At 41.3% G+C, this 209,016-nt stretch overlaps 1 protein-coding gene across 38 annotated transcripts; it reads right to left on the bottom strand.

The window, feature by feature from the left end:
• Positions 1-13,057: 13,057 nt before the first annotated feature.
• Positions 13,058-199,766, bottom strand: MAP2 (microtubule associated protein 2). 38 transcript variants are annotated; one of them, XM_033170369.1, is made up of 19 exons: positions 199,715-199,766; positions 186,814-186,884; positions 147,756-147,819; positions 126,739-126,811; positions 102,088-102,373; positions 76,164-76,277; positions 72,705-72,782; positions 59,905-60,150; positions 52,173-55,949; positions 51,737-51,943; positions 50,390-50,524; positions 44,267-44,328; positions 35,705-35,890; positions 34,488-34,641; positions 29,061-29,404; positions 18,258-18,350; positions 17,046-17,127; positions 15,883-15,995; positions 13,058-13,436 (listed from the first exon to the last, which is right to left on the bottom strand). In XM_033170369.1, exons 5-19 carry the CDS (start codon positions 102,347-102,349, stop codon positions 13,221-13,223), a joined length of 6,069 nt encoding a protein of 2,022 aa, XP_033026260.1. In that variant the 5' UTR covers positions 102,350-102,373; positions 126,739-126,811; positions 147,756-147,819; positions 186,814-186,884; positions 199,715-199,766; the 3' UTR covers positions 13,058-13,220. The 38 variants fall into 38 exon arrangements, with proteins under 38 accessions (XP_033026260.1, XP_033026313.1, XP_033026371.1 ...); XM_033170422.1 differs by having other exon boundaries at positions 59,914-60,150; XM_033170480.1 differs by having other exon boundaries at positions 60,079-60,150.
• Positions 199,767-209,016: the final 9,250 nt, after the last annotated feature.

Genomic DNA, 209,016 nt, shown 5'->3' with positions numbered 1-209,016 from the left:
GTTTCCTCACATTAAGCAGTTGTGAGATAGCCTTCTGTATTAGCAATCCAAGAGAGGCAACTTCAAATGAAAAATATATTTTACCAAATATTTGCAGTTTTTGTGAAGTATTTTTTTACTTTAAAATATTCATTTAAATTTTGATGTTATTCAATAGGAAAACTTTATAAATAAAAGTCATATTCACTTTGGCATGGACCAAGAAAATGGCTACTTTTTGCTAGAATCCACTTAGCAGAAACAGAAAAAATAAATAAATCTAATGATGGAGTCTTCTTTCAGCCCATAATAAGAAGAGAGTCTCAATTTCACCCTATAATGGTCAGATTGCTACCCAGTGTTTGGGAATTTTTATATTTATATTCTTCTTTATTAATTATCATCATCATCATTATAGAAACTGTAGCCATATATCTGAAGTTATTGTGCTTTGTGATAACAGGACTGGGTGGGTATCTCATTCCATCTACTAGTAAACTCTGGTGATTAAGTGCCTACATGATTGGAATCAAAACAGGGCTGCTGAGAAACTTGCAGAAGTATAAAATTAAAAAATAACAAAAGCAAAAAGTGCAACCCCCATTCCCAAAGACTAAGCATGCTCAGCTACCTCCAGGAACCATGGAAGTTGCACCACTTGGAGAGAAAAAGTGGAATGGTGGGGTGGAGATTCAGAAAGAATGGACTGGTCTTTTTGAGCCCCTTGCAGTGTATAGGGAGGAGCACATGGCTGCAGGGGCGTAGCAAGGGGGCGTGCCCGGGGGTGATACTCCAGGGTAGAGCCCCGCTCCCGCGATTGGCACCTCCAAACCCTCGCTCGGCTGGCACTTTTTTCGGCGCTGGCTGGCCTGCAGAGCCGTGGCATATAAGCAAGGGGCGGGCCAGCAAGGAGGGCGCCCCTCCTCACTGGCCCGCCCCTCGCCTCCATGCTGCGGCTCCGCCCAGGGAGCCTAGTGCCAAAAAAAGCCACTGAAAGGGGGAAAAGGGGAAGCAAAGTAGGCGCTTGAACGCACCTGCTCTGCTTCCTGTTTTCCCCCCTTTCAGTGGCTTTTTCAAGTGCCTACTTTGCTTCCCCTTTTCCCCCTTTCAGCGGCTTTTTTTCGGCGGGAGGGGCAGGCCAGCGAGGAGGGGGCGTCATGACAGCGACAAGCGTGACGCCCCCTCCTTGCTGGCAGACCCCTCACCTCCATGCCATATCCATGTGCATTGTGACGTCACGACGCACACGCCGTGCCCCGCCCCCAGGAGGGTGCCTCTGCACCGCCGCCCTGGGCAGCAAAGAGGCTTCCTCCGCCACTGCATGGCTGGCTAGAATCCTGAACAGGAGCATTAGGTAAGAAGGATACACTGCAACATTTTGTTGCAGGTCTTACTCATATGTGATTAATCTTTATTTTCCGGTGTGAAATTACACACAATAGATGGTGTCACAGCTTAAAAGCAACAGAGTTTTCTTTTTAAACAGCTGGACATTTTTTCTTTAGAGAAACAGAATTACTCCAAAGACGGGGAAATAATTTATTGACTTCATTGAAGCAACACAATTATCAGGATGAATAAACTGTCAAGACTGTGAACCCAGATTAACCATCTGCTTTCCTCAACGAGGGACCAAGAAGTTCTCACAATACACTGCATCCCTGCATTGAGGGATAACTCAACTCTTCCCTCCATAGCAACGGAACAAGTCAGTAACTAGGGGTGGAGCAGCAGCAGACAGAATGCTACAAAGCCAGCCACAGTCCTCTGTGCCGCTGTACTTCACTGCATTTAGCACCCATTTCACAAGGCAAACTTCCCCGTGTGAAACTGAATTACAGGTGAAGCTGAAGGACCCCTGACAGTTAAGTCCAGTCGCGAAAGACTCTGGGGTTGTGGCACTCATCTCGCTTTACTGGCCGAGGGAGCCGACGTTTGTCTGCAGAGAGTTTTTCTGGGTCATGTGGCCAGCATGACTAAGCCACTTCTGGCAAAATCAGAGCAGCACACAGAATTGCCGTTTACCTTCCTGCTGGAGCGGTACCTATTTATCTACTTGCACTTTGACGTGCTTTCGAACTGCTAGGTTGGCAGGAGCTGGGACCGAGCAACGGAAGCTCACCCCATTGCGGGGATTCGAACTACCGACCTTCTGATTGGCAAGCCCTAAGCTCAGTGGTTTAGACCACAGCGCCACCCGCGTCCCTGAAATTGAATTAAAGGTGTGCTAAAAGAAGATGTGAATTCAGCTAAACTTGAACCTGTGTGTGCACAAATTATATGCTCTTAGACTCTCAGTGTGATCTGGATCTGGAGACCAAGAGGCAGAGATGAGTCAGGCTGGTGAAAGGTTATGGGTGTCTCCCCCCCTTGACGAACTCCCTTCCCCCTCCCCCATGTTCCAGAACCAGAAGAGGCATGAAAAGGGTGGAGGGAAGGTTGACTGCACAGACACACATTCTCTGATTGCTTGGAAAAAGCCCTGGAGTGGAGGGGGCTTAGAGGGCTGCGAGGAGGTGGGGGTGTTTCAATCTCGGCAACTGATTTCCATGGAGGAAGACCACTGGAAATGAGCTGCTGTGCTCATTAGGCCTGACACTCAACCAAGTCTGTGGAGGTCGTGTTTCTGCTAATAAAGAGTTGGCTCCATCTTTGAACTGTGTGATTACTGACCACTCCTTTGACATTGGCTCTACAGTTGGTCTCCCTGCCTCCTGTGCCAGTGGTCCCATTCGTCATCAGCCACAACTGTCCTAGGCTTCCCTTTTCTTTTGGGACTAGCATTTTTATTCAGATAAGGAGATACATTTGAACACTGATGAGGAAGAGCTTTCCCTTTGCAGGAGGAAGAGGAAGCATAAAATGTTTGTGACAGTGGGAGGTAAAAAGGTGTGGGAGACAGTTGTGTCTTCATCAGTGGTTTTCCCCTGGCAGGGCTGGGAAAAACTCAGTGTGATGACCTCAACTCATCCATTGATATTGTGATGGCCTGGGAGTCAGACTCTGATGCTGAACCTGAGGGATCCCAGCCTGCACAAGATTCCCCGCCTCCAGAACCAGCTGAGCCGGGGCCAGGGCTTGAGCCTGAAGGATCCCCACCTGTGCTGGATCCCCAGGTGCAGGCATCAGCAGAGTCTGCTCAGGCTCCTGATGGGAGGGAGGACCCATTGCCTGCAGGTGCTCCACTCCCAGCCTCTTCAGAGGAAGCTGAGGTGGCCCCTGGGTCCAGTAACCCACCAGCCTCTCCTGAGCTACAGAGGCTCAGGGCAGAGAGGCGAAGGGAGTTAAGTGTCTGCAGGAGGAGTGCTCGCCTCCAGGCCCGGAGGAGAGGCGAGTCTCCGGAGGATCGGGAGACCGCCCTAAGCATAGGGCCAGATAAAAGCCAGCCAGACCCAGCCCAAGTTGCGTGAGCAACTTAGTTGCAAGCGTGTGCTCAACCTGCAACCTTGTGCCTGAACCTGCCTTGGACCTTGACCTGCTCCCTGCCTTGCTCCCCGCCGGACTGACCTCCTTTGGACCCCTAGACCCAGGACTGGACTTGGACCTCGCTTCATGGACAAACCCTTGGGGCCAGCACAGATATGTTCTAAATGATACATCCAAGCAGTGGGGTAGAGTTGCTATGGGGATGCTAATCCCATGGCAACATGCAGACTGGCTCTTAAACTGAACCCTGGCGGTGCAAAGAGGACTCCAATGAAGCCGCAGCCACCATTTGAGTATCCTCAATATAACAGAAAGAAAATGGTGCTGGCTATAAGAAATGGTCCAGGCTCATGCCGGCAGCTTGCTCACCATGGCCTGTTCTTCAGAGATCATTCAAAAAAACAGACAGAGCAAGGATTCTGTCCAATACTCACATAACAGATCATTGGGGAAAATATTTCTCTTTTAGATGGAAAGGGGGTTGCAGCAGAGCTGTTTACACGCCAGCAGATATTCCTCTCTGTTGCTTCTGTTACAGCAGAATCAGAACAGAGTGGCATGCAGTTGCTATGATACCCATTTCATGCTGTGTTTTATGACTGCTTTCTTACCCCCACTCAGTAAATAATCAGGATCCAGCTACCATAGCATTTAGCACAACATAAAGCCAGACATATGGAGTAGATAATTAGAAAAGGCCCGGATTACGCAAATAAAGATATGAAAGTGGTGGGAAAGCATAATACACTGTGATGATTATGGGGTCATTACAACCTGTGTGTGTGTGTGTGTGTGTGTGTGCGCGCGCACACACACACACACACACACACACACACGTATGTATTCAAAGCTTACAATTTCCCAGTTATCTGTTGCAGCAGCTGTGCCCGCAAAGACATTCCAATTTTAACAAACACTTAAGGCAGTGTTTCCAAGAGAGATTGGTGCCAAATTTGCCTTACTGAGCAATTGCTATAGAAGGTTCTGAAAACAACTCAGCTCACACTGATGCTTCTGGGCAGAAAATATGGCATTAGTTCAGGAGCTAAACCTTTTGAAAAACCTCATTGCACATTTTTGCACTCAACTGGTATCTCATTTGTAGAGATAAGTACAATCACCTATTTTGTTCCCCAAAATCGTTTTGTGGGCTTGGATCCTTCATTTGGAACTTTTGCCAACTTTCTGCTCCTGGAATCCACTTCCCCTTCATAGAATCATAGAGTTGGAAGAGACCACAAGGGCCATCCAGTCCAACCCCCTGCCAAGCAGGAAACACCATCAATTTGCTGAAACATGGCAGGTTCTGGGACCAACAGATTGCTCAGTTGGCTTTAGACACTTTTGCAATATGGCATTTCTTTATCTTATTTTTTCCATTTTCATTCTGATGGCAATGAAGATAAAGGAAATATTTTCTGATAAATTAATGTGAAGCACCCAGAATGAATAAGTATGAAAGGCACAAATTCTTCACCTGCCCAGAGTGAAGAAGAGCATAGATGCCACACGTGGATGACTGGTTTAATTTCTATTCAAAACCATAAGCTTTCATGGTGTGTATCATGTATTAGATAACACTACATGGCATAAAGCCATATCAGTTTACTGAGAAAGACTCATTTAACCCAGTGTTTTTCAACCACTGTTCCGCGGCACACTAGTGTGCCGCGAGATGTTGCCTGGTGTGCCGTGGGAAAAATTGAAAAATTCAAGAGAATTACTTTATATATAGTCAATATAGGCACAGAGTTATTTTTTTTAACATTTTCTAATGGTGGTGTGCCTCGTGATTTTTTTCATGAAACAAGTGTGCCTTTGCCCAAAAAAGGTTGAAAAACACTGATTTAACCATGGAGTGTGCAGGGGTATATGCAAGACAGAGTAAGCAGCTACAAACTCTTTAACAGTGCTCTGAGGGGCAGCACACACACGACACCGTACAGTGAAAAAGCACTTCTAACAAAATCAAGGATATTCAGCCTCAAATAAAGGAGAGAGCGCTGGTAAACACCCCTGTTAAGATGTGGCACAACAGCATGCTGTGTGTGTGATATCAGCCAAAGTGGAAATCCCTGCCCAGCATGTGGGAAGGATTGCAGAAAATGTGGCAAGTTTAATCATTCTGCTAAAATGTGTTGAACAATTCTAAGGCAATATTTTCCATTGCTACTGTAAGGTTAGTACAGGGCCAAGTCAAAATGAATGCTGAACAAAGCAACAACTTTATTGCTCTGAAGAGTTCGTGGGAAAGCAGCAAAGCTGAAAGCCTCCTTTCAATATACAGCATGGCCTATGGTTGGAATAACCAAAACCAAATAACCAAAACCAAAATTCCATTCATCCTGCTCCACCCAGAAGTATTTTCTGAAGTCTTAATAACTGGGAGATGACTGTACCAAGACTTCAGTTTCCGCATACATGCCTTGCCAATAATTGCCTTCTCTTTTTATTATGTTACCGGTAAGTCAATCAATTCCTTTCTATAGACCAAAAAGCACCAATATCTTCAGCATATTTCATGTCTGTCTATAGGGAAGCTTTTAAAAGTTTTATTATGTTTTTGAAGGATAGGCGTGCCTGGCGTGCTCTGGTCCATGGGGTCATGAAGAGTCGGACATGACTGAACGACTGAACAACAACAATATGTTGGAAGCCGCCCAGAGTGGCTGGGGCATCCCTGTCAGATGGGTGGGGTACAAACAAGCAAACAAATTAAAAATATCTGTGCAAAAATAGTAGTCTTGTTGAGGTGGATCAGTTTTAGGGCATATAAACCAAAGTAGAACTAGATCAAAATATTTGATGTTGAGAAAACTGCACCAAAATATATTTTTACAGTACCTTTTACTACTCTGTGGGCAGGCCTGTCTCATTTTCCCCTACTTGTTTGCAGCTGTTTTATTTCTACATTTCAAGTAGAAGCACAAGGGACAGGACCCCGAAAGGAGTGTTACAAAGCAAGTAGTTCTCAAACCCACTCAGCCCTTATGGATTTCACTTACCTGTGTTTGCCTCCTAACACTGATGTGGGGGCAGAGGGTATTTGGAAGGAGAAATTAGCAGGCTGAGCTGGGATGATTAAACCTCTCCACTTCTATCAATTGTTCCTTGTAGATGCCTCCTCAGTTGTTTCTAACCCATTTTTCCACATTTGGCTCCAAGACTGGAATTAAGTCCTGCAGGGAGGGGGGCAACTTTACAGGGCAGAAATGGCAGGTGCAGGAACCTGCCCCTGCTAATTCTCCCCTAAGCATCAAACCAACCATCCTACTACCTAGTTACTGTGAATACATGGATTTGCTTAAGTAATGTCACACACAGTTCTGTCCTCAGTTTTAGATCACCAGCTTTGAAGAGTTGGCTTTTTAGAGTAGCCTTCTAAATGCTTATTAAAGCACCCCCTGGTGGCTTGTTTGCTTCTTCAACAACAACAACAACAACCTGCCTCACTCTAGATTATACTGCAAGGATATAGAACATTCAGCCAAATTGTTGTTTGAGGAAAAACCATCACGGACAGTATGCTCTGTATATTTGTGTGTGTGTGTTTCTGTGCAGGCACAAGTATTAAAAAAAACCACAACATTGTTATCAGGGCTTTCATGCAGGAAGCAGCATCACAACAATTAATAAAGACAAGTCCTACGAACATGTGTGGAATGTGGTTTGCTTAGCAGCAGTGTTTAACCACAGCTGCCCTTTTCCTTCCAACATTTTGCATTCACAAGGGTTGTGTGCCAGCGGGTGCTCAGTGAAAACTGCGCCTTGTCACTTCCCTTTAGAAACAATCCTAGTGGTGTGGCAATAAAACTGCTAGCACATTTTGCAAAGCTGAGCAGTATGGTTTCAAATTGGGTTAGGGGACCATGTGTTGAGATTCCTGCATTGCCTGGGGGTTGAACTAGATGACCTTTGGGATCCCTCCCAACTTTACAATTACCGTATTTTTCCATGTATAGGTCGAGATGTTTTTTGTTTTAAAAAAATCTGCCAAAAATTGGGTGTTGTCTTATACCTGGATGGGGAATGCACAGGGGTTACAAAAACACTACTTACGGCTGCCATGAAGAAGCTACCAGAACTGCCAATCATTTCATCATAATCATAAAATGTTGATTTTCTTAATTTGGGGTTCAAAAAAATAAGGGTCATTTTATACATGGGGACACACAGAAAAATACGGTGTAGGATCCCGATTCTATGCGGTCGTTTCCTATAAATAATTCTTGCACAACTTAGCAGCAGCCTCCTCTCATCCTGGTAGCACCTTGTTGGTTATTCAACTTGTGACCGGGCCGATAGGGACAATACAAGGGTAAGCTGTGAACACCATACATAAAAGAGCACACACAGCTTCCCCTAAAGCATCAGGGGAAGCGTAGTTTGTTAAGCGTATTGAGAACTGTAGCTCTGTTAGGCGTAAACTAGTTCCCAGGATCAATTGATGTGGTGGTTTTTTTTTAATGTATCTTGTGTATTGAGGCAGAAATGCCTCCCCTCCCTTCCTCCTTTCCCTGACGTCCTGCCAATGCATACCTCTGTGCAGAGGCCAAAATGGTGGTTCATGTGCTGTGTAAAGAGTTAATCGGCCCATTATTGCTATCTCAATCTGGACATTTGCACGCTTATTATTTGACTTTTCTCCTTACGGTTCAGAATGGAGTTCCAGAAAGTTCCAGCTGGGGGGAAAAAGGCCCCGGAGCTTGGCAATTCTACCTGTTTAGTGTTTATATTCCATGTACAAACTACAATGGCTGGTGCTTTGATTTAGTTTTGTGGTTAATATTACCTGCTTACATATGTTTTTGCCTCCTGCTCCAATTGTGAAGGCCCGCGGCCACTGCAAATAAATCTTTCTCTCTCTGTGAAGTAGCAGCACTGTTCATTGGGTTGGATGGGAAAAGGAGGGAAAGATATTGGAAGCTGGGGGGAGGGCAAGAAAAGCACGACTCTGACCGATTAAAACCTGAGGCAGATAACAATAGCTAGGTCCTAATGCTCACCTCATATTTGAGGCGAACATCACAAGCTACCCCAAATACTAGGCTTGCCAACATCACTATCCACTTCAGTCTGTAGGGAGAGGAATACTTGCTTCAACACATAGAAAACTATGAGAGAAGTTTAAACTAGAAGGTTCCCCCCCCCCCGTTACCTGTTTCCTTCTGTTCAGCCTTGCAAGTGTCAAATTTCTGTTCGAATTGGTACAGCTGGGCAGCAGCTTTCCTAGTTCAGGAAGAAGCAGGCTTCCATTTTGACCAGGAACACGCAGGCCGCAATCCTAAGCCCACCTACCTGGGAGCCAGCCGCACTGCAGGCAAGGGGGTTTACTTCTGAGGAAACGCTGTGCTGAAGTAAAAAAGTGCAGGCGAGGGCCCTGAATTGGCCCCTTAGGCCATTAGGTCTAGAGTGCCAAACTGCCCATCTGCACCACTGACTAGTCATTATTAAAAGAAAACTTGCAAAGACAAATCAGGTGAGGATGCCAATATATTAAGAAATCCACTGGGGGGGGGCTGGGATTGGGAGAGGAGAAATGCAAAGAAAGAAGACGGGGTGCAAGCAGTTAGATGACAAGCGATTTTATTTTGCAAAACAATCACTATACAGCAACAAATACAATTGCAAATTGGATTGAAAAACATGAACTACCTACCACCAGCCATTCAAGAAATGCCTCTTTTATGATAACAGGCTCTAGAATTGCCAGGAAAAGAAATGGCCACACAGGCTTTGTAATGGCCTGCTGTTGTTTCCTTCTTCTTTTTTGAAAAAAAAAGGAAAGGGGGAGGGGGAATCCCAGCCCACAGAAAGCGATTTTATGTTTCTCTTTGCTAAAGTTGAAATGTCTGTTAGCCCTGGCCTTACCAAATCTAAAAAACTGATTACCATTTGTAATGGAATTTGCTAGGAGCAGCTGTGCGTGAGTGAGAAAGCTCTATTGCAGTTTCTGGCTAGGCCTGCACGACCAAGCTGATCACACCCGGGTGGGTGTCCTTTTGGGGGCTCAACAACTTACTACCCTGTTTTTACGCTTCTAAGGAGGCAGTGAAACCAGAGGGTCTACCAAGCCTCTGGTGGGCTTAGCTCAGCCTAGCAGCTCTGGGGCTGCAGCCCTGGCTTAGGTTGAAGCTTTGGCCTCCAGCTTCCTCTTGTATGTTGATTTGCATTATATCTTTTGGAAGGGAGTCTGGAATTCAGGACTGCAGAAAAGCCCCTTGCATGCTTATCATGACTTGGTGGTCCACGTTTTTGGATCCTTCGGGTTGTACACTAGGCAGACACAGATATTTGCAAACAGCCATTATGAAGAGAAAGGTTGCAGTTGTATAGGAGAGCATACGGTTAGATGTCTAATGCCATGTATGTTCTATAGATAATATCCCAGTAGGCAAAAGGACTATCCTTATAATTAGCAGCTTGGACTACTGTTGCTGGACAAAAAATGTCTGCCTGTCTGTTTTTTGTCTCATCATGCCTAGGATTACACAGAAGCAAATGCTACGGTATGTAAGCAGAGAGAAACAGAGGGATCCCGAGGGACATATGTTTTCTTGATTGAACCATCTATAACGGCCCTACATGTTTTTATTAATCTTCTCCACAAACTGCTAAGTGCACATTACTTCATTTAACTTAAAGAGCTCGTTAGTCAGTGTTACAGTGCCAGCTCCATAAAACCGACAAAGACATGCTTTCTGATAATTGCAATAGGGCGCAATCCAGCAAAATGTTATCTTGCTGACATGAAGAACAGCAGTGCCCTTGTGTGGCTGCTGCACAAGATAACTTTCCCCTGAATTGTTGTGCCGTTAGCTTTTAAATGAAGCTTAGGCATGGGAAGTTGAGGTTTGACTGATCCCCCCACTACCACCCCAGCGAAAATCTAGAGTCCTGTAACATAGTGTGTGCATTTCTTTTAATAACAACATGATCTCCTGCTGGCTCTTCAACTTGTACGACTTCAGCAAAATTCTGCAACTTTCTATGGAAGGATGATTATCGATTACAAGGACTTCTCTTTAAGATGAGGAAGATAAATTTGCAGCATGAAATTAATGACTCGGCAGCGTTGGACATATATACTCAATAAATAACTTCACCATCTAGAATGTGTTTATATCCCAAAAAAGCAGAATACAAAATAGTCACAGATTAAACACTGTTCTGACTGGCTGGCAATCAGCATCAGTCCACGTGAGGTTCAGTAGTACCTTGGGCACTCTCTCGCTCTAAGATTGGAAAAAGATGTAAAAACACTGAGAGGCTAATCTGCAAGAACCAATGGCATAGAGTCAGAGTGACAACATTTCATTAAAAATACTGTTCTTTTGCCTTTTTTTCCTGAAGCAGTGGTGGTATGGACCCCTAGTCCGATCCAGCAGAGCTCTTCTTGTGTTCTTAAGTGTTTGTATTTTGTACGATTATTCTAAGCAACATCACAGCCATAAGAGTCCTCCTGATGCACTGGTGTCTAAGCTAGTTTTTTAAAATTAATTATATGACTGCATCATAAACTGAATGAGGCATCTTACAACATGAGATTGCTTTTAGGATGGGTATTATTTAGGCTTTCATTCATTCCATGGAATTTGAACAAGCTTTACAATACACACTGCTGAAGTTTTACCTATTAGAAATAAGAGCTGATGCCATTTAGAAAGCTTTTTTAATGTTCAGGATCCAATTTAATTTTATGGAACTCCATAACTAAGGGAACAGTACTGGAATATATTGGAAGTCTGATCTGTGCATCTGATAATTTGGTTCTAGTTCCTGAAATATTTGCCATGGTAATTGTTTTAGTCTTTACGGTGCTACCAAGACTCATGGTTGATCATACCATTGATGTTTTCTATCTTTAAAAACCATTTTAAAATCAGTACCGGATACATATTTTGTAAATTAAGGTTTTAAGAGGTAGCCCTTTTCAAAAAGCTTCCAACATGTAAACTCATCTTAATGAACCGTTCATGTACAGCTCAGCTTGAGAGCATGCAAATGTTATGCAGGTGAATTTATAAGGAAATGAGCAATCGATCTGCAGGTTGAAATAAGTAATTATTATCATCTAGTCATAGCTAACATACATAACATGAGTAGACATTTGTCCACTTATGTGTCATATTACCATGCCACCAATATTCTCTTAGTGTCCATGTGGCAGTGGTGGAAATCCCCTAGACTCCACTTGTTTTAATGTCTAGGTGTTCTTGTCTTATTTCTTATTACACACACTTGTCATATACTTTTTATGTTCAACATATGCATTCTGCAGATTTATTTACCAGTTCCATCACCTTGGTGATGCTGTATAAGAAGCTTATTTAATTATGTTACCAATAATCAACATGCATTATGTATGCATCTCTCCAGAGCATCGTTCTCCGGAGGCATCTGAGCACATCTATGCAAAGATGCCATTAAAGGAATGGAATGACTTCTGTTTAATCTCCCCCACTGTTTCTTGGAATTTCAACTTTAGCAAAAGAAAATAAATAAATAAATAAATAACTTTAAATTCCACTCTTACTGCAGGATTTTTTTAAAAAATGCCAAAACAGAACCATTATTTTATTTTATTAATTTAGAATCCAAATCCATCTTTTTGGAAAACGTTTTTTTTTTAATAAAAAAAAGATACTTGGACCCCATATAGTCATGGTGAATTTTTTTAAAAAATGAGGAAGTGCAGGAGAAAGAAGGGAGAGTATTTTTTCTCGTATCACAGAAGAGACTTGCATCTGGCACTAAAACAGGGTCACAGTTTTGAGATGTTACAGAAAGCAATTTCATGCTAAAAGATCTTTGCCTTTTTGTATTTTTTTTAAAGTCTGAATAGGGAAATAAAAACCCTGCTAACATCTACTTTTACATACCTAAAATTGCAACACCAAAGGGTGCAAGAGACACAGATACTGTGAATAAAGAAGTAGAATATTCAAGTATGAGAGGGCGTATCACAAATGGCCACAGAGAAATATATATCTATAATAATACTGTATCAAACAGATGGAAAGGATGTGAAACCAGTAGTGTAGACACAAACCTAGCTGCTTAACCAACATTCTAATCAGACACAATTCCATTGCTTATTTTCAGTAGCTGCTTTTAGAAAAGAAAAATGCCACTTCCCCAAGACAGTTCATATGATCCCCCCACTACCTTCTTTAATTATTAGTTAAATAATTTATTGGAATCAGCTATACACCGACATAATTATCCAAGTTCAACAACGTTAATAACTTAATTGACTCTTTCTTCTACCCATTTATATAAAATAACCCAACCCTGCACACCCCCTTTTGAAGCTTTGACTTCTTTATTTGCCCTTCTGTCTGGTACTCAGACTCTCCAGTTTAATTTAACATGTTAGTAAATTACAATGGGAGATGTTCCTTAATTCCATCCATCAACAAAATGGTAAAATGAGCAACTCAAGGTATTTAACAAGGCTCCTCAAAAAGTGGTGGATGGATGGCCTTCAGGCACATGAAAGGTAAAAATGCATTGTATCATAGTACAGTACTCCATGCAAGACAGGGCAGAGCGACAATTATTGTCCAATGTAATATACTGCAATTGTACCCACATAAAAGCCAGTGTCTTCCTGCTGTAAATGGAAATCAGGCCAATTTCTGCATCTATATATATCTTTCCCCCAGTTTTTATTTTATGGTTACTACAGTCTTGGGATGTGACTTAATTTTAGACATGGTAAAGAATGAATGTTAACACCTGCTCAGAGCCCATTCCTGGCAAGAGCTCATGCCTAAATATTATTACTTCAAACACTGCTAAATGAAGCAAATTCATAAGCCCTGTTTAGCTAGGGCTGCAGTGACATCTTCAGCGAGAGTAGCAAGCTGAGGAGATTCAAGCAGGTTGATGCTTCCAGAGGATGAGACGTTGCTGAGCCTCCGTGGGGAAGCCACGCTGGATCTGCCTGGTGACTGCGTGATGATCTCGGCTCCATGATCTACCCGGGCCTTAGCATGCTCTCGGAAATTTAGCTTCTGGCTGTCAATCTGTACAAAGAAAGCAGGCTCAATCAAGAAAACACAGCAACTGCAGACATGTGAAACTCCCCAAAGAAAGAGTGTCAATTTAATAAATATTTTAATTTACAATGAAAGGGCTATGGATTTTTTACTTCAGCAAAGCGCCTCAAATTGACTTCAATTTTCCCCCCAAGTCAATTTCCCCCCATAAGACATTGCATTAATCTTATCAAAATAATATTAACTTCCATGGAGGACACATGGCTTGCCATGTGAAAAGGATCTAGGAGTCTTAGTAGACCACAAGTACAACATGATACTTATGCTACTCTAGGTTGCACCAACAGAAGTATAGTGTCCAGATCAAGTGAACTCATAGTACTGCTCTATTCTGCCCTGGTTGGGCCACACCTGGAGTACTGTGTCAAGCTCTGGGCACCACAATTTAAGGAGGATATTGAAAATCTGGAACCTGGAATATGTGCAAATGATAAAGTGTCTGGAAATCAAGCCTTAGGAGGAACGGTTGAGGGAGTTGATTATGTTTAGCTTGGATAAGAGGATGCTGAGAGAAGATATGGTAGCCACCTTCAAATATCTAAAGGGCTATTTTCTCCTGCTCTGGAGAGTAGGACCCAAATCAATGAATTCAAGTTATAAGAAGGGAGATTCTGACTAAACATCAGGAATCACTTTCTGATGATAAGAGCTTCTCAACAGTGGAACAGACTCCCAGGAGAGGTGATAGATTCTCCTTTATTGGTGTTAGGAAGGCTATCTGTCATGGATGCTTTAGTTGAGATTCCTGCATTGCAGGGGGTTGGACTAGATGACCCTCGGGGTCCCTTCCAACTCTACAATTCCATGACTCTAATTTCATAGACGTTTGCCTGAGCAGCTCCTCTTCAGCTGGACTTCATTGGGAATTTATAGATGGGCAAACCCCTGTAAGAAATTTCACTGATCTTATCATAATAATATTAGCTCCCTTCATATTTAATGCCATTCTGAATAGACTTTACTTTTATCTTTTTTCCTAGGCAACTTTACTCTTCTACTTAAAAGAGAAAGAAGTTTGTAAAGATACAAAATAAATAAGGATATATTGGTTTCTTTGGAAAGAACTGAAGGCTGTGCACACAGAATACCTTTAACCCAAAGAATCCTTGTTGCCAAACATTAATTTTAGGAATTACAGCTTTCTTTTTGTTTCTCACCTCTCTTTGTTTCCCAGCTGGCAAAATCCAAAACATAACTAGGTACATTAAGGTACAACAGTTTGCAGCTTCATCTATAATACTGGATATATCCATAATCATTGTTGTTGTTATAATTATTATTTATTAAATTTGTATACCTCTCTTCACCTGAAGATCACAGGGTGGTTCACAACATAAAATTTCAAAGTTGTTTGGTGGGGTTGAACCCCAAGTCATATATACTTATACATTTAATGAATATACCCCAGTATAATTGTATGCACATATATAATACATTTCATATTCTTAAAGCAGCTAAGCCATTTGACCTTTGATAAAGTAAGTAGCGTGGCATATATTCAAATTTCCCATGAATGCCTGTTTTTTCCACACAAAAAAGTTTTTTTTGGGGGGGGGACCCTCAACAGTTTTATTCTATGGATTCAAGATTCATGGGGACTGTACACCTCTATTCCTGCAACTCTACTCAGCTGTGATGTGGTTGGGGATGTGAAGTGGGTGATGGAGCTGATACCTGCTGCCCCACCTCAGCCCATCATACTCTGCTGTATATACAACATGGCTGACCACAACACCGGATGAATCCCCAGTGCTCACGAGTATTGCTGCCTTCCCTAAGAGAAGCCCCACCTCAGCCCCTGGGATTGCATGCTGTTATTGCTAACCTTCCCAGCTTGAGAAATTCCTGGGCTCAAAAGACAAATTGTGCAGTGCTTATGTAATAAAGAATAAACAGGCTGGTGATAAAGGTTTGGATCACAACTAACTTGTCCCGCTGATTTCAGTGGAATCACTTAAAGGTATAGGTAAAGGACCCCTGAGAGTTAAGTCCAGTTGTGAACGACTCTGTGGTTGCAGTGCTCATCTTGCTTTACTGACCAAGGGAGCCGACGTTTGTCCGCAGACAGATTTTCCGGGTCATGTGGCCAGCATGACTAAGCCGCTTCTGGCGAAACCAGAGCAGCACACGGAAATACCATTTACCTTCCCGCCGGAGTGGTAACTATTTATCTACTTGCACTTTGACGTGCTTTCAAACTGCTGGGTTGGCAGGAGCTGGTACCAAACAATGGGAGCTCACCCGGTCGTGGGGATTCGAACCGCCGACCTTCTGATCGGTAAGCCCAAGGCTCAGTGGTTTAGACCACAGCGCCACCCGCGTCCCTTAGTCTGGATCTAATCCAGGGTATTCAGAAGCAACTGGATGATGCACAGAATGAATGTTTCAGTATATAGAAGTGGCAGTGCCTTACCTTAATATTACCTCCTCCAGGTACATGGTGAGCGTTGTCAAGTGAGCCAACCTTGGCATGGGCCTTTTCTTTAAAATCCAGTTTCACACTCTCAATTTTCACTCGCCCTCCACCTAGATGTTATGGGAGGAAAATTAAGTTGGAAAATACAGCAAAACTCTCCAACATCTGTGATTGAAGCACTTTTCAACACACATACTTTCCCCCTTAACAATGATCATGGGATTAGGATGACATGCTGAGCCAAACTTTGCTGTGGCTGCTATGCTGTGCTCAGTGGAAAGGCTTGGAGAGAAGTACAGTGGGTACAATCTCCCCTCCAGGAGCCAGCCCATTTGTACAGTCCTGGTAAGCATAGTTTGTCTTTCTGTGACGTGCAGATCAGGCCATTCATTGTGTGGGCAGCTGGCACTGTGTACTTCAGAATGAGAAATCGTTTGTAAATGGCTTTCAATTAGAGATAGATATTCATGCATACAAGTGCCTAATGTCAAAACTGGAATAAGCAAATGCTCCTCTGTGGACTTTTAGTGTCAGTGGTTTGGAAAAGAAACCAAAACTTTACTTGGAAGCAGACCACAACAGAAACCAAGGTTAATGGTTGCATAATGGATGGCGTGTGTTAAGAGAGTGTCTATACAAAATACTTCAACAGAAGAATCCTTCTGGGTCTGTGGAAGAAGACCTGAGAATGCATGAACTGTGAATAGGGAAGAAAGTGGCATGATTTTTTAATTTTTTCTCTCCTTCCCTTAATCTCCCTGCTCCATTTTCCTTTCCACTGCTTACCCAGGATCAGGAATGGGAGTAGCTCCAAAACCATATTAACACATTAATATGCATATTAAATAGATGGCCTCTATAACCTAGTAAGTGGTACATGAGATTAGCAAAAGAAAATATTCCTGGGAAATATGCAAACCCACAATAGAGGTGATATAGGGAGGGACAGCCATCTTCTTCACATTTATCTGGCAGTGGCAGTGGAGGTGTTTTACCGGAGGCTTCCTTCACTCTCAAATGTGGCAATGACAACATCCCAGATGTCAGGGACCCTAGGAAATGCAATTTTCCTACAGTGCCTGAGTCCTTATTATGGACATCAGATACCCTGGAAAATTCGTGTTTTGCAACCCCCCCCCCCCCGATAATTTCCATCTTACCTGGCCTGTGACGGATATTCTTTAGTGAGCCACATTTTGAAGTCACATGACTTAAGTCTATCTTCTTAGTTACGATCTGCACCTGTTAAAAATATACAAAAATTTATCTTGGGAATGAGAAAATAAAACCTGGAAATGAATGTGCCCTGACTTTGAAAGATACTGTAAGAAAATAGATGATTAGTAGTATACAATCATGCCACAAAGGAGGGAAACACCCAGATTAATACAGCAAGCTTCCCATTTGAACCTAGCAGAACCACGTTAAAGGCTTTTCATTAGTAAAGTGAAGACTGTAAATCAGAAAGGTGAGTGAAGTTCTTTCCTAAGATTTTTCACGTGAAAGAAAGTTTGTTTCAGTGCTGTGTGCTGAGAACTGTGTGGCATATTTCTATTTCCTTTTTGCACAGAGTTCCAGGATTGCCTTCTGTGGCTTAACTGGATTTCCGATTGGAAAATTTTTCAGTGCTCCTGTAGCTACATAAGGACACTTCCACCTTTCTAAGGCCTGATTTGGTCTCACTAAGCATAAACTGACACGTTTCCTTACAATGTTCCTGGCATTTGGGGGCGCTACTACAGATACTGCCTCAGATATGTGATAGACTTAAGGTTCACTCACCCTTTTGGACACACCATGAAGTACCATGAAATGAGATGGTGCAAATGGGTCAAGCATATCCTGAAATATGATTGGCTCGGATTCTACAAGGCCTTCGGTGTGAAAGGAAGTCACACGATGGTGGGTCTACAACAGCTATATTCCCCTATCCTTGCTAAGCCACCCAGTCAGAAAACACTACCAAGTGTTAAGGGCATATTGTTAGTCTTACCTCCAAATTGCTAAGCAAGTGAAACTCTTATGTTTGAATCCTTAACATTTTCTCACATTTTCAGCCCCATACGGACTGGGATTTTAATTTTTTTTTTTAATAAGGCCTTGAATAATTGTATATTTCAACTGGCTGAGTCAGTGTCTTGTGGAGCAGAGTGCTTTGACTGAGACTGGGAAATTTGCTGTGGTCTGTGAGGAAGGATGGAGATACCCACCACTCAACACACAATGCTGAACACATCACTAGACCAAGGTGTCTGTGAAACATTAGCAAGAAGGGAAAGAGTGCTTGGTAGGAAGACACAAAGGGCTAGGCTGTGCAGAGGAGGGTCACCAAATTGGCCCAGGGTACCTCGCCAGGCGCCATCTTTACTTACATTTCCTCCCCCTGCTGAATGTGTGATGTTATCCTTGGAACCACATCTGGATTGAATATCGCTAAAATCAATCTTCTTGCTTAAAATCCTAACCTAAAAGGAATCGGAGGTTAACTTACTATAAAAAGTGTTAGCGTTGGTATGCACAGCTCCCAACAAAGTCCTGTCTGCTGCAGTGGAGGGGGCCGTTTGGTTTACAAGTTATGCTCTAATCATGAGTCAAAGTTGTTTAAGAATGCCTTGACCTTTCTATCCTGTTTCTTTCCAGCTGTCTGCATGGCAAAACAAAACAATTGCTTCAAGATTCTGAGAGGCAGGTGACTTTTCTATAGCAGCAACTAGTTAAGTGCTCATCCGTGTGAAGATAGAAGGCCTATATCCTCTAAGCTACTGTAATGGGGCAAGGGAATAGCAGGCTCCTGAAAAGTGCAAGCAGTGCACTGAAGGCCAGCTCAATATATTAAATATCAGCTTGGATTTCTGTTATGAGGTTTTCAGTGGCACATAAACAAAATGCAAAGGCTGCAGCTCATGAGAGAAGTCGTCGGTATGAATACTTTCTTGGTAGCAAAGAAATCTACTCCAATACTGATTTCATCCTCTTTACAAATTGCAGACCACCGAAGGGGGATTGGGAAAACGGAAGTAGACCACCTAATGATTCACACTACGCATGCCTGTATCAGTCTGCCTCTAGAACCCCACAATTGTTCCACACATCTTGTTGTTGGCATCAGTCTGTATCGAGAGACAACAGAGTGTGCCTCTGGAGGCAGAGTCAAACTGCTGCCTTACCAGCACCGAAGTGACCTGCCCAGGGAGCAAGCCTGGGCACTAGCCTGGGCAGTGTGTATGAAGGTCCCAGGCTTCCCAGACAACATTGGCCTTTAATTGGCCTTGCTAATGTGATCCAAAGAAAAGCAGAGCAATACATTTGGCACCAGCTTGGCAACAGGAGTTGCTGGAAGGGGGTGTACAAGGCGCCATCCAACTGCCTTGGGGACTCTACACTGTATTTGTGTAGGGTTTACTCCTTAGACTTTTCTTCTCCTGTAGAGATCCCGCAAGGCAGCAGAAGCTTAGGATCAGAGCTTTTCTTCTCCTAGATGGACTAACTTCCCAGGGTGATGAGACCCATCTGCTCACAGATCACTATAATATTATCAGGGCAGGACAGTTTGAGCCCAACACTCCCATGCCTATTTTCTTCAGATTCTCTGCTTTATGACTGTGTTAAAGTTCTCATTTTGCCTACTCCTCAATTCTTCTTCCTTGCCACCCACCTTTCTCTCATAAATATCTTTCTGGGGAAAGCATAAAAGCAAGGATAGGGATCCTATGGCCCTCCAGTTGCTGCTGGACTCCCAACTCCTACCAGCCCAAGCCAGCATGTCCAATGGTCAGGAATTATGTGAATCCAAAGGGTCACAGCTTCAAGGGTGGTGCATCCCATTTAGCTGTGCTGCTACTGCCGAAACATCCCTTACACAGGTTGTGATGAGATCTTGCTGGGAATCAGTGGCGATGCTGCCGTCACTTCTCCAGCAGTGGCAGGGCCCCACCTTGGGGGCTTCTGATGTCTGAGGTGGCTGCTTCTCCCCACTTCATGGGTGGATTTAAGCTTTATAAACAGGGAGCAGAAATACTTAAGTAAACCTTTTCAATGCCCTCTAAACAACTCTGCTCCCTGCCATTTCTTGAAACAAGGATGATGCTACTCCAGCACTTGGTCTGCTCCTGACATGTCATATAGTGCAATGAGATGGCCCCAAACCACTTCTCTGTGGCACTGCACCACAGGAGATGATTCCCCCTCATTGGGCCAGTGCCTGCAGTAGGAAGCTTACAGCTATTACAACTGCTATGCTTTTGCACAAAGGCTCTAATGTATGATGGGACATTCACTTGCTCCTTTCATGCTGTCTGCTCCTTTTAAATTGCTTCCTCCTGCCATTAGCTTTCCAAGCCAGTGGTTCTCAAACTTTTTTCCCCTCTAGGCCACACTTTCAGAATAAAAATTTGCCTGTGCCGCACTGATTTTTTTTTTTTTACTGATAAGAAATATATTGGAAAACACAACTGGGATTGTCCTCAGTATCACTTGATGCTCTTGCTTTTATCTTGAAAAGGTATATATCCATATTCCACACAAAAAACTTTTGATACTATACTATACTATACTACCCTAAAATATTTAAATGTTTCTTTGATTGTCCTTGAATCTTCCCACCACAATTGCCATCCTCTCCTGCTACACACTTTGAGAGTCACTGTTCTAAGCTCTTACTCCAGAAAGGAAGGGAAGTTGAGTCAGAGGACCTTTAAAGGTAAAGGGACCCCTGACCATTAGGTCCAGTCGTGTCCAACTCTGGGGTTGCGGCGCTCATCTCGCGTTACTGGCTGAGGGAGCCGGCGTACAGCTTCCGGGTCATGTGGCCAGCATGACAAAGCCGCTTCTGGCGAACCAGAACAGCGCACAGAAATGGCGTTTACCTTCCTGCCGGAGCGGTACCTATTTATCTACTTGCACTGGCATGCTTTCGAACTGCTAGGTGGGCAGGAGCTGGGACTGAGGAATGGGAGCTCACCCCGTCGCGCGGATTCAAACCGCCGACCTTCTGATCAGCAAACCCTAGGCTCTGTGGTTTAACCCACAGCGCCACCTGCGTCCCTCAGAGGACCTTTAGCAGGTGCCAAAAAGAAGCTGATGGAGCAGACAATAAAATCGATACGGTGTACAATGAAGAGAACCGCTTATATTCTACGTGTATCATTGGATTGTCTACAAAACTTCCATTTGAAAAGCAGCCTCCATCGAAACAACAAAAGACTAGTCAAGCTTCCATGAGTACAAGAAGCAGGTGGAAGACTCTCCCTCCCTCCCTCCTTCCTTCCTTGACTTCTTTCTATTGTTCTATTGTAATTATGCTTTCCACATTTTATGGCTGGGATAATATTCTTCTTCTCAAGTTTACAAGCTAGCATTTTATCTGGTAGATACAGATTGCTTTTACTTAACACCAATTGCCAAGAAAAAACAAACAACTTTCATGAAAATTGTGCGACTGCACATTAACGTGCACTGACTGCATTTTCTTTCTGTATTTTTAAAAATTGTAACACACAATAAGGTTTCCCTGGCAGTCGAAGGGGCTTATGAAATTGCATGGAAACGTGAAGACGCACATTCTGCCTTCTGCACTTCATCCTGAAGAGCAAGATGAAAGATAAGGAAGCAGGCTAATGGTGACATATGATGGACTCTGCCAATGGGCAATGTTTAAAAGGAATTATTAAAATAATGAATAAGCCAAAAAGCAGATTAAAACACATGTCAACATTCTACGTATCTGGCTAGGCTTAAGTAAACAAAATGTTTTTAGCAGGTGACAAAAAGAAAGGTGTCTTGCCTGATGCAAATAAGCAGGGAGTTCCAATGTGTAGATGCTCCACTAAAAGATCAGTTTATTACAAATGCTTTACCACTGAGACATGGCTTTTCCTTCCCAATAAGCTGAAGTAGAAATTTGCCCTTCTTAATAACAATGCAACAGTGGCATCGCAACATCTGTATTTTCAATCGCCAAAGGCGATTGAAAATGTGCAATAATACAAATGCCATAAACTAAAATGGAGATGTTGAATGTGAAAGACTGTGCGGTGGTACTCTTCTCATATATGCAGTCATTTGTAAATGCAGTTGTTTATCATATGTGACTATTGTCTTATCACTAGCAAATGTCTGTTCTGAGGTTTTGGTTATCCTTTCTTTTATGGATGGAGATTAATCATAGAATCATAGAAATGTAGATTTGGAAGGGACCGCGAGGGTCATTGAATCCAACCCCTTGCAAACTTAACAGCTGATGACTGGGATGCCAAGGCAACTGTCATAAGATTTTTGAACAGTTGTATATGTTATTTTAGGTGATTTGGTTATTTTAAAAACCTTGACAGGAGAGCACTGACCCTCAAACATGAACCCTGGATCTGATTCCTGGAGAAGTGTGAGTCAGATGGATAACAAAAAGCCCTCGCCGAATTTCTGTCCAGCCTGCCTGTTGCCAGTAGCAAGGAATCAGCAACACCTCTGAGCAGTGGTCAGGAGGAAGAATTTGCTCCACAAATGCAGATTCAAGGGGCACAGAAAGTCCAAACTGCTGCAAGGTCTTGTGAAGGCCTGATTTAGAAATACAGTGCCCCTTGATTTAGAAATACAGCAAGCTCTTGAACTGGCATGGCAGAGGCACACAGGAAAGGTGAAAGGTTCTTTTCCATCTCAGCTCCGACCTACGAGTCTGAATGAAACCTGCGTGATTCAGGCCTTTTTCTGCTCATTTTTATCTGGAAGGGAATTCTTGCTGGCAAAGGTCCAGCTGTTGGCCAATTGCAGCCCTTGGAGTCACCACACCCACAGATTTATAGTTAGATTCCCATTTTGTCCCACATTCTGTTCCAAAGCCTGTGATCCATTTTTACAGCATAGTTCCCAATCATTTGATTCTTACCTGCCCCTCTAAAAGAACTTACCCTAAAGTATCAAAGTTCATAAAGAGCTTATTTAAAAGCTTTCCAGCTTTTGCACCCTACTCTCAATTCTCAGCTGACTTCTTAGAAGAATTCAGTGCATCTCTTGCACCTGCAACTAGAGCCAGAAATAGTAGCAGCCACTGCTTGGAGGATGGGGGAGCCCTGGCCTGTGAGGGGCTTAACATCCAACTGCTTCAGCAACCTTTCTGGACCAGGATTATTTCTTTGGGCACCTGCTGTGGCTCAGAGATTCAGCAGCACAGTGGTGGTCGGAACATCTGAGGACTTGCAGAGAGGGGTGGAAGGTTCTAGCACCTTTGCTACCTCTGTGCTTCCTACATCCACCACTGGAGCCAGAATCTGTGAGGGTCAGGGGCTATGGTAGCTTCCCAGTGAGAGACAAACACCCAAATTTTTCAACTGCCAGTCCAAGGCCTGGAGTTGTCAGTTGCAGAGCGGCAGCTGGAGAACTAGGGAGGAGAAAACCTGAGTACACTTTTGCTAATAACTAGTGCACTATGTTCTATCTCTTGCACTTTATTCCTGCACTTTATTCTTAGACCATATACTCCAATCCACAGTTAAGCGCCAGCCTTCAAAACATTCTACTATAAAAACCAATGCTGGGGGGGGGGGATGCAGTGGTTAAAGTTATTTTTTTTCTCCTGTGTTTCTTTCACTAGGTTACTTCCTTCCTGTGCTCATGACATCTTATGCAACTGGAGTTATGAGGCTGATTATATGCAATTTCCTGAAAGGTTTATGAAAATTCATGTATACCTCAGAGGCTATTACCCTCTGCATACGTGTGCATAACTTTCAATGATAATTCAGTCCCTAGGGGACCAATTCTGCCATCTTTGTTCACTCCAAATTCCCTTTGAAGTATATAGGACGTGACACAGGCAGCTGAACCTTTAAGTGTAGTATGCACATAGAAAAAACCCGATAGATAGATAGATAGATAGATAGATAGATAGATAGATAGATAGATAGATAGAAGTGCAGCAATGCAGGCAAGGAAGTCTGGGCTGAACCCCTAGGCATAGACCCCAGTCATTATACAGATAGACTATATTTCTAAAGCTTCTGAAAAGATATAGTTAATCACACTCAAATGGTTTCCTGAAGTCTGGTTTGACCAGGTAAAAGAGTAATCCCCTGGGAAGTGCCCAGTTCATATCTCACCTCAACTAAAAAGCCACCTCTTGGGCTTTGCAATATGGGTATTATAAAACTGACCTCCCTGACAGAACTTGCAAGTCTTGGTGACAATGTATTGTTATCATCGTGTTTCTATGTGTGCCTTTCCTTCAGGAAGCTCAATGGCATTAGGCTGTGAAAAGGTACCTGGCCCAAGGTCAACTAGTGAGTTTCATAGCTTCATGAGGGCTTTGAACTTGGGTCTCCCAGCACTATTAACAGCGACACCACCATGGCTATTTGTGAAATGTTTTGGGCACTGATATGTGACCAATAACTGCTAAGTATTATTATTGTTCATTTCAAATGACAGGTCCATTTCCATCCTACTCCAGCTATAAACTGAAAATTGCTCAGGGAGGGTAGAGTGGCTTCAGTGGTTAAGGTACTTGTCCTACAAGATTCTACATTCAATTTTCAACATCTGCCGTTCAAAGGATCAGGGAGCAGGTGATGTGAAAGGCCTCTGGAGGACTTTGTCCTGGCCTTTGAACTGAGCTGAACACCCTACATAACCAAAGCCAGGCTACACAAACCATAGTCTGACACAAATCCATGTCTTCTAATCTCTTGTTTGAGGGACATCAATAGCAACTGAGTGCATCACTTGTACGAAATAAGTCCCTCACATCTCCCAAGCCAAAGGAAACATCATGCTAAAAGGCCAACTAGATGTTATGCTAAGATGGCATCAGCAACCATCTCCCTACCTGATATTCTGTCTTTCCCAAACTCCACTGCACATCGTTGGCTGCTGCTGAGGAGTGGGAAACACAAAGCACTGTGATATCAGGGCACAGCTAAGTTCCGCCAGCCATTATTATAGAGTAGGATGGGGCAGCTAAATGCACAATTGCTGTTTTCAGTAGTAACTGCACGTTTTGATTCTTAAAAATCCAGGGTTCATTCTCACATTGGCAATCCTTTGAACACATTTTCGGCCACTTCTGACAACCTGTGGATATGTGTTGTTACTGTGATTAATATGAGAATCTGGATCTGAGGAAGACCTGGTGTTGTAGCATCATCTTTGGCAGTTTCAGCTGCCTTGTAGCTAATTCTCTGTACTAATATGAAAACGTTTGCAGATTGGCAGGCACTGGTGTCATTTACACTACCAGATGGAGAGATAGGCGATACATTTTATAATAGGGAAAGTGTTCTTTTCGCCACACAAGCTTGCTACAGCACAAGGCAGTGACTCACAGTTTCTGCTACTGTCCTGTTAACATATGAAGGGCAATCTTCATAACAGAACCCCATAGTGGGATTTGTTATCTCGAGAGGTTTTGTTTAGCTCACAGATCTCTCAATGAAAATAAGCACATTCCACTGATGGGATACATTTTCTTCTTTGGAATTAGTAGTGCATTGACACACATCCCTTCATTTCCATAACAAGGAGGGGTGTGAGGGAAATAAAGATAAAATAAGGCTTGGCATACGTTGCAAAATTTCCCCCTTACATTCCTTGGGGCATCTTGCAAATCATTCATGCCGCCAGGTTGCTTCTGAATGCCCTTCCCTGCAGTGTTTTCTGTTCCTGACGGATAGCATGCTAAATTACTTTTGAAACCTATCAGACATACCCAAGAGCAAGCAGCCTTAAAATTTTGCCAAGAATTGAATATTTTTACCCAGCAACCCCTTAAGAAGGAAAACAGGCAATTCTATCCTGTTTAAGATCACAAGATGTACAGCCTCCTTGGCTTTTAGCCCCATATAAAACCAATTAAAAACTTCTTGAGGCACAAATTGCAAGCTTGGATGCAATGCCACAGTGTGAGGTACGATTCCCCAAGGAGACGAGGTAAAGTGCAAGATTCTCTTTGGTCTCTCCTGTCCCATTTTTCTTGCTATGTACAAAGTCGCAATATTCATGCTCAGCTGAATCACATGGTACAGCTTTTGCTGAGGTGTACAACTGCAGAATACTGGATTAGGGTCTGATTGGTTTTTGAATACAACGTTATCTGCGTAAAGATGGCTAGGATGTCAGAGTGACGATGGCAATGCCAGCTGTCCTAGGGCATGGGATTTTAATGTTGGGGACCATTCAAACAGGCAATCCTCAACTCACATTCCCAAGTGATGCACAATCCAGCAAGAGATAAACTATGTGATTTGGATGGTAATATAGTCTGGCTCTGAGCAAGGAGATATTTCCTGCTATGTAACACTGGCATCTTAGAAGTTGTCTCTCTCTTTCCCACTATGTGAGTTACAGCCACCCAATGTAAGCAGGGTTCCCCTTCCAGGGGACAAAGCAACCTACTGTTACTGATTTATATGCCGCTATACCCAAGTACATCTGCCTGTTTTGTCACAAATCACAATGTGAAAAATGCTCCCAACAAGTTCTGTTAGAGACGATCATTCTCATAAAGTTTGAGATCTCCTCTTCAGGTGGTATCTACCGCTTGTTAAAAAAAAAAACCGTGGCAGAAGTGGTTGGGTGGGTAAAGACATGACTTTAAATGGATATGTTAGCTCATGAGTTTCTAATGAGACCTTTACAACCCTGTATTTCTACTTTGATTTATTTAACATTCAGACACCTCCTGCTGCTCTCTGTGTAAGCACCTCCAGAGCATGGTGTTGTCACAGTGCTACTCTGCTCCCCAGGACAGCTGCAAGCCAAGGATGGACTCTCAGCTACTAGGTTAACAGATGCCCCCAGTAAAAGGAGAAATGACACTTTAGGGCAGCATATCTATACCCTTTCAGTAATTTTCCTGTCATATTTGCTTATGTTACTTGTTCAGGGTTTTCCACTCCTTCCTCCTCCTGGAGTTATTACACTCAGCATGGCAATTTAAGCTCAGGTTATGAAACCCCAGCTGCCTTTTATTTGTTTCCATAAACTGACTTGCATAAAGCAGACTGTAGAAAGCAGTTCATTCCAACAGCTACAAGAGCCAAAGCCAGAAATGATGTAGGAGAAGTAAAACTAAGGTATTGCTACTACATCCTTCTGGGTTGTGCTTACTTTCTAGAAAGGAGATGACAGAGGTTTGAGTCTCCCCGGAAATAAAATGGTGTGGCCTTGAAGGATTCCCCTCTAACATGTAGTTACCCACTGCCAATGTGGAAGATGCACTCTGTACCCAACCATGTATGGAGGACCTCAGTGAGAACTAGGCTATGGTGTCATAGGCACCCTGCTAATGGGGAGAGGAGACTTAGGGCGTGTCTACTTTCTGTTTGTCCCAGGCCTAGAAAGCATGGGGCTGGGCTGAGTGGTTTTGCCTTTGCTGCACCACTTTCCCCTGTAAAACCTGCTCTTTAATGCTTAATCGGTGAGAATACTTGGGGGAGCCGGTGTCATGATGCCAGAGCTTTTGGACACAGTGAAAACTCTCCCAGAATCATCCTATCCTCACACAGTTCTCGTTGGCCTTCCCCTGCACATTATGCACTCTATGCATGGTTCTTTGTTGCTAGGGTTGTTCCCTGGCAGTATGAGGGAAGGATAGACATGCATCCCACACCCAGGGCAATTTTGGAGGCTTGTTCCACCCTCCTGCCACTTTTTCTACAAGAATACAAGGTCTCTACTATTGGAAGAATCTACTTTCCAGCCCTCCACATTTAGGTGTTTAGGATCCCCACACATGAACATCCCACTATTCCTGCTCCACCGAGGCTCACACAGTGGTAGTAACAAGCAGAACCCCTTTGAAGCAGGCAAGTCCAGGCAAAGTCTCCCCAAAACAGCCAGGAGCCTGAGCTATTGATCATGCTACATCTGTAGAGAGCTGTGGCCTCATGTAGGCTAGCAAGAGCCATACTGTAGTTGCCTCTGCTTCCTTGTGGAAGTGCCTATGCTGACTTAAAAGGCCTTTGTCAATCTTGTAGGCACTGATTTGTATGCTGCAGAGCAGACGTGGATACTACTGAGGACTCAGCTTTCCCACTTTCCTCAGACTTGGAGGGTTATATCCTCACTCTGGGAAGGGTCAGATTGTAACTCCACGCCTTTTCTGTACCTTACTCAGGGTAGTATGAGGGGCCAGATCCAGGGATCATGACACATTTTACAAATAGATAAACAGATGTTGCTACCATATAGAACCACATGCAAGTTTCATGGAGAAGCACAGTGATCTGGAATTGATCCTGGCTAATCCTGCCTATTCTGTCACCCTTCCTTCAATGCAAATCATTTTTGGCAGCTGTGTTTTCACACATTATTAAAACACAAAATATTAAAACATAAAAGTTTGATCTAATAAAGAATGCAATTTGCCTATTGAGCAATCCTTATCATTTTTACTTGAGAGTTTCCACAGTCTGCAGTGGGTCTCACTCACTAGTAAGTAAGTATCAGTTACAGGTAGGTAGCCGTGTTGGTCTGCCATAGTCAAAACAAAACAAAATAAAAAATTCCTTCCAGTAGCACCTTAGAGACCAACTAAGTTTGTTCTTGGTATGAGCTTTCGTGTGCATGCACACTTCTTCAGATAGCACCGGTAAGTAAGTATGTTTAGGATTGGAGTCTGAATTATTTTAAAGGACTGCTGTATTCTACAGATTGGGGTGCACTTTTTGACTGAAGTATTTGAAGGAACTGACTTATCCACGTTTAATTAAAATAATATTCTATTATTGAACATATATTGTATTTGCTTTCCTTGACTGGGCTTTCTAAGGCTCTCTGTTTTGTAAATACACCAGGTAGCTGCTCCTCTTATGTGGCCCTTGCCTTAATGCAAAAATATTCCGATGGCATGTAACAAATATATATAACAAGCATTTTTTCCTTCAGAAGCACTTCAATAATATAAAAAAGATAAAATTATAGTTGTTTTGAAAATATGTTTGTTCAGTCCACAAAAAGCAGCAGTAGTACATTTGATAAAAACATACCCCACTCTCCAAAACAGCCCTAACATAAAAAGGCTTTGTTAAAACCCTAGAACTGACAAGATTCCATCCCTCTTGGTAAGGAGATTTGAAGGAAGAGAACCCCATTCCACTCCAGGCCTTTACTCCTCTCTATGAGACCCTGCATTCTGCTTCCAGTGATAATGCCTGAACCATTGGCTGTTATTGGAACAGAAGCCTTACCTGTCCCCCTTTAGGCTGATATCTGATGTTCTCTGTTGACCCAATTTTGGACCTGACATTCTTGAGATCAGGCAGAGGCTGGTTAATGAGCCGTAGTTGCTTCGGGGTAGCTGGAGATTTTGGAGGTGTGCGTATGATGGCAACTTTCTTCTCAGTGGACACCAGAATACCAGATCTGGGAGTACCTGGTGTATGGGGGGTTCTGGGATAGCTGGGGGTCCCAGGAGTGCCCGGGGTACGGGAGGAATAGCTAGGTGGTGTCCCAGGAGTTATGGCGGTGGAACCCGGTGTAGTTGGGGTTGATGTGCCACTCTTTCCTGTCCGGCTTCGAATAGGCTCTGATCCTGTATTGGGGAAAAATTAAACCACGTTGCTGATATTTTCATGGAGCAGAGGACATCTATCTAACATTTCATGAGGGCACCTTGCAGATTATTCACTCTGCTGTGTTTCTGAAGGCCATAAAGAAACGTGAGAATGAGCAATAACTTGCTAAATGAGAGCACTATAATATTCAAATCAGTTAATGTTCAAAGAAGGTAATTTAAAACCAACAAGATTAGAGATACTAAATTAATTATTACATGGTTCGTAGATCACAGGCTTACGGAGAAATCTATTATAAAAGAATACATGTATTACAGCTGACCTGAACATATTGCAGACATATGGTACCATCCTGTGCGAGACTGTATCACCCCTGCTTGCCCTTCTTTCCTAGCTTGCTTTACCTGCCTACCTGCCTGCCTACCTACCCATCTCATTTCATCTATTGGTTTTGAATGTTTGTATCATTTGTACTGATACTGTTTTAGTGATTTAGTTGCATTTGTATATTCTGGCCAGTAAATTCTACTGATTTCCCAGAATTTTTGTATTATTATTTAATATCATACAAATACAGTGGTACCTTCTCAAACGCCTTGGTACTCAAACAACTTGGAACCCAAACACTGCAAACCCGGAAGTAAGTGTTCCGGTTTGCGAACTTTTCTCGGAAGCCAAACATGCTCTCTTTGAGTGTTATGCTTCCATTTTGCGAGCCACACTTCTGTTTTGAGTGTTATGCTGAGATCTGTCTGTTTTTGCTATTTATTTTTTGTTTATGTTGCTCTTTTTTGTTTTGTTTTTGTGACTGTATGGAACCCAGTTCAGCTACTGATTGATTGATTGATTGATTGATTATGTGACTGCAGTACATTGTTTATTGCTTTCATTTTATGGATCAATGGTCTCGTTAGATAGTAAAATTCATGTAAAATTGCTGTTTTAGGGGTTGTTTTTTAAAACTGATTAATCCATTTTGCATTACTTTCTATTGGAAAGTGTGCCTTGGTTTTGGAGTGCTTTGGTTTTGGAACGGACTTCCGGAATGGATTAAGTTTGAGAACCACTGTAGTACAATAATTTCAAAATTAAATAGTAAGGTTTAAACACCCCTGAAGAGAATGTGTGTGAGAGAGTGTGTATCTCACATGCACAGGAACAGATACATGCATAAAAGATCACCTTACCTCACATGTGTCTACTCAACCACTTTGATCAGTGGAATTTGCACGACTACAGGTGCCACATAGTATTTGTTCAGCATCTGTAAGACCTCGATCATTTATTGTGGCAGCACCTGCACTTTGGAACTCCCTGCCTATTGAGATCAAGCAGACGCCTTCACTGTACTATTTCAAGACCTATTCAAAACATTATTGCATGGATAAGCCCACCCACGTTATTGGAAAGGGCTCACCCACGCTTCTACTTGTCCAAGTGGTTTTCCCCTTGTCCCGCTCCTTCCCCAGGGAAAACCTGCTCTGTAGTGCTAAATCGGAATAAACAACAATCCGGAAAAAATCCAGATTTCCCAGCATAAAGCAGAGGTCATGTGGATAAGCCCATAGCTGAGGTAATTTTAACCTGTTTTAGTATTTTAGTATTTTAACACTTGTATGTTTTAAAGTGTGGTTGTAATTTTTTCTTGCATTTTATGGTTTAACTTTTTTGTAAACCACTTTGAGGTTTTTTTACAATTAAGTGCTGTATAAATTTTATGAAATAAATAAATAAATAAAATATTAATATATTTTTAAAGACTATCTATCTCTCTATTCTGGCAAATTCAACAAGAATGTGGCCTAAGTAGATCTTAATCTCCTTACAAGGTTAACCTAATATCCTCAAAGGAACATAAATAAGAACCTAACTTCTACTTAGAGTAACTGAAATTAATTTGTTAGTCATAGCCATTCATTTCCATGGGTCTACTCTGACTAAAACTTGGTTGAAAATAAAGGATGTTCCCCCACTCTTCACTACTAAATAATCATTATACACACACTAGTATTTACAAGGTTTCTAACAGCAGGACTGAACATTTTCTTGTGTCTTATTCTTACACCAATACACTACAAACATGCTCCAACTTTCAATAAACAATTGCCTAATCTCCCCCCTTTTAATTATAATAGTTAATTTGACCATATTTACTAGCTCCCATGTCCTCATAATTCACTTGTCCAATGTGGGCAGTTTATTGTTGTTTTTCCAGGTTAAAACAAATTCTCTTATATGTATTATATTTGGTTGATGGGTAGTCTGGAAATGGAAATTAACAGGATGCTTTATCAAAATCTGCTAGTAATGTAAAACACAAAAAATAATCTGCTGAGGGGGAAACGGAGGAAGCCATCAAAGCGATAAAACAGAAATGAAGAATTCCAGATTTTGGGGGGGGGGGGGACTTGAGCTCCCATCAACCCCAGGCAGTGGAGCCAATGGTACAGGATGATGGGAGTTGTAGTTGGGCAATAGGTTCTCCATCCTTGATATGAGATGGCTTGGATGGCAGTATGTAAGCTAGCAAGGTTTGTAGGTCTGCATTTTTTTGTATTAAAGATTTTCTTGATTTACAAAAGTGTGTACAATGTCTCTCTCGTATTTTTTTCCATTTAACATTTTTACAAATCAGTTTTGATTGTTGAGACATTAGGGGGAGAAGGGGGAAAGAGGTGGGTGGGGTGGGGAGATGGGTGAGGTGGGGTGACAATGTTTCTATTTTCCTTAATATATGTAGGGTTTGGTGTCAGTGTTGTTTGTGTAGGTTCTCTGTTGTTCGCTTGTGTTTCTTTGGCGGTGAGAGAGGTCGGGGTTGGCGTAGGATGTGATTGTTCATTTGTGGTTGGCTGTGGTGATCTTTGGTTTCCTGTGTGAGTGGGGTGGGTGGGTGTTTTGGATCAGGTTAGCCATATTGATTTGTACGCTGTCGGTAGATTTTTGTCATTGTCTTGTTGGGCTGTGTGTGTGATGAAGGGGAACCATACCGGGGTGATGGTGTCTTCTTTTGTTTGTCCCCCTGTCAGTTTCAGGTTACTGGTTAGTTTTTCTGGCAGGGCTGTTTCCCATACTACTTGGTACCATTGGTCCATGTTTACTCCTGACAGGTCTTTCCAGTGTCTGGTTATGAAGTTTCTGGCTGCTGAGAGTAGATGGATTATGAGTTCTTTGTGTTGCAAGTGGGCATTATTGTCTTGGAAGATGTTTAGTAAGACCAATTCTGGGGTGGTTTCTAACACTTGCTTGGTTATTTTACATATTTCTTGTGTGGTTGTGGTCCAGAATGTTTGGATTTTGGGGCACTCCCACAATGTGTGGAAGTATGTGCCTGTGGAGGTGCACCCTCTCCAGCATTTTGGTGAGGTTCCTGGGCGTATTAGCACTAATTTTCTTGGTGTTAGATACCACCTGTAGGTTAGTTTTAGGGTGAGTTCTCTTCTTTTTGTTGATATGGATTTAAAGGGGGGTTTAGACCACATTCTGGTCCATTGGGTGGGGTTGATTTCGTATCCTAAGTCTAGGGAGCTTGTGATTGTGTCTAGGGAGCTCGTGGGATTTTTGAGTAGTATTTTGTATATTGCGGATACCACCCCTCTGCCGTGTCCCTTTGTCATTAGGATGAGGTTTTCAAAGGTTGTCAGGGGTCTAGTTGCTGCTGATTTTACAGCTGGATTGTTTAAGAGGGCATGTAATTGGTGTTGTGTTAACCAGGGCATTTGGGTGTCTTCTAATTTGTCCTGTATTTCTTGTGTTGACAGAGGTTTGTTATTTTTATAAAAGTCTATTAGGCGATATAGGCCTTTGGATTGCCAGGTTTTTGTTTGGAGGTTTTGTGCTGCATGGTGCAATAGTGGATGGTAGGCCAGGGGAATTAGTGGGGATGGGGTTGGGGATAGTTTGCCTGTTGCTGTTTTCCATGCTTTGAACATGGTTTGTGTGTATCTGTTAAGTGTTGTGGGGATTTTTATTAGTTTGTTTAGGTCCGCATATTTTTCAATGAATCTTCATTTTAGTTAATGAGAGTAAATAGCATAGAAAAGGAATGTTTTTCTAAAGCTCCTGAACAACTTTACCAAACTGGATCTGTTTTAAAACATGTTGACTACAACTCTATTATAAGAGCAGAAATGCAAGTGAGTAAAATAATGCCAAGTCATTATTAACACTTAACAGGTATACCGTTGTACACCTGTAATACCAAGCACATTCACCAGGAATAAACTAATGGCATTTACTTATTCAGATTTTCACCTACTTCACCCTATGGTTACGTTACCTCCTTATCTCACTGTATTCTCACAGCAATACAGAAAACCAATCTAGCATCTAGACAGCTATTTCCATACACTATGGAGCAGTTGCAGCAACAGGGGTCTTTCCCCCTCCAACAGTTTATGAACCTTTCCCTGACAGAATGCACACATACAGATGGAGACTGCGCCTGCGTGGAAACTTCCTCTGCTCACCCCCTTTCAATCTGCTTCTGGTTCTGGGACTCAGTGGTGCAGGAGAGAGTGAAGCACTGGTCTTTCACTTGCCTCACCTGCCTCTTCCTCCTCTTCTCCCAACCCATCCTGTGCTCCATCCTCCAGCGCTGAAGCTTCCCCCACCTCTGATTCTTGCCTTCTGACTGGTACAGGTCCTCACAAACCACTGGCTTCCAATCCCGAGTCAGACTCTAGCCCCCGTTATCCTGGTGCACACTTGCCAGCGTCCTGCCAGTCCCTGACATTATGGAAGGTGTGGGATGGTGGGTAGGTTGTAGGTGTTCAGCATTAAGCTAAGGGGAGTTCTAGGGTGTTGGTGTTAAATGAGTGGGGAGAACGTTCAGGAGAAATGTTGTGTGTTAGGGAAACCAGGATGCTGAGCAAGAGCTTCGGGGTAAGAGATTGGGGGAGGGATATGAGAGTGTGTAAATTTTATGTACAAAACTTTGGCAACCAGCACATATTTTTTTCTGTTCTAATTTGTATATAGTATAAGATGGTGTATTATACTGTACCATTTTTATATGCACAGAGACCTCAAGAGATTTACACAAAGTGCACCTGCAGACTAAAGAAAATATGGAGGGGGGAGTTAGAGGGCACAGAAACCTACTGGTGGTCCGTCGCATTGATGAAGAGATGGTGCTGTTCAGGGAGAAAGAATTTTCATCTCGTTCTCTGTCTCCTGACAGGCCCCTCCGGGTGGGTAGAATGGAGGAAGGTCTTGGTAAAGAGGAACGCTTTTCTGGACTCTTGGTTACACCGTCCTAGGAGAAACAATAGAAATTGGATTATTATTTTTAAATGGTAAAATGCAGTTGTTGGGATGACATTTAACTTTCCAGCAGTTTCTCCCCAGCAAGAGCTTCAAACTATGTCAAGGTAAGGAAGATCAGATCAAGCCTAGATAAGATTAATTTCCAGCCCCTATGCACCTAGAGGTGAGATTATTACCTCCAGAGGGGACCCGACATGGATTTAACTTTGCTTACAGCATACCAAAGTGAGATGATACAGGCAAAACAGGGTAATTTGGCAGGCTGGGGTGGGGGAGCATAGATGATTTTAGTTTGGCTAGTATCAGTCTCAAGTATATTTATACCTGCAGCGAAAAGTCAAAAGGACACCTCCCAGCCCTGGAATAAAACTGATCTAAAACACACATCTTTGAGAGAGAGAAAAAGTTGTTCCACTCAAGCTGAACAGTATGAAACACAAATGATTTGACAACCTGTAATATTCAGACCTCATCCTATTGTAGCCTTATGGCAAAAAAGCTTATTAGGTTTGTGAACTTTGGCTTGAACTAACTAACAGTTTTTAAGAGTGGTTAAAGTGGTATGACAGAGCACTGCCATTTTGTGTGCATGCATTTCTTTGACAACAGTTGCCCTTAATCAAATGGTGCTTGCAGGTTTTTGAGGGGGGGAAATGTTTTAAAGTTTGCAAAACTTGTTTACCTGAGGCAATAATGAGATGACTGAACACGCTACCTCCAGCACTGAAAAGTATAATGTTTCTCCAGCCTAAATTGGATTTATAATGGATGGATTCCTAGGGTTTTAATCAAAACCTGGGAAAGGAAGCATTCCAGTTCAGGATAGGAGTTAATTATGGGTCCTGTAATAAGAAAGGCAATATCTGACACAATGTTTCTTCTTGAATTCAACAGGGGAAAGTTCGTTCACTCCTGCCCTACAGCTCTTTTGTCAGTGTGAACTATTTGTGTGCAGGAGAAGGGCAAGGGGGAGAGAGTGTAAGCAAACAGACCAGAATACACCTCTGGCCCTTTCTTTGCTATCACTGACTACATTTACTCTGCTGCCTTACCTGAGCATCTGTTTTTGAATATGGCAAGCAGTCTCTTGGGCCTGCGGAAGAGGGCCTGGCAAAACAATTGTCTGCATCAAGCAAAGCTTTTTTAGTAGAAGTTAATGAGCAAGCTGAGCTGGGTCTTGGAGGAAGCAATGACTTTGCTCTAACCTTTGAGGCAGGAATCTTTGACAAAGAAGAAGTCTAGTCATGAGAAAACAAACAGAAGGAACACAATGTGAACATGGACAATGGTGTAAACAGAAAATGCATGCAATATGGAAAACAAACTGCAAAACAAAACTTCTTTTTTAAAAAAACCACCATGTGTGCATATCCTAAGGTACACATGTATAAATGAGGCTGTTTTATTGCTTTTTTTAAAAAAAGTAATGTGAATAAAGATATTGGGAATATTTTTCAGATTTCAAACATGATATTTTACTGTTGTTCATAAGCATAAGATACGGTCAGGCCACTGGTTCATCTAAGGCTGTCCATTTTGCTTTCCATGGCTCAGGATGGGATTATCTCAGCTCCGCTATCTGAGAGATCTCCAAGTGTCCTGATTTTCCAGGGACAGTCCTGGAATTACAAAAGCCACCCAAGCTTCTGATTCCAGAATGTCCCTATTTTCCCTGCTAGTGCTGCTGCCAAGCTTGGGGAAGAGCATGAGCCAGCGCTTATCCTGAGCGATGGTGATGGTGGCGGCAGAGAGGGAGCGCCCCGTGGCCCCTCCATGGCCGCCGCCGCTGGCCTCCTCCTTTGGGCAACTTGTAGCAGCTGCTGAAAAGCAGGTGAGGAGGGGAAGAGGCTGCAGCCGCCGAGGCCCAGCCTTAGGTGACATGCTGGCTCTGGGGGGCAGGCAGAGGGCAGGGCTGCCCAGGACAGGAAGAAATAGGAAGCAGAGCAGAGTGCAAGGAGTCTTGATATGGGGGGTCAAGGAGGGTCACTTGGGGGAGAGTGAGAACTGTCCCTATTTTCATCCGAGGAATGTTGGAGGGTATGTAAGAAAAGGCTGTACCAAAGGCTGAAGTTGGGCATTCAAAGCAAATGCTCCACCTACTGGGCCACAGTTTTCCTCCGGGCCCAGGCTGATAAAAAACTTTATTACTAATGATTGTAACATTTAGTTTCAAGTTATCGTATTTTCCGGTGTGTAAGACGACTGGGTGTATAAGACGACCCCCAACTTTTCCAGTTAAAATATAGAGTTTGAGATATACTCGACCGCAGATTCTCCACCCGGCGTATAAGACGATCCCCAACTTTTGAGAAGATTTTCCTGGATTAAAAAGTAGTCTTATACGCCAGAATATACAGTATGTTACCTTCAGGATGCCCAAATTGCTAGAAGCTGCATCAGAAATAAATGTGTGCTTGTTTGTTTTTTAAATATGGGCAAGAAGTGACAACCTAACATACAAACTTTGGGGGTGGATACTGATTTTTAATACGTAAAAATGTAAATAAATGAAGTGTCTCTACTTTTTAGTGCCAAAATGGATTAAATTTCATATTTTCTAGTTTAACTCAATTATGGTTTAGGCCTACTAAATAAAAGCTGATAAAATTTGAAAGAACCCCCTTGCCGCGGATGAAATGCTGATTAATTTTTAAAAACTTTTCGATTCTCCCCGTCAAAATTCCTACTAGGTATTATTTTCTTTATGTCAATGACAGAACACTTCTGTTGGTAGAAATCTGAAGATATTGGACAATGATGATGACAGAATATGAGAATGTAAATGCAAACACTGAAAATGTATACATGTCTACAGATGAAATGACAAACACTAAAGACAAAGTCTTAAAAAAACACACACAGCAAAACTGTTATCCACCACCAGAGTCATCAATTAGAATCCCATTTCAGTTGTATGTTTCTATATCTATATATAGACACCACTTTAAACATGCCATGTTTTTGCAAATGCAAAACCCAGGTACAGTTCATTTCACAGCTGCCAATCCTCCCTGCTGTTCCCCTCTGCTATATACATAGCTGTCAACCCTCCCTGCTGTTTGTTTCTCAATTTCCTGCAAAAAAAGGGAAAGGTTGACAGCTATGGTTCATTTCCTCGTTGCTGCACCCACCCAGCCATCCATCCATAGAAGAAGAGATGTGTATGCAGGCATGTATGTACATTTTTTTAAATGTGATCCCATTGAGATCCCAATATGAAATTTTGCAAGTAGCTCTTATAAATGTTAAATAATCAATACATTTTTTGAATTTTAAAATCATATTTTTTTTAAAAAAAAATCACTTTTTAAAATTTAAAATTTAAAGTAAGCCCATCATGTGATATATCATATTAATGCCCATGAGGTTCTGAAGAGAATGGTGTTTTTAGTTGTGGTGTATCTCAATCCTGGGCTGAGCTTTTAAGGTTCTTGAGTAGTTGAGCAATGCCAAAATTGACAAATTCTTGAAATTTCAAACACTCATAACTAAAAAAATGAGATGAGATAAAAGAACAAAATTTCATATTTAAATTTAGTTTTGGTCATTCAACAAGTATACAAAATATTAAGAAAACTGGGTGACATGTGGTAAAAAAAAAGTTGGATCACTTGATACGGTATGACCCATTCCAATCAGGCCTTGGCTTTTCATGAATTTGTCCACATTAGTGCCTTGGGCACAGGCACTTAATGATACAGTGCACATAAATTGCTAGACAAAGGAGACATTGTTGTGAGATTGAAATGTGATTCTGGACCTATCAAACTGCTCTAAAGATCTGTCTTTCAGAGTTAGATGTAAGTCCCTACATACAAGAAGCTTAGAAAACACTCTGTGCATACATCATGCAAACTCCAGATATGTACCGTCTTGAGCATGGGGGTGGGGAGAGAATCTGATACTCGGGAATCCACGACCAGATTCACAGGACAATGTTGGTGGGAATTAGCTTACAAGGAAAAGTTTTGTTTGTTTTTTAATAGAAAATCTAAGACCTTTGTTTAGACTTGCAAGATCTCAGGAATGGGAGTGTCACCAGATTCAGGATTGCCAGTGTAATTCAATCATAGTTTTCAGTATCTCTCATGTAAGCTGCATCAGCATGAAATAGACAGTTTGGGTTTCCAAAATGTTAAGGTGGATTTGAAGCTGGTTGACTGACTGAACTCAAAGTGTGCTCACTAATGGTTCCTCATCATCCTGGGGAAAAGTGACAAGTGGGGTGTCACAGGGTTCTGTCCTCGCTCTGTTGTTGTTCAACATCTTTATAAATGACTTGGATGAAGGAAGTGAGGACAGCTAATCAAATTTGTAGATGACACCATATGGGGAGGGGTAGCTAAGGCTGCAGAAGTCAGAATCAGGATTCAATATGACCTTAATAGATTGAAGAACTGGGCTCAAATTAACAAGCTGAATTTGTTGTTGTTGTTCAGTCGTTCAGTCGTGTCCGACTCTTCGTGACCCCATGGACCAGAGTACGCCAGGCACGCCTATCCTTCACTGCCTCCCGCAGTTTGGCCAAGCTGAATGAACAGGGGCAAATGTATGATCCTACATCTAGGCAGGAATAACAAGCTGCACAAATATAAGATGGGAGACACCTGGCTTGCCAGTAGAGCATGTGAAAAGGATCTAGGGGTTTTAGTAAATCACAAACTGAACATGGGTCAACAGTGTGATACAGCAACAAAAATACTAATGCTATTCTAGGCTACATCAAGAGAAGTCAAGGGAAGTCATGGTACTGCTCTATTCTGCCTTGGTCAGACTTCACCTAGAGTACTGTCAGTTCTGGACGTCACAATTTAAGAAGGATGTTGAAAAGCTAGAATGAGTGCAGAGGAGGGTGACCAAAATGATCAAGGGTCTGGAAACCAAGCCTTATGAGGAATGGTTCTTAGGGTATGCTTAGCCTGGAAAAGAGGAGACTGAGAGGAGATGTGATAGCCATCTAATGGGCTGTCACATGGAAGATGGAGCCAGCTTGTTTTCTCCTGCTCTGGAGGGTAAGACTCAAACCAATGGATTCAAGTTACAAGAAAAGAGATTCCAACTAAACATAAGGAAGAACCTTCTGAAGGCAAGAAATGTTTAACAGTGAAACGGACTCCCTCAGAAGATTGTGGGATCTCCTTCCTTGGAGGTTTTTAAGCAGAGGTTGGATGGCCATTTGTCATGGATCCTTTAGCTGAAATTCCTGCACTGCAGAGGGTTGGACTAGTTGAACCTTGGGGTACCTTTCAACTCTATGATTCTATGGAAAGCCATATGATGTTTTCTGACTTGATAATAAACAAGAAGTGGCTTTGTTTAGCCTTCATAGCTAAGAGTGAAGGATGGGGCCTGCCCTCCATGACTTGATCCCCTTTCAGAGCAATTTAAGGCAGAGAGACTTTGTCCCCCTTTAGAGCCATGTAAGGCGCCACAACTTTTGGCAGCTATTCTATACATTAATTACATGTTAATTGTGCATTGTTAATTGGTACCATGGCAGTCTCTGTGGTCCAAAAGCCCAATAATTTGTTTCAACATGATTGAACATGAACATAATTTACCGGTAATATGTTTTAGAAAGTTGTGACCTTTAAATAAGAAGCAAGGTGTCCAAAGTTTAGTTAAACACACACACACACACACACACGACCAAACTATAATTAAAGGGGGCAGAGCAGCCATGTTTCTTTATTCACAGGTCTGTCCTATTTACATCCAAGGGAGAAATGGTGGGGTATGCCTAATTTTTCTAACTAAAGGAGCATGTAGGGCTGTCTGAATGTTGTCACTTCTGTCATCTTAGGTGGCTGATTTAGGCCACCTTCGTCTCCAGTCCGGCTCACCTCATGTTAGGCCAGGATAAAAATGTCTGCAGTGGCAGTATAAGATGAAAGAGGGGTGTCAATCTGTACGCACCATTTGTTTTGTGTGTGTGTGTGTGTGTGTGTGTGTGTATATATATATATATATATATATATATATATACATACATATATATATATATATGACACCCCTCATTTATTTGAGAACATACTTAGAAAAAGATAAATCTTTTTGCAGTGGTTGTTCCCCAAGATTTTTCCTCAGACAAAATAAAAGTTTATGCTAAAAATGGGCCAGAAATATCAGATTTTTAAAATAAAACTTTGGGCACTCAGGGGAATTATATATATATATATATCTACTGAGATACTAACGCACCTCAAAATAGAGGGGATGACAACAACTACAGGTGATATCCAAGTAAATCATGCTCAGAGTAAACCCATTAAAATAAAAATACTTAAGTCAGTTGATTCCAATGGATACATTCTGAGTGTGACTAATGTTAGCTACCACCTCTATTTTTGGACAATGGAATTGCAAAGTGTATATTTTCTTTTAACAATTCAGCAAAATGACACAAGTGAGAACTTTCATTAACATTGCTCCATTGAATCATCAATTTATCACAAATCTGGCTCTGGCTCTAAGCATTTAACAATACTGATTCTTAACAGAGTTCAGAAACTTTAAAACAACATATGTAGGCACTTGTTAATTAGCAGCCTACATCCCATTTTCCAGTTAATTTTCATTGTGCAGAGAGATAAACATGTGAAGGGGGGGAGCGACAACTGTCTGTACAGCACACTAGCGAAAACAGCTATGATGTCCCTTTTTACAGGGGTACCTATTTGCAAAACAGCAATGAAATAGCTCCCCGTTAGGATGGTGTACTTTGAATTACAGTTCTCTCTCACTCTATGGCTGTCAGCTGAATAAATGGATGAACTACCACCCAGCTCAAAAACCCACAAGCAAACCCCTTCCACTCTTTTGTATTGATTCCCCCACAGCCAAATACTACTCTCTCTCCCCTCATGATTCTTCTTTTCCCCCTCTCATTGTTCCTTTCTCTTTTCCTTCCTGCTGCCTATGAACATGCTATTACAACAGGGGAGAAAAAAAGGATAGGGGAGGTGGAAGGCTGTAGACAAGATGAGGTAGGAATTGCAATGAATGCTGGTTTCTTAGAAAGTAACAAAAAATGAATAGCGTATTTCATATATCTGCAGTTGCTCCTTTTCCTCTCCTTTCACGCTGTGGCCAGAGTTTTTAAACAGTTGAGAGGTACAAGTAGAGAGAGGAGAATGAGTGTTTCTTCATTTTTCCTTCTCTCTCCTTAAAACCTGCCCCATTTCAAGCTTTGCTACCTGAAATGCCTTTTTATGGGGTGGTGGGAGAGATGATGAGGGAGAAAATAATTACTGTATATTCTGGCATATAAGACTACTTTTTAATCCAGGATAATCCTCTCAAAAGTCGGGGGTCGTCTTATACGCCAGGTGGAGAATCTGCGGTCGAGTATATCTCAAACTCTATATTTTAACTGGAAAAGTTGGGGGTCGTCTTATACGCCCAGTCGTCTTATACGCCGGAAAATACGGTAGGGTTGGCAACCAGTAGCCAAGTGGCCACTCTGCCTGTTAAGGGTGCTGCACTAAGACATTGGATAAAGTCCACTTGCTCCCTAGCCATGCAGGCATTTACCAAACCCAGATTTGAGGAGGATAGGTTGCTGATGCAACGCACTGTGACTAGGCAACCACACGATTCTTTCCACTGAAAACAATCACCCTGTGAAAGGGATGTGGAACCAAACTCACAGTTCAACTGAACTCATGAGACTTGATCCAAGGATCAAGGACGTGTGACAGTAGCTCCAATCAGTGAATGGGTACCTGCATTCCCATCCATATAAACAGATGGACAGGAAAGTGTATTGTGCAGGGTTGTCCATGCACTTGCCCTTGTGACTCAAGAGGTCTGCGCTTGTATACAAATAGGTCAGTAGTTCTAGCATGCATGTTAGCATGGTATACCAGTTTATATGTTTGGAAGCTCGAATGTTGCCTCTGTCATTTCACCCAAGCACTGAGAATATCCTGTTCTTTAGGGATGTAGGAACTCAGAGCACAATACACTGCGGCCATGAAAGATACACCAGTGGAACTCCCCTGATACCGCCAAAACGGGGCAGAGCTGTGGGCGGAATATGGATGGCACACTGAAGGGAGCACATTTATGCTATATCCTGCATTCCTTCGATACACAGCCATGCCCCAATGGTGCAAATTTACACCAGCCCTGACGTGGCAGCCCCAGACCTTGATTTTACCAGGACAAGAATAAGCTTTTAAAAAACGAGCAGCCCCTGCATAAATGGCTGTCCCCTTTCCTCAGCCATGTCACCGTGATAGAGCACAGGATATTGTGTAAGTTAGCACAGGATATCCTTCATTCAAGATGAGCACAATTCAGATGACAGGGTATGCGGCAGGGGCCTACACCTCTCTGGATCTGAACCCAAGATCTCCAGTATATAAAGCATAAGCTGTTCTATCAGACCAGCGCTTCTTCAACAATTGCTCTGCTCCTGGTGTCTATGATAGGGACTTGAGGCTAGGGCAAATGTCATGTGCCGTTTCTGATTGCTGAGTGCTGAAAAGAACCGCTCGGTGGTGCTTGCAGACCTGGGGGCACCCTCTCTTCTGCCACCAACGTGGCATTTCCCCTACATGCATGTAAAGACTGAGTGAGGACATATCTTCCACTTTCCTCTAGTGGGCTTCAAATACCTGTCTCTTGCTTCCCAGTCTCATGGAGTGAGCCGCTGGAGGTGGTTGCTGCTTCAGTGTGCATCTTGATCTATCTCCTTGGCTGCTTCTGGGTGGGACTTGGACCACTCTCCCAGGAAAGCAGGGAGCTATGTGAAGCTGCACTGTGTGCTTTCTCCTTTCTTCCCCTTTCCATGTATTGTGCCCATGAGAAATTTGAACCTGCCTGTACCCGGGGACACACAGTGATGCGGCTGTTGCTGACTCTGCTGCTGGGGCTGAAGGAAATGGGTTGCTGTGACACTGATCTGTGGGGTGTGTATGGTGATGCAGGGAATGTCCCCATCTTAGTGAATTAAAGGATCCTTCTGTGTTTGAGTGGGACATGGGATATTGTCCTTGATCAGTGTTTCCTCCTGCTCTGAATTTTCTATTTATGTGTTCTTCCACTTCCCTCCCAGGTTGAGCAGTGAAATGGTGGTGTATCTCCAGCTCAGTGTAAAGTTGGTATGGGATTGCTCTTATATCTTAATGACTCTGGCAAACTGGTTTCTGGGTCAAAGTAATTGAAACTAGGACTGCAGTGCTAACCCACTTACCTGAGATTAAATCCAATTGAATTCAATGTGGCTTACTTTTGAGTAGTTCGGATTGCCCTTTAAACGCAAGTACTTCCATTTAGGAAAAAAGTAGATTGGTCTCCTCCACACTGGTAGATGGAAGCCAATTGGTTAAGAATAGTGCAATTGAGGTTATTGTGGTTGTACCATATTAAGTGAATCGAAAATTAAATACATAGTTTAGTAGCTTAATATATTGCCAATCTCCATTCTACAGTGTGCACCAATTAGGAAGTTTTAATAATATATGAGTAATTCTGAAAATCAATTGTCTTAAAACTGGCAAATGGTTCCTAAAAGATTTCCCCCTGTCTTTCAGATACGGCCATAAAACCACCTGGAATACAAAAATGAATGTGAAAACATGAATAAAAAAGAAAACAAGTCTACTCACTGAAAGTTTTTCCTTTGCTTGCTTAAACACCCCAGGACCTTGGTTGATTTCACCACCAGCAGCTATTAGGTACACAGAAAGAAAAAGACCATTAATGGTAATTTCAAACTCACCCTTAACATATTCAGTTTGAATTGCCATGCAATATTAAGACACAAATGAATTCATTATTAGCAATAGTTAATGCTAATTTAAAAAAACAAATTCAAACTAGGAAATAAAAAAGGTTATCTGGTTTTCTCTGTCTTGGGCAAGGATATAGAAAGCTTTCCAAGGTAACGTGAGTTCTGGATAATTTTGGAATCTTTTTCAGGCAATCAACAACCATAATATCATAGTATCTTCCTCTGACCTTTTGTGAACATGGGATGAGCAGGGATGGAGCAGGAAACCCCTCTACTCAGATTTTAAAATAGACTCACATTATTTGATCCTGATGGATCATAACCCTGGACTGGATCAAGGGCCCAGTTCAGAATCCACAGTTAGTACTTTGATATCCAGTGTGTGCAATATATGCTTGTATAATGGAAAATCATTTTTAAAAGAAAAGAATGAATCCAGAGTCAGGTGGATCCTTTAATGAGACGTCCCTTTAAACCTCTAAAAATAGGGCTTTGGGGCATCCACAAGCCTAGAGTGGCGAGTACACAGGGTTGCTCAATGCTGAGCACTTCAAGTGCAGACACAGGACGTCCCCCTGGGAGCACTGGAGCTTAATGACATTCTGTTGCTTTCCGGGGAATTGTACAGGATAAAACATGGCTGCTGCCCCTAGTGTTTACGTACTGCTCCCAAGGGGACTTACTCTATGTGCATCGTAAGGATGTTGTGGCAACGTTCCAGACGGTGGGTGGCTCAGTGCCATACATTTACAAATTTGAAAGGATCTTTTAAAGAAGAGGAAAATTTCAACCATCTCCTATGTACTTTTTATTATTTTAAAAATCCATGTTGACATTGCAGGATTTTCCATTAAAAATCCACACATTGCTGTGGCAGGGTGGACTTATTTCATGTCACTTTTGAGAATTGGACCTTAAAGGGTCCATCCATCATTGTGTGCAATAATTGGGCTTTGTATGAGAGCCTTTGCCTTTATCAGATTTCCAACCACGGCTTTACAAAGGAGGACAGGGCAACATATTAAAATAAATAAATAGCACAACACCGAAAAAGCTTGATTTTAGTGCCGTGTTATCACCTTTTAGTTTGGATAGGTGTCACCCCTACATATATACCCTATCACAAAGCTTCTGCTTTATGATTTGTGTTCTGCCTTTTATGCTGTTTTGAGTTTTGAGAGTTTTGAGATTTCTTTTTGATGTTACAAGTACCAGCAAATGAACACGGGGAGGTGGGGTGCAGCAAGGAGAAGTGTGTCAGTCCCATTACCCCTCCATTGTTCTTCCCACCTTGCAGTTCACGAAAGGTGACTGTCTGTAGTGAGGAGCCTTTCATATTTGCAGAGGATCCCCATGCAATCTGGGTTCCGAAACGCACAGCGGCCTCCAAAGATACAAAAGGCTCCCCGTTGTAGCAGCCTTCCACAAGGTCACTAAACTTATGATGAAGAGGGAGGGGTGTGCAAGATCATCTGCACTCCCCCCCTCCCCGTCCCCAAGTTTACTTCCTGCTATTTATAAAACATGCATAGAGCTTGAGTGTGCTCTGCTATTTTGATCATCAGCTGATAACTGAGCTGTACACACATTGTTAATAACAGTAGTAGATAGTGTAGGCCTAGTTTATGAAATGCTTGCTAAGGCAGCTGTTGGGCAGAAGGCATTTTTGAGTCTTCCATTTGTTAAACTATCTCAAATTTTAGTTGAGGTACCTATGGTGGATTCTCATTGACCTAGGCAAATGCGGCAAGCCTTGTTTGCCTACAGTTCCAATGGTTTATTGCCAACATGACTGCACTTTTCCTTTGATATGTGACCCTCACTTAAATAACATCCTACCTAAGATAATTTGTAGTGGAGAGTATCAAAGCAGAAGACAAAGGAAAGAGTTTCAGTCAAAAAATATCTGTCAGAGAATGTTCAGTACAAGATGCCTGTATAATTTCCCCCCTATAAATTCTGCTGTTCACCTATCCCCATAACAGATACCTCTCCTTTTATCAGACTCCAATCATCCACTGCTAACCAATAATCCAATGCTCTGAAACGAGGGCAAAACACCTTTATTGCTGACTTACCTGAAAGCATAACAACTCCTCCATCTGAACAATGAACCTGGATCATGACTTCACCCTGTCCTTTGGAGTTTGGCTAACAGTTTAATCATGCAAGAAACATATTTACTTCTGGGGCATACACCATGAAATTTAAGGTGATTAAGACAAACCTAATACATGTTTGACCCAGTTCACATAGCCTGAGCTGATGCCCGTTTGCCCTATGATATCAATGTTGTGATGTCACAAAGGAAGCACAGTCTTACATTTTCAACCAATCAAAGAGTGAAGTACAAATTACGACAATGTTTGGATGATACTGGTGACTTAAAATGCTTTCTAAAAGAATTCCTTTCTTTTCTTTTCCATTATGTGTAGAAGGAAAACCACTCTGAATCAAAATCTGGAACAACTGCAGGTATACTTGATTTTATGAATTAGTTTCTTTTTCTAGAACCTAAGCTCTATTACCATTCATAACCCAAATCCTTTGCATGTTTACACAGCAGAAAGTCCCACTGACAAATTTAATGAGACTTATATTCCATGTAAATATGTTCAAAATTACTACTATAGAAAAATATACCTGCTAGCGACCTTTGAATATGCTTACCCATACAAGAAAAAAAGAATATGAGAAACGTTTTATAAAACAAAAACAAACCTAAGAGCTTTCTGAAGAACCCATGATTTGCAATTACCACTTCTTTAATCAAAATTCACAATTTTAAAACAAGGACATTAAAAACATCAGCTCACAATCCTAGCATTTGAGAGACTTATCTTTTCCTGCTTAGAAATTAGCAACTGGAAAACTGTGAGTAAATCCATCAGAAACAAATACAAGGCTGGCCTAATACAGTCAAATGATCTGCACTCTTTTCATGACTAAGAGAAGAGCACTGGCTACCAGCTTCCCAAGATCTCTAAGGCTATAATTACAGGAGGAAGCCATCCCTGCATTTTCAGCTTTTTCTTTTAAAAAGCCTCTAAACCTTTTACTTATAGCCCAAGTTCACAAAGATGCACAAGCCACAGTTGGCCTTGAGACTGTTCCCTTCCTCTTTTCCTTTTCAGAAGAGATAGAATGTTTTTGCTCCCAATTTTTAAACTATGCTAATTACAGTTCCCTGTGACAACTGAACTCGGGGAACTACGGTTTGTTTAAACTCTAGTTAGAGAAAATAGGCCAGGATCTGAAAATCACTTTTAGATCCTGGTTTGCTTTCACAAACCATGCAGAAGGCACATTTCTTCAAGCTCAGCCATTATTGGGGTAGGGAACTGTGGATCGCAGCACCAACACCTACTTCTCTTTGCATTGATGATGGATATCCACATGCGAGGACTAGATCATCTCTTAGGCCTCTCACGTATTCTTTATATTGACAGCTGATCATTGCTCATGTGGAACAGAAAACTGAGGAGAGGTTTTCATATGACATGTGAGCATTGTTGCCAGCACACATGTGCATGCGTGCCAGCCATTGTTTGCTCAAAACTGCTCAACCAGTTGTTTTTCTCCTTGGGGGCAGGGAGGGAAATTTTGAATTGACAGCAGGTAAAAAATTATCTCCCTCCCTTCCTGCACCTCTACTCAGCCTGAAGCCACCAACAGCTGTTTTTAACTGAGGAAAAAGTGGGGGAAATTAGAGTGGCTGGGGTACAAATAAATAATAATAATAATAATAATAATAATAATAATAATAATAATAATTATTATTATTATTATTATTATTATTATTATTATTATTACCACAGAAATGTATACACTGGCTATATGTAGAGTCTCTACTAACATGGCGATTCTGATAATTCCCACCTCTGGGTTTCTGAGGGTCTGCTGGAGTCAAAGACTCAACTCACTTCATGGCAAAAGGCTGAATGTAGTTAAAGGCTACATTCTAGTCGCATCGCTAACATCACCATGTGGTGATCTTTTCAAGAAGAACCCAATAGTTATAGCGATTGCACATTTTTCTATCTCAGAACCTTAATCCAGATAGTGGTTGCTATATATTGCAGGGATTGGCTGGAAGTGGGGGGTCTTGAATCTGCTGAACTTGGATTCCAAAAAAAGACTCACCTGATTTGAACAGGGTGGCTAACAGCCAGTATTGGATCATGGGTCCACTTCAGAACCTGCAGCCCTGTGAATTCCTTTATGATGGTCCAAAGGATGGGCACTACTTCCATTCTTCTAATTTTTTATTTTTACTTTTAAACTGCTAAAAATAGGGCATCCAGCTTTACAGTCTGGTGTATGATGTTTTTGAGATTTGAGAGAGATTGGACAGTGTGAGATTCTGGAGTATTCCCATCATACACTCTGAACACACATACAGCAAGTCTCCCTGAGATGATTTGATGACGGTCTTTGACCCTCAGGGGGAACTGTACAGAAAAAGTCTCCTCCATGTAAACATAGAGGTTTAAGAGGACCCCCCCCCCAAAAAAAATGTGTGTTAACATGCTGATTTTAGAAGCGTTCCCATTAAAGATCCACCCAGAAACAGGACGGGATGCACTTAGTTCCACCCCCATGCCGTACTTGCATGAACCTTACTTTAGTGGGTCCAACTGTGCCTAATGACTCATTTTGTGAATCAACATGCATAGACCACAGAATATTATGTAATACACTATATGGATATATTTGCTGAGTTACAGTTTGTGTACTGGATGAGGAATAATCTGTGCAGCTATTTTGAAAATGATATATAGCCTCCTTTTGCAAAACAACAACAACAAAAACCCCATAACTGAAAGGCCACCTTTTTCTCATTATAATTTGGGTTAACCCTTTTAAAAAGCTTTGCAGGTTTAGGTTACTACTCAGCATTAAACTGAAGATACAGAGATCTAGTCTATTAACAAGAAAAGTTCTTATATTTGTAAGTTATTAAATGACACACCTATTTACAATTTTATACTCTAAGAAAATACTGAGTGGGAAAATACTGGGGTGAGAGAAACATTTTTCCTGGAGTTAGTAGAATCATCTGATGAATTCTTTACATACAAGTATTGAAAGAGAATGAGGATTTTTTTTTATTCTTCTTCCCTTTGAAGGATAGGGATCAAATAATGTTATTGTGTGAATGTATGAAGAGGCAGACCATGTGCATGATCCACTTAAGTTTCCGCACACAGATCCAACTAAAATGGTGGGGTTGTGCAAATCAAATTCTTTTTCATTTCAGTGCAAATCACGCAGTGTCGTTACTTGTAGGTTTGTATCCATTTATGCTTCCTCTGAGATATGCATAAACTGTTTTCCCCTCCTGTATTGTCCAAGGTCCTTATTGCAGAAAAAAGATGGAAAGTTATAGATTCATAGTCCTACTGACTACAGATTTCTTCACTTTCCACTTCATGGCAGTGCTCAATTCGCCCTGCAGGTTTTGTGTTTCAATACATAAAACTTTCAATATACAAAATACGGTAATAGATTTGAAACAGCTAATGCATACAATATAAATACAAGCCAAACAATGCTGAAATGCTTCTTCTTATTATGCATGAGGAAAAAAAGGGATATAGATGAGAAAAAAATGTAAATCATGGTTTAAAGCCATTAGCACTTCCCACCAGAACAGAGCAAAAATGGAGAGATAGAAAATAAAACAGAACAAGGCAAAACTGAGAAATTTCTACAACACCACTGTCAAACCACAATGCCAAGAAACAACTACAGAACTTGGGAAATCCAAGCATGACAAGCATACATGATCATGGTCTCTGTTAAAATAAATAAATAAAAGCATGATACAAAAAAGCAGTATCATTCATGACAGCAGAAAAAGGTCTCAGAAGGGGAGGAAGAAAACTAAAATAAAAACCAGAGCAGCCAGTAGAGCAATGAAATTACAAATAATAACAACAACACTAATGTCTATGTTTGCCAGCCACGTTGCATAAATTCAAGACAGCACAATCACCTGTCTGCTTCCGCTTAACACAGGAGAGATGAGTTGGTCTAGTATGTTTGATAGCAGGTTTTAAAATGATTTTCCTGGAGGGAGAGTGAGCCTGAACTTCAGCTTTTTTAGCAAGTTCAGCTTTCTTATATACAGCTATAGACAAGAAAACAAGAGCATACAATCAGAAATAAAAAATCGAGAAACCGAAATATATTTCAACATGACATTTTGGCTGTTGGTACCATGTTAGACCTTCAGTTAGAATGTGAGCCTACCAAGGCCCAGAGACAACTCTGTAGTTGTTGCAGGCAACAACTGACCCTTCATATCATTGGGTAGCAAGTGTCACTTTACCTGTCACCACACTCAGACCGTGCAAGCCAGGCACCTTCTGTACAAACTGCATATAATGAGGGCATATTCCCACTCCAGCCTGCACACTCCTGCCATGTGGAATTGCAATTGTATTGGGCAGCTTCCAAGGCTATGTCTGGAAGGGTATGTGCTAAGTTCCACTGGTGCATACAATGGAGGTATTTTTTTTAGCTAAGTGACAGAGCTGTAGGATCTAGGCCTCACTTTAGCTTGGACAAAATGCTGGACATTAACCAGGGCTCCAAACCCAGTGGAGCCACAGTTCTGACTGGTAAAAGGTAAAGGGACCCTGACAGTTAAGTCCAGTCGTGGACGACTCTGGGGTTGTGGCGCTCATCGAGCTTTACTGGCCGAGGGAGCCAGAATTTGTCCACAGACAGCTTCCGGGTCATGTGGCCAGCATGACTAAGCCGCTTCTGGTGAACCAGAGCAGTGCACGGAAACGCCGTTTAGCTTCCCGCCGGAGCAGGGACCGAGCAACAGGAGCTCACCCCGTCGCGGGGATTCGAACCGCTGACCTTCTGATCGGCAAGCCCTAGGCTCAGTGGTTTAGACTACAGCACCACCCGTGTCCCTGACTGGTACCCACTGACAATTCTCTGCCTCTTGCACATGGGGAATAATAGTGGGATATTCTACATACTAGATTCGGCAACTAAGGAGATGGAAAGATTGCCACATGGCTACCCAGAGCACTAGCAAAGTCATGGTACGTATGTGACTTTATGCTATTGTTATTTATTTGGTATTAATGAATCCAAGTAAGCAGAACTGAATTCCCATACAGGATGTTTTCCTACTCCATAAAAGAAAGAAATCATCAGCCTAAACTGGAGTGGCTGGAAGCAGTGTAGTCTGAATGCCTTGCTGTTAACACAAATTAATATTCCTGATTAAATGTGTAACAGTACTGCTAAAATACTCCTATAAAACAGGTGAACAACTCACAGTATGGCATTATAGGAAAAAGAGAGTGAGTATTACATGAACCTTTTTTCCTTCTCACTTCATCTCTGGAGACAGTGCTAGGTTCCTTTTTAGCTATTTTTCTTTCAGGAGTAGAAATCCTGCCTCTCCCAGTTTTTAAAGGTTTCTCTTTTTTATGTTTATCAAGAGACGGTCTCCGCAATTCTCTCTCTGCCTTCTCCTCTTTAGGAACAGTCTCTAACTGTTCCGTCATGATGCTCCTATCATCATCTGCAGGATCAGAGTAAATTATAACAACAACAACAACAAAAACAGAATTAGTAAAATGTTAATAGTGCTTCAGTGGGATTTCATTTTTAAAAATCAGATTATTTCCTATTGTCATTATTTTAACAATATTCCTGAATGCGGTAATATTAATTAATTTTTATTATTAAAAATATTAATTAATAATTAATAATTTTGGAAATGAAAAAATGAAAAAAAGGATAAGGCACACCTTGAGTATCCACCCATATGCTGTCTGTGTCCAGGATGGAGTCATCAATGGTTGTTTCATCTTTATAGTCGTCATACGTCTCTGTCTTGTAATCAGTCGATGGGATTTCTTCTTGTTCAGGGGAGCCAGGAGCTTCCAGAGAGCTTTCTTTTGTCTCTGCTTCGACATCAGTCACCACCTCCACCTCCACCTCCACTTCAGGATGGACACTTTCTTCTTCTGTATCAGCTGGTGGTGCTTCTGCAAAGCGCACACTGTGGGAGCTGGTTTCTCCCTCATCGACTGTGGTTTGCACTATTGTGATGAAGTCATCCTCAATTGTAACCACAGACTCTATTACTCCTTTGAGTTCAGGCATTTGCTCAGGGACAGCTTCACACACCTCAAGATCTTCACTAGGTATCTCAAAGTCCCTTTCTTTGCTTCTTTGCCTCATCTCTCCTTCTTCCTGCTCAATCTCTTCCTCTTGCCTCCTCTTTTCCTCTTCTTGTTTACTCTCTTCCTCACCTTCCTGCATGATCTTTTCCTTCTGCTGTACTTGCTTAATTTCTTCTGCTTGCTCTAGTTTACTGACTTCCTCATATTCTTCTTTTTCCTTACTCTCTTCCTCATATTCTTCTGCTTGTTTGATCTCTTCCTCTTGTTCTTCTGCTTGCTTACTCTCCTTCTCTTGTTCTTCTCCTTCCTGCAATGCCTCAGTTTTTACAGAGCCTTCCAACCCTAGAGCTTCCACATTATCTTCCTTAGGCTGTGGTATGTTCTCCATTTGAATTTCAGTTGTTTCGTCTTGGGTAGCTTTAGATACACCTCTTTCTGTAACTGGTTGTTCAGCTGTCAATTGTGATGCCATCTCCTCTTCCGACAAAGAAGGGCTTTCTAGTTCTAATATGTCACCACATGGTTTTAAAGTTTCTACAGGCAAGCCTTCTTGTGTTTGGTCATTATCACCACTTGACTCATACGATTCTTCTTTATCTACTGCTTCTTGGTGAACCAGGTCAGGCTTAGCTCCTTTCTCCTTAACTTCAGTTTCAGACAGTTTATTGGCATCTTTCATTTGAGCAGGTTCTGCTTTTGCACAGACACTGGAGTCTTGGGGCAATGTTGAGAGGGTCTTTTCTTGATCATCTGTGCCTTCCTCTGTAACAGGCTCAGTGACATGAACTCCTAACTTATTCTGGTTTTCTTGCTCAACTTGCCGAGCAGCAGAATCCATTTCATGCTTTATAGCATCATAGTCTGGTTTATAGGAAATTTCTGTCTTGCCTGTCTCTTCAGCAACATGAATAGCTTTTTTTTCTTTCTCAGATAATGAAGAACCTTTCTCTTCCAGTTCAACTATATGTTTATCACCTGCACTTTCTAAAGTTGGAGCAGGCTTTGCTTTTTCGTGTTCAGTGTCCTCATGAGAACAAACTTCTTTAGAGTCACTTTGTTCCTCGCTTTTTTCTAGCACAGTATCTAGTTTATCAATAGCTTTTCTCTCCTGCTCAAATTCTTTGCCCAAAACTGCTGATTCCCCAGAAGCCTCTCTTTCTTCTTTGGCTCTCTCAGCTGCTGCCAACTTCACTTCTATCAAAGAAAGGTCTGCAACGACACCTCTTCTATTTTTTTCATCAAAGGGACAGCTTTCCCCCGTCAAATTCTCACTGTCCTGTACTGGAGATGGCATTGGCACTGTGTACTTATTGAAAACACAGTAACCTAAATCTTCTAGTTGACTGTCAGCTTTTAGAGTCATATGGTTCTCATCGGCCATGAGGAGCTGGGCCACTCCACTGTCCTCTACAACTGCTTCTGAAGGAACAGACTTCCTGTGGACTACCTCAGCATCTGCACTCACAGATGGTTCTCTTGACCTTGTGCCTGCTAAGTCTAACATTTCAGGTAAATCAGGAGCCATTACAGTCCCATTTTTGTAATAATCTTTAGCCAGGAAGGGTGACTCACACAAAGGCTCCACCTGGATCTCTCCTCCTTCTTTCACTTTTGACTCTTCGGTTTTCTCATCTTCTTCCCTGCTCGCTGATGGGAAGGAGGGAGACTTTTCTACTGCTGGAGTAGTGGCTGGCAAATAATCATCACCTTCATCGCCACTAGCATTATCCATAATATCTGAACCTAGTGGTGAAAGGTCATGTGTCCGCCCAAAGTTAAACCCCAGTGCTATAGAGTCCAAGCAGGACATGGGCAGATTAATTGACATACTCCTCTGCTCTATGGCAGATCTCCCACCAAGCCCTAAGCTCCTGCTTAGAGTTAAGTCATCTTTATTTTTACTATGGAGTTCTCTCTTATCCCCATATACGTTTGGGTCAATGGTGTACATTCTTTCTGTAGGGGAACTAGGTTCCTCAGAATCATCTGGGAAACCCTGGGCAAGGGTGCTGTATCCCATTTCATGAGCAGGTATGCTGGTGTGTTGATATGCCTCTGGCTGAAATTCCTCAGTGTCTTTCTTAGATATGATGAAATCTTTATGGTAAGGGTCGTAGGTCTCCTCTTTAGTATCACTCAGTTCATAGTAATCATTGCCTTGCTGTAGGATGTCACTCTTGATAGATTCATCTTTAAGGGTGGAAGTCTCAAAATATGTAGACATTCCTGATTTATCCTCCTCTATCTGCATTTTGTGAGCTTCTGAATCTGCAGCTGAGAACACTTCCCCTTTCCCATCCTTTCCTTGCACAGATTCTTTGCTGGGTTCAGCAGTGGGTTTCTCTATTGCTGCAGACAATACAGCTTTATCTAAAGGCTCTTTTACTTTTTCAGGAAGTAATTCTTGGCTGAGTCCTTCTGTAGAACTCTCTATGCCATGCTTTTCCTCTTTTTTAATATCCCATGTTGATGAAACCTCAGTTTTCTCCAACTCTTCTTCTGCTTTGATTGTACCAGATGGCTTTTTAGAATCAGTTCCTTCTACTTCTTTACCCAAAGCAGTTGTTTGTTGCCCATGAGCTTTTAAAAAATGATCATCTAATATCTTGGGCTTTTGTCCACTGGAAATTGAGTACCCCTCCTCGTCGCTTTCATCTTCTGTCATATCTTTCTCTTCCTCCCAAAGAGGAACATTCTGGGTGGGCGTCTGCACTTTAATTTGTTTTGAGGATTGAGAAGTCAACACTTCAAATTCTTCTTCATGTTTTTTTGCTTGCTCTTTGTCAATTTTTCTATCTTTGGCAATCTCTGAAGCAGTAGATATTTGCATCATGTTTCTACTACCATGTGGCTCAGATTTATGTAGAGTAACTGGCAAAGTTTCAGAAGAAAACACAGTTTTAACTGTGCTTTTTTGGCCCACTGTAAATTCTGAAGATGAGAAACAACCTATGCTTTCATGAGAGGTAAAGTCACTTTTTATAGCATCAAACTGGCCATCTCTAGACCTGAAGGGTAGTGCTTCAGCGGCAGGTTTCTGGGCCTCCGGTGCCTTTTCATCTGTTTTACTTTCTTTGTGCAGCTCTGTTGACAAATCTTTTGGTTCTTTATGTAGATGTGGCTCTCCAGTGAAATCAAATTCTGCTTTTACAGAATTCCTGTCCTCTTTCTTTTGTGGACTGGCATCTAAGGTCTGTCCTGACAGGGTTGGGAGCATTTTTTCTTCTCCTTTGCCTTGTGATTCTGTTGTTTCTAAAGTCTCGGTTTTTGCTGGCTGTTGAACTAAGGCATCGTGTATAGGTTGCTCACTAGTCTTACTTCCTTTCTCTGGTTCCTTTGGGCCTAATGGCTCAGCTGCAAAAAGGCCTGTATGCTCCTCATGGATTTCCATCTTCGAAGCTGCAAGTAAATCTGCAGTTGTTTGATTGGATTTTACAACAGATTACTTAAAGCATTCACAGGCAGCAGCAGACTAGTTTACAGCATTATCTGGCAAGGCAGAGTGGTTAAAAAAAGGGGGGGTCACATGCAATGGTACCTTTTTAGAGGTCTGTTTTAAACAGATGGTTTTTCTCTCTTTTAGAGGGACAAATCTTTATTAAAAATATTAATAAAAACTCCTGTGATACACGCAAACCTACCTATAGTTTAATGACAAATTATTATGCTTTTAAAATCACAGGCCAGTTTCCTCACAAGCATTACACTACAGATAAACCCAACTTCATCTTATTACGCTTTATGGTACAATGGGTGATATCCAATGTCAGTCATCCTCAGAATAGACCTACTGAAATCAGTTAAATAATTCAAATTTATTGATTCCAACAGGCCTACTCTGCCTGACAATGGGTATCACTCAATGATATAAATTCTGAATTACAGTCATACATAGGCATAATATTTGTGATAGGCTGCACATTATATTTAACATTCAAACCTCTAAATCCATTTAATGATATGATTCCTTTTATTTGAGCTCAATCGAATAATAGTAACAAAGCAATTTATTCACCAATTTTCATTTATTACAGGAGGAACATCCCCCCCTTCATATATTTTTAAAAATCAGATTACTGTCATTAAAGCATTCCTCATTCTTTGAAATCCAGATGTTAAGACAAAATTTGAAGACCTACCATTGCTTGAAAACAAAATCAGTGCCACTGCAGCTTCCAGCACATTGCTGAAAAACTCAAGCCTTAGATTTTCTTATTTAAAACTCATGGAAATTGTAATTCTTCATTTGCCTATATCCTTTGGTAACATTTTATATAGCGATGCCTTTCCTAAATATTATATGCCATGCTTAATAAGACTTTGTTTCCTCAGACAATTGCAGGGCCTGCATAATGCAATCTACATCATATTACAATCATGTTACACATGTCTTTAAAAATGTCCTGAAAAATATTGGCAAAATTCTGTATTCTCAACATATATTATTATTTCCATGGGAACCATTTCAGCTCAGCATACAGCACAATTTTTATCCCACTTGTTTCAAAAGAAATCAGTTTCAAAAGGAATAAACATTAACACTGCAGTCCTGTGCACACTTGCTTGTGAGTAAACCCCACTGAATTCAGCGAGCTTACTTCTGAGTAAGCATGTCTAGGATTCAGCTGCAAAGTATATATTGGTATCCTTCTAAACCTAGGAACAGGAAATTGAAAAACAATTCATCCCGAGCAGCAGTCCCATATTTCTATGGAAATATTTGGTATTGCTTCATTTCCCACAAATGATCATTTTGCAACACTGCCACTATTTTTAATGATCACACTCTTACATCAGATTAGGCATTGTGAGTGACTGAGATAAACCTGTTAAGAACTATGATCCACACTACGGCTGTGATCCAGAGAACCTGTTCCAAATTGGGAAACAGCTGTCCTTTTGCAGAGCAGTTGTTTCATTTGAACAAGCTTGGAAGCCTCTAATCCCCCTAGCTAAGTGCACTATATGCTTCACAGTTCATATAAATAAATCCCCTTGTTTGAAAACACATTCATCCCAAATTCTGGCTCTAAAAGCGGCCAGCCAGGTGCCTCTGGAAGCTCACAAGCCAGGCATCATGGTGACAGTGCTCAGCACCTGATGAACAAAGGTATGCTGTCTTTGGAGGGTTAACTTTTAGCTAATGCAGCTTATTGCCGCTGAGCAACCTGCTCTCTCTGAACAGGTTTACATGCGGGGAGGGAGCCATCCAAGACAATGGTCCTCATCATACTTTGTGATAGTTAATTCTGTAAATTATGTGTTTGGCAAAGGACTAAACATGTGTAATTTGACTTTAAACTGTTGCTCATTTAACTTCTCTGGTCGATTTCAATGTGAAAGAGAGGATTGTTTTTCTCTGCTCAAGTTCTCTAAGTCTGTGTTTAATGCTGTATACATCTATCAAGTCTACCCTCCATCTCTTAAGTATTAAATAAATAAATAAATAAATAAATAGCAACGTAAGATCTCATCTTACAAGAGGGTTACATTTCTGGCTATTGCACATATAAGCAAAATTGCACAAAGCCAGAATGACCCCACACCACAAATGGCCCCATGTGAGCATCCCTACTTGTTTGAAGTTAATGCTGAGAGAGCCTTACACTCCCCCCCCCCCACTGCCATGAAAGATGGGGAGATTTTAAGCCCCCCCCCCACCTTGTTTTCTGGGCTTTGGGAAGACCCTGCAAGTCTCTTACAAGATCTCGTGGGAGTCGTCTCATAAACTTTCTGAGCCCAGTGAGCAAGGCAGGTGGGTTAAGAAGCTCTTTCCATAGTGGGAAAACAAGGAGAGGTTGTTTTGTCTAGCAATAGACATTATTGTTCTGATGGAACAGTACTAATAGTATGACATTGAATTCCTTCCTATGTTCCCTGACTTAAGAATATTTACAGGTGAAACTATACTCATTCCTAAGGCAGAACATTGGGCCAGGGTGGATTACACACTATTTATTTACTTCCCTTCATCGTAGAAGTTGTCATTTTATTCCTGCCCTCTAGGAACTCTTTTTCAACCAGTTACTGGTCAATTAGAGAATTCATCCTTTTAGTCTATGACTTAAGTTTAAATGGGAGTCATTTGTGAGAGATTTTAACAGAAAGAATGTTATATGTACTGTGTATCAGATCACCCATAAATAGGATCTTCTGTGATTTTTTAAAAAGTGTGAATAGCAGCTGTTGAGAGGATTTTCAAGTTGAGACCCCCGACAGGGAAACAGCTTGGAAAGGGGTGGGGTGGGGGTTTAATAGGGATTATATCAGAGTGAAGTTCCAGTGCTGCAGTCCTACTCCAATCCTTCTCCACAGTCTAGATTGGTACTCCAGAACGTATGTTAACATCCTCGTCTAAAAGTTCATATAGGCCAAGTTGATTTTTCTGCAGCAACATTTCTTCATAGTGTTCAACCATTTCACTCTTAATCAAACTTTCCACAAATATTCCATTAAAAGTTAGTCTGAATTCTTGTGCAATTATTTGTGGAAGTGCTTGAGAATAGACCTCTGGATCACAGCCTAATCTGGTTAACAGTGTTAACAGATTTCATTAGGAAGTCAAACTCTGAACTTGTATTTAGATTTTCCTCAAGTAGAAGAGCTTCATTATGATTTGTTTGACTTAGTAACACAGGATTTCACCCTCAATGTCTAATCTTGCTCTTCATTTTGGTTTCCAAAATATCACCGGAATCCATGCAAATTTTCTTCCCGCACTGGGTTTTCAATTTTCGTCATCAACTTGTAAGAAAGTTAACAAAGATGAAAACAAAAAATTCTGGCAATGGCTAAGGAGGGTCAAGGTGGACTGCAATGAATGGCAAAGATATGACATAAGAAGAAGCAGCCTTGGAGAAATTGAGCCAGAATGTACTGAAGCATAAGCAAAAATACACTGCACACTGCAAACAAAAGACATTGGTACAATTTAAGCCTCTTTATGTCATAGTCAAGGTTAATCAGCTGGTTTCTTGAAATGAAAAGCAGATGAACATCTGCATCAAAAACAAAAAGGAAAAAAATATATACATAGATCAGCAATGTGACTGGCAAACACATCTGCGATGAAGAGGGAGGGAAGGCTTTGTGGTATATCAGCTTGGCTGCATAGCATACTGTGTCATGGTTAGGGGGGAAAGTCAGGAATCAGCTGCAGTGGTGGGAAACCATGTCATCATCACACAGCATTTGCACAATTGGCTTGCCTGTTATGCACTCCTCAAAGCATAATAACAAGAGCATTAATCATGAGGGTAATAAATGGGGGGAAAGAGTAAATGGAGCGGAGTGGAGGAAGCTTGAGAACAGCTCAAATGCAGCCAACACATGCAGGTCCCTAAGGAGGACACACCTTCCTCACCCAAGGAAGGCATTTTGGCTTTCGAGGGTTCCTCCTCAACTAGGGTGACATTTTCCCCATTACGTGCCACTTGGTCTTCAGAAATAGAGTCCTGCTGGGCCTCTTTGGAGCCCTCTGCCTGTTGCAAAGGCTCAGCAGGATCACTCATTTTCTCACATTCCTCACCAAGCGGAACAGCAGGTTTGGGTTCATCAGCCACTGGACCTTTAACTGTGTCTTCTTCTTCTTCTTCTTCTTTGACAGAGCAGAAGGGGGAAAGGGTGGAAAAATGAGGTGACACCAAGACACACACACAAGATGCACACATTAAACGGGTTGCCCATGTACAACATTTTCAGCTCTGCACAGAATTTACACATTTGTGTCACCTTAGCTGTTACCACATTTTAAGTACCATAAAGCAGAGTGAGCTTGCATTAATTATTATTTTTTAAAGGATGCATAATTGTCATGGCTGACAATGCCATTCGTAATGCTGAACGTCTCCTTTTTTCTGTTGAAAATTGGTCTGATTCAAACATCATACGTTCTTGACTGTCAAACCATGGTTTGGTAAACAGCTTCCATGCTCCTTTCCCTCATACTTCTCCCTCCCTTCTCTAGTTAGAGTTAGCAGTGGTTCACTGTTATATCTGAACTTGCATAGCTACAATAAACACTAACCATAATTGGCTTTAGAACCAGAGACAAATTTCTAATCCTGGTCTCAATTTCTAGTTTAACCATGGGTAGTGTTACCTACGGCTATGTCAATTCAGTCTTGATGCTAACCAAGGAAGGAAAAAGAAAGAGGCATGTGAAGCTGAAAGAAAGAAAGAGGAGATAAGGCCAGGAGTCTGCAAACCTGCAGAGTACTCCTAATTGCCAAATGGTATGCATAGCCCATGCTTTTGGTGCAAGCCATAGTAATAAAATAAAGCTGAAAATGTTTTATTGTTCCCAAGGTAGAAACGACTGTAGGAAAGAAATTGTTATCTATTATAATGGAGATGTGTGGTGATGATTGATGGTTTTGAAAAAGACGGATAAATAGCAAACAAAATACATTGCACTTTTGATTTCTGTAATGTGTGTTACATTGGGCTGCATCTGAAATCTCTAGAAAATACAACTAGTCCAGTTTGTTTTAAGGCTCAATCTAAGGTGTTGGTTTTGACTTTTAAAGCTCTATGTAGTCTGGGACTGGGATGCCTCAAACCACCTTCTTTAGAATGAACCGACTCGTGAACACATGCCATCTTCAGAGGCTCCATGTCTGCCCCCCCCCCCGGTCATCTGATGGATAGTGAATGTCTATTCAGGAAAGGGCCTTCTCAATATTGGTGCCTAGAATACAACTCCTCCCAGAGGGAAACTTGCTTGGCTCCTGTGCAACTAGGTTTGCAATGGCTAATTTGTAGAACCTCTTGGGGGAACTGAGAATTAACATTTTCTCCAAGATAATGGTTGCTTTCTTGCTGCTTTGGCATTGGCTTTATTGCTTATGCTGCTATTTTATTGCTATTTTATGTTTTGATAACTCATTTTAAACTGCTGTTTAAAATCACTTTGTGGATCCTGGTGGATGGAAAGGTGAGGTACAAATAGTTTAAATTAAATAGAATGAACACATATTCGCCTGGTGCTTAAAAGCAGAAAACCACTCAAAGCCACCCTGCCCTTGGTGAAGTAACAATACTGTAGCACTGAATAAGCTACAACCCTATACATAGTGACCCAGGGGTAAGCCCCATTCAACTCAATACATGAGTAGGTATGAATAGGGTTGCTTTGTAAATCATTGAAACATGCATTCTTATTTGGCACAAGAAGCAGCAATGTGAGAAGTTGTGGCTCTCTCTAGAGACAGATCATTGTCACACCTTTAGGGCTCAGTTTAGAGGTTTTGCATGCACTGCTGTGCACTCAACAAGCTTACCTTCAATTCAGCAATATACAGCAAAGTTATTTAAACCATAGATGTACTACAAAGGTATTCAGGAAGAATAAAGTAAGAGATTTTTCATAACCATAGTAAGAAATGCCAAAAAGAAAATTGATTTCGCTTGTATTGGCTCGTGAAGTATTTTCTGCCACCCTTTGCATAATGATAAAGGCTGTTTGCAGGATGGACTCCGTACTTAAGATTGAACAGAACCACAAGAGATATACGGAATTGTCCTCATTTTTCCAGTTAGAACTTCATTGGAGGCAGAGCTCCATGTTGTGAAAAGGAACAAAGAACAAAGCAGTTCTGTCTATTGAAGTAGGAAGCCCTTATAGGTGCTGATCAGCATGCTAAAACAAGTACAGAATACAATGCAAAATGGCAAAAATGAAGCTTGATAGCCTGCCTTGTTAACATAAATGTAGTTTGAAGAAGCCACTGTCTGCTGTGTTCAGATGTAGTAACAAACAATGATTTGTTCCCCAAAAGCAACAGAATCTCTTCCCTTTGCACATAGAATGGGGAGCATGCAAGCCATGGCTTATTCGCTGTTATGTCCAAAGTGGGTGACTATAGAGCACCACAGGTAAACTCTGGAGCCTGATCTTGCAAAATCTATGTTGGAACATTGCTGTTGGCATCTCTATGTCTCGAGAGACAATGGAGTGCACCTCCGGGGGTTTTACCAGCACCAAAATGACCTCCCTGGGGTGCAAGCCTGGGCAGTGTGAATGGAGGTCCTGGGCTGTCCAGATAACAAGACACTCAGGTCGGCCTCACTGATGTGGTCCAAAGGAAAGCAGAGCAATATGTTTGGCACCAGCTTGGCTGCAGGAGTTCCTGGAAGGAGGCATACAAGGAAACATCCAACCATCTTAGGTCTACTCCAGATTTGTACAGGATTTGCTCCTTAGCCTTGCACTATTAATTTAAATGGAATCTCTCTCTGACTTTTCTTTTAAACTTTAGAAAGTCAAAAGTAATTATACTTGTCAAAGGCTCCTTGATTTTGTCGTATTACTATTTCTTTAAATGATGTTATTTCTTCAAATATTGTTTGAATATGTAATACAAGTCTGTTTAGCTAGACAAAATGATATCAACTCACTCCACTAAAGCAAAATCCATAGATCACCCCAGAAATAAATTCAGAAATGTCCCAAAATTTGTCCTGGTCAGCTTCACTTGCCAGGAGAAAAATGCAATGTTTTGAGCCCCACTCCTTGAGACTGGAATCACACGGTGTGGTGTTTCAACAATCTGTCCCCATCAATAATACACTGCTGTGTTTGAAAGAACTATGGAGCAGCAAGGAGATTTTAATGTTACAAGTGCCTAAACTTTTTGAATGGGGCATAGAATGGAATCCAAAGAGCCAAACAAGTAACTCCACATCTCCAGTTACAGGTAGGTAACCATGTTGGTCTGCCAATGTCAAAATAAAAATATTAAAAAAATTCCTTCCAGTAGCACCTTAGAGACCAACTAAGTTTGTTCTTGGTATGAGCTTTCGACATGCACACTTCTTCAGATAGTGAAGTGTGCATGCACACAAAAGCTCATACCAAGAACAAACTTAGTTGGTCTCTAAGGTGCTACTGGAAGGAATTGTTTTATTTTTTATTTTGTTTTCACATCTCCACTCCACAATGTACTGCAAAGAAACCTATTTTGGAAAATGAAGAGACTTTCAAAAGCAATTTGTGGTATACCATGGAGGTCTGCTGTTCAAAAAAAGGGGGGAGAGCCTGATGGACATGAGGTTGTAGCAAAAGCTGCCAAGCCAAGCATAAAATAGCCTTTCCCTTTGATTCTGGTCCCTCTCTTACCTGAAGACCCTGAGAAGGTGAAGGATAAAAGTCTAAAACTGACACCTGACAGCCCTGGACACAAATGATGAAATGAATGTGGCATGGCAGGGTAGAGGAGAGGAGGAAGAGCGGGACCATGCTTTGTTCACCTTCTTCATAGCCTAAAAAGGCCTCTGTACTCTGGGCTGTGGCACTGGGAGGTCCACTAGCTTCAGTCCATTCGGAGCTGAACAAAGGGTGTTCATAGTACTCCTCATCCGAATTGTAGGGCTCATCATCAGGCACAGACACTGAAATGGAAGGGGCAAGGAACTTACGCCTCTCCCCTGTGGCAGCTGGCCCGTGCCATGAGCTGCTGCGAAGAGGTCCCACCTCATCCTCAGCTCCTTCATCTACAGACAGACACACAGGAAGAAACTGCACAGAGAACTTGAACAGACAGAAGGACATAACACAAGACAGAATGGAAACATGCAGACACGTACTGGACACCGATGCAACATCATGGGATGAAAGAAACCAACCATGCTAAGCTCAATGTCATCTCGAAGGCACAAAACACACATTTAATGCATTGTCAACTTGAATGCATTTACAGTATTATGTTTTCTATGGTGCCTACAGGAAGAGTAGAAGAAGTCCATGTCTTTCCACAATGCAAATGAACCCAACAGCCAAAACAAGTACTTTGTTCCAAACACATAAGTGATTAAGGATATAAAACGAAAATTCTACATATAAGTCTAGGGCAAATTTGCCACAGTATGTGTCACAACCACATTATATAGTAAAAGTAAAAGAAATTGGGACAAAATTAGACATTCATCAGCAAGCAATGCAGAATAAAAGAGGTCTCCCCTCCATAAAGCAAACAAGCAAACAAAAAACCCAAACAAGAAGAATCTTTTTATGATTTGTTGAAATACAGGTTTGAAACTTTTGGGTATCATTTCATCATCCCATCAGTAAGCAAAAATGTTGTCTAATCACCAAAGAATAATGAAGTTAATGCATGTAGCCAGGGCATGTTTGCAATCCAATGAAAGAAACATCACTGCTTGCCCTCTCTTAGCAAACTTCTCCAATCTACCACCTCAGGCCAAAGTATAAGTGATAGGAACAACCACATATGTCTGTTCCCAAGTTTGCCCATTTGGTCATGTGAGTTTGGTGAGTATGTGGGCTACAATGTTTGCAAATGAGGCGCATGTTGGTGATGGGAACAAGATCCTTTCCTCATTTTACCTTTCTGTGTTCCATAATTTCAGCCACACCTCTCCCCATCCTGGTTCAATTCCAGTTGAGTTTCCATCACTCGTATATCTCTCTGGTGCAAAGGTTTGACTTCCACCCACTACTTTATATTTGAACAGGCAGACATGTGAACAGCAAATGTAACTGCATCCATCACATCAGGTATGGCCCCTAGGAGTATCTTTTTAAAGAGTTGCTCTTATAATCCGACCCTACACCTTCCTCTACTGAATGATAACTTTATGTACTACAGACACATGCCATATAGGGGTTCCTACTTATTCCAGACTATTATCCTAGACTATTATAACCCAAGAACTGTCTTAGCCACTGACAAAAAGCAGGCAGTATATAAGGAGCCACAAATGAATTCTTTTTCTTTTAAGATAACAAACAAATTCACTTCAAGGAGGAGGTTAAGCATCACAATCTCCTCTTACTGAACAGTGGTGCAAATAAACCCATTATGTCATGCTTCGCTTTTGGGAAGACTAGGAAACAAAGTTAAAGCTTGACTAAGCATCCGCAAAGCTTGAAAGTTGGTATCTGGTTGAATGCTGTATTCAGCAGAGGTCCTCTTCAGCTGATTTGTCCAGGATTTGCTCCAACATACAAAAAACCTACAAAAATTATTATTTTCACATTTCAACTTCCTCCACTTATTGCTAACACACAATGCAAAAGCAAACCAGAAACGGGTAATTGCTATTTTCAAGTGTAATTCACATGATCCAAAGACTTGCATGAGTGCACCCATTTTTCTCATTACTTTCCCAGGGGCAGTTGTGTGCACTGCCATTAGAGGGACGCAATTGAAGTTCCTTGATGCCACAGGTGACTGCTTCAGGAAAGGTGGAACTCAGAAGTTTCACAGGGTACAAGGACTTCACTTTGCTTTATCAACCTTTTTTATAATTCACTGTATAAAGTTATGGTTCTATCAGTGCCTTTCAAACTGGAAGCTATGCAGATTTCTTCACTCCCTCATCCACCTCCACAAATGTATTTTCATTCTAAACACAACACAAGTATATAATTTCACTTTAGGATGTCATTACCTTAACCGGTCAACGGCTTTTACACAGAGCAGTAAAAGCAAATGCTCTTCCATTTGCTCTTTATGTAAGTGTCTGTACCAGAATAAAAGGTGGAAAGAGATGCTGCTGCACAGAGAGGTGCTCATCCTCTGCTAGTCCGCACACACAAAGTTGTGTGTAAAATACAGCCGTTTTCACTTCTAAGGGAGTGCCAACTTTCTCCCCGACTTTTCACACTTTTAAAAATCAGCCTCCCCACCCATGTTTCCTATGCAGAGAATTAGAACTTAACTTCTTTTAAAAGAAGAAGTAAAAGCTGAATTTGCAAAAGGACACGCTGCAGGGCAAGTATATGGAGAAGCTGACTGCAAACCAATCTGTGGACATAACCCCAAAGTCCTGGGTCAATGCCAGCTCCATTGGAATGGCGCTGAAAGTATATGAATTATTGCGCAGGTAACTGAGAAAGGTGCTTTAGTTAAGATGTTCTAGCCCACCCAAAAATGCCTGTGTGGCTTGCCTTTCCTTATAGAGACTTCCAGTACCACTTATGTAGTATGTGCTATAGTATTTTCTATTAGGATACACGAGGCTGGTTCTTCTAATTTCATAAAGGGTACATATCTTAAGTGGAAAACAATGGGAGGGGGAAGGAAGGTTAGGTCATTCCAACCTACTCTTCCCAATCCTACTTGACAGGCATCCTGATTCCAAGACTGTTCCCCCCAGGAGGTAGCAAGCAATCCTTCATGTATGAAAGCTTGTTCCTACTCCTAGCTGGAGATACAGTTCAATGAATGATGCGAGACCCAATGATGCTTTGCCATGGCCCAGAATGGCATGGTTATGACAATCGAATTAAATTGTATGAATTAGCCCAAATTACAGCAAAATAGCAACACAATGAAAGTGTCTTGATTTGTGCCTCCCATATATTGGTCATATATTGTCACTGTAAGACCTCCACCATATGGCATAATTGCTGAAGAATGAAAATGTACTGGAAGTACATTTGAATGTGTTATATTTTAATTGCTGTAACAAATAAATAAATAAATCATACAGCTGTTTTGCCCATTGTAGTAGGTACTCTTTAAAGTATATGCTGTAGTAAGACCCTTTGGAATGAATTGGGACTCTCCTGGTACAGCCTAATGATTGGAGCCTAGCTAGCAGAGAAACATTTTTATAGAAAGCATTTTTAAATTCAAGCTGCTGGATATCTGTTGCCAGCAGGGTGGGGGGCAGGGGGCAGGGGAGAGATTACAATACATTCTAATCAGGGTTAATTCTTTTAGGGGGGAAATAGCTCTTATCAATTTGTAAAACACTCACTGGTCTCAAAATCCTTCCTCAAAGACATAAATCATAAATGAAGCTCTTGTATCCTGGGTCCTTTTCCTTCAGAATTTTTATTCTTGCTTTTATACTTAAAGTGGTGCACACTCCAGGCTTGGTCTCATGAAGCATACAGAAGACAAAGAGTAAGCTGTCTGTGCAAGGCAGCACCCAATCCCTTTGCCCAGCTCTGGCTGATTAAATGTATTCAACACTGCTCGGGGGGAAATCCATACCCTGAAAAAAGAAATCCTGCCACAGTATTTTCAATGCACAAAATAGTTTTAATAAAATCAAATTAGGTTTCTTACCTCCTACTGCTGTGCAAACAGACCCACTCATTCTTTTATGTAGGTGAAGCAAGTTATCAAAATAGAACAATGAAAGCTGCGGCAGCAAATCCTTCCCTCTTCTGAAACAGATTTGCCTTACAAACCTCTCTCTGTCTCTCTGTCTCTCTAATTTGTGTTTGCTGCTTGGTTGGCCACATCTACCTTTGTCATGTCTGCTGCACTGTGATTTCCCACCCCGGGATGACTGAAGGAATCCTACTCTGGACTATGCAACCTGCTGACAAAACTACCACCATCAAAATGCTGTGGGGAAAGGAATGGAGTGTTAGCAGTCTCATCTCCTGTGCTCAATCCAAATGCCACGCTAAGAAGAAGCATGTTCTCAAATGCTTCTAATGATGCAAATCAATAACCCACCTGTGTCTACTTCTCATAAATCCCAACCCAAATTCAATCCATGGCAGAGGTATGGATTAAGTGGGGATACTGTGTGTTCTGCAGGTGTGGGAACATGAAGAAAGGACAAATGGCAAATAAGACTACAACAGTTGCACTTCCTTTGTAGTGAAAGCTTTTCACAGGCATTCCGTTTGACCTGGGGCCCATGTTAAACAATTTGTAGTTCTACTTATTTCAATGAAAAAGATTTACAGTACATTCCCACATTCTGTTTATGCTGCCTGGAAAGGCACTGTATCCTTCTGTCTGGTGAGTAGCGTCTTCTGTTTGAGGGGTGCAGAAAGGCTGCATGAGCAGCAGAACGCACTGTATGGAATTTATCAGGGTTGAGTGAAATGGCGGCTGCTGAGTTACGACCTTTGTATTCGACTAGAAAAACACCAATGTGTCAGGGGGAAACATAATATATGGGAAATTATGGACACAAAATCCACACAGATAGGAATTTTTTCGGCTGTTTTATCTCACTTGGGAAACAATTCAGTGGCGTGAAGGAAAAAGGAATGAAATGCTGTTGGATAGAATGGCGGACAACATCAGAGGGGAGATGGGAGACATCGAAGGGCTGTGGAAGGCAACGGAAATAAGAGGCGGACTAAAATTCCTGAAAGCTTGAAGCGTGGAAAGTCTTAAAAATTAATAATTGGGCAGTTTATTTGGATTATATGGATTATTTGACATTTATATGTAAAATTGAAATATTTGATGTGATTGGTATAATTGGAAAATCTAATAAAAATGATTTGGCAAAAAAAAGAAGAAAAGCTGCATGAGCATGTTGTCTTGAAATCGTGAGCATAGACTCAGTCCACACCTGGCTAAGGGGAAGGTACTATGAGCATGCTGCTCTGTGATTGGTGAGAGTTTGTGCTGATGCTGTGGTTGCTGGGAGAAAGACTGTCATAGCTGCAATGGTACTTAAAAGTGATGTTGTTTTGCTCTCAGTGTTGCTGCTGAGAAGGCAGTGACCACTTGGACACCTAGGACTATTCTGCCAGGCTAAAATCCCTAGAAAGAGTAATTCCATGCTGAGCTTAGTGGGACATGCTTCTGCATAAACACGCTTAAGATTATATTGCATTGCATTTGTTAACTAAAATAGATTTTTAAAGTTTTGATCATTTGAAAATCTGTAAGTGTGTGTATGTTTGACTTACTCTTCGGTTTTCTTGGTTTTTTGTGGTGCATGTTTTAATGGCCATTGGCTATGAATAATAAAAATCCTACTGATATTTAACTCTTCTATTGAAACAAAAGGGTTTTAAAAGTGATTAACTCTGCCTAGATTGTTATAACCTCTTATTTTGGGAGGTTTGAATAAAAATGGTTGAATTGGCTGTTCAGCTGGAAAAAAAGAACAAACTTTTGAAATACTGTAATGTTGTTCGTCAACTTGAAAGAGCGAGCTTGAATGATATATTAACATACATTACTCGATAAACATATATGCATCATAGCTTCAGAATCCTGCACAAACAGCCTTTTGGTTAATTTTTATAACCATCATTATACAGATTTTTTTTTTAAAAAAAAACAGAAATACAGTATGAATTGCTAGCTGTAGCACTGGGAACAACATGATCTACTGAGTCACAATGACCTGGAGATGTTTCATCTCTTTGAAATACTGATACACATAAGAGCTAGCTGGCAGTTAAATTCATTAGAGAGCCTTAACATTCCTGGAGATCAATCAATTTTCATTTTATACAAAACGAAAACCAGCAGAAAAGCAACAGTACTAACATTAAGTGACTACCACTTAAAGCCAATTTTATGCTGGTATTTTAGACTGTAATCTGAATCCAGATCAGCAGGTCTGATGGGTTACCAAAAATGTTAACAGAGTGCTTCTGAGACAAAAAGGTAGCCAAACAAACCCTTCAATGTGGGATGTTCTATTTTCTCAAAGTGTGCACTTTAGATAACATAGGCACATCATATCACAAGCTCTAAATTATACCAGTGCAAGCAATTTACAGGCCAGCTTGTAAAATGCTCATCCACACTTACTATGCTTTCTTTCTTTCTTTCTTTCTTTCTTTCTTTCTTTCTTTCTTTCTTTCTTTCCTTCCCCCAGCTTTTTACCCGCAAAAACCTGCTCTCCGGTGCTGAACTGGAGCAAACAGCAATTTGCAGAAATCCTTAATTGCCATTTGCTCCAATTCAGTGTTAAACACCAGGTTTTCCTGGGGAAAGCAGTGGGGCAAATGAAGAAGAAGAAGAAGAAGAAGAAGAAGAAGAAGAAGAAGAAGAAGAAGAAGAAGAAGAAGAAGAAGAAATTGCTCACACATGGAGCTTTCAAAAGTGGACCTGTGTCTAGAAAGTGCAGGGCAAAAAGTAAGCCCAGTGCACACAGGAGTAGTAGGTAAGTAAGTAGGTAAGTAGTAGGTAATGGTTTAGTCCTTAATTTCCACATTGATGTCTGACAAGCAAGTACAGCTGGTGGATCAGCATGCTATTTCCAGTTTTGCACTTCTTTAATCAATTCCCAAAACATAAAATTGGCTCCCATATCGCGCAGTACCAGGAGCGGGAAGAAAGTTGATTTTGTGATGAGTTAAAGCAATCTCAATCCACTAACATAGCAAAGACTTGACTCCTTTCAGTGGCATTAACTGAATAACAAGGTTGGATATTACAATTAAGAAGAAGGGTAAGGGCTCATACACACACAGTACAGCACTTCTGGGTCCATAGCCCTTCAATTACACAGTCATGTGACTTAACACTCTGCATCATGCTAAAACCTCCTTTCCTGTGGAAAGTTTGCCTGCAAAGGAGAAGTTTAATTACTCTCCTTAAGTAACATTTCACATACAGGGAAGTGTCAGTTTATGATTATATGTATGTTATAATTATAGATATGTATACACTTATAAACCCAAACATGCATGCACAAACATGAGCATTCAAATATACATAGTTTTACATTACATAGTTTCTCCCCTTCCGCAGGGAAGTTGTATAGCCCCAGGAGGAATATATCATGTGTTTCTTCTGCACATGAAGCACAGCTCTAACTTTTCATACTCTCTAACATCCATTAGAAGCAGAAACTGTGACTACAAAGTTTCTCCAAAGTGTCACCTTGATAACATAATGAAGTGCTGGGTAATAGCTGTGCAATATAAAAGCAAGTCTCCAGTTACATCCTATTGGCTGAAAAAAACCTTTGTTAAACACGTGACTAAGAGGCCTCTTGATTTAAGCACATGTTCAAATTTGTCAACAGAGGCTTTGCAGAGCTCTGTAGATGGGGGCTGCTGAAGTTACAGGGTTCTACAATACAGGCCCGGGGTGGGGAACCTGTGGCCTGCCAACTGTTGCAGACTCCAACATCCATCAGTGCTAGGCAGTGGAGCAAATGGCCAGGGATGAGAGGAGCTGCATTTCAACATTTGGAGGGTCAGCATTTCCCCCTTCCTGGCACAGGTATATCAAATTTATTCCAATATTAAATCTCACCAAATTAAAAAGAGTTTAGCACTTGGACACAAATTCATGTACTCACGAAGGTATTCACAAGAATGATGGTTCACAGTAAAATCTGAAAAAATGCTGACCCCAGGAGTCTGGTCCCCCCCAAAAAAACAAATCTCAATTTAAAAAATAGTAAGAATGTTACTCATTTTATTATTAGGGAGGACTTGCCATCTCCCCCCACACCCACCCCCCTGACATGCTCCTGTGCTTTTAAGTTTCAGGTAAAGCATATATTCACTGGATATGTAAAAATACAGGAAGGGAAAGAAGATATTGAACATCTGAAAGGACACGGTACCATTTAATAACCTCAGAACAGAACTGCACTTAATTCACATTTATCTTACGATATTTTTTTACATTTATTTTGTTATGTTTTACATTACCTGTCATGTCTAAATTTAAAAGAAAACAGATACAAAGCAAGCAGAGAGAAAGATTGAAAGAAATTAATTCAAGAAACGAACCTTTTCCCAGCATGGAAATAAAGCACTGGAAAAAGCTTTAGTGTGTTTTGTCTTGAGGGCTGCCAGAATACATTGACATTCCTACTGCTAGGAGATGGCCTTTGCATTCTCTATAATTGGGTATATTGGGTAGTAATTATGTTTCCCTAGCCCAGAACTTGAGAGATTGCCTTAACCATTTTTCCAAAGTTCAGCTTTTCTCATCACAGGTAGTCAGTGATAACAGAAATTGTACTAAGTGGAATTATCCTCTATCTGCAAGCCTTAAAAGCAGGGCTGTAGAACCAACGGGCTTCCTGATACTATTGGACTCCAACTCCCATCAGCATGAGTCTGCATGGCCAATATTGGGTCAGGGGTGTTGGCAGTTGTAATCCAACAATATCTAGAAGGCCACAATTTCCCCCGCCCTGTCTTCAAGGTACCAGAATCTTTTCAACTCCAGTTGGAATATCTATTCAATGGCGCAACAAAACTTGTATTCATGTTAATATATACTCCCAAATATCACCATACACATATACAGATACGTACATAACAATGCACACATCAGTACTGCTTGTGTTTTACAGCGATGTGGAACTGCTAACTTGCTATTAGGGAAAATGCTTGCTGCCCTTTAAATTAATGCTGACAGGTCATCCTCCTACCTCTCTCATTAGGATTCCTGGGTTTCTCTCCTTAGAGGCGGGTTCTGCAACCCCCAAGGGAATTCTTACCTTCTTCCAATGTTCCAGTCTGCTCTGAAGCTGGTGATGGGGGCGGAGAAGGAGGCAGGTTAGCTGTTTCTTCAACTGCTAAAGATTGAACAGTAAAAAATGAGACACAACAATTAACTGCTTTGAGACCAGGTTATGTCAACTGGACAATCTATGCCAGTGTTTCCCAACCTGGTAGCCCTGCCAGATGTTGTTGGACTCTCATCAGTCCCAGCCAGCAAAGCAATGATTTGAGTTGTGGTCCAAAGCATCTGGAAAATACCGGGTTGGGGAAGGCTGATCTGCATTACAGTTACCTGGCAGCATATTATAACATTTCAATTGAGTTGGATCTAAGACATGCATTGTCATATACTTATACCAATGATAGTAACCACTCGATTCAGATGATGTAGCATTATGCTGATAATTCTTCTGAAATAGCTTATTGTTTTTGTTTCTTTAGTAAAGTTGTACGTAAATACTAGAGTGTTTTTTTGTTTACATCAAAGCTGTTTGAATGATTGACCTGATAATTCTTACATGCCTTGAAGAAAAGCACATTCACAAGCCAAAAGCAGGAGGGGAAGAGTTTTTAAAATATCATTCAGGGGAGAAAAAACATCACATAGAGGTGCCCAACCACATGTTTAATTCACTTACAGGTATCTGAAAGGATAAACGTATAATTACTTACATAATGATTAAATCCTATTTTCTCCGGAACCTACTTAATTTCATATTGTAACTGCTTAAAGCCAAATCTTGAATTTCGCCAGCTCAAGGCTGACCCACAGCTAAGCAGAAACTTTTACCACTAACCTCCTTTCCAATGCCCAACTGCAGTATATGAAACACGAAAGTGGGATAGGGACAAAACAAGACCCATGTAACATTTCCTAAACCTTCCTCTTAAAAGCCTGAGCGTTTTTCTGCCAAAGTTAAGCATTAAAGCCCATATGTTTCAGTGGGAAAAATTAGTATATTCTTATGTCATTTTCACTGATCTCAGCAGGGCTTAAATTTGATTCAGTTTGGAAGAGTTGTGCCTATGCTTCTAAGTCGCTATACCTGATTACAGAAAATGGTTTTGTAACAGTGCAAGCATCGAGTTGTATAGCCCATTAGCAATTTCTTCAACGTATCTGTGATGTCATGTAGATAAGTTAAGCCTCTATTAACAGTGTAAAAGTCAAAATCAGTCGATTACAAAAGATGGTGATGGTGGTGATGATACATTATACAAGTACATACACCAATGAATGTTCACATTCAAGCACAGAATGCATACTGTAGGGAAACCATTGTTTGCTTATTTTGGTGTGTGCATGCAATGGCAGCTTTTACTATGAGGGCTCAGATATTTTTCAATGCAGTTCAGCAAGAACTTAAAACATGTGCTAAAGCTCCATTTGCTTGTTTGAACCAAACAATGGGTTGAATCTAATGGTGGCTTTGTGCTTAGAAGAAAGCACCTCCACATGCACAAGGCAAAGCACCCAATTTTCACTGGTTACCCCCAACCTACTGCAGTCTTCTGTGCCATATCCAATACTGTCCTGGGGGGAAAGCACAGTACAGCTTTTTGCAAAGCTACCATAAGATACAATCCGTTGTTTGTGCTAGCTGTGTAACCTTGTTCTGTATTCAACTGATAATTCAGGAAGCAATCCTAGCTCATAGCCAGGATGAGTGGAGTCATTGCTCTTTCCAAAGCCCCGCTGCTCATGCTGACCAGAGTGGAGGATGGGGGCAGTATTGTTCTCCACAATGGCACAAGAGAGAAGCCTGGATCAGGCTCCTCCCTGGCAGCTGAACTCACTTGGTACCCAGTAGATCTTTCATTGGTCTTTCTTGTTCTGCCCTGTTTCGGGGCCTTATTCCTGCAGTAGCCTATTAACACATCATGCTCTTTCAAATCAGCAGAGCCCCTTGCCACCCCAGCCTAGTGCAGCAGGACTACATCTTAGCTCTCCCCAGCAGCACAGATCAGGAAACAGGACTGTTCTGTAAGTTACCTTTTTTATTCTGCCCTACGAAGAACTCTCTGCACTTTGAAACCCTGATGGTCTTCTGTCATCAGAAATGACCCTCATGCATTTTGCACCCTTTAATAAAACTATGGACAAAACATGTGGCTGAGCAAGAGGGAAAGACTTTTTTGTAAAAGCATAGATTGACATAAAAAGGTTGGGTTGCTTTAAATGCTGGGGAAGGGAGGAGTACTCTAAAGACAAACATCAGAGTTTGAAACACACATCTCAAGCATTAAGCAAGGATCAGGAAAATTGGATCAGGGAATGTTTCCATCTTCCCTCCAATGTTGCATGATACAGAGGCTACTTCCGCATGGGTAGCTCCTGTCACTGCTCTTCCATTGTAAGCTGCAAGAAGAATTACAATGGATTTCCCACATGATCAGGAGCATTGCTCTGTCATCTATCTATCTATCTATCTATCTATCTATCTAGGTAAAGGAGCCCTGGACGGTTAAGTCCAGTCAAAGGCGACTATGGGGTGCAGTGCTCATCTCACTTTCAGGCTGAGGGAGCCAGCGTTTGTCCACAGACAGTTTTCCCAGCTCATGTGGCCAGCAGGACTAAACCACTTTGGGTGCAATGGGACACTGTGACAGAAGCCAGAGCGCACGGAAATGCTGTTTACCTTCCCACCCTCTTTTCCATGGTGTTTGTTTCCTTCCCCGTGCTGCACCCTGTCTACTATCTCTTAAACCTTAACAAAGCTACTATAACCTTTAATCCATTCTTTTGGTAATTTATTATGGTGCTCTAGCACTTCTTTCTTTGGCGATCACTCGTTGCCGAGTACTATAACACTACACTACAATAATGCTATATGATATGTTACTGCTTTTCCATTTTTTTCCAAATATACATATATATAGCTGGAAAAGTGCTTTAGCAATATTTAAAAGATTGATTTAAAAAAAGAAAAATGGGGTAATAAAATGGCACCCAGCACAAATGTTATAAACAAGGTGTGTTGACTTCCTCAATGGGCAACAACTCATCCTTTTTAAAAGACAGAAGAAAAATGCTGAAGTCTTCTACACCTGTAGAAAGTGTGCTACTCTTCTGTAAAAAACTGACTTTCTGCAGTCTGAGAAAAGATGGAAGAGCCACAAAGAAAATATAGGATGAGAATGCTTGGATGCCAACATCACGTGGATGCCTTAGAGAAAGTAAGCATATGAGGCACTGCAGTTTCCAAACTAAAAGCCTAGTGTGGAAGCACCTGGAATTGGCAAAGCTTGTGACTTTCAAGCAATAAGCAGAACTGCAGCAAGTGATCATGTGGATAGAACTCCTGCTCTTGAATAATGTGAATATGTCAGCATCTTAGCTCTTAAATTCTTAAAATAAATGAATGAGTAAAAAAGAAAAAAAAATCTAGGCCACAGCTGCAGTGCAAAAGCTTGACGTTTGTAACACAACATACAGCTGAGATTGCTTGCTTTACCTAAAGGTAATGGTGCAGGCTGATCTTTGTGCTGGGCTTCTTGTTCCTGTTCACCTTTCAGGACTGCCACAGCTTCAGCTGTTACTACTTGGACTATCCTTGCGGATACTTCTTCTGGGACAGTAGTAAGATTAACAACAAGACAAACAAAAGCACATTAATGTAAGCGATATAGGGAAATATATATATGCTTAAAAGGCACCCTGCACGAACAGTGATTGCAGACTAAGATGGTACTTCTGAAACTACAGTCTCTACAGTCACCCTATTGCGTTCAATGTGTTTTGATCTACAACAGGCTTAGGATCCCTGCTTTCTTCTAAAATATTTCTCAGTAGATTGCTTAGACACATAATTTACAAGGCTGGATTCTCACACAATCATCATTACCAACAGCTGCAACCCCCAAGGTGGACTGGCCATTATCCTAAGTTACATATAATACCCCAGCTACACAGGGCATCTACTATGAACTGAAGGCTCTTCTGCATAGCAAGAATACACCTTCTATTTCTATTCAAAACAGCTATGTGACAGAATAACATTGTTCTAACTCCTAGCAGAACATCTGAGTTATCAGTTCTTGGAGGGGAAAAAAACATTCTGGATGGAATATGGGTGAGTCAACTTGGGTTGAGTCAAGAGCCAGTTCAGAGGCTTTTAGTGGGTCTAGGGAGCATACTGTTGTTTTTGGCAGGTTTAGGGGTAAGGTTTCCAACTGATTTTTTTTTTAAGTGTTGCAATTGGCAGTCTTGTCCTCCAGTGGCCCATTAGATTGATAGATGGCTTTTTTTTTTTTTTTTTTACAAAGGACTCCACCCAAAAATCCACCAAAAACTACATGGGGCCATCCTCATCCCAGAGGCCTTTGCCCCAAAGACCCAAGAAGAAACCAGAATATCTGAGTTCCAGGATTGACAGCCCTATATGTGGGAGCAAAGTTCAGTGTGAAAACCACCTCTTCAACTAAAGCAATTAGTGTGGAGGGGGAAATCTCAGGGAGGGAAAACACTTTTCCTACATGCTTTCCTAGCTAAAGACCTAAAAGCACACACACACACACACACACACACACACACACAAAAACACACAAGTTGGCCAGGCAGTTTTTTCCTGGTTGTTTAAAATGTTCAAAGATTGAGGTGGCAGGGCCATAGAAAGCTAGTCCGTTGACCAAGCAACACCCAACACCATCTCTATATTTGAATCTCCACACACTTGATGAACATCAGGTATGAAGGCAGTGCGATTTTGCTCATCGGTGTGTGGGGATTTGAGCAGGTCCTGTGAGAGAAATCTTAGGTTCTGAAGAAGCCTAAATTCATCAGCAACCAAGCCTTACAGTAACATCCAGTTCCTAGCCTTGCTTTCTACCATCTCATTCCTTTCTTCCACTTCCCAGACTGCCACCTGTTAAGCTGCACCTGACTTGAGGTCTGCAGGAAGGACAAGAAGCCTGAACCCATTTCCAATTGCTGGGTCATAGTTGGGGCTGGTTTTCTGGGTTACCACCTAGCAGGTAAAAAGGTAAAGGGACCCCTGACTGTTAGGTCCAGTTGTGGACATCTCTGGGGTTGCAACACTCATCTTGCTTTACTGGCTGAGGGAGCCGGCGTACAGCTTCTGGGTCATGTGGCCAGCATGCCTAAGCCACTTCTGGCAAAACCAGAGCAGCGCACGGAAACGCTGTTTAACTTTCCGCCGGAGCGGTACCTACATCTACTTGCACTTTGACGTGCTTTCGAACTGCTAGGTTGGCAGGAGCTGGGACTAAGCAATGGGAGCTCACCCTGTCGCAGGGATTCGAAGCACCGACCTTCTGATCAGCAAGCCCTAGGCTCTGTGGTTTAACCCACAGCGCCACCCACATCCCACATACCTAGCAGGTAGATAAAACCCATTTCTCATTTGCAGTCCCCTTCTCCTGAGCAAGGTGTCTTAAGCAGCCCGCAAGACCAAGACAGGTGGAGAGGTGAGCTACAGGAATACACTTCCTTTATCTTCTCAATGACTAGAGTCATTGAGTTAGGATTTCATTCCTTATAAGCCTCCCCTACTGCATATCTTAAAATCAACCATGGTTCTCAGAAATTCTACTAAAACTAACATCTCTCTAGAGACACCTGAACACGTTCTACACTGCTTAAATCATCCCCTGTTTTTCTGCTTTGGTGCTGTTTTCTGCTACTTAGAAAATGGTATCTAAGGAGAAATACGCCAAAACTTTGCTTTCAAAATACATTCCCAATATACAAAAAGTCCAATAAAAGATGTCAAATTGACCCACACAGTGCTATAAAATCACAGCAGGCAAGTTTTTATTAGCAATGGGAGGGTCTGTGATTAAGTTTAGATCCACATTCTGCTTGCCCAAATGGAAACACCTGAGAAAGTGCTTTTGCACAAGAGTATGTCTGTCTCACTAAATACCCACCCACCCAGCCAGCTGCTCCACATAACCCCCCTCCCAAAAATGTGAGGCAACATTGGGGTGGGAGGGCTACAGCTGCTGACATTATCAGTGACATCCCTGTGTGTGAGCAAAGTTTCTGCTTCCACATGCTGAGGTTGGATCAAAGCCAATAAAAATAGATGTCACCGATATACTTTATGGTATGGTGGTCATCATCAGTATCATCATATTAAAATAGCTGATTTAGCTCAAAGTACATGTGGAACAGAATATTAAAAATGGCATTATCACTTGTCTTAGCTGCAGGGAGGATCGGCACTAGGAAGTGTATATTTACCTTACTTCCTGGCATTTATCTCATAACTGGCAATAATTTACTATTGTATTGAATTATTTGTAGGGGGACAGTTGATAACGATAGAATTTTATTGACTTCAGTCAGCAGAGACAAAAGTGTCAGATCAACAGTGTGCCCAGAATCTGCCAAGCAGAGATCTGTACAGCTGCCAAGTCACTCTACAGTAGTTCCAAACTGCTGTTAATAATTCACGAATATGTTTGCAAAAATACTGAGTGGGTGAAAAAGAGACAATATCTAGCACAATGACTCATCTGTCAGAGATATCTGGTGGGAGCTTAGGCTGAAGGGCAACACATAAATTCTCTAAATAAATACAAGTATGACCACTTGTATTCCTCATCCTTTTTTTTAAAAAAAACAACCTGTTATTTTTTAGATTTTATTTTTCAGATTAGCAATTTAATATTTAATATAAACTACCACGTGTGCAGAATATAACTGTTTTAAAACATGTGTCTTTGGGGCTCTATTCACTATCAAGCTGAGTTTAAGGTCTTCTTGCTAACCTCTATGACCCTGAACAGCTTAGGACCAGGCTGCCTGGGAGAGAGCCTCCCTCTTTACAATCCAACTCATTCAATGAGGAGTTGACACTTCTAGCCATGCAGAAATTCATCTGCAATAACTCGAGTAAGGGCTTTCTCTGCAGTGGTCCTCTGTCTGTGGAATACCTTTCATCTATCGATACTTCCAAATTCTGGGTGAACCTTCAGTGGTTTGAAAGTTCAATACAACCTTTGTAAACAAAACAAACTCCAACCAGTTTTATCAAATATTGAATGCACCTGAACTGTTTCATAGAAGAAACCCGCTCCTTACCCTTCCATCACTCATTCAGATAATACTCCTCATGGCTGTTGCAGGCTGGAGAGGATTTTTTCTGAGAAAATATCTGAGATCGCCCCCCCCCCCATTTTCTCCCTCTAAAAGAAGGACAACTGAAAGTTTTCTCTGAATTTTCTCCAACTTTTTGTGGCTGCTGTCAGTGGGCAATAGCGAGGAGATGTGATGTTCCAGGACTGTGGGTTTAAATCTGGATTTACTGCAGACACCTAGAAATCCTTCTGAGGGTGCCGCCGAATGAGAGCTTGGCATCACAAACAGTCTAATTCTTTAGCTACAGTCCTTGGCTTCTTGTTTCCAACAGTTTTCTGTATCAACACTCCAACATGGACACCCTGACTACTGATCCCATTTTATTCCTGAAGCTGTCTTTACTGCAGTCATGGCCACTAGCCATCAATCATCCAGACCATGCCTTGTTGTGCTATCAAGATCTTAGCCTTGCTCTTGCAACCATGCAACAACTGTTAAGTACCATAGACTTTCTTTGACCCAGGTCACAATGTCTAAAAGTTAAAGTACATATGGGGGGCAGCGCTCAAAGAGAGGCTACTTTGCTGAGTAATGGAAGCTTCAATGTAAGGCATAACGAACAAACTAACAAACAAAATCACCTCCGGGGATGCTATCAAGAAAGGTTCAGTTCATAGCACTATTTTGATGGATATTTTTGGTGACACAGGAGGAGCAGTCAATGCAGCAGAAACAGTATTTCTACTATTAATGACTACTATAAAAACAACCCAGACATTTGGTACTAATGGACCCTATAAATAGCAGATCCAATGGATAAGTCAAATCTTTGGAAGGTAGCTATTAAACTTCACAGTTGCCTTATGGTTCAGTTAAAGTTCAAGGGATTCGAATGACATTTAAGGCAAAAGAAAGAAAAGGGAATCCTGCCAACTTCAATGTAAAGCTCTCAAAACTGTGTATTGGTAGTGCATTGATTTGCTTTGGCTGTTTCCCTTTTATTTCTGGAATGAGAGCAACAAATGCTGAATTAGGCATAAATAAAGTTATTGGATGCCCCTCCAGGCTTATTCAGTGCACATTCTGCTTTTTGGATCATTCTCAAGGATGAGGCCTTTCATATTTCTTGAACTTGATGAGAGCAAGGGGGGAAACCAACTTCTACTGGGCTTTCACTTTGTCAGCCCCCCATGCACACAAATCACAAGATGACAGGATATTGAATCAAAATCTTACTTTGTAAATTTGCTAAATATGAACTTTGATAAGGCAGTGATGAAAAATATGAGAGAACTATTAGGGACGGGAGCTACACTGAGATCAGAGCAGGTGCACAGATTTACACAAGTCTTCATGGAGATGATCTATGATTTCCAAAATGAAATAAAAATTAAGAGAGACTAAAAGGAGAGCCCAAGAAATATCCTGGAATAGGAATTATAAAATGAAGATGTTTGGAAAACATCCAGGTGTGCTCTTCTTAGCCCCTGGGAGGCTGGAATCTTGAAGGGAGGAATGGTGGGCAGGAGTACTTAATATTTTTCCTCCTCCCCCCATTCAAATTCATTCCCCAGAGACCTGTATCCCCCCCCACTTGGGATAGCCCCTCCTACAAAAAGTAGGAGAGGAAAGGTTTAAGCAACAACTCCCCACTTACCTTAACTCTTCTAAGGTTGCTTTTCATTAAAACAAAAACACTGAAGGAAATAGATATGGAAATTTCTAGTTTGGACTTTACCTCTGGACAACAAACCACTAAAGCACTAAAGATACACCATATAATCTCTCCTCAACTGCTTCTGATTCCCAAATATATGCCTATGAATGCATTCCAACTGTACCTATGCAACCATACTGATATTATGGTTTGTTTTAAGCGGGTTTGGCCACACAACTTTCTTTGGTGCCCCATGATATTCTTGCGGAGAAGTTGGTAAAATGTGGGCTGAATGAGGTAGCTGTTAAGGTGGATTTGTAGCTGGTTGACTGACTGAACCCAAAGAGTGCTCACTAATGGTTCCTCATCATCCTGGGGAAAAGTGACAAGGTTCTGCCCTCGCCCCATTGTTGTTCAACATCTTTATAAACAACTTGGATGAAGGAATTGAGGATAGCTCATCAAATTTGAAGATGACAGCAAACTGGGAGGGGTAGCTAATGCCATAGAAAACAGAACTGGGATTCAAGATACCTTAACAGATTGGAGAACTGGGCCCAAACTAACAAAATGAATTTCAGTAGGGGCAAATATAAGTTTATACCAGGCATAGGCAAACTCGGCCCTCCAGATGCTTTGGGACTACAACTCCCATGATCCCTAGCTAACAGGACCAGTGGTCAGGGATGATGGGAACTGTAGTCCCAAAACATCTGGAGGGCTGAGTTTGCCTATGCCTAGTTATACTCTTAGGCAGAAAGAAACAGCTGCACAAATATAATGAGAGGGACATCTGGCTTGCCAGTAGTACATGTGAAAAGGATCTAGGGGTCTTAGTAGATTACAAGTAGATAACATGAGTCAACAGCGCAATGCAGAAGCAAAAAACAAAAAAAACCCACAACCCTAATGAAGGACAACTGGTTAAAAACATCGGGGTGCTGCAAGGTAAGGCGGGGGAGAGGGCTGGTTTTGCTCCCTTCCCCTCCATAGTTCTTTTTTTGCCTAAAATAGTAGATTCACCCACTTTATTTAGGAACAGAACAAAAACATGCCATACCAGAACATCTACTGTGGCCCTTATTATCTACACATAGAAAACAAGGAAAACAACAGTCAGATGATAAATCAGACCATACTATCTCCAGCTGGAAACAGATTCAATATGAGATTGAATCATATGCACATTTCAAGACAATAGTCAAATACTGGAAAGATTCAAAGAGAGAAACTCTACCTTCCTCCTCCACTACCACCTTCTCTTCCTCCCCCCCCTCCTTCTTTTTACCCACATTTTAGGCTAAAACTGTAGGCAGTGGTGATAAAAAAATTAGTTATATTCACGGTTGTGATATCAGGAAATAAAAACAGTTTCAGAATGCTCTTTGTCAAACTTCACAGCAGGGTGCAGAGCAGTTTCCTGGGCAACCAGCGTTAATGGCTGGCAAAGGTAGACTCTTAGACAATAAAAGAAATGAGTAATTTTCAGCTCTTAGTTAAGTGCATATGCTAAATATATTCCTCATACAATAAAGAAAATTTATTCCTTGCTACATGTAAACAACTTGAAACATCTTCGTTAAACGAAGCAACCCCCACACCATGTACGGTGATTTTTTTTTTTCACGGAACAGATTTAGATTCGGATCATAGTGGACTAAAGCACAGTATTATAGGATGCCTTATAGGATGCCATGGCTGAAGAAACCTTGATAGGTTCCCACTAACCAACTTCTCAGTTTCTCAAATACACTGTTTGGAAAGCTGTCAATGGGTGCCTTTGGCCAGTCACTGCCTCTCTCTAACACCCTGCGAAGAGCTCTTGTGTGAATAAAACAAGGAGCTGGAGAACAATGTACACCACCTTGAGCTCCTTGGAGGAGGGCAGGACATAATTGTAATAATAAATGAAATACATTTAGATAGTACCAACAGTGTGAAGTAGTACCATATGGTCCCTTTTCCAAATAATTTACAATCAAAGGCAATCAAAACAGGGAAATGAAAATAATTACCCCCTCCAACTTCAATGTTGCTTCTTGAAGCTTATCCATAAAAATGGGCTGTCTAAGAACCACAAAAGGGTTTGGATGGGGGCGGGGATTTTATCTGTTTAGGGAAGTTTTTAACCTGTGACATTTTAATGTATTTTAATATTTGTTGGAAGCCTCCCAGAGTGGCTGGGGAGGCCCAGCCAGATGGGCGGGGTACAAATAAATTATTATTATTATTATTATTATTATTATTATTATTATTATTATTATTATTATCTTAGTTGTATTTTAATGACCTAATTCATACTACTCAAACCAATTCACAAAGCAAAACTCAGCTACCGTTTGAAATTATGCACAAAATATGTACAAAATTGCATATATATTAGGGAGAAATGTACTTAAGAACACATATGACCAAAACAACAAGAAACAAAATGCATTATATTAGGGGAAATTGCTTGCAACAAATGTATAGCATTAGTTAAAGCTGCATATAAAAATGTGTTTATGAAAATAAATCTGCACTAAATTGCTGATGATTTTTTTGTGAACCAAATTTAAGATTGAAAAATGAGAAATGGAGAGAAACTAAAATTGACAGATTTTTCCACCTCTACTTTCAAGGGAAGTCACTGTCAATTGCTCTCTCCTAGGTCAAGGTTGTGTCAGTGAATTAGAGGGGGAAATCTCTCAAGCCCCTTTATCCCTTTTCTCTCTTGATCCCACTGCTTTAACTGTTGTTAATTTGCAAACCCTGTCTTTTAAAGCCTCAAACAAGATTGATTGCTATGTGAAGGTAGTGTGAACATTGGCCTCATTGGGTAGCACTTTTCATTCATAGATTGCTTCCCAAGAGTGTGCTGCTATCCCAGTTTAGCTGATAGTGAAGCTGAGAGATAATGCCAGAAGCATACAAGATGTGAAGTCTCAAACACTACAGATATCATTTTCTTTTTTCAGTAGTTATAAATTGACACAGCTTTACAGATTTAAATCATGTATGTTGCACCCTTACCGGTATATAGCAAGCCTTTCTTGGCCCTCTCCACAATATCCAACTAATTTCTTATGTCCCTACTATATGGTCCTCTTCAAAGCTATCCCCTGCAAACCACATTGGTTGGATCCAGATTAAGTTGTACTTAGTTCCTATTGAAATAACTGAGAATTAAGTAATGAATAACTTGCCCCATGTGTATCTGAAGAAGTGTGCATGCACACGAAAGCTCATACCAAGAACAAACTTAGTTGGTCTCTAAGATGCTACTGGAAGGAATTTTTTATTTTTTATTTTGTTTTGTCCCATTGACTTCAAAATTAATCTAAATACAATGGCAACTCTTTACATATACATAATTGTATATACAATTAGTCCAACTCATAGTAATTCCTATTTATTAGCAGAAGTATATAGACAAAAGTCTCTCCTCTTCCACTTATTATTCTCCCACCAGAAGACAAAGTAATGCTGTGTGTAGCTAAGCAGTAAACACTGTATATGCATAGGAAAATCAATCAACATTAAGCTATCTGCAGTTTCTATTTTTTTAAAAATGGACTTATCTAGATGTGTCCACTTTTGGGCAGGGTGTTTAGATATCCACAACAATCATGCTAACTCGGAGAGGCAATAATGCAAATCACAGAAATATTCCACATATATCCCTAACAACACACTGAATAGAGCTTAATAGTAAGTAGAAAACAACCTATGCAATAAATAAACAATGGAGAATTGTGATCACAACTAAAGAAAGCTGAGTGAGGGCAGGCGTCATGCGTGACAAACTATGAATTAGAAAGCTGAAACTTAAAGAAGAAAGGAAAGAGGATTACCATAGTAGGGATATAGTAGGGATATAGCAGAGATAGAATGAATTAACGAGAGAGAGAGAGAGAGAGAGAGAGAGAGAGAGAGAGAGAGAGAGAGAAAGAGATGTAAGGCAAGCAGAGATTAGATCTGCAAAAGAATGAAAATGTAGACTAGTATAGAAATGGATGGCCATCAATAACACTGGGGAAATGAGATGAAACAGAAAATGCAGTTGCAAGATGAAGAAAAACATTTTTAGAAATCTGCAGGACAGAAGAACAAGAGGTGAATGCTCTGAGACAAACATACACAGACACTCTGGGATACTCAAGAGACAGGAGGAGATTTGACCACGATGATTAAGATTTTAATCACTGGTGTAGGATTTTCTAGATCAGCAGAAAGCTATGTGTATGTATGGGTGTGAAGAGATGCCAGTCACAGCATATAGACATCATTTTATACAACTTAGCCATGAGATTTTGTATCAGTCTTAATGGATTGGCCTGTTTTGGTGGCCTCACAAGTAAATGCAAAAGACAATTCCTACCTAACCTTAAATGCTATGGGTGGTAGCTCAGACTTAGAGTAGAGCCACTGGGTATGACTTAGTTCGATGCTGTATAAGTGAAAAGATAATGCAAGAAGACAAAAAATGTCCAAAAGTGAATTACTTTTACACACACACACACACACACAGAGAGAGAGAGAGAGAGAGAGAGAGAGAGAGAGAGAGAGAGTTTATAAGGCTTTATAGGTCAACACTAGCACCAGCAACACCAATTAATCATAACCAATTTCCTCTCTGCTGCTCCCCAAGTCCACTAAAAGTTTGAGTTTCATAGAATTGAGTTTCACAGTTGGAAGGGACCCTGAGGATCCCTGCAATGCAGGAATATGCAGCTGCCCCATACAGGGATTGAACCTGCAAGCTTGCCATTATCAGCACCATGCTGTAATCAACTGAGCTGTCCATGTTTGTATGTGTCTTCCATACTGGCTTGAGGTACAGAAAAGGAGACTCCAAATGCAATATAAACAATTTGTTTCTGTTAGCTGTTTTGGATCTCCAGTAGAGGATGCTGATTTTCAATTGGGAAATTCAGTAAATAAAAATGACAGTATATTTCTGAGCAACTTTCAGGAACAGTAAGACATTCAATTTGGACCAGAAATTGGGGATCAGAGTTAGCTGGCACAGGAGTATCATATCTGTTACTTTTTAAGAATGAGAGCTTAATCCATTTTGTAATTAATATTTTGTATGATTTCATATACATAAGCAACTAATACATTTAAATAACTATATTAATATTAGTAAGAGCAGCCACAACCCTCTCTTTCTGTTTTCCAACAGAAAACAACAACATAATTGCCCTCCCACAACCCATCTCTCTGAGACAGAGCAGCTTCAGTAGCAAAAAGTAAAGAGGGAGAAGAAGGTTTCTGATGACCTTGCTCCTTGCCCTGACTCGTTTCCATGGTTCATTTCTCAAACCTTCTAACACAAAAGCTGTTGCAGAATCATCCTGGAAACAAGAAATTGTCCACCAGGATCTTCTGCTTCATAATGTATGTGTTGCTAAAAGGAGAAACAGAAGCTACTGGCAAAGGAGGCAGCCAGAAGCATCCATTCCCCTACTCCAGGGAAATTTATTTACCCCAGGTTCAAATATACGATCCTGTAGTGGAGAAGCAATTAGAAAGGCAGATCAAAATTATTATATTGATTAAAATGGACTGCAACAATTGCAAAGCTTTTTATTACACACACACACACACACACACACACACACACACACTATCTATCTATCTATCTATCTATCTATCTCCTGTCACTGTTGGTTTATTTTGAGAAAATAAATAAGTTGTTCAGTCTTCTACCATTGTGATAAAAAAAAGAAAGTGGAGAAAACACAACTCTTCATTTAGTCACAAGTTAAGTAAGAGATTGAGCAAGGATATAGCTATATGGGAGCCAGAAGAAAGGAACAACCCTAGCATAGTTAAATAATTATCTATTCTGTACAAGAAACAGTCACCTCTGCCAAAAGAAGCCTGAATTTCACTGAATTTCAAAACTGGAGAATAAAAAGAATCAAAAGGAGCATATCTAGAGCTAAAGTATTTATGAGCTACATGAAGGATGCTGAAAAAATTATCCCACAAAGAGGCACAAATTGGAAAGTGAACAGCACACAGTAAACATGGGCTACTATTATTCCTTTGGTTGGATAACTGACAATCGTTTTCTGTCTACGCAGCATAATTCTGACACATTGCATTAAGAAGAGAGTGACATGAAGATGCAGCAGCATGGTGCCCCCTTTCCCTCCAGGCTCTCACTGCTAGACAGACACCGCTAAAGCCACTAGCCCTGCAATGCAGCACCAGCTGCACGGCTAATCTGCTCCAAGCATTAATTCTCAATCCACTAGCGAGATAGTATGTTTAGTTAGACATCTTCCTCTTGCACATGACCATGAATATGCTGCCTAATAATTTATTAAAATGCAGTAGAGATAAGAATAGGGGGGTCTTTGGCCAGACCAAAATAGTTTGCTGGTAACCATTCAAAACCTGCTAAAGATGAAATTCTGAAGCGCAGCAATTCATCCTTCTCTCAAAGTCAGCATATATGCACGCGTGCACACACACACAGAGAGAGAGAGAGAGAGAGAGAGAGTTCCATCAGTTTTAAAGGCAGCTATTTTTTCTACAAATACAAGGATGGCACCACAACTGCATGCAAGATGACTTACTGGCTTCTGACTTTAAGTTGCATAGAACTGGTGATAGCTCAAAGTCTACTAGGCAGACCCCCCCCCCCCTTAGTGTGGATTGGGACCTACAACTGGGTCTAACCTACAAATTATGCTTTTGTATGTACACCAGCAGCACTGCCAATATACATATACTGGGGGGAAGGAAATAGACAGCAGGTCCCATTCAGTATGTTTTTGGCAACAGGTGACAGTGACTGATGGTTTGTTATCCAGCACTTTGGACAGCACAATGGTTAAAAAGCACCCAGTGGATTTTACATGGACATGGATCAATCATATGTAAAACTTACTTATCTTTTATTGTATGCATGTATGTAATTTATCTGCTTGTTAATTTTCTGTTTCTCTCCTGGTTTTTAATGTTTGTTTTTGTAAGTTGCTTTGAGTTTGACTTTTTAGGCAAAAAGCAACTAAGAGATATGATTAAATAAATAAATGTCATTTATATAGGTTTTCCCAATAACACAGTTCTCTTGGTTGGTCACAAACATAACATATATCAAAATAATAGTATGGAAATATATATTGTTGTCGGTGCTATTATTGTTTGATTTATAAAATTTTCTAAATGCTTAGACAGAGGTTAAGATCTATGATTTTATAGTGGCCATAAGGACTACTGAAGAGACTATTATGGGAAAGGAGGAACCAGGAGCGAAATGACAGTTTGCTGCATCTGACCCAGTGGTGATTATGGGAGGTTTTCTTCTCTCTCTATCCACAGAAAGACAGAACTAACATAGATCTACTGAGCCTTAATTTATTTTGCAATTAAATTTATCAGTCTCTTTTCACCCCCAAATGAAAGCAATTCTCCTGTTTTTCCAAAATATCCTAGCAAAGTTATGATACATCATGCACACTTTCTACTCTGTCTCTGAAACTGATTACATAGCAGAAAACAAATTAACTTTCTGACCACATACAATTTCTGGAATAGGAAAAGGAATGCTAACACTGTTTTGACCTGTGAAATTTTATATGCAGAGTGTATGTAAATCAACCAAAAATTATTTGCAGTTTCTTTCTGTTTAATGATCAAGCAAATACACCATTAAAATATGGCTCTTCACGAGTCTGGGTAATCAGACGGAAAAGAAACAATGATTTAATTTCTTCCCAGTTGCTCTTAAGCATAAGTGCAATAATCTAGAGTAGAAAATTATTCACTGTTTTATTAAACCATCCATTTTCCTACGGATATTACACCCACTGAAGAGATCCCAGATACAAAAATGCAGATTTAACCTTTCAATGTTTGTTTAATGTGGACAGTGAAGGGAGGCTCAATATTGATAACTTGTCCATAGGAAAATCATAGAATCACAGAATTCTTGAGTTGGAAGGGGCGCTGAGGGTCATCTAGTCCAATGCAGGAATCTCAACTAAAGCATTCATGACAGATGGCCAGCCAACCTCTGCTTAAAAACCTCCAATGAAAGAGAACTTGTGACGTTCTGAGGGAGTCCATTCTACTGTCAAACATTCTTACTTTTGAATCTGAAGGAAGAGTCTGGGTCTAAATAAAGAAGGGGGAAATATAACTTTGACTCTATTTTGTCCAGAAGGCAGGTACTTTTAAGACAGTATTTTTCAACCACTGTTCCGTGGCACACTAGTGTGCCGCGAGATGTTGCCTGGTGTGCCGTGGGAAAAATTGTGTTTATTTGATTCCTATTCAAGAGAATTACTTTATATATAGTCAATATAGGCACAGAGTTAATTTTTTTAACATTTTCTAATGGTGGTGTGCCTCGTGATTTTTTTCATAAAACAAGTGTGCCCTTGCCCAAAAAAGGTTGAAAAACACTGTTTTAAGACAATGCTTCTTGAAAGTAAGTCAAAGTTTACCAAGAGCTTTTTGTATTAGCCAGACATCCTGTGGAAGTGGGCTTGACTCTGTTCTTGTAGTGCAGAAGGGTCAATCCTAGTCTAATTCTAGTCCAGGGAGGACTAGAAGACTCTAAAACCTTGAGAGAGCCACTGCCAGTTTCAGAGGGAACTGTAAAATTAACAGTGGTGGAGTGCTTCTGTTTGGAAATTCATTGCTTGCTTGCACGTATACACACACACACACACACACACACACACACACACTCCACCCTTTATCAAAAAGATCTCAGAGTTGTTCACAGCATCAAAATACAAAATAAAAGCACAAAATATATAATATGAACAAATACAAATACAAAAGGAAACAAATAACCTGTCACTCACAAACACATTTAAAAGGCCGTAGAATGTTCAATCAGCTCAAGGCCAGGTTGAAAAGAAAAAAAAATCGCCTGTCACCAAAAGATATGTAATGAAGGTGCCAGTTGAGCCTCCCTGGGGAGAGCATTCCACAAGGGGGGAGTCACTGCAGAAAAGGCCTGTTCTCGTGTTGCCTCCCTCCAGGCTGCTTGTGGAGATCTGGCACATGGAGAAAGGCCTCAGGTGATCATCACCGCTTTGAGATTTTTCTTAAAAATATAAAGTGGTATAGAAATGAAATAAATAATAAATAATCACGGGGTTCAGATCAGTTTATATGGGGAGATGAGGTCCTTGAGGTATTGGGGTCCTGAGCCACTTAAGGCTTTATAGATCAAAACCAGCACTTTGAATTAGGCCCAGAAACCAATTTGGCAGCCCGTGCAGTTGGGCCAGGATTGGTGTTATATGCTCAAACTGTCTTGCCCCAGTGAGCAAACCTGGCCACCAAATTCTGCACCAGCTGAAGTTTCTGAACCATCTTCAGAGGCAGTCCTGCGTTTAACGCACTGCAGTAATCTAACCTGCCTTCAATTTGGGAATTAATGTGAGCAGCCTGAGATGTTTCTTTTTAGTTATACCTGGCAATGCTTTGTTCCCTGGTAATGAGGGCTCTGTTTCTTAGTTTACTATCTATCTATCTATCTATCTATCTATCTATCTATCTATCCATCTATCTATCGTTCATTCGTTCGTTCGTTTGTCTTTTAATCATATTCATGTAACCTTGTGCAGTTACTACCAAGGAAAAAACGGCCTGCTATCCTTTGTCTGACAGACTGAATCTTTCTCAGACTATTCATAGACTGTTCAGTTTGCTGTGGGTCTGCTCCTGAATGCTAAACAGCCTCCCATACTGCCTACTTTCTCTCAGAGGAGCTTAAACAGGAACCTCAGATAGGGCACTGAAATGTTGGCATGGCAACGTTGAAGAGAAAAGCTGCAACCTCTGGCATCCTGATGAGCCGTAGTAGCAGCTTGTTTGTGTGGCTTGCTGTTTTGCAGCATTTCAGTGCAATCTCTCCTGTTTATCCAAGAATGTATTTCAAATGAATGAATTCATATTTTATGAATGAGAGTACTCCAGAGCTAACTGGAGAAATGATTTGGGGAAGCAAGCATACAAAGTTGCCCAAGTGGGTGTGTAACTTCAATGACCTTTAAGGAATCGTGTTTGGGAGCTATAGGCAGCTTTGTTAAAAATGAGCTCAGGCATGGCGGCAAACTTTGGCAAAGAGCTGCAGCAGCATACTTGTTTCCTCCGGGAACGTGAAGCACGCAACAGCCAAAGGCTGCTGGAGAAAGGACAAGGGAACACTCAGTCAGACAAGGAAAACACATATGAAATCTCTGGAGTCAAATCCATTCATTCAAGGCAAGAAACGGAATTATTCAAGAAATGAATTTATCACCTTTAAAGAAAGACAGGAAGAAAAAGCTGCAGTAGTTTCTCCCAGCTAGCTGTTCAAATTCTGATTCAGCACATACTAAAAAGCAATGTTCCATATTTATCAGGTGACCTTCATGGACAGCAAATAATCCCACAAGAAAATTATGGTCTAAAAATTATGTGTAAAAGATGTTTTAAAGTTTCTACAGCCTTTTTATGGGGAAAGCTACAAAATCTGCTTGCCATGTTACTTTTCCAATAGACATGTTGAGTTGGATCCTGACTAAGGGTGAAATTCTATACTCACCTACCTGAGAGCAAGCTCCATTGAAGTCAACAGACTCTACCTCTGAACAGACATACGTATAGAGAATTGTGATGTTAGCTGCATTTTCTTCATAAAAATCATAAGACTGAAGTTGATCATAACTATATTTTCACACTGACTTCAGTGTGATCTAAACACAACTAACAGTCTGGATCCAACTTATATTGACTAGAAGGACAGCAAAAGAAAACTAACATTTTAAAAAGAATAGAAAAATCACATTTTATAAATCAGGTGTAAAAATCAAAGCCTGCAACTCCAGATTTATTAAAATGCAAATATCATCTGACAAAGCAGAATGATATATGACTAATTTAGAGGGGAGGATTACCAAGGTGCTCAGTTCAGTTGGCACTCTATGTATGCCCCAGAACTCCTTGGCTCCTTTGCTCTACAGGTTATTGTCCAATGAGTGTGCAAGCACAACAGAGGAAGCAATCCTTTTTATAGACTAGCTGCTCTCACTGAAAAGCGGCTTCTGGCTGTCATGGGATTGAGATGTGCAAGAACTCTATTTGCTAATACCTAATGTGAGACCTAAGCCTTTTGCCAACTGCTAGCACAAACAATCCTCAATTCAGTCATTATTTAGTCCTGAGGAGGTTGAAGCTTCCATCCACTGCCCCATAGCAATAATCAATAGCCATTTGCTTTCCTTTTCCTTCTTTGCTTATGTTTTCTTTTTTCTTTTTTCTATGTCCTCTACTCTGGCTCAATGAAGGGACTGTATGCAAATGAAGTTGATGGCTGGCTGGTGAAAGACCCTGTGGGAGAGGCAGGGCAGGGCAGCTCTCCCAGGGTAGGAGGCTGGGAAGAAACATAGTTTAAGCATCCATCCATGTAAGAACCAATGGCCAGCCTGCTTCTTCTTATCTGTAAACTGAGGGCTGTGAACATCACCATTTCTTATCTTGGCATTCATCATCTATTTGCTACTAAATGTATTTACTTTTTTGCCATTACAACCAGCTCATCGTATCAGCAAAGGAAACCATACAGTTTTCGTCAGAACTTTCTGGCAGTTTGTGGTCATGTGCACTGACTTTGGATATGTTTCACTTTCTGTTAAGATAACCTCTTTTCACTGGAGGCTGCAAGTATCAATGGCAGCAAAGAGAGCAGGAAATGTGGGAGGCATCACACTGTTCCCTACATTTAATCTGGCATTGCTGTGCAGTTTTGTTATGTCTAACTAGCCCGATTCACTCCCAAAATGAAATTTTATGTTACAGTCGTACCTCGTGTTACGAACATTGCGTGTTGCGTTTGTCACGGGTTACGAACGCACCGAACCTGGAAGTACTGGAATGGGTTACTTTCGGGTTTGGTGGTTTGCGCATGTGCAGACGCGTCAAATTACATCACACGCATGCGCAGAAGTGCCGAATCTCATCGCGCACATGCGCAGACGTGGCACTTCATGATACGGACTGCTCATTATGTGAACGGGGCTCCGGAACGGATTCTGTTCACATCCAGAGGTACCACTGTATTCTTAAAATGTCAAGCATTAACATATGATACCATGTGCTTGCCAGTGCCTAAATCAGTATGGGCCAAAGTGTGCAATGTATAACAATCAGTATCATGATCTCCTTGGGGTGGGGGGTGGGGGTGGGAATGAAAAAAAGGAGAGCAGTTCACTATAACAGTTTATATCGCAGGAGACTAATCATCAACAGGATAAGCATCATGCTTGGGCTTTCATAGAATAAACTGTTGAGCAGAAATAAACACAGGCCTATTTTTCTTTCTGATATTCCTATTTAGAAGTATCTGCTTACCCTGCACATAGTAACTTTTTCAAAATATCAACTATAACAGAAAATGAATGTCTGAAACTAAAGATCTAATATTCTAGGCTGCATCAACAGAAATACAGTGTCCCAATCAAGGAAAGTAACAGTCCCGTTCTATTCTGCCTTGGTCAGACCATACCTGGAGTCCTGTGTTCAGTTCTGGGCACCACAATTTAAGAAGGATGTTGATAAGCTGGAACATGGGCAGAGGGCGACCAGATGATCATGGGTCTGGAAAACAAACCTTATGAGGAACGGTTGAGAGAACTGGGTATGTTTAGCCTGTATAAGAGGAGACTCAGAGGAAATATGATAGCCACCTTCAAATTTCTAAAGGGCTATCACATGGAGCATGAATGAAGATTTCTTCTCCCTGCTCTGGAGGCTAGGACCCGAAACAATGGCTTCAAGTTACAAGAAAGGAAATAGGATGGCACTATTTGCACTAGCAGCAAGAAAAACACAGGCAAACTTTCTGGATAGTGCTAGTGCTAAACCCTAGGGATGCTGACTAGAAGTAACTTTCCTAAATAGTAGACTTGTCCTGGTCTGGTGCATGTAATTTTTTTATTTTTTATTTTGGTAGCTGTGCGGTTTGTGCTCATACTGTATTGGCTATAAACAAAATATATATGTATTTTAAAACTAAACACCAGAAAGAACTTTCTGACAGTAAGAGCTGTTTGACAGTGCAACAGACTCCCATGAGAGGTGGTGGACTCTCCTTCCTTGGAGGTTTTAAAGCAGAGATTGGACGGCCATCTGTCATGAATGATCTACCGGTAGTTGAGATTCCTGCACTGCAGGGGGTTGGACTAGATGACCCTCAAGATCCTTTCCAATTCTATGATTCATTCAGATTCATTCAGAACATGAGCTCCAGACCAAGCAAAAAAGTGATCTCAACCAGGATCTTGGGAAGGTTCTCTAGATATAAAATTCTATGGCTCATGGATTTCATTTGAGACACATTTTTTTAAAGTGAACTCTCCTGATTAGCACTTCCTGAACAAATACATAGATCAGAACACAGTCATACTTCATGTTTTGCAGTTTTCTGATTTTGCAAAATGGTTATTGGCTCCAAAATGCATGTTTTATGTTAATAGGTGATAAAATATTTTGGGATAAAATGCATATTGAAATGCCAATTTTGTGGAGAAATATGTCAACAAATAAAGTAAAATTGTATGCATGTTTTTGTTTGTTTTTTAAATGGAACTTGCAGACTGGATTTTTCAGTGCACATATGCATAGAGGACATGGACCAGAAACAGATTGATCCATCTATCCCTAATAATATTTCCCTAAGTGCTGGACTTGAATTACTTTAGCCCAGAAACTATGTCTAATTCTATAAGGACTCTTGTCAGTTTCCTGGAGGCAAGGACAATGCACAGTACAAAGATGAGAAATGCTGCAATGCTGCAGTGAGAAAAGGATGAAACAGTGCCAGGATCAGCAGCAATTGCTACACACACACACACACACACACAGAGAGAGAGAGAGAGAGAGAGAGAGAGAGAGAGAGAGAGAGAGAGAGGGAATGTGGATGGAAATGGACTGGAATGGGTGGAAATATGAACATTGATTTTCTGTCTACAGTAATTCTAGTTACAAGATCCATGCTTCTGAACTGCAAAGAATTCAGTATCCTCTTCAAATACCTTTGAGAAATAACACCAGGCTTTGGAAGAGGATTTCTCACTTACCCCAGTGCGCAAACTAGGAAACGAGAATATATGTTTCAAAACTAGCAACACTCTTCAAATTCACAAAGAATCAATAGGAAGCTTCTTGTGGATTTGCAGCAATGCTAGGTAAGGGCCTTGTTGAAAATGAGGAGGAACCAAGAGTGAAATAACCATCTCTAAATCACCCGCCTGCTGCAGAGTCAGCATATGAGGTCACAGGCAATCATTCTGCCTGGCTGAGGAACATTTTCTCACTATTTCTGAACATCGCCTGCAGGAAGATTAAACAGTCTGTGTCAGGGAACTGTCCCCGGCTCAGCGCAGCGCGGGATGTTACAGAGAGCCCCGGCACCACCTGACCAGCAGCACCTCCTCTTCCAGTGGAGGAAACAGCGAGGTCTCCAGCGGGGAGGGGCAAGCAGCTTCAGGTCTTGAAAGCAAAGGCTCTGGGGATGTTGGAGAGACCCTGCACTCCCCTGGCTCATTGGGCGAGGAGGGAGACACGCCATTTCCAGCGCCCCAAGTGCGCAGAGGGGTGAAACGCAAGGAGGGGAGGTGGAGATTTGGGATACCGAACTCTTATGTTGGGGTCACAGCCGGAAGGGGCCACTCCCGGATTCTGCATGTGACTGATACAGACATGAACTTGTAGCTCTGCACTGTAAATAGCATGCACAATAAACCTGTTAAAAGACGGTTTGGAGTCTTGCCTGACTACTTACGAGCAACCACCCCACGGACCTTACAGTCTGCAAGGAAAGAAGTGCGGAGACTAGGCACAGGGATATATAAAAAGAGCATCCAATGTTTCTAGGGCTTAATTGCTACAATATTACCACAGATGAAAAGAGAATAAATGTTACAGGTTACTTATAAATAAGTATCCCCCACCCCCCACCTAGTGCTACACTTGGGGTAGGGCAGATCCAGCACCATATCCTGCCTCTAAGGGAATAAAGGGCCGCGTCATATGGGGGATGGCCCTCCCTCCCATTTCCTACAGCAATGCTGGGGAACCTCCAACTTGTGGGCTTCCCATTTGGTCTGTGAGGTTGCTTTGGCCATCACTAGAATTGCCATTAGTCTTATCTATTTGCCTACTTTTCATTTGTGTAAGAATGCCCCAAGTAAAATCACTCATCATGGCCAATGCAGAAGATGAAATCTTAAAAGATTTTAAAAGTGAGGTTAGGCTCAACAAATCTTGAGAGATGCTGAAAGTGCAAACAAGGGGAAATTAGCAGTGCAAACCAAAAAAAAAAAAAGTCGTTTGCGGTGATGGATTATGTGTTTGTTGATGATTACAGCTATTAGGTTATAGCATTAACTTTGCGGTTAGTTGTGCCATTTTATGTCCACTGCACAATGTATCCCCCAAAAGCAACAACAAGAATGAATAGAACGTAAACCTAAGCTACTTCATCTTATCAAATCAGGAGTTAGCCCAATCCGCAATTTGGGTAAGATGAAGTAATAAAATTTAAATGGATGATTCCTATATATTTACCTGCAAGCCATAGCTTTATTTTTTAAATTAAATTCTAACAAAGTTTTTTAAAGTGATAGGGTGAGATATACATTGCTATGAATAGTATTGGCATTTGCTATTGTTTCTTAAAGCACAAGGTATATTGTTGTCTAGTGGTGTACTAAGATAGAATTAAAAACATGCCCCTTGCCTTAAAAGAGAGACAGAAACAGAAAGGCGAGGCAAATGGAGGAGAACAGATTATAAATACTCTGGAAGCACAGGATAATAATGCTGAGAGAAAAGTAGCTGTGAGGAAGCAAAATGGAAAGAAGTGGTTTGAAAACAGCAGTTGAGGCCACACTACATATTTCATCTGCAAATATATCCCAAAAGATCAATGACTAGGTGTCCCATGTTTTCAAATCAGCTGTAAGGGAGGATTCCTCCCCTCCCCAACTCTGGAAGCAGGTAGATACAGAAGCAGGACTCACTTAATTCAGTAGGACACCCTCCCTCCCAAGTGTGTGTATGATCACAGCCTTAAAGTCTTGTTCAAGCCATGATCTCTAGAAAACAAGCAATAGAATGAGTTAAGAGGTAGGTGTATTTCTGTATGTTTCGTTCTTGGTCAAATGAGTTCATCATCCACAATACAATAATTTCACAACTTCTTTATGCAACCTATATACCAATAAGTCAAAAGCTGGTTCAGCCATCAGTGTTTTGCCCTTTTCCACAAGCTTATGGTAGGCTGTCTGACTATTTTAAATTTGTTTATACATTTATATGCTAATATTTCACCTTATCAAAAAACAATATTTGTAAAACTGCAGGAGGGATGGATATGTGGATGCACTGGTGATGTCATAGACATCATGTCATGATGTCATAGCCAACAGGCAATATTCATGGCTGGCTTTTCCCTAGTTCAAGCAGAAAACTTGCAGAATATTTTTGTTCAGAGCTTGCTCCATTTGAGCGAGCAGCATGTTTGCATCAAAGTGGATGGTGGTTTTAAATCACTCCTGTTGCTCTTTATTAGCCTTCATTTTTAGACTCAGGGTGCAACTTCGTTTCCAATGATAAATGAACAGGGGAGCTTTTTTTTAAGATTTCTATATAACTAGTTTATGTAAGCAAGGTGTTCCCCAAACCTACATTTACATTATTCTAACAAAGATATTTCCAGGGCTGTCAAATTATGAAACAACTTAGGGCCTGGAGATTTAAAACTATCCGACTGTTGAGAAATTATGAATAGCTTTTTCATAAAGTACTGTCAGCGGCTAGTAAATGGTGCTAAGATTATCCTCTTAGCATGCATAGTTGCATACACCACCAAGGGCAGTTGTTCATGTGAGAAAGATGAATTCCTACTGCTTAATGCAATGAGGCTGAAAAAAATGTATTTGCCTGAAGAAAAATCCAAAAGAAATATTAAGTTACTTTCAGCAATAAACTTTTATGAATGCCAAATTATTCTTTTTATGCAATGATTATATTTTACACAAAGATAAATCTTGAAACGTTTGCACTTTTTTGCAGGTAAAGCAGAATATGGGTAGGCTTAGGATTTTAGAGGGGCATGTGTGCATGTGGTTACATCTACCGCTTGGATTCCAACCAAAAGCTCAAGTTGGCAAGTAATGCTAATGAGCTCCCCAAAGCAGATGTTCATCTGGTCAGTATGTCGCTTTCCAGCAAAGCACTGGCTGGGAGAAACTTGTAGTAATCCCCAATAAGCATAAACGCTGGCTTGGCTCCAAAGCTGCCCTCCAGCTAGCCGAAAGCCTCTTCCACCCATTGACAGGCCGTTTCTGATATAGCAGAAGAATGATGCATTAGAAAGATGGCCCCAGACCCACTGAAGTTCTTCCACTTGCTAAATTTCTAGCACTTCACACATCTTTTCAAGACTCTGGACTGCCTACTATAGCTTATATATTCTTATTCACCATGTTTTTCTTACAATAATGCAACCTCCAACACACTGCAAAAGGTCACCTACTAGCATTTCATAAAGGTAAAGGTAAAGGGACCCCTGACCATTAGGTCCAGTCGTGTCCGACTCTGGGTTTGAGGCACTCATCTCGCTCTATAGGCCGAGGAGCTGGCGTTTGTCCGCAGACAGCTTCCGGGTCATGTGGCCAGCATGACAAAGCCGCTTCTGGTGAACCAGAGCAGCGCACAGAAATGCCGTTTACCTTCCCGCTGGAGCGGTACCTATTTATCTACTTGCACTTTGATGTGCTTTCGAACTGCTAGGTTGGCAGGAGCTGGGACCGAGCAATGGGAGCTCACCTCATTGCAGGGATTCGAACCGCCGACCTTCTGATCAGCAAGCCCTAGGCTCTGTGGTTTAACCCACAGCGCCACCTGGGTCCCACAGCGCCACCTGGGTCATTTCATAGCACAGCAACTAATACACTTCCTTCTGATGCTCACGATTCTTTGGATCCGGGTAACTTGACAATGCATATATAAATACTAGTTCCATAGCCCTTGTCTCCAGCGGTCCAGGAGACACTGATTCTTCATAGCTCACTCTTCCTGTTTGAAGACCCAAGCCTTAGCTACTCTGCCCACTCCTTACCTACCCACATTCCATGAGTCATATTCTTCCCTTCTCTCATCTAAAACTCAGTTCATCAGTGAAGACAAAGCTCTTCATTGTGCATGAGAGACACTGCTTCAGAGAAGCTGTTATCTCTTGCGTTGATGATGCATAGAGTTTGTAGCTTAATTAAACAAATCTGACTAATGTATTAGATCACATAGGCGCACGCACATGCATTTCAGACCTATGAAGGTGGCTGGTTTAAGAATTGGTTTCTTCTGCGGCTGGATTGCTGTTTTATTACGCATATTGGCTTTATATATTTTAAGTCATCTTGCTCTGTTGTATTTTAACAAATTGTCAATATACGGCCCAGTGAACTATCACACTGAATGGTGTGTTATAAATACAATAAATAATTATTATCAATAGTGTCATAATTTGTGTTATTGGCATAGTGTAATATACTTACAATGACTTTGCATTTGGGTTTATAAATTGTGGAACTTGACACTGCAGCAGACTAAGGGGCCTGCGTACAGCCTGCCTCATTCACTGAGGCTGAAGATGCACGCCTCAGTTTAAAAAGAACAAACAAACAGACACACAGTTCCACAGACTGAAATCAAGACAAGTTTCTATCCTGGGTAGTCTAAATTGGTGCAATAAAACCTGCACCAGCAGTTGGTACTTCCAGGAGGCTGGGGAAGAGACTTACCATCACTGCTCTCCCCAACATTTGCCTTTTAGTGCTGTCAGCCTCCTCTGGAGGAGAGAAGGGGAAGACAGCTGCATGTGATCTACCCCAACGAATCCCTGGCTGAACTGCATTTAAGCCAGGCTCCTTGGAGTGAAGCAAGACCAATACCAGAAACTTTATTGATGATTGTCTTTAATTTTTGCTTTCTATTTATGTACTTGAGCCTAGATTGTTGTTGGTGCTTTGTAATATTGAATTTATTCTATGTTTGCTCAATTTTTGTTACTTTGAATTTATTGACATCTTCTGTATTTTGCATATTTGTGTTTCCAATGCTCTCTAGTTTGATGTTTTAAATGTTTTCTGTAAGCCACTTTGGGCAGGGGTGGAGGAAGGGGGGTGCGGTGGGTGTGGTCCACTCCAGGTGTCACCACTGGGGGCAGGTGACAAAATGCCTCATGGCACTCACTGCGGGGCCTGCAGTGTGCCCAAGCCACATGTCTCTCTTGGGAGAGAGGCGGTGGCTTGGGTGCACGCAGGCTCCGCGCTGCCTAAATGGTCCACCCGCTGCCTCCCCCCCCAGCTGTAAGGTGGCTGAGTGGGAGGAGGCAGGCAGACTCTAGAGGCCCTGCGGTGCACCCCATCCTTGCCCTGGCCCTATGGGCGGCTCACCGCACCCCAGGGTGCTCTGCCCTAGGTGCCCAAGCAGCTTCCTCCGCTGCTGACGTTGGGCACAGCTTGTTGTGGAAAAGTGGTATATGAGTAAAATCTATCTATCTATCTATCTATCAAATCTACGCCATTGACAGCATACCCAGTAGCAAGAAGGCTCTGGCCGAAATTATCTAACAACATTTGACAATGGGTTAATACAATTCAGTACTGAATGCAGCGAAGCTGTAGTAACCATTTAGCAGAGTAACTGATTACCCAAATGGCTTGATCTGACAAACTTTCTTATTCTGGAGCCCTCTCTCTGGAGTACTCTCTCAGTCAAGACTATCAGCAAAATCCAAGCTGTGTTTCTGAACTGTAACCACTTTCTAGACTGCAAGTAGGAAAACACGTGTTTGAATGGTTTCTCCCGCAACAACAACCCCAGCTCTCTTTGCACATACAAAATTGATATCTGAAGCAGAAGGATAGTCTATGCATTGCAGAACTTTCCCTCTAACGTTAATTTTCTCTGAACTGGAAATGGTTTAATGGCTTGCAGGTCAGTATATACATTAAGATTAAGCAGCTGGTCTGACTTTTCCTACAGCAAGTCACATGCTCATCTTCTAATATTCCATTTAACTCAGCTATATATTCAACAAAAGTGGCAGTGGTGCCAGGAGTCACATCCAATGTCATGACTATAATGACCTCAGTTTTTGGAGTAAAATAGTGTAGCGAGCCAGGGAAGAAATCATTTATGACAGTGTCTGCCCTTGGTTTCACTCTCGAGACCTGATCCTGTGAAGTAGGACAACTATGGAGCAGAGAAGCCTGCTTTATGCTGCGTCAGACAATTGTCCTGTCCAGCCTCACATTTCTGCTGTGTCTGGCAAAGCTGTCTCATGCCTTAGACCTTTTCCTAACTCGAAAGGCTTTTTAATTAGAGACTGAACCTGGGTCCCCCTGCAGGCAAAGGATGTGCTCTTCCACCAAGCTGTGAGCCCTCTCTTTCTATGTGTTGTGTTCCCTCCCATTACCTTTAGGATTTGACCTTGGCCCAGGATGCCCCAAAATGCCTTTCACAAGAGAAATCTGTTCCATTTCTAACGTGTGGGCTGCACCCCCTGCTGCAGTCTGATCTAGTCTAGGGTGAATCAGATACCAATATCTGCAGCACTCCCCCCTTGAAAAGCAAGTCTTTAAAGCACAAAGGAAAGGGGGTCTTTTACCTGCAGTTTCTTTCTCTCCTGTAGCTAGTTCTCCATTGATCCCATTCTCTTTGGTTCTGGAGTATGAGCTCTGTTGCCCACGTGCACCATATCCACCATCTTCATCCTCTCTGTATGGAAATCCATTGGCACTTCTGACTAGTCCTTCACCTGTGCCGCTTTGCTCCTTCATCTCAGGGGAGTGTGAGTGCGAAGAAGCCTCTGCTATCTGACTTGAAGTCCAGTGCGGTGCCTTAGCTTCGTCCTTCCTGTCGTCAGCCATGTTTCTTCGCCTTTAGAATTGTTCCTGTAACCATAAATGAAGGAAATATCACTACTATAGGAACATATCAGCACATGTGATGGGAGTGTCCAAAAACTGAAAGATTTTTGCCAAATATATTTACAGAAATATCTTTAAATACAAGGCAAACAGTTCCCGGGATTCCAGGACTAACGCTACTTAATTTGTATAGTTATGATATGTTGCAAATTAGAAATAAAGAACTCATTACACAACTATTAACCATTGCAAGAACAACCATTGTCAGGACATGGAAATCATTACAATTATTGACTATGGATCAATGGCATAATGCAATCTGTTGTGATTTTATTGATTATACAAATAAAGAGGCATATGGTGCTGTGGGTTAAACCACAGAGCCTAGGGCTTGCTGATCAGAAGGTCGGCGGTTCGAATCCCCGCAACGGGGTGAGCTCCCCTTGCTCTGTCCCTGCTCCTGCCAACCTAGCAGTTTGAAAGCACGTCAAAGCGCAAGTAGATAAATAGGGACTGCTCCGGTGGGAAGGTAAACGGTGTTTCCATGCGCTGCTCTGGTTCACCAGAAGTGGCTTATTCATGCCGGCCACATGACCCGGAAGCTGTACGCCAGCTCCCTCGGCCAGTAACGCGAGATGAGCGCCGCAACCCCAGAGTCGGACACGACTGGACCTAATGGTAAGGGGTCCTTTATGGCAGAATAGCTCCCACAGTTTACAGCAGTGTTTTTCAACCTTTTTTGGGCAAAGGCACACTTGTTTCATGAAAAAAATCACGAGGCACACCACCATTAGAAAATGTTAAAAAAATTAACTCTGTGCCTATATTGACTATATATAAAGTAATTTTTCAATTTTTCCCACGACACACCAGGCAACATCTCGCGGCACACTAGTGTGCCGCAGAACAGTGGTTGAAAAACACTGGTTTACAGCATATTTTGGCGTACATTAAGTATATATTTTGCTGCCAAGGAGTGTGGTGGAGTCTCCTTCTTTGGAAGTCTTTAAGCGGAGGCTTGACAGCCATCTGTCAGGAATGCTTTGATGGTGTTTTCTGCTTGGCAGGGGGTTGGACTGGATGGCCCTTGGGGTCTCTTCCAACTCTATGATTCTATATTTTAATTTCCCCTTTTCTCCCTTACTCCCTATAAATTCCTATGAATTAAAATTGTTATTGATTCAAAATACCTTTTACTAATGGTCAACAATCTAAGCATATATCTTATTCTACATCATTTCGTATCTGCAATAATTATGTTATGTATTCTTTAACACAACATGTTAATATACTTAGAAACATTTGTCTGAACATAAACTGTTGTTTCATTTTAATTCTTGTTTTATGTAACTGTTCCATGTCATATGTCTAAATATAATAACTAAAAACAAAAGAAAAGAAAAAAGAAAATGAACGAGAAATCTGTTAATACAGTATATGTATTTCCCCCTAATAATATGAAACACCTTATTGCAAGACTTATTGCATCTATAAATTGCCATGAAAGAAAAGCCACCATGGAAGCTTTGCTGTAGACTTCATTATAACAATGTAGCAAGGATTTTACCCAACATTTACTTACTTACTTACTTACTTACTTACTTAAGTAAATTAGTTAAATTAGTAGATGGAGCTTTTTAGGTAGAGCAGTAATTTTAACTCAGGTCTTAACCCTCACCATTCAATTCAATATACTATCTGGCTTGCTACTGAGAAGTCCAGCATATTTAGGAATACAATAAATCCATTGATGTCAGCACACTAGCTATTTGACTAGGTGCTAGAGGGAAGACAGGAGACAAAAGCTGGACTTAACTATTTAATTTTAAAATCATAGCATGGATTAAAATTCATATATTAAAAACACCATGGAGCTTCAATCTTTTGGTTGTCAATTTTTAGGAAACAGATTTTTGGAGCAGCTTCCCATACCTTTAGTTTCCAACCTTTGGATTCCCCACTGCTGCCAAAATGTCTACTCAGGAATGCCCACTCAAGCTTTGCCAGTGCAGAATATGGAGAAGAGAGACAGAAGCTATATTCACCAACCAGTACCTATAAAGTTGCACTCACTGCTGTAATTTCCTATAGGCAAAATTTGTTGCTCACCTCAACATTACAGGGCTAGCTGGACCAATAGTCTGACTATGAACATTTGGATATGGGCATTTTCATGGCCAATACTTCAATATGAATTGTCAAACACTTCACTGCAAAAACCATTGTAAGTAAAAATGTCATTCTTATAACAAGATGAACATACAAAATAGCTTTATAAACACAAACCCATAGCCTAGTATCATACTGGTGGCTCTTCAAGGTCTCACGCACCAAGTTCTCACCTGCTTCCTGAGATCATTTAAACTGGATATAGTAATGACTGGAAAAGCGACTGTGTTATGACACCCAAACCATGCACTCTACCCAGTCACAGACCTCCCTGTGTTACTGCTGTAAAGTCCAATGAATGTGGTTTTTATGACCAATGCAACAAATCTTAACTCTTTTAATGCCCCATACTATATGTTCAAAATCTTTTGTAAAGAAATGCTCACAAGCTGCAGAGATCCCTCTGTGTAAGAAATGGAAGTCTTCTGTCTTTAAAATGACCCCTGTGTGGTGCATCTTTCAGCAGGACCAAACATTGGCTCAGTATGTTTAATAGAGAGTTACTGTGCAGAATGTAGACTAAATTCTCATGTTATTGGTAAGGCGCTTTTCCAGTGCAGAATGCCAGAGAAATACCTGGAGTGAATCAATGCAACCTTCTCTGTGTTGTATGAGAAAATTGCAACCTGGAAAATTCTCCTGAATGCAGACTGATAAGCAGAGAGCACATGACAGGTCCAATAATTGCCTCTTTTGATCATTAGTAATTTTGGTAATCATTAAAGTAACTAATAATGTACTGAAAACATTTGCTCTTTTACTTAATTTTACAGATACTTAGCAGGCAAATAATTTTGCAATGGTATTATTTTACATAACAGCACAGCATCAGGCGCTTAAAAACAAACTACAAACATGCACAGTGGCGGGTACAGTAAAGGAGACATCAATCTATAGACTATGTTGTTCTCAAATTCAAAAAATGTGCATGAAGGCAGACTACCCTTTCTGATAAAGCTATGCAAATTTCTGCTACAAAGCTATTTGAATTGAATTTATAGCCCCCTTCATGTATTCCTTTGTGTAAAGGGGCAACACGTAGCTTTATGACCAGAGGCAGAACAACACCATCATCAGGCAGCTCTTGGGATCCCAATGATCAGGGCCCACTGATGCAGATGCCATTCCCATCTATCCCAGTGTAGGCACACAAAGCAGCAGGAACGAAGGGTTGGGAAGACACTGTTTTCACTCTCCTACCGTGCCCCAGACTGGTGCTATGTTGGTGCATTATGGAAACATTACAATGACAAGAGGCTTGGTGGCATCTGCAGCAGATTATGGTCTGCTGCCTGCTGGCAATGAATAGAGGGATCTGCTAGCATTGGGGGAGACCTGGGGGCACCACAGGGGACCCAGTGGAGGGCATTTTACTGGGGGTGCCCTCACGCCCGGCACTGGCCTTGAAACTCCAATACAAAGACGATATAAAATCAGACAAGCTAAATCCACTAACGTATTTCAGTGTATAATTCATGAGGGGAATCACATCTTGTGCACTGACAGTAAAACCCATGTAGGAAGGTGAGGGAGTTGAGGAAGGAGGACAAAAGGAGTGCTTGTGACCGCCTGGCCTGTAGGAGAAGAGAGGAACGTTACCATGGCAGTTACATATCAAAGGCTGAGTCCACAAGGTTGTGACTGAAGCAAGAGAGAACAGTGGTTATTTATGGGCTAACCAGGATTTTTTCTCTTTCCAGAAAGGTAACACCTACATTTTCTTATTTAAAACACAACTCTGGCAGAGTATGTTTTAGATGATGTGAACTGTTAATGTTTCACAATACAACTTGGCTTAAACTGAAATCTGCCTTTTCACATTAGAAATATTGCCTAAGAGGCCTAGACAAACTGTAACTCTTTTGCTTTTGCTTTTGAGAATGAATGAAATGTCATAATTTAAGGAGATTTAAATCTTTCCAACAGAGAAATTTTGTTCTTTGCACAGTCTGAACAAAATGAGGGAATTTTTTTTTTGTATTCTTCCCTTTAATCTTACTTAAAAATTGAACATTGTGATGATTTTGTCCTTATTTGCATTATAGCTGCTTAATTATAAATGCAATTAAAATCCCACTCCACCCTTTGTATTATTGCACTTCTGTAGAGATAGGAAAAACAAGAGAAAACCTGTATTTAGTCAGAAGATTTACTACTTGCCAGGAGAAAGTTCCCATTATCCCAACATTAAAGAAGTTCCTACAGAACGTGTCTACGTTTTCTTCTTCTTGCTTCTCCAGTGGACACTTTCTAATTTTTAAACTAAAGATCTGAAGAGGAACTAAAGGGTCATTCAGTCCCCCTTCCCACAGCCAGGGTAAAGGTGAGGGGAACAAATGAAACCAAAGTGAATAAACTCTAAAGTCTACCTTGCAGGTAGGCAAATTTACCTAGGTTACTGAAAGTATTTTTCTTTCTAGTCATGACAAAGTATATTTGGGGTTTGCATGTCCTTAGCCATCCACTGGAATTATAGGAATGTGTGTGTTCCAAGTCCTCGTCCTAGAGAGAGAGAAAAGGCTCTATACCCATCATATGTCTTCTCTAGGGTCTGCCTATTACTCCCTGAAGCTTTTTGGTAAGTTCTATACTCCAGTCATTTCTCCAGTCAGCTAGCTCTTGGAATGAGAAGGGATGTTCATATATTAATACATGTGAAGTTTTTTCTTCTCCACTTTTAACTGAAGTCAGCTGCAACTAATTGGTGTTGATTAAAATACTTCCACAGAATAGAGAAAGTAACCCCCCCCAAAAAAGTTAAAAACACATTTAAGAACTAAATAAATCCCAGTTATCTGTGGGGTTTTACCCATAGATCTGCTCCCATTTTGCCCTCTTCCAGGTCCAAAACGACCTGTCGATGATTGCACATCAACTGAATGAGCGCAAAATGGTTGCCATCTTTGGTAGCATTTTAATATGTTATACCCATACTGTGTTTTGAAATTAGAGGGGACACTTTCAGAACATAAACATGTAATTTAGGTGCTACATTAGATATATGTGACAGAGCTCAATAAAGGAACAAAGGGATGCCATCCTGTGCTTAATGGTAACTACACCTACTCCATTAATTTCTACTGCATACGGAATCAGAGGCTACAAGTACAACATTGATGTGAAGGACACATCTTAGCAACGGATGTTCATCAGTACTGCATTGTCCACTGTTTATGTCAACACAGCATTTTGCCTCGTTTCTAAAATGGATTTCCTGAAATAGCAAAGAAGAATTAGTTGAGGGTTATTGTTTCAAAAATTACGTTGTTTGAGTTTATTGCATGCTTTGAAGAGGCCATGGGGTAGGCAGAGATGTGTGAGAGGAAGCTGTCTACTGAACAGAGGAGTAAGAAAGCTATACAAACTCCTAAACAAGACTGGATTTTGATGGGGTTATTTATTTGAGAGCTGTGGAAACTTCTAGATGAAGTTGGTCTAGGACAGTGATGGTGAACCTTTTAGAGACCAAGATGGTGAACCTTTTAGAGAGCCAGTGTGGTGTAGTGGTTAAGAGCGGCAGACTTGTAATCTGGTGAACCGAGTTCGATTCCCTGCTCCTCCACATGCAGCTGCTGGGTGACCTTGGGCTAGTCACACTTCTTTGAAGTCTCTCAGCCCCATTCACCTCACAGAGTGTTTGTTGTGGGGGAGGAAGGGAAAGGAGAATGTTAGCCGCTTTGAGACTCCTTCGGGTAGTGATAAAGCGGGATATCAAATCCAAACTCCTCCTCCAAGTGCAAGTGCCCAAACTGCAACCCAAAACCCACTTATCGCAAAGTGCCAACATGGCAATTTAACCTGAATACTGAGGTTTGCGTTTAGAAAAAAACAACTCATACACGCTTGGAGCGTGAGGAGCAGTTCATATGATGCGCTCGGCTGGCTCCACCTGACTCAGTTGAGGGGTGCAGAACAGAGTGGGAGCAGCTGGGCTGGACAGAGGTACAGGTGATGTGAGAAATGTCCTCAGGAGCGCATGGAGAGGTGAATGTATCAGTTGGGAAAAGAATGATATTAAATTATTTTTTCTCATTAACACAAAATGTGAAAAGTCTTTAACAGATGTCAGCGGAACTTCCTCCAAATGACCATGCCTGAGATTATGCCCCCAGATTATTAGACTTCATGATAGAAAACAATATCTTTGTATATTTAGATAAAAAAACGTTTACTACAATTTACAATTTTTTAAAAAAGTAATCTGTGCCACCATTTATTCTGAAGTTTTGATTTATATTTTTTAATTTAAAAACTGTTTAAAAAACAGCTAAACCTGCAATCCCATATACAGTGGTCTTTACTTATGATAAATCATTGCTGGACTGCACAGCAAAATAATCATAATTTTATCACTTTTTCTAAAGATCAGACAAGTACATGTCTCCTTAATGGGATTTCTTTCATTCCAATGAAATGGGCGCATTTGGCTATAAAGTGTAGGTTGCCTTTTGCATGTTCCTTTGAATGTTGTCAGACACTTTTCCTCATTTTTACTATGTCCAGAACTTTTCTCTAGCCATTCTAAACTTGCTGGGTCTTGCTGTGTTTTTCCAATATCTTGGCAGAACTGTTTTAGTAACGACTAGTAAGTCCACTTGGATCAGTTTCTCTTCTCCTTGTACCAAGGGTCAACGGGGTCCTACTTCTCAGAACCAGACATTTTGTCAGGTCGCCAAGGAAATGTCTATGCTGCCACTCTGATTTGCAGTAGCAGCAGCAGCAGCAGCAGCAGCAGCAGCAGCAGCAGCTAGAAAGTTAGAATTATTCTAAGTTTAAAACAATATTTCTATCTGCAATAACAAACCACAGCAACATAGGAATTCTCTTGTCATCTTGCCCAGAATGCCTGGATCTAAAAAAGGACCCCTTTGGCCCTTTCTCAGAGCCCAGGGATCTAGCGTTGGCACCATTCTAGTGATTTACTGTATTTAAAAAGTAAGAGAGGGGGCAGCAGGAGGAGTGGGAGTTCCAGTGTTTGGGGGGGGGATTGGCCAGACCCCACCAAGGGTTCAAGGAAGGGATAAACATAGTGTAATAAAAATGCCACTTTGGGCTGTATTTTTACCCCAAGTGGTTGCAGTGTTCTGTAGTTGACAATACCAGCATACAAATTTGCCTGTATGCAATGTCTTGTTTAGATTGTATTTAATCTAGCTAGAGTAGAATACCAGAGATAAATTACATTGTATTTGGTCTCCACCAATGTTAAGTAGCTACATCACACATAATTATATTTCCAGGCTGTAATTGTTCTGGATATCAGTGAGCAAAACTTATGCCTTACAATAACAGGTGCATAAATATTTGTCTTGCTAACTTGAAAGGTTATCTAAAATTATAGTGCCTCATTTCATTTTAATAAAATATGCACTGCACTTTTTATGCAGTTAGCACACTCATAGAAAATTCAATGTGTATGTATATATTGTATTTTATTCCTTTCCCCTCTCCTTCCATAAATGGTACAGTGAGGCCATGCTAGCAATTGACATATGCCTCTCTAGTAAGTTGCTCAATGCAGATCCAAAAAAGACTAATCTCTAAAGGTGAAAGGAGAGTTCAGTTTCTGGCACTGAAAAATTGCCCTTGGCTTCTGTGGGAGAAGGCTGTAGCTGGTACTCATTAACCTCTTTGCTCAGACTGCCAGGAAAAATAGTAGGGTGTCTTGTTAATGCCACACAAGGAACTAACACATCTGACCCATTTCAGAGAAGGAGAGTGACTTACATTTGATCAACGAGAGCTTCAGCTGGATGGGAACTTGGGATCCACTTTGGGGGAGGGGGAAGTTAGTGATGAATCCCCATCAAGCCTGATGTAGTGATGCCACATGTAGTAACTTAGTTATTTATGTATTAAAATTAATTACATCCTGCCTTGGATGTGAGGTGGCTTACAAGTAATATTAAACTACTTATTTTTTTAATGAACAATGTCAACCTATTACAGGTAGGTAGCCGTGTTGGTCTGCCATAGTCAAAACAAAATAAAAAATAAAAAAATTCCTTCCAGTAGCACCTTAAAGACCAACTAAGTTTGTTCTGAAGAAGTGTGCATGCACACGAAAGCTCATACCAAGAACAAACTTAGTTGGTCCCTAAGGTGCTACTGGAAGGAATGTCAACCTATGAAATATTGTCAGGAACCTTCCCACAGAGCAGTTAGTGGAACATGGGCTTTGGGGCAGGGGGGCAGGAGTCCAGGAGGAGTGGGCATTGAAGTGGCCTTTGGCTACATCCCGCTTTCTCCTGGAGTTCTTCCCACGGGACAGTTGCTAGGAGGTGGCCCTGAGTGGATTCTCTTTCTTCCTCATCTGTAGATTTTTGGTTTTTGTTTTCCAGGATGGCAGAAGCCTTCCACATTTTCAGAATCATTGAGATCCTGGAACAGCTCACTTAATGCTGAAGAGTCTGAGTCCAAAGCTATGACATAAATTAACTTTAGTGTTATCAGAAATGAGTGGAAGTTTTTACAATGAGTTTGGACAAGTCCAGCTCACAGAGCTTGGAGCCTGTGAAATTTCTCTGCAACTCAAACAGTACTGTTTCTGTGCTTGACTCCAGTTATACAGTAGTATTAAAGCATCATGTTGTGTTAATATGACCTTCACAAAAGCTGTTTAAGAAATTCAGCCCAGGTGAGCTTGGCCTGTCTAGCTTGAAATAATGGAATGCAGTAGCACCAAGATAATGGTAAACATAAAATCTTAACTTGCTGCTCATTATTAAATATATATATATATATTTCCTGGGTTCTCTGGACTTAAGTAGGTACTTGCTGACCTAAGGAATACCCCCCCTCCCGTCTGATCCAACTTCTAAATTCAACTTTCATTAATTCCCCATGAAAGTACTTATATCAGAGAAGCTCAGGGCTCCTGACAGTTAGCTCCTGTCAGGTTGAAGGTCCCAAGCAGCTTCCTAACCAATTATTTATGTCCATGTCACTCAACTAGCATATGGGGGGGGAAGTGTTTTACAGGCTGTTACTTTGCTAAAGTTTAGGACAAACACACAAGAAGGGCTTCATCCACAGCAAAATGTGCTGTGGAAAAGCTATTCCTGTTTTGCTACACATATGGCAAGACACTACAACAATGAAACGGCTACTCATATAAACAGAAAGACGGGGCACTGGCAGAAATGATTTTTAGGGCATTAGAGGGAAAACAATTTTGCCCAGAGAAAAGCAAGATGAAGAGAGCGGCAGACATTCTGTCTAAAAAGTAATTTCAGAAGGCCCTAACATATGTATCCAGAAACTCTAACTTGCATCCTTAATGGGATGCTGTATACTGAACTAATAACATATGTATCAAAATGGATGCTGCAGGGCGCAGAATGAAGTCTTGTGCATTTCCTTATTCACTTAAGGAAAGCAGTCTGCCCCTTCAATGACCTCAGCTCTGACCCAAAGGGACTGTCTCTGTTTGAGAGATGATTCATGCCCGCTGCTAACTGAGTTGAATGAAAAGGCTGTATTCAGACTTCAAAGCACTTATCAGTCGGGTTTCCTTCAGATTCTCAGACTGACATGACTGGGTCAGTAACCATGCACTTGCTTTTTAGACAGCAAAGTCCTTTTGCCTTCTCAAGCAAGTCCCTGAAATTTGAATTTTCTTTTTAATGACTTGCTAATTATTGCTGCTAGACTTCTGCTGTAAGAACTGTTATAAAATGGTATAAAATGTTAATCATCATAAACTTGCATCCTAACTAAACAGTCACATGGCGAAGAAGGGCATATTGTTAAAAACAGGCCCTCTAAACAAATAAAAACAATTATTCCTTAAAACACAATCTACCACATTTAAAGGCAACTCTGTGTAAATAATATAATATTATTAGTTGATTAAAGAGGTGTATGAACCCATTATTAATCAAATGCATTGCAAGTGGGATGTGTGGAGTCACATTTTACTCCATGAGTATTACAGATAACAAAATGTTTTGCCATATTGACAATGAAGGACTCTTCACAGTAGCTATGGCAACTGCTAGAAGTGCACCCAAAGTCACGTTGTAGGCCAATGACTGTAGGAATGATTTAAATGGATCATTGTAGTCCTCTGTTAGCTCTGAAATCAGTTTAAATTGGGCATGTTTTTATTTCCATGTCCAGGACTGATTCATTACCCTGCAAAGTAAGTTCTACTTGCAATCATTCTTACCTATGTGACCTCAGGGAGTTTTCAACCGTAAAAGTGAGAATGCATTACAGTTTGTAAAGAGAAGCAGCCCTGTGCTTTTAAATTTTCATCCGTTCCATTCCATCCACAAGAAAATGAGTAAAACTCCTAGATCTGCCAAAAGTCTTCAGGCAGAAGTGTGCCAACAAGTCCTTAAGAATGAAGCTGCTTCAGGGGGGACAGCAGGATGGGGGGGGGCCTGGTGAAGTCCCTGGGAGTGGCCACCTGAGCATTTGATGGCATTGCTTGGGTGGTGGGTTTGCCATTGGTGGGGTTGCCACCAAAGTGGAAGCACCAATAGGCTCTCATCCCTTGGGAACTCCCTTTGGGAGTCTTGAGGCCAATACCTTCCTTGCTGAAGGAAGTTGGATCGTTGGGAAGGCCTTTAAGACACATGTGTGGTTTCCTGCACAGGGTGAGAGCCTGTATGATAGCAGAAAGTTGCCAGATGCCTTCCGAGTGAAAGTCTGTAACTGGCAGAAGGCTGGCCCACCCTGGGTGTGACACAGGATGGGACGGGGAGCAGGTGCTCCCTAGGGTGATAGTGACTGGGTGGGTTTGGTGGACTTTAGTAACACTGTTCCTAATTCTGCCGGATGCCTCCTGGGACAATCAGCTGTGGTAGATTTTGTTGGTAGGCTGCTGTTGTTTGCACAACGTGTTTGGGAGGATTTGGGGAAGGAGGGCCATGAGTGATGTTATCCTGCATTTCAGTGATCATGTGTAGAGGAAGATATAGAGGTCATGTGTAGTGGAAGGTGATAGGTTACTGCGGAAGAGGATGACAAGGCTGTTTATCATCATCATCATCAAACCTTTTATTGGCATCACATACAAACATCCATAACAAATCAATACAGAGTAACCACCTCCCCAGTAGCACAAGACATGTACCAAAAGATGAGGGCAGAGCAGTCTATTGTCATGTCTCTGGGTCTCCAGGAAGAACAGACGTCTGCAATGTATTTCGACGACAGAAAACTAGATATAGATATTTAGCCACTAACTTGGTGAGCTCCTGATCATTCCCCAATAATAGAAAATGTATGACCTCCAACTCTGGTTTCCATTTGGGAATGCAGAGTTGATCAAGGAATTGCTGGCGGAGATCTACATATAGTTTGCATTTAAGAACCATGCCTAAGAACCTTCCCCAAAGGAGGTTTGATGGATTTGAGTTAAACCTGGCCAATGAAAATGCCCTTCTTTCTTGGGGGTTAAGCAAAAAATCAAGATTATTGTGATTAATTTCATGTAAGGCTGTTTATGCTGTGTTCCTCACTAACAGTCCTACCCATGAATGGGTTCCTGGTTGCTACTCTCCTTCAACCCACTGGCAGGAGAAAAAATATTTTATTAAATATTTTAAAATTATTATTATTATTAATTATTAAATTAATGAATTCCATCCACACAGGTCTATATGAGTCATTACCACTATAGGCTTAAAAAACACCAAAACCTAGAGCCTCAAAACAAGGAGCTATCTAGCAAGGGCTATATCACTTTGTGTTGGTTCTGTCAATGGCTCTTTTAATTGTTCTCTCAATTAAGATACAGTAGAATGAGCTTTCAAGGGTGCTTTCAGATGACATGGGAGGAACTGTTTTTAAAAGAAACATTGATTAGCTGAGACAGAGGGAGGCAACAGTCTGGTATAAAATGTAATTGGAATATTTATTTAGGCTCAAGGGATCCCAGAGGAAACAGCTGCCACCAGCTGGGGGAGTTGAGGTACCAAATGCCACTGGTCAGGAACTGCAACTGGAAGCCTAAAAAGGCACCCATCTAATCATACACCCTGCTGATACCACTCCTGCCCCCTCCACTTTTATTTCCTTCTTATGCATAGCTAGACCCTGCTCCAATTCTAGTCCCACATAAAAATTGTATTTATGCATTTATACTACATGCACCAAAATGTGGCTGGGGATATGCATTAACATGCAAATCCACTGGAAACAATATAGTACGGCTAGATTACACCAGTGCTCTGTATTCTGACATACATCAATTTACCTCTTGTGGGATCTGATCCAGTAAATGATACACGCTGAATTCCCCTTCCCTTTCGGGTGCAACACACTCGTGGCAGCTGCACATTCCAAAAGGAAAGAAGTTGCAATTCGAAAGCAAGCTGGATCACCTTCCTCTTCCTGCTAGCCAAAAGCACATGTGTGTGTGTGTAAAGGGCATGCATGGACCCCAGTACTGTTACACACAACAACATCTTGAGTTAAAGGGAAAACATGTCAACTTCAAAGGAGAGCAGTGTGCAGTGACATTTCAGAATAATTGCTCCCCTTGCACAACTTTAAATGAGATTTACATGCAAGATGTCAAAGACAAAAAGGATTTAAAAAGAAGAAGAATCTAAACATGCACACTACCGCTGCAGTAGTATCTTGACAAATTCCAGAAAATGCAAGCTGGCAACACGGTGAAAAGCAAAGAAAATAATGACTACTACAGTAACTCAGAAGGTGGTGGCGGGGTGGGGAGCATCCCTACTCAAAATGTGTTTGAATCATACACTTTTGGCTCCTTTTTCTAGAAAGGTAGATTCTGGAGTTTCTGTTTGCCAAATTCACTAACATAAAACATCCTTTTTTTGGCATTCTTCCAGCATTAGAGGTCTTGCAATAACGAATAACCACTGCAGTTGTATTGATTTAACACCCCCACCTCAAGCACAGGAAGGGGGGGGGAGGCCAATTTTCTGTTGGTTCCAGCACTTTCAAATTGCTATGTTTGTTACCATGAGAACTTGATTAAAATACCGCCTACATGCTGGGGAGGGGGAGGAGAGGCAATATCTTCTTTTAACCTTTAAGTGAGAGCTAGTTCTAGCACACACTTGGTGCATTGCAGTATTTTCACCATCACCATAACGTTCAGCAGTCCAAGGCAGCAAAAATGCCTTGACAGATTTTATTTTGCTGAATGGATTCTCCTGGAAAATATTTAGCTGTCAGAACAGCTTTCAGCCAGCCCTGACACACAATGAGTTTTCATATGCACGCATGTTTCTTTCATACTAACAAAAACACCATTAACACAAGGATCTAATCCGAAAATTACAGATGGGGTTTTCAGCTCCCAAAGGCAATGAGGGTACCAGCGGTATGTGGGTGCACATGTCTAAAAATAACCCAAGAAGCAGGATATATTTGGGATTCTCTTCTTTTTTGCTAATTATTATGCATTCAGCTTTATAAAATGAATTCATAGAATTGTAGTGAATAGTACAACATGAAAGCTTTAATTAACAGATATGGCCAATGATATGTGAAGAAATAAGATACGAACGGTCTTTTAAATTACTAAGGACTACTCCCAAAATGAGTACTTGTAATGCCTGGAGAATCATTATAGATATTGGCCAGAGATAAAAGGGACGACACCCCAATCAGTGTAAACAGGGCAATAAGCTGTGTCGGCTAATTATTAGTCCAACAGCTATCCGGTTTTTCTTTAAGGGACTATTTTGAAAAATATTAAAGCACTTATAATAAAAATTGTTATATGACACTTACCTTAAACAACCAATAAGTACACAGTGTTAATTAATGTTATGCAGTCACTGTTTGTGTGTTTGAAATATACAATGCTAGAAATGCTCTCAAAAAGACTTCAAAACAGCAATAACTCTTAACAGAAAAAGCACTCATTGGCTCAGCAAGTAGCATGATGCCACTAAAGCAGCTCTTCCAAGTTCACAGAATGGTTTCAAGCCATGGAATTTGCCCTCCCTCGTTCATTTCTTTGGATCAGCGGTGGGAAGATGCATGAGTCAGTCATCTCCAAGTATGTCTGTCCTGTAACACACAGAGCAGCATGGCTCTTCCCCATCCCTGCATGTACACTCCACATAGAAAGCAATGGACTGTATTCAGCTACGTTTTAGTCCGAGGCCATTAATAACTTAGGCATGCCCTACTCCCCACTTTATATGTGATTAGGGCAGACATATGAACAGCAGACATGGCTACATCTCTGATGCCTAATTTGGTCCTTAGTAGCCAAGCATTCTTTTGCCCTCTCCACACTCGACATGTGATATAAAAATCTATTCAGAGGCAGAATCAAGCACCCTCTTAACTATGCCAAAGGGAGGAGGATTTCCTCCCCCAGTCCCAGCTTTTATTGAATTCTGATGTTAAGTAAGGAACTTGCAGCAGCTGGTGCCACCTCTGACTGTATAATCCCAGGCTAAACACAGTCTGTGTCCCAATTTTAGACATGTTTGCAGGAGTGGATGATGAGTCAATCTATTAATTTGCATTATTACTATCACTAGCCTGGTCTCCTGTCAATTAATGGAACTAAAGTTGAAGCAAGCCTTCAACTTCTTTCAACAACTTCTCAATGATTGTGCTGAAGATTAACAAAGCAGTTTAAATACCACCTGACTGCATTATTATTATTATTATTATTATTATTATTATTATTCCCTGCCTTTTTCCCTGATGGGACTAAGGCACTTTACAGATTAAAATAAGAACTGCTAAGAACATAGAAAAAATAATTAAAAACAATTAAGCAATGATAGAAACACACACACTTTCATTAAAAGCCGTCAGTTTCCAAAAGCCCGTTGAAATAAGAAGGTCTTCACCTGCTGTCGGAAGGACAGCAAGGAGGGAGCCAATCTAACTTCTCTAGGGAGCAAGTCCCAAAGTTTAAGAGTAGCCACCGGGGAAGCCCTTTGCCACATGTGCCTATGTGACCAAGAGAAGGGCATCCCCCAAAGATCTCAAAACTTGGGTATGAGGGAACATGGTCTTTCAGATAGCTTAGATCTAAGCTGTCTAGGGCTTTATAGGTCATAACCAGCATAACCAGAAATTGTGCCTGGAAAAAGCCAGTGGAGCTGTTCTATTTTTCCCCCCTAAATAAATTTTTATTTTAAATATTTTTTTATGCCAGTGGAGCTGTTCTACCAAAGGAGTCCTATGAGTCCTATAACCAGTACCGGTCAGCAATCCAGCTGCAGCTCTTTGAACCAGCTGAATTTTCTGATCACTTTTCAAAGGTAGCTCCATGTACAGTAATCCAAACGGGCTATAACTAAGGCATGTGTCACTGTGGCCAAATTGGACATCTCACTATGGTATGGAAGCCACATAGGATGGATAACATTTCCCAAAATGACTGGATTTATGTCCCTTTTAGCCTGATTAAACCTTCCCCATTGTTTAAGAATATTCCAAAGTTTTGCTTTCGGGTTGTATACAGTTTTACAGAAGCCTCAACTCAGCTACTTCTGTGCTGTCTGGGTGATGCTCTTAAGGGAGTTGGATGGCATGATTGGAAAGCTGCCTGGGTGGACTGATTAAGGGATGGACACACTTCACATCAGTTTGGCCGATTCCTGCTTGTATCAATGAGGAACCTTTAGTATGTACATCTTAAAATGATAGCAGGTACCCAGGATGAGGAAGAGAAATAGGTTCCCACTATTCATTTTTACTGCACCCCCAGAGGAGTGTGTCGTGGTATTAAAAAATACGTTGGCTCAACTAGTTTTGTCCCTGAGTTTGTTAATAGATAGGTTGGAAGTTCATATTCAAGTTGCGCATGCTAATGATTGTTTGAGGTTTGGGTGGTGGTTTCTCGTGAGTAATGAGGCAGGACTCCGTTACTTTTATTTACAAGTTTAATAGTGCAAATATGTACAGTGCAAAGCTCCAAAATCCACAACCTGCTTTGTCAGTCCCAGATTCCGGAAGTGGCGCTTTTCGGGAGCACCCCCAGCAAAAGAACTTCGGCACCCCAAGCCTCCTCCTCCCCTCTTTGCGTTTCACCCCTCTACGCAACTGGGACAACGGAAGCGTCTTGCTTTCCTCTCTGCTAGCCTGGCGAGGTGAGCGCTGGGGCTCTGTAGCATACTCAAGCCCCCTCCTCGCCTGACTGGTTTCGTGTCTCTCTTCCCTGCTAGAGGACGTCCCGCTTTCCCCACTGGAGGTGTTGCTGCTGTCCCCGCGGTGCTGCGGCTGTCTGTATTTCCACAGCCCCTGCACTGCCCCACTGGGAACTGACGGTTCCCTCGGCAGCCCCTGCCCCTCCCCGCTGGGAACTGACGGTTCCCTGACAGTTTACATATGCTAATGATTTTTTTTAACCCTTGTTGTTGTTCAGTTGTTCAGTCGTGTCCGACTCTTCGTGGCCCCATGGACCAGAGCATGCCAGGCACGCCTATCCTTCACTGCCTCTCGCAGTTTGGCCAAACTCATGTTAGTAGCTTCGAGAACACTGTCCAACCATCTCATCCTCTGTCGTCCCCTTCTCCTTGTGCCCTCCTTTTAATATCACATTTCATGAAATTTCCTTTTAATATCACATTTCATGAAATTTTCCTCCTTCAAGCCATTGCACTGGTGCTAAACAGCAAAGAGTACTACAGGCAATTACACAAAGAAACACCAGCCTCTGTGCTAGTTTGACTTTCAGTCCAAGAATGTGGCCAACCGGCATTAATATTAATATATATCATACAATTGACATTATCTATCACTCCAAAGCTTTACAATTTACAGTTTTGGAGAAAATCTGAAAACAATTTTCCTTTGAATATGAAAGCTTTACCAGGTCAAACACTGACAAAGCATTGTGAATTTTCTTTTGGCAGCACTTTGACTGTGTGGCTAGCATTCATACAACCTCAGAAGAGTTCCTTTGCTCAGAACAGTGCTTGTATGAAATAATTCTCCAGGGATTAATTAACATTGTCATCTTTCCCATAGAGGGGAGGAAAGAGTGAAAAAAGACTTTATTCTCAGACAGAAGGTCATTGTTCATTAAAATATGTTTATTCATTTAAATGTATGTACGAACATTGCACTTTCTCCCTACAACTCAGCTATTAAAGGCAGCAGAGCCCTCTCTAATCTAGACATGCTCCACATTTAGTAAGAACCGGCCCATTCATGGTCACTTTGCATCTATTTTTCACCCATGTAATTCTGATTATTCATCATGTAAATGTATGTTGACTTAAGAATGAAATACAATTTGCATTTGGGGGATGGCAGCATGCCAGATTAAGACTGGCTAGGGAAATCGGTAATGATTTTAATAATAATAATAATAATAATAATAATAATAATAATAATAATAATATAAGCCTGCTGCTTCTTGCATATTTACCAGTTTATTTTAGAAGTATACCTGACAATGCTGCTTTCTGGTTGCAGCTCTCTCTGAGCAGTATACAACCAAAGTAGAACAAATTTGGAAGAGTTTTATTAATACAATACATCACATTTTAGAGATGATTTTCCTTCCCCTACATCAAACCCAAAAAGTTCAGTTGGCTCATAGTTTATTGGAAAGACACTGATTTGCTTCTAAAAGTGTAAAACCATAAGACAGTCTAATGCATCCTGAAACAGAATGCTCAGTGTTTAGATTAGTCCTAGGCTACATGCACCTTTTAAAGCACATAGAATCATAGAATCATAGAGTTGGAAGAGACCACAAGGTCCATCCAGTCCAACCCCCTGCCAAGCAGGAAACACCATCAAAGCATTCCTGACAGATGGCTGTCAAGCCTCTGCTTAAAGACCTCCAAAGAAGGAGACTCCACCACACTCCTTGGCAGCAAATTCCACTGCCGAACAGCTCTCACTGTCAGGAAGTTCTTCCTAATGTTTAGGTGGAATCTTCTTTCTTGTAGTTTGAATCCATTGCTCTGTGTCCGCTTCTCTGGAGCAGCAGAAAACAACCTTTCACCCTCCTCTATATGACATCCTTTTATATATTTGAACATGGCTATCATATCACCCCTTCTTAACCTTCTCTTCTCCAGGCTAAACATACCCAGCTCCCTAAGCCATTCCTCATAAGGCATTGTTTCCAGGCCTTTGACAATTTTGGTTGCCCTCTTCTGGACACGTTCCAGCTTGTCAGTATCCTTCTTGAACTGTGGTGCCCAGAACTGGACACAGTATTCCAGGTGAGGTCTGACCAGAGCAGAATATAGTGGTACTATTATTTCCCTTGATCTAGACGCTATACTCCTATTGATGCAGCCCAGAATTGCATTGGCTTTTAAAGCTTTTTTTATTCTTTCTGTCAAAGAATTCTGGGCACTAGACTGAGTTTGTCTGTCAACATAGGTTGAAAAATTAGAGAATTCCTATCAAAGAAACATGCTACTTACATAACACTATCCCAGAGTAATTGTAGCCCACCTGCCTTATCCTAATTACAGAATGCTAAAACATAAACATATGCACTAAATCTTTGTGAGTCTTTAGTTGCAGTGACGTGTGTAGTGCCAGACAGCGGCTTAGGGAGATGGCAAAAGGGGATGGAACAGAGAATGGAAGAAAAGAGCAAAGAGGCAGCCTTGCCCCCCCCCCTCCAGCTAGCCCTAAGCTGACCTATATCTACCCTCCCACTGGTGGGGGAAGAGAAATGAAGAAGAGAAACTTTATCCCCTTTGTCTCCCTCCTGCACTACCACTGAGAGAAGGAATGAGACACAAATAGGCTTCTCCAGGAAGCCCCCCCCCCCAAAAAAAATAGGCCAGCAGGGGTCATATCAGCTTGCCTTGCAGGACTTGACTCTTGAGTCCCACACCCACCCGCCTGGGGCGACCTGTTCGGCACAGGACAGAATTGAGGAGCGCCTCCTTTACACTCAGAACAATAGACACGTCCCATGCAAGGCGTGGACACAACAGAGACTTTGGAAGCTGCTTCCCTCAAGTCCTGGGTGCTCAGAAGGGGTGGGGCAGTGCTGTGGCCAAGGCTGGGAATGGGAGCTGGTAGAGTCCAGGGACACCCTGTTTCCTTGGACCTGGAGAAGTAGGACACAGTTGCCCTTTGATCTGCTTGGACACAGCCAGTTGGCTCAGCAGCCAAAGAGGGATAGTTCGTCTGATGGTGACTAGCTCCCCTTCATCATCTGCTGCTGCCGCCACCAAGAGAAGGAAGCCTGTGCAGGGGCAGGGGCGAGGGGGCATGAATCCGCAGGAGAGGGGGCAACAGTGTAGACTTTTGTCCCCATGCTAAAATGTTTACCTCTGGCACTGCACATGTGTAGACTGTAGAGACAGTGTACATGACCAGTGTTGTCTGTTCAGACCTTGAATACTGCATTCAGGCTATAATGAGTGTAGAGGTTTTATAAAACAGGGCTATACACAGCATTATTGAGGCTCAAAGGATAGGCCTGCAATAGAGTTTCTCTTAGTCCAAAGGAAGAGGAGTAAGAGGGGGAGAAGTTTGGAGACTCAGCCATATTTAAGCGGCCATACAGTTAGTTCACTGTGCTTGAATATAACACAGATCAATTTACAACCTCAGTGATAAGTACGCCTTCGTATTTCTTCACATTTGACTGAATACTCAGCTGGCCCAGTGAGAACAGTTCATTCCCCCCCCCCCCAGAAGTGTAATTCTATCAAGAAGCCCAAACACCTATAAATACAGCTGAACCAGAAGAAAACCAGAATAAGTGAGGTGGGCATGCCATTCCTTTCTAACAGCAAGCACATATAGATTCCAATGTCAAATTGACAGTTACCCACATCTCCCCCAAATAAACACATCTACTGTTGCAGGGCCAATGAGAACGTCACTTCACATTTATGTCTTGTCTCCCTTATGTCTGTCTTACAGTATCCTCAGGCATAGAGAATGTAATAAAAAGTTCATCTTATAAAATACACTTCTCTATCTTTCTCCAGCATTTCAAACTTCATAAATGTCATAGCATTATTAGGTATCATAGTCCTCTCCCTCTACCCCCCACAACAAAAGTTGCTTTTGCTTTCAATTAGCTTGGGTGGTATTCAACTAAGTTCTACTCAGAGCAGGAACATTCAAGTTAATGAACATGAATATGTTAGGCCCATTAATTTCACTAGGACTACTCTGCGAAAACTTAGCTGAATACCACCACTTTTTATGAATCCTTAATATTGCTAAGGTATATAGCATTTTGCTAGAAATCATGCCTGTCTGACAGAGGTCGCCTAACACATTCAGCACTTGCTTGCTAGGAGAGAGGGGAGAGAGAGAAAGAGAAGACTTGGGTGATCAATAAGCCATACTGTCCACTTCCACGTCAATAATGCTTCTTATTCATTCTAGTCACTAGCACAACACTGTCCCTCTTTTGTCTAGGTTTTGTTTAGTTGAGGCTTGGGGTGGGATACAGCCTCAACGCTCAGAGGTGATGTTTGGCAGAATCTGGGAAGGGCAGAGCATAGCTTTGTCTGGTGGCTCTGAATGTTGGAGACTGATGAACAAGCATGCAGAACTAACAGCCAAAAAGGAATTTAAAAAAACACCAAAACAAAACCAAGCCAATCTGCTCCTTATTTCTGTCCCCTCAGCCTGAGGTTTTAGCTCTTCCTTTCAGAGATGGGCATTGTTGGGCAGCTGCCAAGGCCCACTCCACTGCCAACGCCTGGAGCCCTGCCCCAGGTGAAGCTCTTCCTTGCACTAACGGCCTGTTCACCTGCCTCCTCTGTGTAAACGAGCGACAAAAACAAGGAAAAACAGCAGCAGCAGCCTCTGCTTGTCTTGCCCTCTGGGTTGGTGATGCAAATTGGGTCCAGAGGGAAATGGCAAGCGGACAGAGAGCTGTGTCAATGACAAGGAAGAGGTGGATTCACTCAGGCAACAGGACCCACTGTGAGGGCATGTTGCTCATGGACTAAAACAGACACTGCTTCTCTTGAAGACCCTGGGGAAGGGGTAAGCTAAAACCCTGAAACTTCAGGTCAAACTCTGGGATCCTGAACTTTCTACTCTTGGCTGGTTTTTGTTCTCCCTGTTATCTTGACTTCTCATACAAGGGACTGTCTTATAGAGCATCAGACAATTGCTCTACATAACAGGGTTGACAAACTCGGCCTTAAAAGGTTAGGAGTTGTCTGGCAACTGTAACTTCTCCCATTATCAAACTGTAAATTCTCCCATCATCAAACTTGTAAACCAGTTTGAGATTTTTTATTTAAAATATGAAGTGGCATACAAATTAAATGAAATTAATAATAATAATAATAATAATAATAATAATAATAATAATAATAAAACTGCATATTGGGTATGGGGAGCATTTATCTATCCAACTTAGCCTTGTATGCCCATCCAAGACAAGATTTGGCAATAAAATTAGGATAATGCACAGAATCGAAGAGTTGGAGAAGGCCTTGTTGGCCATCTTCTAGACCAACTTCCTGCTTCTTGCTAGGGTATCCCCAACAGATTCCTGGCTGGCCTCTGCTTTCCAAAAGCTCTCTGGATCAGAAAGGTGGATATTTATGGGGCATTTTGAAAAATAAAAAATAGGTTTCAGTTCAAACTCCCTTTTGGAAGAAGAAGAAGAAGAATTAGAATTAGAAGAAGAAGAAGAAGAAGAAGAAGAAGAAGAAGAAGAAGAAGAAGAAGAAGATTGTCATTATTGCATGTGTGTTAGGAGCTGACGTCAAGAGGTTAGCAGGAAGATGTAGAGCATCCACTGACTGGAAATGAAGCAGTATGTCTGCCCCAAAACCTTCGCAGGAGCAAACAGTACTGAAAGCACCCCAGTACTATCCTGAGCGGGGACTACTATTGAAGAGCACTCACTACTGGGGAGCGGGTGGCACTGTGGTCTAAACCACTGAGCCTCTTGGGCTTGCTAATCGGAAGGTTGGCAGTTTGAATCTGCCCAACAGGGTGAGCTCCTGTTGCTCTGCCCCAGCTTCTGTCAACCTAGCAGTTCGAAAGCACACCAGTGCAAGTAGATAAATAGGAACAGCTGTGGTGGGAAGTTAAAAAGCGTTTCCATGCACTCTGGTTTCCGACACAGTGTTCTGTTGCGCCAGAAGTGGTTTAGTCGTGCTGACCACGTGACCCGGAAAAGCTGTCTGCGCACAAACACCAACTCCCTCAGTCTGAAGCTAGACAAGTATTTCACACAGTGTCATGGACAAATAATGGTGCAGTGATACCCACACACCTTCTAAACCCTATTTAAAAGGCAAATATCTGGCTTGAAAAGCTTTATAATCAAGCTTAAGCAGAACATGTTGAGGAAATCTTCACTCAATATGAAGTTGGACACATCTTGCCCACATACTGATTAGACTCTAATTCCACTTCCCCCACTAAATACCCTTCAATCAATGCTTTTGCTCTGCAGTGTTAAATCCTTCATAATAGATGTGCAAGTTAAGCAATAAATAAATAAACCCAAAATACTCACCAAAAGATATTAACTGTGTCAAACTGTCATGCTACGAGTAGATGCTTAAATCATCTTGCTATCCTGAAAAGATTTACCTGGAACTTGTCCTAGATTTTAAGCTAACTGTTGTCATGTGAACCTGTCCAATTTTGTTATGAATGGTTCATCTTTATTCATAATTTGCCATCTTGGTTTATATAAGATAGTGCCTGAGTATTATTATTATTATTATTATTCCTACTACAATTTAGCAATCTCTTTCTAAACAACCATATCAAGGTGAAACAATGTAATTTATACATAAGATAATTAACAGCAATTAAAAACACGTTTAAAACAAGAATATATTTAAATACATTTAAACAAGAATGTCTTCCAACTGCTTCCAGAAAGTGCACATAGTGGGTGCCTATCATATCTCAACAGGGGCAGCCAAGTTGTTCTGGAGTGGGGCTTCTGAGATCTTTGGGACTTATAAGTAAAATGCCTATGCCTCCCAGTTTGATAGCGGGGGGAACACATTTTTAGGTCTTACTGTACAACCCTGTATACGTCTACTGACGTCTACTGATAAAGTATCAGCAGATGTGGAGCTAGCTGCTCTGGCACCCAGAGCGGCGCACATGCTGTGTGTCCCAGCGGGGCGCTGCCCATGTCAAGTGGCCCAGGAGGGCACTGCCCACAGCGAGCAACCCAGAGGGGCGTGTCACCCCCCTCAGGGATATCACCCAGGGCGAACCACACCCACCGCACCCCCTTCCTCTGCCAGTGAGTATTAGTGATTTCAGTGGGACTTACTCGCAAGTAGGTGTGCACAGGTTTGCAGTCCCAAGAAGAAAATGTCTTAAGCATATGCAACAAATATCATATATATATAATGTTTATCCCTTTTTAGTCTTTCCTTCATCTTCTTGGAAGTATAGCCTTGAGTCTTCCTCATAGGCTTTGAAGACACTTTTGGGGGGGGGGGGACTCTGGTGCCCAAAACATTACTGTTGCCGGCGAGGAGAAAGGAAATGAGGTTGAGAGTCAGTTATCATTAACTCCATTCCCACCGGGCCGTTCTGCCCCAGGAAGCCCATGGGGTGTTGTTGAAAGCAGCCAGCTGCCACTTTCAGGGGCAGCAAGGCTTTTGCTTATTTGCCAAAAATAAATGAATTAATAAAGTTAAACCAGGTAATGGCTATAGTGCAGCTTGGTTTGGAGGCTGTTTTTTGACATGCTACTCTTTGCTGATCCATTTTGTTGTCTTGAATTGTTTGGACTATTCTATGAGTTTAATATGCGCAACTCACTCTTGGACACATTGTTTATTTATATCATTGTATCCCAAAATTGTAGTATAAATTTTGTTTTCCAGGGTGCCCAACAATATAGCTAAAATATAACATGACAAAGGCGAAGTATAAGGAACTTGACATACCAAATCTGCCCATTGGTTAAAAATATGGATGATTAACATCTGGGAGCCTAGGATTGCATCCCACCAAGTCATCCTGTCATAACAAGGACTTCTGACTGTACAATGGGACTTCCTCTCCCCTCCATGTGCACCCCCCAAAACTGCTCCAGATGATGGTTGGGAATGGGGATATCCATAACAGACTGGAAGGGTACAAGGGCATGAAGGGAGAGGGAGAGGACATTCTATAGTACAGGTGGGGGTCTTTGAGCTAATGGGACAACTTTGTTGGATACATGCCTATAAATCAGTGTGGAACCTAAATGACCGTAATGTAAATGCAAGTCTCCTTGGGGAGCAAAATAAATGCTCAAGCTGCATTGTGAGGATAAAATAAAGAAGAGTTTTAAAATAAAACAACAGCAAGATAAACTGGCTTACCTATTTATGTGGGTAGTACCAATCGAAGGTTCCTCTGCTCCGTTTTCAGGACACCAATAAAAGCCTCAGTTGCCTGTAAATGAATGGATAAATTTGAATAAAGATTTCCTGCGATAAACAGATACGCTTCATTTCATTCAGAAACAAGTAATTTACAAAATGTTTATTATTATCTGGACAATATACTGAATGGATACAGCTCAGTTGGTAGAAGAAGAAGAAGAGTTTGGATTTGATATCCCGCTTTATCACTACCCGAAGGAGTCTCAAAGCGGCTAACATTCTCCTTTCCCTTCCTCCCCCACAACAAACACTCTGTGAGGTGAGGGGGGCTGAGAGACTTCAAAGAAGTGTGACTAGCCCAAGGTCACCCAGCAGCTGCATGTGGAGGAGCGGAGACACGAACCCGGTTCACCAGATTACGAGTCTACTGCTCTTAACCACTATACCACACTGGCTCTGGTAGAGAATCTCAGGGTTATGGGTTCGAACCCGATGTTGGGCAAAAGATTCCTGCATTGCAGGGGGGTTGTATTAGATGACCCTTGTGTTTCCTTCCAACTCTACAGATTTGCCTCTAGGTCATTTTCATTCTGGAGTCCACTTCTGTGTACCGGTATTTTTGATGAGTACTTTTGCTGGCCTGGCTTGAACCACATAGGTTTGCTTTATCAGAAATATGATTTATCAGATAACAGACAAGTTGGTGGGCTTTAGTAACTCGTGTTCTCTGTTTGTCAGTCACTATAATCACAACAGACTGGTTTTTTCAAATATTGTTGGGGCAAATGACATTTTACCCAACAGTCTTGCCTATACCCATAAAGTGCAACTTCTTTGCACAGCTACCGATTTAGTGGGTGGCCTTTGCTCACACCTTCCCGCACCCCAGCATCAGTTCTGCAAAAAAGGGACAAGCAACCTCACATGGACGTTGCGAAGGTAAGCAAGATTTTTTTTTAAAAAAATCACCTTCCACTTAGACAATGAAACACACTTTGCAATAACTCCTCATAACCGATGTATGGTTGCAAGTTTGGAGGAGTTGATACGTTTAATGTTATTGGGAAATGGTGATGTTTACTTTGAAGCTAGCTTGTTTTTGGGTTGTTGTTTTTTTGAAGAGCCTCCTAAAAAGCATGCTTTGCACATCACGGATTTTAGGTGTGTATGTAAATCATTCTAAATGTGCACCTAAAGCATGACTCCAACACAATTTTGGAAACGTGTGTCTCATGCAGGTACAGAGAGCCAGGATTACTGAGTGAGCACTTGGCAACAACCTGGATTTGATCTTGATGTCTTATAGTATGCAAAATGTTGTTCGTGATCTCTCATTTGTTATACATTTCAAAACTGGTTCGCATTGGCACAAACAGCTCATGCTGCGGGAGGGTACTGTTTTTCAGGGAAAGAACAAACCTGTGTGCATCGTGGGGAACAGGCGGCTGTTTTCCCCAGAGAGCCTTGAATGGGGAAGCCTTATAACAAACATTATGACAGCAAGGCTGCTACCATCTTTCTGCAAAGCCCCCCAGTAAAAGGCCCCAGTCATCTCAATGCAGTAATTAGCTGCATTATAATGAGCTGCTTGGAATCGAGACTCTAGCTCACATTGATTTGTAACACCCATCCATGGTATGCAGAGGAATTTTAAAACAAATTAATTAAGCTTCCTCTGGCTCAGCAGAATGATCAATACAGCGGAGACATCTGAGTGCCTTCAGCATTAGCAGCCTTGCCATGCCTTCTGATGTGCCACTGCAGCAAAAAAAAAATTCAACATGGTTTAGCTCAGGGGATACGCGCAAGTAGCTGCATAAATAGTTATTAGCTGAAGAGGTGGCTATTAGGCACAGATATAATCCAAAGCACAGTAAGATCTGCAGCTTCTAAATGATCCAGATAATAAGAAAAAGATTAGGTTTGCTTGGTCCAGTTATTTTGTAAGAAATGAAACAAACCAATTAACATTTGTAACCCCCCCCCCCAAGGCCAGGTCTGATTTTAAATGGCTTAAAGCTATCTGGAAACCTAATTAAACCTAATTTACATATTACAGGCATAGCATTCACCTAATATGGGGCTGCTACAGATGTCAGGATTAACAAAACCATCCAGGACTAATACTAATACTAATACTAAAACCTGCCAGGACTAATACCTTTGCTTTTAAGCAGTTCATTGTGTTTATGTCCCTGTACCGGTAAATCTCAGAATAAATTTTTCTTTCCTAATGTTTCTTAGGTCTGGTGCATGCATGCACGCACACACACACACACAATAGCCCTACCCAGACTTTCTCTAATCCCCCATTCAATTAGAATCACATGAGTGTGAATGGGATGAGCATGCTAGCTCTGCCCCATCCTCAGTTCCACCCTTCTCATTTTCCATTAGTCGGAGGTGAACTGCTGGAGGCAGTGGGGAGCCTGCAGTCCTTTTGTAGACTCCCTATGTAATAGAGACGCCTGGAAGATCAGTATGCCAAATTACACAAGGATCCCCCACAAGTAGAAGGCTACCCCTCCAACTCCCAGAGGGGCAGCAATGAGGGGCAGAGCTAGTGGACTCACCCCCCCCTCGCATTTGTGTTATTATACCTGGGAAGGGGGGGTGAGAACACCTGAATAAGGCTTATGTAGCAGCTTCCATGTGTGAAGGGGTATAATGGGCTGTATGCAGTGTAGTACTAAGAAAATCATTAGGCAAGCAGAATGACTTGTTTGCGAAATGGAACTTTCCTCCCTCTGGAGCAGATTTGGATATACTGCAGGACATGCACAGTGGCAGAGAATAGCTCCAATAAAGGGCATTCTACAAAATAATAACAATTAAAGAGTGTGTGGATACCCTAGAGCAGCGATTCTTGAAGTGTGATGTGGGAGTTCCATTCATTTGGTATGCAGAAAGATTTGCAGAACAGTTGAGAATATCTGCACTTGATTTTTCTTCTTCTGATAACAGAGATCAATGGGAGGCGGGAATTTTCATAATATGACACTGGTAGACTCTACTAATTTTCCCCTAAAACTCTACAAAGTACAGGGGCACTTTTCAGTGGCCTGACTTAGGGCCTATGGTTTTTTTGAATTTGAAATTTGAATTTGAATTTGAAATACTTTATTGTCACTTGTACAACTTGTATACAGGTACAGTGATATTACATTGGTGCCCCGCTAGATGAATGCCCCGCTAGACGAAAAAGTCTATGGGGCTGCCTCGCAAGACGAAAAATTTTCGTCTTTTTTTTTCGTTTTGCGGAGCGCGGCTGCCATTGCCGCTCCGCAAGACGAAAAACCCGCTAGACGAAAATTTTCGCAGAACGAATTATTTTCGTCTAGCGGGGCACCACTGTACACTATAAAATTTTCATAATGCAATACCGATTGTGCTGTGGGTGAAGAATTTTTTTAAAGTCGTCTACTCTACTGAAACCACCTGCACTTTTGAAGTAGTGTGCAAATAGAGAAAGAAAGTAAAAATGAAAACCACTGTCCTTATCCGTTTCACCAATGCTTTAAAAATTGCTGTGTCTCCCCGCTGCCACTCTTCAGATCAAATCTGACATGCCGCAGGATTTAGTTTTACTTACGATTTTAACTTCTGGTTTGAGATCAACAGTGCAGAAACACTCCAATGAGAGAAAATTTAATCTATCAGATTAATATAGAAGAAGCTTCACACAGTTTGGTCACTGCCATCCAAACCAATGTAATAATTGTTGCATAAATTATGCTTGTTCTTTGCAATTATTGCCCACATGATATAAATGAGGAGCTGAGGAAGATGTTGAAACTTATAATTAACGTGGGGCACTTACAAATGCTTTGTAGAGAGCAGCATGGCAGAGTTGTCATTAAAATTACATCTCTCTGAAATAACAACGTGCTTTGCTTTGTAGCCACTCAGGCAGGGGTGAGTCTTGAGGGTTGTTTTGCTGATCCTGTCAAGAGGAATAATTTTAATACACTGCTTGAAAGATGTGCCACCTGCTATTTTATTATCTGTAATTTATGATGCAACGAGTGCTTGTAAATTCTTACAACACTTTATGAGACCAATAAAATCAAGAGCATGGGACTTCTCTCCCATTTCCTGGTTTGCCACCAAGCTGAACAGCTTAGGATACAATCCCAAATCAATGTGAATGGTTTCTACGTGTGATTGAGCCTAATGTGCAAAAGGAAAAAGTCCCTGTTGCTGATTTGGAGCTTCTCCACTCTACATCACCGTAGAGTCTGCAGAAGTGCAGGACCTGATGCAAGCTAGGAGTGAAGGTATTACATGCTCGAAGAACACATTAGTTCTTTCTTTTTCAAAAGGAAACAATGGCTCAACTCTCATGTCACACCACCATAGTCCACACTAGTCACAGCTGGGAACCCAAACTATGGGTGATGGTCACTGCTAGTCCTACTGAGAGTACACTCACTGAATTTAGGTTCATTAATTTCAATGGGTCTACTCTGTGCAGGATTTGATTGAATTCAGTCCTATAATCTGAAAGCCTGGATATGCAGGCAAACCATGGGTTATAGCTGCCTTTCTAGTTTTATATTCCATCAGCTCAGCATTCCTACCCCTATCGCACAGGGTCTTCTGGAGGCGGAGCAATGATCAGGACTATGCTTTTTCCAACTCTGAGAACACTTCAAACTGTGAAAGCATTAACATTCACTGAGAGCATATGGCCTTTGTCATGTACATATAGCTTGGCCTGTTACTGCACTATGGCTGCACAGACAAACAAGATGTATGTGGAAACAAAATAGGAAATGCACACTTCTTCAGAAGAAGTGTGCATGCACACGAAAGCTCATACCAAGAACAAACTCAGTTGGTCTCTAAGGTGCTACTGGAAAGAATTTCCTATTTTGTTTCGACTATGGCAGACCAACACGGCTACCCACCTGTAACTGGAAAGATGTATGTGGTCAGAAACAACCTACCTGTGTGTTCTGTGAGAAATCATATGGACTGAAATAGGGCATCTATTTTCCTAACACACAACCACATGATTATGCTACATAAGTGCACTACAGTGTCTCTTGAGCCCCTGTACAGGTGGGTATGCTAGAGACGGACTACTGCCTGATCCACATACCATAATCACCTTCTGCTTATGCACATGTCTTACTAGTCCCAGGCTCATGGGCTCAATCACACATCAAGCTAAGCCATGGTCAAGGTCAACTGAGTGTTATATGCTATATGCTATATGGGGTGTGTGTGTGTGTGTGTGGCACTGCAAGGACAGACAATGTGGGGACCTCTAGATGTTTTGGACTACAACTCCCATCAGCCCCAGCCAGCAGCTGCAATGGTCAGGTACAGAGATGCCACATCAAATTTGATTGTAGCTTATTGTTACCCTTGACCTTTTATTGCTGATAGTATGGATATCCAGCTATACAATTCCTATACCCTTTGGAAGTGAGGGGGAAAGGTCATGAATGCTTCCTTGAGCTCCTAAAAGGAGTGGCAGGATATAAATGCAACAAATGAATGAAGAAATAATTGAGGTGCTTGGAAGCTTGGATGATAAAAGCCACTGACTAATGGAAACCTGAAATTCTATCACTAGCAGCGATCCCATTAAAGTTCTAGAAGAGAAGCAATCAACATGCTTTCCTCAGCACCAGCCACCATGGCCAATGGTCAGGGATGGTGTGAATTTGCCCACAACATCTGGAGGGCACTACATTAGTATCCTTATTCCACAATATGTTCCTATATACACATGAGAGGAAGTTCACAGTAGAGCACTGAGATTATGTGTCATCTTAAAAGAACTCACCAGGCACCTGCTTTTGGGCAGAGTATTGACTCTTCTTCATCTATTGTTGGTTAGGGAATTTGTGGGGAACCTTTGGCTCTCCAGCTTCTCCCTTGCAATTGGCCATGCTTTGCTGGAGGTGATGGGAGTTATAGATCAGCAACTTCTGGAGGGCCACAGGTTCCCCACACCTGTATCATACCCTCCAAGTGTTCTGATTTTCCAGGGACAGTCCCAAAATTATGGAAGCTATCTTGGTTTCTGATTTGATCCCAGAATGTCCTGCTTTTCCTTTTTCCTCCCCTCCACATCTCGGAGAACAATTAAAAATGGTGTGTGTGTGTGTGTGTGTGTGTGTGCAGGTGCTGGTGCAAAAACAGAGCACTGTTTATACTGAAAATAAAATCCCTGCACCAAATAATGAAGCTGGCATATGAAGCACTTCCTATAATTTTGAAATAAAATACCACCAATCCACTTTATAGCCTATTCTTTAATTGCAATGCTTCCGCAGCCAGCCATTTTTAAGGAAATGCGGGGAGTGTTTCTTTCTTTATTGTAAATGGAGTCTTACCCTGGTTACTCAGAAGGAAGTCTAGCTGTATTTAATGGGGCTTACTCTCAGGTAACTGGGTCATATTATTATTATTATTATTATTATTATTATTATTATTATTATTATTATTATTATTATCCTGCCTTTTTCCCTGACAGGGACTCAAGGCAGCTTACAGCTAAAATTTATTGGTGACCAATGTTGATGTGTCTATGACGTCTATGTGTGCAGGAGATCAAATGCGGAAAAAGCTTCCTGATGTAGAACAAGATGTTCCTGTTTTCATTGGAGAAATGTTGCAGGGTATGCTGTATCGGGGCACACCCATATGATAAATGATTCACTTTCATTTTAATCTCTGCTGAGCAGATGTCAGTCTTCCTCAGCAGTATTTTGACAGCCATAGGAATACTCACTAAAAAAAAATGGCTCCTGTTAACATCTACCCAATTCTTAATTTACACTAGAAAATAATAATAAAAAATTGTGGATTTTCTCCAAGGAGAGTTACAAGCACTGGATCAAATCTATCACGTCACACCCATAATGACAGCAGATGTCAACTAGGATCAAACCATTGCAATCTGCCGATTTTATCGTCTGATTTATATAACTTAATTCATACCTACACTTTGCATTAAAGGGCCAAGCAATTCTTTTGAATATAAGCAGGAATTCATACGTCTGAGTGACATTTCAGTCTCATTTGGGTTCAGAGTAACAAGCAGCAACTTCAAACTCTTTCCAACAGTCTCACATGTTCACACTTTGTCAGAAATCCTTCATAGTGAATATTAATTTGCTTTACGTTACCGTAAGAGGTAAATAAGACATCTTTTATTTATCATATCCTCAAAGGAACTCCAAGTACCTTACTTTAAATCCTGTGAGGTGGGTCAGACAGAGAGACAATGTCTACCTAAGGTTAGTGAACACTGTACCTGAGGAAGCATTTGTACCCAGATCTCCCCAAGTCCAACACTTTATCCATTACATCTCGCTGCTACCAGTTAGTCTCAGCAAGACCAAATATGCATGCTGGAGCCAATTAAAAAGCCATGTTCTCAAACTTAAACTAACCATCTTCATCAATATTGGTTAAAGGCCTTAAATGCTTGACCACATTGCTCCAAGCACAGATATTGCAAGTATAGTAGGGAATGCTTTCATTAATCAGCAGCACCCCCCTCCCCACAATAGACCTGACTGCATGGGGGGGGGTGCTCTTGCAGCTGACAAGACTATTTGGTGAAACAGCAGCTGTGTTTTGGCTTGGTGGGCACTTGGATAAGCACCCCTATCATTACTTGACAATGTCTGTCTGCTCTACTCTTGGGAAGGATTCTTGTTTATTTCAGAGAGCTCATTTTCAAAGTAACACAGCAGGCAGACAGGCAGCAAGAGAGAATGAGGTGCCAATAAATAAACCTACTGACCTGAATTTTCTGCTGGAGGATAGCTTGACAGAGAAAGCAGAATCTGAGGAAGACTTATTTACTCTGCTACAGCCAAACCTCATCTGTCGAATGTAAGCCGTTCCGGAAGCCTGTTCGGCTTCCGAAATGTTTGACAACCGAAGCGCGGCTTCCGATGGGTTTGCAAGAGCTTCCTGCACTCAAGTGGAAGCCACGCCAGACATTCGGCTTTCAAAAAATGTTCCAAAATTGGAGCATTTACTTCCGGGTTTTCGCTGTTTGGGAGCCGAAACGTTCGAAAACGGGGCCGTTTGGGGACTGAGGTTTGACTGTACCAGCTCACTTTGTGCCTTTCCTCATGTCTAAAGGCTTAGGTTATTCTGTTCAGTTATTTAAAGTATTCTACCCCATTTAGATATTCTACCCCATCTTCCAACCAAGCTTCTCCCTGAGTTATTTATTTAAATATGTGCTCTGGCTTTTGACCTACATGCTAGAATTTACCCAAGAATTCATAATTATTATTTTTTAAAGTAAACTAGCTTTTTAAAAACAATTTAAAACTAATAAATCAATTTAGTTCTTAACCCAGCTCTGCAATGATCACCCATCACATGCTGTGGGGGTATTGTTTTTGTTATTACTGTGTGTATTTTTGTGTTTTTATATTGTAAACCGCCCTATGATCTTCGAATGAATGAAGGTATGTATAAATAGATAGATGATAGATAGATAGATAGATAGATAGATAGATAGATAGATAGATAGATAGATAATTGTAGCTCAGATCTTTTTTTTTTTGCACTGGATCACACAGCCCTGAAAAGCAGTGGGTGTGACTGACTGCCAAAAGGCGATTTCAGCTCAGCACAACACATCACAGGCATCAGCCGACGGCAGGTTAAGCAAAAAATGACTCCCAAGCGTATGCCCGAAAGAGCTCCTAAGTGCTCTGTGCCAAAAGACTATAGCTGTCATAGGCAAATACTCCAGCAATTCAGCTTTTAAAAATCCCTTAACTGGGATTTATATGATGCATCACCGAACATGGAAAGAAGCAATTATGCCACTTCAAATAAAGTCCTCCCATTTATTACATTCTTCTGAGCTTTTCTTAATAAACTGTATCCCTGTTCCTGATCTCACTCTTCCCTCCCCCCTTAATTAAGATTTCAGAATCTTCACTTACAGAGTCATATCACCACCTCCTTAAGAATAGTCCTCAGAGGAGAACAAAGTGCACAGAGTTTTCTTGTTAATTCAACTATTAAAACTGGGCAAGGGTAAAGAGTTGAGCATGCCCATGTGTGTATACTATTCATGTTTATTGCTCCAGCCCTGGCTCAGCTTCAAGGATTGCTAAGGTTATATATTAGGTAGTACTCTGGCAATCTGGATGTGTTTGTTGTATTCCCATTCACTTTAGCCCACACATTATCAATGGTTTATTCAATAGCATACCTTCATCCATGCATTTATATAAGCATAACCTGATCACATTTTCAGCTCACTTCTTGCACCTGATTGATCAAGCTGCTGTTGCTTAAGAAAACTCATGTCCCAATCTTTCAATCAGTATCCAAGGTAAATTCACCTCACCCACGTTTTTCTTTTTCTTTTTTGCCATTAAAGGAGCACAAGATATCATCAGAATCCCACAATAGGCAAGTCAAGATACCAGGAGGAGTCAGGAATGTAACAAGGCTTTGTGTCTTATCCGCAGTAACTTTCTGCAGATCAGTTCAGTTGACGACCGACACCATGTCCTCTTTTCATAGACCATGTTACATTATGTAGTTTAATCAGTCTAAGCTGATTTTAGAGAATGTCACTTACATCACTAGGAAACAATAACATGACCTTTCTTATCCTTTTCAGTTTCACAAACTGAAAACAATACTAAGGGCTTTATCACACCATTGTGCAAAATGTGCCACAAGCAAGTCTGATGCTCCTGAAAGTATGCCATAGGTACTAGAGAGCCAGTGTGGTGTAGTGGTTAAGAGTGGTAGACTCATAATCTGGTGAACAGGGTTCGCTTCCCCGCTCCTCCACATGCAGCTGCTGGGTGACTTTGGGCTAGTCACACTTCTCTGAAGTCTCTCATCCCCACTCACCTCACAGAGTGTTTGTTGTGGGGGAGGAAGGGAAAGGAGAATGTTAGCCGCTTTGAGACTCCTTCAGGTAGTGATAAAGCAGGATATCTAAATCCAAACTCTTCTTCTTCTACTACTATATTATGCCATGCACACACATGACATAAGTGGTGTGTTTTGCAACAAGGGAGACAGCCGTGCTACCAGGGTAATGCGAGACCTAGAACAGTGATTCTGAATATAGCAAACACAGGTTATGTTCCTTGCTCAGATAGGTTAATAAAGTAATAATAAAAAAGTCCTGCTGCTGTGTTCACCCATACACATTGTTAACACACTTTCAATGTTTGCATTGCAGGACAGAGACAGAGAATGTAGTACTGCCAAATAATTTGCAAAAAAACAAACAAAAAACATTTTAAGAATGGTAAAGAGAAAAGAAACCAATCTAAAAGGGAAAAGGGAAGGATAATATATTAATGCTTGTTCAGTCTTAGTTTCAAGCAAGAGGAAGTTTTTTTGTGCTTAAGGCTCAATACCTTAATCCACCTTGCTCCAAAATTCATTGCAAATTTGAAAAGTTAATAATTTTAAAAACGCACTTACTATGAAAACGTAAGAAATTAATGCACTGTATATAAATGAACCGGAGAAAGTTAGTGGGCACAAAACACAGGAAAAATATCTCTATAGAGATATGGGATAGTCACTGGAATAACTAATGAAATTCGCTGTCGCAAAATGTGGCTAGAACAGTGAGTCTTCCAAACACTGCCCATGGCTTTCTTTTAAAATTAAGGGATTCAGGTCCCAGGGTGCTGCCTTTAATTTGACTACAGGCCTTTCTTTTAACTTGCTGTCACCACAAACTCCTACCTTTGTCTTCAATGGGGAAACAATGGGAGTGCCCATAGCTCGGTGATAATTTCGGAACACGTGCACTGCCAGCGCTCTGCCTTGCCCTACAACTGAGGGGGTCGAGGCCACACGATGCAAGAATGCCATGTGCATATGATATCGGCATGCCCCATGGCACACCGCAGGGCATGCTGACATCACACATGCATGCCATGGAATTTTGAGGGGGACTGCCCCCTCTCCTTGAAAATTTTGGGGAGTCTCGGCCCCCTGCCTCCTTAGATGGCAACCACTACATGGTAATATGTGTTCTATATGTAGAAGGAAGCCTTGGGTACCTTGACTGATACTTCTGAAGCAGGTTTATACTCCAACTAATCTGAATAATGTTTTGTCATCCAACATGTACAAGTTAGTAGATCTGTCATCTGGATCAAGTCCAAAGTTCAACATACTGAAACTAATCACTGCGCTTTTCGCAAACCAAAAGCTAATTCCCAAGCTACCCAAATAAATGTGAGCATTATCCTCCTGTTGGATTTTTGCCTGCAGCATACGCAAAATGCATGTTGACATACCGGTATATATTGTCAAAGTGATTCACTGGGAGTAAGGGAGAAGAGTGAAGAAAAACTTAAATGCCTTTTAACAGTTCTCCAAACACAACCATGCAACAAGCCTCTTAATCTGCTCGGTAAAGTACTACATATGTGAAATTGCTTTGGACAGCTTTGTTTTAACCGAATAGCTTTGCTTCTGTTCTCATAGCTCAGTCGGTTTAAATAATTATTCATGAATAGATTTCTGTATGCCAATTAAAACTAGGCTTGAAGCTGACCAGTAGTGCTAAGTTGCTAATTAGCAGGACCTTCTTCAATTCAAATGCAGATACAGCATAGAGTAGGAACTGGGCTTTAACCAGCCAGTGTCTCAAAATAAGTGTTGTACCACCCCAAACCCCAAGGGCAGAAAACTGGGAGACTGCTGCTATTAACTGATGTGCACTGGTGCCTGGTTTAAAAGCCCACTTTTGCAAGTCACACCTTCAAGCAGTGTGCCCCCCACCCACAACACTGGAAGTAAAATACTGTATATGCTGAACAAAGGGATTCAAATAGCGTTTGTACCCCAAAAGAGCCTTTGGAACAACCCAAATCACAAGTCCCTTCAACCAGTATGCTGCACTATGGGAGACTGGCTGCAATTGGACCCTTCACAGCAGATGATGGAAACAAACGTTTGTCAGAGTTGGAGCCCGCATGGGCACTTTGGCCTTTCCCACATGTTCAATGAGGTAGAGGTGATTGTTCCAGCCCTCACTTCACTCATTAATTATATTCTGAAACTAGGTGTTTCATGTGTTTTCGTATGAGTCACAACTTAAAGCGAGGAGACTCATAAGCAAACATGTGCAAGCTTAGCAAAAAAAAAAAAAAAAAACTAATTGTCAGGAGGAACTCAAAACAGTTAGTCACTGCCATGATCTCAGAGGCCCTGAAAGCTTCTAATACAACAGTGCTAAGGGAAAGTGCTGCATCTTATTGTCATCTCTTGAACCCGATTCCCAAGGAATTCTGCAGGCGAGATCCAGGGCAACCTAGAGGACAGTGCAGGAATCTTAAGCATGGGTCCAGATCCTCAGTTCAGCTGAAGACAGTTTTAAATGACCTTAGATATATCACCTCAGCAGAGGCTACGACATAGTTAGAGGTGCTGAACCTTCAACGCTACAGAACTACTATGTAGCAGGCAGAAATCAACCATTTATTCACTGCCTCTCTATACCTATGAAAGCTTTACCTGTTGATTTTTGATTATTAAGCAACTGCTCACAGGACCAGCCTTCATGAACAAAGTGGCACGTTTAGTTTTGGCTTCTCTACTCTCCACCCTCAAATAACCTCACATAAAGGCTGTGGTTTTTAGTCTCAGTTGAGAACATAAGACCCCGTCGGATCAGGTGAGCGGCCCATCGAGTGCAGTATCCTGTTCTCACAGTAGCAAACCAGAAGACCAAGAGAAGCAAGCCCCACCAGCAATTCCCAGAGACTGGCATTCAGAGGGGTTGAACTTAGCCAGCACAGCAATTGGCCATTGACAATCTTGTCCTCCGGTCAGTCATGGCTTCCGGTCTCTTAGTGCAGCTCCTCCAGCAAGTGCCAAAATGCTTCTCAAATCCAGGCCCCGCATGGCGTTCTGGCCTGCCCAGCAGCTCACAGGCCTTTGTTCTCCTGCTTCTTCTCAGCACACATCTGCCCCCAAACCTCCTGTAAAAGACCACTTTTTCTTGCCCTCTCAACACTCTTCCCTGTCACCTTGGCAACCACTATCTGCCCAGGCCTAAAGATTCCTCTCTGATGTGGGCCAGTAACAATTTTTGTTATATTAATGCCTCTATCCCAGGTGAGGCCCTGGCTTGGAAAGGAAGCTTAGCCTACTGGCCTGGAACTAGATTCTGACATTCATAATTCCTTAGAAACCAATGATTTAAGAACTGGGACTGCTACCACCTGGATTGTCAGTCAAGCAGATTATAATTATAAACAAGTTGAAAATATATGTTCTCAAGTTCTACCCAGCTTCTCACTCTAACACTAAATGCAAATCGTTGAAACAGTAAAACATACAAGTTTAATTCTTTTTGTTTGTTCCCTTGGTGACATGTTCAAGAAGCAATGCCCTGAACTTTAATCTCTTTGACCATCCCACAACCCACATTGAGCTGTAGCTCATGTAGTTAATACTGCTGTTATACCAGCAGAACAAGTGGCTCTAAATAGGGTTTTATCCAAAACAAAGGGGACACTTTTTGCAAATTTATTTTGCCCTCTGTGAAAATGCCCCCTTTTTGATCATGGAAACTTGAACAGGAATTAAGGTGTTTATGGATTCAGAGCAACGGCAACACCATGCAGAGAGACTTGCCTTCTCTTTGAATTGGCTTTGTTTGCCCTAAGTGATATCATTGTACAGCCAAATCTGACTGCTTATATTATTATTTCACTTTTCCCAGAATAAAGATTGAAGTAAAACCAAAACGATGGTATCAAAGTAGTGATCAACTCGGGACAAAAAAATAGCTGTGACAAGCCCTCATAGCTCATTCTCTCAATGCCACTTGAAGCATGCATGGTGGTTAAGAGAATGAGCTATAAACCAAAAGACCCCCCCGTCTGAACACATTCTCAGCCTGCTGTCTGTAATACAGGATAAAAATACTGGCTGACCTTAAAGAGCAGTTGAGGGTATTAGCACAAATAAGCTATAAACTAAGATAATGTTTGTAAAACAGTAATTTAAAGCATAATATGTACTTTCGCTCATGTCCAAAAATAAAAGCTTTTTGTGATCAATTTCCCACTTTGGGGGAGATTTTGGAAGCATAATAGGAGGAGGAGAAGTGCACTGCTCATACAGGAAATTCATCCTCCTTTTTCAGCAAAAGGGCCTAAGGTTAAATCCTGAGCTTACCAGTGGAATTCTGCAGTGTTATAACTGTTGGGGCTGCAGAAATAGATGGCTGCAAAATAGGCTGGAAATGTTTGGTCATTCAGCTATATGAGCAGCAGGATAAATTGCCCTCACTCGAATCTGGCTTTGTGACATTGACACCTAGACAAATTTAACTGGCTATGAGATGATATGATACCATCAGACTCCTACCTGATTCTTGATGGGCCAGGATATTTTAAAAGTACATTTTTAAAAATTCTGCTGCAGCTGGTTGTGAACAATACATAAAAATGGTGAGGGAAGGGTGTTTTCACGGAACTTTTCACCACCATCCACTTTCACTCTGGAAAAAAATGACAGGTGAAAATTTTGTGCAGCCGTACTTAGACTGCCATGATTCTAAGTGTCCACATCTGCTGAAAAGGGAGAACCTGCTCCAAAGGAGAACAATGTACAAATACAATACAAGCAGCTTTATCAAGAAATCTGTATGGTTGTCTATTGCTCTCATCAATTGCAGTGAGAGCTGAAGCCGATGAAGGCTAAATGGGCTGAACTATGCCATTTTGAGTAATCTGATTATAACATACAGGAATACAAATAAAAAGCCTAGATCTAATTTTATAAACTGTTCCACATTTCCTTTATTATATTAAACCTGCAATGGAAATAGAGCAACATATTCCCACTTCTCAGTGTCAATGGCCCAAATTCCTCCCTGGTGGATGTGTTTTCACTGAGGCTCATTGATTTCCTTTAAGAATCAATTTAAGCCAGTCCAAACCATTTTTAAAAACATATAATTTATTTTTTCACATGTATCTTGCCTGTCGAGCTCTGAAGACCATAGACTATGGATGGAGTTCAACAGAGCGAGCCAAGCCCTTGTGGGGAGGCAATGGAGAGAACAGCCCCAAACATGGTGGGGCCCACATAAACGCTGATTAAGAGTACACTCCAAGGGCAGGAGAGAAGGAAGGGGTGGCTTGGTAGCTCAATGAAATTCAGCCCCCAAGCCTTCTAGAGTTTTTAAAAAGAACCTACCGAGAGTGAGTGCTGGGGACAAGACTCCTTACACTCATTACTGTCATCTTTTTAGTAGCAATAGTCAATCTATCAGATAGCAAACACTCAAGTCACGGGAAATAATGAAATGAAAGTACAGGGGCCATGAACACAACATAAAACAATTAATGATTTTTTTTAATTAAAAAAAAATCTAGTACTGTAGTGACCAAAAACAAACAGCTTGAAATATGTACAGTAATACCATGACTTAACACCTGCAGCAGACATGAGATACAACATGCAACAGGAGCAACGCGGTTCTCATTTTCTATTAGATCAATATTTATCGCATGCTTATAGTTGATCACTATTAGAACATGTGCGTAGCTTTACTTCTGACTAGTTTTCTGGTATGGATGCCGACAAACAGATTTACCCTCTATTTGTCCACAAGATCAACAGCTTTTGCTAAAAACCTTTCATGCCTAGAATTGGTTGTTTCTGTAACACAAGGGAGAATCGCAAGGTTAAGCATGGGTTAATCATAATTGCAATAGTTATCCTAAAAAGCAGTAAGTACCATAGGATCTGCTATGCATGGCCTGACATCATCATTTATCTGTCCCCCACCCCCCCTGCTTAAAGCCTAGTGGAGACTTTTACGCCTCCTTTGCCAGTGCTGCAGCAAAAACTTGCATGATGTCATCAAGTGCAACCAGTAAACAGTAGCAGTCCCTGAATCACAAGTTTGGAACTCCTTTGGAACGAATCCCGGCAGAAACTGCTGTTTCAGCTTGTTGCTTGCGGATGGTGCAGGGTAAAATTTTAAAATGTGAAGATAAATCATTGGCGTTCAGCCTTTGACAAATGGATGAGAACTTCAGGTACATTCCTAATTCATGCCTTTCAGCCTTCATGCTTTCTATTGTCGAAGCATATAACAAATAAAAATGTTTGTAGAGGTCTCTGGTGGGGGGCGTCAACACCCAAAACAAATAGGGGGATATTTCTGAGGCATTTTAAATTCCCACACCAGCCAGGCACCTGCCCACAAAAGCCAGACAACAAGTGTAGGGGTTGTAGAGCCAATAGGGGCAATATATATTTAAAGCTATCTTTTTTGTTTTGTTTTTGAAGGTAGGATAAATTATTGAAAATTTAATACTGTAGTGGGTTACTTTTTGTCCTGTGCGTTTTTGTTGGTAACTTTCCTTTGTGGTTTAGATTGTTTGGCAAATGGAAATGAATTTTTAGAAAGTCAAGTTTAGAAATAATGCTAGATTGCCTGGGTGAGAATGAGCATATGACAAAACCAAACCCTAAATTGCTATGGTTCAGCAGCCATAGTAGCAAAATGTGTATGAGCTACTAGCTAGAATTCCTTCATTTAAATCTTATCTGTCTGCACTGGGTGGATTTAAGAAAGCTAAACTTCACTTACCCAGCTGACATATGAGGATAATAATTTTGGTCCGGCCCAAAACAAGAAGTAGGATGTTGATTTGAGAGAGCTAAGTCCAACTACCTTAATGTATGCTCTCTGTTTTCATTTCAGTCAGCAGGTGAGAGGATCCAATGTCTAAATGGTTCCCCAACAATGCTCCTTCTACATAAATACCTGACATGTCAGAGAGGGACAGGTTAAGCCTCCCCTCTATCTACATGGCCAGGATTAGAATTTGGAGGAAAAGCTATGTTTATATTATTACCAATTCAAAGACTGGTGCTGAACCCACTGTGCTTTTCACCTTATTCCTTCCTAGTACTCTTTGCTTCTCACCCTTTGTCTCATCTTTGGGTCAGAATAATAATTATTTTTTGCTCATCTCAGCAGATGATGGTGGAGATTGAGATGGGGTTTCCAATAAGGAATATGGCAGAAGATGTAGCTTCTACAAGCCTAGCAGCAGCCACCTCTTATGCATTTTATTTATTTATTGCAAATATTTATAAGCCACAGCCAAAATATGGAACACCAGAACCAAATTTTCCCTGTAGAAGCAACTACGTCAAATCAATACTATTAAGAAGACAAACGGTAGCTTGGACAGAGTAAGGGGATGCACCTCATCCGTCCCCAAAGGAAAGGACAAAGAGGTGCCTATTCACTTTGTTCATGCAAGGATAGTAATATAGGGGCATGATGGATCTCAGCCAAGGAGGTACTATCAATAGTAAAGGTAGATATACCATGACAACTCTACCTGGGGCACCTGTTTTAAAAACAAACAAACAACAACAACAACAAAACAACCTCATTGCGCTGTAAAGCACTTTGGAAATGTAAAGCTTTGTCATTAATAAACAATAAAGGTAAAGGGACCCCTGACCATTAAGTTCAGTCGCGGACGACTCTGGGGTTGCAGCGCTCATCTCGCTTTACTGGCCGAGGGAGCTGGCATACAGCTTCTGGGTCATGTGGCCAGCATGACTAAGCCGCTTCTGGCGAACCAGAGCAGTGCACGGAAACACTGTTTACCTTCCCACCGGAGCGGTACCTATTTATCTACTTGCACTTAGATGTGCTTTCAAGCTGCTAGGTTGGCAGGAGCAGGGACCGAGCAAAGGGAGCTCACCCCGTCACGGGGATTTGAACAGCCGACCTTCTGATCGGCAAGCCCTAGGCTCTGTGGTTTAGACCACAGTGTCACCCACATCCCTTAACAAACAGTAGTAGAAGTCATATAGTCAAAATCTAGTTCCATGCAATCAAGCCAGCGGTAATGCCTCACCCCTGATTTGCCTTGGAATGACACCTACACCTCTATTTTCTTTGGCTCCAAAGAAACGATCAACTGCAGGATGAACAACAGCTCCAACTTAGCAATCTTTGGCAGTGCCCAGGACCTCTACTGGTTGCTCTGCCTGAATGAACTGCAATCCATCTGCTCTTTGCCTTTAGCTATACCCCTGATCAAAGTATGCTACCAATGTCCCTGCATGCAACTATCCAGTGGGGAAGCATTAACTTGGAAAATGTAAAACATAACTTAGGACATTCAGCCATAGCTTCTGAGCAGCCATTTGTCATTATCATGGCAGCACATTTTCAGCTGTCAGCATCACAATAGCCGTCACTTTATCTACTGAGGGTCTGAGTTGCATGTTGTTATTGTTTATGATTACATTTATTCATTACTCATGACACATTTCAAAGCAACTTACAACGTTAAGTTGTAACATTTATGGCATCTTATCTTTACTGGGGGGGACACTTGGGATGCCTTGCATGGAGGAATATTTCAACTGTGTGTGAACTGTCCCTTACTTTTCAAGTAATGATGTTTTAGCATTAGAGTGCCAGTTTTCTAAACAAATCTTTGAAGAATGGAACTTACAAAAAAGCAGAGCTAGCCATACTTTCCATTGATCATTCTGGCTAGATTTTCAAGAAAGAAGAGACTTTTGAGGTCAACAATTCAAAGGCATTGTCACAGTAAATATTACCAAATGAAGAGTCCAGTTTGAGCCCCTCAGAGCAAAGATACAAGCTACATGCAACAAATGTGGATTCCTGCAGCCCAAATTGACCTCTCTAAAGAGGAAATAGTGGCTTCTGGAGTGGGTGATCAGGAGGAGAGAGGTAGCAGGTGAACTTCCCAGTCCAATCATTCTCCCAAGTGGCACCCCACATCACAGAGCTTCAGATGCTATTGGGAGAGCCTCTTTTTCCATCAACAGTAGAGGCACCACATCATGTTTCTATGGGTGGTGGCAGGCCATTAGACCTCAGCAAACAAGATTATTATCCAGATTTAAAAGCCAACACTAAAATACACGCAATATTTAAATGGCAAAAGAACTGCATGTAACAACAAAGAACATTTTTTGTGTACTTAACTTTTTACATCTCATAAGATCTTGTGATAACGTCCCTCCACTTTGTTCAGCAGAAGGATTTGCGCCAGTAACTTCCATACCTCGTACCTATACCCATTTTATTGTGCATAATAATCGTAGGGTTGCCATATTTCAAAAAGTGAAAATCTGGACACAAACGTTGTTGGGGTTTTTTGTTTGTTTGTTTGCCAAAGTTGTTGAGCTATTTTTAAGGAAATTTGCCAAAATCTGACAAAGAGATCTAAGTCAGCAAAGGGTATAATCTGCATGTGGTCTGAAACATGAACTGGCCTTAATGGCAGAACATCCCCAGCATCTCAAAGGAGAAAGCAACTCATGAAGGGCTATCGTTACATGGCAGAGCACATGGTCTGCAGGAAGAAGGGGCCCAGATTGCAGGTCTTGGGAAAGGCCTCTGCCAGAGATCCTGCAGAGCTGATGCCATTCAGGGAGGGGGGGGAGACCATAGTAAGCAATGTCTGATTCACTATAAAGCAGCTTATCATGTTCATATTCTTTTAAAAAACCAGGTACAGGTAAACGTAAAGATGACAAGGCGCTGCAGTTAAGGCAACAAATAGCAGAGGAAAATGAACGCAAAGAGCAGAATGTGCTTTGGAAGCCTAGTTGCATTTTGATCTCTCCTAAATATATAGTTGACATTGGAGGGAGGGAATCAGTATATAAAACAGTACGATTGTTCAGATTCAGGGAGGCAGACAACAGTTAAGAACTTAACATGTGAAGCACACAGACGTGTTTGCAGGCACACAACACACATACCTTGAACACACAAACACGTGCATGTCATTTGACACAATGTATCACAGTCAACTTTGGGTTACAGAGAAATACAGCCAATCTTGATGCTTTGGCAATAGCACTTATGTGACGTATGTGTTTGCAAACACACTTTTTCATGTGAATGTGTGAAAAAACATTATGTGACTACATTAAGGTGAGCACGGGACATGGACTATATTTATAGAACCTTAGGTACAGGTGAAGCGACCACCCCAAAAAAAGAAAACCCCAATCTGCTCAAAAGCTCCACAGGCTGAGAGGGTGCCCAGAACAGATTAGGCCCCATTCAAAACCCAAACCAAAAAGAACAGTTTCCAGATTCTGTGTTATAGGGTATTGTATTAGATGTATTCCAGAGGGAGAGAGAAAAAAGAGAGACATTTTGCTTTCTTCTCTCAGTATCTCATGCAGATGGCTGCAAAGTGTTGTTACAGCAACGAAAAAGGATTGAGTGGAAGGCAGGATAATATATGTATATTCTGATGTGTCTCAGCAACAAAATGTTCTGCAGCTTTTGTGGCAACATGTAGGCGTAGCCTCTTATAAGCTGAATGGCTTGATGGCAGGGGGGGATAACAAAAGGGATGCATTTGCTGTTTCTTCACATCCCTACCCAATAAAGATACAGCATGAAAATCAATGGCAAGGATACATGTATCTCTTAGTTACAATGAGGGGGGGGGGGTTAACAAAAACAGACTTTTCCCTCCCTAAAAACAAACATGGCTCTATCTGTATGTGGCAGACTCTACCTACTGAAACAAGCCAAGGTATTCAATCCCTTATGTACTCCTTTACACAGAACTGCAACCACAGTTAATTTTTAGGGAGAAAGGTTCCCCCCGCCCTTAATACCCTTTATCTAGAATGGTTGGTAATAAAGGGCTGAATAATGTTTGTGCTTGTTTTGTTTGTCCAGCTCCGACAGGTGATCGAGAAAAGCAAAGGTTTTTAGTTTTTACTTTGAGGCAACCCCAGTGGCCAAAATGACTGAGCTTATGTCTCCACGCATCAAGTAGTTTTTAAGAATGCAGCCATCACAATGAACTTCCACAATGGTACTCTATGGCCAAGCCATAACGCCCAAGAAAAGCTATAGTACTGTGCGGCAGAACAGAATAAAAAGTCGTATGCAAAAGATCGCCTGTGAATGAAACACCCACTCCGCTGTGTGAGTACAGACAGGTGAAAAACGAACTGTGCCTTACCTTTTGTCTGCAAGCAAGTCAGACCCAAGGAGTGTGTCTGGTTAGAAAGAAAAGGCTGGAGAATCTGCAAAATAACACACACACACACACACATACACACACACTTAATATTATTACACTGGAAAAGTATTATCCTCCATTTCTGTACAAAAAGCACCCATTTAGTTTAAAATGCAACCCAAAAATGCATGCAAAATTTCCCCCCTCAAAAAACCCCACCCATATATCAAAGCAATTTAGAAAATGCACGAAATGCAAACATATGTATACCCTATGCCTTCCATACAGAGCCTGCATTCATCTAGTATTTGCAAAATTCTGCACCTAATATATAGCAGGAAGGGCTTCTGTAGATCAGCATATTGCAGGTATTTAAAAAGGCACACATAAAGCTGATGGTAAAACAACAAGGGGAAAAAAAAACATTACCAGCTCCTGTGCTGCAATACCAACAAAGGCATATCCTTAAATAACTGCAGCATAACCATTCTCCCAGAGTATTAGTATCCGTGAGCTCTCTGTCTATCTCCAGACAGACACAGTCTGCCAGCCACCAGCTTGCAGCTTCCGTATGTGTGTCGGGGAAGAGGAAAACTGCAAATCAGATGAAGTCCCCGCAGTGGTGAAAAGGAAAAGAGGCCGAGTGGGAGACACAGAGGGAGCTCGCTGGCCACAGAATTTTCCAGAATGACGGCAAGGCAGCCAGCTCCGCCATCACTCACTTACAATAGGATGCTGCACTTGCCTCAGCTTAAGCCGTCTGTCAAAAAGGTTCCTGGTATCGAATGCCTGACAAGCATTTTAATTGCAACCAACCAAAACGTGTCCTTGGTAATCAGGCCTCTAATCCCAGGAAAACCATCAACCAGTTTGCTTTTGTGTCACTGCCAAATGTACACAAAGGCAACAGAACACTAAAAATTTATATGAATACATTTTAAAAAAATGTTTTACATGCAGTAGTATGTGCTGCTGAAAAAACAGATCTCTTGGGATTATAAATGCGAAGTTACGCACACACACACACACCCAACATATATATTCCTTTGTATCTTCCAAACGCTTTTTAACTTCTCAAAGAAATAGGAAGCTTGCTTGTAAGAGAAAATATACTGTATGCTCAAGCATTATTTTGGTTTTCAAAGAAAGATATCATGCTACAAGTAAAAGGTACAATTACATTTCTGCTATAAACCAGGCTTTGCCACCATAGCTAATGACACAAATGTACTAGCTGAGCCACAAATTCTCTGCTGTGGATTGGAAACATCAGCAGAAATATTATATACAAGCAGATGAAAACTGTGCAACAGAATGACACTTTCGAAAGTTTTGCAACATGAGCCACCTGAGAGTATGGAAGCGTAAAATGTTATGGTTGACCCTGTTAATTTGCTTTTTTAAATATAGTGAACACAGAAGGTGACAGAGAGCGCTCAAAGGGCAGTTGAGTTCATAACCATGCTTTGTTTACTCATAAATAAATCTCACTATGTCCAATAGGAATAGTAAACGGGCATAGGATTGCAGCTATGAATATGTGTGTAATGATTAATCTCAAAAGTACAAATGAACAATTGTCAGGTTACTGGAAGATGTTACAGAAAGATTATTTTCTGGTAAGTATCTGTTATGCATCCCAGGTCTTGTTCCTGGGAAGTCAAGAGGAAATAATGCAGAGACACATACCAACCTATAAACACTAATCTGGGAGTAAATTCCACTCCCAAATAAAAATTCTTATGATTTAATTGTAAATATATTTTCATAAGTTGTGGTAAGGTAGGGTTGCCAAATTTCAAATGACAAAAGTTGTTGAGCTTTTTATGGGTTGCCATGACATTTTTAGCAATTTCTGTCTGGATACTGCTTTCAGCTGCATTACATCTGGGACATTCCGGACGTATGGCAACCCTAAAAGGGTAAAGCTATAAATTCTGACATACACACAGCTATTGCTAGAAAAAAAAAGTTGTCTGCCCAATTGCTCTCGCCCCACCATATCTCAACAAAAGCACTGGACAATAAAATACTGTAGTTGGCAAGTAAGAATGTCAAATGACTTAGAAGTTACTAAGCAAAATGTTGTTGGCAAGGTGGGAAGAGAAACATGTGCTTTTTTTAGTTCTTCCCTTTCCCAGTTAAAGAAAACAGTTCCATATAAATCAGCACGGTTGACAATACCACATAATGTAAAAAAATAAATAAATACAGTGTATGCAGCCTAACTGATGGTTTTTTACACAAACATTATTCCATTAACAAGAGTGCAATGATAATGGGTTATGAAATACTTGTAGCAACAACAAACCTCACAGACTTTGAAACTTTGGCACATACTAGCTGGGAAGCCTATACACAATCATAGTTCACAGCTGCATGAGTCGGTGCAACTTTCTGTCATTGAAGGTGCCAGAGAGATGACACTTTCCCTTTTTCTTGGTTCAGGTAGGTAGCCATGTTGGTCTGACACAGTCGAAATAAATAAAAAAATTGTCCAGTAGCAGAAGTTTGTTCTGGGAATGAGAAGTGTGCATGCACATAAAAGCTTATACACAGAACAAACTTGGTCCTTTTTCTTGGTGTCATCTCTTCATATGCCAAGCAAGGTGACTGTGTTTATAGACTCAATCCAGAATTTGAGCAATCCTAAGACTCGGTCTGCTAGGAGGATATGTCTTTTGGAATGTTCACGCCATCATGGGTTGCTCAGTTTCCAAACCATACAGGCATACAAGTAGGCAATGCCCACCATGTTTGGAAAAACAACAACATTGGGCACCACTTGAACATCATGTGTTTCAAAGTGTATGATGTGCAAACCATCTGGTTATAGGTGTCCATGCAACTTTTAGTTTTATTACAATAAAGAATAATCTGCAGTATGCCTCCAAAGCACCCCTGGCACTGCTGCATTGCACTGAAGATAGGAGGATCTTTCTTTGGTACATAACTCACAAGTGCCAATCTTCATCAAAACCAAAAATGCTCCTAGATAGACTTCTGGATTCAAGGAGAAGAAAGTTTGAGGGGATATTTGATTTGCTATTTTTCAACGTAGCAACCAGAGACAGATTTTTCTTAGCTAATTCCATGACCAATGGCACACATCTGAATATTCGTTATGTATTCCTATTCACTCAGAACCCTGTAAATATTTCTCAACTAATCTAGGTTTTGAGCTGCTGTGGCACATTCCTTTTCTCCACATATGTCAAAATGATCTTAACAGGTTGGAGAACTGGAAAAACCAGATGTAGAAACATATGATGAGGGACACCTGGCTTGCCAGTAGTATATGTGAAAAGCATCTATGGGTCTTAGTAGACCACAAGCTTAACATAAGTCAAAAGGGTGATGTAGCAGCAAAAAAGGCTAATACTATTCTAGGCTGCATTCACAGAAGTCCAGTGTCCAAATCAAGGGATGTAATAGTACCACTCTATTCTGCCTTGGGCAGACCACACCTGGAATACTGTGTCCAGTTCTGGGCACCACAATTTAAGCAGGATGTTGACAAGCATGACGAGTGCAGAGGAGGGCAACCAAGATGATCAAGGGTCTGGAAACCAAGCCTTGTGAGGAACGGTTGAGGAAGCTGGGTATGTTTAGCCTAGAAAAGAGGAGACTGAGAGGAGATATGTCAGCCATCTTCAAATATCCTGCACATGTCACATGAAAGAGAGAACAAGCTTGCTTTCTCCTGCTTTCAGACGGTAAGAGCTGGTTGAGAGTGGAACAGACTCCCACAGAAGACTCCCACTCCTTCATTGGAGGTTTTTAAGCAGAGGTTGGGTGGCTATATGTCAAGATAACTTAGTTGAGATTCCTGCATTGCAGGGGGCTGGAGTAGATGACCCTCAGGTTTCTTTGAACTCTACAGTTCTATGATTCTACTGACAAACAGCACCTCTTTCCTGTCTCAACTGAGCATTTCCCACCCAGCCCTTCAGCGACTCCAGACAATCAATAGTTTAAAGCTTATGCAGCCTCCTTGGCATTGCTTTAGAAGGAGAGACAGAGAGAGAGATACCCCCCCCCCCGGCCCCACTCTGGATGGGAACTATAACTTAAGACAGTTAAACATACTAATAGTCTGCTGTACTGCATCAGGGGGGTGGGGGAAGGAAGAGATTTTGCTGCGAGGACAATTAAGGCAGAAGCTGTAGCTATTAAGCATCTCTATGGTTACTGGTATAGGGGGAAAAATCACCCTTTTTAAAACAAAATGAGCAATGGGAGAGAGGAGCAAAGGATGACTTCAGCTAGTACAGTCACCCTCAGCAGGTGTGGAAGGGGGGGGGAGCACAAATAAAATTCAGGAGCTTTAGAACAAAAATCATTCTGGAATTTTTTTCCAGTGGAATAAAGGACTGCTGTTCTTCCCCTTCTAATGTTTCCTTACAGAGAGCCAACATGCAAGTATCTCATCAGCCCATCTCATTTTGGCAGTACGTCTGTTCATGCTCTTCAGAACTGGATTGCCCGTTTGCTCTGAACTTGACTGAACCTCCCAGATTGTGTTGTATTGTCAGCACATTGCATCATCTTGCTCATCGCCATGCAGCCCCTTTTCTTAGCTACTGACAGAGCAAAGAGCATCTGTCTTTCTGTGAATCTGAAGGCTCTCCGGTATTAACGCCATCCACAAATGCCTTAGCTTTAAATGTACATATATATTGTTTCTCCTTTCCGCACAATTCCGGATAGTGAGTGGTCTCTTTTTTTTTACCTGCTTATATTAAAGATGAGATAAGTAGATATTGTGGATTAATTGATACACCAGCATTAGCAAAAACAACAACAACAACAACAAAAAACTTGTGTACTGGTGACACAAGGGACAACAAGTCCAGCAGTCAAACTCCCTGGATCTTGGGTCATGCTATATGCATGAAAGACCATATACCTTGAAGTGTTAGTTAATGTGTCACCCTACATTTAATTTATTTAAGAATAATTTAAAAATATTTGCACTGACAAGTAACCTTGCCATCCTATTCACGAATTTCATGTTCTTCCCAGCTGTGGGTCCTATCCAGAAATGCTGTTCCACTTGCACAGCGGAGCTTTTCCCTCCTAGACACCCTTCAAAGCCTGCTCCAGAGTTGGAGGACGCCCCAGGGTGGATTTTTGAGGGCATGCAAGGAGAAGAGAGGTAGTTCCACTGTCCATGACAAACTCCACACACACAGTGTTAGAAACACTGCTTAGAGATTGTTCAAATCGTTAAGTGGTGCGTGAATGTTTTTAAATGAGTAAATATTTTCTCCACCCCTTTGGCTGGTGTATCAACAGTAACCAACTGTATTTCTCTCTGGTTGCCACAAAACAACCTCGAGGTGGTGGCTCGAGGTAAAACCTTGAGACTGCTTCCTACTCATCTTCCACTATAGTCCCTCGGATCAACCAGGAACCCTCCCTGGATGATTCCAGCTACGCATCCAGTTCACAGAGCAAAGGGGCAGCAAATGGGATCTGCAATGGCTATGTAACAAATATTGGTTTCCTCCTCTCTGGAGCCTGAGAGTGAGTGTCTTAGTCAGAAGTGTTGTAAGAACCGTATCTTTGAGCAAGATGATTAATTTGTTCATAGAATTGAGTTGGAAGGGGCCCTAGGGGTCATTTAGTCCAACCCCCTGCAATGCAGGAATCTCAACACGGGTTCCCCTATCCAGTTTTAAACCATACCAGACCCTGCTTAGGTTTGCAAATGTGCTGGCAGTTTTAATTGTTTTAGCATTCAGTTTTGCCTTGTTTTTATTGCTGTTTGTATTTCTTTAGCGCGACTAGCGTGTTTTGGGCCAAACTGTGGGAGGCGGTGGAGGATAGGGGTGCCTGGCGTGCTCTGGTCCATGGGGTCATGAAGAGTCGGGCACGACTGAACGACTGAACAACAACAATTTGATTAGCAAACTGCAAGCCATCCAAGACTTTAAGACAGTATGGGCTAGAAATCAGAATGAAAAATGAAGAAATATATAGGTAAAATTTTACCAAAGAGCATCACCTCAATTCCCCCCTCACTTTTGTATCTCAGTTGCCATCTTGTATGGGAAGTTTAGTTGGCAAGAGCTGGCTATCCGGAGCAGGGTGTGCTTGTAGGACCAGTTTGTAGAAAAAGAGAGCATCCTGGCCCTCTGTGCCTTGAGCTATGAAAACGTTGGGATGCACAAATGGCAAAGTTTTCCACAGCCTCATTCAATCAGTACAACACCCTGCCACAAATGACAATTCTAAGCCATGAAATCTTGCCTCAAAAGACACCCTTCCTGTATCTAATACTCTCTGTTGTTGTGTTGTTCAGTCGTTCAGTCGTGTCCGACTCTTCGTGACCCCATGGACCAGAGCACGCCAGGCACGCCTATCCTTCACTGCCTCTCGCAGTTTGGCCAGACTCATGTTAGTAGCTTCGAGAACACTGTCCAACCATCTCATCCTCTGTCGTCCCCTTCTCCTTGTGCCCTCCATCTTTCCCAACATCAGGGTCTTTTCTAGGGAGTCTTCTCTTCTCATGAGGTGGCCAAAGTACTGGAGCCTCAACTTCAGGATCTGTCCTTCTAGTGAGCACTCAGGCCTGATTTCTTTGAGAATGGATAGGTTTGATCTTCTTGCAGTCCATGGGACTCTCAAGAGTCTCCTCCAGCACCATAATTCAAAAGCATCAATTCTTCGGCGATCAGCCTTCTTTATGGTCCAGCTCTCACTTCCGTACATTACTACTGGGAAAACCATAGCTTTAACTATACGGACCTTTGTCGGCAAGGTGATGTCTCTGCTTTTTAAGATGCTGTCTAGGTTTGTCATTGCTTTTCTCCCAAGAAGCAGGCGTCTTCTAATTTCGTGACTGCTGTCACCATCTGCAGTGATCATGGAACCCAAGAAAGTGAAATCTCTCACTGCCTCCATTTCTTCCCCTTCTATTTGCCAGGAGGTGATGGGACCAGTGGCCATGATCTTAGTTTTTTTGATGTTGAGCTTCAGACCATATTTTGCGCTCTCCTCTTTCACCCTCATTAAAAGGTTCTTTAATTCCTCCTCACTTTCTGCCATCAAGGTAGTATCATCAGCATATCTGAGGTTGTTGATATTTTTTCCAGCAATCTTAATTCCGGTTTGGGATTCATCCAGTCCAGCCTTTCGCATGATGAATTCTGCATATAAGTTAAATAAGCAGGGAGACAATATACAGCCTTGTCGTACTCCTTTCCCAATTTTGAACCAATCAGTTGTTCCATATCCAGTTCTAACTGTAGCTTCTTGTCCCACATAGAGATTTCTCAGGAGACAAATGAGGTGATCCGGCACTCCCATTTCTTTAAGAACTTGCCATAGTTTGTTGTGGTCGACGCAGTCAAATGCTTTTGCGTAGTCAATGAAGCAGAAGTAGATGTTTTTCTGGAACTCTCTAGCTTTCTCCATAATCCAGCGCATGTTTGCAATTTGGTCTCTGGTTCCTCTGCCCCTTCGAAATCCAGCTTGCACTTCTGGGAGTTCTCGGTCCACATACTGCTTAAGCCTGCCTTGTAGAATTTTAAGCATAACCTTGCTAGCGTGTGAAATGAGTGCGATTGTGCGGTAGTTGGAGCATTCTTTGGCACTGCCCTTCTTTGGGATTGGGATGTAGACTGATCTTCTCCAATCCTCTGGCCACTGCTGAGTTTTCCAAATTTGCTGGCATATTGAGTGTAGCACCTTAACAGCATCATCTTTTAAAATTTTTAATAGTTCAGCTGGAATATCATCACTTCCACTGGCCTTGTTGTTAGCGAGGCTTTCTAAGGCCCATTTGACTTCACTCTCCAGGATGTCTGGCTCAAGGTCAGCAACCACATTACCTGGGGTGTATGACACCTCCGTATCTTTCTGGTATAATTCCTCTGTGTATTCTTGCCACCTCTTCTTGATGTCTTCTGCTTCTGTTAGGTCCTTTCCACTTTTGTCCTTAATTGTGGTAATCTTTGTACGAAATCTTCCTTTCATATCTCCAATTTTCTTGAACAAATCTCTGGTTTTCCCCATTCTGTTATTTTCCTCTATTTCTTTGCATTGCTCGTTTAGAAAGGCCCTCTTGTCTCTCCTTGCTATTCTTTGGAAATCTGCATTCAATTTCCTGTATCTTTCACGATCTCCCTCGCATTTTGCTTGTCTTCTCTCCCCCGCTATTTGTAAGGCCTCATTGGACAGCCACTTTGCTTTCTTGCATTTCTTTTTCATTGGGATGGTTTTCGTTGCTGTCTCCTGTATAATGTTACGAGCCTCCATCCACAGTTCTTCAGGCACTCTATCCACCAAATCTAAATCCTTGAACCTGTTCTTCACTTCAACTGTGTATTCATAAGGAATTTGATTTAGATTGAATCTTACTGGCCCAGTGGTTTTTCCTACTTTCTTCAGTTTAAGCTGGAATTTTGCTATAAGAAGCTGATGATCTGAGCCACAGTCAGCTCCAGGTCTTGTTTTTGCTGAGTGTATAGAGCTTCTCCATCTTTGGCTGCAGAGAATATAATCAATCTGATTTCGATGTTGCCCATCTGGTGATGTCCATGTGTAGAGTCGTCTCTTGTGTTGTTGGAAAAGAGTGTTTGTGATGACCAGCTTGTTCTCTTGACAGAACTCTATTAGCCTTTGCCCTGCTTCATTTTGAACTCCAAGGCCAAACTTGCCAGTTGTTCCTTTTATCTCTTGACTCCCTACTTTAGCATTCCAATCCCCTATAATGAGAAGAACATCCTTCTTTGGTGTCATTTCTATAAGGTGTTGTAAGTCTTCATAGAATTGATCAATTTCAGTTTCTTCAGCACTGGTAGTTGGTGCATAAATTTGGATTACTGTGATGTTAAAAGGTCTGCCTTGGATTCGTATCGAGATCATTCTATCATTTTTGAAATTGCATCCCAGTACAGCTTTCGCCACTCTTTGGTTGACTATGAGGGCCACTCCATTTCTTTTACGCGATTCCTGCCCACAGTAGTAGATATGATAGTCATCCGAACTGAATTCGCCCATTCCTGTCCATTTTAGTTCACTGATGCCTAGGATGTCAATGTTTATTCTTGCCATCTCATTTTTTACCACATCCAGCTTTCCAAGGTTCATGGTTCTTACATTCCAGGTTCCTATGCAATACTTTTCTTTACAGCATTGGACTTTCCTTTCGCTTCCAGGCATATCAGCAACTGAGCGTCCTTTCGGCTTTGGCCCAGCCGCTTCATCAGCTCTGGATCTACTTGTACTTGTCCTCCGCTCTTCCCCAGTAGCATGTTGGACGCCTTCCGACCTGAGGGGCTCATCTTCCAGCGTCATATCTTTTATATGCCTGTTGTCTTTGTCCATGGAGTTTTCTTGGCAGGGATACTGGAGTGGGTTGCCAGTTCCTCCTCCAGGTATCTAATACTCTCTAGGCAGGACAGCAACAGATGAACAGAGAAAATCCTTTTCAACTAATACCTGATTCCCCACCTCCACCCCACTATATAACCGGTCCATGCCCTTTGTTGGGGGAAACCTCTGCCCATTCCCTGTTCCCTCCTGAAGGTGTCGATCAAGATGCCCACTCCATCCCCTATTCTCCCATTTCACCTTATCCTGGCACTGAGGATTTCATTCCCTCTTTCCCACTGATGCATTCTTGGGAGTTCATAAAAAAAGGTTATCATTTTTATTTTTATTTTGTTTTAAAAATCCCCCTCTCTTTCCTTCCACAGTGCTTTCAGCTTTCTCTCCCCCTTTCCTCTGTACATTGTATTAATGTGCAGCTGTTTTTGGCTCAGTGTCTCCCCACCCTACTCTGGTACAGCTATCAAGGGTAGACTCATAATTTGCCTTTTCAGGGTTGCGGAGAAAACCCTCTGAAATTGTCTCTGTTTCTCTCCCCCTGGTAGCTTAAAGGGGTGCTCCACAACCTAGACCAAGTTCCTAATCTTACCTATGCAGTGCACCTCATGTTTTGGTCAAATATGTTTTGTTTCTGGGCATTTCTACCCTACTGACCAGGTCCACACAGGGAAAATGCGACCTTAACCTCAGGCTTAAATTCACCTCCCACAGTAATTCAGGTTCCGGAAGGGCTTACTCCCTGAACACAGGAAAAAAATAGGTCAGCTGCCAATGACAAATGTGTAGTATTCAAGATACAAAATGTCACTCTTAAGGCAAAAGGTTTAATGCTCTTAACACAAGCAAAGTGGTGCCTGTTTTGTATCTCTTATGAGATGATGAAGAAGGAAGCAACTATACTAAATTAATAAAGATGTAAATTAGGTTACTTATGAGTAGCTAGTTTCAGTAATGAGCATATTTGTCCACTGGGAACAATGCTGAGAATCTCATTCAATTTGCATTAGGCCACTGCAACATTTTCTTTTAAATTACTTTTTGGCAAAAAGGGTTTATCTGCTTCTCATTCTTTCACAACTGGGGACATTTAAAAAGCGTACACGGAAATGGTATTTGCACCCTCACTCTAGGCATATACTTAGAAGTTCCACTGCTTTCAAAGGAACTGTATTCTGAGGATACTTCTTTACATCCAAAATCAGACAAAATATATTTGAAGTGAGGAACCTGTCAATAAAGAAATGCACAGCTGTGAAGCCAAACCAACACACACAGACTCTGAATGAGCAGACCTGAACTCAGATGATTGATTCAAATGAAGTCTGCACTTGGGGGCTTTTGGAATAACTTTAGGGGGCAGGATATGTCTTAATGCTCACTGGAAGGGCAGATCCTGAAGTTGAGGCTCCAATACTTTGGCCACCTCATGAGAAGAAAAGACTCCCTAGAAAAGACCCTGATGTTGGGAAAGATGGAGGGCACAAGGAGAAGGGGACGACAGAGGATGAGATGGCTGGACAGTGTTCTCGAAGCGACTGGCATGAGTTTGGCCAAACTGCGGGAGGCAGTGGAGGATAGGGGTGCCTGGCGTGCTCTGGTCCATGGGGTCACAAAGAGTCGGACACGACTGAACGACTGAACAACAACAACAATATGTCTTAAGACATCTATTCCTTCCAAGCCTCTCAGCCATTATGCTAACAGAATATCATTCACATTCATACAGGAGAACTTTGTAATCTTTCATTACACTTTCATGAGTGCATGCTCTTATTTCGTTGACACCAGAAGTGTGGGATCAGATTATAATAGGGATAAACAACTGAAAACCTCAAAGGTACACCCTGGCACAGATGTTTCTAATGTGCGTGGGGGGGAGTGGCAGATGTGACGGAAACACAGGGGGCAGCATGTCACTCTGCTCGGCCACTGCTCCCACCACTGCCTGCTCCTCTGCCACTGCTTGCTCTGCTGCCGCGGGCCCTGCACCTGCCCAGCATTTGCCGCTGCCGGAAATGCAGATTTCAGGCAAGATCACATCCATTTGTGGCCAGATCCCATTCAAATCGCATGAGCACTTGTGTGCACTCCACAAGATCTCATGAAATCCTCTCCCAAAATGGACACAATCATGCCTGAAATCGTCAGTGCCCGGGTTTGTTTGCTTTTCTGTATGAAGCAGTGGTCTCACCCTACCTAATGGCTGGGCCGAAAACAGCAGCAGCTTTGGAATGAGATGTCACTTTCAAACACACACTCCACTTCCTTCTCACACAGGCCAACTGGGGAGGGGGCTGAATGTTCCCAAAATGGGAAAGATCTGCAGACCAGGGACCTTATCCAGAAGAAAAAACATACAAATGTGGTACAGGGACATGGTTACATATTCCTGAGCATCTCAGCTTGCAAGTTTTCCAATGGTTGTGTCCAGCTGTGTTTTCTCCACAACAAGCCCTTTGCTCAGCATGAGAAAAGCCCTTGCTGTTCTCTAGAATTAGAAAACTGAGAATAAATTATGCAATCTAGTAAAAATAAAAAATAAGAAAAAAATATTCAGACTTATTCCATTTGCACAATGAAGACAACTCCCAGAATTCTGCATTTTGCTGTTCAGATTTAGATTGCAGAATTTTATTTTAAAGGAGCCTTCCTAGAATTACACATTCCACTGCTACCTTCACTCACATTTTATTAATGGAAACACGGATTTGCCACTTTCACATACATTCCCCCCCCCCCCCGTTAAAGCCTGAATTGAGACAAAGCTTCGCACTGTGTGTTTCATTTTACATCAAAGGATATACTGTAATAAAATAGCCCTGCTGCATGTCAGTTCCATTTATACAAAGTTATAATTATGTTTTATTAATCCCTTTGTTGAGTTTCACAAGTTATTTCTTTGAGACTCTAGATATTTCTTATAAGATTTTAAATTTGTAAATAAAAAAGTGATCTAAATGTCTGAAAGGAATGAATTTTGTTTATTTTAATTTAGTTCCCAAGTCTCAGTTAAGATATTTCATTTAAAGTTTAAACTGATTCGGTTTTCCCCAAGGAAATCTGAACACAATTCTCTGAGAGAAGTAGTGACTTCTAACAAAGAATTCTCAGAATCTTCATAAAACTGCAATTCCCAGAATTCTTTCAAGGGAATTCATGCCAGTCAGCTACATGGATTGTCTGTGCAGGAAGGTAGGACCGTATATAAATTAGGCTTGTGTGTCCTCTGTGTTTGTGTAGTAATAATGAGGTGACTTCACATTGTCTACACAGCAATGTCTACCTACATCATAAGTCCTGGCCAAACTGCTGAAGAGTTAGAACTGGTATAATATACAACTGAAGTACTTCAAGTGTGATAAAAGCCTCATGGTACTGTTCATACAACTTGTTGTGTACATTTGTGTTCCACTATCCTCTTTTTCTGTCTGTTGGCTTGTATCTATTCACTTTATTTCTTTGTTGTTCCCAACAGTTCTGTGTGTGTACAAATTGTGGGGCTTTCTCTGTTAAACCACTCAGATGGTAGTGTTTTGAGAAGCTCCCTCGGTCTGGGACTGGCACAATATTAATACCTTCCTAACATATATATCATTAAGGAGTGAAAAGGATATTGTACTTAGAAGTGTGAAAACAATATAATTATGTTGCCGTAGCAGGGAAGCAGCTATACTCAGGGGTGCCAGAAGAAAATATGAGCTTACACTTTGCAAGGGAGACTATTTCCAAGAGTAAGCCCCACTCTCTACAGCTCCAGCTGCTAGTTTAGTGTAAAGAAATATACTTGTTAAAGGAGTCCATATGTAGTCAAGCCTAGGTATTCAAAATAGGTTATTTAGCTCCAAGTATTACCATATGCCATGCTGGCTCTCTATTAATAGTTTCAAACAAAGGGCTCTGTTGTAACGAAAGCTAAAATGGCCTTTACTCTTTTAAAAGAGTTTATAAATGATTAGTCGCTTAATGTTTTAAATAGCATAAAATAGAGTATAGCTTTCATAAAATACAGCAGGATGGCTGGCATACAGTCACTAAATTTGGTGGCCTCTGCTAAGTTCTCTGGATAATATAAAGATCTTATGCAGACGGAACCAATCCCAGTTCTATCAACAACATAGTTTTATCAATCACGTTCATGTGAAAGAAGGGCTGGCAGTTTTTTTTTCTTCCGTCAATAAATGTAAAAGCCTTGGTGGCAGATGTGCTGAATCTACCTACGGTGCAGCAAGAAACTCTAATTTCAATTGGCTGAGCTGCTGTGATGGAATGGAATGTTCAGTTTGTCAGTAAACTATTCTGTAGGGCTAAGACTGTGTACTGTGGGTAGCAAGCGAGTAGGCAAACAAGCTGGGGGCTGGGGGCCAAGACAAGAGGGCATAGCATTGCTAGGTCAATTCTAGACCCTTGCAGAGGAATTCTACCTGTGTGGATTGTCACTGCAGCACTGTGACAGCTGGGCAACTTAAAAGAAGGCAATGAGGGCTGAAAAGAAAACCCTTTGGGTGTAGGGTTGTAGTTTAGACCAGCAAGGACTGGACCCAAATATGTGTGTTTTTTAAACAGGAAATATCTGAGCAGAGATTCACAAAAACAATAGGACCATTGAACATTCCTGGCTTGACGCCTTAATCTTTTGGGAAAAAATATTTCCAGAGATATTTCCAGCATACTGAACAGAAAGCTTCTTCATTTCGTAGATCTTTTCAAAGACTCCAATGAAAGCTGATAAGGGATTCAAAGGTATTGTTGGCCATGAATACTGAATAGTCACAGACTGTAAATGCTGGGTAGAAAACTATCAAGATGTTTAGATTTTAGAACTAAATAATAAGAACGCTGCCTCAAAAAGGGCATGTAGAGATTATGCTATGCGTACGCTACATACAGTACAGCACATAGCTGCTGTGGGTAACACTATTTAATCTAATTGGGTTTTGCCAATTACGCTGATATTCTAGAGACAATATAATCATCATCATAAAGATGCCTTGGGGTTGTCCAATAGCACCGACAGTCCCATCAAACATTCAGTGGTGGCTTTTACCATCAAAACGATTCAATTATGTGATCACAAGTGATCACAAATCTCTCAACATTTTAGAGATTAAGTGTTTTGCAAGTGGAGCTTACTTTATTTTAAGCATTTATAGCTATTGAACAGAAGGCCTCTGTCCATCTACAATTTGCTGCTTGGAGTATTCCCCCCCCCCCCGAATTTTACCCATTCTGAGCCGTTGAGTACAGGGAGAGCTAGATAACACATAAATAAATAATAAAAAAATTTTTAACCCAGCATTTGAACTTTCTGCTGCAAACTTGCATTTCCCATAACAATCTCTTCAACAACTGCACCGTGCACAAGTTTTTGCTCACCAGAAACTGAGAGGTACACTGAACACTTGCCTGTCTTCAATGGCTGGTGCCAATTGAAGACAGAGAGACCGACAGCATGGGCAGTCAGGGTCAATGACAGGAGGAACCACTGGCAGATGGAGCCAGCTAGTTGTAGGTTAGTCTCCATCCTCCTCCCTGCTGAGCTCTACAAGGGCAAAATAATTGAGACTTAAGCACCACCAGGCCACCAGCAGGGCAGGTTGTCTAAGAAGACAGGCAAGTGAGGCTGGCAGAATAGGTTGGTGGGACAGTGTTCTGTTTGCCCTCGTGGGTTGCCACTGGTTGAATAGGATATAAGAAGCACATGGGTGTGACTAAAACACCCAGGGATTTCATATCCTAATAAACAAGAATTTGTTTGGATTAGCACTGACTCCCCTGTGTTCTCACATGATATACTGGAAGTGCAAGTTATTCACCCACCTGCCTGACTGTAATGTTCAAAGTCATCCTCAATTCAAAGATGTTAATGAGCGGTTAAGAAGATGAAATGATGAGTAGAAACTTAAAGTAATGAAATGGAAAATGAAAAGGAGGAAGGGAGGGCGCTCTGGCTGAATAGCAAGGTAATATTCCTGTGTTGACTTGTGAAATTATTTCTCCAGGGCAGTAGAGGAAAGACAGGTTTTTTTTATGAGAGCAATGGTCAATATTTTTTTTTAAAGTGCAAAAAGAATTGAGCACCTGAACTAATAGCTTCTTCTATCTTCAGTTTTAATGGTTTTGCACCTTACTTTATCACAACAGAGAATTTAGCACTGAACCATTTCAGAAGGTGTTAGAGGCTTCTTAACTCATGCTGGGGTTTTGTTCCAGATGAAAAAGTATAATATATGGATGTGAAGTGCTAGGATTGCAACTAATTTCCATTCTGAAATGTGAGAAGGAATGCAGGGGGAGGAGACAGCAATAACATGGTATACGTTCCTCATTTTGAATGTCTGGATTATAATTATATTTTTAGGGGGGAAAACATTATTATGGAGATTGCTGAACTCCTTTTTTGCCCTGTCATTGCTCCTCCCCCATTCTCCCCTTGTGTTGCCAATGTTTAATTTTAAAATCTTTTAAAGAAAGGATTGAATCCAACAGAGAGAAAAGAACAGACGGGGAAGGGAGAAGCCATGCCAGAGCTTTGTATCACCCAGCTTTCATTAGTGACCTGACTCATATCACTCTCACTGAAACCAAAGGTTGCATTTGCAAAAAGGCAGTGATGTTGACGGAAGGGAGGCACCACCCAGAGACAAAATCTCTTGACAGCCTATCCCCAATTTCCAGGACTGAGCAGGTGTTTGCCATCTGAGCATGCTGTGAGTTGGGTGGGGAGCTAATTGCTCAGCCTATATATGCACATTTCAGCTGGGTTCCCCAATTCTCCATATGCTGATAAATAATTTCAGGGCTCAAGGCTTTTGGTTTTTTTAATTTATTTTACAAAACCAGAATTATTTTTGCTGCAATGCACGATGTAGTAGTAAAATACCGAAAGAGAAAATACCAGCTATGGCACCTACTATGATTTGCACTGCCCTCTGCAGTTTCTTTTTTTTCTTTTTTTTAAATTTTTAAAATCCTTTATTGTTCAATTAAAATATAATTACATACAAACATATGCATATACAATGCATACTCCCTTATACCTAAGAATAAAGAAATAGATCTCTCATATCTTAGCTAACTAGAGGCAAGCCGAGAGAAAAAGAAAATAGAAAGAAAGAAAGAAAAAGAAAAGGAAAAAAAAGGCAAAGAAAAGAAGAGAAAGAAAAATAAAGGGAAGAAGAAAGAAAAGCAGAAAGGGAAAGAAAGGGATCTTCAAAGAAGAAGATCAAGACAAAGTAAAGTCATCCAAAAGACAAAACCTTCACAAGTACTTTCTACATATACTTCCGCTGCTTTTACAACGATTCCTACATCTTATATAATACTTATTATATCTGTCATTTTTTACATATTTACCACTTTATGAACAAGTACAAATTAAATACAAATACAAATAAGGCTCAATTTTGTTAAACCGTATTTCATCCTGTTATTCTAAACACAACCAGATTCTACCACTTACATCTTGTTTATTCAAATAGTCGTTGAAGTACTTCCATTGATTTTTTACCATATCTCTTGATTTCCCTCTGATAATATCAGTTAGCTTCGCTAGTTCCAGATATTCAGTCATTTTACTCAGCCACTCTCCCTTTGATGGTATTTGATTCCCTTTCCAATATTTAGCTATAAGGGTTCTTGCAGCTGTTGTCGCATAAAGCAGGATGTTTATTCTATCTTTTGGAATTTCATTATTCAATATTCCTAATAAATATAGTTCAGCTTTTTTACTAAATGATATTTTAATCAGCTTTTTAACTTCATGGATCATATTCCAGAAAGTTTTAATTTCAGGACAGGTCCACCACATATGGAATAGCGTACCAGTTTGATCTTCACATCTCCAACATTTATTATTTCTGGATTTATTTATCTTAGCTATTCTTACTGGTGGCAGGTACCATCTGTGGTGTACTTTCATAAAATTTTCTTTAATTTGATAGGAGGCCGTAAACTTAATATTTTTTGTCCAAAATTGTTTCCACTTTCCATACTCAATTTCATGGCCTAAATCTTGTTCCCACTTTATCATATTTCTGTTTTTACATTCTGACTCCATTTGTCCTGTACTTAATAATCTATATACTTTGGAAAGCATTTTCTGTTTACAGGCTATAACCTCATCCAATGTGGTTTCCTTATTTCCAAAACCTCTGTTCTTTAGGTCTTTTTCAAATACTGCTCTTAACTGAATATATTCTAGCCAACTTACCCCGATGGTTCTTAAATCTTCATATTTTTTTAGTTTTGGAATTTCTTTTATTTCTTCTACTAATTCTTTGTATGTCGGCCATTTCCTTTTTGTCATATTTTTAAATGTTGACGTGGCTTCCACCGGTGATGTCCACCATGAGGTTTTTTGCATCATTCTCCCTTTAGTTCTTTCCCATATTTCCAACAAAGCTTTCCTTACCAAGTGGTTATTAAACCTTTTATGCATCTTTAATTTTTCATAGAATAGGTACCCATGCCATCCATATAACTTGTCCCATCCTTCCAGCTCTAACAATTCTTTATTCTCTAATGTTATCCAGTCCTTAAGCCACATCCAGCCCGCTGCATCATAGTATGTTGTCAAATCTGGAACCCCGAAGCCGCCTACTTCCTTATCACTGATCATAATTTCTTGCTTTATCCTCGCTTTTCTCCCCAACCAGATAAAGTTTGCGAGATCTTTTTGACAGTTCTTTAAATATTTAGTTCCGATAATTATAGGTGCCGTTTGAAAAAGAAACAGAATTTTTGGGAGTATCACCATTTTTATCATAGATACTCGACCAAGCAGGGATAGATTCAGTTTCTCCCATTTTTTCAATAATTCTTTAACTTCCTTCCATAGTTTGACATAGTTATCTTTAAATAAATTGGTGTTCTTATTGGATATCCACAATCCTAGATATTTTGCTTTGGATTCAATTTTTAATCCTGTTATATCTTCCAATCTTTTTTTTTCCTTATCCCCCATATTTTTGGTTAGTAATTTAGATTTTTCTTTATTTAATTTAAAGCCTGAACTCTTCCCATATTCATTAATTTCCTCCAGTGTTTTCTGTAGGCTCTCTAATGGAGATTCTACTGTAATGATCACGTCATCCGCATAAGCTTTCGCTTTATAATTATAGTTCCCAATAGTTATCCCTTTGATTTCTCTGTTTTCTCTTAATGTAACTAGAAGGATTTCCAAAGTTATAATAAATAACAATGGAGATAAAGAAACTGCCCTCTGCAGTTTCAATTCAGAGAAACTGTCTTAAACCAATGCAGAAAACTTCCCATTATCTACTTTCCTATGGATAAGCCAAGAAAAACATTTTTTTTGTCTTCTCAAATTTGAAAGAATATGTTAATTTGAAAAGAATCTGGCATTTTTGCTTTTATTTTCTACCTGGAAGCTGAACTGTTGCCTCAAGAACACATAAAAAAATATTGTACAAAATCTATGTCTCAGCAACTTAAGTAAAAAAATGGTGAAGACCCATCCGTATCACAACTGATTCCGGCATTCCAACAACCTTATGTATTGAGCTGGAATCCCAAGACCCCAAGTTGTGTAGTATCAAGGGATAAGTCCAACGTGGAAAAGGCCAAACAGTCTGCTGATTCCATGGACGAGAAAAGAAGCAGTGAGAGGTTGCTAACACTGCAGTCCATTAAATACATAAAACATTATTTCTAATGCACTGCACATTCACAGCTGTACCCTATATCAGTGGTTTTCAACCAGTGTGCCCTGGGGTCCCTTGAATGATATTCAGGGGTGCCACAGGCAACAATGGCCTCTGTCCCTCTTTCCTTCACCTCCCTCCTCTGATGTCCCCTCGAGTCCCTGCCTCCCAAAGGCATGCACAGCTGTTTATTGCAGCAGCCCTGGCTACAAGCTACCCAGCTTCTGGGGCTGGCCAGGGGGTGCTGGTTGCCAGGAGCCGAGGTGGCCTCAGAGTAAGCGAGCAAGCGGGCAAGGGAGCCCAGTCAGCCAGTCCACCAACCCTTGCTGTTGGGAATGGACAGACAAGCCCCAGGCCCCTGTGGCACAGTGTGAAGAGGCACCTCTATTTGGGGCAAGGGGGGCAGCTCAGAGACCAGTGACTGCCCAGAGGACTCCCTCCCAAGGAGAGGAGAGAGAAGAGGAGGCTGAGGGCACACTCCACAAGGGAGGGTGTTCGAAAAAGGGTGGGAGGCTGTCAGCTCTGCAGGCAAGGGGTGACCCACAGGGGTGCTGCAGAAAGAATGTAGTTGGTCAAGGGAGTCTTGGACTCAAAAAGGTTGAAAGCCTCAGCCCTATATGGTAGAATACCAAGATGTTTTCATTCTTACATGCTGACTGAAACCATTTTAAGAACCAATTGTTGCATCACATCAAAAGTCCTCTACCTTCCTGCCAGAAAAACAACCTGTTAGAAGAATAGCATGTGAGGAAACATATTTGTGCCACAATAGGTCAGAGTGTCTGGCTATTAACCGGAAGGTTGGTTGTTTGATCCCACACGGGGACAGCTGTGGGCAGCATTCCTGCACTGCAGAGGGTTGGAGTAGATGACCCTCAGGATCCCGTCTGACTCTACAATTCTATGATCCTATGGCCCATGGGCCCCCTTCCTGGATCACTGCCTTGTTGGGGTGAAGGGGCCTGAATAACTCCAAGAAGCTATGAGCTATGCCGTGTAGGGCCACCCAAGACGGACAGGTCATAGCCAAGAGTTTAGACTAAATGTGATCGACCTGGAGAAGGAACTGGCAAACCACTCCAGTATTTTGCCAAGAAAACTCCATGGACATGAAAAAGGAGAAGCTTTGAGAAGAAAGTGAGAGTTTCCAAGGCATGCTCTGGTTCATGGGGTCACGGCGAGTCGAACACGACTAAGACGACTAAACAACAACATGGCCCTTGGGGAAGGTGGCTGGCTAGCTTGAATTGAAGGCTGAAAACTGGAGAATAGGGCTGGATCTATACAGATATAAAAAATGCTATGAAAAAAACACTATAGAGGGGAGAAAGGCTCCCAAGGCAATCTGCCATTGGCTTTGGATTCTGCTCTACAGCACCATCTGGTGCCACATTTTTATAACACATTTTAACATTGTAAGTTGACCTTGCCCTATGCCAGGATATTTGACAGCTTTCAAATCAACATCAACATGTAGTTTTGCCCCCTCAGGAAGGAAGGTGGCAAGGAACATTTGGGCCTAGGAGTAACAAAGGATCGAAGTTACAAATGTATGTGCATTTTGTACAGTTTAATGCTGAAATTCTCACTTTGGAAGAAGGGAAGCAGGATGGCGGGCTAACGCTCCAGCCATAGCTTGTGTGTTGGCAACCTGATGGTTAGCTGATATTCCTTAAAGGGTTTGGATTGGGGCCTGGCTCTTACAGTTGCTCAGCCTTGTAATATTGGTACAAGTGATTCTTAAAGTCGAATCATGAAATTGCTACCAAGAGTGTTTTTAGTGAGTTTGCTATGGAAACACCAATTCCATGAGGTAAAAATCTAAAATGGCTTCACATTTATAGCTGTGGGTGAAAATAAAAATACAGGTCTGTACCGCTCTTAAATCCCAGCAGTTGCCATGTGTGTCAGAACAGTTGAGACACTATAACTGATGTGCCACAAAACAATGTGAATTATTAAGGGACAGGTACTCAATTTAAAATGTATCTAACTCCATCTCTGTGGGGTTCCAAAATATCACATACCGTTTATATAGCACTTTAGGGTAGGAATAATTTCACATGCTTTATTTCAGTAATCTGACAGCAACCCTGCTGAGGGCATGCCCCACCACCACCACCAAACAATGAACTGTTATACGGCAACAAGGAGCAAGTGATGTGTTTCCCTTCCAAGCTTTTCCTGGAGCAGCACAATCAATGCCTTGTCAGTTTCACAAACCATGCAGAAGTAGATACTCTTGAGTTTGACCATTTGGCTTTGAATGATTCTCTGATTTATACGTTGCATAATCAGTAGATCTTATTGGAATACCAAACTGCACTGCTGTGCTCAACCAAATAATGACTGGAGAAAAACAAGGAACAGTATTCATGAACTTTTTAACGATAATGAATTTAGATTTGAGTATTCAGCCTGCACGTAGAAAGCTAGATGCTGACCCAGCCTGCTCCCTAACGTTTTAGTTTCATACTCACCTGCAATATGAAGGAAATTAACCTGTGTTTGAAATAGACCATGACACAGTTGAACTAAAAATTCACTTAAATTTTAACTGCGACTTACACTAGCATTGCTTTGCACAGATGTCGGGGGGGGGGGAATAAATAAAATGACAGTGGAGTGTGTATGCTCTCCATTTACATAATTCCCAACATACTGCCACACAGCTGTGGTCTGGGATTACCTGGCTTTAGGGAGGAGGAGGAGGAGGAGCTTGGATTTGATATCCCGCTTTATCACTATCTGAAGGAGTCTCAAAGCGGCTAACATTCTCCTTTCCCTTCCTCCCCCACAACAAACACTCTGTGAGGTGAGTGGGGCTGAGAGACTTCAGAGAAGTGTGACTAGCCCAAGGTCACCCAGCAGCTGCATGTGGAGGAGCGGAGACGCGAACCTGGTTCACCAGATTACGAGTCTACCGCTCTTAACCACTACACCACACTGCAAGCATCCCAGAGCTATCACACTACCTTCCCAAAGTCCATTCCAAGGGTTCCTGGCTCTACATGTTTTTGCATTTATGTGTGGAGATGTGAGTTACCTGCATTTCTTTTATGAGTTAATTGGCAGATTGATTACAATAATTATAACTTATCTGTTAACCTTATCTGCTCTTTGTGGTTCTCCTCCCATCACCCTTTGGTGCATAGACTGAATGGGAAACTAAGCCCAGCACCTTCATATAAGAACAAAAAAATCTAAATGCAATATCCTCAAATGCAGCCTGAATGATGATGTTTACACACCACTTGGAATGTTACCATACATATGAATGTACAGGCCTATTTTGGTTTTCTGGGATCCATGTGTTGACATGGGCTAAGTAAGTACGCTGTGTTAGGGAGAAAATATTGAACAAAAGCTCTTTCATTTTGGCAAGCTAGAAAACACACCGATAGTATCAAAATAAGGACAGAATTTACACAGACCCTGCTTATGCTATTAATGAGTAGATTTGTTTGTCATTATTATTATTGCTATTGTTACATTTCTATGGGAAGCTTCAGGAAATTCCTCACTGGTGATGCAAGTTTCTTCCAGTTTTACCAAGCCTGAAAAAAGGGAATTGCAGTACAGTACAGCTTTCAGTGCTCAAATTAGTTAAGAAACTATAATAAATTTCTGTTTCCTTCAGGGGCTTTTTCACTAATCTGAAATTAATGTACTGCTGAAATAAATAAAAACAACATTTTAAAAAAAATATAAGAAAGTTCCAAACTTAGGAACCAACAAAAGTATGGTCTCTCTCTCTCTCTCTCTCTCTCTCTCACACACACACACACACACACACACACACCTGACTATTCTCTGAAAAGTAAGCTTATGAGCCATAATCTCCTGAAAAAAGATAAGACACAATGGAGCCACCATGGGACTTTTTGCATATTTTTGTAAGATACAGGAAGAAGCAAATAACCTTATTTCAGAACCATTTATATTTTACTATCTGGATAACAGAGATAGGAGGATGTGAAATTTCTGCTTTCTTGCGGGGGTAGGGTGACCGGGTGAGCTCAATTTGACAAAAATTGTGGGAGAGGTGACTAGCATGTTACATCACTGCCAGTTCTGGACTGGCTAACCAAATCAGAGGGTGGAATAAATAAGTTGGGAGGTTGTGGACTCTCCTTCATTGGAGGTATTTAATCAGAGGTTGGGTGGCCATTTGTCATGGATGCTTTAGCAGAGATTCCTGCATTGCAGAGGGTTGGACTAGATGACCTTGAGTCCCCTCCAACTCTATGATTCTATGATTTTAAGTCATGAATGCAGCTGATGGAACAGCATTAGTATTACCTGATCCTTACTCCTTCTAAGATCCTTGACCTTGTGTAAAACCCCTATTAACAGCAATAGTCTGTAACAGTGTCAAGTAGATGCTACACATGTTTTAATTAGGACTGTAAGTAACCAAAGCATTCTCCCTCTGTTTTCCCAGTCTCCACAATTTGGTTGTGCAGTTCCTATGGGTTCAATTGCCTGTATCTGTCAGGTGGGGGACAGCTTCTAATCTGAAACTGCACTCTTGTCAGGGCGGGCAAGTCACTGCTTCTCTTGGCTATCAACCAATCACTTCCAATCTCTCCATTACAGAGAAATGGAGAGTCTGCAAAAATTTCAGCAGACAGCCAACAGAACCCAACAGAATTAACTCACTCTTCCTAGCAAGTGTGCTTATAAGAAAATGGTATCTAAGTGCTTCCAAAGAGAGCTGGTTTCATCTGTTCTCTGGCTCTTTCTTGCCTCCTAACCCTTCCTTGCCGCCATGTTTTCCTCTGTGTCAGAAATATATGTGACCATAAGGGAACCTGACCAATTTTTTATTTAAAAACTATTGATAACAAGGGCAAAGCCAGCAGGTGGAGCCAAGGATAGCCAAAGGGTAGAGCGAAGGAGTGCCAGGATTGGAACATAAAATCTGGTGGGTTTGGAGAAGAGAAGGCAATTTCAGGTATATGGCCACAATCACAAACATCTTTTGTCAGATTGGCTCTAAACAGCCACCTGCTTTTAAAACCTGGTTACATGCCAGAATGTAATTTTACTAATTGGACTAGTAATATAATAGATAAATGCCTTTTCACAAGAAGAAACGCCATCCATGAGCTGATGGGGTAAAGATGCTATCCTAATTCTTGCACTAACTTGTGTACAATGTTGTGGTTCTCCACGCACATACTAGAATAGCTGGACTTTTTCCAATGTAAAGCTCTCTTTTTTTCATTATCAAATCACTTCCACAAAGTTGTCAGAGCACCACAAATTAGATGAATTCAAACATCATCCCAAACAATGGCTAAGGCAGCTTAAGTGTGGGGTTTGGCATGATGTCCAGTTTGACAAGTCATGGTTTGACATCAGCCCACAATCAAGAAACAGAAACTATGATTTGAAAAAAAATGACAAAGCATAATTGCAGTTATCATTTTACTTCCAGTGGCCACAGAGATACAAGAGGGACCTTATGAAGCTCTGTAGATGGAAATCAAAAGCTGCTCTAAGCCAAAGAGTCAGCGAATATCCAAGCAACATGATGACCATGTACATACGCAATAAACAATCTTTATAGAATTACTTCAAACCATAACAAATGCAAAATGAAATCTTTAGTCTCTAAGTCTCTAAAAGTCTTTAAATGAAGAGAAGTACCAAACTTATATGATGAAAGACAAGCTGTGAAGCTTTGTGTACTCAGCAAATATGATGTCCAACACTGTGAAGCTTTGAGACTGAAGATTTCATTTTGCATTTGTTATGGTTTGAAGTAATTCTATAAAGATTATTTTATTGCGTATGTATATGTTCATCGTGTTGCTTGGATATTCGCTAAGCCAAAGAGTGGTGTGTTTCACATGACATAGGAAATGAATTTAAGGCTTATTGAGACTGGCACAAATGTGGGGCTTACAGGAGAGTAGCTCTCAGTTGAGCTAAACCAAATTTTAGCTTAGTTTATAGTTTGAACCTCACAGCTATTGCTGTGAACTGTAGCCAAAGCTTTGTACACGTTTGCGCAGTCTGGGTAACCATGCAGGATGAACCAGGCCATTGCCTGTTTACGTATGGAAATTCAAATCATGGTTTGGATTTTACACTAATTTAAACCATGGTTTGGAGTCAATCTTAGCACTGTCATTTCATTATTTTCATAGGATACAAATTTATGTTACTTTAACGAACATTATTAGCACCATAATCAAGAAACTACTACAGGAAATTCTTTCTTGAGGAGTCTGGTGGTCATTATTTTTCAGGCAGAGATTAATTCCCTTTATCCACCTTTAAAATGTTAGAAGTAATGTAATTCATTCATATATTGGCCTGGTTCGCATGAAGGGTAAGAAAACTTTGGCTGGTACTCAGAGAGAAAATTGCAGCCCATTTCCTCCTCATCTGTTCTTGCTGCTGCCGCACTACCTGAAGCTAAGCTATGGTTTGTCTTAGTGTTATATGTGAACCAAAGTTCATGGTTTGTCTCACTCTAAACAAACCACAATCTATAATCAGGATTTATTCTAGCCTTAACACTTCTAGTTTATTTGAAGGAGACAAGATCTCCAATCAGATGCTGGAAAATGTTATGCAGTATATGACTAGAAAATTATAACTATGGGGAGGATTCAACTAAGTTGTTGCATGTGCAAATAGAGGGGGTAGTGACTCCCACCCCTGCCCACCCCCCAAAAAATCTGCTCTGAAAAATTGGAGGGGGGAAATAGAATAGGTTTAGGGGGCACACGGAGGCTGCATAAGGAGAGGTGAAAACCGCCCACTGCAAAAGTGGATTTCATTTCCCTCACTCATGCATACTCTACAAGTACAGACACCTTGGGATTATTGTCAAGGAACGTGGCTTGGATTTAGCTGCCCCAATCTACTTAGCATATTAATCAAACACATACCTACACCGAGGATTAGTTTTGACACTTTTATTTTAAAAACAGCTTAACTTTTAGCAGATTGAATGTACGTCTATTTGTCTCCAACAAAACTCTCAATTTTAGAATTAAGTTCTGAACCAGATAACGGTACTATGATATACTAAGGTGTCATGCACACAATCTTGCCAGCCCAAAGATGCTGACCTTCAGGTATGGTTTACAGCCTTTAGTGTCAGATTCCTCTGAAGTAACCGATAAAACTGAAGTTTGATGACCAGGCAGGTCAAAGCTCAATAATGGTAGCCCTGACCACGAAGCAAAATCAGTCATTCTGTGCTCCATCTGCTTAAATGTCTATCTGCGCACACCTGTTTAAGCTTTTCTTTTCTTTTCTGCTCTCACAATCCCTGGTATAATTAATGGGTAGTAGTTATTAGGCACAATTTTTCTGGTACTGCACTAAATGAAAATTATTGCAACAAAAACTAGAGGCAGATCTAATAAGGCTTTTGCATTTTCAAAAGAAGAGTTGCAATTACTTCATTGTCGCAGTTAATGCCTTGCTTTGCCTTGGTTTACAAAAACCTTCCCAAATCAGCATCCTCTTAAGACAGTCACATTTTGCAGGTGAGCCTCCACCTGACCTTTGCTTAAGATCAAACTTGGGGAAGAACTCTGTTAAAAAATACAACAACCCTAAACTGACTTTAAGGTAAAGGCACCCCTGACTGTTAGGTCCAGTTGCGGAAGACTCTGGGGTTGTGGTGCTCATCTCGCTCTATAGGCCGAGGGAGCCGGCGTACAGCTTCTGGGTCATGTGGCCAGCATGACTATGCTGCTTCTGGCGAACCCCGCAATACTTTGTGACATTCAGTAGAGCCTAAGAAAAGCATAAAGTTCCTGCCAGTGCTTAATTTTTTTTTATTGTGGATCAGCTACTTTCTTTCTGTATATAAGCAAAACTTTGGTCTGTGTAACACATACCAGAAATTAATTTTCATTGCCAGCAGCAGCAATGTACTAAATCATAGCAGTATTGAATCCATGGCTGATTCCACTTTGCCCTAATATTTTATGAACCCTCACTGCTCACTGTCAACCTTTTCTCATGACCTCATATATCTCTGACAGAAACAGCACTTTGTTAATCAGCCACTTCTGGTTTAGAGTTTCATTTCTCAGCCTCCAAGGTCCCCCTCGTGTCCCTAGGTTCCTCACCAGGCTCACCAGAAAAAACATTGCCAGTGTTTTCATAAATTTAAACGTTCATTTTTTTTTTTAGTGTAAATTACCTCCAGATATTGTTGGATTCCAACTCCCAATAGCCCCAGTTGACACAACTAATGGTCAGAGATGATGGAAGTTGTAGTACAGCAACAGCTAAAAAGCCACAGGTTCTCTAGCCCTCTTTCAGAGTAAAAGGTGGGGTTAGCTAAATTAGCATGACATCATTCAAAAACCCCAGAAGGAAATACACGCCATGCCATAATGAGGCAAATGCAGAGCAAACCTGGGCTTACTGCATCTTATTTGTGTGCCAATTCACCCACGAAGAGAAACCCACCTCTCGTATGCATTTCCCCAGCTAGAGACAGGCAGGAATGGTGGAGGATTCTGTGGTTTCAGCAGCATGACCCTGCACACTGTTTATTTAATTCTTTATTAAAATTGTCTACCACCCTTCATCTCAGGGTGGTTCACAGCATGAAAATACAAGATAAAAGCACAAAATGCCTACATGTGAATAGGGTCAGACTGTGTAAATTCCATATTATTCCAGGCTTCTAGTAAACCAACTGATTGGTGGTCAGTTTTAATTGAGGGATGGGTTGCATATCATATTTGGGATGCAAAGATGCATTTGAATAGAGTGTGCATCTGTTATACTTACACCTCCATATACCAGTAAGATGCAGAAAAGATGCATCTTCTCTTCTGTGAAGTTTTGTATCTCACAAAAGGTTGGGAAACGTAGGTCACGTCAAACATCACACCAAACCAGATTTTTATTCCTACTCCTCCATATTCATTTGCTCCTATTGGTGCACTGAATACAGAGTCAACTAAATATTAATGAGCAGACAAATATGCATACATAGAGTGAACTACTAAATGCAACTTTACACAGCTCTATAAAGTTTTCTTAAAAACTAAGCTCTTTTCTAACTTAGAACCAGCATCAAGACAACAATTTCCATCTACAGCCACAAATCCAGATCTGAGTTATGGAACACAACACAGTAATTGCCTTGTCAAAAATAAAGTGACAGCAAGGCTTTGTGTGCGAAAAATTGTCAGCAACGGCACCATCACTCCTGCAGCTCTGCCAGAGTGAACAGATATCGCCATAATAAGTTGTAGCATTACCAGAGCAAAAGTAAGGGGTCTAAACCAAGGCTGCACTGATAAAGAACACTGCAGGAATCACAGAACTGTGAGTTGGAAGGAACAACAAGGGTCATCTAGTCCATATGGGAAATGGGCTTAATCAGGCCAGCACAGCTCATGACTCATCAACTCAAAGGTAGCCCACCCATCTGTTTTCTGGCACAGAGCCCCTTCCTTTGGCCCTTTAACACCTCACACATAGGCCATTACCTCACCAGGAAGCTAGACTGGCTGTTCCCGGAATCTGAATCCTTGCTTAGATTTTAACAGTTGCTGCATTCAGGAATGAGAAGGGTCTCAGCATACAGTCCACACCCCTCAAACTCATAACGATAAAAAGGCCCCACTCTTAGCTATCAATGTTACTCATTCATTTGCATGTCTGCCAGATGAGGGTGTCTGAAAGCCAAATGGTCACACACCAGGACAAATAATCAGCAATCGTCCTTATTGCGAGACTGATCTCAAATTAAGCTGCCGTTATCTCTCAAATGGCAAGATCTAAATGCTGGACCATTCACGGTCCAGAAAATCTGGCTTCTTAAATTAAAATTTGGCTGAAGATTTAAGTCAGCAATGAAACCTGCACAAGATATAGCACACAGCAGACAACAAAAGCTGACTGCGCAATATGAGAGTGTGAGCCAAATCCATCCATCTCGGAGTTGCTGAACTGAGCACCACTGCAGAGACACAACCTAAGACATCATCCAACACAATTTAATTTAATTATTTCTCTCTCTCTCTCTCTCTCTCTCCATATATATATATATATATATATATATATATATATATATATATATTCTCATGCATGCCAGAAATCTCTCTTAGTGGACGGAGAGTGTGTCATGCAATCCTTTCCTTCTTTATACCACAAAGGGTGTGGCATACCCTCCAACATTTCTCTGATGAAAACAGAAACACCCCATTCCATAATGAAATTTTACTATTTATACCCCACACATCTTACTGGGTTGCCTCAGCCACTCTGGGCAGCTTCCAAGATATATAAAAACATAAGAAAACATTAAGCATAAAAAACTTCCCTATACAGGATTGCCTTCAGATGGCTCAGGGGGTGGATAACTCCATACCCTCCAACATTTCTCTAATGAAAACAGGGACATACTAAGGAAAAGTGGGCCATTCCAGGTTCGAATCAGAAACCGGGGCAGCTTCTCTAAATCAGGGATGTCCCTGAAAATAGGGGCACTTGGAGGGTCTGGTGTTGTGCATTGCATAGTTTAACAAAGTTTAAGAAAGCAGAGCCTAGCTCACTAGAACTAGGGCTCAATCACCAGCCTTCATAGTCTTTGCATGTCAGTGCTATCACACTAGTGACTGTTATTTATCCAAAAGATGGACCATCTCTCATATGTGCCAGATACAAAAACCCAAAAATGTGTGGGCTTTTTTATTTAAAAAATCACAATTCACTAAATAACATTTTCCAGTCTTTAAATGGTATTCTAAAATCTGCTGCCTTGCCCCGTCTAGAGTTTGCCCTGCTGCTTTCAACAGTTGTTGAATGGGGTAGCCCAGCAAAATATTAGGAGGAACCCCCACTTTCAGGACATTAGTTCATTTTGGATGGCACACTTAGGACAAAGGGCATGGTTCCTGCAAACTGTGATCCACCATCCCCCTTAACTTTTAACAAACTGCAGTTACCCAGATTCTTAGGAGGAAGACGTGTGCTTTAGACGTGCATTGATTGTGCTTTAAAATTATGGAGTAAAGGTAAAGGGACCCCTGACTATCAGGTCCAGTCGTGTCCAACTCTGGGGTTGCGGCGCTCATCTCGCTCTATAGGCCAAGGGAGCCAGCGTTTGTCCGCAGACAGCTTCCGAGTCATGTGGCCAGCATGATTAAGCCACTTCTGGCAAACCAGAGCAGTGCACAGAAACACCGTTTAGCTTCCCATTGGAGCGGTACCTATTTATCTACTTGCACTTTGACGTGCTTTCAAACTGCTAGGTGGGCAGGAGCTGGGAGCGAACGACGGGAGCTCACCCTGTGGCAGGGATTAGAACCACCGACCTTCTGATCAGCAAGCCCTAGACTCTGTGGTTTAACGCACAGCGCTAAGTGGAGTAGATCTGCCCTAAATCAAATCATGGCTTAGTCTGGCTTAGTGTTACGTGCAAACTGGGTTGTTGTTCTTATATAAATCCATGCAACACAACATGAGACATGTTGTTTGATCATCAATCCTTTATGGGTCATTTCTTTTAGAGCCTCACTAGCGTGGCTTATTATTTTAGGCATGGGATGGGAGCTATCAAGAGCTGTGATGCTAAAGAGAAAGTGTCCCAATTGTTGCTTAGCTCTGGTCTAACAAAATGCCTAAAGAGCCAGGTCTGTGATTTGTAAATGACTGAAAGTAAAACACAGGAAACTGTTGCTGAGTCGCCTCACTGTCCAGCCTCTAACTGATGTTACACAATCCCTTTCACAATGTGCACAGAGAACCCATTTAACACGCTGGTATCCATTCCTCCAAGAAATTGGTTTAATGAGGCCTCTTTTCCAGCATAGTTAGAGGGGAAACAAGTGTCTCTTTTATCTCTGTGAACCTAGAAAGCAAAGTAATAGGAAGGGGTGGGGTCACTTTGCCTGAGTCTTGGCACGTTGAGCTGGAGCCAGGCAGGAGGTCTAATTAAGCAAGTCAGATTCAATGGCACCATGATACGAGTTGGGGAGAAATATGGAAAATAAGTGTGCACAACAACGTGAATTCCACTGGTCATTGCTGCGTTCTTCCTCACTGTTCTTTTCGCTACACATTAGGGGAACGGAAACTTGAACTGAGCAAAAAAAGATATGAACAAATATTCTTTGTCTTTTAATATATTTGCTCACTGCACGTTTGCTGGAAAAGGGTAGAGACTGGAAACTTGACTATGATTTATTCAGTGTTTTCAGCTCTATTGCACTCCTCCCAGCTTAAATACAAAACTTGAACTTTACATTTCATGATTATGCTGCTCAATATCATTACTTTGCATGAATGAGTTATAATGCAATCCTAACCATGTCTACTCAGAAGCACATCCTATTAAATTTCCAAGTGAAAGGGGTTAGGATTGAAGGCTTATTCAGCACTTCTTTTTTACTCCGGTACTTTTTACTTTGGTACACAATTTTGTGCAATTTTTAATTTTTTTAAAAAAATGAATATTGAGGCCTTTATAAATTGTGGAGTTATGTATTTGTGCTATCATGTATCTATGACACATTCCTGTGCACATTTTCCACCTGACTTCAATGAGGTGCATTCTCAGGTAAGTGGGCACAAGACTGTAGTCCTAATCCGCTTCCAGTAATCATGGGCAGAGGTCACATCAATAGGGTATTAGATCCCAACCATCATATTCAACCCTTTCTGCCTAACTGTACAGTGATGGCTTCTGACATTTTTCCATATATAGTCCACATTTTCACATTTTGCAGCCATAAATGCTAGAATGTTATTTTCTATTTTAAAAAAAAAAACCAAAATATTATTGGGGGTGCCTACTAAATACTGCACTTGTACGAGTGAAATTCAACATAGTAGGTATGCATGTGAGAAACAAGGTGTGCTCATGCAATATTTTCCCACTCTCTCCTACCATAGGCATGCCCCTTTGCACCCCTTAAACCTGTATTGGGGGTCCCCCAACCCTCCAGAGCAAATGTTGAGAGTACAGGTTGGAGAAGGAGAAAGTCCCATTGTGCAAGCAGGTTTTGTTCTACACACAGAACAACTTAGTTGAATCCTACCCATGGTTTTATTGCTCCATGAACTGAAACCCTGTCAAATCATTAGTCTCCATCCAGACCAAGGTAGTTTCACTTTGGTTCCTTTGAAATCAATGTGAGTTAAATTAGTGACGACTAACTTTTCACATTGATTTGGAAAGGCATTTATATTATTATTATGCATGGATGGCTTTCTGTGGAGCCTTTCACATTTCTGCCCCATTGTTTTAGATATCCACAGATAATCAGCAAAGTCATTTTTATTTTTTTTTGTTTCAGGAACTGTAGGCATAAACTGGGTGTGCACTGTAATATGCATTAGATATAGATGCTGTCCACTGCTTTCAACAGAATATACATTCAGAATACAGTCATACCTGGGAAGTCTGTTTGACTCCCAAAACGTTCGGAAACCAAAGCACGACTTCTGATTGGCTGCAGGAAGCTCCTGCAGCCAATCAGAAGCCGCGGAAGCCCCGTCAGACGTTTGGCTTCCAAAAATAGTTCGCAAACCGTAACTCTTATTTCTGGGCTTGCGGGGTTCGGGAGCCAAAACGTTCGAGAACTAAGCTGATCGAAAACCAAGGTACAACTGTATACACATTCTTAAACCTCCAGCCAGCTTACACTATAATATGCAGGGTGCTTCCAGAGTGTTGCTTTCTTCAGGTGGAACTCAATCACATCTTGACAAATTCAATTTCCATATTTAAAGTTGATTTTGTGATGACGATGATTAACTTTTACCCTGCCCATCTGACTTGGTTGCCTCAGCCACTCTTGTGCCACAAAACCACTTCCTCCCAAACTTGGATTCCTTATAATAAGGAAAGTGACAGCAAAGTGCACTGGAAAGTGTGATGTAGTAATTAACTGACACAACATCATGTAACCTCCCTGCAAACAAATTAGAATGAATTCTCTGTAAATTGCCAATGTTGCCCAACCTTCCTGCAAACTGTGTACAAACAAATCAGGGTTAATGCTCAATAAACAAGTCATCTGGAAATCACATACAGAAAGTAAATCAGAACTAATCAGAGGGGGGTTTGGTTCACAAGTAACATTAAACCATAGTTTGAAATAAACCAAACAAACCATGAGCCTGGGTTTGGAGGACAAGACAAACCAGACTGGCTCATTTTATGTCCTCTGCAGTGAAGCAGGAGCAGGGACAGAAGAGGGGTATTGCAGTAATTTTCTTCAGCAGCATGCACTAGTAAATCAAGCCATTGTTTTTTAAGCCATGGTTTTTAATGTGATATGAAAGCTGGGCCAGCAATTCAATTTGAGCTAACCGTCTGCCCCAAGAGAAATATGGAAATCAAGTCTGCTGGGCCACTACTGCATCCCATTCCCTGCTTGCTATATACATATTCCTGCTCTGCGCAGGTGAATGTCTACGACTCAAGAGACATGCATTTGGCAGAATTTTCACTGCTTACTTTTAACAGCCTCCCATGTGTTTTAAACATTGGAACAAAGATTAAACTCCACAAAGAAGTAAATGTCTTGAAAATTGACAATACTCCAGAAAACCTACTACCAGACTGTCACTATCACAAGGGAGTGCAGATAAAAAGAATAAAAATCAAGTTGTCTTGTAAGAAGTGTCCTAAATAGTTTCTGGTATAATAGATATGATTTCAACAGGCTCTTGGATCTGAAGTTCTCCAGAGTGTAAGTTCTGCATAAGATAGTAATAATGGGATTTTATTGTGATATTTGAGATTTTATTCATTCATCTACTCTGTACATTAATTAATTAGGATTTTTTTTACTATCCAAGATTCTTATAAAAGATGTAGCAAAGTAAGTATGAAAATAAGCGGAATCCCAATACTGTACAGTTCTTTTGCCTTCCATTTATACTGTGCATGCTTGCTGTTGTCAGCATTAGGACTCTACTCTGAGCTGTCATAGCTCTGGACGGATGCTCTTGGTCTTGCATAATTCTCAAGTCTCACCTGCTTGCCAACATGAGCACCTGAAAGTTCAAATCTGTTATAAGATGGATCAGAACGCAGATTAACTGGCTGGCCTAGGAAATAAAAGCAGCCTTTTGGAAGATGCCGCAGAATTGGCAGAGCTACAGCTGGAGCAAAATGCACATGACAGCCCCTCCCTGTATAATACTTACCAGATCCCTCTGGCTCGTACCTTTCCAGATTCCACTAACCTTTCCCAGAAGCTGCTTGCTCCACTTTGTAAGATGGGCAAGAGGAAAAGAAAGTGAAAATTGGGGCATTTGTGCTATAGGTTAACCACCTATACTAGACATATTATTTGGGGGACCTTCTATTTACTACCCTCTATGGTAGATGCTCTCTTGGAGCATCTTAAAAAAATAAATAAACAGTGTCCTATGTAAGCAGCATAAATTACACAGCAAATGGTGCTCAATTCAAGCAGCATAAACCTACTGATACAGTTTTGTTTAAAGGCTTGAATTGAACCATGCTGATAGTTGTCCTGGAGCCAATGAATCAGTTAGAGGGAAATATTCATCTGCTATTCTCCCTGCATGTTTCATACTCCAGAGATCAGCAGCAAACAAGGAACCTGCCGACTGCTTGTGCTTTCATTGATAATAGCAGGGAATTACTACTATGTGATCTCCCAGTGCCTACTATTGTACACTGTTGGTGCCAAATACAGTAAATATTTGTGTATTAGCAACATTAGCACTGCATTTAAACCACCATGGCCAATGCTGGATCTGATTGCTCTTGTAAAAAGAATGTTCATCGTTTCTTTTGAGATTAGATTGACTTGTGTGTAGGGCTATTTCCCTCTTTCCTCTTCCTCAGAACAGCCTGCATTGAACTTCAAACTAGCAAAACCCCCATCGTTTTGAAGGGAAAAGCTGTTAAGATGGCGGCCTGAACACTGCAAAACCTCAGTGCCTGCAATGTATCTTCACTGTTTGCAATGCAATGCTTTGAGAAAGGGAATGACTCACCATTATTTAGCATTACTGCTGTTAGAGACTCCCCTTCAGTTATTTTCACCCACAACAGATAAGCTCCCCCTAATTCGAATACGGGATATTTTAACCTCTGCTGTTAATGATACTGCGTTTTAATACAGCTTGGCCTACTTCTCCTTCCTCCCAAGCTTTCTCCTCCTTAGTTGCTCTCCGTATCTGTCAACACTGAACAGCTTCAGCCTTCACCCTGTTGACCAGGCACACGGCTTTGCTTCATCTTTGATAAAACCTGGTCTGGAAGCTGCCGCAGAGCAATTGCACTTATGCAGAGGGAACCGCAATGGCTCCCAGCCAGCCGGCTACTGAGTCATGTTTGAGGTCGTGTTGTTAACATACAAAGACATGGACAACCCGGGACCAGGTTGAGCTATAGTGGGTGCTTATATGGTTGTGATTGTGTGCGCATGCACATGTGTGGACAAAAGAGAGTGGGGATAGGACTGGAAGAGGTTGAATGACAGAGCAATCCTAGTTCTGTATATTAAGATGTTGTATTGTATTCAATGGGAGGGCTTACTCCCATGTAAATTTGGTTCACATTGTAGCCTGAAAGAAGGGAGCAGATGGTAGCTGATTTTGTGGATTGCTCTGTTAAGTGTTTATGTACCCGTGAAAGGGCTAGTGTGAATAAGAAATGAGGGAGAAAAATAAATGGAAGATGGATGTACAAACGGCAGAGGGGGTTACCATTTCCCCATTTCCCCAAATGCAGGCCTTGACTCTGAAAATGGCGCCCACCCCGTCAGAGGGGATGCCATCAGAGCAAGTGATTTCCCCTCCTGCTGTGTATGAGTGGAAGTGCTTTATGCTTCCCCTACATGGGTGGCAGTTGACTTACTGGATCTCAGTATTTCCTCAGAGCCAAGAAACATTTTTTAAACCCCCTGAGAGCAGCAACATGGGTTGGAGAATCGAGCTTACTCTTCCTTGGCATGTTGCTCTAGTTACTTCTCACACAACACTCGCGCATCATAATAGCCTATTCATGATTTTCATGTGAGTGAATGATAGTTAGTTGACCTCTACATCAGTATGGATGGAAACTGTTTTGTTTTGTTTTTTTATTTAGTCATACTGCCACCCACACAAAGTACGGCACATTAAGTCCATCTTAATGTTCCCCACACACCTGAAAATGCTGCAGTGACTGCATTCCTGTTTGTCTGAGTGTACAAACATCCCACTCAACACAAGTCAGCCCTTCCAATTTGTCACCTTCTCCAAGGGCCAGATGCACAAAGAAGGCGACTGACTGTACAAAGCATGCATTCTTCAAGTGACAAACATAACAGGACCTCAGAAATGATTAGAAGAAGACAGCAATTTTACATTGTAGGTACTGCTGAGTAATTATATATCTCACAACTCTGTTACTCTTTTCTTTTTCTGAAAGTGCTATTCCCCATTCATCTACCAAGTTATTGACAAGCTTGCCATTTTTAATTCATTTGACTAGCTAGAAGAAATCCACAGCACCTTTTAGAAGAGCAGAAGAAAATATTTAATTCTTGCATGCACCATTTGTAAGGACTGCTTCCACATTTTTAGGCAACAGACCCATGAAGAAGGTGGTACGACTAGTTAGAAAAGGGGTCTGAGCTTAGTGGATAGAGTGCAGGCTTTGCGTGCAGAAAGGACAAGGTGCCAACTCTGGCAATTCTAGTTAATTGGGCAGCATCTCTGGTAAGGAATTCTGCTTGAGACCCTGGAGAGCCACTGCTAGCAGAACAGACAGCGTTGAGCTATGTGGACCAATAGTCTGGCTCAGTATATGGCAACTTCATACATTCCAGAAATATTACAGATTTCTAGGTGCTCTCAGCAAGTGATTAAGAACCCAAGCGGAACATCTTTCTGGATTAGCAGGGGAAATGTGGGCATTAGTGGGAAAACAATAATTTGTTAGAAATGAGAATGAGAAATGGAAGAATCATATATCGTATATAACAACAGTTTATAGCATTTTCTTTCACTACAACATGAGTCAAACATCATTCTAACCTCTCCCCACTATGAAATGCTGTAAGTTTTAAAAGGAGGCTCTGTTACTGCTATTTATGGATGATTTGTAATTGTTTTACTGGTGATTTGTTAATTATTCTACATGATTTATGTTGTCTTTGTGATGTTCTATTATGTTCTATTATTATGTTGTTGTTGTTTATTGTTTGTAAGCCACTTTGAGATTCATTTGAATGAAAAGGGGCACAGAAATATAATCAATCAATCATAATCTGTTCAAAATCCCAGGTGAAATTGTAGCAATAATTTTCACATTGTAGAGGAAAATGAATACTCTAATTAATTGAAAGCAAGTGGCTTCAGTCTATCTAGTATCTCATCCAGGCTTTAAGTCAAGTGGTCTAAAATGAAGATTGCGCCACTTCCTGCCAGGATTAGACCAACAAGTGAAAGATCTCCACCACCTTGTCCCTACAATTCATAGACAACTCTCTCCCATCTTCTTTGCTCACCCACCCCAAAACCAGAGTTTCCTTCTGCAACAAGGCAGACTGTCAAAAGTCCAAACAACCACTTCAAATTGCACGCTATCCATGCCTTCTCTTTTCACTCAGATCCAGCAATCCCTCCTCTGCCTGTGGTTCCCTACTTTCCACTAGACCAGCTCCCAACAGTATTCCTAGAGATGGAGTTGGGTGAGGGAGGAGACAGTTCCTCTGTGCTCCCCTCTCCCACACCCCAAAAGGGGAAGCATATCATCCTCAAAAGGCCTGCTGTGTCAAGGAAGATTTTTGTGGTCTGCAAAAATAACCTGTAGATTATCAAGAAAGGCAGGAGAGAGAGAAAGAGGGAGAAAAAGAGAGAGAACTGAGCTCAGTGACAGCCTCCCTCACCTTCCTCCAGTTGAAAATACTAAATCTTGCTCACCTTGAGAGCATGGTAAGATTTGGAGGCATGCCAGGTAACAGTAGAGTAGAGTGGGTGAAGAAACTATGGTTCTCTAAATGTTCTCATCATTGGCCCTGCTGACCTTGGGCTGATGGAGGGTGCAGTTCATGCACAGGAGGTAAGAGGTGGGATGAGCAGCCAGTCTAGTCTCCCTCATGTATTTCTTTCTATGCAACTTGATTTATGAAATGTGTGTTTAGTTTAGCTCTAACAACATCAGAGCACTTGCCATTTTGAAAGGGTTTTTTGAAACAAAAGATGTCTGAAGATGCAAGATTTAGAAGGAGAAAGAAAAGGTACCATTTTAAGAGGGAAAGGGCTACAGAAAATATAAAAAATAGAATTGGCTCAAAACCAGAAACCACAAAAAGAGATGCCATTCAGGAAATAGCACTAATGTGTCACCATGCTAAATAATTTCCCCCATGTTTTAGAGAGAAATCTTAGGAGAGCAAGAGGGATTTTCTGAGTGAAGGAGATGGTTTTGATTATGACAAGACTGAGTTGCTTCTATGTGAAATCTTAATCAAAGAGTTCATTCTCCATTTATTAACTGCAGCTAGATTAGAGACTGCAATTTTTTGGGGGGGGACTTTAAATGCAAATCTTTTTGAAGCCTGAATGTCACAAGTATGGTACATCGTGCTTATAGACAAATTAGCCATTTCATAAAAGTAATTATGCCCTGGCTGGAGGGGGAGGGGAAAGACTCACACCTTTTATATGAGATGGTACCCTTTTATTGACTTTGTTAAGACACTCAAACATGGTTTCCACTGTCCATCAACTCATGGAACCTTATGAAGAGACACATTCATTTGAATGCTTTTCTTGAAACACCTAAAACTGCAATCATCAGTCACTGTTTTTCTTTCTTTTTCTGTACTCTGTTTTCCTTATATGGGTATGTTTTGTTACTTGAAATAAAATACCATTTTTTAATAAAAAGGAAATGTATGCATTTTGCATTATCCTATTTTGGGGGGTGGGGTGGGGAAGTCACTCTAAGTCTGTTTCTGTCCAGCAACTACATGCTACTAATCCTATCTACTGTTGGGGATTTCTGAATCAGGGAGTGTTAAAAATAATTATATGTTAATCATCTTTCATCCTTACTACAGAAACTCAAACACACTGACCTGGTTGTAGTGTACAAGCACACTGTCGTCTGGATTAGTTGACAAAGTAAGACACCAGTCTCTTCACCCAGCTGAAGAAGAGAGACATAAAACAGGAAAAAAGTGAAATTATAGCAACATTGGTATTAACCCTTGAAATCGGAGGGAAAGAAAGTATTTTTAAGCTGCTTAAATAGGACTTGCTGATCAGAAGGTTGGCGGTTCAAATCCCCGCGACGGGGTGAGCTCTCATTGCTCGGTCCCAGCTCCTGCCCACCTAGCAGTTCAAAAGCACGTCAAAGTGCAAGTAGATAAATAGGTACCGCTCCAACGGGAAGGTAAACGACGTTTCCGTGTGCTGCTCTGGTTCTCCAGAAGCGGCTTTTTCATGCTGGCCACATGACCCGGAAGCTGTACGCCTGCTCCCTCGGCCACTAACGCGAGATGAGCGCCGCAACCCCAGAGTCGGACACGACTGGACCTAATGGTCAGGGGTCCCTTTACCTTTACTAAATCATCAAATAGAAAAGGAATCATAGTTATGTCAAAACAGAATTGTAATTCATAGAAAACATCTGTTTCTTTTTTCCTGCTTCTTTATGGTGTGTTCCTATGTGTTTAAATTTCAGTCAACAATTCCCAGAGAGACGGAATACTTCTGATAATTTAATGTAAAAAATATGCAAAAAAAGTGAGCATGAGCTATGTTAGTATATATTTACGTGGGGAAGCTTGTAATGTCTGAGATTCCAACAAGGATCTGCTAAAAGTGTGATCGAGTGGAAAGGGGAAAGCAGTGAAAGCTATAATTTTGTATATATATCCTCAAATTCAGTAAATCTAATTCTGCAAATGGGATATAATATAGAATCTACATTCTATGTAACAAGCAATGTATAATAATCTAATGCACTAAAATAGAAATTCTATCTTTAAAAAGTTTTGCTTTCCTTTTTATAACCAATGTACATTCAGCAATGCATGATTTGGGAAAGTAGGTTGCCCCAGGATTCTGAAAATCTTTTAAAATTATCCTAATCAGCTGATAATTGTTCAGGGTTTAACAGCGAATGAGTTCTCAGAAAGAGGGCAATGGTAATAACTGAGGTCACATGGCTTAGTTGCCTGCCTCAGCTAAAGAAGCAGATGGCTTTATATTAGCATCTGAATAAGAGCATGAAGTTCCTAGCTGAGACTTGAAGGCGGGGTGGGGGGTTATAAGTGCACTAGACAAACATAATTTCCTTTCCACATAAGATGCTGACTTAGGAGCTATTTAACAAGAAGGTTTGTAAGAATCATGGGCACTATGAATGAAAAGCAAATCTTCCGTTTCTGTAGGCTTGGGAAACAATAAGAATTAGGAAGATGTCAACTGCCCAGGCATTCATAACTGAAAAGCAGAGAGGAAGCAATTTTGGAATTTTTTTTTAAAAAGACAACCTCTCTATTTAAAAGAGCTTTAAAGGATTGTGCTACAAGTTGTGGGCTGGATTGTTGGCCAATGGAATTACCCTGTCCATTGTCCCATGCTATTGTCATTCCTTGTATCTGTATCAGCACAGAACAGAAATACAGAAATTAGCAACAGTATTCAACAGAATGCCTGTTCTCACCAGCATAAGGGGTAGCAACTACCTTCTCCTGACAGCCTGCTCTTGGAGTGTGCGCAACGTGTAGCATTTTGTTGGGGACACAATGAAATTTAGGCCCCATCTGCACTACTCATTTACACAGTATCATGCCAGATTAAACACTCATGACCAGAGAATCCTGGGAACTGCTGTTTGTTAAGGATGCTAAAAGGTGAGTCCCCCTCCCACAGAGCTACAGTTTCCAGTTTCCTGGAAAGAGGGATTGACTCTTAAACCATGCTGGAAACTGTAGCTCTGCGAGGGGAATAGGGGCCTCCAAACAACTCTCAGCATGCTTAACAAATTTCACTTCTCACTGCCAGAGGAGCACAAGCGAACAACAGAGAACCTACACAAACAACGCTGACACCAAACCCTACTCATATTAAGTAAAATAAAAACATCGTCACCCCACCCCACCTATCTCCCCATCCCACCCATCTCTTCCCCCCCTTTTCTTCCTAATGTCTCTCTCAACAACAAAAACTGATTTGTAAAAATGTTATATGGAAAAATACGAGAGAGACATTGCACTACCTTTGTAAATCAAGAAAATCTTTAATAAAAATATTTTTTAAAAAAATACTGTAATACTGCTTTAAGTGTATGGTGCTGGTGGGGCCTTACCTCTGAGTAAACCTGCATTACACCTTTTCACTGCATTATTTTCACCATGTAATTGGGTCTTCTGCTACAGAGTGCTATTACTAGCACTGGGGGATAATTTACATCTTGTTCTTTATGCAAGTGAGACAGCTAATAAATCCCATGGTGGAGAAGCATCCCAGAGGGACCACATGCTGTGTAATTACAGACCATAGTTACTGCATTAGTCTTGGTTCCTCTGCCCTCCAACAAATAAGAAGTTGAAGAACGAGAAAACCCAGGAAGATACATTAAATGTTAATTATCAGGTACGGCACTAATTTAAATGTCTGGCTACTTTCTTGTTTGATACATTGCCGTTTCTCATATTCAGGAGATAAAAGGTATAGACCTCTTTCTTAAAACGGAGCAAACATCGACTTTGTTTAACAGAAAAGCTTGCACATTTCTTCAGTAATAAGAGTAAATTCAGTATCATGCAGCAGATTGTATCTTTTTCTTTTTTCGTGGGAGGCTCTGAGGTATTTTGTGAAAACCGTAAGACACACAATCAAACAGTGATAGAAGCAATGGACAGAATACTAGTTCTAATATGTTTCCTACTCTATCTCTCCTTTTTGTTCTCCCCATACACATTTTTTGCTTCTGCATCCATAGGATTTAACTGAAGTCAATGTATGCAAATGTAAACTGATGAAAATTTGGCAGCAGGGGAGGGAACCTGGCCGTAATCTACCAGAAAAAGGAACCAGAAGTCTTAGTGGATGACTCAGTGACAGTATGTGCAGCATAATTTTTATTCTATTTGCTGTATTTAACACCTGAATGTACACACTCATGGAAAAAGGCTGTATCATCCTTATTCCCAATGGTTTGAAGCCAGAAAATGTTACACTGAATGTTGCACACATATCTTCAAGATATCTTTGTTAACTCTTTCAAGAGGTGTTTTGTTTTTTGCAAATTATGAAGGAAAACAGAAGGAACACCAATAAGTTTCAGGGTGTCCAACCTGTTTGGGATGGTGTTGCACCATAAAAATCAGGGTCAGAGCTTGTGTGTGCTCCTGGATCCATCACTGCATCCAGAAGCTCATGTAGGACGTATAAAGAGTGCCTCTTAGCAGCTTTGGTTGGTTCACCTGCTGAAGATTTTCATTGAAAAAATGGACCAGCCACTCACATTCATGTACAGGGAGCGGGGCAACCTATGGCCCTCCAGGGGTTGCTGAACTACAGCTCCCATCATCCCTGGCCATTGGTCATGCTCGTTGGGTCTGGTGGGAGTTCAACAACATCTAAAAGGTCACAACTTAGCCAGCCCTGCCTCAGTTGCTGTATATGAATTTTCCAATGATGTATAGTTATGCTGAAGTCAGTATGGACTGGGACAAGGTGTATGGAGAAGTTTTTGTTGGTATTTTCCACTGCCACTATTGCAGAGGGTCACTGATCAGGTGATTTCATTTCTTATCACTGTATGTGTGAGTGGAAGTCAATCCGGCAAACTTCCACTTTTGCTCTCTGTCCAGCTAAGGGCTAGAGAGGATGTGTGAGGCACCTCCCGCCACTTTTATTCAGTCTTATTTCATTGGTTACCATTGGCTTCCAGGCTCAATTCAAAGTCCAGGTTTTATCTCTGAGTACCCTCACCAGTGTAGAGCTATGATATCTCAAGGGCCATCTTCATGCACAAGTACTGATCTGAACATGTACTGGTAACTGAAGCCCTTCTCTGTTTCCTCCATCATCTGAGGCACAGCAAATTGGGTCCTCCATTAAAGAGGGCATGTATTGCGGTGAGACCTAGAAAACAGACACCCTGTGTTTTGGGTGGGTACAATTGGTCAGCCACAACACCCGACTGGAAAGTCCCTCGATGCTGGGTTCAATCTGGCCAATGGGGCGCTGTCTAAATGTACTGAGGGACCTATATATATATACCCATGCACGTGACCCAGAGCTTCCTCTTTCGGTGCGTGCATTTGGAACACCCACCCACCTGATTGGCTGATTGGCTGTTGCCATTTGGGTTTTGCCTGCCACATAGCAAATCATCACAACTTGTAAGATTGTGGATAGGCTCTGGTTCAGGTGATAGGGATGGGAGAATGCTCTCGCCATCCCTATGTGAAGGGTATTCTGTTAAAGGTACCCAGGGACTCGGTGGTTTGGTCAACCCCTGAGAGGAGGTTGTGCCCGTGCCTGAGTCCAGGGGGACATTTGGGTGGTGGAGATAGCCTGTTCCCGGCATTCCGCTTATCCAGGTGTTCACCCTTGGCTGACCTATGCTGGAATCCTGGGTCAGCGCTATCTGCATGGCAGGGAGCTAGTCAAACCAGAGCCTATGCAACCATTCACTGTCTGTAATCAATAAAGTTGTGGCCTAAATTCTGCCAAAAACCAAACTAAAATTTGAGTCAAGCATGAATTTATTTAGGGGGAAGGTTTCTGGGTCTGAACACGGAAGTAATATAGGACCTTTTTGGGTCATGGAGCCACAATTGTGGAATGGTCTCCTTGCCCCCAAAATTATTGGCCTTCTACCATCCAGTTAAGCCACGTTCAGACCAGTTTGGTGGTTATCGAAACTGCTGGCCTTGAAGTTAACTGATCCGATGATACTTTACTTGCTGTGCTGATCTTCTCATTTTTCTTCTCTTTTCTGTTTACTGTTTTATGTATCTTGATGTTTTATTGTGGTTTGTAACTTGATTGCTAGCCACTTTGAGAGTCTTTTTTTTTAAGGAGATAAATTGTATTTTTATTAATTGTATTAATATACAAATAAACATTATTAGGCTGCAAAGTTTGTTAATCTCTCGCCCATCAGATCAGATTGAGACAGTGCTGACAAGGTGGAGCAATAGTCCAACACCAGCTCATAATAGGCAGAACTTTGCTGTGGAAATTTCACCCTTAGTAAATCTGCCTAAAAATTCTGAGACTCTGTTCCTCAAAAGTGCTCCAGTGAAGCAAATCCAAAGCTTAAGTACCTTAATTCTACAAAGGATGTTCTGTCCTTGATTCTTAAATCGGTCATCTGTCCTTAACTCCTTAGGTGGCAGTTTCGTGGCTGTGAAAAGGATTTATTCATCTTTCAGGTTACAAATATGCTACTTCCTGATAAAAACTTGACTAACTAGTTTCCTTCAAAAGAATGAATGTCATTGTGCATCTTTTTAATGTGGAATTATCACAAATAGGCATAACATCAAATGCTTTGCTTATCAGCATATAGTCTTTAATCTTGCACAGGACTTAGACTGAAAATTTATAGGGGGTAGAACTCATCCTTTAATTACATAACCATCTCCTCAGGGGAAAGTAATCTGTTACCTGTAATTTGGAAACTTAAGTGATGGTATCTAGATATAAATTAACAGAGTATCTGGATTGGAAAAAAATGTGATTATTTTATCATCCTCTTTGGGAGGGGTTTTCGTTTTGTTCTCAGTGGTACCTAATGAATATTAAATACTATTACTAAAATTGGTCTGTAAAGCATTCATCAACGATGCTCTCCAAAGGTAGATAAAATGTTTGTTTTGTTAACTCATTTGAAGGATTACATAGGGGAAACTCCAGTTCTACAAGCCACAGCACTCAGGAAGCATGTCAAGTTCTGGGCATAGCAATATTTAATATCAGTCTGAAGGGTGGGGTGCTAAAATCCAAGCCCCACAATGGCAGTGCACCTGACTTTGGCCCTTTGCTTAAAAAATGGATGATAAGTATCACCATTCTTTTCAGGGCTTTTTGTTTGAGGGTAACCCTTGACATTCCTTGGATTCTTCACTTTAGGAGGAACTTCCAAAGTTACCCTGATGTTTGGTTGAAGGCTCAGGTTGGTGACCAGAGACCACAATACACACAGCTATGAGTCTCCTGGGAGGACGTACTTGGTGCTGCTGTGGCAGGTACAGCATATTCCTAGGTTCCCTCCCATCTGATCAAGGCCCATCAACTCACAGAGTGTAAGGCAAAGAGCATTAGCCAAAATTAGGAAGAAAAAGTTTTTTCCTAAGGAAGAGCACCCCCTGTCCAGCTTCAGTCAAAGTGCAAGACTAACAGCCACAATATTCACTGCTACCAACCCTCCGTTATTTTCACAGCTAATTAACACCATACCATCCTTCTAAGCTTACTAAATCCTTGGCGCTACTTTAAAAATCTATATTTAAATGCTGTGATTTTATTTATTCTAGCTTTATAAATAAAACTCTCTCTCTTTCTCTTAAGTAACAATAATATGTAAATGACAGCAAAAGAAACTAATAGAAAATGTTTTGGGACCTTTTAGTCTTGAAAGGGCAGAAAAGTGATTATTACTCTTCATCCTTCTTTATGCTTGCATCTACAGGTAGAGCCTTTTACCAACATCTGTATTTTGAGCTGAAATTTTCTTATGTATTCAGATCATTTTCTGTACAAGAATGCCCAGGGGGAAATGTAGCTGAAGGGGAAACAGCCTTCACTGAGTGCTTGTTGCATGAGCAATCGTCAGCTATGTCCCATGATAATGAAAATGAAGGCTCTCAACCAGTCAAGAACAGCTTTATAAAATAAAAACACCAACCCTTCACTCTTAGCCTCTGGGATTGAAGTTGATTCCCCACTAATCAATGTAAAGCGTGAGGTGACTCATTCTTTGCTTAAAGCTGAATAAAATTTGAAGCCCCCCAAAAACCATCTTTTGTGGCTTTATTTCAAACTTTAGAAGCTATTTCATCAAATGATACTATATTTGGAAGTCAAAGTGGGGTAATGGGGAAAAAACTTTCTAAAAATGTTTGTAATCTGTTTCACGGAGTGTCCTTTACACAGGGGCGTAGCAACTCCGGGGGTGACAAGGCATGCAGTTTGCCAGCAGTGGGGCTCCAGCGCCGTACGGACGGTGCTGGGATCCTCTGCTCATGGCTGCAGCCGCATGTAGAGGGTCCTCCATTCACGGCTGCAGCCACGAGCAGAGGATCCTGGCACCGTCCATACGGTGCTGGAGCAGCGGCGGCGGCAACCCACTATGTAGCGCACATGTGCGACGCTGCTACGTACGACACATGCATCGTACATAGCGATGCTGCACATGCACGCTACATAGCAGCGTCCCCGCCCCCAGGTGTATGTCATGTTTGGTGCTCTGTGTGCCCGAGCGGCTTCCTACACCTCTGCCTTTACATGCAAGCAAAAGAGGAATTCAAAAGGTATCCAAGCCAGACCTGTCTTGGCTTACTTCAGGTTTCCTGAAGAATCATCAGGACCTTTTGATAGTGAGGACTTTCCATGTTCATGCAAGCTTCCTTGTTAAGAGTACTTGTCCAGAGCAACACCAGCAAAGTCTGGGCTGGGTGAAAAGGCAAGAGCTCAGGCCGTGCAGCAGGAGAATGAGGGTGCTCAAGATGGATGGAGGAGCATGGAAAGCTTTCTTAGGCCAATGGCAGAATGTAAGCAAAACACACCGTTAACATCCTTAAATGTACACACGTTGTCGCGTTTTTAATCTGAGAAATGAAATTCTGCTAGAAACCCTTTCATGACACAGGAAAGAAAAAGTATCCTAGGAATTCAGCTTGGTAATAAAACATTGAGTGGAGTGACTCTAAAAAATCTCCTTCAGGTGGTCTTCTCTATGAAAGGTTACAAGAGAGGGGCATGGGGGAAAGCCAACATTGTCCCTATTCCAACCAGAACATTTTGCATATTCCGGTGAGAAATGCAGGAACAGATATGGTAACAGGCTAACAAAACAACATGGGCCAAATGGGAGCAGAACATTTACTGCAATATTTTAAAAAATGCTGAATTTCCACTATTTTTATTTTTCCAAATTACATTTTAAAGGCTGTTAAAAGGAAAATAAAAATTAACCAACCCGGGATCACTGTGAAATATTTTGCAACTCAAAACCAAAGAAGATATTGCAAGAAGATGACTCCTTGTAACTCACCAACAACCTATACCTTCTAGAAAGCAACTAGGGGAGCAAACAACATGTGGAGGGGGGGGGCTTATCTCATCCTGGATCCCTGGTCCTCCACCCCATTGCACCCTCCACCTGCTCCCTTGCAGATTTCCATGCCCCTTATGAGGGTGAAAACTGTTTGATATTTCATAGGGGACCATTTTAACACATATAGGGATTAGGGAATGGCCAAGGAACTCTTTCTCCTCTCACCTCACAAAGGTATTTCCTAATAATATATTTCTTTACACAAAAAAATGCTCAGGGAGGTGAATTACACCACATTTCCACAAGACACCTTGTTCAGCCCTAAGCCACAAAGGATTAAAATTAGCTTTGGAGTTTCACCACAGACTCCCCATGTGACCTCAGGGAAAGCGAAGTTGTTAAAGAATTGCATTTAGAAGGCAGAGACTAATGACCAAATCACCGCTCAGCTCTGGAGCTTATGGCATCCTGAGGGAAGTCACTACCAGAGTGCAATGCAGCTTCCTTGGCTTTTATAAGACTTAGCAGCTGCTCTGAGGTCCCTGAGATGCAAAACATAATTTTTCAAACAAAAAAAAAACACCCCACAAAACTTTCAATTACCTGACAGTTTAATTTTCAATTAATATTTATAACCCGGTTGAGTATTCATTGCATTAACTCATTAATTTAGCATTCTGTATGTTGCTTCGTTGATTTGCAACAGAGTAACTTCAGTGAATACTGAGATATCACACACTGGTACGCAATCCTACATGCCAAGGTTAAATACCAGTTCAACCTCTGCATCCACTTTCAAAGGGGAAATGACAATGCAAATTATACGGTGCCATCCAGCGTCACTGAAATAAAATGATAGCATGGCCACCCATAGGATTTTTTAAATTTCTTTTTGGAGGGTGTGGCTGGGGGGGGGGAGATATACTCCAAATAAATAAAGTTGTGCATTTTGTGAACACAGTGATACATTTCAAGTTGAAACACCAGCTTTCTCGTGCTTTCAAGGAATCCACAAATGCTGTAAAACAACAGTGCACAACAACGTTTCCATCAAACAATGAAAGCTAAATGAAAATCAGGATGTATATTTTATCATTCTGTATCTGAAAGTCAACCCTGCCCTACTCTCGAGGCGATGAAGGATGCAAAATACATTGCAATGCACTCTCGAGATGATAACATCTTGGGCTGCACTAGTCTTAAAATACATTAAAAGTACAATTTGAAGACACTCAAAAGTCATCTTAGGCCAACGGCTATTTTAGGTTCATTCTTCTACTCTTAACGCCAACAGCTTGACAAAATAAAACAGCCATCACTTGCCTTCAGTTGAGAAATGGGTCGTATTCTATGGGAGAGGAGAAGAATTCTAGACACTTGGTGCCACAACCCAAAAGGCCATGCCATAGGCAGCCCTTGATACACCTCCTGAATAGATGGAACTTGCAGCACGGCAAGTATCTCTGCTCTTCATCTGCAGTGGGATTAGGAACAACAGTATTTCCCCTGACTACTGGACTCTGTGTCTCTGTGTGTGTCATCTGAAGTTGCCTCTAAGGACTGGCAAATTCTGAAGCTTAAAAGTTATATAGGGACATTAAAAATAAAAAGAACACTTACACCACACCTGCTTCTTTATTTATAATATGACCAGCAAAGCAGAAGAGGTGCTTCTGAGCCAAGGTAATAACGATTTGTGAGATTTCATATCTTACAAAGAAACATAAGGGGAACACCAGGAGGCCCCTACGGTACAAGGTTCTTCAGTAAGAATATTTTGATTCTCTAGTCCATGCATCTGAGAAATGGATGAAGCATGAGGTCCACTCTTGCAGCCCTCCAGAGCAGATTGAGGGAGCATGGGGGGTGCATTGGGGGGCAGGGGGGCAGTCCTGTTGCATGAGCAGACAGTATTCCACACATGCAGCAGCATGGCTGAATCCTGCCCTGGATGAATTCTTCTTGCTGTTGCAGTATCTCCATATGACCTGAAACATGGTTTCCCAAAGTTCAGTGTCTGAGGGCCAAACATCGCCTCACGTTATTCATGCAATTGTAGGGTGCTTGCTTATGCCTTGCCAGAAAAGAGGAAGCAGGTCACCAAAACAGAGGGTAAAAGAAGACCCAGATTTGGATATGCCCAAGGCTTCCCCCTCCCAACCAGAACTTGCCACAACTCAGTTCTGGCACCTCTCAGGTGGGCACCATTGCCATTCTAAGAGAACGAGGGAGGCATTCATGGAGAGTTTTGGCACCTTTTTTCTACAAAAATAGCACTGCAATCCCTTCAGAAACTGGAGTGACATGGGTCAATGTCTGAAGAGGACTTAAACTGCTCATGATGACAAGATGGAAAGAAAGGGCCTTTAAAAGGCAATGGGGGTGGCAAGAGTTTTTGAGGGGATAGCAAGCGTCTACGTCTGAACCCTGTAAGAACATTCTAAGTAGAACGAGAATGGCAATGTGAAAGTTGTTTGATGCTTAAATCATTTTCTGGATTGAACTGATATTTAAAAATCTAGACAACAGAATTCTTATTAACATTTTACATTTGCATTATTAGTATTTTACTAATTTAGTATCTCCGACTCTTTCAATACCTCTTTGTGAAACATTTATAACTCCTTTTGGAAGGAATGCATAATGTTTACCGCAGCAGTTAACTGCAGACAAGGCCCTTTTCCCACACAAACCTGTCTTCTTATGTTATCCCACTTCTTATGTGTGAATTGCATACTGGGAGGCTTGATAACTTGTCAAAATGAAAAACCTAACATCTCCCCAAGAAACTCATCCAGTGTGAAAATCTGTATCTATTTGTATTTCCCACAGGCAGACCAAAAGCTAGCTAGCAGGACAGAGAGGACACACCATGAATGGGCCTCGAGTTGCCTTGAGAGGTCTATGCACTTGGTTAAAAATTCAATGACAGGTCAAAAATGACACATACACACACTTTGCTTTTCTTCCAGAGGGAAGTGAGAAACAAGTATTTAGAGCAAAAATATTATCAAGTGGTTGTATATCTTAATTTTTGTTATTATTTTGACATCCTGTCAGTCTAGTTGACATTATGCTTATTATATAGTGCTTACCCTAAGTCTACCTTAAGGGGATGGGGCTTTATCAAAAAGTAACAACAGATATCTGGGTTTTGCCTTTCTGTCAAAAGTGACACCCCTCCCCATTTATTTTGCAAAATTTCATCTTAGCGTTCTGCACTTTAGTTTCCAGCCTCTGTGCCCAACTGACCTCTGCAGCACACAACCCTCTGCCACTTGCAGAAGGTGCCTGTTAACAAGCTGGGGATTTTCCAGCTTCAGCCATGCACACTGCATAAACCACAGTGCTCCTGCAATCGCTGTTACAACCATGGCAGAAGAACTTGGAAACATCCGCTTCCCACTGCACATACATGTTCCACAGAATCGCTTCAAAAGCATACATAACAATCAAAAGGAAAACAACGTCCCAAGAAATGGAAAACCTATGACCCTACCAGTCCCAACAGATACCAGTATAACTTTAACATATACCCCAAGGGCTTTTCATTACTCCAATTTGCTCCAATCTTCAGCCTGGTGTAAGGGGAGCAATGTACATAGCACCACCATGTTTCACACATTCAGACATTTGCTACAGTAGCAGCTAAACTGATCCAAGCCTATCTTGCACAATGAGATGCTGTCAGCTTGAGTCATGCTACCTCCCAGAAAGGATGTCTGAAGGTTCCCTTTATAGGATTCAGGTGCACCAGTAACGCAGTTGAAATCTGCTTGTGCCAAAAATACTAAGTTGAGATCAACAAGTTTGTATTCCTAATAGAGCTTCTGATTCTCATTAAAGTATTCTCAAATAAGCTTCAGCATAAAATTGGACCAATAAAAGGTCAGAACCCTGAACAAATCCATCCTGTCTCATAGCTGACAGAATGTCTACCAGCTCCTTTTGCTGGAAAACGTTCTTGGCAGCTGTTCACCCAAATCTGATAAATGGTAAGAGAGCAACATGCTGTGTTTTGGACTCAAGCTACAGCATTTGACTCAGCGTACCCAGCTTTTTTATGTATTTAACAGAAGCTGGGAGTAAAATAAGGTCTCTCTGAAAGCTAAAGTTTCTGTAAATAAATAAATAAATCGGCAAACTCACTGTGGGAGTTTTGTTTTCTTTGAAGTTTGTGCCCCATTCCAAAACCAACCCACACTTAGTCTGAGTCAACAATAAGTTCAGCATTTTATACACACGGGGGGGGGGGCTCTTTTTGTTTGTTGAATTCAGAAGCTCATGGCATGGCCCTTTTGGAACTGCAAAATCAAATGAGGGGATGTCATGTTGGCACTTTTGCTTACAAACATACACAAAATAGCACCTCAGGCAGAAGCCTAGGCTACACATTTTTGTGCCTTACTTAGGGGCAGGGACTTTTTGATGTGACAGAATATTTAGGATGCAAACCTAGGTACACTTGTCTGAGAGTATGTCCCACAAAACACAGGGGGCCGACTTCTGAGTAAGCATGCACAGGACTGAAGGGTTCAATATGCAATCCCCCCACCTGCATCCTCACATGATACATTCTTAGAAGGAATGTCTTAAGTTCCTTCTCTCTCTTTGGTAGCATACAGATCAGAGCTTTGTAATAAGGAACATGTTCTAGATCAGTCAGACATCCATGGAATATTTTTACACCGCACAGCGCTGGGGCTTAGACCATCACAAAAAAAGATACCTACCTTTGGGTAGATTTGCCAGCCGGTGAATACCTCGGCAGGTTTTCTACAGTCTAAAAGAAAGAGAGGGAATCTTAATTAAAGTTAGAAACTGAAAATACTCATATGGTCCAATTTTCAGACATGCTATGCCAGCATTTAAGTGATAAAGGCAAAACGTAGCAAAGATTATACTAGAGGGGGGAAACCCAGTGTTATACTGCGCTCTATATGACACTGACCAAATGAATACAATTTCATAAAACAGAGGCAAATTGTAATACTAGACAAGAAACAATGCCCTTCTACATCTTTAAAAGGTACAGTCCAGAGGGCCTTTTTACTCAATGCAAACGGATAAGCAGAATGATCATGCCAAAGTAATATAGTACCTGTGGTATATTGGGTATTGCAAGGACTACAGTCCTGCTCCCCCCAGAGCATTTCTGTTCTCTCAACCATGAAAAATTGCTTTACAGCAAGCCCACAACCTATGTGCATTTAACTTGTGCGCATTCAGTGCGGGTTGGCGTGCAAGAAAAAAAAGTTGCAGGCTTACTTACTGGAAAATGTAAGTTGCAGGCTTACTGTACAAAATCCTAGTTACAGGTAGGTAGCCATGTTGGTCTGCTATAGTCAAAATAAAAAATAAAAATAATTCCTTCAAGTTCTTGGTATGAGCTTTCGTGTGCATGCACACTTCTTCAGATACCAAGCTCATACCAAGAACAAACTTTGGTCTCTAAGGTGCTACTGGAAGGAATTATTTTTATTTTTTATTTTGTTTTGTACAAAATCCTATGCATTGTTGTAGAGCCCACATAATATGACTTTTAGTTCAGAAGGAAACCTTGCAAGCGGGGGTGAGGGCGAAAATTCTGTGAAAAGTCCTTTAGCTTTCAGCAACCTAACAACCACAGATGCCTCAGAAATTTCAAGAATTACATTGATTCAGTCAGTCTAAAGAAACCGACACCCAAGGCAAAACTAAGATGAACCTTGCCGTAATAAAACACAGTCCATGCCAATACTTCTGACTCAAACAACAATTAGTCTCTTCAAATATGCTGGCTTTTTTTTAAACAAATATATTTGGGCTAACTGAATTACAGGTGGTTTTTTTGAAAGACACACCCTGTTAAATTCTTGCATTGTTGTTGTTGTTGTTGTTGTTGTTGTTGTTGTTGTTGTTGTTCTTCTTCCCTTGCATCTTTTTGTGAATCCTGCAGAACATTTTGGCCAAACAGTAAAATGAGCAGGAGTCATTTTCTGTATAAACACACCTACTGTCTCTACTTGCCAGGGTCAGTCTCCCTTTCCAATCCCATTCTTTGTTTTGTAACCATGTTTGCCTTTGGGGGGTACCTTGTTAAAAAGTAATTCGTGTAAGGTTCAGAGGTATAGCTGGCTCTGCAGGCACTCTAAAAGAGCTAAGCTGGACATGACTTTAATTGTGTGCTTAAAACCTGTAGTTGGGATTCTCCATGTCTTTTTTGAAAGAGAGAGAGAATGAGAGAAAGAGAGAGAGAATCAGCTGCAGTACCTACAACCCAAATAAGGATCACAACACAAGGGATACTTTCCTAATGGTAGCTCATTTCGAAGCTCATTTTCAAAGTTGGCCTGTTCTCTGGTCCAACTATACAGTACCTTGCCCTGCAACATTTCACAGATGAAAATAGGGGCACATGTGCATGGGGCTAGGAGTGGGGTTTGGGAACCCAATCACATTGTTTCTTGTGACATCCAAACTGGGAAACTGCAGCTTAAGTGCTGTCTAGAAACCAGGATGACATATCAGGAGTTGTGGCCAGCTCTCCAAACGCTGTTTGCCACAGGAAACTATGGTTCAAGAGTCCAGGAAGTCTCCTCTAATTGGGTATATATACCACTTTTTCAGTATATATATACCTGGTGTCTGTACTGATTTCAGCTTCAGCTGCTATATAAATGTAAACTGTGGAGAGGGAATTAGGGGAAGGACGGGAGAGGTAATCCCCCAAACCAGGAAGTTCAGAGAGTAGGGCCCCCCACTCCCAAGACTAGGCTTCAAAACAGTTGAAATGAGACGTTTGGAGAAGTACTCCCAAAATACACTGCTCAAGGTTGCTCAGCACTTGATAAATTAAAAGGTGCTGAAGATCAAACCTTCATGGAAATGCACTCCTATAGAACTTGAAGTTTTGGTCTCATTCAGCATAAGTAGAATACCCATATCAAGCAACATTTTAAAGTAGATAATGATCTTATTCTTATGAAACTCATATGTAGTTCTGCTGCTACAAGTGGTTTAAAATTAGGCTTAAAATTAGAATCAGAGGTAACAGCATCTATATGTACAAACTTTAGTTTATGCTTACATATTTGTTTTTAATAACAAAGGTTTGTGCTCTAAGTCAACTCCATTTACAGATGAAATCTGCTTTTTCTCCTTTCTTAATGAGCAACTTCTAAAGATGACCATGTTCTTCTATTAAAACTGAGTATGAGCAAGGCTATAACTACAAGCCTCTTCACACAGAGATATGGTATTAATCAATGTTTTATTAGGCTGCAAGAGCTAACATGAGCAGAAGTCCTTAATGAGGAGTTACACAACTCTCCAAAATCCTGTTCTCTTTCTCCAAATTAATTCCTAAAGGCCAGACCATCCGATACATTTAATTCACTGCAGAATACAGGTAGGTCTATGAATTTACCCTATGTAAGAGTCCAAACTAGGATTGTCATTCTCCAGTCTCAATGGGAACTGCAACAGACAATCTCACTGTTTTATGCGTCAGCTTAATCAAGCTACAGCTTCCTTCTGCTACCTTTTGTACTTGTTAATGTCCTTCTTACTTTTGCTATGGGACCTTCTATTCGCATATGAATCTCCTTGCTCCCTTAAATCATTGCAGATTCTATCTCTGTCTAAAACCATGAGACCAACTGCCAATCAGTGTAGGCAATACTGCGCTAGTTTCAGCCAATGGTCTGACTTGGTATAGGCCAGCTTCAGCAATGGTCAAGGATGAAGGGGACTGTGGTCCAACAACATCTCAAGGGCACCCAATTGCAGTTAGACAGGCAGGCAGACACAGCCAAGATACTTTGGCTGCACAAAGAGCAAAACTGCCAGAAGTAAACTGAAGTACCAAAGGACTCCAAAAGATGTCATTTTGATGGCTGCAGTTCAAGTCCCAGTTAGGGCACAATTATCTTGGCCAACTTACTTAAGTATATGGCATTTAAAAAGCAAAACAAAAAAGCAAACCACCAGAGCAACCACCAAGCATTCGTATGACCCAGTTTTCAGTGTCCCCCATCCAAACGATATCTCTGCATCCTTCCTGAATCTTGCTGTAAGGTATTTATCAGTAGTGTTTAAGTTTCTTAACTGAGCTATTAATTAATTAATTAATTAATTATTAAGAATAATTTATTATTGGCCAAGTACATTTTCCAACATACTTGGAATTTGTTTCGGCTACATTGCAATGTAAACATACAGACACTGTTCCTCTCACAATATAAAGAAGCAAAGAAACCCCGCCCATAATTTACCTCCCCTTCAGCTATACAACTACGAATTTAACAATTTAATGGCACAAGGGAAAAAACTATTCTTGTGTCTGGCCGATTTTGTATATGAAGTCCTGTAGTGACGTCCTGATGGAAGTAAATCAAGCAAGCAGGTGATGACCGGGATGTAAAGGATCTGCTACAATTCTCTCTGCTCTCTTCCTAACTCAGGTAGCATAAGTTGTCTCTATTGAAGGCAAGCTAACACCAATTACCCTTTCTGCAATTCTTACAGCTCTTTTGAGCCTTTTCTTGTCTCTCTTGGAGGCTGTACTGCACCAAGTTGTTATAGAATTACAGAGAACAGTTTCAATGATGCCTCTGTAGAATTGGATCAACACTTCCTGGGACAATTTAAATTTCCTTAGTTGATGCAGGAAATACAGTCTCTTGTGAACCTTTTTAATAATACTATTGATGTTTCTTGACCAATTTAAGTTATAAGAAATTATAGAGCCCACGAACTTAAAGGACTCTACTACTACAACCATGTTACCAAAATGGAAAGTGGTGGCAGAACGGAAGAGTGCTTTCTGAAATCAATTACCATTTCTACTGTCTTTTGGGCATTTAGTACCAAATTATTTTCGGTGCACCACAAAACAAGAATTATCTGGTCACAATGTTTCCATGATTGAATCCAAAGAGGCTGATGCAATACACATTATACTTGAAGAAAGCCACAGGAACAGTTCTTGGAAAGAATCACTTTAGCATCTTAAACACAGCAATGGCAGTCCAGCAGAGCTGATTCATGTACACAGAAGGGCTTCCTTGTTGTTGACAACGGGGAGGGAAAGATACCATAGTGCCCTCAAATTATATATTGTGGAAAATTGCCCTGAAAAATCCAGCACAGCCATACTTAATTTCAAAAGGAGAAACTTCTCAGACATGAGAGGATTAGTGAAGAGGCAGCTAAAGAGCACGGTTGTAAGGGGGTCAAATCCCTTCAGGAAGCTGGGGGGATATTTTATGAAGCTGTAATAGAGGATCAAATAAAATGCATACCGCAGATTATAAAAGGCACAAGCAAGTCCAAACGGTTATCGCTGTGGTTAAATAACGGAGACAATGAAACTATGAAAGGCGAGAAGAAAATTGGAAGTCTTTATAAAATGAAGAAAATGGAGGAAGGGACTGACAACCTACAATCTAAAATAAAGAACTTGAGTCAATCCACTCAAGATGCAAAATTGTGTCAGAAGATATCCATATAACTGACAAAAGATGATCAGAAAAGGGGGGGCGGACAGAGAGGCAGCATTAAAAATGTGTATGTAAGTCTAAAACAGAACCGGGAGATGTTGACAAAAATATAGAAGCCCTCATATATTTGATGAAAGACTGGAATTCCTTCACCAGGCAAATCATTCAGATCAGATCCCAACCTCGCAAAGAGGTGCAGGGATGGGAGGGTGGTGTGAAGAGCAAAATGCATTCCACCACACACACACCCCAAAAATGTGCCCGGGGCCATTGCCCCGGCAGCCCCCCCCCCATGCTACACCCTTGGTGTGAGCCCCCTTCCAGGATTAGTGCTCCTTTGGATAATTTGAAGACATGGTCGAGACTGTTATAGCTTTAAGAAATGTTATTTATTCACATATTTACACCTTCAGTCTGCATGGAAGGAGTCCAGATCTCACAGCATGGTCATTTCAAGAGAGGCTGGTTACCCACAGCTGTGCAGACATGGAGTCCAAGGCATCTCTCCCAGTCAGCCTTCAGCCATCCTCCCCAAGATGGCGCTCTCTCTCTCTCTCTCTCTCTCTCTCTCTGTTCTCTCTCTCCCCCCCTTTCTTCTTCCCAGAACACTTTTTTGTTTGTTTGTTTGCTTTATTATGCATTATGTGTTCTTTTGAATTTTTATGTTGTGAACCTACCTGTGATCTTTGGCTGAAGGGTGGTAATAAACAAACAAACAAACAAACTACTATAAAACTAATGTATTGGATAATCATAGAATTTGGCCTGATTACTGTTGCAGTGTAGTACCATAGGCATGTCACATCTCTCAGTCTACCATTTTCAAGATGGTGAAGGGGATAAACATAAAGGACAAAGGCTGTTATCCTGTACTCAACGTACTTAGGATTAAGACACATTGAACTCACTAGGGTTTACTACTGAGTAGGTATGTGTAGGATTGATCAGTAATAGGAGAACAGATTGATATTCATTACTATTTTACCCTTGGGGGATCCATTGCTTGGTGGGCAACTCACAACAGCGAATCATAGAATTTCAGAGCTGGAAGGGACCACTGGGGAGTGTCAATGTCATCTAATCCAATCCCCTGCAATGCAGGAAATATTTTGCCCAATGTGGGACTTGAACCCACAACCCCAAAGTTAAGAGCCTCGTGCTCTCACACCTGAGCTATCTCATCTCATACTTCACATACTGAGGTATGAGGTTGAGTCTCAAGGCTCTTGAGTTTAAAAGGATATTGGAGAGTCCAGGAAAGACCTCACTATGTTGAAGACTTCAAGAGTGACTACCAATCAGAGTAGACAGTACTGGGCCAAATGGCTCCCAATTCAGTCATAAAATGGTGCTTAGGCAGGGCTTTTTTCCCAACAGGAACTCAAAGGAACTCAGTTCTGGCCCCTCACATGTGGACGCCATTGCCATTCTAAGAGAACAGGGGAAGTGTTCATGGTGAGTTCCAGCACATCTTTTTCTTAAAAAAGAGCACTGTGCTTAGGGACACCATAGTCCACCGCAATTGCCTATTCAAACCTCACGCACTCAAAAGCAAGGACGAACAAGACCTCAGAATGACCATTAAGGTTAAAGTTATTTAGGTCTTTTTCATCTTTTTCTTAAACTTGAAATCCACTTAAATTTAGGGGCCACTATGTATGGTACTTAAAACACACAAAAATGCACTCAGGTTTAATGTAAAGCTTTCCATTTGTAATACAGACCTAAAATAACCTACTTTAAGTATATTCCCCCCCATGGGGGTGAGAAGGTAACAAGTAGAGGAATGAGTGTGTATAACTGCAAAATTTACATGTGTATAAGGGGAATGACAGTATAATTGCAGTTAAGTACAAGAAAAGTATTGATTGAAGAAACAGTGAAGTCCAGTGAAACCAAATACTGCTGACCCCTGCAGGGCATCAAGAAGAGGAAACTACATGAGAAGAGGAAATGTGCAGGAATTACAGTATTCAGAATTAATGTCAAAGGGCCCAATGTTTCTAGCAGAGCCAAACATATTGACTTTTAACTTCTTCTCTCCTATTTTACTCATTGGTATTGAAGGTGGCATAGAAAATGAGGGCTGGTGAGAGAAGCTTTACTGCTTTCTAAGAATTGTAGTGCAGTCTCTTTGCAGATACTCTTGGAAGTACTATGGCTACCAGCCACCTCTATAAGGAAGGGGTGTGGAACCTTTGGCTTTCCAGATGTTGATGAATTACAACCCCATCAGCCTTGACCATTGGCCACATTGGCTGGGGCTGATGGGAGATGTAGCTCAACAACATCCAGAGGGCCAAAGCTTCCCCACCCCATCTGTAAGAGATAGAGGCAGCAAAAAGATTCAGGAAGTATGAGCTAAAAAGGAGATTAAGAAAGTGCTAGAGATCTCACTGCTAGACAAACCTCAAGGAGACAATTACAGGTAGGTAGCCGTGTTGGTCTGCCATAGTCAAAACAAAATAAAATAAAAAATTCCTCCCAGTAGCACCTTAGAGACCAACTAAGTTTGTTCTTGGTATGAGCTTTCGTGTGCATGCACACTTCTTCAGATACACACCAACTAAGTTTGTTCTTGGTATGAGCTTTCATGTGCATGCACACTTCTTCTGAAGAAGTGTGCATGCACACGAAAGCTCATACCAAGAACAAATTTAGTTGGTCTCTAAGGTGCTACTGGAAGGAATTTTTTATTTTATTTTGTCTCAAGGAGACAAAACAATCTGGCCAGGGCATTGGGACACCTGAGGCAAACCACAAAATGGTGCCCCACCCCATCTTGCAAGGGAAGAATGGGTGAGTGAAGATCTATATCAGGAATGAGGAGGGGGAGATAAAGGGGGAAAAGAGGGAGGACACCAGCAACACTTCCTATTTTCCAAGAGGCTGCTGAGAGGTGGCATTTGGGGTGGGGGCTGCCAAGGAGACGGTAGATTCAGCCTCCAAGGAGCACTCTGTAGCGGTTGCAGTGGCAGCAACATCAGGCAATGCATTCTTTGGAGGCTGGATATGCTGACCCTATGGATTCTGCCGCCTAAAGCAATCACCCAACTTTGTCTCATGGCTGGGCCGACCCTGAATCTGGCAACAAAACTTGACATTCTGGATCATTCACATCTCGCTGCTCCACAGCCTCTAAACAGGGATACAGCTGACCTATGCATGGGAGTATAAATTTCAAATGAACTCTTTTACATTTTATGAAATTCCCATTGAATTGAACAAGGAAAATGATGCTACTGGAAGGGTAACACGGGTACACTCTCTGGGTCTCCAATACAATGGATTTTATTCCCCTTAAATTTGCTAGGAGAAAGGGGTACCTTGCCATAACCTTGGATAAGGATTTTGCTCCTTTTACACTAGAAATAGCTAAATTATGGGGAAATGTAGCCACAAAATATTAACTGATAAATATCTACAGCAGGCTGACCTGTGAATAGAGTAGGCAATTATTATGGCCAGGATGTATGAAAGCACTCAAGAAGAAAGTCACTTAATGGCTGCCATGACTGGTGACTCTGCAGATATTTACATTAATTGTACCAGTCGGCAAGTTAATGTCTAAAGGATTTGTGAGAGTCACCAGGACGCAGTGCCCCAGAGGACAAATCAAGAAAGTCTGAGAATCTATGTCTCACTGCTGTGGATTATTGAACCACTTCTGTTCCACAGTGGCAGTATTCACAGAATGAACATGAAATCTGTGATATGTATGGGCCATTGTTAAGTTTATTTCTAGGAGTTCACTGATCACAAGCCATTCATGTACCAAATAAAAGCAATGTCTTCCCACCTCACATTCAGCAACTCAGTCAGATATGACAATCAGGTATGATTTTGCTGCCAGACTGATCCCTGGGAAGCTTAACACAGCTGATTTGCTAACACATCTTCCACTTTCTGAAATGGGGTCAAGCTCCTTGGTGGAGGATTATGTCTGTAATAATAATAATAATAATAATAATATTTATTATTTGTACCCCGCCCATCTGGCTGGATTTCCCCAGCCACTCTGGGCGGCTTCCAACAGAAACCAAATACAACAATATCAAACATTAAAAACTTCCCTAAAAAGGGCTGCCTTCAGGTTTTTTCTGAATGTCAGGTAGTTGTTTATTTCCCTGACCTGTGATGGGAGGGCGTTGTCACAATGTGTATGTTTGATTTTGAGGCATTATCTGTTGAAGAACGCAGACTTTCTCTCAGCAGGGACATGCTTTCTGTCCACAAGGATTTTCTGTTGTGAGGTGAACAGATTGTTATGTATATAAATGTAAGATTCAAAAATTATTAAAACTTGTTCATGAGAGACACGGGTTTGTGCAGACCAAGCGAGTTTTTTGTGCAATTTTTTACTGGCCAAATACGGATGTTAAGCACTACGTCAGGAATCATGATACTTGTATGCAGACATGATGATCTGCCTCTACTAACTCTTCAGTTACCATCCCAATCCTTGGACTAAATTAGGCATTAATACCATGGAGCCAATGCACCAAACACATGTGCTCCCAGTAAAACCAATAAAAAAAAACTTTTCTTAACTA

This window comes from Lacerta agilis, chromosome 1 (genome assembly GCF_009819535.1).
Source record: "Lacerta agilis isolate rLacAgi1 chromosome 1, rLacAgi1.pri, whole genome shotgun sequence".
Taxonomy (NCBI): Eukaryota; Metazoa; Chordata; class Lepidosauria; order Squamata; family Lacertidae; genus Lacerta; species Lacerta agilis.
The sequence above is the reverse complement of the archived record's forward strand: the minus strand, read 5'-3'. Positions and strand labels throughout refer to the sequence as shown.

Bases quoted from the DNA above. Each gene is read 5' to 3' on its own strand.
- MAP2 (XM_033170369.1), bottom strand. From the start codon at position 102,349: ATGGCTGACGACAGGAAGGACGAAGCTAAGGCACCGCACTGGACTTCA. The intron at 35,891-44,266 runs GTGAGTAGACTT...TCTCATGACTAG, and splicing joins AAGCAAAGGAAAAACTTTCA to ACTTCTTCTTTGTCAAAGAT. The intron at 34,642-35,704 runs GTAAGGCAGCAG...TGTTTCTCCTAG, and splicing joins ATTCAAAAACAGATGCTCAG to GACGGTGTAACCAAGAGTCC.